Source organism: Chiroxiphia lanceolata, chromosome 9 (genome assembly GCF_009829145.1).
Source record: "Chiroxiphia lanceolata isolate bChiLan1 chromosome 9, bChiLan1.pri, whole genome shotgun sequence".
NCBI classification, from domain to species: domain Eukaryota; kingdom Metazoa; phylum Chordata; class Aves; order Passeriformes; family Pipridae; genus Chiroxiphia; species Chiroxiphia lanceolata.
The window spans coordinates 13,850,346-14,138,703 of record NC_045645.1 but is presented as its reverse complement, the minus strand read 5'-3'; the positions used below and the strand labels follow the sequence as shown (position 1 = coordinate 14,138,703).

The 288,358-nt window shown below is 44.7% G+C and overlaps 1 protein-coding gene across 2 annotated transcripts; it reads left to right on the top strand.

Annotated features, from left to right (window-relative positions):
- The first annotated feature begins 65,481 nt into the window (after positions 1 to 65,481).
- Positions 65,482 to 287,283, top strand: NEGR1 (neuronal growth regulator 1). 2 transcript variants are annotated; one of them, XM_032696533.1, is made up of 8 exons: positions 65,482 to 65,806; positions 165,559 to 165,791; positions 189,378 to 189,503; positions 203,774 to 203,905; positions 226,558 to 226,678; positions 231,774 to 231,925; positions 251,697 to 251,738; positions 277,365 to 287,283. In XM_032696533.1, the coding sequence occupies exons 1-8, from the start codon at positions 65,637 to 65,639 to the stop codon at positions 277,487 to 277,489; spliced, it is 1,101 nt and encodes a 366-aa protein (XP_032552424.1). In that variant the 5' UTR covers positions 65,482 to 65,636; the 3' UTR covers positions 277,490 to 287,283. The 2 variants fall into 2 exon arrangements, with proteins under 2 accessions (XP_032552424.1, XP_032552425.1); XM_032696534.1 differs by lacking the exon at positions 251,697 to 251,738 and having other exon boundaries at positions 65,484 to 65,806.
- The last annotated feature ends 1,075 nt before the right edge of the window (positions 287,284 to 288,358 follow it).

Below are 288,358 nucleotides of genomic sequence, written 5' to 3'. Positions count from 1 at the left end.
TATTGTCTTAATGCTGCCATCAGAGCATCACAGCCCACGATGGCGGTTTCAGGCTCTCCATAAATCTCCCAGGGCTAATAAAGCTGAGACTGGAAATGTACCACACATGCAGCAATTCCAAGGGCTCCTCTGAGCTTGGGAAGGACTGGGTTATTATCCAAGTATTTCTGTGCATGTGAAATACAAAGGACTTGTGTGCAAACTTCCTGTCATCACACAGGGGAGATGGAATAGCCATTCTCCTCCCCCTCCTCTCCCTCATCATTATCTGGTCAAAACATTTTAGTGTGCAACTGCAGGAGGTGCACCCAAACACTGCACCATTGCCAAGACATCAGGACTCTTCAAAAAATAACAATATTAATAATAATAATAATAATAACAACAATAACTTTCAGACTCACATCAGTGCTAGGTGTGAGTCTAATCCCACATGCATCAAGTACATGCAGCCCCTGTGCATTTAGAGAGAGTTCCACGGTCTCAGAGGCAAAACTCCACGGAATTATTGTTATGTCCAGTTGCTTTCCCATGCTCCCCCGAATGTGTCATAGCTCTGGTTGTAGCCCTGTGGGTAGCCCCAGCAAGGGGAGTAAGCAGCAGACGTCTCTGCTGCTGAACCATCTCCCATGACAGCAGCACGAGGCTTTGACACCGCGTGTCACCAGACCCTCCCCTCAGACACTGATTTATACCTTTAAAACAGCCTCCAACAGTTTGCCAACTTCTTCTGTCTCACAAAGCAAACATCGCTCACAGTTTATATCTCACAGGTGGCCACTTGGTGATTTATTTGTGTGTCAGCTCCTTTGGTTGTGTTACTCATGGAGAAAAGGTCCTTATCCTTGACTCTGTGCCCTGCAGACACCAGGCACTGCCCTTTGCCGCTTGCTGCAGCAAGTGCCACCAGCCTTGGGATAGACAGAGAGTTTCTAAAATACTGGCACAGGTTGCCCAGAGAAGCTGTGGCTGCCCCATCTCTCCAAGTGTTGGACAGGGCATAGAGCAACCTGGCCTAATGAGAGGTGTCCCTGCCTATGGCAGGGGGTGAATTGATATGGGCTTTGACATCCCCTCCAGTCCAAACCATTCCAAGACTCTATGAAACATTCTTCCCATGCAAAGGAGCTCTCAATTGCAGCAGAAGGAGATTTTCCTTCAATCAAGTCGTCTACCAGGGCTTGTTTTACAAGGGAATCTTTCTTTTACATCACTGAAGTTCTTTGCTGACTTTTTGCTCTGAAATAAAGCAAGAGAAAATCATTTAGTTAAACAGTAAATAGTACAAAGTCTTCTGAATTCATCCAAAGTGAAGCAGATCTGTTTCACTTCAACCTAACTCAGATTTTCTCATTTGGTTACAGAGCTGAAAAAAACTACTGTTTGCTCCAGACTCTTTTAAATCTATTTCTGTTCCCCACCTCTGTTGAAGGAGGCCTCCGTAGCACCCTACACATCTCCCAGGCAACCCAACCATCCTAAAGGAAATATGGAGACAGAAACTTGCTTCTCCAGGACACATTTATACTAGTTCACAAGTAAGTGACTCCTTTTCTTCTTCCAGGTAGCGCTCCCACACTCAGCATCTGGCATGTTTGCCCAGGTAGAGCTTCCCCAGGCAACCCAGACACGGACAATCCGCTGGTGACCTCCTGACCGTGCAAACAGACCCACGGCTCCAGCAGGAGCCTCAGGAGATGCTCGAGCATGTCACCAGCAGAAGCACCAGAAATCTTCACAGCAACAGAAAGTCTTTTGAAGACGTAGAACTGACACGAGAAGAAAAGGCAATTGTCATAAAGAAGTTGGTTTTCTTTTGAGCAGGTTCAAATGGGACTTTGTCAGAAATTCGCATTTTAATCTAAGAGAGGATCCCCTTCAAAGCTTGGCTTTCTCTTGAGCTCTGGTATCAGAGCAAACTCACAATTTCAGCTGATCAGAAGGCAAGGAAGAAGCTTGAAGGGAAATGCCCAGAAAATTAGATTAATCAGAGTTGATAAGAATCAAGTGAGACAATTCTGCAGTGTGAATCCAACTGAAAATTGTACAATAACTGATAAAGTATTCCAAAGACAATATCTAATTAAAATAAGCAAGTTATTATTTTCACAATAATTTTTTTGGTGGTGTCACACCATGCTCTGAATGAGGAAAGACAAAAGCAGCTTTGTGATCTAATTACTTTAAAAAATCCTATTAACACAAAAATTTGATCCAACTGTTTCAGAGGTGTCCCTGTTTAGAGCACTCATTCCTATGACAAGAGAACCTTTTCCTAAATGTTTCAATAATTTTGGGACAGCACATCTTTTGAAGGTGATGTCCCGCTATGGTGTGCACAAATGTCAGGAATAAATTAGGAGAAAAATAAAGTTCAGAAAATCCTCTAAAAATGGCTCTAAACCTGGAAGAAAAATGGACAAAATTCCTTCAAGTCTCAGTTACAAAATACGATACCATGAGGTCCCAAAAAGTCTAGTTTTAGCAAAATTTCAGGTGGAAATGTGGTTTGGAGCACTGCCTGGTAGTAAATAATTTTTATTTCTGAAGTACATGCTAATTAAAGATGGCTAAGACTTTCTATTCTTACCATTTTTCACTTAACACTACCATGGATAGATATTACGTTGGAAATCTACAACATGATGTTTTAACACTTTATTTTGAGGATCTCTGAAGTAAAAGTTCAATTTTCAGCTAAAGATTAATCACGTCAATGCTTTTTTTCCCAGAAAGACAGGAGAAAAGGCCAAAGCAACAAAATTCAATTTACAGCCCTTTAAATACAAATCCTAAAGCTCGTCCGCTCCGCAAAGAGGGGCTATAAAACACCAGAGAATCACAGAATCGTTAAGTTGGAAAAGACCTTTAAGGTCACAGAGTCCAGCAGTTCCTCCAGCAGGCACTGAGTCCTCAAGTGCCACATCCACATGGCTTTTAAATCCCCTCAGGAATGAGACTCCACCCTTGCCCTGGGCAGCTGTGCCGGGGTAGGACCTGGAAGTGCTGCTGAGGAGCGAGAGCCACAAACCCCAACATCACAATTGTATTCCTGAGCAGTCACTTTCCTAATTGCAAAGATGATCATAATGTACATTGTTCCTGTGAAATGTCTTTCTTCTCCTCATGACCTTTTCCACAAATCAGCTCTCATTAGTTGCCCTGAGCTATGATGTGATACCATCATTATTTGCTGTGTTTGGGTTCCTGCGGCTTATTTATTGTCTGCTCTGTTTTACCAACTAACAGCAAAGGACAGTGGAGCTGCTCAAAGCTGAGCTGGTGTAGCACAGGTTGTGAGAGGGAAGAGATGCAGAGAAGTCAAGCACCTTGCCATCCTTGGTTTTGCATTCACGTTGGGAGATTAGATCCATATAAATTAAAAATAAAAATGTTTTATTTGTTCTTCAAAGCAGAAAAACCTTTTGTGAAGAAAAACCGTAAAATGAACTGTGAAAATGCCTGTAAAATGACTGGGGAAATCCCAGGACCTATTAGGGAGAATGCACCAAGGAGATAAATTAAACTTTGTGAGCATGTCAGGATGTGTTACTTTTATTGTGTGGGTTTAGGAGTGATTTTGGAGCTGTATTTGGAAATAGAAAGTTAGAAACTGTCAGTGACTGAACCCTTTGACCATGGGAACCTGAAGTGGAAGGGCAGAGCCTGCTGCCAGGTCTGTGGGGTCGCAGCTGGGCATCGTCTCAGCTCGGAGGGAGAACCAGGCTGCTCTCCTGATGTGGTTCTCAGCTTTAACTGCAATTTGACCAGACCCCATCTGTGACTGCTGTCGGGCTCCTCTCACATCTCCTGTGTTCTGAACTGCTTCACTTGGAGAGTAGTGAGTCTTTCCCACCTCATGCATGGGCCTGTGCCTTTCATGGCATCTCTCTGCTTCTGTTTTCTGAATAATTCATAAAGAATTCCCCAAAATGTCACATTCAAATACAGGAAAGGATATTGTTACTCAGAAGAGGCTCTTAGAGGCAAATGTCTGTTTGCCCAGGATGAATCTGAAATAATGCAGAAACAGTTTCTGAGGCTCTTATGGAAGTTCACATTCCCTGAGCACACAGCTGTGGGCTGTGAGCACAGATGGAAAACTGAAGGGAGAAAGGACAGTTGTCTGGTGCAAGGTGCTCCGGCCATGGGAGCTGCTCTGGCCACGGGATGAGGAGCAGGAGTCCAATGGGCTTCACATGGGCCTGGAATTCACATGGAATCACCAGAACTTCCCCTGTGGGGCCAGAGGCGGTGGCTCTGGGACATGAGCAAAACATGGGCTGAGTGACAGGGGCCAGGGGCCAGTCGCGTCCCTGAATCTCCTGTGTGAGCACTGCACACCCTGAACAAGCACCCAGGCAGCTGCAGCATCTGCATTCCTCCCTCTCCGCCTTCTCTTGATGAGCATATCTAAAATCCTGCTGATTTCACTGGGGTTTTGGGAAATGAACCCGAGTGAATCCCTGCTGCAGTTTAAGGACCAGCTCGATGTATTCACTTTTGCCAGATTAGGTTGATTTACAATGTGCTTTAATGAAGTGGGTTGCTATGGTGAGGCTGTTTTCAAGGGTGTCTGTTAAAAAAAAAAAGCAGCAGACGAGTAAACTGTCCAAATCAGATCAATGAGAAACCAATTTCCAGCACTGGACCATTTTTTTGCCAGTTTTGGTTCAGCTGAATGGATAACAGCCCAAGTTGGGGGAGCAGAGAAAGCCCTTCATGGTCCCAGCAAAGGAGGTGCAATGTTTGTGCACTGGAGGTTCAGTGATGGAGCAAGGTCAAATGGCAACAGAATGTGAAATTAGGCAATATTAAACCATGAGGACCCTCCTTTGTTACTTTTCATCCACTGTCACCCCCAAGTCCTTCTCATCAGGTCTTCTCTCAATCTGTTCATCCCCAAGCCTGTGCTGGTACTGAGGACCTTGTTAAACCTCATGAGGCCACTTTTCAAACTTCCCAGGTCCCTCTGGATAGCCCCGTCCTTCAGGTGTGTCACTGCATCACTTGGGTTTGTGTCATCTGCACACATGATGAGGGTGCCCTTGATCTCTTGTCTGTGTCATGGATGAAGACATTGAATAACACCAGCCCCAGTACAGACCCCTGAGAGACACCACTGGCACATCAGTCCATTGGGACTCTGACCCTCTGAATGAGACCATCCAGCCAATTCCTTATCCACTGAATAGTGCCCCCATCAAATCCATCTTTCTCCAGTTTAGACAGAAGGATGTTCTGGATGACTGTGCTAAAAGCCCTTGTCCACTGATGGAGTCATTCCACCTTAGAAGGCCACTGGGTCCAGGGCACCTTAATTAACTTTTCTACTGTGTCCTTTGATTAGATTACTTTCCTGCCTCTAGGCTACTTCTCCTACTCTACAACCTCCTTAAAATGCAGTTGAAAATCTTATGCTAATCCACCTAGCACAATGAAAATTAGTTTTAACAGTTTCTTTCAAGCTTTATAACACCTCCCTTGCTCTACCTGATGTAAGCAGAGGCAAAACAAGACCAATTTGTAGTCAGGTCTTGCAGTGACAAGACACCCTCCCTCACCCCTTTGTGGGCAGGAATGTGTGCTCCCAGAAAGGTGGGCTCAGTACCTGCAGTCAGAGGAGCCAGGATGGGATGGGTAACAGGATCAATCCCACCCCACTGTCCCCCCCTCCTCTGAATGCTGTAGCTGTTGTGTTACCTGCACTCCAGTGCAGATCTGCTGCTTCAGGTGCATTTATGTGTCAAGATGCAGAAAGGAGGAAGAAGGAAGTGATTGATCACTGTGGTTACACAGAGCATCAGACTCCCAGAGGCAGCACACAGCCCTCAGCCTGCATTCGACCAGCTCCTCATAGGAGTGGAGGTCTCTTTGTCCCACATCCAAATCATCCCTTCCTGCTCTTTCTCACAGAGCTGTTGCTCAGTTTTCTCAAGCCAGGAAAGACTGTTCCTGTCTATAGGTTTTGGTCAAAATATAAATGCTCTCAACTACTGTTTGTTCTGGAGGAAGAAGAGGAGGAGGAGGAGAAAGAGGAGGTGGAGGAAGGCTCTTGCCCTCTGTACCAGTCAGTGGCACCTGGTTCCCCTCTGAGGAATCCAGCCTGAAGGAGCTGAGGAAGAGGCACCTCCAAGTTGATGAGTGAAGTTCAACTTCACAGTGCAAAGAAAGCAAAGCAGAGAAACATGGGGCAGGGAGCAGTGAGGTGGCTCCCTGCCATGGCCCAAATCAACTTAATTAAAAAAAAAAAAATAAAAAATCTTTGATTCAGTGTTCAAACTTCCAACAGAACTTTGTCACGTGATCAAACTAATTATAAAGGTCAAGGCATTTGCAACCTAAAAGAGCAAATATAAAGGTCCTTTTATTGCCGTCACCGCTGTGAAGGCAGAGGTCACGGGCTGCTGCCAGAAGGATGCTGAGATGTCAGTGACAGTGACACAGCGTTGACACAGTGGGGCTGGGACGGCTTCCCAGAGCATTGGGGAGGGAGAGAGGGAGGAAGGGAGGGAGAGAAGAAGGGAAAGAGGAAGCAAGGAAGCAAGGAAGGGAGTCCCCCAATGCTCTGAATGGTCTCCCTGATGGCTTTGGCTGTGTCTCAGACTGCCTCTCCACTCCCCATGAATAACCAGGCTTACCCACGCAGGGAGCAGCACCCACCATCATGCCAGGGTATTTCTGTTAACAACACTCACTCCTTCTACTGTCCTTGAGCATTCAGCAACAGTCATATCCTTGACCAATTAATCTGGCAAGGTCAAGCCCAAACTCCAAAGCACTCCTTAGGATTTTATTGGCTGTACACAGAGAGCAAAGCCCAGCACAAAGTTCAAGAACTTCCTGTGCCTGTGAGCATTCACATGCTGCAGCCCAGACAGCCCCTCTCCTGGAGGTACTTGTTCTCTCCCAGCAACGTCTGGAATTCCATCAGGTGCAATTGAAAATCCCACTGAGGCATTTGCTACCTCGACAATATAATTTCTCGCCTTTTGGTCACAAATTCCGTCTAATTCTCTCTGGCTCAGGATGACAGACAGCACACTGGGGCAGGGGCTGTTTCTAGATATGCCCTTAATGCTTTTTCCTGTGCCCCAAAGGGATGCAGTTTTTGCATATTCCCTCTCATGCTTTCTTGCATAGAGGAACCATTAAAACGAGAAGATCTGTCCTGAGCTGTCCCTGGGGCTCCAGGTGCAGTTGGGACACTTCTCCAGGTTCTCAGCCCTTCACACATTGGCTTTTCTTCAGAAGGTGGCAGTTTCACAAGGCATTCCCAGCTCCTGGAGCAGGATTCCCCTCAGGTACCTTCCTGATACCCCCACAATGCTCTCACACTTCCCTGTGGAGATCCCATTCACTACCTGCTCCAGTTGTCACCAATTCCCTCCTGACAGAGCATCCTACTGCTGTACAGGTACCCCATCCCCGGGTACCCCATCCCTGAGTACGTCATCCCTGGGTACCTCATCCCTGAGTAGCTCATTCCTGGGCACCTCATCCCAGCCCTGTACATCCCTTGTTGTCCATCTGTACTCAGCACTGGTGAGCTCAAACATCCAGTCCTGGAAGTGTAACGTGGAGCATTCCATAATCCATAAAGTGAGCACAATAAAGGAACAACAGTTTAAAATTATAAACCCCAAAAGTGAATATTTATTCATAATGATAAAACAAGAGATACTGAATGAAGCAAGATCAGGAACACAGCCGAGAGCAGGAGCTGCTTCAGAAAACCAGTATTGGATAGGAAATTAATGGAGTGAAAATCTGGAAACTACAGATTTGGGACAACAAATCTCAGGTTCAGTAAGAGATCTGGGTTTTCATTAAGCAGTGTTATTCCTCCACTTAAGGATACTAATTTACATTGTTCTTGGAAAGCAGGATGTCAGCAGCACAAACCAAATCATAGACCTCTCTTACGCAGCGAGGGGATAATGGCTCCCAAGACAAAAGGAGTATTTTATTTATCATAAAACACTCTCAGGAGTCAGGCAGTCACCTGGTGTTTAATGCAGACATCGCAGACCCAAAGGAATTTTGCTTGAGTGTGACAGGGAGTAGGAAAGGTTTCTGTCTCATGAAAATTCATTGGAAATTACATTAGTGCTGCTGGGAAGGCAATAGCATCCAGCAGGAGTAGATGCACTGCCTCATCCATATGGATCCCATTTGCTAAAGTCTCGGTCTGTACCCTGCTAATGGTCCTGTCCAAATGACCATGGTCCATGGAGGAATCAGTGACCAGGAACAGCCCCACGTGGGCCGGAGCACTGCTGAGCACCCTGGTGACTGAGGGATGGACCGGTCCTGATGGAGGAGCCTGCAGCAGCTCCCATTGCCACCAGCACTTACACTGCCTGCCTGACAAGGAGGATACATGGTCTTTCGTGAACATCCTGTTGTTTGGCAGTAGGGAGGATGGATAGGGTTGTTTGCTCCTAGGAAAATCCCATAAGATCTCTGCAGATGCTTCTCCTCAGATGTGCCCAGTGGGACAGCTGTGGACCCAGCAGCTGAGGAGACAGAGGATTCTCATGCTGCCTGCTCTTCCCTAACAGCATTAGCTCCAAATAAACAGCAGCTTGATCTATTCACAATGGAGTCTGGGTGTCTTTCCCAACACCATCCTGACAAACACCCACACCAGTGTGTCCCAGGGACTTGCAGTTGTTAGTGTGGGGTGACAGTAGGAAGACTCAGAGAGCAGATAATCAATATTAATAAATCAGTATGGAAAAATAGCATACACGTGCTCAACTCATTTCATAGACCAATGAGTTTAATTTTTAAAATGCCCAGAGTGTTTGATTTGCTGTATTTTCAGGACAACAGGCAGGAGCCCCCTCAGGAGCTCCAGAGCCTGGAGAACGGAGCCTTTCCTTGCTTCCCTCCTGTGGTTCATGGCTGCTGCTCACTGTGCTCTGCCTGCCCCGTGTTTACAGTGACCCACAGGCTTCCCGCCCTCCTGAGCCGCAGGCACTCCCGGTGTTCTGCAGCCCTGCCCGCGGAGCTGCCATCCATCACTTGGTACTGCAAAGAGAGAAGAAAAATCTTCCCGGCGTTCAGGGCTCTGTGAAAGTACAGTGGGGGTCAATGTCCTTTCAAAGCACTCCCCACCTCCTTTCATCCCAGCCCTTGCCAAGCCCCGCTCGCAAGCGGAGGTGAAGAGCTTCCCTTTCTTTGCAGGAGGAGCCTCAGACAAAGCCCGTAGACACACATTAAACTGCAATTCATCCCCATCAGGATGGAGGTTATTCTGCACAGAGATAAGGGATTCAGGAACACTCCTTCTTTTTTGTTGTTTTTTTTTTTTTTCCCCCCTGCATTTCTTCACCAAAAACCCGTTTATACCTGACTTTGCTGATCAGATACAGAAAACAATAATCTATTATTAACCTATTCATCTGAACTGGTATTTACAGATTCTGCCTAATCACTGGCTTTTTGCCTACCTTAAAAGAAATCCAAACACCATCTGTGTACTTAAAACACAAGCCAGGCAGCACTGCCATCACACACCAGCACTGGTGACCACTGGTGACCACTGGGGATTGGCAGCAGTTCCTTCCCTCACCGCAGGGCTGGGAAAGCAGCAGGACTGGCCTGTGTGGCCTTGGTCCTGGGCTTAGTGTCACCGCTGGTGTCCTCCTTTTCTCCCACTTGGTGTCTCCCACTCTGTGTCACCCAAAAAGGGGTCACTCGCCCTTTCTAATCTCCCCACTGGAACACAGTGACAGTGAGCAATAGGGGAACAAAATCAGCCTTTTAGAGGTAATTGTTTTTTCCTCTCTAGAGTAAGACCATGAGTAAGAAGTGAGGATGTCTGCCGAAGCTGTCTGTGCATCTCCCCACCTCACATTGTCCCCAAGTAGGTTTATTTTTTCCTATCTTCTTAAATAAAAAAAATTGGCAGATTCTGTTATATGAAATCGGTAAATATATACATATATATTTATATAAAGGAACACAAAATATCAAGGGGCTGCACTGCAGATGTCAAGTCAAACCAATCACTAAGTTAAATGCCCCCCCCAAAAGTGTAGTGACTGATGGTGATAAGCACCAGCATCGTCTAATTTCTCGATAAACGAGGCCAATCTCCAGGAGTGGAGGTTCTCAGAGCAGTGGGTTTGCCCAGCTGTGCAGCAGCTGGAGACAGCCCCAGCTGGGTGCCCAGGTGCACCGTCCCCACCCAACTTTCCTCTTGACATACGAACACTAGTGATGGTCAATACATCCTGACCAACACGGATTGGCAAGAGGTTGGAGGGATTTCTCAGCACTGACGCCTGGACTATGTTTATTCTGTTGATAAAGATGATTTCTCATCCCCCAGGACTTTCCTTTGACATCCATCATGTCTACAAGAAGCTTCTTCCCTCAGTACCGCAAAAACAAGCAGTGTTAGAATTGACTTCAGGGGAGTCAGCTCACCCCACAGCGGCTCACAGAACAAAGGGTTGAAAAGAGGAGAGATGACCTCCATTTATTCTCCAAACTTTCCCCATTACTCTCCACTGCTCGAGTCCTCTTTTTCCAGAGAACACCCTGAATTCAGAATTCATGGTGTGTGTACAGGCAATGAACCCACCAACCCTTTCAATGGCAAAAATCAACAAATACTATCATGCTTTATCAAACTAAAGATTAGAAATTGAAATGTTTCTTGTAAAGTATGATCCTCGCCTTGATCGGTGCATTTAGAAAAATCAATAAAATAACGTGCAACAACCATGGAAGGCTTCTTTTAATGACTTGCGTCTTCATAAATACCACATTCATTACAGACCTCCATCAAAATATATTATCTCCACTTGCCCATGCTGCCGTTCCTTGATTGGAAAGCTTCACCTTGCTAAGGCATGAAAAATGGATAAGAATGGAATGGAATACAAAAGGGCCACTTATTATTTGTCAGCTGGCAGGGTTTGCCCTTTTAAAGCAGATATCAAAATTTTAAATGTGATCTTATAATAGCAGCAGATTTCTCCCAGAGCCGCCTGTGACAGGTGCCAGGGAACTGTGGAATACTCGGACGCTGCTGTATCAATTCAGAAATGCTGTGTCTGTCTCTATGCTGAGCAGCAGCTGCACTGCTGGCTCAAGGAAGACATCAAGGAACATGGTTGCAGGAGCTAATGGCAAGAGGGGTAATTAATGCCTTTCTCAGCCCTTTAAAGATGCAGGCAACAAATCACTTGGAATTACAAACTCTGCACATTTGCTTCTGCCCTTGGAGAGAATGATGACAACACAGCAGCTTTGATCTGAGAGGTGGGCTGGGAGGGCTGAGGTTGTCAAAGGTCACTGAGGACCCCATCCATGAGATCCTGTTAAATCTCATCCTTGGGAATCCTGTGAACTTGACAGAAGAGCTCATAGGCGTTAAAATGTCTCATGGCCAGATCCTGTGCACATGCCTCAGCTCCCTGTGCCCCAGGCCCAGATCCTGTGTCCACTGCCAGCACACCCACATGGCACAAGGAGCACACCTGTGCAGACACAGGGATTGCTCTGGGAGTCAGTGCCCCAGTGGGGAGGTTGACAGTGCTGTCCCTCTGTGCCTCAATGAGGAGGGTGATGGTGCTGTGCCCCCATGTCCCAGTGAGGAGGGTGATGGTGCTGTTCCCAGTAAGGGCTCCCTCCCCGCCATGCTGTGGCTCTGATCCAGCACCTTTGCACAGGCTGATGATAAATCTCCAGGTCTGTGTTTTCACACTGTGCACAGGGTGTTTCTGTTGGTTCCTGCACAGCTCCAGGTACCTGGGAATAATCCATGTGTCCGTGGCTTCTGCTGATACTGGTTTATTTGTCTGTAGGTAGCACTCTATCCACGACCTGAAATAACAAACTCTCCCTGTTTACTTACCTGGAAACCATCTGACTCCATCTTTCTCTCCTTGATCCGTGAGTGCAAACATTAGGAGACCTAATTTCTCCAAGATATTTACCAAAAGATTTAATAATGATTGGATTGGGTTTACTGAAGAAAGAGACAGCATTTTTTATCTCAAACGGTACCGAGACCCTTCTCCCCAGCTGCCTAAACCAATTGATCCGATATTAAATTCCATAAAATGAGCAAACTGCCAATATCACTGTGTACAAAACCCCAACTGCCCTCACAAAATATTAGCAGCTAATTAAAATTAAACATTATTGCTACCCACATAGCATTGCTGCCTTTGTAAGGAAGGTCTTTTGAGTAGATTCCTTTCCTCCCTGCTCAGGGGACGGCTCATTTTTTCTTGAGGAGGAAAACACCCAATTTACTATTTGATATCAAGCAACCGTGTGGCAGCTGAGCCCTGACAAGGCCTCGGCTGCTGCTGCCTTGACCTTGACTTTTGCACTGTGCTCCCTCCAGGGATGGGGTCTCTCCCCATGAGACAAGCTTAGCTGGAATTCCTTGAGAAGCCACAAAATGCTGTTTCCTCTGATACCTCATCCCAGGGAGAATTTAAGTGAACAAATAAGCAGAATATCCATATTTCAATGAGAGCGTAAAGCTGGGAATTTGCAAGGAGTGGTGTGCAAATTCAGCAGAAAATGCCAAATTTAACCTTCAGTCTGGTTCTTTCTTTGAGCCCATGACCCCTTCCATGGGCAGATCCCTGCTGATCCCTTCCATGGGCACATCACCACTGATCCCTTCCATGGGCAGATTCCTGCTGACCCCTTCCATGGGCAGGTCTCTGCTCCCGGAGCAGACACAGCTGCAGGAGCGGGATAGGCAGCAGATTCTGTACTGCAGATCTACATATGTGCCTTCAACCTTCTCTAAAGCAGTTCTGAGACATCTGAAGAAGGCTCCAAAAAGGAAAATGCAAATAAACAGACCTTTCTTTCCAAGGCTGTGAAGTGAATTAGTGTGAGTCCCACCCTCTCTGCTCCAATTTGCATCCTGCGATCCGACAGCACTTGACTCTGAAATCATTCCAGTAAAGCGGAAAATTAATATTCTAATATGCCTGTTTCTCCAGCAGCTACAAATAAGTAAAGTGGAAGTAGTAAAGAAAATGTTTTAGTATTAACTCTGTGTATGAATATTTATTGTCACTTGCCCTCAGATACCTGCCTGTCGTGTCCCTGCTCGCTAACGTGTGCTGTGGGATCCTGTGGGAGCATCAGCAGCAATTCTTTATATATTGTTTATCAAAGAGGGGAACTATGTTTATCAAAGAGGGGAATTATTCATTTCTGATAGGATCTTGATTAGCTTTTACCAGGAGGTTTTGCTCAAGTATCCAGCACATCTGGCCAAATGCATAGTGGTACTCACACAGGTACTCACACACCTTGGCTGCCCCAGAGCACATGGCTGTAGGGCTGGGACCCCCCAAAGCTCCACCTGGACAGAGCAGGGGGTTCACAGGGACCGAGGTGAGTCAGTTTAGAGATTAGGGAGAAATTCTGTATTGGGAGGGTGGTGAAATAACTTATGCAGCTCATCAGCTAAAGCTGACTCCACATAAATGCCTCAGCACAGCTCACCTGGGTCCGTATTTCAGTGTTTAGAGAGAACTCTGGAACTAAAGAACATGAAGATTCAGACAGGTTTGCCATCCAAGGAGTGAGATGAGTGGCAGCAAGTAGCTGGAGTCCCAGGTGGCCCTGCAGCCGCCTTCAGAGCCACTCTCTGTTATTCACAATATTAAAGTCGCTGAGGTGTAAAATTGTAGGTGCAATGTGGAGCACGATGGATTTTTTCTGTGCTCAGAAAATCCCAAATCCACTGGGTGTGCCAAGGTGTCCATGGGTTTGTCTTCTTTCTGCTGAAGCGGACACGGGCCAGCAGCACCTCACCTGCCCTGAACCAGCATAGGGTGTAGCTCACCTGTATCTGTATTTTTGTTTGTTTACAGAGAGAATTTGTAAGTAAAGAACTGAGGATTCAAAGACTGTGTCTTGAGAGTCACCCTCAGGGTGCTGCCTCTGGGCCCACCCCAGCACCAACCTGAAGGCAGATATTTTCATTACAGGACAAAAGGAGATACTTCAAAGTTACAGAAAGAAAAGGAATTTTACCAAATTAGAAAATGCTGAAATCTCTCAAATGTTTGGTTCCAGGACCAGACTGGGCCAATAGGCAAGAGAGGAACTTTTCCTACTCTTTTCCTTCCCTGGAGGAGGTGCGGGATGGTGGGAGCAGGGCAACAGTGTCTCTCCTGGCTCCTGTCCCCACATCGGTGCCAGCAGGGTGGGGCCCCCAAAAAACCCCTCCAGTGCCGCTGGAGCTGAGCGGGCACGGAGAGCCTGGAGCCAGGAGATCTTGGTCCTGCAAGACTCCAAGGAACAACTGCACTGCCCATGCTGCTCAGCCTTGCCTGGCACCAGGGAATCCATCACAGTCCCCGAGAGAGCTGTGACCCACTTCAGGCAGCGGCAAAGCTCCCTCAGGGTGAGCTGGTACCAGGCACTGCCTGTTCTGAAGTAAACCGGCTCGTTTATGAACTCAGGACATAAAATTTGCGCTCTAAGGTACGTTATAATTAAAATACAATCTAAAAAATTCTAATGTTACTACGCCATCAAATAATTATGGCTTATTCCCATTTTTTTCCCATATTTTAGTGTCTGCACTCTGTGATGACTGAATATACAAGAGGAGTGAGTCACTCATTTCCAAGTATAAAACTTGCATATTGCAAGGCTGAATTATTCATATTATTCCTGGTTGGTCCTATTGCTATTTACATTCTTGATACTGAAACATATCCTTCAAAGATGAATTTTTAGCAATTAAAATTTAAAGATGGAGTTTGACAATGCTCATTATTAAATTGTCACAACCAGGACAGTAAAAATTAAGAATGTGACTGGTGTCAGCCGTCAAAGATGCTGTGAGGGTTTCCAAGTGGGTCACAGTTTTCCCAAGTAGATATAATACAAAGTTTAGTGCTTTTTTGGCCTTTTTATTTTATTTTTCAGTGTATATTACTGAGCTGGAGGTCAAGCTGCTCACTGTGCACCACATCCTGTCCCTGCTGTGCCTGCACCCCCTGCCCTCCAGGCCCACTCTGGAGCTGCTGTGAGCACGGCCAGCGCTCCTTCCTGGCACTTCTTCCCTACTCATTTACCCCTGGTTTTACTGTCCATTCATATACGTGCTGTGCAGGCATTTTCTCTTTGTTTACAAACACAGGGCATTGCAGCAGAGTAATCACATCCTCCTTGCTCACATAATTTCTTACTTTGCCTGAAATAATCATAGAATCACAGACTTGTTTGTGTTGGAACATACTTTAATGATCAGCCAGTTCCAAGCCCTTGCCATGGGCAGGGACACCTTCCACTATCCCAGGTTGCTCCAAGCCCTATCCAACCTGGCCTTGGATACTTCCAAGGATGGGACAACCACAGCTTCTCCGGGCAACCTGTGCCAGGGCCTCACCACCCTCACAGCCAAGAATTTCTTCCCAACACCCCATCTAACCCTGCCCTCTGTCCATGGCAAGCCATTCTCCTTGTCCTGTCACTCCAGGCCCTTGTAAAGAGTCTCTCTCCATCTTTCCTGTAGGCTCCCTTCAGGTCCTGGAAGGAGGCAACTGCCTTTAGGTAGGTAAGTATACAATACAGTCGTATATATATATGGAGTTAATTACTCTTCTCTTTAAAAAAATAGTTCATTGTCATGGTTAACCCTATCAACCTTTTCAGTTGCTGTGAGGTGCATATATTTCTACAAGGACAGGTTCAGACTAGGAGGGTATATGGGATTTTGGCAGCTCCTCAGATGACAGAGCTCACAGCCCTGGATGTGCCACAAGTAGGATGCTGCAAACATGTCCCTGGGGTTTCCTACTCTCTTCCTTTTCTCACCCAAACATACTCCTCTGCCTGTTCCACCTGCTTATTAGCAGCAAGTATTTGCTGCTAATGCTTTTTTACATCTCTATCATAATGTTAAGAGATACTGAAATCTCTCTATTTAAATTGCTCTGGTGAAGTATAATACATTAATCATAAATAATTTATATGAATCTGTCCTTTTTTTTGGCACATCTCAGCAGTGTCATAGTAACATCCTTTCCATAGAACATTACTCTGTCTTCTCTCACAAAAACAAAAGGAAAGGAAAAACAAGGAAGAGAAAACCAGGTGAGTGTTTCTTCCCTCTCTCCCACTTGATGGGAACCATCCCCAGGAGATTTCCCCAAGCCAGTGTTTTAATTTTAGGTGAAGTCGGGAGAGCTGCTGCAGCGCTGGCAGCTGTCACAGCACTGCCATGGGAGGGGAGAGCCTGGCTTCTGCTGCTCAGCTCTCGGGAATAATGACAGCAAATGCTCCCCTGCTCCTGAGCACCACATGGCTCCCACAGAGCGCTCACTCCATTTCATGGAAACAGCCAGGTGTCATTTCAATTCATTTGCTGCCGTTATATCTTTTCTGCTTTGTTTGTTTACAATTCACCACTTCCCTCTCTCTGCTCTGGCTGCTTGTGCCACACACCAACCATCGGGAATGGTTTGGTCAAGCCAAGGAAGAGCTTGACCTCTAAGATGATTTCCCACTATGTCAACCCCCATTGGCTCGGCATGACATGTTAAACCCCTCACAGCAAGGTCATGGACAGTGTTTTATATCCTGTCAGGGCACGGCAGAGATGTCCATTCCTGGGAACAGCATCCATCCCTGAGAGCAGTGAGGCTGCTCTCACACACCAGGCTGCTCTCACACACCAGGCTGGAGCAGGACTGGCTCCATCTGCCGGGGCAGAGCTCCTTCCACCCCAGTACCCAGAGACAGACACTCCCCGGCCTGGGAAAATGTCACTTGTAACCCCCACACTCCCCAAAACAACCATGAAACATTCCCTTTGCCTCAAACGCCATCAGGGGGTTTATTTTGGTGTGGGACATTTTCATGGATTGAGGACATTCTAAAAGCCAAGCCCTTCCTTCCCAGAAAATAATCCAGGTTTTGGCACGCTGCGATTGCAGAGCAGCCACTGCCTTTATCCACAAAGCCTTTGGGGACAACGAGCTCCCGTGGAGGAGTCAGGGACAGAAATTTCCAGCAGAGCTGTGGGAAAAGATGCGTTTTTTGTGCTTGTGACTTTCAGAGGCTCTTTGACAGACCCTAAGTTGGAGAACTGAACTTTGTTTCTTTTTTATACTACCCACAGTAAAAGAAAAAAAAAAGTAAAACAAAAAAATCCAGTCTTCAAATCTTCAGAACTATTTCTTTACGAGCAACAGTGGGAGTCATGTATTGAGGTGAAGAATAGGGGATGATCTTACAGTACATTTTAAATAGCTTCAGAGACATAGGCAACCCTAATTAACATCCTTGTGGTAGTGAAATTACAGCAAGAAAAGCAATTTAATCTGTAAAACTCTATTTGTCAGGATGATGATGATAAACAGAGGGAGAAAACATTAAGGGGAAAAGAGAAGAAGGAATGGAGAAGAAAGAAGGGTGGAGGAGATGCATCTCCAAGAGTTATTAGGAGGCTAATAAAAATATTTTTGGAGAATGATGAAGACCAAATAAAACCAGCTGAGCAATGCCTGAAGCCAGGCAACTGGGGAATTCCTCATTCTCCAAGCTCTTCTCTCCCCTAATCTTCACATAAACTGAAACAGAGACGGGAACAATAATGCTGTGATGCAAGGAAAGGAAACCAACTCCAATCCTCCTCCTCGCCTCAGTAATGAACAACTCTGTGCATCAGTTTATTGAGTCACAGAGTTCACAGCAAAGATTTCCTTTATTGGTTTTGAGCAGCTTCAAAGACACGGTTGGCACTCAAAAACCAGGGAACTGTATCTAAGTAATGATCATTTCTTCCAGCCTCCCTCAGGGTGGGCTCCAGCTAGAGCCTTGAGGAGGGTGCACTGGACAGCAGCAAACTAAGGGAGGCTCGGGCCATTGGAGATCAATTTTTCAACCCTAAGAGGCAGGAATTATGCTATTTAAACAAATTTTCTTTTTTTTTTTCCTTTTCCCCTGAACATAACTTCAATTCCTTTCGCTCTCAGGCTTCTCTGTTCTGAACTTTTTCTCACCTGATGGCTAAACTGCAAAAGGAGAAGTATGGATTTTTTACACAGATTTTGGGACATTTCTTTACATCTCAGTTGTAAAGATATACTGGTAGCTTTGCAACACCTGATGTGGAAAGGTGAAGAGCTATTGCAGAGCTTTATTTCAGGGGGGTCAAAATGCAGTTAATGGGGTGCAGAGGGCACGTGGCACCTGAAACGGGGGGCTTGTCTTACAGTTTGTTGATTTTATGGGTACGCAGACTGGACACAAATTTCTGAAAGTTTCAATTCCTATTGCACCATCACTGTCCGCGTGTGATGTTGTCAGTGAATTGGAGGGATCTGCAGGTCTTGGAGTTCTGGTGCAAAGGAGAAAAGCTGTAATTGCACCCACAGGGCCCCAACTGCTGCACTTTCCCCAGTGCCCAGTGAGCTCCTCTGCAGAGCCCCACGCACGGGCTCAGGGCCTCTTTGGGGTGGGGACCAGGCTCACACCCCCCAAATTCTTTACCATCCTTTGATTTCACCATCTTTGGGCAGTTTGTAGCAAAACCATTTCCCGTCTGTGCTCCAGGCAGAGCACAGCCACACAGAGGTGGATGGCTTTGCTTGGCTTCTCTTTTTATTTCCCATGGATCTCATTCTGCTCTCTGGAGAAGCTCCACAGTGGCAGCTCAGCTGCATGCTCCCTGGCTCTCAGGAGTGCTGTGCCTGGGGTCAGGAGGCCTTCCCCATCCATGGGAATGACTCTCTGGAGCAATGGCTCTGTGTTTACAGAGGGTCTTATTTCCTTACCTGGTCTCAATTTGTGTTTTATGCATCAACGGATTCTGCTGCACTAATGCTGCTCCCAAGGGATCTGTGTGCAGGGCTCGGCAGCATCCCGGCAGCCCCCAAGAGTGTTTCCAGCAGAAGTTTTCACCGCTTGCTGATATTGATCTTCTACCCACCCTTATTTATTTCTGATTCACCTGGAAGGGGTGAAGACAGCTGTAGAGGGACTTTGGATGAGGGCTTGGAGTGACAAAACAAGGGGGAATGGCTTCCCACGGAGAGAGGGCAGGGTTAGATGGGAAATTGGGAAGGAATTCTTCCCTGTGAGGGTGGTGAGGCCCTGGCACAGGTTGCCCAGAGAAGCTGTGGATGCCCCATCCCTGGGAGTGTTCCAAGGTCAGGTTGGACAGGGCTTGGAGCAACCTGGTCTAGAGGAAGGTTGTCCAGGGCACGGGGTGGAATGAGATGAGCTTTAAAGTCCCTCCCAACCCAAACCATTCTGGGATTCTGGGATTCTTTCTGATGGAAACACACAGATGTGAATGTCCCAATATTTATTTTTAAGCTCAATGCTCCCCAGAGGAGTTTGTGATTAGCAGGAGCACCTAGCCAGAGGCATCACTCATGCCCCGGAATGCAGACAAATGATGATGGTGTGGCTCTCACAGATGCCAACGCGGTGTTTATTCCAGAGGTGTCTCTGTGCTCCATGCATCATCTCCAGCTAGAAAACTATATGACTCTTCAATAAATATTTTGCATCTAATGTCTTAGTGTGAGGAGATTTATGTGCTGATTAGTTCTTTCATCTTGTTTGTTTAAGGAGCTCTTTTTTACAGGATGGAGCTGCAGGCATGGCAAACTGTGCAGGGCTTGTATCTCCAGCAGCCACCACGTGCCCCTGATCTGGTCCCACAGCATCCTCCCAGTGCCACGGGACACCTCCTCAGGTCCAGAGTGGGAATGGAGAGGGGGGTCTTCCCTGTAATTATCACAGAAATGTTTTAACATGTTACTCCTTGTTATATCCTGGGTTTGTCAATAGTGGAGCAGCTATTGCATTTTCTATTTTAGATATAATTAAATAGCAAATGCTACACCTTGTTAGGGAACATGAAGCAGAGGCTGGACTTATGACACAGTGTGAAAGATGAAATAATTTATTATCAATATTTTTAAATGCACTGTCACATTTAGACAATTTTTTCAATCCCAAATATTAAAAATAGTTTCAAGTTCCAGCAAAAAGACAATGGAGACAACACGATACTTGAACTATAGGGACCCCAACGAAGAAAATTCAGTTTGTTTTCCCTCTTTTCTCCTCTGCCCATTCCCTCATGGAAGAGACATCCCTCCCTGCTCAGGCAGGGCGGTGCTGGCAATGTGGGCTCAGGGATGGGTGGGAGCAGCTCTGCTGTGAAGTGATGGGGAGGAAGAAATCCCCTTTGTTGTTCCCCCCTTTTCGTCTTTGCTGCCTGGTGGGACCCGTGTTCCCTGTCACTCCCAAAAGGGAACACCACAATCAGGGGGATGTTTGGGAGAGGCTGTTCTGACAAGCCCCCGAAGTGCTGTTCAGCCAGCAGGATGCTGGGGGGTCTGAGGTCCCATTCAAGCAAAGGCCCAGCTCCTCCTGCACACTGTGGCACTTCCCACACATCCCAGGGGAGACGGGGCTTCCAGCTTCCCGAGGCTCAGGAACACCCAGGGTCCGCATCCCTCATCTTCAGACATTTCCTCATGTGACATCCCCGGGGCCCAGGATACCTCTGGGCTGGGCACACCGAGGATGCTGCACAGAGGGTCATCCCCATGGACGGGGCAGTGGGAGGTGGGGGGTGGTCAGTGCTCGCCCTTGGCTTGATTTTCCTCCCCACGCCACTTATTCCAAAGTGACTTTTGTCTCTAGGAGCAGTTTCAGAGTGGGAACAGAGGGTCACGGTGCCCTTTTTTGTGGGAGCAGAGAGTTGTGGCACATTTTTTATGGGACAAAGCCAACAGGATAAATCCTGTGCGTTTACCACCTGCGAGCAGCAGCTCAGCCCTGGCTTACATCGAGCTCTCTCTGAAGTGCAGGGGCTGCCACAGCCACTCTGATAAGGAAAATAACCCTTCCCTGCTGTGCAGGCTGTGTGCCTGATAAGGAACAGACGATGTGGCCTCAGATCCAGTGGTAAAACTGCCCCTGCTTCACTGTCTCTACATGTTCACAGCAGAATGCGACTGTGAGGCTCATGCTTTGAAAAACACCAACAAATTTAAGTGCCATTGCTAAAGGAACATTTTGTCTCAAAAAGCCCCTCATTAGTTTGATAGTGCATCATGGGATATGGTTTAGTGCTCTGTGGGTTAATTACTGAGAATCTCAGTGACCATTGATTTTTCTTTCTCATTTACATCTATAGAATAATGTTTGTCAGTGTAAAGTTAAAAGAAAAATGAAAAATTGGAGGTATTTTTAGTTTGGCTAACAAGGCACCACGGGCGTGATGAGAGCTCTAAATACGCGAGTAATCGCAGGTTAATGATCTCATTCTCACTGTTGGGTTTATCATACAGACAAATGGCAAGGCAAATCCTGGAATATTTATTCACTGCTGGACTAGCGGAGGAGAGACAGACTTGGCTTTCCAGAAGGCTGTGTACAAAATAAAACCCATCATTGAGGTGCCTTTGGCTCGGGTTTTTGTGATTCATATTTTACTGTAGAATCAGTATCTTAAAAAATTCTTATTTATTGTTTTGTTAGTTGGAAATTAATTTACATCTATTACTGCAAAGAAGTCTCCATTGGTGAGGCACTTGCTAGGAAAAGGTTATTTGTAATGACCAAATTTGTCACTGTTTGGGATCTCATAAAGGTCACAATGGAAGGTTTTCTCTTGCTTTAAATAAAATTCTGTATTTTAAAAAGAAATGTGCTTAACTTTCATTTCATAGAAATATCAAACCTGTTTGCACTATAATTTACTTTTTGAGCTCTTGACATTTACCCAGCTGCCTGTCTTTGGAGAACAATCTCTTGATTTGGCTGGAAAGTGCTCCCAAGAAAACTGTCAATGAGGAATTGGGGGGCTATGCCATGCAAGCACCCAGGAAGCGCTCGCCTGCCCTAAGCTGGGGCTCCTGTCTGCCACAGGGACACCTGCCTGGGGCACACATGGGGTCCTGATGGTGGGCACTGCCCTCCCGGGAATTGAACATGCCAGAGAGCTGAATGGAACAAGTGCTCATTCCACAACGAGGGCTCATCTGCTTCCACTGAGCAGATGGAAAAGGTGTGTAAGTGGGTGAAAAGCTTGGAAAACCTCCAGGCTGCATTTCACACACGGAACAGCAGCTTCTATTCATCTACTTCTAGATGATCTACTATAGGTCTTCTGTAGAAGAAGTAGCTTCTTCTGTAGATCATCAGATCTTTAGCTCATCATCTTCTTCTTCCACACCTACATCCCCCTTGTGTCTGAGGAACATCGACATTCTTGGGAGAGACACCAGCCACCATCATTTCCCACTGCCTGGGAAGTCATTGGCCCATGGGAGGTTTTTAAATTTGTATTTTCTTTTCCTGGCAGACACACAACAACAGTGCATTTTACACCTTGTACCACGCGGAGCTCAATTTATTACAAGTCATCAGCTTTTGAGACCTGCTATTTGCTCCTTTCATTATCCAGCTGTTAGGGTCCAGTATAAACTACAGCGTTTTGGGATAAACAGGGGAGTTTACAGCAGATTAAGCATTTTATTTAGCTGCCATCTCTATTTAATGGGACAACCACACCCTTTGATGGGCCCTTGCTGCTGGAAACTCTTGGTAGCAGAGCCAGGTGTCTCAGGGAGGAGACAGCACCAGCAACCCACAGAGGGGACTCCAACTGCTCCACAGCTGGATTTCTCTGTTGCAAAGGATTCCTCTTCCTCTGGTGCTGGAATTATTTTTCAAGTAACCTGAGCCTTTCAAATTGCCTGTTAGGGTATGGGAGGTACACACGTGAGGGCTTAAATTGCATTATTGATAATTAATATTGATATTGATGTGCCCAGGGAGCCACTCGCAGTGCAGTCAGTGCTCTGTAGGAGTAACAGCATTTACAAGTCCAGTACTAGGATAAGGAAGCGGCTGAGTCTAATTAATTCCAGAAATACACCTGTGTAACATTTCCATCAGCTAACGAGGGATAAGACAGAAGTGTTATGTCACCACCCTGCACCTTCAGTGCCAAAATAACAATTGTTTTCCCAGGGTACATATTGGACCAGCAGCTGCTGATTTATTCTTCCCGGGTTACTCCTGTCCAGATTGACTCCTGTTCCTACCATGCTCTCCAAAGACATGCTGAACTCCTGCCTGGACAGGTCTTTGCCCTTCCTCCTCTTCCTACTCCTCCTCCTCCCAACAGCAAAGCTGATGACCTGGAGCCCCCATTCAATGTTCTGGCCCCCGCACTTGGTCATGGCATCACCTCACCATCACTCCTGCATTTTCTCTGTGGCCCTGTCTGCAGGGGCTGCCCCAGGAATGGCTGGAAAGTGCAGTACAACATGGTCACAGGTTGTCACATGCCCTGTCTTGGCCATGGCCAGCAGAATGTAGACATGGGCTGTGACATGTCCTGTCCTGACCATGGCCAGCAGCAGTCAGGCCACACTGCCCCACGCTCTGCTTTTGGCCCCGGCTCAGCGAGCAGGAGGGGGCTGCTCAGGGCCAGGGGCCAACCCAGGGGAAGCCCTGCAGGCTCAGGTGAAGCCCGACACTCCCGATGAGGGCCCTCACCCCCAGCTGCTGTGCATCAACAGAAGGGGGGGCAGCCCTTCCCCAGAGCTTTGTTCTATTCCTTCAGCTCTTTACCCTCAATGAGAATCAGCTGCAGGTCATTAACAATGATTCAAAGTGCAATAAATTGGGGCATTTATGGCCAGACCGAATGGTGATGGTGGAAGTGAAGGGTGTGAGGTCTGTTCTGAACTTCTGGAGGGTGAGTGCTGTGTGTTTTTATTTGCTTTTCTATTGTTAGAGTGGTCTGGGGGTTCAGATGGATTCTAACTAATGAATAATGTTCAAATTGCCTTTTCCTTGCCTAAAAAGAAGCTTTTGTTGCTGTGCATGCAAAATATCAGTAAAATGGAAACTATCATCTTTTATAAAAAAGTCCGTGGCTGTGTTTTAGAATATAGTTGTATTATACAAATGTGTGTGTGTTGGGGGGGGTGGGGTGCTGGCTGAGACGTCGTTCACCCTGCTGGGAAGTTTATAAAACACTTGGTGTACTCCCCTCCTGCTCTAACCAGGTGAGAGATGTGTTGGTTGGCATTTAGGTGATGCATAGCTAGGGAACGGCATACACGTTTGCTATAATCTCAATTTAGTCATTACTGGAAACGTGTCCCAAAGGATAAATAATGATCGCCGAGCAGATGTACTGGGCACTGAGTGCAGAAGGAATCGTCCAGCCTCTTATTAGTAGTTGCTGATGGATCTCAGGGCAAAACAGGGTGGGACTGTGGAGTTAGAATTAAAACTGCGGCCAAGGGGCGATTTTGTGCTTATACCTCCATTGCTGCGAATTATGTTTTATGTTCTTTGATAAAAAAAGAAAATATTTTTTAAATTTATTAATACAAGTAAAATGCAGGCAACTCTCCTGAAGAATTTTCGTGTGAGAGTGAGGTGGTGCTGGGGTGCTCTCACACCCCGGGGCAGCTGTAACCCCCCACCAGGAGCAGGGAACCGTCCCATTGTCCCGTGGGTGAAACCAAGGAACAATCTCTCGGCTTTTAACGAGTTGTAGCTGCCTGGGGCGGTGTGCTGGCAGTAGCATTTGCAGCCTCTGACTGCCATCCCATTGGGATGGATGGGGCGATGTGCTCCTCGTCCTTCCACCGACGGAACAAAGGGAGCGCGGCTCCGGCTCTGCCCCGCGCTTCCCATCCAACCCGGGCTTTGCAACCTGTGCTGCAAAGAAGCTTTTCTCAAATGCTTGGCTCTTGAAATGTGTCGGAGCTCGGTGCATGGGCACTAGGGAGGTGCAGGAAAGGCTCCTGGGGCTCAGATGAGCGGAACAGGACAGGGCTACGCTGGCGTCCTGCTCTGCCAAGCATTTGGAAGGGCACTGCAGGGGGATGCAGCAACCCTCAGACAGAAAAAAATAAAATCTGAAGTTTAGAGTAAACTATTAAAAAAATTATAAGGAAAAACAGTTTGAACCGCGTTCCTCAGCAAGCGGCTCCGCAAATGAACGACGTGTTTCCACCTGGGAGATAGAATCTGCATCTCAGGAGGCTCCCAGCGGCCTATTGAACGCTCTAATTAGCTCATTCTTCTCCCTTAAAGTGCTTGGGCTGGGAGCAATGCACTGGCAATTCGCAGGCTGTTGGCTGGTTCTGGGTGGTACCTGACTCCTGCAGATGGTTGGTTCGGGGAAAAGGTTCCCTTGGCTTGGTGGGGGGGTCACTGGATTCCCTCCCGGCTCGGGTGTCCTGGCTCTCGGGAGGGGCCGCACCAGCCGTTCCCTCCGCTCCAGGCAGCGCTGACCTCCCAGCTGCTGAATCCATGGAGAGAGGAAAGGGAGTTGTTGGCTCAACTTGTTGCTTTTAGGTGAGGTTTCTCTGTAAACTTTCACTTGCCGGAAAGAACCTGCTGCGATGTGTGTTTCGATGTGCGAGAGACATTGCAAAACCTTAAGGAACGCTTTGAGAGGAAGGGAACTTCTCTGGCCCCTGGACTTCGGGTGTATGTTTTCCTTTCGTGTTCATGTTTTTTCCTGCCGTGCCCGGGAGAGGCTCTGAGGAGTTGGATCTGATACAGCACCTAAAGATTTCTTTTACAGACGTTATCTCTGCAGCATTGGCTTAAAAAATATGCAAGTGTGTATATATAATATATATCTCGTGTGTTTGTGTGGATTAAAATCATGGCCTTGAAGCTTTTCAGGCACTTGGGAATTTCAATATAAATATTTATCAGGAACTTCTCCACTTAAAACATAAGATGGTTCCTGCTGCATCCTACCTTACAGGCACTGTTATTTTATATGAGCTGTTTTGTTTTGCATATATAGCTCTGGAAAATTGTTTTGCAACATGGAGAGAGGCTATTTACAAGAGCATGGAGTGATAGGACAAGGGGAAATTGCTTCAAACTGCCCGAGGGCAGGGTTAGATCAGTTATTGGGAAGAAATTCTCTGCTGCGAGGGTGGTGAGGCCCTGGCACAGGTTGCCCAGAGCAGCTGCAGCAGCCCCATCCCAGAAAGTGTCCAAGGCCAGGTTGGACAGGGCTTGGAGCAACCTGGGATAGTGGGTGTCCCTGCTCATGGGAGGGGTGGAACGAGATGAGCTTTAAGGTCCCTTCCAACCCAAACCAGTCTAGGATTCTATACAAGGAAAACCCTTTTGGAGAAGGTGGGATTGCTCATTTGATGGCAAACAGGTCCTGTGTTCACCTTAACGCTCAGCAGAAGCAAAAGCAGTCTGGCTGTGAGCAGAGAAGACAGCGAGGCTTTTTCCCTTGGATTTGCTGCTGTACACCCTGTGCTAAGGAATGGAGAGGGAGAACAGAGCCCAAACACCAGTGAGTCACCAGATTCAGTGCCGCTCTTCCCTGGAGTCCCCTCAGTCCCTCTAACAGCATTTTTAATAAGATGCAATGGGCTGCTACAGGGCCATCAAATGCAGAGGGGATTTTTTTGCTTTCCAAATTGATGTGAAAATCTAGTTGCTTTATAACTACCAAAATACAACTGCAGAAGTACTGACAAGTTTGTAATGACATTCTTAATCTAACAATTGCAGAAAAAAGCCAATAAAGAAGAACTTGTCATTGTTTTGAACAACATAAATTTAATATGTTGGGAATTAAAGTTTGAGCTTAACGAGAAAAAGCAATTTAGATGTAAACAACTGGTCTGAGTCAAAAACCTGGGGATTTCAACAGGCCATTATCCAGCACAGAGTGCTTTTAAACCCGGCTGAGCTGTGAGAAGGCTTTACAGCAGCTCCCGAAGTGCCCAAACCCATCTGCTTTAGACTGTGTGTGCCTCAGCACGAGGAGGTGGAGCTCAGCCTCTGCAAAGGACCCCATGTCCTCTGCTCTCTGGGCTGTCACCTGGTTAGGTTCAGAGACCACTGTCATTAGCATAACTAATATGGAATATATAGAGGTATAAAAATTCCTGACAAAACAAGTGTAATGGGCTGCTATAGCTATGGTTCCCCCTTATCTTTAAGGAGATTGTATTGGCTGGTAATTCATGAGCGGCTCCACTTCCATCTCTCCTCACAGTGAGGCTGGCTGGAGAGGGGTGTGGAGGGAAACCTGGCTTTTCCCATGGAACCCAAAGAACCCCTGTAGCAAGATGCAAAGGTCAATATCCTGTACTTGATTCCTTTGGGATGGCATGGAGCTTGTACAGAGCCAATGGGAGATAATGACTGTTCCTGATGTCCAGTGTCTCTGCTGTTGCATCCCAAAGGTACCACGGGAGCAGCAGTTCCCTCCACTTTGGAACAGCCCAGGAGTCTGCCTTGGGCTGCTGGTCGATGGGAGCATGGCAGGCTTAAACTAAGCAATTCCAGGCCCCTGTGGTGGAAACCACTGCTGTGAGCCTCCTAAAGTCCTGGTCCACAAGTGCTGGAGGAGACCTGCTCTACAGCCAGCAGTCTGACCAAGGTTGCTCAGGAGCTCTTTGCTATCCATTCTCTCAGTCCAGCAGTTTGTTTTTTTTTCTTCTCTGTATCTCATTATTTTAGAACAGGAAGTTTAGAGCAAATTATATGCTAACTATAGCTCTGCTTCACATCTACGTCTTCAGACTGTTACACTCAGGAATAAAAGTGTCAATTATGTTGAGAAATGAGAATGTGTCACAGGAAAAGAGCTCTTGTACATGTTTTAAATAAAATGTGTATCTTCTAAGTCATCATTTAGGCTAAGAAACTGATTCCTTAAAGCTTTACCATAAGGAAATAGGTGAAGGTTTAAGGTTGAAGCCATTAACAGAAACCTGGATGCTAGGGTTGGATGCTGGTTTCATCCAGTGCAATTCCCTGCTGCAGAAAGGAAGACATGAAAACATTGTGTTAGGAGTTAAATGGCTCAAGCTGAGCCCATGATCAGCCATGGATTCTTCTCCTGGTTCCATATGGTCATAATTATTGAGGTCAGGGGAGTCTGATGGTTCCTGGATGATGAGATTTTTATTCTTTGGTACAAAGATTGTTTTCTTCTTGTCTAGTCAATTGGTTTTTAAATTAGAAGGGAATCTAGGGAAGAGTTTGTTAAAATTGAGAGAATTTATCTTCAGAAGAACTTTAACTTCTTTTTTTTAAAGTGTTTGGACACTGCTGTGAAGCACAGAAAGGAGAAAGTCTTGTGGAAGGTGTCCCTGCCTGGGGAGGGGGGGGAGGAATGAGATGAGTTTTATGGTCCCTCCTAACTCAAACCATTGTATGAATTGACTAAGAAGTTCGGAGTTGCTCATCTTTGGGGTGTCAGTGACCACTTGTGCCTATGGCTGGTGGTTGTCCTGGCAGGGAGCGTGTGTTGGCCCAAGGCAGGTACTGGAACAGCTGTGTTTGTGCCTGGATGGTGACCAGCTCCTCATCCTGCACTTGAGTCTGTTCCATGGGAAAGAGTCTACCTAGGGACTGTTAAATGTCACACTTGTGTAATGGATGTGCTGGTGGGGTGGAAGTTCATAGAATGGCTTGGGCTGGAAGGGGCCCTAAACATTATCCAGCTCCACCCTCTCCTGTGGGCAAGGACACCTTCCACTAGACCAGGTTGCTCCAAGCCCTGTCTAACCTGGCCTTGGGCAACCTGTGCCAGAACCTCCCCACCTGGCATCCCCTCAGTCCATAACAGAGGTGGTACCCTTTGGAGCAAAGCTGGAGGGTGAGAGACAGGAGTGAGGTTGGGGAGAGCAGCACCAGCTCACCTGTGTATTGATCCTGTAGGACTGGCTGAGCCTCTGCCTTGACCTGGAGAAGGAGGTGCAGCTTTGACTGGGTGTCAACACATAGGACTCTGGGAACTCAATTTGCCTTCTCAGGCAGGACACAGCTGAAATTCCTTTGTTTGTGCTGCTGTTCTACACCCAAACCCCAGAAACTGCTAGAAGAACATGTTGTGCCTTTGCAAATATTGTCTGTGCTAAAGGATAACATCCAGGGAAAGGAGCAGCACTCCCTAGGAGCTGTGACTGGGAGAGCTTCCTCCAGTTTGGGCACTTTGACTGTGAGAACAGGGCATGGTTCAACTTTGCACCTGCTAAGTGCTGTGATGTCAAAGCTGTTTGCACATTTTTAGCTGGATCATGGACTTCTGAGTACGAGGACTTTATTTCCAGTGTGCTCTGATCCCTGTCTGAGGCACTACACTGAGCAGTAATGGAAAACTGGGAAGGTGAAGCTGGGCCAAGTATCTCAGCTTCTGTGGGCTAAAACTTGTGACTTCAGCTGAAAGTTTGCCAGTTGTTTTAAGCTGTAATGGAGTTTATTTTATTCTTGTTATAAAATGTGTGTGTGTATAATTCCTGCTCTTGCAAACTGAGCACTTGACCATGAGTGGGTCAGATCCTCTAAATTTCTGCTCATGTTAATGAGACAATGTTATTGGATTGCATAAGCTTTACATAATAAGCACTAAAAATGAGCCTGGAGTCATCTAGTTTTGCCCTAAGGCATGATCAAATATAATGAAGCTGTTGTGGAGTGATGTCTCTTTAAAAGTCTCCAGACACTGTACAAATTCCTTCAGTTCTCCTGATCCTTGCAATTTATGCTTTTTAAGGGGACTTTGCAAAGGCAGGTATATGATTAGACACTTTTATGTACTTCGAGGGCTGTTTTTGTAAATATTTCTTTGGTATAAAACACTTAACTTGGACCCATTATCAGTATTTTCTATAAATCCATATATGCTATTCATTTCTGCTGGGGTAATTCCCACCAGTGCTGCAGGAAGTGGAGGCTTTCAATTCCCATTTTTATGTTTATGGATTGGTATATGGCTTTCCAGCCATATGTTTTTATGGAAGTAGAATAAATATGTACAGATGAAAGCTCTAAATGCTTGAAAGGCTGAAATATCTGACTTTGCTCTCTAAGAGTAGTTTCTCTCTAAGTGCATTTTGAGGCTATGTCATCTTCCTTGTTGACTCTCTTCGTGGCAGAGGAAGAGAAGGGTTAACACCCCTGGTTGGTGCTGCATAATGTGTCTGGGAGCTCACTTAGGATATATGTGGGTTTTCTTTCTAAGGTAAAGTGCTGCAAAAGGCTTTTATGACTCAATCCCTGGTTCAGCAACCCCATCGTGCACTTTATATTAGTTTACAGGCTCCAGGTAGTAAGTGCTGGAGGCAAAACAAACAGGAGCTGCATTAGGGCAGGTGGGAGGGAGCAGAGCCGAAACCACTCTCTGAACTTGAAAACCCCTGAGCGCTGCCCTGAACCCAGCACAGCCCCACACCCCAACCCTGGGAGCTCATCTGCTGCCGAGGGATGAAATGAAGGATATCTCTGAGCAATTCCCTTCTTCTAGGTGAATTTAAAATGCAGAAGGGTCTGGAGGGGCTGTACAAAGAGCAACTGAGGGCACTTCCCTCGTTCAGCTGGAGCAGAGACTGAGGGCAGAGCTCATCGGGTGGCAGCTCCGATCTCTGCTCTGTGTGAGCAGTGACAGGACCTGAGGGAACAGCTGGAGCTGTGCCAGAGGAGGGTTAGGCTGGATCTTAGGAAAAGGTTCTTCCCCCAGAGGGTGGTTGGGCACTGAACAGGCTCCCCAGGGCAGTGGTCACAGCACCAAGGCTGCCAGAGCTCAAGGAGCGTTTGGACAATGTTCCCACAACAGGGTGGGATTGTTGGAGTGTCGTGGGAAGGGCTAAGAGTTGGACTGATGATCCTTGTGGGTCCCTCCAACTAAGGATGTTCTATGAAAAGATGTTTTCTATCAGTTTCATTGCATCTGGTGGTAATAGAGAAACTTATTCAAATCAGTTCAAGGGAATAATTGCAGCAATAATAATTTATGTTGTAAGATGGGGCTTTGGCACAATCAGATATTTAGTTTTAGTTCTCTTGGTCTTTAGCCAGACAGAAAAGGCTCTTGCACAAATCTCATGCACATACCAGTCAAAGGGGTACTGAATAAACAACCCCCACTCCTCCAAAGAGGGACTGGTTGTCTGGGGCTGCTCTGGCCCCAGGAGGCTGTGGTTGTGGGGGTGCTCTGTGACCCCCATCTTTCATCTCCAGCAGTGCCACTGAGCAGGATGCTAAGCCTAGGGGATTCAGAGTCCATCAAATTTACTAATACCCTGCATCCTGCCCCAAAACAAGGAGTAGGAGGTGAGTTTACAGTGCTGAATTGTGCATCTGCCTTTTCAGCCCTGATGTGCCCTGTGAGTTTTGCCATGGTCTGTTTAACTTCCTAAAAACCCATTTTTGGTTAGTTTAGGCTGCAGTAATCTTCAGGCACTGGACAGAGAACTAATGTGGTATCAGGTCCTTTTCCTGAGAGGTGGTAAAGTACTTTTTAGCCTCTTAACTAAATAAACTCCTTCTGTCCTGAGTTGTGCCTGGTACAGATCCCAGCTTGCACGCCTGTTTCTCAGCTCCCAAGCTTGAAATTCATCAAATGTTATTCCAAGCAGAAACTTTATATGCAAATAAGTGTGTGTATATGCTTCTACATAGTCTTTTCAGGCTGTGATGGGCTCCAGGGGCAGACAAGGGCTGTGACTGCAGCTGCTGGGAGAGGGAGAGGGCAATGCTGGGAGAGAGTGAGAACAATACTGGCTGTTCCCCACAGAGCTTGTGTAGCCTGGGAAGAGGGATGTGGGTGTATAATGCTGCTCTTCCTTCCACATGAGTGCATCACTCCTCATGTTTCTCATGTCCAGGACTGCAGAAAATTTGGGAATGTGGCCCAAAAAGAGCTGTGCTGTGTGGTGGCACCCTGGAGCACCTCAGCTGTGGCTGGTAGGCTTCCCTTGGCTTGGAGCAATCTCCATCTGCATCACCAAACACTGACCCTGCAGTAAAGGTTAAAACACAACCCAACACTCAGCAAACAACAAAACATACAGACCAAAACCTTGGGAAAACTGATCCACTTGGAGCTGTTTGCCGAATTCCTCTGGCTCTGTTCACAGATGGCTTTATTTAGCTCTGTGAGTTAGTGCAAAGTGATAAAAGAGAAACACTTGCTGGATAAATCATAGCACCAGAGCTGGGACTGTGTGAACTCTCCAATTAAACTTGACAACTCCTTAAAAAATTGAATCCCACAGATGCAATATGACAATTCCCAAAGTGCAGCATGAACGTGGTGTGTCACATTCAGCTGTTTTGCCATAGGACTGCTGAGTTGGCATTGTGCTTGAACAGGAGAAGGTGGAGAGAACTCGGGGAACATGTTGACACCATATGTGAAAGCCTGGTTGTGTCACTGGGGTGTAAATAAAAATAATTTGGGACTTGAATGTTTACTGGTGGGTTTTATTCTCTTTTCATTTTCCTCCTCAATAAGGAGGCTGGAGTCAAAACCTTAGAGGAGCTGACAGACTTCTCTTATCGGAAACTCTAAAGAAAAACATAGGAAAAGCCAGGAGATGAGTTGTTACCTGTCACTGGACAACTGCCACTGGTTTTTCAAGTACTCTTTAATTTCTCTCAAGTGCTTAAATTAAAATTTGCTGTAGTGGTGGGTTTGCATCTCCCCAGGTACTGGGGATGCTCAGTACTGTGATTAATTGGGCAGGTGTTGCTGCTTGTGTTTGGAGCCCACTTGAGATTGAGAAATGAATTGTGCCAGAAGGGTTTGGTCTATTTTTATTGATGGAGCAGATGAGATGGATCATGAAAACAACCTTCTAATTTGTAGGAGTCAATCCCCTCTTTGGCTCAGCAAAAGCTGTGCCTGATGAACTTGGACCCCTGAAGCACAGTGCCCCCAGGGCTGCTCCCAGCAGTGACCAGGGATGGGAGTGGTGATAATTTTAGTTCACTTCTACTACATTGGGAAAAAAAATGGGAAAAGGAACAAAACACCTCTGTGATTACAACATTTATATGGTAAAAGCACTTCTTGTCAGTGTTTTAGTACAATTTCTGTGGGAAAGCTTTTTACTCTGCATAATACTTGAATACATGTAAAAAGAACTTTACTGGTCTTGCCCCCTCCTCCATCCTGTGTCTGAAGGTTTTGCTCAGTGGAGGGGAGATGAAACAAAGTGTTTTTAAAAAATTAATTGGTGAGAGGGGGAAGAGTTTCCTGTCATCCAAACATTATTGATGGGAAGGCATTTGCCTCCTTCATTAGAGCTGTTCCAGATGTCTGAAAAAGGCCACCATGTGAAGGACTCTTTTCTGAGCTGAAAAGTGATGCCAAAGGTGGGGAAAAGGTTTGTAGTTTGGGTTTTAATTTATTTTTCAATGGTCAAGCTGCTTCATCTGAAACTTGAGTATGACAAAATCCCTCAAATCATTAAATAGGCAAACCCCTCATTTTCCTTGTTACATCTTCTCTTCTGCACTCATGCACTGACTTGGACTTAAATCTCTTTTCCACCTGTCTGGAGAATGGTGTGAGGTCAAGCACAGAGGAGCACAGCAAGCAGCTCAAATCTGTGCTCAAGTTAACATTCAATTTACAGCTAGAAGTTGTATGAAATATCTGCAGTTCCACATCTTTCTTTATATGTTTATTTTAAATCTAATTTGTGTTAAATCATAAGGCTGTGCTTGCTCCTGAAGGTCAAGCATAGCAGCTGAGACCTAAAATAATAAAGGTTTTGTACAGTACTGCAAAAACAGAAAAAGCAGCTGGATGCATTTCAGTGTGCCCCTCGTGTTTTCAGAAACAGCCACTGCTCTGTATGGTAAATCTGTGTAACTTGGAGAGTATTAGCTTATTCATCCATCTCCTTGTTATCATTTAATTGATGTAGCAATGTTTTACATATCTTAGATTTAATGACTTAGTAGTAATCAGGATAATTTGCATATTTGGCATAGAGAAATGAAACTGGAGAACTTTTTTTTTAAAGCCAGGATATATTAAAAGTCGTGTACTTGAAGTGTTTGTGGGCGCCCTTTCTGCTGCAAGCAGAGCCTGCCTTCTGGTCCTCCAGCTGCAGGTTGGGTTGTGATTTAAATGAGCCAGATATTGTCTGCATTTGGCAGAATCACACTTGGTAGAATCCTGGACTTGTTTGGGTTGGAAGAGACCTTTAAAGTTCATCTTGTTTCACCCCCTGCCATGGGCAGGGATAACTTCCACTATCCCAGGTTGCTTCATGCCCTGTCCAACCTGGCCTTGGACACTTCCAGGGATGGGGCAGCCACAGCTTCTCTGGGCAATCTGTGCAAGGGCCCCACCACTCTCACAGGGAAGAATTTCTCCCCCATATCCCATCTAACCCTGCCCTCTGGCAGTGGAAAGCCATTCCCCCTTGTCCTGTCACTTCTGGCCCTTGTAAATAGTTTCTCTTCATCTTTCTTGTCAGCTCCCTTCAGGTACTGGAAGGCTCCAGTTAGGTCACCCCAAGCCTCCTCTTCTCCAGGCTGAACAATCCCAACTCTCTCAGCCTTTCCACGGGGCTGGCTCAGAGACTCCCCTAAAGCAGGGCTTTGTCTGGTGTAACTCTTGTGGTGTGCTGAACTTCTCTGGGGGATGAAATCCTGGCTGCTATTGCACTTTCTGTGATTTCCTGAGACTAAACTTCTCTCAGAGCAGACCTGTAATTTGGGATGGTTTCAGGAATGCGATATCTATCCTCTGGCAAGATAAAATGTTTGTTGTAACCAGCACCATGTGTAAAATGGGGCCATGAATCAATAAATTGCATTAATGTGAGGTTGTTATGACACTTAAAAATGCCCTGCAATTACTCATGCTTATTAATGAACTGCGAGAAGTGTACTTTTGCAATTAGTTAGTTATCAGTACTTGCCAACCCTTTCAAACAACACCCAGGGAGTTGTTTCCATTGGAGTGGGGTCAGATGAGCTGCAGTCACATGGCATCAGGAGGCAGCATGAGCTGGGTGGGACAGGGCTCTGGTGCAGGTGACATGGACCCCACCTCCCCTGAAGGGCTGGAGAGAGTTCCCCTCAGTGTTGGCAGGAGCTGGTGGTTTTGTTGGGAGTCTTTGTGTGCATGCAAGAGCAGTGTTGTGTAAGAATGAGCTCAGGTACTGTGTCCAGGGTGGGGTCACTCTTGTTACCCATTTGAGCACTTCAAAGGCGTTTGGAGGGATTGCTGCCTTTCCTCTTCACTGATGGCAAAAGGGGAGGGGTTTATGAAAAATAAGCCTTTTCTGTGGGTTAGTATACTGTTCAGTTGGAAATCATAATGAAAAATGGGATAATAAAAACAAATGCTGCAGGACTCGTCTTCTCTCGAATCAGAGCGCTTTAACTTCTTGCGTAACTGTGCTTTCATAAAATCCAAGAAAGGTTTGAGTGGGAAAGGCCTTTAAAGCACATCTTGTCCCACCCCCTGCCATTGCTCCAAGCCCTGTCCAACCTGGCCTTGAGCACCACCCCCAGAAGCCTGCAGCCCAAAGTACAAAGGGCTGCAGGCCCAGGGCTGCACCAGAACAGGTGAGTGACTCAGCCCCAGGTGGGACAGGGCTTCAGTGTGGTCTGTGTGTTTAGTAATGATGGATAATTAAAAAGTAGAAATAAAAAACAGAGGGGACCAGAGATGCCAGGTGGGTGTTAGACCGTGTTGGGGAAGCTCCCAAGGAGAAAAACCAATTCCATGAGCAGCTATCTCAAACACTTTCTGAAGCTGCTGGAAGGCTCTGAGGCTTTGAGGTGTGGGATTGCCTGCAGGGGGATGGTGAGACAGGTGTGGTGTTTGGTAGATGCTGAGCTTGACCTCTTGCAGTGGCTGGTTTTCCTCTTGTGTGTCTTGTGCTCCTCAAGGAGGGCACTCAACCCTCATGTGACTGTGACACTGTACCTAATTTCCAGTGTTTAAGTCCAAATGTGAGACTCCACACTGACCTTGCTGTGAGGATGGTGCTGATGCACTCTGTGTCACTGGGACACTTTCATGTCTATACTTGGTGATTAATTGCTCTAACCTACACTTTTAAAATGCAAAGGCAATTAAATAAATCTTTTTATGTTCGCTCCTTTTCATATGAACCAAGAGATGTGTCTCTAAAGCCTTATTTATCTTGCATTAAATCAGCTGTAATTGTAAAAATATTCCACAGCATCTGTGATCCAAACAGTGTTGCTGGTTTGATGCTTTCCAGTCACTGTTGGGGTGCAAGGCTCTGTCAGGCACAACTCTAATTTTCAGGATCTTTCTGGCTGTGCAGCTTTGTTGGCTGTGGACATAACCATTAGATAAAAAAAAAAAAAACTAGAATGGGAGAGGAAAGCCTGAAATGTGCTTTCTATTTTGCATTTTTAAGACTTCATTAAACTAAATCAACAATCTAAACAAATTTAAGTTTTGAGCCTTGTTTCCAGATTCTTCTGTTTTTGTTATCCACCTGCCTTAAGCATCACGAGGACAGTGTTGTCCCCAAAACAGATGTAAGAGGATCCAGTAGAATCCCAGGACCATTACGGTTGGAAAAGCCCTCTCAGACCACGGAGTCCAACTGTTCCCCCAGCACTGCTAAGGCCACTACTAACCCATGTCCCCAAGTGCCCCATCCATAAGATTTTTGAACACTTCCAGGAGTACTGGTTCAACTATGGCTGGTCATGGCTACTTAATGAACTTGGATGTAGGAGATACAGGTTTCTTTTCTTTGGAACAATACCTTAATGCAAAGTACACTTAAATGGGTTAGTCTGACCCAACATGACAAACCTTGGGGAAATAGGCAGCAACAAGCCCTGCTTGACTCCCCATCCCTGTTTCTGGGAGGGGGCTGGGTTTAGAGATAAACACAGCAGTATTGACTCTTATTGCTGAGGACTCCCTGGTGGTGTTCATCAGGAACCAGCAGGGGGGTTTCCAAACCAGCTGATTAACTCCTGGCCTCCTTCCAAAGCTGAATGCTGCTCTGACCTGTCTCCAGCTTTCTAGGGTCTGCTGTTTTCCCCTCCTCAATCACAGATATTTTTGTCTTTCAGTCGTTTGTGACCTTCCTTGTCCTCTGCAGTTTTGTCTACTTTGTGACCCTGAGTGAATGTCTTCAGACTCCCAAGGCATGCTTAGTGTGTTTCAAACTTCATTTACCAAATCTGGGCTGGAGGCTGGACCTCTGCAAGTAAATGATCTGCATTATACACCTGGTCATGGTCCACAATTCTTTTATGAAGAGTTAGAAAGTACAGGTTGCTTTAACCCTCTCTGAGCCATATTGCAGGAAAGAGTAGACCTACATTTTGCTTCATCTTTGTTTTCCAAGATGTTCACAGTTCCAAAGTAAGTAATTTTAGGCACCAGAAGCAAAACAACCTCAGTTACCTGCAGTTCAGTAGGAGGTAATATGCTTCCCTTTGCAGGCACCCTGCTCAGGGGTGGTGCTGCTTACACACCCTGCTGATGTGAAGAGGCACCAAATAGCACTAAAATGCTTATTTTAAGGGAAAAATATTCTAGGGTAGAAAATACACAGCACTACCTAAGTCTTGGCAATGATTGACTTCCTCATGTGACACCTACAAATTGAAGTATTAAAGATTTTATGAAGATGGGACACAAATAAGAGCCTTGAGGAGAAAACTGATGGGTTTATTTTATAGAAGGCTTTCAAATTGAAATTTGTTTACATCTGCCTGCTCCCAGCAAGTATTTTGAGGCAGGAGGTTTGGGCTTCTGCTGGGTTTCAGAGCAGAGGCTGGTGGTTAGGAGTAGATATACACATTTTAATATATATAGTCAATAACTTGAAATATTATAGAAATGATATATTGCTTTTGCATCTCTGCTAATGATGTTCTCCCAATGAAGGCATGTTGGGAGCTTAGTGAAGGAATTATGTAAAACCTCTAGAATTTATGTGGGTTGATTCATCAAATGCTTTGTATCTTCACTAGCAAAACCACTTTGGGTTTTCATGAAAAAAAAAAACCATCCACCTGAACTAAGAGGTCCAAGTGGCTTTGTATTAAGCAATTAATGAGCAAGTATTTAATGGCTAATGATTTACTCAATTCCAGATGAATAAGTATTGTAGTGGAACTTAAACACCCCTTTGAACTGATGAAAGTTACTCAAACCCTTCCTACAAGCGACTATGCATCTGGCAGGTGAGGAGTTGGCCTGGTTGTGGGGAAAATACTAGGTATTTTTTTCCTTTTAATTCAAATAGAGCCATCTGGAAATAAAAGTCAGGAGAGAGCAGAGTGACCATGGCTCCTGCACTCACAGGGGACACCAGTTACTTGATAAGGTGCCATTTTGGGCTCATGGTCTGAGCTTGTGTGACAGGGGCTAAAACTCATAAACCCAGATGGGGAAAATCACATGAGCAGGACTCATGTGCTGCCTTCCTCTCCCAAGGAGGGGTGATGGCACAAAGCCAGTTGGGGAAATCAGTCTGGGATATCCTGGATGCTGCTGCAGAGCTGCCCAAGCTTTCCTGCAGCTGATAACACACAGAAACTTGCCTGGGTTGCCCTGCTGTGATGAGGAGTCACTGCATGAAAGATAACTGCTCACAGAGTGCTTTTAAATAGCTCTTACATATTGCTGTAATGCTTTGATAAATAATTCTTTTTTTTTTTTATTATGAAATTGTGTGATGACTTTGTATTTCTGGCCTTTAAATCCTACCAGAGTGGGCTGTGAATTCTGAAGCTTATTGAAATGGTGTTGACAAGCAAGACCCAGACAAGTGTTACAGTCTGAGTGGGTGCATTTACTCCATGATATGTTGTCTTACAGCTTTAGGAGTAATGTTGGAGCAAGAGGATTGAGCCGTAGCAGTAGGAATGTCCTGAGCAATTTTCCCCTGCCACATTTGCATGACAGTGTGACAAGACTATATATTGTTTGGACATGACTCTTTAATAGGTAATTTATGGAATTTAGATAATGAATTCAGCAAGAAACCCAGAAAGGGCTGGTTTCTTTGAAGTCCCTTGAGAGCTTGAACTGTGCTTTGCATTCTCACCTGCAGTTGTGTAATTGAGGCAGCTCAGTTTGTGCTCCCAACTTACAGCAAAAATTCTTTGAGTCTGAAATGGGAACGGCAGAAGTATCAGTGTCTTAAAAAAAGCTCCTTATGTCTGGCCTTTTCTGTCCTGGATCACAAGTAGGCTTGTGGCAGCAGGAGAGAGTACAGGAATAATGTGTTCCCTGTGGTCCTCCCCTCTGTTGTGAACACACCTGGGCTGAACGGTACCTGTCTGGATTTCCTCAGTTTATTGGAGATTCTTGAAAATCCTGCTGGATCTCAGCTCTGGAGTCCTCCCCCTACATGGAAATAAGCATTCCCAGGGCAGGATGTTGCTCTCCAATGTTTAGTGAAGTGCTGGGTTTGCCTACTGTGAGTGAAAGGATTTGTATCTGTAATCTTCATTTCATCTTCCCAGCTAATAAAATTCCAGTTGGTTTTCCCATGGAGTAACCAATACTTGTGCTAATCATGTGCCTTCACAAGTTGAAAAAAAATTGCATGTCTGACTTTAAGGAAAAACAAAAGTAGTGGGAAGTGTTACAGTTTTCCCCAAATTTGTTCTTTAATCTGTAGATTCTCCTCTGTACTGACGGCTGTGTTACATCATCTTGTTCTAGCAATTTATGGAAGTGTGCCAGGATTGAAATTGTTGCCTTACAGTGGCAGGATAATTTTACTGTATTTCCCTGATTGCATGTCATTCTGTATCTCCTGGAGTATCTTTGTTTGATCTCTTGAATGATAATTGCTATCACTTCTTCTTGTGTTCATCATTCATATGTGTTTCTTCAAATCTGTTTCAGGATACTGAAGGAAAAGTTTTTTCCCTCCAAAGCTGATGTGAACTAAAAAGCCTAATTTAGCTGTCTAAGGCTAAATTACATTTTGTGAACCAGTTAAAATCTTTTTTCTCTTTAAACCAATTTTGAGAAATAATACTTATCTATTGCAAGGTATTTTTTTTATGTAAACTTGCCAGTTTGCTGCTTTTAGATGTATTTCCCTGAAAATTCTGGAGGATGTTCCTCTGATTCTGCTCATGTTAAACACTCCTGTTAAAAGCTCACTTGGTGTTACAGAAGTGAAAATGAAGTTAATCTTGTGAACAGGGTAATAGGAAATGGAGGTATCTTGCATTTTACTGAAATAATATGCAATTCCCCCAAACAGTAGAAGAAATAACTGCTTGTGTTTGAAGAATTGGTTCTTTTCAACTGCTTTGATTCCAAGCCATGAGGTTAAACCTGGAGGACTTGGGTTATCCCTTTAGCAAGAGGTGCCACAGTGATCTGAGGGTGTCCCCCCTACCCTGCTAAAAGCCTTGCACACGTTCCTGGAGGATGAGGGTGCAGGTGTCCCATCCTGGGCTCTGCCTTTTGCCAGCCCCACTCTGCAAACTGAAACCCAAATGTATAATTTCCCCTAAAGTGCTGAAGCTGAACTGAGCAGGTACAAACTGTTTCTGTGCTCTGGGTAAACAAACCCACAATTGGCACTGAAGTGCCTCTTTCTCCCCATTCATGGTGGGGCTGCTGCAGGTAATGAAGCAGGTCCAGACCCGATGCAGTGCTCATGGTCTGGGTGTAGCACAGTTTGTGCTCAGCTCTGTGGGTACAGCCAGGTTTATCAGAGGACAAGGTGATGGTAAATCTGGCAGAGCTGTCACAGCACTAAATCTGTTCTGCATTTGGTAAAATACATCCAACTCCACCCACCTTTCCAGCGCTCCATGCAGCGCTGTGTCCATCACTGGCTGGCTCTGTGTGTTCTGAGGGCACCTCCTGCCCCATGGCCCTGTGCTGCCCCGAGCTGTTTTTTAGGTGCTTGGCGGCAGCCAGGGCTGTGTTCCCTGGGTGGGTACTGCCTTTGGTTCTGTCCATTCAACAGGTCTGATGTAAAACACACTGGCTTTAAGGTGGGCTCTTCTGGGCACTTGTTTTTGGCCACAGCTCAATCCAATGCATAGAAGAGGGGACTTAACTGCAATGTCTCCCCTTAGTCTTGTCTATTCCAGGCTGAGCAGACCAAGGTCTGTATGAAGTGGGGGCATCATCTGCCTTCCACACTCTACTTTCTGTAGACTGTGCCTTTCCACAAGCCCTGTCAAAAAATGGCCCTAGGGGTGTTTCCTAACCCTACTGTGGAGGAATCTCTGGTATAGGGACTCACAAAGGGAGTGTGTGATTCCTTTTAAAGATCTGTATTAGTCATTGAGTAAACCTGTGTAGGATCAGGAGAAAACAAAAGCAGGTTTGTACCTGCCACGATAAATGTAGGTCGTTACAAATGCATTGCCTTGTTTTTCCCCACATGGATGAAGAACAACAGGAAAGCTGAGCAATAAATCAGGGAGTAAATCCTTCATTTACTCCTCTCAAAATAGGTTTTATTAAAAATGGATTTTAATATTTGCTGTTGATAAGCAAAAGTAATAGTAGCAGTATATGATGTCTGCTGTTCAAAATCCAGACTTGGGGGGGAGGAGACTGCAGGGTAAAGTCATTTGTAGGCTTATATTTTCAGTCCAAGATTTCCCTTGCTGCTGTTAAAAATCAAGCCAAATTATGACCTCCACTAGCTGAAAGAATACTCTGAAGAATGCAAGTTTTTCTACTCTGTATCACGTATTGGGCTTTATTTTAACCCCTGAGAGCACACCCATGAAAAGCTCACCCTGTTTTCTCCTGCAAGTCATTGAGTCATTCTTATTCTCTTTTTTCTGAAGATTTTGTATAAAATCATGCTTATCAATTTTAACCTCTCTTCTCTCTAAGATTTTGTAGGGCAGCATTTAGACCTCAAATATGAATAGGTGAATGATGTGAATTAGAGAGCACAGTTGTACTCAGGCATTGTAGGAAAGCAGACTGTCCTCAGTTGAATAATATTCAAACTTACATATATTTAAATGTTTGGTTTGTTTTTTTTTTATTTAACATGTTAATGTTCTGTGGCCAAAGACAAGTTTTATGTTATGATGGATCTTTTGCTTGAGCTATTCCTTGCCCATTTTTGGTCAGTAACTGCTCTTGGGGTCTGTCAGTATTGACCTGTTTGGGGTTTTTAAAATATATACTGTAAGGTGAGTTGTCATATCTGTGCCAGGGCTCCCTGGTAGCCTTTGTGATTATTTGTTAGGAAATATTAAACATTAAGATTTATGTGAAGTCACCCCCAAAGGCTCCCAGCGAGGCAGAGCTGCTGCAGCAGCCACAGTGTGACCAAACCTACTGAGCTCAGCAGCAGCTCTGCAGGTGCTTCAGGCACAAGGAAGGGACACAGCAATTTCTTTTCAAAGAGATTTGGTTTATTTCCCCCCTAATTAAAGTAACTAAATGGTATTTAATTGCAAGGCTTCATCTGAGTCTTTGTTACATCTCATTACCTGATTTATTTGGATTATCACATTTATTTCCACCTTGCGTAGTGGGAGCAGACCTGGCTCCTGAATTTCAGTGTGTGGTGTCTGGTTGTGCACACCAAGAAGCCGCTGAGCAAAAGCAGTAGCATGATAGTAAATGCAAATATAGGTGGTGTTTTCCAGTGCTCACTATATAACCCTGCCCCATGTGTAGAACCCATGTACTTCATACCTCTTCCATTTGTGTCTGAGCTATATTCAATAATTTACAAATGTCTGTAGGTATAAATGTCACTTTAAGTTTTACATTCAAATGTTTTTGGAGCACACAGATGTTTTCAGCTCCAGCTGTGTGCTAAGGAATAGTGTGTATTTCCTCTCCTTAGAGTCTTGGTCTCCATGTGCTCACAAGTTTTCACACTACTGCAAATGTTCCTTTTGTAGAAAATCAAGACCTTGCTACTGTCTGAGTCTGAGAGGTTCATAGGTAAGTGTGAGGTTTAGATTGGGTATTAGGCAAATTTTTTTTTGCTGAAAATTGTGGTCAGACATTGGAGGGAGCTGCCCAGGACACTGGTGGAGTCCCCATCCCTGCAAGTGTTCAAAAAACATGTGGATGTGGCACTTGGGGATACAGTTTCATGGTGAACATGGTATTGGGTTAATGGTTGGACAGAATGATCTTAGAGACTTTTTTCCAACCTTAATGATTGTGTGATTTTAAATATATAAGCAGGCCAGCCCAGAAGTCTCCAAGTGCTCATTTTTCTAAGGCTGAGTTGTTTTTCAAAGCTTCCTTACCCCCATCAGTGTTTGTTAGTGTCTAATCTGAGCTTTCATTTTCCCTCATAGTTCCCCTCCTGTGCTGTGAGTGATGCTGAGAGCCAGCTCATCCTTTGAGATGTATCACCATCTCCCTGTATGCGTGACTTTTCAGGGTGGAAATTGGGGATAAAGGAGAAAGAACTATGGACATAAATGCAGGCATGGGTTTTTTCTTGTCTCCTGGAGCAGGGATTTTTCAGGACTCATGTTGTGTTTTGAGATGAGGCTGAAGTGCCTGCTGAAGGTTCAGAAGGAATTGAGGACTCACAGCAAGCCTGCCAGGATTAAGAATAGCTTAAATGATGGAGTCAGGGTTAGAGACAGAGAAGATTTTCCATGTGCTATGTCCAAGTTCTTTGCAGGAAGCCTCAAAATAGACAATTTTAGGTTTTCATCTCCCTAGTTGATTGGCTGTTCCTCCTGGAAAAAATTCTGGCACAGCATTACTGTGGCTTGTTTGCTCCCCAGGACCCAGAGGCTCAAGTTTTTGGATGGTTATTTTGCATATATCCTGCACCTTTGCTACACCTTTCTGTTGTGCTTTGAGCACCTTTGTCCAAGATGAATTTAAAGGATTATTGGTGGAGCTCTGACCTTTGCTAGTGTTTGGTTGAGAAAAAGAGTTCAGTATTTGACTTCCCCCACCTCTTCCCCTATCAATTAGAGAGTCATGGAGTTATTTGGATTGGAAGGGTCCTTAAAGCTCATCCAGTCCCAGCCCCACACCTTCTGCTTAGACCAGGTTGCTCCAAGCCCTGTCCAACCTGACCTTGAATACTTCCAGGGATGGGGCACCCACAACTTCTCTGGGCAACTTACACACATGGAAATATGTAAATCAAATTTTACAAAACTATTTGAGATGGATAATGAGTAAAGGCTGCTCACAAAAGGACATGTTTTAGTCCCTTAAGTCTCTTAGCGGTCAGAGTTCACCCAGCAAGAAGTTGAAAGATCAGTGTCCCAGGAGAAGTGTAATGACAGTCGAGGCTTTAAATGATCAAAGGCTCCCTTGAAAAGCCTGTTGTTAACTCTTGATGTTGCATCACAACTCTTTGTCAGTCCTGAAGGAAAAACAAAACATGGATGCTTTTTGGAGATACAAGCAAAAGATAGAAACACAGCTGTTTGTTAGGAGGGTGGGTTTTTTTTTCCCCCTAAACTATGTCTTTTAACTATCTAGATCCAGTGTTGTGGCTGCAGGCAAAGTGGAATCTGCACATATTGCCTTGCCTCTGGCAGGCAAATGTTTCTGGGGTATGTAACACTTGAAGCAGGTAGCACAGAATGAGGATGCAAGTCAATCTGGCTACAACTAATCAATTATTCACAGCAGACTTCCAGCAAAATAATTTAAAGGAAAAGTCATCTACCAATCATTAATAGGCATGCAGACAAATTAAAGAAGTGATGCCTATAGCAAAAATAAGAGGCTTACGGTGCGATCTCTAATAAAAAAATCAAACCTTGCTTGCTGAATAGAACTCTAGTCCATGCCTCCACTTGCTAAAAAATACCCCAATTGAATATATTTTTAATAAGGTGACAGATTTGATGACTCAGAGCTACGGTTTGTAAAGAGTTTTAGTTTCAGCTGACCCAGACTCTGCTTGCCTGGAGTTTAGTCCAGGTAAGCAGTTTGCTGCATGTTGTCTTATTTTGCCCTTTGCAGAATGGGCTTGGGAAAAATGCTGCTCCTGTTGAGGGCTGGAAGATTTTCGTAAGAAAAACAAATATACCTGTGCCTGAGTGCTGAGGCCTTCCTAGACTCAGTGGTTTGAGTTGGAAGGCACCTTAAAGCTCACCTTATTCCACCCCCTGCCATGGGCAGGTCCCTTCCAACCCAAACCATTCTGCGGTTCTCTGATCTGGATGTCACAATACAGACATGATGTAGTGTCACCAGGTATGTTTCTATGATTCTTTATTAACAACCTTTTCCCAGTAAACCAAACAGTTAAAACTATCATTAGTTACAATTTACAGGCACTATTGCCAGTACAAATCTGGCTGTTACGTGTAGTCAGTCCCCTGCCAAGAGATCATCTCTCCCCCAGTGCCTCCAGTACAGATGTTTGTTGCCTTGTTGCCTTCTGAAAGATGGTATTGCTGACAAAGAAGTGTGTTGTGAAATGCTCCACCTGACACAGATTTGTTGATCAATAAAAGCCAACAAACCAGACTTGGATTTTATGGAAATAATTTCCAACAGCTGCTATTAACTGTGCTACCAGATCAGGTCCCAGCTTGACTGTTCTGACTCCATCCAAGCTGCTTCTGTGGAAAACAGTCTGTGACATTGTTGTGATCTTATCTTACTTATCTATATGTTATTAATGGTTCTTTTTACTCTTTTCTACATTGTTTTCCCTGGTGTGGCTCCAGAATTTATTGCTTTGCATGGATTTTTCAAAGATTCTTTCTATATTCCGCAAAGAGACATGATCACTGCAGTGTTCCTTGGAAGGGCTCTCCTTTTATCGTTGAAAATATCAAAATACAACAAGGTGGTTTGCTCAAGGCAGCCAAGATTAGTGTTGGAATGTAACCACTGAGGGATCTCTACCCCACCGTATTTATTTCTGGAGTTAGAAACGCAGTACCTTGTACTGGGAATCCAGGGGTTTGCCTTTTCCTTCTGGGACTGTTTGGGGCTGTGCCAGGGCTCCCTGGTAGGAAGAGATACTCAAGTGCCTCCTGTCCATCCTGTGCTCTGCCCCAGGAATGGCACTGCTGCTTTTCTACCAGAGCAGCCTGGAAAAGGACACAGGAGGCAGGACCTAATCCATCCCAATCAGAGATGCTTGGCCATGGTTACATTCCCACCGTTGTGAGGACACTTTGGGAATTGGCCTGGCTCCCACCTGTCCCAGGAGGGATGTGCCATGTACCTGGTGCTGAGCAGAGGATATGGCCACCTGCAAAGGCATATTCATCTTCACAAAAGCGATTCTTTCAAAACAAAAAATAGAGATAATTACAGGTCCCTAATTCAGATACAATTACAAAAAAGTTATGTAATTCCAGCTCCTTTTGCTTTATTTCTTGGATGCCCTGCAGTGAAAATACCATCAAAGTGCTGAACTGAATATAGTACTTGGCTTAATTCCCCTGGGTTCAGTTTTCTCTCACTGGGACACTTCCTAAGTGAGGTGGTTCATTGCTTTACTGAAAAGTCACTCCAGATCTTTCATCGCTTTTCTAGAAGTGACCAAAATCGCTGGATCAAATTCTTTGTCTTTTTTGGAGAATGCTTTTCCATCAAAAGAAAGGAAATAACTCGTCACTTAGCTTAACAAATGATGGATTTTTAGAATAGGTTTTATCACTTATTCATGTTTGAAATACATATTGATGCCAAAAATCAAAATCTTTCTGGAATTTGAGAGGGAGGGAAATCCATTTTGAATTTAACCTGTCAGACATTCCTACCTTGTGAGATCTCAGACTTAAGAATTTTAATTTGATTTTAACCTAAATGGCATCTGGGAGAGGCAGGAACAACCTCTGCTGACTCCCAGAGGCATTTGGGTATTGATCCTTTTGGATTTTGAGCCGTGGAATTTTTCCTAGGTATACTGTATCACAGTATACCTATGTATCACAGTATGTATCACAGATGCCCAAAGGGATATTCAAAAGGATGATTGTTATGCTTCAGACAGGAAACACATTTCACCTGTTCTGGAACAGTAAAATGTTTTCTTGATGTCAATCCCAAAATAATCAAAGTGAGAAGACAATTTGAGCAAGATTTAAAAAAAAAAAGTTTGTTTTTTTTTCTGTTTAGACACCTCATGCACAAAGACAAATACAACTGATGGAATGTAAAGCCAAGAAGAAGATAATGTTGGCTGTATGGAAGAAAACCCCATTCACAGGTTTATAATACAGTTCATAAATGAGATTGCAGCCAAAGGAATACCATTCAGGATCTGAATAAAGTTAAAAAAAAATCAGTATTTATGCTGGAAGCTGTTAACCTGCAGCAAAATAAATTGGACAGTGGAAATCACAATGCATTGAACAAGCTGAAGTTCCATCCACAGTTGGGGCCATGTCCCCAGAGTGTGACACATGGACAAGGTGGTCTTGCCTGCACAGGGCATGATCAGCTGTTTAGAACAACTGCTAAGAAGTGTTTTTACAGAATTATTACAATTTTTCTCTGTGTGCCACTAAACTTTGGAACAGTCTTCATCAAAATGCCAATTTTTAAGACATTTTCCATAAAAGGGCAAGGCACCTCTCTTTATGTTGGAGCTGCCTTTTGCTCATGGAAATCATTCCTATTGATTTACCTTTGTTCTCCTTGGAAGAGAGATTTTATTTCTCTTCTTGGATATGTGACCATGGATGCCGGTCATCATGGGTGGTTTTATATTTCATAAATATATTGCAGGGTTTATACCGTGCTAAGGGTCAACTACATATCCACAAATGGCAGATTTAAATGCCTTAAATATGGTTGAGATTTATCCAGCTGAAATATTAAACAGCTAAATTTCAGCTTTTAACTGGAATAATGGGAAAAATCAGAGGCCTGGGTTTTTGCTGGCCATAAAAGTCAGTTCGACCTCTCTTCTTGTTTCCTGTTGCTTTGCTTTGGTATTTATATTTGCCTTTTTTAAAGTAGTTCAACACCCTATATTAAGGGTTGACAACTTAATTATATGTGATTGATCTGCTTATTTTGAATGAGTCGTTACCAGAATGTAAAAGGCAAATGTTATTCTTGCTTTGTATTTACCAGTTGTGAGTAGAGGCAGGGAATGCAGGTGTTCCAGCTCTGGAGCATCCAACAGGTTCCTGCAGGGAAAAACTGAGATGGGGTTGTCCTGCAACAATGCCAAAAATGTCACTGGTGAGAATCAGAATCATTGAGGTTGGAAAAGCCCTCCTGGACCATTGAGTCTAACCTGAGCCTGATCCCTACCTTGTCACCCAGCCCAGAGCATTGAGTGCCACATCCAGCTGTTCCTTGGGCACCTCCAGCCCCTCAATGTCCTTCTTGCAGTTCCAGAACTGGAACTAGGACTTGAGGTGCCTCACCAGTGCCCAGTACAGAGATGGTGTTCCTGGAAACCTCCTCATCCCAGAGAGTCTGAGCATTCAGTTCTTAAGAGTGGAAGTCAATTGGCCTCATAGACATTACTTTGGAAATTGGGCAGTAGGGATTTGTTGCTTTCCCTAGAAACACTGGCAGATGTAAACCAGAGGGAAGGACCACCTGGAGTGTTGGTCACATTGGTCCTCTGGCAGGATCTGGAAGCATCTTGCTGCTTTCTGAAACATAAGCTTAACCCAGCCTGGAATCCTCCACCCCCAGAGGAACTAAACAGCAAGGGCCAACAGCCCCAAACAACTAAAGCCACAAAAATGGTCCATGACTGTCTTCCAGTTTCAGCTGTCTGAGTGTCACTCAAATGTGTTTAACTCCTGCCTTTCTATAAATTCATGCTGCCTGCCCGAATTGGCACAGAAGCTCCTAAATTTATTGGATGGGATTTGTCAGCAGAGGGGCCCCGTGTGGAGGTTTTCCTCACACAGCTGGAATGTGGTCACTAAGGACAAGGACAATGCTTTAGCTGGAAGAGAAATGGCCCTTCAGAGGAGAGTTGCAATGTAATTCTGTGCCCAGCTGTGCCACATCCCCAGAGCTTCTCTTCATGTTCTTTTTTAAAACGTTGAACAGTATGGAGAGGGATTGAACTTCTTGGTTTCTTTAAGCTTTGCTCCCATCTCCTTTAAAATTCTGCATGAAATGTGTGTAGTGGTTGTGTGGCAGTCATAGGGATGAACTTTGGTTTTGAGGTTGATTTAAATGCTCAGTCCACTCCAAAGGAATGTCACTCCTTATCCATCTGATGCCACATGTAAGATAATGTTTGTGACATGGGCTTTATCCTCTCCTGGGAGCAGAGCAGCTAACGTTGAAGTTTTAGGCATCATTCCTTCTAATAAATGAAGTAGTCCATAAAAAATTAAGTAACTAAACTGTCAAGACTTCCATGTTGTCAGAGGCTTTCAAAAGGCTTGGAACAAATTTTGGAGGTCTGTTTGATCTTCCTTCTACTGTCACAAACACAAGAATGAAACATGTGCCTTTCTCAATAATTCAGGGCAGGAAGACTGTTTCTCACCGAGGATGTTCACTGAGGTACAGAGCTGCTGCAGTGGGAAGGGTCACACAGCTCCCAAGACCAAAGGGTTTGTGTTTTCAGGAAAAAACCAGGATGCTGAAAGCTGTCACTGTAGGTGTTAGGGCTTAAATCTGGTTTAAAATTTCTTGTGAAATAGTTTTTGCACTAAGGAGTGTTTTGAATAATGTCTCTCTTCCAACAAAAGCAACTCAAGCACTTGGTAAGAAGAAATAACTCCTTGACCGAAACTGCTCAGTTATTAAGTGATGCCTTGGATTTCTTTTACAAGAACATTTGCTTTTCATAAACACCAGTGTGTATAAAATCAGGACTTATCTGCTTCAACCTGTTTGGACTCTCTTCTCCCAAGTAATGAGTGACAGGATGAGAGAAAATAGACTCAAGCTGTGCCAAGAGAGATTTAGGTTGAGTGTTAGGGATTTTCTTCTCAGAAAGGGCTGTCCCGCCCTGGCACAGCTGCCCAGGGAAGTGGTGGAGTCCCCATCCCTGGATATGTTTAAAAACCCATGTGGATGTGGCACTTGAGGACATGGTTTAGTGGTGAACATAGCTGTGCTGGGTTGAAGGTTGGACTTGTTAATCTCATTTGTCTTTTCCAACCTTAATGATTTTATGTTTTTATAACTGAAATCAGTAACAGTATACTGATTTCCAGCCCTGGAGAACCGTGTGCAGGCAGGATGCTGCTGCTGGAGTTCACACTCTGTGTTCTTTGTACTCACTGATGCCAGCTTCGTTTAGGAGGTGTGTGCTTCACTTGTCTGATTCCTGTGTTCCTTACACAGCCTGACTCCCAGTGTCCTTACTCACAGTGGGATTAGTTGCCAGCGAGGGAGGAGCTTTCCTCTTGGCATCCTCTGTCCCTCAACAAGCAGAAGTGAGACACTTCCTTAGATTCAGAGGTTAATTTGTTCTAGGACTAAGTGAGCAGGAATTTCTGTTGGATCAGTTTTGAGTCCTTGCCTGACTGATGGCCACTGACTAGTTGGAGGATGCTGGAATATTAACCTGGATTCCTTTCCCTGCTCAGCTCTCAGCTGTATGCCAAACCAGAGCTATTTTTACCTGTGCTGTTTAAACTCTCTGTGAAGATGAAACAGCCCTTCCATGTGTTTACTCACTAGGAGGTTTAAAGCACTGACTGGGCAAAGTCTCAGCAGTTCAGTGTAAGAAAATACACTGACTGTGCAACTACAAGGACATTCCTCTCTCTGGTTTGTTTGTTTCCCCAAATTAATTCTATTTTAAGTTTCAGAAGTAATTGGAATTGAGTTTGAGGGGGTAAAAATAATGTTTTCTTGAAGCAGCATATACTGAAATTACTGAAAATGTGTATTTTGGACTTGGGGCTGTTTTAGAGTCTGTTCTCTTCTCCTGAGATGTGCCTCCATAGACCCAGCTCTAGTGACAAAGGCTTTGGAAAGAGCACTGGATTAGAGCTTCCTTGATGTCTTCCTGATTTCCACACACTGTGAATGTTTCCCATTCAATATTACTTACCTGACTAAGTAGAAATTAAAGGAGTGTTGTCTTCTTGACACACATGTAAAAATAGAAGCCAAGGTAGATGCATGCCAGGGAGGAGGGGAGAAGAATGTAATCAGATAATAAAATTTCCCTAACAACCGAAACAAAACCATAAATATGTGCTGAAAACTGGTGTTCGTGAAACTTTTCTATATTAGTGACTATGTAGGTCTGAATTAATTTTCTCAAGCTAGTTTTCTATGAAAATGCAGCTTTTTTTTTTCTTTTTGGATTTTGATTTCATTAAACACTAAAGACACAGTCATACAGGAATCCACATATCATCCATAAGCTAACAGGCTTTATTTCCTTTCCTAGGTGTCCTAGCGTATTTTAAATTGGGAAATGATGCTTTATTCCTTTCCTGGTTTGTCTGCTTGCCCTTGAGGATAATGGGCAGTGGGGGATAAAAATGTGACCCTACTGTTGAGCAAAGGAAGAAACAGTTTGTCCACAGAAGCTGTGGCTACCCCATCCCTGGAATTGTCCAAGGCCAGGTTTGGGGCTTGGAGCAACCGGTGGTAGTGGAAGGTGTCCCTGCCCATGGTAGGGGATGTGGAACAAGATGGGCATTGAGGTCCCTCCCAACCCAAACCATTTTCAGATTCCAGGAAATGTTCAACTGATGTCTCTCAACACCTGGCTCCAAGGAGGGACCCCTATACTCAGGGCACATGGGGTGCTCCTTGTGACCCCTAGTTGGAGACGTTATTGATGGAAAACAGCTCTGGGCACAAGCAAACTTGTGCAGCTGCAAGGTTGTGTTCCTGGAAAGGCCTGGTGCTCTGTGCCTGTCTATCATGGAAGGAGCCAATGGACCAAGACTTCTCATCCTGACTCTGACAGTCTGGCACAAGGCTGGAGAGTGCCCTGGGGTGCATTGGTGTTTCTTGCACAGACAATGAGAAGGGAAACAAGGAGGGAGCTGGTCTCTCCTGGCCCATGTGGTGTGGGATGGTGCTGCTCTGGCTGATTATATGGGAATACCAAATCTGCCAGTGGACCATTCTAGACTGGCCACAGCTGGACTGGGAAGGCTGCTAAATGGGATGTATAATGTCAAAAAACATCCAAGCCTTCAGCAAAGAGGGAAGAGATCAGTTCCTGTCTCCAGGGAGGCTTCTGTCCTCTGCTTTGCTTCTCCTACCGTCCAAGAGGAGACTGTGGTCACTGTGCTTGGCCTTGAGGTAAGGAGCCTGATTTACCTTCTTATTGATTCAGTATTTCAGAAACGTTTCGCCACACACAGCAGGAACCTCGTTGAGTTTGGTGCTGCTGATGCTTTCAGGAAACAATTTTCCATCTGTGTCCTACTCATAGGAAAACCTCTCAGGGCTGTGTGGCTGCTGTAAAGCCATCGCTGTGTCATTGAGCCTCTCCGGGCTCTGCTGAAGCCACAGCTCTGGGGAGCTCCAGTCCAGCCCAGGCTGTGGTGCAGTGGTTTCACACTGACCCCTGGTGCAGAGCAGTGCTGTGTTCCGTGCACTGCTCTCCTGGGATGGTCAGGAGCTGCTCCACCCTTTGCTGGTCTACTGAAATACACCCTGAGGAGAGGTCGTATAGCTCCTTGATAGTCACGTAGAATGGAGATCCTGGATAACATGCCATGCAAAATAAACAGTCCCTTTGCATGAGTGGAAAGGTGATGGTGTGGTTATATGACACCTTTTCTATAGAAAAATGAAATTTATATTTTAAGATGATCACAATTTTTTTTAATCTTTTAAAAACTGAGGGAAAACTTGACTTGTAACAGAGCTTTTAAAAAGGTCCAAATGTGCAGACAACTGTTGTACTTTCATAGGATGAATGAATGAGGGTTTTGGTTTTGTTTTTTGTTTTTTTTGTTGTTTTTTTTTTTTTTTTTTTTAAATTGCAAGAAGGATTCTGTGTTTTAATTGAAATATGGGTGTGGTGGAAAATCCCAGCCACAGGTTCTTTGACTGCAATCACATCCAAGCCTGGTGCATTTGTGAGAGCTTGTAACACGCAACAGTTTGTGTATTATTGTGTTTCTTTGAGGAAGGGAAATCTTTTGTGTCCGTATTTTGCATTGCTGTGTGTTGAAGCTGGAGATTGCAATCTCTGGGTTTTATTGACAGGAACAGTGAACTTCTTTGTGCATTTCCATTGTTGAAAGTAGTTGTTTCCTGGGTTTTGTAAGTTAAATCTTTTTGGTAGCATTATTTAGTAGCATGGCATATTTATTCTAGTATCTAACACTCCTATTTGGATGTTCTTCACTATCCCCCAAAATTTTATACTTCATTTCCTTCCTGTCCTTTGTCCTCTAGCTGGTGCATCCAAGTATTTTACCTCTGGATGTTCTGATTATTCATTACTATGAAAATTTTCATCCATAAGAGGAGTAATTTTTTTTTTCTAGCTACTGAGTCAGTTATTTCATTAATATGGCTGCACTCTTTCGATGTGCAAATTTTCTGCAGTTGTGGGTTTGGTTTTGTTGCACTGACTTCGTTTGATCCAGCACTTTATTAAGTGGAAATGAGCACTCTGATGGAAGATGGAGTAATTTGGGGCTGTTTCTCTGCCTGTCCCTGCTGAGCTGCAGAGTGTCAGTAAAGCCTTCAGCCACATAGAAGCCAGGTCTGGGTCAATCATCTCCTCTGGCTTCTGTGGTTTTCCTTGCCATGTGCCTTAATTTCTCCACCAGCACAACAGTTTGTTTTTTCTTAGTGATATGGTGCTGTCTATTGCAGTTTCACTAATAAACATCCCTAATTTCCTACCAGCACATCAGGATTCCTGTACTTGTGGAACCTCTGGGAAGTATGTGAGTGACACATCATTAGTCTTGTACAAGACGTGTTTTTTCAAACAGCTATGACTAATTACCAACAAACGATGAGAATTTGAACATCAATTTCCAGTCTTGGCTCTAGGCAAACCCACTTTTCATCACTCTTCTGTGGTTTGTTTCCTGGAGGGGGTCAGATGCTGCTGGCAATTGTTGTAGTTGCTCATTCTTCTCTCTTTCTGCAATCAGTTTTGGGGTTTCAATTAAGGATTGAAATCATGTCCCAGATTATTTAAAATAATATTTTTTGCATTCTTTAAAATAGTTCTTTCCTTGCTGATGTCAGACACAAACATTTCAACTTTATGCACGTACACACAAGCAGAATGTCTCTGCCTGCAGACCCAAAAATTACATTTCTATTTAGAGTGTACCATTATCATAATTGCACGTGTTTTATTCTTGACTTGACTTAAGTTATACTAGATTCTTGACTTACTTCACCTGCATATTAGAGTTTACTCTTTGTGCTGTAAGATCCTATTATGGTGCTTCCCAAGAGCTCTCGCTGTGAAAGCCAATAAGTTTTACTTAGAGCCAAACAGATGAAGTGAATGCTGAGTTCGAACATCCTTCCTAATTTAAATTCACAAATCTCTGAAAGAAAAGCAGGTTGTTGCTGTTTTGGTACATGAAGGCAGCCATTCTTTGGATGTCCATGTGGGAAACATGAAGCACCAAGAGGTGATGCAGCAGTGTTGTGATGGTTGGTACAGTTTGGAATGCTGGGCCATGGGGTGGGGTTGTGTACTTGAAAGTAGATACAAAAAATTGGAAACATATAAAAAAATGGTGACAAAGAGTGGTTCGAGGTCTGAAAAAACATGCCTTTGCAATAACAACGTTAGAGATGAAGAGTTGATTATTGCCCACTAGGACCTACCTGGCAAGATTTCTGCAGGTATCATGATTCCTTATGGAAAGGCCTGCCAGGAGACTGCCAGCAGCAAAGACATCTCAGAAAATTCTGAGAGTGTTTGACATTTCCCATGTAACTGACTTACCCAGGGACATCTTAGATTCTCAGACATAACAGTTTTTAAATCTATTTTAAATCCAGATTTAATTTCTGTGTTGGCAAGTCCCATGTCCTGTGACTCAGCATTACAGGATGGAATTCTTGGGGCTAATAAAACGACGAGCTCGTGTTGCAAGATTTCTCCCCAGTGGGGCACTAATAGAGCATCTCTGGTTACTTAATTTCATAATGTTGGTAGGAGCGTATTATCATTTAGACCTTTGTCTGTGTGACAAACATGATTGAAATCACTCAGCCAGTTGCAAAGCTCGTCACAGTGGGTTGGGCACACAAATACAAATAGAGCTGGGGACATCAGCTTCCTTTGCTTAAAGGAAAAAGAAAACATAAAAATATGCTGAAACCTAATAAATAGGTTTATGCTTGATGTAAAACATTCTGTGTTGTTGTGATCAGGTACTTTATTGATATTCAATTTGAAAAATTAATAATTAAAAAAATTTAAATAATTCAACAGACATTCACATCTGGGGCAGTAATATCTGACTGACTCGCTTAAAGTTCCTCTGGTTTAGAATTTAGATTTACTATTTAAAAATGTGCAAATGAGTTGTTTCGTTGGTGGATGTTATAGAGCTGATCTTCGAGGGGGTTTTGGAATACCTAAAAATTATTTTAAATTGATGTTGAAAAGTTTCTCTTCAAAATATAGCCTTTGAAGCAGACCAGTTTATCTCTGCCACCTTTAGTCGTGGTCTCTGTTGCATTGGAAGGAAATTTGTTAAGATTGTCTTTTGAATCTCCCTGTGTGCAGCAGAACGTATGCATAGGCCTGCATGTGCAGATAATTCATGTCTGAGAAATCAGGAGTGTGTACAGGGCAAGGTGTACTTTTTTGATGAATTAAGCTTATTTTGTAAGTCTGTCATCTCCCAGCAGATTGTGGTTTGTTTCTTGCTGTTATTCAATTTCTCTGACAGATGCAGTCTCTTTTTCAAATGCCACTCTGAGGATGGAGTGTGAATATGCAAACTCTGAACTGTAATGCTGGCCTGAGATTGGGGAGATTACCTGTGTTTCCTGGTGGTTAGTTTGGGGCTGTTTGTTCTGCTCTTACACCTCCTCTCACACAAACTCTTCTGTATTCAGAAGGATAATTGGTCTCTGATGTGACCATGAAATTCCATTTCTATTCTTGACCATGAACATGGCCAAAGTTGACTTTATTTTCATTTATTCATGTATTTTCACTCATAATGTCCTAGGTCAGCAATAATTTCTTCACAGAAAGGGTGTTCAGGCATTGGAAGGGGCTGCCCAGGGAGGTGGTGGAGTCCCCACCCCTGGAGATGTCCAAGGAGTGACTGGACATGGCACTCAGTGCTCTGGGCTGAGTGACAAGGTGGGGATTGGTCACAAGTTGGACTCAGTGATCTGGGAGGGCTTTTCCAACCTCAATGATTTTGGGATTCTGTGGTTCTAACTCAATTGTTGTTATTGACTTGAAGTGGAGCAGTGCCTTTTCCCTTGCCAGCCCTGTGAGAAGCAGAGATTGATTTTTAGGAACAGTGATCAACCTTTCTGATGGTTGCTTTCTATCCACCCCTTGCAGCTTCCAAACCCCTGTTGTTAGTCAAAAGAAATGAGTGATATGCAAATACTGTTTTCCATAGACTCCAGCGGTGCCGTGATTCCAGCATCAATTATGGAAGCGCTATAAGGCACGGCTTTGTACTATTGCTCAGAGATTTACAAAGGCACTATCTGGAGATTCCTCAGGTTTTTAATCTTAACACCCTAGGAGAAAACATGCAGTCCACACGGTCTCCCAATCTGATATTTTATTAATGAGATTAAATGAGTAAGTAAATTATACATGTAAATCAAACAAAATAGAGTGGGATAACATGAAGTCAGCACCATTAATCAATTTATCAGGTTGGTTTATTTGACGTGCTGTGATCAGCAATCTTCACATCCTCCATCCACTGTGCTGCATACCAAAAATGAAGAGTAAAAAACCTACTCCTCCCTTTAAAAACTTATTTCATGTTGTATCATCTTTTAAATCCCTCCAGGGATGGGGACTCTACCTGAGCAGTCATGCCAGGACTGGACAACCCTTTCTGTGAAGACATTTTCTTTAATATCAACCTAAACCTCCCCGACTCAGGGGACCCTTTCCAGGGTGTCTGGTACCACTAGATGGATCTGGAGTTGGACTAGGTTGCTCAGGGCTTGTAGTTGTCTCAGTGATGCAATAAGACATACCCAGAGAGCCCAGGCCATCAGGGACAATGAGCACTGCCAAAAGCCAGGGGTGGTCCAGAAGACATCAACAAGGGTGATTGGTGTGTTGAGTATAGGTGGGAAGAGTTTGTTTTGATTGACCTAAAGAAAAAAGCTCTTAGATGAGCAGTTTCTGTAGGCTGAGGGGGCTGGGGCTGTTCACCCTCGAAGACTCTGAGAGTGGACCTTATCCATGTCTGTCAGTGTCTGCAGGGAGGGGTCAGGGGATGGACCAGACTCTGCTCAGGGGTGCCCAGCATTGGGATGAGGAATGGGCAGGAGCTGATGTCCAGGAAGTTCCATGTGAACACGAGGAAGAACTTCTTTGCTGTGCAGTGACTGAGCACTGAACAGGCTGCCCAGATATCCCTCACTGGGGATATTCCAGAATCATCTGGATGCAATCCTGTGCTCTGGGGATGATCCTGCCTGAGCAGGGAAGTGGGATCAGATAAGCCACTGTGGTCCCTTCCAGCCTCACCCATTCTGGGATTCCATGACTTGAATGTGACAAGGTCTCCAATTTCCAGACAACTCGTGTACTCTCTAGAGAGCTTTAAAAAGAAAAAAACGGAGATCCCGAAATATTATGCTGGAGATGACTTTGTCCCAAAGGAACATGTGTGAGTCACCTTGAGGCACAAAACCCCTTTTTTTCCTTTTTTCCCCTCCTTCATTTGTTTTGTTGGTCATAAAATAGCAGTGGGGTCCCTCATGGCAATAGTAAGGGTAATGTTTATTTTTGTGATAGCAGGGGAGGCTTTTTTCCCCAGTTATCAGGTCCATGTTAAGACAGAGCAGGAGCTTGTCCTGGCTTTTTTGATCCCTGACCCTTTGCATGGGCAGTCTGTGCCCTTCCATCTTCCAGGCACAGGAGCACATGGGGCTTTTCTCCCAAGGCTGGAATGTTTGTGTGAGATGTTGGAGGTTGTTCAGACAAATTGCTCCCTGATGAATAAATGAAATCCTGGAGCAGAGGAATGATCTGGGCTGCTGAGCACAGAGTCACACATTGTCCACACTTGATAAGTTTTGACACTACGCATCCTGTCTTGTTTGAATTGTAAACTCTGACTGCAGTGAGGGACCCCATCCAAGCCACTGTAAAGCAGGAATGTCTGTCAGGAAAAAATTTAAAATCCATCACTTTTGGTACGTTTCTGCACATCTCCAGGCTGAAAAATACCAAAGGAACAACTGTGGTTTGTTTTGTCAGTTTGAGATACCCTGCATTTTTAATCCTTAGGCTCTGTAATGGCCTTATATGTGCTGCAAGGATCCTTGGAGAGGTGTTTGTGCACTTCCTTAATGTTCAAAAAGCACTTTATTTATAAGCACTACACCACACCATCAAAGGATATGTTTTGACTTGAGTGTGGAAAGTTGTAAATTGTTGCACTGTGAATTCCAGATTTCCGTCCTCTACTCCTCTCCCAGACCCAACAAGGAGGATGTTTCCTCGTTACAGAACAACAGTGACAAAATTATGCCATTTCTAGGACAGCAGGATGCTTGGGTGTTGTCACCTATTGCTTTTTTTCCCTGGGACTTGTTTAAAACCAACTCTTGACCAGGGCAGCAGTTGTCCCTCTGTGCTGGGCCCTGGTGAGGCAGTTGGGCATGGCACTCAGTGCTCTGGGCTGGGTGACAAGGTGGGGATTGAGCACAGGTTGGACTCTACAATCCAGGAGGGCTTTTCCAACCTAAAAGACTGTGATTCTTTGTACAGCAAATTCTGCCCTTTTGTGAATCAAAGAGTTCTGAACAATTGAATGCCCCACCACTTTCCGTGAATGTGGGGATTCTGTGTAGAGTTCTTCAGCCTGAAGCTTCTGGTGGATGTTTTCAAACTGCACTCACTTGCATCCTAAAATAGGGTGCAGTGGGCTGGGCTGACAGCATTGTCTGTGGATTTGGCACTGATATTAGTGAGCTGCTGCCACTTGGCAATTATTTTCATTGTGCACCATATGGTGAAGAAAATGTTTTCATTCACCCACATACAACTCACATTTTGCTGAGAACCTCATGCTGTGTGCAGCTCTCTCCCTCTGAGGACTGGTTAAGCTAACCATGACCCCAAAGACATGCAAGCACTTCTGTTGGGCAGAAGGGTCAGATTTTAGAAGGAATATCTTGTATAAGCACAGCATTTCCATGCTGCTCCTGGGTTAAAAAGGCTTGTTTATGAAGGGCTGGGACAGCATTGCTCTCCCTCATGCCTCTGTAGATGCTTAAGAAGGAATTGTTCTACTACTTTTTCATTTCTTCATGGAAAGGGTTGTTAAACATTAGGACAGGCTGCCTAGGGAAGTGATGGAGTCCCCATCCCTGGAGGTGTTCAAGGAACAATTGGACATGGCACTCAGTGCTTTGGGCTGGGTGACAATGTGGGGATTGGTCATAGGTTGGACTTGATGGTCTTGGAGGTCTTTTCCAACCTCAGTAATTCTGTGATTTTTTTGTTTTTTTCCTGCACTGTTGAGTTTTCCTGTTCAAATGGAACTGGCTGCCCAGGGCAGTGGTGGAGTCCTTATCCCTGGAGGGATTTAAAAGCTGTGTGGATGTGGCTCCTGGGGACATGGGTCAGTGGTGGCCTTGGCAGTGCCGGGAATGGGTGGACTCAATGGTATGAGAGGGCTTTTCCAACTGGAATGGTTCTGTGAATGAGGGGTATAAGATGGAAACGGCTCCTGCCTCGTGGCTTTCCATGTGCACCTCTGCTCCTGCAGCACGTCTGTGTTCCCACTGCAGTGGGGATGTTAAGTCTTCTCATACAGGAGAGAATCCAGTGCAGTGATGTCCCGAGTGCCTCGTGTCTGGGAATGGTATAATTAGAGCCTGTGTTTTATAAATAGGCACCTCTGGATTCGCTCCTCCTTTGAGGATTCCTTGTTATCTGTGTTTTCTGCTCTCTGATATGGGCTGAGCGTGTTCTGCAGCCTTGTTCTGTCAATTCAAAACTTCAAATCCGATGACGACTCAAACCTATGGAAATCAGGACTTCATTCATCCCTGTGCTAAGAGAATTCCTGGTTTACAGGTGGTAGGTGCCAGCTTAGATGGTATTGCACCAGGATTCTCCCAGGTTTAGAAGTATAGGAAATGATTTCATATTTTACTGCGCAATTGTCTACATAGTCATGCCATAGACTATGCAGAAAGTGGAAAATGTGTTTTATGGAGATTCTGGTGTTTGCTTTTAATCTTATTAACAAAACACCCTACCTTCATGTCAGGAATTCTGGAGTCATCTGGGACAGAGACACTCAGTTAAAAGGAAATTTCTGTTCATTCTGATGCTTGATAAAATCACTATTTTCACGTTTTGTATGAGAGATTTAAATAATAAAAAGCAGGTATTGGAAAGGAGACTGACAAAAATGTCTGGTTTAAAATGTCAGAGTGCTGGGTCTGCGTTTTCTGACGTTTATCCCTCGACTTATCTGCACCTCAACCCCTTTTCCGAGTGAAATTTTCAGGGAATGCCTTTTGCAAAGTCTTTTCATGCTGTAACTGATGATCCAGTGGGATTTTGACCTGGATGAGCTCATTTACATAATTCCTGCAGAACCATCAGAAAGCTCTTTGAAAACTAAAGCTGACAAATTATTTGGGTGCACTGGGTTATTTGTTCAAATTTTAGGCAACTTGAGACACTGTTTAAGAACACTGACCAGTGTCTGGATACTCTTTGGAAGGGTTTGTGCTGCAGCACAGGAATAAGGTGTTGCCATTATTTTTGTGATTTTTCTGATATAAAAGAGAAGAGCAAAATGCAGATATATTAGAGATTATTACCTGAGAATTCCTAACCTAAGAGGAATTACTACTTTTTTTCTTCTTAAAGGTATTAAAATCTAAAATCTAGTTTTATCTCTGGGAGCACTTTATTCATTACATCTATAATTCTACTATTTTTTGGCCAGGGTAAAAATGTTTAAAAATAACAAATTTTGTGATTTTGGACGTAAAACATGACTCCTAAAATTCTGTGTGTTGTGATTTTTTTTTTTTGTTGTTCTGTCGTTGTTGTGTCCTATCCTTGTCCTGTTGTCTTATGTGTCATGTGTGTTGTTTCCCCCAGTCTTATTCTCAGGGACAGTCTCGTGCCAAACCTCAGATTGCCCTTCAGATCCCATGGGTGATGCCAACCAAAGTGATTTGGCAACTAGATGGGAATGCTGGAACACTTGCAGAAATATATATCTCAAAAGCAAACTATTGCATCTGTGGAAATTGCCCATTTCATTCTCAGAGCTGTGTGAAAAAATTTTAATTGGAGCCATTACCAAAACATCAGGGCAGGATGCTGTCTATCCCCACAGTGGGATTGAGTTCAAGGATGAGACATAGAATCCCAGAAATATTTGGGTTGGAAGGGACCTTAAAGCTCATCTCCTTCTACCCCTGCCGTGGGCAGGGACACCTTTCACTAGACCAGGTTGCTCCAAGCCCTGTCCAACCTGGCCTTGGATGCTTCAAGGGATAGGGCAGCCACAGCTTCTCTGGACAACCTGTGCCAGGGCCTCACCACCATCACAGCCAAGTATTCCTTCCCAATATCCCATCTAACCCTGCCCTCTGGCAGTGGGAAGCCATTCGCCCTTTTCCTGTCCTTCCAGGCCTTTGTCCAAACTCTCCTGGAGTCCCTTTAGGCACTTGAAGGGGCTCTAATGTCTCCCTGGAGCCTTCTCTTCTCCAGGTGAACACCCCCAGCTCTCCCAGCCTGTCTCCAGCGCAGAGGGGCTCCAACCCTCAGAGCATCTCTGTGGCCTCCTCTGGACTCGCTCCAGCATACCTTGAGAATGTGGCTGTCCTGGATGTTTGGAATGCAAAATAGGACATGCACCTTGGCTGCAGATGTTAAACATGCAGAAATGGAGCCCATTCCTTGACCGATGCTTATGTAGGGGTAAGGTGGCTGTCCAGAGTACACAGAAAAATCATGGAATCATCTAGGTTGGAAAAGACCTTGAATCCATTAAAAAAACCTGAAAGAAGCTACTGGAAATCAATGTGACAAGGAATTAAAAGGAACATGGGAAAAACTGAAGGGTTCAATGAAACCCAGCAATTGACACGAACTATTGTGTTATGGAGAGAGGTTTCCTTGAGCAGATTATTCCACTGGTATCCTGTGCTTGGATACAGACAGGAAGGGCACTGTGCCCCAGTGTTCTGCCTATAGGCGACTACCTACCCTGCTTCTGTTGCCTGTGACCTCTTTCCATGTGGAATTCTGGCTCTATGATGCAGACCAGAAGCATCAATTCCTTTGGAGATTACTTCTGTTGTTCAATTTCCATCTTTTGTCACTAGAGGGAAGGAACGGGTGCAGGAGAGTTAAATGCACAGAAGGAAATGAAGCAAAAAGCCAAGTGTGAAGTCTGGGAATCAGTCTTGAGTATTTGTGCAAACTGTTGAAGGAATACTTGCAAACAACAACTAAATTTAGCTTTTTGAAATGGTTCTAAACAAAAATATGCAACTGAATAACAACGATTTCAAGAAGACTTCTGTCAAGATATTCTTGTCAAGACAAGATTTGTCTTCTCTCCATGGGAAGTGTGCACTTACTAGTATGTGCCCAGGTGGCCAAGAAGGGCAATGACATCATGGCCTGTAGCAGGACCAGGGCAGTGACTGTCCCCCTGTACTGGGCACTGGTGAAGCCACACCTCAAGTCCTATGTCCAGTTTTGGGCCCCTCGCGACAAGAAAGACATTGGGGGGCTGGAGTATATCCAGGGAAGGGAACCATGCTGGGAAAGGGTCTGGAGCAACATGAGTGGCTGAGGGAGCTGGGGGGGCTCAACTCATTGTCTCCCTGAGAGCTTCCTGGACTTGGCAGGTGCGGGAGATCCAGATGAAAGGATTCAGTCCCCAGAGCAACCTTGACTGCCGTAACTGCTATTGACTTTTGACCTGCTTGTTTTTTCCATTGATCTGCAAATAGCCTGAAAGGCAGGGATATGAATCTAAAAAATGAACAAAACAAAATAAAAAGCTTCATCTTAGCTATTGTTGATAGAGATTTATCTGATCTTTTGCAAAATTAATAGAATGATGCTGGGGACATGTCTTTTGTTCTTCTTGTTCAAAGAAGAGCAAGTTATTTGATTGTTTGTTAAGGTCAAGTAAGAGCAACATCATGCGACTCATTAAAGGTTACAGAGCTCTCCCTAAAATTAGATCTCAACTATTATATCTCATCTCTCTGCGGATGATCTGAGCACTGAATGTACCAGAACATTCAAAGAACCTCTGACATGCAACAGCCCTGTGAAGTTTTTCACATCTGAAAACTGACTCCCATGTGGTTCCATGTTGCCTTCCTCTTGATGCCAAGACAAGAGACCCTCTCCAGCCTTCTTTAGGGACTGGACATTTACATTTCCAGGTGTTTGGCATGGGATGTGCTTCGGTTGCTGACTCAAGGAGCTGGAAAGGCCCTGTGGGAGGTTATTGCACATCTGTGAACATGGGGAGGTGGCAGCATGTGTGTGGGACAGCTCCACCTGCCAGTAACAACTCCCTGTTAGTGAGAGCTCCCATGTCCTGTGCCCAGCCCATTCCCAAGGGCACGGTGCTGTCTCAGAAGCATTCCTAACAATGTTTTGGATACTGCATGTTTCAGTTTTACTTGCAGGAGGCTCCTGCTGCCATGGTCGATGGCTGGGCACTACGGGCTGCAGCAGCTGCGTGTGTGTGACACAGGGATTGTGTCACTGTGCAGTTGTGCTTAACATGAAAAAGGCATCACTGTGTTCCAGCAATAATAGTGCCAGCGAGGCCTCCCCAACCACCATGTGAGAGCCAATCTCTCTCTTCCCCTTTCTCTTTCCTTATCAAGGAAACTCTGTAGTATCGTGTGCTGCAGAAGAAGAGGAAGAATTCCCTTTTGTGTACACTAGAATTTCTTTTGGCAGCTGGGAAGATCTCTTGGAATGCAGTAATGAAGGGTAGAGCTTACAGGAGTGGGGATCCGGCTTTACCGACAGAGCATGCAGTGGAAGCATTGTGACTATTAAAGATTTTTTTTTTTACTTGAAGCATTCTACTCCCAAATCCTTCTGATGCAAATTGTGGGTAGGGGAAAATGGTGCATCAGAAAAATCTGTACCCTGGCAGTGGATGAAAGGGAGAGAACTGTGGGGAAATGGCACACGTGGGGTGGCAGAGCTGCTGCGAGGGACAATCCCGACATTGTGTGGGCCAGATGTGCATGAATTAGTGTGGGAATGCTCAGAACTGCCCAAATGGAGCACTCATGCAATTCTTGTACCACAGCAGCGCAGTGCTTACACAACTTCTCTCGATCAGCAGAGGGGAGTCATTCCTGTAGGGATTCAGGCTGATCCCGGGAAGGTGCAGCCTGGACTCTGTTGCTGAATAAACCTGGAAAGTGGGTGTTTGGTAAACAAATGGAGCAACCACAACTCCCTGCTCAGTGTGTTTGCCAGAGGCTGGGAATGACGTGTGTGTGTGTGTTGGAGAAGACCACAGGAGGAAAGAAGTTCCTCATTCCTGGGTGTCTACAGGGAATCAATCTGTAGGGGATTTCTTTTGCTTCTCATTGAAGGTCTCCAGCAGAATTTTAGGAAATCCTTGGTGAAGCCCTCTACATATCCTGGTTGAATTTTGGGAAATGATCTGTTAGTGGATTTTTGCTTGTTAGGGTCTCCAGATGCCCTGGTAGAATTTTGAGAAATAAGAAGTGAGTGGTTTTTAGCTCCTCATTGAAGATCTCTAGTTATCCTGGTAGAATTTTGGGAAACAATCTGTCAGTGGACTTTTACACTTTGGTGAAGGCCTCTAAATATCCTGGAAGAATTTTGGGCAATAATAGGTCAGTGAATATTTAGCTCCTCGGTGAAGATCTCTAAATGTATGTCCTGGTAGAATTTTAGGAAATCATCTGTTGGTGATTTTTTTTTTCTCCTTGATGAAGGTTTTCAGCTTTCCTGGTAGAATTTTGGGAAATAATCTGTCAGTAGATTTTGTCCCTTGGAAATGATCTCTAAATGTCCTGGTAGAATTTTAAGATATAATCTGTGAGTGGATTTTTGCTTTTGGGTGAAGATCTCTAGATATCCTGGTAGATAGAATTCTGGGAAATAATCTGTTGGTGGTTTTTTTTCTCTTTGGAGAAGATCTCTATCTGGAATAATTTTTCTAGTAATAATTTTAGGAAATGGAAGTATCAGAGTGGCCGACCCTTTTTCCAGAAAGATCTGCATTGTTTGTTTGGAAATTCCAGCAGCTCCCAGGGGACTCTCACCGCGGAGCCGCGGGTGCCGTTTCTAGCACTGCCGCCTCAGCACAGGCTGTGACTTGCTGGCTTTTGGCAAAGTGGCCAATTTTTCTGAAATATTCTGTGTGGAGAGGGCCGGAGGAGCGGGCCGGGTGGGATGTGGCACAGCAGTAGGCTGGGAAGGCGGGGGTGGGGGGTCCGTGGTGCCCGTGGGAAGAGGCGGGGGGGTGGGGGGTTTCACGAGCCGGGATGCCGAGGAGGGCGGAGCGGGAAGCCCGGGATAAGGGGGCCGAGCATCCCTCCGCCGCCGGGCCGGTTGCCAAGGCGACGGCTGCGTGGCAACGGGCTGGCAGCGGGGACCGCCCGCCGCCGCCGCGGAGCCGCCGCGCAGAGCGGGCGCGCTGCCCTCCTCGCTGGATGCTGCGGCGGCCGCCCGGGAGCAGCCGCGCTCCGCTCCCGGTCCCCCACCGCCGGTGCCGACCAGGGGCCGAGCTCGCCGGGAGCAGCAGCGCTCGGTCTCCGCTGCCGGGACCAGCGCGGCGCGGAGATGGTGCCGCTGGTGCGGAGCGCCGGGGGCTCCCACCAGTGGCTGGCGATCGCTTTCCTCGGCCTTTGCTCGTTCCTTCCTCCCGGGAGACTCGCTGCGCCGGGCGGAGACTTCCCCGGGGCTGCCGTGGACAATCTGGTGGTCAGGAAAGGGGACACGGCGGTGCTTAGGTAGGAGGCGATTGCGGGCGGGAGTGATGCAGGGACGGAGTGTCCCCGCCGCCGCAGCATCCCCGAGATGGCCAAGGCTCCGCCGGGAGCCTCCGACCCCTCTCGGGGATGATGCGGCGGCGGGAATTTCCCCCGGGGATGCTTGTGGGGTGCCCCGGTGATGCGGGAAGTTATCCCTGTCACCACCCGGTACCCGCATCCCCAGAGCTCCGGGCTGCTCGCCCGCTCCCGGGGTGGTTTCGTTCCGCGGTTTCTCCTGTTTTAACTCTATTTAGGAAGCCCAGTCTCTTGCTAGAAGTTTGGAAACGGGTTGTTGGGGTGAAATGATGCAGTTTTGGCTTCTGGCAGCAGTTTGGGAGCTCTGCAGAGTGAGCAGTGCTGGACTGTGGCAGGGAGAGGACGATTACACCCTGCCAGAAGCATTAACATTGGTATTGTTATTTATTTTGAGATATATTTCTGTATTTCTCAACAAGAAATGCCATGCTTTATGCCACGAGGAAATTATATTCCTATTTCTCCTAATGGACCTTGTGCTCCCTTATCTCCTCATTACTTGACTGGAGCAAAATTTGTTTACCAGCAGTTGGACACCATAGTTAATCTACTCGAGTCCTTCCTTCTGGTTTGTGTTCATTAATCCTCTGCTTGACTTGATTATGCCCCTAGCCCCTCAGACTCTTAACTTTTTATTTGTGTGTTGTACTTTTGCCATGATCTTTCTGTAGTTCCAAAACCCCACATTTTCTCCTTCTCTGGAATATGGTTGTAGTGGGTTGAATCTCCTCACTGGTGATAAATCTCTGATTTTTAATTAGCAGCACTTCTCAGCTATGAAGTCAGGCTGTATTATTTTTGTTGGACTGTCACTGAAATCTCCAGGTTGCAATGTGTTTTATCCATAAGCATTTTCAATGATCCTACGGTCTGCTGTAAAATGCTGCATGAAGCATTTTCAGTAGAGATTTGGAAGCGTTTTCAGGCTGCTCCTGGTGTAGTAGCTCCTGAAAATACAGTAGATGTCTATGTAGGGCAACTGACAAGTGGTTTTTATGTGTACCTCAATTATACTCTGTATTTTGAGACGTGCTTAGGTCCTTGTGCTTTCTGTCAGCACAATTGGAGGATCAAAGGAAATAATAATTTTAAAAAGTGGTTTCTTTATACTGCTTCAGGCTCACAGGTTGCAGAGAAGGTAACTTGGTGGGTTCACAAGCAGTTAAGACAGATAGTCAGTACTAGATGCTATTAGGATATAAATGTGTTTAAAACTACAGCATTAAAAACAGGTGTGACTGCTCTCAATGTTATCTACCGGTGGGGTTCTGCTGGAGCATATCCAGCTTTCCAGGCCTAAGGTTGTGTTTGGAACTCGGTGTCGATGCAGCTGGATAGGTTACATAAACGAAATGGGAGCTTTAGGCTGCAAACATCACTTTGGTCTCACTAGGAAGGGTGTGTGTGTGTTTTGTAAAGAGGTGCTGCTACAGGAAACGTTCACCTCACTGCTGAGCTCTGGGACAGAGGGATGAAGTGCTGGAATTTTGAGTGTTACATCTGGATTTCATTCTTCATGCCCTGTGATTAACTTCTCTCATTTCCTGTGCCTTCAGCAGGCTTGCTTTAAACCAGGGCTTATTTTGTTTTAGGCTAGTGTTGTAACTTGGAAGGGGCAGTGCAGGATCACTGTGGGAGCAAACACTTTGAGAAGAGCATGCAGCAACCAGGCAGAGCCTGTTATCCCGAGTCTCCCACTGCCCAGCATCTCAGCTCCTCTGGGAGTGTTCCTCACTGGATATTTGTATCGTAAACTAATTTCAATATTCAGTAAAATAATTGCTATTAGTATCCTAAGTATTGGAAGCTGACTCTATTTAAATACAAATTCCAGCGAGCTGGATAAAACCATTTGGGTGCTGGAAAAGGAGTTTGTTCCTTCCAACTCTGTAGCCATCTGAATTCAGCCCTTCCCAGTGACTGTGCCTCGCAGTGTCCAAAGTTGGCTGTGCTCCGGAGTTCCCAGCCTCTCTCATAGCAAGATGGCCATGAGCTTCCTGTGGCCAGCATGTGTTGATTCCCCCCTCAGCAGCACCTTCTCTGCTTTAGCAGTCTTGAGAGGGCTTCAAACGTTGCCTCCTCCCCTCGGAACCGAGGCAGCACTGTGCCAAGAGCATCCTGCTTTAATAATTAAAGCTGGAGTATGGGCGGCACTCCCATGGCTTTGAGTCAGCATTTTCATGGCTGTCAGAAGATGAGGGTGATTTATGGGATGTGCGTTGAGGTGGAGCCAGCCCCCAGCAAGGGGCGTTGCGGGTGCCCTTGCTTGGGCGCGGACCCTGCGTGGGGCTGAGGACCTTGAGCAGCTGGATTACACATCACCCCATGTTCTGAGCTCCCCAGGAGAGCGAGTAAATGGGGTTACCTGTGTTGAACTGAGGAGAAACTTTTACTCACAAATCTCATTTTGAGCTGATACGTCAGAGGAAAGCACGTAGCCTGTTTGAATGAGTATGGGGCAGGTGGGCCAGGTGCCAGCCCCAGTTCTCAGGTGAAGTTTTCGTTTTCTTTGCTGAAGACGAACAATAAAGGCTCCTGGAACTGCTGAGGTTTTCCAGTAAAATCCTCTGTGTGTTAACACAGAGTAAAATAAATAAGTTTGGCTCCCTCATTTTGAAATAGTTAACTCATGTAACAGTGTAATTAGTCAATTTAGTATCAAACACCACAGCATTTAATTAGTGCTGCAGAAGCAACACAGTGAGTATCATCCCCGTCCTGGTGCTCTTGGAGCATCGCTCTCTGCCCAGTGCTCTGGGAACATCTCTCCCTGCCTGGTGCTCTGGGAACATCGCTCCTGTCCGCTGCTCTTGCTCATCCAGACCCCTTCCCTCCTCACCCTCACGGCACCCCTGGGGTGGGTGCCCTCTCCAGCCCCATTGCCAGGACCAGGACCATCGTGGGGCTGGGTCCTGCTTTGCTGTGCCCAGGTGGTACTGGGATGCTGGGATTCTCCCTTGGCCTCCCTGGCCAGCAGTTCCCAATGCTGGCAGAGGCACAGTACCCATGTGGCCCTTCATGAAGGACTGACAGAAGAGCAGGTTTGCCAAGAATGTCACTGGACACCTGATTTAGTACAGAAACACCCTCAGCAAGGGGATTTTACAGAAAAGCCCTTGTTAGCTGAGGAGTTCTGTCTGTGATGAGTTATTTCTGTAGCCTCAGTAATTAAACCCAGGTCCCTTTTGTTTGATTTCAATTGGCGATTGATCCCTGCAGTCCCAACACTATTTGTATTTACTTAAGTTATAAGAAATCACGTCAGAAAAGCGGTTGTTCTTCATGGCAGAATAATGTTGGGAAGCCGCTCATTTTCAGTAGTATTATTCCATCCTGTGTTCTTCCCAGGCAGCCTGTTAAGATTTCATGAGAACACATGAGGAAGGAGAGAGTAACTTATAAACCCATGATTTTATTAGAAGAATATATTGCTTCACTGTGGACTGCTAGAAATGCAGGGAACAAGCTGTATATTCAGAGCTGGGTTTCTCCCATGACCCTTTCCAAGACCTTCTGTAAGGAGTGGGATCACTGTGTGTTCCAGCATATCCATCTCACTGACAGCAGAAGTGGAGATTTCAGGAGGGGAGTGTTTTAGGAGAGGTGACAAATGCAGAGCACTTGACAGGATGCAGGCACAGCTAGAGTCGGGAGCAGGGCTGGTGTTCCAGGGCTGGATGCCCAGGGGGTATGAGACACACCTCCACTTGAGAAGGGCTTTATCCCCTTCCAGGTGATGTGGGGAGGACAGTGGAGAGCTCACATTGGGGTGGCAGCAAGAGGCATTTCTGCTTCTGTGAGAAATAAAAGAATTCCTCTTTGCCTTCCTGTGGTGATGCTGATCTCGGTTACGGCTGATGTGAGTGTGTGTGTGGCCCCCGTGGCTTTAGATAACGCAGGAAACAGGGATGTTGTCTTAGCAGTCCCCATGTACCTCACCTGCCATTTGGAGCCCAAGTCCCTATGGATATCAGAATGTGCAAAATGTGCTGAAGATTATCAAAAGGGCTTTTTTCTAGAAAGCAAATGTTTTTATCCTGCATTTTGTTTTTCTCGAAGCTCATGGATAATGAAGGCAACTCTACCTGGTAGCATCTTTATAGTACCTTTATGTTCTGTCATCACAGCAAATTGAGCTTCAGAAGTTGTCATGGTTTTAAAAAAGCAAAAGCTCTTTCTACCAGTGTATGATTATAGAGGAATTTAGGTAACATGGGCTCTGCAGTCTGTAAAATACTGTGAATTACTCGCTTCAAAGAGTTAAACCTCAGGCTGGGATCCGTGATGTTCCCAAAGGCTGGCAGGAGGAGCTGGAAAGCAGATATCTGTGTCCAGCTGTGATCACAGAGCAGACGTGGGTTCTTGTCAAACCTGGCTGGGAAATCCGGGGATCACTTTTAGGCCAGCCATGTGAGCAGGTCAATGAACTGATCCACGTGTTTGCCCACAGTTGTCCCTTTTGACCATTCCATGAATGTTGTCTAAGGTTTGGGCAGCTGACGGTCACCTGAGGAGGGTGATAATAGAGAATGTCTTTTTTTGGTCACAGCTCAGGAGGTTTGGGGCTTTTTAGTTTGTTTACTGAATTGGAAATTCTCTGTGTGCAGCCTGGCTGCTTCTCACTGCACCTTGGAGACTTTTGGGTCTGTGTTGTGTCCACTCTCCCCTGCCTTGGGGACCTGGGGCAGTCACCAGACGTTGCGGATAAGCTGCTGGCAAGGCAGGACAGGCTGTGAGGATCTGGAGCTGTCCCCAAACGCTTTGGGTAAGCCCCTGACGCGGCAGGATGGGCTGTGCCTGAAGACGAGCTCTGCCCAGGGGTGCGTCTTATTGTTTTTTTCACTGGTGTTGAAAGGTTTGGGCATGTCCTTGGCAGCTGATCTGAAACTATTTGTCTCTTTTGCTGGCTGCTCTTAGAGCTTCTCAGCTTGTTCTTTTCCATAAGATTTTCTGCTAGTGGAAGCAGTTACCATCGAGAGAATGGGAGGAGAAGCTCTCTGTGCCTGTAGGTGTCTGGGAGTGCTATTGCCTCAAATGCAGTGAGTGGGAATTCTGTCCCCCTCGGGAGGGACAGAGCTTCCTGACTGTGATGGTGGGGGTGCCCAGTGGTGCCTAATTAATATTTAAATTGCTGGGGTGCCAGTGACTTTTGGGGATTGGGATTTACCAGTTTTGCCTTCTCTTCCAAAAGAGCTACCCTTTATAGCTGAGAGTCTTTGCCCAGCAATTGACAGCGTCATGGAAAACCGATGGCGCATCTACCAAACATTCCCCATCTGTTGCCATTCCTGCTACTGAGAACTGGGCATTTGTTTGCAGTAGGAAGAGCAGGTGGATAACAAGTTTATACAGCGTATTGGAATTTTGAAAAACTGTATGCATCCCAGAATCCCAGTCAGTCCAGTGCTGGGTGCAACCGTGAATACCTGCAGATGTGTTTATGGAGAGTGTAATAGATATAAATATTTTCTTCTTTCCTTTATGGTTTTCAAAGGTTCAGTTCTTAAGGCCCATACTCTTGGTACTGTGTGCAATTCAAGGTCACAAATTCTTTGTCTATGTGAAGTTTCATTCCTGAAACGTGACCTGGTATGTGCAGACTCGTGTGCACAGCCCCTGGAAAATGAAGTTGTTTGCTTAAGGCTTTCCTATTCCCGATCCCTACCAATTATTAAACAGCGCATTATAGTACTTGCCTCTTGTCTGTGCAACAATAATAAATAAATTCAGCGTAAATTAAAATAATTTATCATTTTAAGTGATGATGAAAGTTTCAGCTGCTATGTAGAGGAGCTAACAAAACAAGGAGTCAATAAGGAATGAAAACCGGGATTTGTTCCAAAGGGCTGTTCTGATGAACAGACAACAGAGACTTAAATGACTTTCTTCTTGTCACCATGTGTAAGAGCTGAGCATAGCCGATGTCTCAGGGGGCTGACTGCAAGGGCAGGAAGGTCCCACTTGGACCCTGCTGGGCAGCTCTGGTCTGTGCATCTTCTGATTATAGAATCCCAGACTGGTTTGGGTTGGAAGGAACCTTAAAGACCATCTCGTTCTAGTCCCCTGCCATGGGCAGGGGCACCTTCCACCAGAACACTTGTTGAACACTAAAACGATGCTGGAACGAGGTTTCTCCATCTCTTGCTCTTCTGAAAGCTCTTGGTAGCAATGAGTAAATAGATGAACTCACTGTTATTGAGCAGGTTTCAATATGTAACTCAGCAACATTTCTGTTACTCCTTTTCTACCCATGATAACAGAGCAGGTTTTAATGGGGGATTTGGATCAGGCAAACAAAATTAGTTAAAAAATGAGCACAACCGGATATGAAGGTCTCAGAAAGGACTTACGTTATTACATTGGTGTATTTTGGGATCTGTGCTTATGAAGCACTGAGTTAGTTGTGTACTCTAACAGATGTGATGAAAAATCTCATACCAGTGGGAGTTAAAGATACAGGAGTTCTGCAGGTATTATGTTACTTAGGGAATAAAATAATACATAATAATTCAATAATTAAAGCATTTATCTGTATAATCATGCTAAATACTTTTGTTTATAAATTTAATATGGTGGTGTAATATAATATTTATGAATTTCGGTTAATTCATTAAAAATATGTATGCATTTATCTTGATGTGTTATGTCATAATTATCTTGAATTAATGATGGGAATTAAATCAAGAAACTGTCGAAATCATGTCCCTTAAATGTGTTGTACACAGAGAAGTGTTGAAGTGTTTCACTGTCCAGCTGCTGCTTTAGGTCATGTGGATATAAGTTAAATTGCATCTCAGCACTTCAGGCACAGCTTTGGTGATTGGACTCACCAGGCCCTTCCTAACTCCTGATCACACTCCCACTCCAGCAGTGGAGTTCTTTTATAATTCTTGGTCAGATAGTTATTAAGTAAATCTGAAATTAAATATTGAAAATGTTATTGAAGTGCTGATATAAACAGTGGGAGGAAAAAACTGACAAGTCTAAGGTTCTCTTTCAGGTATTTCTGTGATGTGTAAAACCTTGTGGCTAAAAAACCACTGTGTTGTTTCCAATGTTATAGAATGGAATGGTTTGGGTTGGAAAGGACCTTAAAGCCTATCCAGTTTCCACCCCCTGCCATGGGCAGGGACACCTTCCACTATCCCAGACTGCTCCAAGCCCCCTCCAACCTGGCCTTGGACACTTCCAGGGATGGGGCAGCCACAGCATCTCTGGGCAACCTGTGCCAGGGCCTCACCACCCTTCCAGGGAATCACACAAGGATCATCTGAGAGACTCCCTGGGATTGGAGAGCTCTGTTTACTCTCTGCAGTGTTCATGAGGAGATAGTTTGGTATAGATATTATGGGTTTGTTCCCTCTCCTCACCAAGCTTTGCCCCACCCTGAAGCTTGGATGTGTCCTGGGGCTTCCCACCTGGACACAGGGCACCATCCCAGGTCACCCAGGGAAGCCCCTCTGGAAAATTTACAGATTCCATGGTCACAAAGCCAAATATTCTCTGGTAGATTTTTCTTGCAGTTTGTTAACTTTGCCCCTCTGTCCCTGACCTGTGACCATGAGCATAGAGGATCAAAATCTGGAGAGGAGGGAAGATGATGAGGGAACAACCAGAGAGGAGAGAATAGGTCACCAATTTCCAGGTGTGGAGCCTTGGTCACAACCACAGGAGGTTGGGGGAGGAGGAAATCTGTTATGAAAGTGACCTAATTACGACGAGTAGTTTTCCCCTGGCTGGAACAAGTGGACTAGAAAATTGTACTAGACCTTTCATTCAGAGACTATTAAAGAGCGAGAGAAGAGAGAACAAATATAGCTTTTGTCACAGCTCTTTATTTTTATTTTTTTTAGTACTGAGTCCTGCACATTGCCTGAAATCAGTTTAAAATTAATTTGATTCATTGTATTTAATTTGTGACTTTTTTTTTAACCTGTATAAACCTTTTTCATGTTATATTTCTGGTAGTATGAAGGTGCATGGGCTAAAGATACACACAGCCTGCAAATTCAGTGTGGATGCCAGGGTCATTTGGGGTGATTGCAACTCGTGGCAGCCCCGGGCTGGGGGGACATGTTGGGCTGAGCCTTCCTGGGACATTGCAGGGAGCTGTGAGTGAAAATGCCTCTTCCAGCCCAGCTACAAGAGGAAATGGTGGAATAGCACAAGGCAAAAGGGGGAGAAGTTTGGCATGTTCTCCCCAGTAAGAGGAAGAATGGTCGGTGCTGCCAACAGTGGGTGTGAGGGCGTGAAGGGACAAGGGTGGAGGAAGATGAGATGACAGGACATCCTGTGTCCTACAGGAATAGGGGGAATGGCTTTAAGGTGAAAGAGGGTAGATTTAGATTGGATATTTAGGAAGAAGTTTTTCAACCCGAAGCAGTGTGTGATTCTGTGGATTTCAGATGTACTTGCATTTAGTGACCTTCTGCACTTTATGCAGATGTTTTGTTTGGTGGTTGGGTTTGGCCTCTGCACTTACAATTCCAAACATTACACCTCCAAAATATTTATCCCCAGCTGTAACTTAGTGAGGTGGTGGATTCTCCTCATGATTTATTGTACCTGTACTGAGCAGATCAAGTAATTATACATTTGCCATCAAAATACCATTGAGGCTCCATGGGCAACTGTGTGAGTGACTCTTCCCCACTGCCAGTACTGGAGTCTTGGCTCCTGGGCTGACCTGGCTCTTTCATGAGTTACCAAAACCTCAATTCACAGCGATAAATGCACTGACTCATCCTTAACATTCTCTCCCATTTTTTTATTTTCACTAATACTTCAAAACAATATTCCTTCTGATCTTTTGGTCGGTTAATCTTGTAAAAGGAAAATAGATTTGGATGTGTATAAAATAGGAAAAATCACAGAGTCAAAGAGTTGATGAAATTCACAGAAATCAAGCTTTTCAAGGCAGTCAGCCCAGAAGTATTGCCCTGGAATTAAAAATAATTTTTGTTACAGCAAATCTTTTCCTTCACTGTTCCCTTTGCCTGGTTAGTATAAAAGAGCAGGAAGCAGCACAGCCCATTGGAAGTGGGATATTTCAAGAGTTATTTAAATTAAGTCCCAAGTACATACACAGTGTTCAGGGTTATTGCTATTTTCCCCAGCAGAATGATGTTGCCAGGGCAGGAATTGCTTCACTGCAGTAAACTCAGTTAATGCTGAGAGAGATGGGAGGGCGGAAAGGTGAACTGCTGGGGAGAGAAGGCCAGAGGTACAGGGAAAACCAACCTGCAGGTAGTGAAGCTCCTCCAGCATCCCAGGGATGTATATTTAGAGAGACCAGGCATCCTGAGATATCAGGATATTGCCACTTAAGGAGTATTGGTGTTATCAAAGCATACACAGGAACTGGGAACATTCACACAAAACTACTGCAGTCAGTGGGGTGAACAGCACAGGAGGAGGTTTTACACCTCCCAAACCAAGATGTGTTTCCAGTCCAGTATGTGGTGATCAGATCACTATCAGTGGATCAGATGTGTTACTGATCAGAGGCAAAAACATAACAAAGCAATCACTATCAGATATGTGGATATAAGACGTGAAGGAGGATGAGAGGATGCAGAAACAACTCTGCCATCTGTAAGGAATACTGCAGCACCAGAGGGTACCCCAGGTCACTGGACATCACCCACACAGGGCTGGGCTGTGCCAGGTTGCCCAACTCGGTCCCTCCAAGCCCAACTCTGGCCACGCTCTTGGGAAAGCTGCACATTCTCTAATCTCTTGATGAGAACATGCAGCTCTAAATGAAAGAAATCTCAAAATTCAGCTGGCATATCTATTCTAAAGACTCAGGGATCATTACTCCACGCCTGTTCTCCAAGTGTAATTTAAAATTTTGAATAGTTTTTGGCATTTCACACTCAGGTAAAGGCTCTGGGGTGCTTATGATGCCTCACCTCCTCTTCCTGAAATCACAGAATCCCAGACTGGTTTGGGTTGGGAGGGAACCTTAAAGCCCATCCATCTTGTTCTGCCCCCTACCATGGGCATGGACACCTTCCACTATTCCAGGTTGCTCCAAGCCCTGTCTAACCTGGCCTCGGACACTTCCAGGGATGGGGCAGCCACAGCTGCTCTGGGCAACCTGTGCCAGGGCCTTACTGCCCTGGCAGCCAAGAATTCCTTACCAAAATCCCATCTAACCCTGCCCTCTGGCAGTGGGAAGCCATTCCCCTTTGTCCTGGCTCTCAAGGCCTTGTCCAAAGCTTCTCAATTCCTGTGACTTTTTTGGGAAGCAGAATAAGCTTTAAATCTTACTATTGTTTGCAAACCTTTTGAATTCTCAGGTGGAAGATCAGACACTGTCATAGGACAAAGTCACATTATTTCTGTAGTAGCAAACACTGTGCAGTGTTTGCTCTTGATCAAAGATTGTGTCACCTGGAATGCAGTTTCTGTGCAGATTTTTGTTGTGTTTGGAGAGCACTTGACATATTATTCATAAATTAGAAACAGATAAATTACAAGACCTAAAGCACATCTCCTAGTAAAGAGTGTGGGTGAGGAAGAGAAATTCTTGGCTGCCAGGGCGGTGAGGCCCTGGCACAGGTTGCCCAGAGAAGCTGTAGCTGCCCCATCCCTGGAAGTGTCCGAGGCCAGGTTGGACAGGGCTTGGAGCAACCTGGTCTAGTGGAAGGTGTCCATGCCCATGGCAGGGGGTGTGAAATGAGATGGGCTTTAATGTTCCTCCCAACCCAAACCATCCCGTGATACTTTTCCTGTAAGAAACCTGTGTTTATATAATTTTTTTGTTTGCTTTGGGTTTTGTTGGAGTTTTTTGTTTGTTTGTTTGTTCCTTTGCTTTTTCCTTTCCTTCCCTTTTTTGTTTTTTGGCTGTTTGTTTTGTTCTGGCAGCTGTTTGTAACATCACAGATTAACAGTGAGTGTTGAGAATATTGACTCAGTCTCCCCTGCCCCCTCAGCCCCATGTGGCCTTTCCCTCTCTAGCAAAGCTTTGCAGTATTGACATTCTGACCCTGGTTTGGGGGAGCTGTGCTTTTTAGCATTCCTCAGCCTTAACAAAACAGAGACTGTTCCTGTAATGGTTCCAAAACCATTTTCACTAGCAAAGAGTTCTTTAAATAGCACTCACCGAATGTAGCTGCTAATTTGCATGACAGCTTGATTAAATGTAACCTGCTTCCACACTTAATTTATTTTGAAACTGCCCAACATTTTCATTCCATCCCATTAATTCTAAATTAGTAGACTAGCTTGATTATTTAAGAAGTGAGGTAATTTCATCATCTTCGTTTGTGTAAGCTCAAATCCATACTGTAAAATCTTCTGAAAGTGGTTATAAATAACAAAAGGGTTTGCACCACATCAAGATCTGTTGGACCTGGTGGTGTGATGCAGAATGAAATGAAGAATTAGGTGATTTAATGATCATCTTTGACTTCAGCAGCTATTGGGCTGTAAATTTGGCTCCACATTGCAAGACAAATTCCCGAGTATATGGATTTGGGGAGAAATGAACTTGGAAAGGTAATATTTAAGGGTGATTTTACACAGGTGCTCCATTTTCCAACAGGAAGTGATGTCTTTAGCAAAATAGAGTCTCAGGTGCTCTTTCAGAGGTACTTCCCTTTGGCAGTGCATCTGTTAGGGAACTGGGCCACAGCTCTTTGCTTTCCATGATGCTGGAGCTGGAATGAACCATTTTTGTGCCAAGTCCTGCAGAAAAGGGGCCAGGAAAGATTTTTTAAAATTTATTTCTACACTCATTTAATCAGCTTCTCTTTCCAGGGCAAGACTTGTTCAGCAGTTAACAGAATATTTCAGATTTCTTGGAAAGCTGGACCCAATAATTTATTTAGGTTATCGACCATCTGTTCCCAGAGGATGGTTTCACAAATATGGCTGTGAATGCATTTCTTAGGTAAAGCTTATAGATCTTCCATTTTTTTTAAAAAAATTTTTTTTCCTTTTGAAAAGTCCTATTATTCCACACTTTTGCTATGAAAGCAGGCTCTGGATCCCCTCAGCTACTCACTTATTTCTTATCTCTCTGCTCTTGCACATTTAACTTGGGATCTTCGTGAAGGTGATGCACAGACGTGTTTCCATTTCAGATTTTCATCCTGGATTTGCAAACTGAAACTGCTTTATCTTCTGAAATCTCCTTGTAGGTACCTACTAAGGAGCACTAAAATTGAAATTTAAATTATATTGAACTTAAAAAGGTAAAAAAAAATCTCATATCTTGCAGTTCTGCCTGTCCCCAGTAAATGCCTTTTCCACTCACCATCCTGCTGTCAATTGGCAGCCTCGTCCCCTCTCCTGGCTCTTCTGTCCATCCTCATTCCAAACCTTGCTGATTCTTCCCATGTAATATCCCTGTGAAATGAAAATTCCTTCTTGGAAAGGGCTGTCCAGCCCTGGCATAGGCTTCCCAGGGCAGTGTTGGACTCCTCATCCCTGGAGGGATTTAAAAGCCATGTGGATGTGGCACTTGGGGACATGGATCAGTGGTGGACTTGGCAGTGCTGGGAAACAGTTGGACTCGATGGGCTCAGAGGCTTTTTCAACATAAGTGACTCTGTAATTCTATGAAAATTCCTAATTGGGCTTTTTAATCTTGATCAATGAACTATGTTTTCTTCTGATTTTAAAAGACACCACTTTGCTTTCTGGCATTTCTTTGGACCTTGGTGACAAATGTTTTTTCAACCCATCCTCTTTGTGTCCTGCTTCAGAGTATCCTCTGCTTCCAGCTTCTCCAGTTTATCAGGAATAATGCATTTGTCTTACCATGCAGATTATCAGGCAGTAATAACCAGCCATGAAAATGAATGTCTTTAATTTGGCCACTGCCCCAATGTGACAGTGACAAAGGCAGCTCCTTTTTTGCAGTTCCAGCTGCAAAGTTTGGTATCATGGGATGGAAAACAAAGAAGACAGAGAGGAGAAGGTTTTACATTTGACTGAGAGGACTAAGACATGTGACCCTAAATATATTTCTAAATCATAATTTATTTCCTAAATCACTTTATTTTTGAATTTGAATAGCAGTTATAAATGAACCCTCCCTGCATTTCATTGGGAGGTGAGTGAGTGTTGAAGAAAACACTCTGGGTGTGCTGGTAAATATTTATTTGTGATAGATGTGCATAAGTGAAAGGATGCAGCATTCACTAGGACTGAATCCATCCCATAATGTAATTTACAATTTCCACATGTATGAATATATGTATGACTGGCTGAGTGCAGACTTTGCCATGAGTCCTGACAGGTGAAGGTCATGTCACATGTCACTGGAAAGCTCATTTTCCTGGTGTATGTAATAAGGTTTCTCATTTGATCTTTATGTAGCAGAAGCAATCTGTGAGTCTATGATTCTCACAGACCTAAGAAAAATCAACAATGTGGAATCAACACTGAGTGGGGTTGAAAAGAGTATTTCAGGAGGGTTCTTCAGCAGAGAGCAAGGAGGGAGAGCGACTCTGGTGTTTGCAGGAATATGTTGAAATTGGATATAAAAGTATGGATGACATTTGAAAATTGCAGAATCGTTGAGGTGGGAAAAGCCCTCTCAGACCATCAAGTCCAACCTGAGCCTGATCCCCACCTTGGACATTGCCTGGACACCTCTAGGGATGGGGACTCCACCACCTTCCTGGCCAGCCCCTTCCAATGCCTGAACACCCTTTCCAGGAAGAAATTCTTCCTGACACAAGGATGAGTGGAATAGGAGATAATGAAGGCGGAAAAGCTGCTCAAAGGGGGCTGGATCTGTTCTAAGAATAGTTTGCGTTGGGCTCTAATATAACACTGTGGCAAATCCCCCAGGGCCAGGGTCCAGAGGTGTGCACAGCTGGGCATGAATAGGAATACAAATGCTTTGTTGCTATGGGCAGGGAAACATGATGGGTAGTTCTGGGGCATGTTTTCTCAAAGCAGCTGACAGAGCAGGAAGGGGCAGAGGAGAGAAAAATATTGTCTGGGAAATAAAAATATTTATGGGGGGAAGCTTGAGGAACTCTGTCTAATTAGTTTAGCAGAATAGCAACAGGCAACCTCATTGTGCTGAAGAACGTTTTAATGTCAAAAAACTCAGAAAATCCAATCTTGGCAAAAAACCCATAATACAAACTAATGACTAAAAGCTGAAAGTGAGCAATTTCAACATAAATGTGAAGCGAGTGTTTTAGAGGCAATTAACTGCTGGAATCAGCTATCAAAGAAGCGCAGGACTGGTTATCTCTTGTGGCTGGTCGCCTCTCCACAAGATACATTTAGGCCCTTTGTTGAGCTGAATAATGTCAGAAAGGTGGTTCTTCGACAGAGTTCTGGCAGAAATTTCCTTTTACCCAGGCCAAAGGGGGTGCAGGGCTCTGCTGAGCCCCAGCTCCCCCCACCAGCACCACGGTGTCAGCGCAGAGAACGACCATTTGCTCATTTGAAGGTTTCCTCTACCTAAACCTTTTTTTCAGTGTATTATTGAGTGTTTCTGTGTAATTAACTCTGTTCTTTAACATATATTAAACCATTATTCAATTTTAATGTAAAAAATCGTAATTTTTTTAATGACTTAAATGAAATCAGTTGTGTGTGGGAATGTCACTGAGAATTTTTAATGTAGGATGGAGGTATGGAAAAAAAATACAAAACATGTTCAAGAGATGCTTCACCTTTGCCTTGTTGTGGTCACCCCCTAGTACAGGGCTGCAAAGGGTAACGGTGCTGATTTGAGCTACTTGTGGAGACAAACTAGCTAACTCAAAGCATTTCTGTGCCTCCCCCCCCCCAGTTATTTAGCAAACAATTTACTCCTGTGTCCTCTGCTCATAAACTCATAAATCTGTGCTATAAGTAAACAGGTCAATTTAATAGTCAGTTTTATCTGTACATTGTGAAAGTCAGTACTTTTGAGAACCAGTGATTTCTGTCAACAACAAAAAAAATGATGCCTTTCTACTCCCGAGTGATGGTTCCTGCCTCATTCCAGCAAACCTGGCAGCGTCGCCAGGTCCCTGCTAATTGGAGGGGACTGCACTGGTGGCAATTAGGAGGTAGAACAGCGGAGCAGATCGATATCCTTGAGAGCCGACTTGCTGTCCTTTGGGAATCCGTGCCAGAGCAGGGCTGTGTCTCACAGAGATTGGGATGCAGCCACTGCTAGTGGGAATTAATTTACTTTAACTTGAATAACTCTTGAGTGTCAACTCATACAATAAATACTAGAAATAGAAATATCTAAATAGAAAACAGGTACAGTTCATACAATAAACTACATTAAAGATTCAAGTACCAAGTGCCCAGAGAAGCTGTGGGTGTCCCATCCCTGAAAGCATCCAAGGCCAGGTTGGATGGGGCTAGGAGCAATCTGGAAAAGTGGAAGGTGTCCCCAGAGACTGCAGGAACACACAGCTCTGCTGACTCCAGTGTGCTGGAGTCATGGCCCTTGGGGTTGCCAAAGGTGTATGAAATTCTGCTTTTACTGATCTGCTGGTGTTACAATAGAATCATGGAATGGTTTGACTTGGAAGGAACATTAAAGCCCATCTCATTCCACCCCCTGCCACGGGCAGGGAGGGACACCTTCCACTAGACCAAGTTGCTCCAAGCCCTATCCAACCTGGCCTTGGATGCTTCCAGGGAGGGCGCAGTCACAGCTTCTCTGGGCAACCTGTGCCAGGGCCTTACGGCTCTCACAGGAAGGGATTTCTCTCCCAGTATCCCATCTAACCTTGCCCTCTGGCAGTGAAGCCATTCCCCTTTGTCCTATCACTACAATTCCTGGTGAATGGAAATGCTGGTGTAGAAGGGTTTCCTGACTGGCTGCTGGGAGGATGAACTGCTGGAGAGCACATTCTCACCCTGCTCATCATGGGTCAAGTCAGGGAAAACAGGCTTGAAGATTTCTCCATATTTTCAGAGTTAAAAATGTTGCTAAAAGTCCTCTGAAACTTTCAGGCAATGCACAAGGAGGTCTGGGGGTAGTGATGGATCAGTGTGGGGTCCTGACAGGCCCCACAAGGGTATTTTTGGGGTGATGGGAATCTGCCTGTGTAACCATTCCTAGCATGGCCCAAGTTTAATGAAGACTCCCATAATCTTGAGGATCCAATTTACTGACTGTCACTGGTAATGAAGTCTCTGGAAGTAAAACTCCACATTTGACATTCTCACGGACATAGACAGAATCCATTTCAGGTGAGCACAAAAACTCAGCCTGTGAGGTACCTGTGACTGTCACAGGTGAAAATATTTGCTAATGAAGTGTATGTTAGTGTGAGACAGGTAGAGAACTCCCTCGGTCTCTTAATTTACTTTGAATAATTCATTAGCTTGCACTCCTCACCCATGGCTGTCGTAGGTAAATCCCACACTGGAGCTGCTAATTAAAGTTGCAAGATGAAGGGAAGCTACTAATGAGATGTGAGACAAGTCCTCCAACAATACAGAGGCAGTTGTTGGCACATTAAGTTTTATTGTTGGTTTTTACGCATGGATAAGGAAATGCTGAGGAATTTACACTTGTTACAGCCAATGATTAGAGGTGGTGGGACTGTGGATGCCAGGTTGGGTGATGGATCTTCTCCTGCTCTAGGACTCTCTGACAGGTTGGGCTCTGCTTCCAGGGAACAGGGGACAGGGCAAGAGGAAATGGCCTCAAGCTGTGCCAGGGGAGGTTCAGGTTGGACATCAGGAGGAATTTCTTCCTGGAAAGGGTGGTCAGGTATTGGAAGGGGCTGCCCAGGGAGGTGGTGGAGTCCCAGTCCCTGGAGGTGTCCAAGGAATGACTGGGCGTGGCACTCAGTGTCTTGGGCTGGGTGACAAGGTGGGGATCAGGCACAGACTGGACTCAGTGGTCTGGGAGGGCTTTTCCAGCCTCAAGAATTCTGGGATTCTTTGCACAGGAGGTACCTGCAGCACCGAGATGGTCCTTAGGGGTTATCTGACATTCTGAGATGAAAAATTTATCAATGTTTCACATTTATCTTATACATATTAAAAAAACATAAACAATAAATCTGTGGATTTTATCAGACAGTTTTATGGATAAATATATTGCTAAAGTATGACCTGTGTTACAGGTCATATCTTACAGGTGCTAGCACAATCTTCTTACCCACATGATGATCTGGGTGTGCCATGTTGTCAAGTGGACTAGGCTAGTGATTTTCATTTTACAGAAAGAAAAGTATAGATACAGTTTTGGATAGTAGAAACAAATATTTCTTGTGTTTTCTTCTACAACGTGAAATTTAGCAAATGAATGTTGTGTTGCAGAGTTGTTGCCTCTGTGTTGTTCGTGCGGTTCATGGCCTGGCTTATTCACTACAGAAATGTTTGATGTTGCCACACATTTAAATATGTTTTCTACTGCTGAGGAATGAGATGGGTAGAGATCTATGTGGGGATATGGAGGAGGATAAAAATACACTTTTAATGATTATTTTCAATGTACAAATTGCAACATGCTACTCAGACAAAATCAGACAAGTTAAAGCACTTTATCTTATTAAAGAAAATGTCTCGTAGGGAAATCTGCACAGCACATCTTCACTGAACATGGGAAAAGTGGGTGTGTGGAGGGTCTGGTGTAAAGGGAAAATGAATATGGTCAGTTAGACTTGATTTCTGATCTTGCTTGTTGTCTGGGCGGAGCAGCAGCTCTGGGGCAGGGGGTCAGGGACCCTCTGCACCAGCTGGTTTCTGTCACTGCAGAGCCAGGTACTGGGTGGTACCCGGGTTTTAACCTCACGAGACAATGTCTCTGACAGCAAAACCTACCAGAGATGAGCCTGGTCCCTTTTACTGCTTTTCACCCCTCACAGCCTGTGCAGCCTGTGGTGGTGTGAACTGGGAGCTGCTGGTTTGGGAGAATTGGCAAACACTTCCTGCAGAGCTCTCCCAGCATATTACTCTGTGATCCTCATAAATGCATATGGTGTTTGGAAGTCCAGCCTCAGCCAGGGCAGCACCTGAACACGGTCCTGCTCTCGCACAGACTCCCTGGCTTTGACTGTGCTCCGGCTCCACTGTGACCCCATCGCTGCTGAAGGGATGCACAGAGAATTAGAGAAACAACCAGTTTAGAAAGAGCCTGGCAGAGGGGAATAGCCTTAAACTGCCAGAAGGCAGGGTTAGATATTGGGAAGAAATTCCTCCCTGTGAGGGTGGTGAGGCCCTGGTACAGGTTGCCCAGAGAAGCTGTGGCTGCCCCATCCCTGGAAGTGTCCAAGGCCAGGTTGGACAGGGCTTGGAGCAACCTGGTCTAGTGGAAGGTGTCCCTGCTCATGGCAGGGGGTGGGACTGGATAGGCTTTAAGGTCTCCTCCAACTCAAACCATCCTGTTCTTTTGCAATGCTAACTCACCAGTTCAAACCCTGCTGTCCCCCTGCAGACAGGGCTTGGGGTGACAAACTCTGGGAAAGATCATCTTGAATAGCTGATTTCCTGTGAAAATGGGGAAATATTAACACTGCAACTTTATAATAAAGTACATTGAGATGGAAATGAAACACTCATAGTTGTGATTTAAAATGCAAGCAGCTCAGTGCAGCAAATCAATACAATGTCTATAAAAAGGGTTCAAAATGATAATGCAAATTAATCCTGGGAGGAATATTCCTCCAGTCGTGACACACTGACCTCTGCCAGTCACAGCCTGGTGGTGTCTGCAGTAATGTTTATGGCACTCTGGATAAATCCATGCGTGGAAGATAACACTCCCAATTTGAACCAAGTACAGCTTTGAAAAAGCCTTAAGACCAAGAAAGCCAAAGCAAACCCCATGCTTTGCCTTTGCTCTCAATTCCGGTTTGGAGATGAGAGTTTTCCAGGGCTCAGCTCAGCAGTGACTGTGCTCCAGCAGCATGCTCAGCAAATCCATCTGGTTGTGGGAGGGCTGGACTTCCAGCTCTGCCTCCCCCACAGCCTTCAGCCTCTCCTGACCTTGGTGATCCATTCTCGGCTGCTGCAGCTTCCCAGCAGTGTATTAAAGTACAAGAAAGTCAATAGCTGGAGCTGTCGATGGGAGGGCACTCCAGGGCAGGAGAAGAGCAGGCTCTTCTGGCGGCAGCCTCGGCTGGGACGGGGCAGAAGGAGGGCGTGGTATCCCAGGGAGCCAGTGGCATCCCCGGGGGTGGTGGGGGGGGACGACGACGGGTGGCAGTTCTGCTGGAGGGACCAGACGGGCCGTGGATCAGCTGCCAGAGCACTTTTGGTTTTACGTCTCCAGAGCTACACAAGGTGTTTTCAGCAGTAACCTGCGGTGGCAACTTCTTGACCTGGGGCAGATCTGAACTGAAACCTCTCTTCAGGGCTCTGAAATCCACTGCCCCGGAAAGAGGGACTAAATCCAGGCTTCACTGCAAAACATGTGCCTATCCAGTACCTGAACAAAACTCAGCCCTTGGTGAATATTTTATATCACATTCTTATTCAGTCACATCCTTCTGGATTTTGTTACTTCCCTGTTACTGCGAGCCCTGTTGCTGACCCCACCTCCTGATTCTGGGAATTTTGCTTTTTCTCGATGTCAGTGTGTGGATGTGGTAGATTCTGGCTGGCTTTGGCTGTGGGGGGCAGGATGCTCCATGGCACCAGCACCTGGTCCAGGGGCCGCAGGACATCCTGCTCCTCAGGGCAAGTCATCCCCATGCTGAGGGTGACACTGAGACCCCTCTCCTGGACTGAGCAGGTGGGGCTGTACTCCTTCTGCCAAGGAGATGACAAGGGCTGGGACACACGGGGTGCAGTGTCCGTGCAAAAGGAAGGCTGGGAAACAGCTTCCTGTCTGTAGGTGCTGCTGATGGCTTTGAAAAGGTACTGTCTCCTCTTTCGTCTATTCTTCTTCCTAATCCTAGGATTTTAATTTTGTTGATTCATAGGTTATCTAAATATGAATAGGTTCACATCAATCATCACTGCCAGTGCCACAGAATGAATATAAATGGTGTCTTCAGTACTTCCTAAGAGAATGGATGCGTCTGAAGTGTAAATCCGCATTCGCAGGCTTTGCTGTGGCTCCTTGAAGCCAAATTCTTTAGTTGCTCCTTTTAAAACATTAATCAACTATTTTGCTCTAGACTTGGAAATGGGTTGGGAAGAATTTATGTTCTCTGTTCTGTTCATTTCCAGCAAATGGTGAAAACCAAGAATTACCCAAAGCACAACAGTTAGAACTGAGAGTTGTTTACTCATCCAGCCGGATGAACATTGGGAATGCACACAGGCAGTTGGGATTTTCTGTTTATTCAGGGACCAGGCTTTAAACTGCACACAGAAGTTACTCAGTGTTCCTCATACTGAGGGTGTTCTGGAGTGCAGAGGGAAAATTATGGTGCACTCTGGAAAGTTCTAGAAAACAAACTGGAGCCAGATCCAGATCCAAAGCTGCTCTGCACCATGTGAACGTTCCAGGGGCAAACAGAGCTGGAGTGCTGGTGCATATACCAAAAGTAGCATGTTGCTTTGTAGCAGCCACTCCTGTCATTAAGGTCTAGAGGAGACCACCAAGATGACCAGAAGGGATGGAGCCCCTCTCCTACAAGGAAAAGCTGAGTGAGCTGGGAGTGTTCAGCCTGGAGAAGACAAGCTTCAGGGTGACCTTATTATCCCTTCCAGTACTTGAAGGAGCCAACGGGAGAGATGGAGAGAGACTATTTACAAGGGCCTGAAGTGACAGAACAAGGGAGAATGGCTTCCCACTGCCAGAGGGCAGGGTTAGATGGGATATTGGGAAGAAATTCTTGACTGTGAGGGTGGTGAGGCCCTGGCACAGGTTGCCCAGAGAAGCTGTGGCTGCCCCATCCCTGGAAGTGTCCAAGGCCAGGTTGGAGAGGGCTTGGAGCAACCTGGGATAGTGGAAGGTGTCCCTGCCCATGGCAGAGGTGGAACTGGATGAGCTTTAAGGTCCCTCCCAACCCAGGCTATTCGGGATTTCTGTGATCAAAGGTGAAATTAAAATTTTCCTATAATTCCTAGTTGTATAACCAGGAAAAAAAAGGTAACTTGTTGAACCTAAACCTCTCCTCTTACTAAGCAAAGCTAATTTAAAAGATAAAACCAATTCCTAGTTCCAGTTTGGTCCCAAGTCGCCCACCCTTGCTGGCGTGTCACTGGGAGGTTCCCCTTCGTGACCAGCTGAGGCACAATCCCATCCTTTGTCATTTCCAGCTTTGGTTTGCAGGTCACAGATGTGTCCCTAATGCTGCTCTGGGGCAGGTGGCCCCACCTGCCTGGGTAGAAGCCTGGCCTAGATTTCCTCCCACCCCTCCCGGGGTTCCCTGTGTGTGGTATTGTGCCAGGAGAGCTGGTGGAAACCACCGTGCTGCAGCAGCTTGTTTAGTTTTTGCAACATTTTAACAAAAATTTGTATTTAGAGCTTCCTCATTAAACCCAGTGACAAATAATATGCACAAGGACTCATTAGCAGAAAATGCAATTATTGCATCTTGCATTGAAAATTATTTAAACCACAATTCTTGACAAACAAAGCATCTGACCCTTGATTAAAAGAGATGATGGGTGTGAGTAATTAAAGACACACTAAATATAATTCATCTTCAAAGCATTCCTGTGTAATTTGTCTTTTCTTGTGTCTTTTGAAAGCCTTTCTTGCTTGTTTGAGGTTGCTCCTCTAAGGATTCTGAGTAATATTTTCCTATTTAGTGAATTGGAAAATAATTTCCTAACCTTAATCATAAAGTTCTGAGAGATACTTGGGCTTCTTGACAGAGGGAGAAATTCACTTTGTGGCAGAACTTTTGTCGTAAAGAAATCTCTTCCCTAGATGTTGTTAGAAAGAAAAGTGAGTGTAGGTGTTGTTCTAGATGTCCCAGAGCCGAGGCACTGAACTTCTATCACTGCAAAAAAGGGAATTTTCAGCTTTTTGAGCTGTCTCTTCTCCCCAGGACACAGCAGGCATATCCTGTATGTGGGCAAGTGAAAAACATGATGGTGCTGCTGCAGAAATCCCTATTTCCAATCCAAGGAAAAGGAACTAAGGCTGAAAAATCTGGGAGCAGTCCAGGGCAGGAGTTGGTACTGTGGCTGCAAGGCTGTTTGCTCATTATAGCCCAAAAGCTGTCATGTATTTTTAATCAAATAGGCCTTTGAAAATCTAGAGAGTTTTGACTTTCACTTCCAAAAGAGGGAAAGCCACTATGAGGCTTTTGCTTTTACAATATTTGTATTTCACATAGTAAGGAAACTTATTTTTCCCATTAGGAATTTAAAATTTTATAGGTAACTGAACCATTGGAAGACACTTCTTTTAGTGATCCTTAAATGGCTCTGTTGTTTAAATCAGATACACTTAAATGTGTTTGTATTCATTAATTGATTTCTATCACAGGCTTGTGACAGTGATATAAAATCAGTGTTTCATAATCAGTCTTCTCCCTTTCTGAAGTTTGAAATGGTGAAATCTTGATGCCACAGAAATCAGAGGGCACAGGATTCTGTTTTCAGATTTTATAAGCTGTAGAAGTCTTTGTTACTCAGATTAGAAACTCATGGGCTTTCAGTCTTTAAAGAAAAACAAAAATGGAAGCTTTTCCCTCCTGCTTGTCATCCGTGAATGCCCAGGAGCTGTATATAATGTATATGCAGTATACAACAAAAAATACCAAATTTAGAATCACAGAAACTCCTGAGTTGGACAGGACCCACAAGAATCATCAAACCTCTTCCTGCTTTCTCCAAGAAAAAACAAGAATAAAGGGATACAACATCAATGCAGAGCCATAATTTTCCTTATAAATGAAAGAACAGAATGTTTCTTTTGGCTGCCTGAAATTCCTGCCTCAGCAGCTTTCCCTGCTCTGATGCTCAGGACAGGAACATGGGCAGTGATGACACGGTGTCCTGCAGGCGATCGCTGCAGTTCTGGGACAGCTTTCTAGGAGTTTGCTGACACTCCTCTTGTCTCTATGGTGGGCAGGGCATGGTCAGGTGTCTGCTGATGTGTCCATCACCTCTGGACATGTTCAGTAACCACGGCCTGAGCCGTAACTCTGGCTTTTTAGGGCTCTTCAACTCTTCTGCCCTTCACAGATGGTGGTGGATGCCCAGTGGTGTCCTCCATCCTCCTTTCTGCCTTTACTTTCACACCAAAACAGGACAAGAGGAAACGGCCTCAAGCTATACCAGAGGAGGTTTAGGTTGGATATTGGGAAGAGTTCTTCCTGGAAAGGGCTGTCCAGCCCTGGCACAGCTGCCCAGGGCAGGGGTGGAGTCCCCATCAGATTTAAAAGCCATGTGGATGTGGCACTCTGGGACATGGGTTAGTGGTGGCCTTGGCAGTGCTGGGGAATAGTTGGAGTTGATCTCAGAGAGCTTTTCCAACCTGAACAATTCTGTGATTCTCATTGTTCTGGGCTTTGATTTAGTCAACGTGAAGGGGAGGATGGACTCCGTGGCTTTCTGAGGTCCCTTCCAACCTGAATTATTCAGTGGTCCTAATCCATACAGTTTTCTTTTCCAACAAACTACTGAATTTCCTTTTCATGCAGCAGATGCTTATCAAGGTGTAAGAGATATGAATTCGTACCCTGTTTTCATGCTGATGTCACAGAATCCCAGGCTGGTTTGGGTTGGAAGGGGCCTTAAATCTCATCTCGTTCCACCCCTGTCATGGGCAGGGAACCCTTCCACTAGAGTGTCATGTCCAGGCCTGCTCATGGCCAGTCACAGCAGCTGCACCACGTTTTATCAGTTGAGACTGAATGTTGTTGCTGTCCTTGGTTAAGTGTTAAAACTCATTGTGCTTTTTTCCAAGAAATGTCCAGAAGTGCTGTGTGTGCTCTGCCTCTGTGGAAAGGGCCAGACCTTGCCCTGGGCAGTGGGGATTGCTCCAGCTGGTGCCAGCAGAGCCAGGGTCAGTTCTCGCAGTTACTGTCAGTGGAAATATGAATCGTGTCAAGAGCAGGAAGGAAAACTTGTTTTATAACCACAGTCAAAACAGTGCAATAAATTATTGAGGAGACTGTGGAAGTTCAGTCATGGAGGGCTGCAGAGAGCTAGCCCACCTTTCCAGGTTGCTTTATGGGTGGGTTTGGTCTTGAATGGAAAAACAGATCTGATTTCCCTCTTGCATTTTTCTGATGAGTTCTCACTTATTCTATGCATTAATAGCAAAACAAGACATGGTGAACACCCTGTGTTATGAGTGGCTTTCTATAAACTGAGAGTGATTTTATAGCCCTTGAGCTACAGCTATTCGAGCCCTGGCTCTCACTGACTTTCCCTTCTCTGCTCCTACACACAGAAGTGGCCAGAGTTTATTTCAGTGCCTAAAGATGAAGTCAGACACCTTTTTCTCTTTCTAAGAGTTGTCTGAGTGACTAGTTTGTGCTATTTCAATGATAATTTAGTCAATATTGCTGAGTAGCCACTTCTTAAATTCCTTTTTTTTTTTTCCTTTAGGCCCTCCAGGTGTCATTTTTATTCTGGCCATTAAAGTACTCTTCACAGAAAAAAATGTCAGCAGTGAGGCTGGCTCTGAAATTTGTTCTTGTTTTCCTTGCCACCTGAATTTTCCATTTCCTCCATACAAATGTGAATTTTGGTAATTTGAGTGGAAATTTTGACTTGTATCAGAATTAAAGAGAACAGATTCAGCTGATTCTTATCATCTGAGCCCAAAAGTAGACACTGTATTGCGTGGCGTCAGTGAACCAGCACATCTGACTTTATATTTGCTTGGATTAATTCCACAAGCAATACTTGGAAGTCTGGCACTTTTTATTTAAGGTGGGAGCTTCTGACGTGCCCATAAACACTCAGCAAAGCCCTCGCTCAGTCTGGTGATTGCACTGAGTGAGGAACAGTGACTGAATAAATATGAAGAGAAAGACTCTGAGGGAGCTTACTAAAGCTTCACTGGTGTCAATGGAACAAGGGCCATTTCAGTGGTTTAGAGGAGACAATAAGTCTAAAATGTAAAATACTGATATGGAGGCACCCACAAAAATCAGTCAGTATAAATTCCATTCAGGAAGATCCTGCCTTGCTGTGGTACCACAGCTCAGTCGGGTGCCTGCGTGTTGAGCGTTGCAAGGTGAAACTTGTGTGTGCCAGTTCCTGAGCAGGTCCTTGGGCTTTCTGTGAGCGGATGGGAGGAGAAGGTGCCTGAGATGGAGTGAGGGAATTTGGTGTGCAGAGCAGAGATGCTCATCACTCAGGCTCTGCTGACAGCGTGGGACAAGCTGGAGGAAGAGATAGATGTGCATTGCAGCTCGGGGGTCTGGCATCACAAATTCACCACCTACACACTCATTTTATTTTTGTATAATGCGTTCTTTAATACCACCATTTGAATTTGCCACATTTTAAACTGTGTTATCTGCATATAAATGACTGGATTGTGGCTGAGATGGAGAGTCCTCAGAGGTGTTCCTGAGTCCGAGAAAAGACAGTTTGATTATTGCCTGTTAATAACACAGACTGGTTTGGGTTGGGAGGGATCTTAAAGCCCATCCAGTTCCACCACCTACCATGGGCAAGGACACCTTCCACTAGACCAGGTTGCTCCAAGCCCCGTCCAACCTGGCCTTGGACACTTCCAGGGATGGGGCAGCCACAACTTCTCTGGGCAGCCTGTGTCAGGGCCTCACCACCGTCCCAGGGAAGAATTTCTTCCTTGTGTGGTTAATTGTGAAATTTATTAGTCAAGCACCACTAGATGTTTTTATCATCTTTATCTGCTTCTCAGCTGAATCTAGAGAAGAACTTTTGGGTTAATAATTTAGGTTCTTCTATGTTTAATAGCTAATACTGAGCACTGAGGATCTGTGGGCCTTTTCCTGTAACTCTAAACCACCTGAAAATACCCAAATTCTGTTGAGGTCCTGTCCACCTTCCCTCTTGGAGCAGCCTCTCCCATGGGCACAGCTCCTGGGGTAGATGCTGCAAGGACTCTCCATCATGACTCGGTGGGAACATGGAGCATTCCTGCTGTGCAAATTCAACTCCTTCCTGAATAGAATCTGATCAGGAAAGGAAAATGTCATGTTTTGCTGCAGCACAAAGGCTGCATTGACTGGCATTTACAAAACAGCTCAGAACTGAGGAATAACTGTTAATTTTGGGTGAGGAGCTGCACTTGTATGGCCTCGTGAACACACCAGGGAAACAAATCCCTCAGTGAGTGCCTGAGCACTGAATTTTCTGCAGTGGGGGCTTCCTCCAAGGATTTTGGGAGATCTTGCATTTGTTTTCTTCGTTAGTTTTTCCCTCCTCGATCACAAACACTTATGATGAGGAAAGGGGGGAGAGCAGGTGACAACAAGACTGTTAATGAGGAAGAAGATTTGTTTCTGTAACTCTGGCAGGAAAGGATGGAAACAGAGCAGAGGGGCTGTGGGTGCCAACAAGGCAGGGCTGAGGGGGAACTTCATGAGGAAGGATGGTGGAAGGCCCTGGGGAGGGTCTCTTGGCCTGTCTGGAGAGTTGACACGTTGGGTGTCCCTCCAAAATGCCCTGACACTCCCCCACACAGCACAGGAGCAGCTGGAAGTCTGTGCAGGTGCAGGGCTGTGGCTTCACTGGGAACACAGGGATGTGGTTGTTGCCACCGTGGAGATCCTTCCCCTCCACCCAGCACTGGTGGAGCTGCACTGGGAATGCTGGGTCAGTGCTGGGCTCCCCAGTACAAGGGAGGTGCAGACATATTGGAGAGAGCCTAGTGAAGGGCACCAAGATCCTGAAGGGGCTGGAGCATCATCTCCAGTGAGGAAAATAAAAGATGCTAGAAAATGTCTGTCTTCACTTGCATTGCAACCAGTGAAGCTGCAGAAGGTTAGAAGACACATTTTTGCTTATATAGCTGGATTTTGTTTATCCAAAGCACAAAGACATGCATTCTGTGTTACACCAGGGCAAAGCATCCTCCACCTGGGTAGAAATCTGAGAGTCTGCACCAAATCCATCCATATCAGAACTCAAAAGAAATAAATGCAGTGAGAAATACATCCATGTGGAAGGTGTGCAGTGGGAATCTTGGAGCATGAATGAATCCCTGCCTGTGGCAGGGCGCTGAAATGAAATGACCTTTAAGGTCCCTTCCAACTGAGGCCATTCTGTGATTCTCTGAATGGTGTTTCTGGTTGTAGGAAAATCCTGGTTTTCCTCTGTCTTTGCTCTCTGTCTTTGCTCTCTGCCTCTTGCAACTTCTGTGTTTTCCCATCACACGATGTTTGCGGGGATTGTGAGGTCAGGTGGTGGAACATGCTGTGAGCCAGCCCCAGTCCTTGTGTTTTGCAGCTGGCTGGAACAGGAACATGCTTCATAGCAGCTTAGCTTCAGAGCAAGTGTTTCAACTCCTTTTTGTACTTTCAGACCTTCCCCCACGTGATCCCTATGGATTTGTAGTGGTGCCCATTAGCAGGGGGGTGCCAGTGGGAGCGTTGTGCATGGGCAGGCAGGATGGGCACCCTGGCGTCAGGTTTTTGGCTGGCACGATGCTTTTTCCACTGTATCATTGCACCTTTTCCCTTTTCTTCATGAGCATGATTAGGAGATTTCCCAGAGCCTTTCAGATTATCAACGTGGTTTGGATTGTTTTCTGCTACTGATTGTCAGTATTATTTTTCCTACCTCCTACTTTGATCCAGGTTTTCCCTCATTGCCTAATCATGATAAGGGATGGCAACAAAAATATCTTGCGTTATCTTCCTGCTCTCAGCATGAGCTCTCTTTAGCTTTGAAGCATTATATAAAACGTAAGATAAGTTTGTAATTGGGAATCTTTCCTTTATGTGAGAACTTTTCTTCTCTTAACGAGATTTACTCAGCAGTTATTGGGCTTTCTAGATATTTTCCAGTTGAATTGGTGATGTTTTCTAATAGGAACCTTTGGATAACAAAGCTGGCTGCATCCTCCTGGGACAATGCTCTCAGGCACATGGTGGGATTGTTGGGGTGTCCTGCGTAGGGCCAGGAGTTGGACTTCATGGTCCCTGTGGGTCCCTTCCAGCTCAGGATATCCTGTGATTCTATGGCATCACTTCTAGAATCAAGGTGAAAGGCAGAATCAAGATCTCAGAACTTGTCAATATTACTAACATACTTTAAAATCCCCTGAAGTTGAATTCTCTTCTATCAACATCCAGTATTGCTTTGAGACTGTGAACTTCCATAAGAAATGGTGGAACTAAGGCTGCTGGATAGGGTGAGGTAGAATGCAGGTGGCAGTGACCTAAGAGCAGGTAGAATAACCTCTGAGAAGTGGGGTCCTTGTTCAGAAGAAATCTAAATGAATCTAAGACAGAGTCCCTGTTCTAGAAGGTTTTCAGGACAAAGAAAGACTTGGAGGGGCTGGAGCATGTTCAGAGAAGAGAACAGAGCTGGGAGAGGGTCTGGAGCACCAGGAGTAGCTGAGGGAGCTGGAGGGGCTCAGCTTGGAGGAAAAGAGGCTCAGGGGGGACCTTCTCACTCTTTGCAACTCCCTGAGAGGAGGGTGAAGCCAGGTGGGAGTCAGGTTCTCTTCCCAGGGAACAAGGGACAGGGTGAGAGGGCAGCATCTTAAGAGGTTTAGGTTGGATATTACGAAGAATTTCTTCCTGGAAAGTGTGGTCAGGCTTCGGAAGGGGCTGCCCCGGGAGGTGGTGGAGTCCCCATGGAGGTGTCCGAGAAACAACTGGACGTGGCACTCAGTGCTCTGGGCTGGGTGACAAGGTGGGGATTGGGCACAGGTTGGACTCGATGGGCTGGGAGGGCTTTTCCAATGGAAAAATGAATCTGCGATTCTGTGAAAGAAAACAGGGATAGAGCAGAGGTGAGTGGGGGAAGGAGTGGCATGGGGAGTGAAGTCATTGCTCACTGTGATCAGCAATGGAGCAGATCCCGTGCAGTGGCTGTGGGTGGGTGGGGGGCTGTGTGCTGCCCACAGCAGCAGTGAGGACAGGGCATTTTCAAGGGGCTGAGTTGGGCTGCAGACGGTGATCGCAGTGCTTGGATTCCCTGTTGTCCCAGGATTCCCAGGTTGTCACGCTGCTCGGTTGGCGCGGTGCAGCGCTCCCGAGCTGCTCATTCAATGAGAGCACAGCGGGCAAATTCCTGGGAAGAGCCGGGGGTCGGATGCAGCAAAAGCCTCCCCTCCCAGCGCCGGCAGACAGGGCACAAGGACACTGGTTATGTACAAATCTGTGTATTTAACTGCAATTTCCAGCTGCTTCCAGCAATGGGATCGGTGGGGAAGGCATGAGCAAGGACGTTATTTGCTCTCCACAGCGTAAATAAATCCCTTTTGTGTTGGGGGCAGCGGGGGAAAGTTTGTGTGTGCATTGCACTTCAGCAGCGCTCACATCCTGGATGCTGCTGGATCGCCTCTAATTGCCTCGGAGATGCCTCGGCTCCTCTCACTCCTGCCAGCTCCTGTTTCCATGGGAGACGGTGACTTCTGATCCCGAGAACTTGAGCTGAGACATACTAATGGTGTTTGGGTAGCGGGCGGCAGCTCCATTAACTCCAGTCCGGGGACACCTATGGCCACCCACGGGGAGCTCATGGGGACCCCCTTACCCTGGGACAGTCCCGGCTGTTGTTTCAGGTGGGAGCTCTTAGAGGCACATAAACATTCCCCAGAGACCTCCCTCGCTCTGAGGGGATCACAGAATCACAGAATATGTGAGTTGGAAGGGACCCACAAGGATCATTGAGTCCAACCCTTAGCCCTGCACAGCTGTATACCCAAGAGTCACACCAGGTGCCCCAGAAATTTATCCAAGCACTCCTTGAGCTCTGGCAGCCTTGGTGCTGTGACCACTGCCCTGAGGAGCCTGTTCAGTGCCCAACCACTCTCTGGGGGAAAAACCTTTTTCTAAGATCCAACCTAAACCTGCCCTGACACAACTGAATGAGGAACATCTGGTGAATAAACAACCCACATTGCCCTGGGATGGTGCTGCACCAGAAGATCTATGGTGGGGAAGGGAATATGTGCTCTGGGAGAGCTGGGTAGCAGCATTTTTTTTTAAAAAAATAATATATGGTTTTGTTTAATTTTATAAACTGTTTAAAATTGCCCAATACTTTCTCTGACGCTTTCCATAGTTACCCTGGGATCAGCTGTTTTCCTGACAGTAGATCCAAAACACCACCAGTGTAGTGTTCCTACATTAGTAGCTGTGTTTTGTTTCTAGCACACTCTTAAATAAACCTTATTCTTCAAAGTTATTGGCCCAGCAAGGAGGTCTGCAGCTCCCTGGCTGCAGGGATGTTTTGGATTTGCTGAGTTTTAATGCATTGAAATTTAGGATTACAAAGCACTGATAGATCAGCTTTCTGGATTTTTTTTTTCCTCAACTAAATTGAAATTTATTTTTTCTCTGTATTTTTTTTTTCTCCTTTGCTTGAGGCATGATTTTTTAAAAAGAAAAATAATTTTCCTACCCCTTTTCTTTTTTATTTTTTAAAGGCATATAAAAGAGATGTATTTGAGCTTTTATTATCTGGGAAAGCAAAGCTCCTCATTTTTGTGCATATTTAAGCAGTATCCTCCTTCATAAGGAATGTGAGCAACTTCTCTCTAACTGTTCCACTATAAGCAAAATAAAGAAATCAAGGAAGAAACAAAACAAATCCCATGCAGTATTTTATGGAGGAGCTGTAGGAGCAGAAATCCTATGGCCATCTCAGTGCTACACAAATCCTTGGTCTCTGGGGGGCTCTCAGGGTGTTTGATACCTGGGGTGGATGTCAGGCTTCAGAAACGGACCAGGGAAAGAGAATTTGTCTTTCTCTTTCCCATTACAGTTGAAAACCAAGTTATCCCATATGCAGTGCTGATGTTGGGGATAAAATGGCCTGTTCTGTTTCTAATAGCAGGAATTATGTTTTTTTCCTGGCTGTGTGAGATTCCAGCACAGCTGAGGGAGGATGGGGAACAGCCACAGAAAGGCTTGAGAAAGACCAATGTGTTTCTTGAAGGCTTTTTGGATCCTTCCCTCCCTCCTCCCTTGTCTTGCTGCCCACAAAGAGAAGTCCCAAGCGGATGCTCATGGCCTTCACCATCCCGTGTTTGCTGTTCATCACTAGACATAATCATTTCTAGGCAAAACCTGCTCCTACCACTCCTCATACAGTTGGATTTGGTCTGGTTACCAGCTTTACCCAGTGAAAAGCTTCAGTCAAGGTTGAACTTCCCCAGCCAGGCTGGAGACCCCCCAGGGCAGCTGGGGCTTGCAGTTCACTTGGGTAAGGTCAGGTGTGTTTTGGTGCTTAGGACTGTGTTCTACTTTGGGAGCCAGAATTTGATGGAGTCTGAATAATAGTCTAAAACCCCCAGTGAGAAGTGTCTGCGTGAACCCCTTGGGCACCAGAGCAGAGGCACTGGCACATCTGCTGAGCCTTTGACACCCAGGGCCACTCTGGGGATGAGTAGGAGATGTTTGGTTGGTGTGTTTGCCCTTAGATACACACAGCAGGGAGGCATTTATCAGATAAAGGCTATACAAGCAAGATCAGAGATATCCAGTAAATGAACTCCCAGTTGTCTGAAAGCTAAACATGTCCCTGAGCTTTTCCATATGGTTGTTTTCTTCCACAAATCCAGTATTTGATTGTCACCAAGAGATGCTGCACTGCTGCTGTCCCAGCCTCATTTTTAAATCGTCACCACTCCCCGTCTCAGTTCCAAAAGTATTTCCAAATCTCTTATGAAAACTCAGTGAAGAACCATCGAGCCCGATTTGCTCTTGGGCGTGCTGATGTTACAGAGCCCAGTTCCAGACATATCCACTGTGCCCTGGGGACTGAAGCCCATGGGAATGCTGCAACTACTATCACTTGTGCTTTACACCATAGGGACATGGTTTCTCAGTCCCAAGCACCCAGGGGAAGGTCTGTGCTGGTGCCATCCAGCCTTGGCCTCAAGTCACACGGTTCCCTCGCTCCATACACCCCTCAGATTAATTACAGCTCTCCAAAAACTGTCATGGAGGGAAGGCAAGCAAGAAAAAGATTTTTTTCTCTGCTCTTCTTCTCAAAATACAATTTTTTTTTTGTTTAATGTCCTTTCCCAGCTGAACACTTTCGGGAATTTAAAAATATTTTTGATACGGCTTTATAGCGAGCAAAGTTATCAGCAAATGGCCTGTTCTTTTAGCAGCAATCTCATTCCTGCATCAAGCACCTGCCCCTGCAGCCGTGGGAGCAGCTGTTTGAGTTGAGCACAGAAATGAAACCTGGATGGTTTCACACCCTGCGTGGTTGCGCGTTGCACCGGCACAGCCAGCGTCATCTCCTTGGCCCTGGGGGCAGCTCCAAGTGCTGGGGACCTTCCAGAGATGGGATGGAGAGTGTTTGGGAGGCCTCTGAGCTGCTTTTGCTTAGAAAGAGCAAAGAAAGGTGATTTTTGTGTGAATAATTCAGTGTAAAATTTCTCTGAAAGAAATGGACTGTGAAGTTGCAGTGAGATGATCTTGTGTCCTGGGCTCATCCCACAGCATGGACATAAGGACCAGGGATGGGATTGTTGCCCTCTGCTCCCCTCTGGAGAGAACCCACCTGCAGTGCTGCCTCCAGCTCTGGAATCCCCAGCACAGGAAGAATGTGGAGCTGCTGAAACGACTCCAGAGGAGGCCATGGAGATGCCCCAAGGGCTGGAGCCCCTCTGCTCTGGAAACAGGCTAGGAGAGCTGGGGGTGTTTGCCTGGAGATGAGAAAGCTCCAGGGACAACTTAGAGCCCCTTGCAGTGCCTAAAGGGGCTCCAAGAGAGCTGGAGAGGGACTTTGGACAAGGGCCTGGAGGGACAGAACAGCAGGGAATGGCTTCTCAGTGTCAGAGGGCAGTGTTAGATGGGATATTGGGAAGGAATTCTTGGCTGTGATGGTGGTAAGGCCCTGGCACAGGTTACCCAGAGAAGCTGTGGCTGCCCCATCCCTGGAAGTGTCCAAGGCCAGGTTGGAGAGGGCTTGGAGCAACCTGGTCTAGCGGAAGGTGTCCCTGCCCATGGCAGGGGGTGGAACAGGATGAGCTTTAAGGTCCCTCCCAACCCAAACTAGCCTGGGATTCCCTTATTCTGTGACTGTCACAGAGGGTCCCACATGGGGGCTACACAGGCAGCACATGGTGGAGGGGTTTGCCTTCCTGCTCCACAAGATGAATTATGAGCTCAGATCCTTGAGCTGCAATGCCAATCCAAAACCATTCCATCCCTGTACTTAACTGGGTGCAGTTGTTGCCACCAAAGTGCAGTTAAACACTCCCCTGAACGGCTCTACAGCTTTGTTTTCACTCCTAAACCCTCTCAGATTTATTCTGAAAGACTCTGATATACACAGATGTAGCCGAAGTGATTTTTCCTCATTAGGGTGATGGCTCATTCCTTCTCTGTTGCTTTTCATCCTAGCTTTTATAGCTTGCTTTGAGAAGAATCAGTTGTTTCATTCCTACTACATTAAAAAATAAAACACTGGTGCAAGCTAAATGTTATTTTGAAAAATAAGGTGTGAGGAATTGTCTGTGATTGCACAGTGTTGAAAAAACTTCCTATTTTATTGGAAAAATAATAAGTATGGATGAGTTCTGCTGTAAGGAGCAAGCTGGTCTTATTAGAGCAATCTAAGTACCTATAGCAAAAAGGAAAATATTTGTTGAAATGCTGCAGAGGAACTGGGGTTACACCGCCCATTGCTGGCAGTGTCTGATTTTTAATCTTAATCTAAATTCTCCTTCTCTCTCTGAAAAGTGTTTAGTATTCCTTGGAGGCTCTATTGATCAGGGAACTCTACTTAGAGTTGAGACCGTCTGAGCTGTTTTTACAGACGAGTTCAGTGAATGAGAGATGGGGTTGGGTTGGTAGCTCCTGCCATGGCCCCTTTAAGGATTTTCCTTTGTTTCTGCATTTGCTCACTTATTCTCCTTTGCTGGGCTGGGGGGGATGAACAAAATAAATGGTGGTATTTGGTAGAGTATCATTTTTTTCTGAGTATAGCAAGGAATCATATCTAGTTTGCTGACAAAGGCTGTGATTTTTTTTTTGTTGTGACAAAGATTTTTGCACTGCTGAGGCACCTCGAGTCCTGTGTCCAGCTCTGGGCTCCTCAGGACAAGAAAGACTTGGAGGGGCTGGAGCATGTCCAGAGAAGGGAACAGAGCTGGGAGAGGGTCTGGAGCACCAGGAGCAGCTGAGGGAGCTGGAGGGGCTCAGCTTGGAGAAAAGGAGGCCCAGGGGGGACCTTCTCACTCTCTGCAACTCCCTGAGAGGAGGGTGGAGCCAGGTGGGGGTCAGGCTCTGCTCCCAGGGAACAAGGGACAGGGGAAGAGGAAGTTTGGGGGGACTAGGGGTGTCAACAGTGGGGCCAGCAGGGGGGGGTCAGCCAGAGGGGTCAGTGGTGGGGGTCAGCCAGAAAGGTGTATTTCTGTTTGAGACAGTCCTGACAGTTTGCCTAATTCAAGATAAAATACGTGTTTTAAAAGCTAGAGTATTTACCAAGTGTTAAGTATTAAAAATGAAATAGAACGGTCTTTGCATTATTGACTGACCCACCAAGTACTGATCTTGTTGCTCTTGAAACAATGTCCTTTAAATAAATGATGGGTTGGGTGTACTCAATAAAATATTGTCCTGTATTGAAAGGTACTTTTAATCTTCTGTCACCATTTAAATAGCAGAATTTACAATGAGCCATTCTTGGTATTTAAGATATTGTTCACTGATTTAAATCTGAGAGCAGGATTTTTTGCTGTGAATACCCAATGTATGTATTTATCAATATTTTAGTAGTACGTGGCATTGAAGGAAAAAAAAAAAAGCTCATTGCTGCATGTCCTCCATGTATCCTCCACAAATCCAAGACTTAGTATTTTGGAATTTTGGTCATTCTAAAGTTTGGTCATTGGTATTTTACAATTAAGGTTATTAAGAATTAAGTGGTTAGAAATTTGAGAGAAACAGAGAACACAGAGAGAAAATGAGCCCTTGAGAGCATGTTACTTTGAGAATCTGTGGAAGGGAAAGAGAAGTTTGACAGGGAGGAGTAAGATTTCTTAGGCCAATAATAAAAGGAATGAAGAAATGCTCTTTGGCACAGGGAAGTGTCTGAGGTGTGGAAGAGATCATCAGGTGCAAAGACTCAAGATGCCAAGCATTGGAGATGGGATTAAGTTATTGCCTGTACGAAAGTGGAAACAGTGTGGTGCTAATCCTGGAGAGCTGCAAGGTGGCTTCTGGATCCTCTTCAAACTGTATTCAGGGCTTAGATTTGTCTTAATATGGAATGTTTTCCCCTTTCAGTTTATAACCTCTGCTTGTCTAAGGCACTTGGGCTTTGTCTGTTCTTGCTGCACTTGATACTGTCTTTGCCTGTGCAAAACATGAGTAACCTACTCCAGCTCCCTGTGTATTACCTGGGAGAAGGACATGGAGCTGCTCACTCTGACTAGTCTGCAATTCAGAAATGGTGTCACAGTGCCAAAATAGGGGTCACAGTGCCAGCAAGGAGAGAGTTAAACTATTTTGCTGTGTTGAGGGGAATCACTTTATTGGCTCTGCATGGCTTGTAACTATTTTTAGTGGAGTTGCTTATGTGCTGCATTTTAGGGTTTGGCCCTGTATAAATTTGATTATGGCACTAAGATTATAACAATTAAGATACAATGGTCCAGTCCTTTAGTGTAGAAGATTAAAAGGTTTTTTAAAACAGCAGTGAGTTTCTTGCTAGGCCATATGTTTCACACAAAGTAACTTTTTAATGTTTCCAGACTGTATTTTTTAAAACATCAGATTCCTGAGGAAGTTGAATTCTGGTGTTGATTGTGTGTCAGTACTTAATGACACTTCAGACACCTTGTAGGACATGGGCTGAATGGAACCAGATTGTCTCAGAGCCAATTTTTACTTTACATCTTGACCAAAGTTGTTTGCTGTTCTTATTTGCTGCTGCTCTGAAAAAACCCCATATTTAGGACTGCTCAATACTTAGGTACTTCCCAAAAGTCCACTGAATTTCTCATGGAAGACTAAAATACAATGTATATTCTTTGAAGTATTACACTTGACATAAGAAAAAGAAATTCTGGACTGGGAAATTTGCAGTGACCAAGAAACTCACTCAAATGTGACCTGAAATTTGCCTCATATGGTCTCCGGAAATTCTGTCCTTTTACTCAAGCTCCTTTTGTCTGCAATTACCATAAACATGGTTAGTGTAAAGATTTCCTATTCCAATCACTTACCCAGCAGCATTAATGGAGAAAGCTCAGCCGGAAATGTTTATTCATTATGCATTCCTTAAAAAAAACCAAAACCCAAACCCACAGCTAAATAGCTTTTTCTTCCCAAGTCCAAGTGTGTCAGTTCCAAATTCATGGGATCTTTCCAGGTTGAAAGGCTTGTTCTTCCTGACAGCTGCCAGGTTCACTGGTGATGCAAATTAATATTAAAGGACAACAAATGAATGACAGAGGAAATCTTGAAAATCTTCTCAGCCCAAGACACTCAGTTTCAGACTTTTAATGCCTACAAAATGTGAATTGCAAGTAGGCAAATTACTGGAGGATTCAGAGCGTTGATATGTGAAGGGAACAAGCAGATGCAGCTGACAGGCTCAGAGAAGACAGAGCAAAGCATTTTAGATGCCACCTGGACAAACAAACAGCTTCCAGAGACAAGTGGGACTTGGGTAGTTCAGTGTAAGAAGTAAAATTTCAGTAATTATTATTCAGTTATTACTTGTTACTCTCCACAGCTAAATGATTTTACAAACATGGATCTCTCCTCTTTGAGGAGAGGATGCAGCCGCAAGGTGCACCAGGGGAGGTTCAGGTTGGACATCAGGAAGAATTTCTCCCTGGAAAAGGTGGTCAGGGGCTGCCCATGGAGATGGTGGAGTCTCCATCCCTGGAGGTGTCGAAGGAACGACTGAATGTGGCACTCAGTGCTCTGGGCTGGGTGACAAGGTGGGGATCGGGCACAGGTTGGACTCAGTGGTCTGGGAGAGCCTTTCCAGCCTCAGTGATTCTGGAATTCTGTGTGTGAGAATGGCTGTAAGACAGAGGAAGGTGCTCCTTGTATCATTGCTGGCTGTTATTGCACACCCTGAATTGCTGAGCTCTTGTTTATATTTTCTGAAATGTCTTTCCAAGGTATGTGAGGGCAGGAGCCATCCCCGTGTATGTGGTACTGTGTACCTGGATCGGGGGAGCAGATCCACAGGGCTCCAGGTTTCTGTGTGGGGTGTCATGCAGGGAAGTGAGGGAAGTGATTCAAGAGCTCCCACTGACCAGGAGCGGGTCCAGCGGAGGGAATCAAAGAAAGTCCTGGAGCATGTCTGGTACAAGGACATGCTGTGGGAGCTGGGCCTGCTCAGCCTCGAAGAGTCTGGCTCTGTGGCTCCTTAATGCAGAGGTGCTTTAAAAGAGGGCTCTGTGCCTCTTACAAAGATGTCTGTCCAAACCCACTCACAGATGCAGTTGTTGCAGAGTCTTTATGTCGATTCATCCTTTCTTTATGAGGCATCAGCTTTTTTATGGTCCCATTCACCCTTCTTTTTTTTCTGTTGTGAATGTTTAATTATTACCCCAGTGTCACTGGGAAAAGCTGCAGTTGTCTGAGTATCGGTTATAAAGATTTACTTCTGTGGTACTTTACTGCTATAAAATTCAGGATTGTAGAACAGCACAGGAAAATGTAGATTGAATAATTTTTGGGAATCAATAAGTGCACACGTGAGTGCAGCTGCAGATGAGGCTGAAGGTTTACGGACCTCATCCATCATTTATACTGGAATCAGTCCGAGATACAGAGCTTTGTCATCTCAGCTTGCGTTGTGGGGACAGCACTGCTCTTGCTTACGGCAAATAAATTTATTGACATCTTAGTCTGGATCGATTAAAGCACAGCTATTCCTTGGGCAGGCATTTTCCTGTCTTTTAACAAGAAAATGTTGTGGATGGAAACCTGGAACAGTGTAGAGATTTATGTAATTGACAGCTCTGAGCACCTGGCAAATCCATAGGTGCATAGTTAGCACACCTGAGGGGTTTCATTTAACTCACACTATGTGGGAGAGACCAAGAAATATTAAATAATAAATAATGGGAAAGGTCCCTGCCCAGGGCTATTCCCATACTCTTCCCAAACACTAGCCCCTGTCTCAGTGCAGCCCCATGGGACTGGCAAGCAGGATAATAGGTTGGGGCATAAATTTCTGCTTCTATTCTCCGAAAGTGATCAATTTTCAAGAAGCCAGTTTTCCACAGGATTCCAGGAGTGTTCTGTTTAGTTTTTCCTGATATGTTTTTAGTGGTGTAACTCTTGAATTGCTCCTGGTCAACAACCCCTTCTCATTGCTGATTATCTTTCATTATAACAAATTATAACGGGAAAAACAATCTGCTAGAATACAGTTGCTGCATGTTTGTCAAACTTATCTATTTAGTGAGACAAAATGAAATAAAGTGAAATCTAATAGAACGCAAAATCAGACCTCCCTGAGGGGAGTGCTTTGTTTCCTTGGAAGCTCAATAGAAATATGTGCATGGGTAATCCCAAGTGTTAAGATATAAATAAAATTATTGCTACTTCTATTGGAATGGGCTTCTCAGGGCAGTGGGGGAGTCACCATCCCTAGAAGTATTCAAAAAATGTGTGGATGTGGCAGTTCACTATCTGGTTATTGGCCATGCTGGTATTCAGTTGAAGGTTGGACTTGATCAGAAAGGTCTTTTCCAGCCTTAGTGATTCCATGATTCTGTGGTTCATTTTTCTGCTTGGGTTGGTCTGGGTTAAGTCTGGGATATATTCAGAGTACTTCCAGGTATGCGGAAGTGTAGTCTGGAATGTGTGTTTGATGCCCACAGAGCAAGCAGAGATGTGGCTCAGGAAGGTTACAAAAGATACAGAATCATTAAGGCTGGAAAAGACCTCCAAGATCATCAAGCCCAGCCTTTGATCAGGTACAACCATCCCCACTAAACATCTTTGCTCCGCCTCTTTATGACACCTCCTGGCACACAAATGAATTGTCTTCTCATCCTTATGTATTAAACACACCCAGTTTAAAAATCTCGAGATATGAATCGTGACAGGTGAGAGATTGGGGTATTTTATCTTATAAGCCATGCTTCTTCAGCAGTGAGCTGGTTTTTATCCTGTAATTCCAGGCAGGACAGTGAACCTATCATGGAAATGTTTGCATGGTTCCTGTCCAGGCTTCCAAGAAATGTCTGGTCTCCCCAGCTTTCTCTTGGGCCCTTTTCTGAGCACTGGATTCCTGATAAACTTTGAGAAGCTGAGAGCCTGGCGGTCATTCCCTTCCACTGAAATCCTTTTGGGAAGGGATGGCCTCAGACTTCATTACATATGCAAATCAGATCATTATGTGGTGGTGTGCAATTGCATGCACATTTTTGCATGAGTAGTCCTGCAAACTGTGCCTCAGGTGTTAAATGTTCATGTTTTTCCACACACGCCACTCAGTCATTTAGTTTAATGCATTTTTTCCCTTAAAAATCTGCGTGTGCCTCGAGAGGACAGAAAAATTCCATCCGTTGGAAGTCCAGGGCTTTGTTAGATTCTCGTGGGAGGGAAGAAGAGTTCTCTTTATTTTCACTCCATAGTTTCTTTTATAATAGGAATAAGCTCTTGGTAGAATATTTGCAATAAAAAAGCTTTGAAATTGATTAAATGCCTAAGTTTTCTCTTGGCCATTAACCAAACTTGGCAGCCATTTATTGCTTTGAACCGTGCAAGGCAGCAGAGATAATCCGTTAAATATAATAAGTCCCTTCAATATAATGAAGTATAAACAGTAACGTGGTGAGGGGAAAGTTCTGTCTTTTAGGAATGATGTAGGAAGTATGGATCACCAGCTATTGATGCTCCTGATTTCTAAATTTCTGAGGAGCAGAAATTATTTGCTGTGTTTGTGCCAGCAATTTTTGTTCAAAAGAGATCTTCCCTTTTACTCCTAGATAGTATAAAAAATAAAACAAAAAGGAAGGAAAAATTATTGGATAAAAGGAAAGAGGAAAGGTCTAATCTGCCAGTACGAGGTCACTCTCCCCACCCCCCAGGTCAGCACTGTCATTCAGATCCCTGCAAAGCTCCTCCTGACTTTGTTCCCTCTCCAGTGTTGGAGAACATCCCTTTATTTTGAATACTGGGATTAGTCACGATTTGCTTTCTGAAGGCAGAGCTGCAGCTCAGCAGCTGATGGATTCTGGCCCTTTGGTCATGGCAAGACCTTCAGTCCCACCATCAAATATACTAAGAAACCCCATTCAGTGAGTGGGAGAACCAGCAGAGCTCCCCGAGTGCTGGGGGGGTATATTTCATAGACTCATGGAATGGTTTGGATTGGAAGGGACCTTAAAGCTCATCCCATTCTACCTCTGCCATGGGCAGGGACACCTTCCACTAGACCAGGTTGCTCCAAGCCCTGTCCAGCTTGGCCTTGGACACTTTCAGGGATCCAGGGGCAGCCACAGCTTCTCTGGGCAACCTGTGTCAGGGCCTCACCACTCTCACAAGGAAGAATTTGTCCACAGTATCCCACCTAACCCTGCCCTCTGGCAGTGGATATTCCCCCTTGTCCTGTCCCTCCAGGCCCTTGTCCAGACTCCCTCTCCAGCTCTCTTGGAGCCCCTTTAGGCACTGGAGCCTTCTCTTCTCCAAGCTGAACACCCTCAGCTCTCTCAGCCTGTCTCCACAGGAGAATAAAACACATATTTTGGGTTATGTTCTATTGCATTACAGCAGAATGCTACCAAATATTTAAAGGTGTGTGAGTCTGCACAACAAACAAATTGAAATGCAAATACCCCCAGAAGTTTCTCCTGCAGCAGTAGGACACTGGCCCAGTCTCTGGGCTCCCCAGATACCTGTGCAGCATCACATCAACCCCAAACTGTCCGATTCCTTTCCAAATGTGGACAAGAAAGCACTTTCTGGAACATGTACCACAGTTCATTTTTCACTAGAGCTTTGCTTTTTCTAGGCCACTTGCTTACTCTAAATATTTTCCCTTTCTTGTCTCTGCCTGTTTACCCATAGACCCAATTAGTCAGATCTCAATCAGCCGAGCTCCAGCCCCCAGATTTAATGAGGGCTCTCTTCAAAGCTGCAATGGCTCAGATGCAGACAGACGGTGTGCTCCCTCCTTGGGAGAGCTGGTCCAATGCTTTGTACCACTCTTTGTTCTCTGTTGGGCTTTATTTGCCATCCAAAGGGTCCTGCTTCTTGTCCAAGGCATTGGAGTCTTGGCATGGGAGGTCAGACCCTCCAGTGGTGTTCGGAGCAAGGGGAAGGTGGTTATTAGATGGAGATTTTCCATGACAGAGACTTATTCAGCCTCTGAATACCAAGAGCACTCCCAGAGCCACAGCTCGCAGTGTGAGCCCCGGCTCTACAAGAGCCTGTGGTGAGCTCTGAGAGGCATCTTGGCTGCTGATGGAGATCTAGGGCACCTCAGGCCACATGGGCTTCTGCAGCAGGGACTGTGGGATGGCTCTGGCTGTGCAGGAGGTGACCAGGCTGACAAAAACAATTTTAAGGGACATGGTGTTCCCCTTCTGCAGCTCCACATCCCTGGCTGGAGATTGGAGCAGAGCTGCAGTTTCTGGGCCCAGCCATGCCTATCTCTGCTCCAGTTCCTGGGCCCAGCCATGCCTGGATTGTCTTGGGCTCCTGAGTAAGGTCGTTTGGTTTAGGCCCAGTGTAAAACCCTTAATGTAATATTGAGACGGATAATCTGCCTAGCTCGAGGGATTATTTCCATTAACTGCCTCTGCCCCTGCAGCAAAGGGGACACCTGACCAAGCACTGCTGGTGAGATCCCTGCATCAGCATGGAAAGGGCTGTACCTCTTGTCCTGTTCCTCATTGACCTCTTAGTTTATTTTACCATCGCTATGAGTCACCTACACCTGGGCTGGTGCCACATCCCAGCCCCAGCGGTGCACCTGGCACTGCTGCGGTGCCACCAGTGAGCACTGGCTGCCTCCCCGGGCACATCACCTCCTGCCCAAAGCACACCCTATCCCCTTCCTGTGTGTCATTTGTGGTACTTTGGCTCATGGCTCCGTCCATGTTTTCATGTTATATTTAATTTTGTCTTGACTTTTAAGGACCAAAACAACCCTGATTATTTCTGGCAGCAGAGCGAGTGTCAGAGCTGAACGTTTGACAAGTGCAGCAGTTTCAGTGCAGACACATTCGTGCTCTGTACAGAAATACTTTTCCACATTTAACAAAACTTCCTTTAGATATTTGTAATGGAACCAATGAAACTCAAGTGTGAATCATAATAATTAAGCTGGAAAAAAATCATAGTTCTGTGGCAGAGATAAATTTACCTGTCTTGAACTAAACTTGAAAAGCAAGATTTATCAGTGTGATATTTTCTGTCTCTGCAGTTCCGTGTTGACAGTGGTTGAAATCCTGGGTGAAATTTCATGTGTAGCAGTTTCGTTTCACATATGTCAGCCTGGGTTCCTCCCTGAAGCTGCTTGTATGCAGGGTTTCCCCTTTCCCCTTGTTTTCTTATCTAAGGTCTAACCTGGGAATAACCTGTCCAGTTTTAAATAGTTTTCATAATGAAAATTTTAACTCAACATTTCATGTGTCAAATACACCATTCCCTTCAAAACAGTTGTGGCCACTGACTGGAACCACAGATATTATTTTGAAACTTTAGAGATAGAAAATGTGTTGGTTCCAGGTCCAGCAAATCCATGGGAAACCTTAGAAGTTATTTGTCTGAGAAATTAGCCATCAGTTGAAAAGGACAATATTTACAGTATCTCTCTAGTTTCATTTCACAGCTTCAGTGTAAATCCTTACCTCCACATAAATTTATTATTTACCTTTGTCGCTGGAGACCTCGTCTGGTGTTATTTATCATATATATTGTGTGTGATTATATTTCAACTTCAAATTATTACTGGCAGACATGACTATTTCTTGGCATCTCTCTTTATTACACCTTGTGCTCAGCAATTCATTTTGCCTGATCGAGTCAGGGTGTCAGACAGGCAGGTTTCATGATTTATTGCTGTGCTTCCGTACTTTTTGTCTCGAGCATCCACCTGTTCCCCAGCTGTTATTTTAGCATGTGTCTTACTTTCTGAAGGTTTTAGCTGTGCTGTAAAAGCTCTAATGCAATTCATCTCCGTAATCCCAGGCGATTATGTGGTGCACTGTAATCATTACTGGTAATCTTCTTGCTCCTCTCTTATGTTCTGGATGTGTGTGTAACCTCCAGCAAACTGCAAATGTTTCTTCCTGTACTTAGCTGGAACATTAAAGAAGGCTCTAATTTAAGTACAGGTAGCTCAGAGGTCAAAACAATCAGTACTTAAGTGGATAGTAAACAGAGAGCAGTGGCATTATAGAATCATAGGATGGTTTGGGTTGGGAGGGACCTTAAAACTCATCTTGTTCCATCCCCTGCCATGGGCACAGACACCTTCCATTAGACCAGGTTGCTCCAAGCCCCATCTAGCCTGACCTCAGACACTTCCAGGAATGGGGCAGCCACAAGATTATGTCCAGCATGGGAGGATGACACTATACAGAGCACTGATGCCTGTAGAGGGTTAACAGCAGCTGTTTAAAGACGTGTTGACAGTTACAAGCACAATGAGATAACGTTTATTTAAGTACATTGACTTAATTTGGGGTATAATTTTAAAACTGGAGTGTATATTTAGTTGTTCATTCTAATTCAACCTGTGATATGGTCAAAGAAATTCTTCTATAAGAGGAAGGGTATTTTTCCCCTCTCAAAGTGTTTCGTAATTCTGATTACATTATTTCATATACAGCCAAACCCTGCCTAATTTGTGCCTTCAGTGAAAACATTGCATCAAACTAATGGCACATGTCAGGTTTTCTGCCATATCTGATTCAAGAGCTGATTCAGTTTTCTCCAGGGGCTTTCTGTTATTTGTCTGTACGATGTTGTGGTAGGGTGTATTCAGGACAGGGGGATGACTTTACGCAACAAAAGAAATCTTTTGCAATGAGGATTCTTGAATATCCCAAGTTGCAGTAACTTGTAATGATTTTGGTATTTGGGTTACATGAGTGCCTGGAGAATGAAAGGATTGGAACAAGATGATCTTTAAGTTCCCTTCCAATTCTATCCTTCCTTCCAATTCCTTCCTTCATTCTATCTGTGATTTATGTAAAGTTCTCTCTTCATTGTCACAATTTCATAACAATGATGTTAATTATTTTCAACCACGCAGTCTTTAAACAAACAAAGAGAGGTTTCCTAGAAGGTTTTGTGTCCTATTGTGCAGCAGTGGGGTTGCAGTGGTGCCTGGCCAGGCAGGGGCTACTCCAGCTTTGGGGGCTCATTTTTTGGGGGATCCTGCCCTGAACATGGGGTTGGTGGAGAGAGATATGAGCTGAGCTGAGCCTAAGCCCTTCTCAGTTAACCTTGAGGCAGCTATAGTGGCTTCACTTACATTTGGGAAATGGGCTCAAATGCAAATTTCAAGCCCATTTCTGCTCGAAATTTGCACGTAAAAAATTACGTTTTCCACCTGGCAGTAAATGTGACCGGGTCCCTTTTTGTGTGTCACACAGAGTACTTTGTGTTTAACAAAGGTGTCTCCTGCAGGAGTTGGGTGAAGTTCCATTGTTCTTTTCAAATGTTTTCTTTAGAATTGTTACTGTCGCCAGGTTTTATTTCTACAACGAGTGTGAAAAGGAATTCCCGGGAAGGCCGGCGCGGGGGGGGGGGTGTGGGGGTGGGGGTGAACGAGGTGAGCGCTGCCCTGCTGGGGTGGATTTTGGGGGAAAACACTGATAAATCGCATCTGGCACTGCCTGAGGATCTGAGCCACCGAGGCTGCTCTCGGAAGAGTCAGAGCTCCCTCTGCTTGCAGGCAATTAGAGATGGCGTTAATTACATTCGTATTAACGTGCAAAGGCGTTCCCGGTGGAATATGTTTAGATCTGTATCTCTTTTAAAGACAGAAACTCTGAAGAATAGCAACAGCAGGGAGAAACCAGAATGTACGTGGTAGTTAGAATGGGATGTAAGCGTGAAGGTTTCCGATATATATTAAGATTTCCAGTAAATTTGAAAAAAGTAGAGGACAGTCCCCTTCCTTATCTGTGATCTCTTCATGCCTCTCCTTATCTCTTAGTAATAGAAATTATATTACTGAAATAGTATTTATTATTTTATATATATGTGTATATATAAATGTATTTTAAAATAGTAATTCAGTAATGTAAATAATAGTCTATAAATAAAATAGTTATGTATTACTTTGGTCAATTTAAATTACAAATGGAGCAGATTTAATTAGTATTTAATTCATGGCTTTGGTGATGTGATGCTTAATACCAGCTCAGGGTACTGCCCAAAATTTCCTAAGGTGGGGATTTTTTCTTTTTCTCAAAGGAGAAGAGAAAAATATCATGTGGAAACAATCTTGTTGTACCAGATTGGAACTGACTCGTGCATTAAACTTATAAGAGGAGCTGTTTTGGGGCTTTAATTTCACGAAACCGATGCGGACGCAGTGCTGTCACTTTGTGTTGGGTGCAGGGACTGGATTGCTATTCCAGTAAATCGGAAGTAATTGAGCAAGGTTTATCCCTGGCAGTGGAAACACAGCCATTCCCTTTGTTAAACCAGCTCTACAAAGGCTTTTTTTTTTTAATAAGCATGAAGTTTGTTCCAAGGGCTGGGCCTGGGATCCACAGCCAATGCTCAAGCCATGGGTTCTGTGTGTGCATGCAAAGGCCAGTCCTTAAAAACAGGGTCCCCAGGGGTCCTCAGCTGGAGAGGGAGGGTTCTGTACATTCTCCAGCGCTGAGAAGTCCTATTTTCCAGTGCCATGAGACCACTGTGTTATGGATGAGAACAGCCCAGAGCTGAGGTTCCTCTTGTCTAGGAACAGCTGAACTCAGCGCGTTCTGAGAGGGTGGGAGGCAAACATGGTGCAGGGAGGAATCCTGCTTTAGTTACTCCTTTCTTCCTGAGGTTGGGCAGAGGAGAACTGGCTGTAGTTCAACCAAGGCAAATGAAGAGTCCTGCACCCGGAGAGGAAAAACCAGCACATGCTGGGGATGACCTGCTGGAGCAGCTCTGCAGAGAAGGACCTGAGGAGACTGGTAGACAACAAACTGTCCCTGACCAGCAGTGTGTCCTGGGGGCCAAGAAGACCAGTGGGATCCTGAATTGCATTAGGAAGAGCATTGGCAGCAGGTCAGGGAGGGGATCCTTCCCCTCTGCTCAGCTCTGTGAGGCACATCTACAGTGCTGTGTCCAGTTCTGGGCTCCTCAGGACAGGGGGAACATGGAGTTTCTGGAGTGGGTCCAGTGGAGGCTGCAGAGATGATGAGGGGGCTGGAGCATCTCCCTTATGAGGAAAGGCTGAGGGAGCTGGGGCTGTTCAGCCTTGAGAGGAGACAATGAGAGGGGACCTCATCCATGTCTGTCAGTGTCTGCAGGGAGGAGTCAGAGGATGGATGAGGCTGTGCTCAGGGGTGCCCAGCATTGGGACAAGAGGAATTGGCAGGAGCTGATGTCCAGGAAGTTCCACGTGAACATGAGGAAGAATTTCTTTGCTGTGCAGTGACTGAGCACTGAACAGGCTGCCCAGAGAGGATGTGGAGTCTCCTCACTGGAGATATTCCAGAGCTCTCTGAACACAATGCCGTGTCATGTGTTCTGGGATGACCCTGCTGGAGCAGGGAGGTGGGACCAGGTGACCCACTGTGGTCCCTTCCAGCCTCACCCATTCTTGGGATTCTGAAGAGAGATCAGTAAATGTGTTCTTGCTTTGCAGGAACCCATCAAAGTTGAATTTTGAAAGGCTTTTCTGGGGGTGTGTGGCAGCTGCAGGAAGTTCCCAAGGGAGCTGCACCTGTGAGCACAACAAGCAGCCACTCGCTATTTTGGGAGAGATGACATCAAATCTATGTAATTATATCATTCTGTACTTCCCCATGCTAGGACTGTTTGGGGGTGGCAGCGTCTCCAAAGATGTAGGTCTATAGAACATGAGTAGTTCACTGTGAGAAAAAACATGTTATTGTTATTACAAAAAACCCAAATACAATGAAGAACACAAACACATAAAAAAACCCAGCAAAAATCAACAAACAGAGAAACAAACAAACAATATAAAACCAACCAAACAAAAAATAAAGGGGGAGAGAGAGAGAGAGGGAAAAAGGCTTCCAGGTGCGTTGTCAGGGGGAGGGGGATGCAGCTCCCGTCTGCTCCTTGCCATGGATTCTGCCTTCCCATGGCTTCTCTCCAAAGGAGCCCATGGCTCTGCCATGGGATGGGCCATGTTAATTTAAATTAGGATCAGCTGAATCCTTATTTCACAGTATTACAGTGTTCTGAGAAGTCTCTCAAACAGCACACGGTACATCATTTAGAGGATACTGTGGGGAATTGGGAAGGAAAATTGGATTGAACCGTAGGTGAACTGTTGTCTCGGGGGTGGATCTCTTGGGCTTGTGGCAGTCTGGGAGGCAAAGGGCTCCATATGCAGCAAGGAAAGGAGCTGCAGTGAATAAATGAAATATTACTTGTACGGGGAAATTCCAGGCAAATTCTTATTTTCAGGCTTAAGAAATAAACAGTGTTGAATTCAATGTATCCTTGATTTTCAAAAGACACAGTAAGACTATAAAATAGGGACGCGGGGTTCTGTGAGACGTGTGTGACCTGAATAGGTATTTCCTGGGACAGCTGAGCCCAGCAGGCACTGGCACTGAGCTGAAGGGCAATGCTGGGAAGTGCTGGGAGCCAGCGCTTCCCTTTCCCATTGGAATTCAGGTCAGGACTCTGCAAAATAACAGGAATGGGGCATGGTCCAGCACTGCCAAGCCCCACGGGGTGGGAGAGCTGCTCCCTGCTGGCAAAGGAGGAGAGGGACTGTCTCCAGCTCACACCAAAATGTGCAGTGCAATTTATAGCCATATTTATAATGGTTATCAAATGCCCAGTTTATAACCAAATTTACCAAACCTCAGTGGAATGGTCGGTTAATTATCAGGTTACAACTTCTCTGCACTGAGAGAGATTAAAATGGGTGAGACATGGAGGGAAAAAAAAATTATCAGAAATACATGTCTTGCAGATGTTGTTGTCCATAAATATTTGAATATTCAGGTTAATATTCAGTTGTTGTGCAGCCAAGGTGAGCAAGGGCTGAGAGGGAATGCTCAGAGGAGCAGCAGTACCTTAATGCCAATAAACCTCCAAAAAAGGAGAAACTTCCCAAATCAGTCCAGTTAAAAACAGGTACTTACATCTGTAAAATAAATGAATTAAATTCCAATATTTGAGGTAAAATGATTCTTCTCCGTTAATCCCCTGTCCCTGAGCAGGCCCCACATGTGCTGCTGTGCAGCTTCTCTGGGCAACCTGGGCCAGTGCCTCACCTTCCTCACAGGGAAGAATTTCTTTCTAATATCTAATCTAAACCTACTCTCTGCCAGTTTGAAAGTCACCCCTTCTTGTATCTGGTATTGTTTTTCCTACTCTTAATGGATGTAATTTTAATAAAATACAAGTTTGTGTGCATAGCAATGTCTGCTGGTATTTGCTGCACGAGCAAAAATTCCTGGGAAGTTTTAAAAAATTACATCAATGGGCATCCCGGAGCTTTCAGAGGAGAAAAAAATCCTATTTTCACAATAGTTTAATTGTTCACAAACGGGTTGTCTGTGAAGAGGTAATTCAGCACCAGGGATGATGAACGCAGGCACCTCGTGCTGAGCACAGAGCAGCCCTTTGCCATGGTTACCCTGGGCCACGAATGAAGGGACAATTATTCTGAGAGGTACTGGAGATCCTGTTTCCTCTTCAGTCTCACCATCCTTCAAATATGCTTTCTTCCCATCTTTGTACAAACAAACAAACAAAGAACCAATTAGGTGTATTTATCCAATTTTATTGCTCAGTGTCTGTAATTACAGAGCTCACTGCTGGCCTGGACGGGGTGGGAGGGGGTGTAGGTGGCTGATGTGGTGTCCCAGGGGAAACCCGTGTGCTCCTGGCTCCAGGTCTGAGGGAAAGCTCTTCTGCTTTGATCCCATGTGTTCTACCAAACCCAGGAGGACACAGGTTCTGATTGGGTATCACAATCTTTGTTCTCTTACTGGTCTGTTGGTTCCCCCAAAACTCTGGGTATTTCAGTGGTGAGGGAACCTTTGGAGGGTTGGACTGAGAGATGAATGGGTGAGTAATGGCTCCTTGGGAGGAAAAACATATGCATATCTTAATACACAGAAAAATAGGGACAGAGGTTAGTGGTGGGCTTGGCAGTGCTGGGGGAGTGGTTGGACTCCGTGGTCTGAGAGAGCTTTTCCAACATATACAATTTTGTGATTCTATATTTTTTTCTTGGACATTTTCTCAAATTATTCTCAGGTTTTGAGAACCACAGCACCAGTTCTTGTATGTTTTCAGGTCTCCCTTTTTGTATCTAGCTCTTCCACATAGATTGATATTGTCTTCTGCTGGAATGAGTGGTGTTTCTGTTCCTCACACCTCCAGCTTGGTGATAACTAGCACCCTGGTATTTCTCCTCTCTTTTGTCTGCCTCTCCCTTCCTGTTCTCTCTCCCTCCCCATTCTCTCTCACTTCTCTTTCCCATTCCCTGTACCATTAAAATCTGCAGCCACCTCCCCAGTGCTCCTGGTGGAGAGCAGTCTCCCAGCTCCTGGGTGCTCCTGGCTGTGATGACAGAGGCTCGTAGGATTCAATAAAAGCTCTCCTGGGTGACCTACGTATTTGTTGCCATTGAACGAAGAGCCTTCATTTTGGGCAAAGGCTTCAAAGAATTTAACCTTCTCTTGTCTTGCTCCCTTGTTTAGTAGACATGGCTTTGATCAGGGTCACTACACATACAGAAATAAAAAGGGTTTTTTTCCTGGGAGAGAAAAAAAAATAATTCATTGTATGGAGCAGGTTAGAGGCAGGATTTCAAAGGAGCTGCTCTCTTTGGTGAACTTTCATGATTGTCCTGAGCATGTTATAGTCAGCCAACAGAGAAAAGGAAGATGAATTTGTCAAGCAAATATGAATTATTGGGTTCTGTGTTCTCCTTAGTCATCAGGAACTTGATGGTTAATGCTGTAATTAAGTGCTGTTCCTATCCTTTGATTTTGCCCAAGCGCCCAGACCATTTCTGTTACAAAATATTTTGAGGCAGAACCAAGTGAAATATTAGAATGGGTGGTGACTTTTGCTTGTCTTTCATCTTTTAGAAGTTTTGTTTTAATATTTAACACTATTTTAATATTTAATATAACCAGAGTTTTTATATCAGCTTGTTGTTCTGGCCCCTCTGGTGTGCTGCTTAGGAGCTGCCCAGCTAACGGCATTATTAAAATGCTTGATGTGTTGTTGTTTGTCTGGTTACTGATGCAGATGTCTGTGAGCAAAGCCAGGTGGACACAACCAGGTGTGTGAAGCTCCTGCTTCCCAAAGTTCCGTCCCCAGCCATCCTTTGAAAAGTTTGGCCTTTTGACAAGATGTGTTCAGCTGTTGTTGTAAATAAAGATGGGGATATTCTGTTCTTGTTTATCAAAGGTCAATATAAAAAACACCCCTCAGTGTCCCTGAAAAAACTGTTGATATGTGTGGGGATATTACCTGCCTGGGAAATTATGAAATCACAGACTGATTTGGTTTGGGAGGGACCTTAAATCCCACGAAGTGCCATGCCCTGCCATGGGGCAGGGACATATTCCATTAGACCAGGTTGCTCCAGGTCTCGTCAAACCTGGCCTTGGACACTTCCAGGGATGGGGCAGCCACAGCTTCTCTGGGCAGTCTGTACCAGGGCCTCACCACCCTCAGAGCCAAGAACTTCTTCCCAATATCCGATCTGACCCTGCCCTCTGGCTGTGAGAAGCCATTGCCCCTTGTACTAGTGACGAGTACTCGCTCTTCCAGATATTTCCTGAGCTGTATTTCTTCCCGTGCAGAAGACCTGCATATGGAGTTCTACAAGCTTTTCCTCCCTAGGAAAAAAACCCAAGCTGCTCTTCCAAATTCCCAAATTTCTGTTACAGGAATAGATGAATTATCACTAGTTTTATAGCCATGACACTCATGATAGAGTCCTGAGTTGCAGTTCTGTGGTGCCAAAGTACACTAGCCTTAGGAGAAGCTGCTCTTCAGCTGCTGGTGGTGAATTCATGGATGAAAGTAACCATGCACCCAAGAAATGGAGTGTAATGGAAACCTTCTTGGCTTGTAGGTGTAACATCTTCTCTCTGGTGTGTTCTCACTGACAGGCTCGTTTGGGGAATTGTGGGGCTCTTTGCAAGCTGCAGTTTTACACTTTGACCAACTGCATTTCCCCATCCTAAAGCTGGGGATGTTTGTAAGTCTGTGCAGACACAGTGAGAGAAAAATATCTGAAATAAAAACAAATAACAAACTCAACCCAGTTGTTGTGTGAGATCGGTCGTTCCACAGGTCTCACATTTTCATGCCCCTGAGGTATTTCGGATCACTGAGGCGTTGACTGTGCCTTCAGCTCTACATTTGAAGGACAGGGTATCTTGGCAGGATGTAGGTTTAATATCTGTATTCTCTGCTCTTCTGTCACCCAGATTATGAGCCAAGAAAATTTGGGATACTCCTCACCTGCAGGGTGCAGGATATGAAGAGGGAACTTGTTTTTTCTGCCTTTACACACTCCCAGGTATTTCAGTCCTTACACAGAGGATTTTCCTGATCTCCTGTCTTGGCTGCTCCACTGACCCCCTGTTCCTTTCTCCTGTTTTGCTGATGGAAGCTGCAGGGAGGAGACAGGGATCATTCCTTTTGAGACGGACTTGCTAAAAATGTCACCTTTTGGATTTCAAGCACATTTTTGGTCCTATTATTTCATGTTTGGTGGAAGCAAAAGATAAAGGAGCCAGTGGGATCATATATTAAATAAGTGTATGTGGGGACATGTCCCACCTCCAGAAGCTGCTGAGGGATTGCAGAAAGAAGTGTTCCCACTGGATGTGGCTGCATCACTGCTTGCTCCAGCTGAATTGGAGTGGCTGAGCACATTCTGCTATTTACAGTGACAGAGTGCAACTTTGGGAAATATGGGATATCAAAGGCTTCAGACTTGCTATCATTGTATAAAAGATACATTTCTCACCCGTGCCAGACCATCATGGATCTCTTTCAGCCTTTCTGAGCAGTGTTATTTTGCGCTATTAATTTAGAGCTGGTGGGATTCGTTCTCTCAAGTGCTGTTGGTCCTCATGCTGCTCCAGACTGGAATTAGCAAAGCCATGAGCCATTTAAATATAATTTACTATGAGAAACTCCAAGACTCATGTCCATCTGATATTTGCAGGCTTAACTTATTCCAAACAGTTTAAGCCTACATTTTATTACCCGGATATGGAAAATAGAACTAATTTCAAGCCGTTTAAGCATCTATTTTAATTCCCCAGGTGTGGAAAAGAGAAAAAAATACAAACAGCTGTTATTTAAAAGGCAATTGAAAATAAAGATGAAAGAATAATAATAATGTTCACTCTTTGTAGTGATTATGTGCATAGCAGCAAAATAAATTTCCAATTTTAGAAAGTTTGCTCTGATTTTGTGACCTAATATTATTGTGTTTTGGGGGAATAATACAGACATGTCTTGAAATAACACAACCATGCACAATGAACAGGTAAGTGGATAGGAGAGCATATAAAAACACACACACATATGTGAGTATATGTAAGATACAGGTTTTAAAAGGAAATAATCTGAGCCTGTTTAAGCACAGAGGAGTGTTCTCCATCATACCTGTGGGCAGGTTGTCTCTAGGGAAGATGCAGCAGAAACTCCTCTGGGCCAAGGCTGATCCAGCTCAGAGGCTGCAAGTGGAGCTCAGCCAGGGCTGGGTTTATTTTCTAGGCAGCAGTAACGGGGTTCTCTGTGAAAATCACAATTATTAATGGCTCTCCTACATCAACATCAGATACAGACCAACAGTGGCTCCACCCCAGCGTTTCTCACTCCAGACTCCCTTTGCTTCTCATCTCCCAAATATCAAATGATTTTCCTTCTTGCCTTGTAACAAGCCATCCTTAAATCTCCCTTCTAGTCAATTAAATTCATTAATTAAAAGCAGATAAAGATCAGTGAGTAAAGGCTGAGCTAATATACGCTTAATGTATTGTTGTATCATGCTTTGTCAAACATACCAGTAATTGCTCATTTAATTTATTCAGCATTACTGATTTAAATATCTTTCTGGACATTTTGGAGTCAATTGTCATTTCCTTAATGTCTGCTGCTTGCGTATCAAAATGTCACTTTATTATGTTCAATACATTATCTATGACTTGGGTTTCCTTAAACCCTCTAATTGCTGTGACAGTGCTCCCAGAAATACGGTCCTGATCAGAGAATTATTTCAATTTTAATATGAAAAGGCAGCTCCTCTTGCCTTGAGGTTTTATTTATATGTCACCTTTGCATAATTGCAATGTTATGGGGACTCTTCCTCTCTCAGCTACTTCACTTACCAAAGTGCTGTTGGAGACAGTCCCAGTCCTTCTGGGGGCAGGTTAGGAAGTCCTTTAGGTTACTTCTCCTGGTATGTCCTGTCAGGTCATCTGCTGCCTTGTCTCGTTGTTTATGTGCAGGGGAATGTGAATGACCATCCTGCACCACAACCAGGGCATTGCCAACAGCTTCTGCATGCAAAGCAACCCGTAAGTCTCAAAGATTATGGAGGTTTGGCCATGGGAGAGAGAAATCAAAAGTTTTATGAGTGATTTGAATCCTCATGAAACCTGAAAGCAAAGAGAATTGAACTGGCAACCGCTGCCTAGTAATGATTTGAAAAGCTTTAATTAAATATATGAATTGGGGAAGTATTGTACTAGAAGAGTTATAGAATCACAGACTGGGTTGGATTGGAAGGACCTCACAGCTCCTCTTGTTCCACCTCCTGACATGGGCACAGACACCTTCCACTAGACCAGGTTGCTCCAAGCCCCATCCAACCTGGCCTTGGACACTTCCAGGGATGGGACAGCCACAGATTCCCTGGGCAACCTTTACCATGGCCTCCCCACCCTCAAAGGGAGAATTTTTTTCTGATATCCCGTCTAACCCTGATCTCCTTCAGTTTGAAGCCATTCCCCTTTGTCCTGTCATCCAGGATCTTGTAAAGAAGAACATGGGCTACTCAACAAAGAATGAGCTCAAATGCCACATCTCATCCCAGCTTCAGAAAACATCCAGGAAAAGCCTAATCCACAACAAAAGACTTTACATCAAATGTTAAAACAATTATTTTTGCAGGAGACAAAAGGCAAAAAAAGACAAAATATTTGATAAAATGTCAATTTTTAAAGGTCTTCAGACAAATCGATGGTTGGAGCCCAGTGAGTTCAGTGTAGGAGCCAATGGTGAGGAGAGTCAGAGGGAGGGTTTATAACTAGAGTCAATCTAAATTACATATTTTCTCATAAGGTTTTCTTAAAAGGATTTGATTATAAACTCCATCAATAGGTTGTGGAAATTGTGCATGTGTATGTACATGTATAATAGATACGCAAATTGTATTTTCATCCTTTCTTGTATAGTCTGTCTCTATTGCTTTGCATTGTGATTTAGACACTGATTTTAACCTATAAATTTCCTGTCTGGTGTTTTTGTAGAGCTCTATGAAGCTCTATGAATATGTGGTATTTGGTTGTAAGGCACAGCGAAATATTTTAATAGTTGGAACTAATTAAGTATTGAACAAGGGATTTTCTAACAGTGAATGGTCGTGGTTTATTCATTCTCAATTTTTTTAGGATATTTTTTTCAAAGTGCCAAACAAATGTAGATAAAACAATCCCCAATAAAGACACAGGAACAGTTTGGATGACTGTCAGTTCTGATGAAATGCCATATGCCCAGTCGGCTGTTCTGTGTAATCCTCTCTGGCTTTCTCTCATCAAACATTATTGGAGCTGAGCTATCTGGGTGTGGATATTTACTGAGGAACAGCCTTGGCTCTGTTCGCAACTGGCCACAGGAACAGTTGGGAGTGGAGAGATAGCCCAGTACTGAAGATGCTGTCCCAGAATAAGTGTTATGTCACAAATATTTATGGCGGAAAAAGAGGAAAATTTGTATCAAAAGTAGGTTGTGGTGGAGAGGGAAGGACTTGAAATAAGCTCAACCTCAGGGGACCCTTCTGAGCACCGTGTTTTGTAGAGGCTGTCTGGGGTCCCCAGCACAGGAAGGACATGGAATTGTTGGAGCAATTCCAGAGGAGGCACCAAGATGCTCAGAGGGATGGAACAGCTGTGCTGCAAGGAAAGACTGAGAGAACTGGAATTGTTCATCTTGGAGAAGGGAAGCTTTGAGGTGACCTAATTGTGGCCTTTTAATACCTAAAGATGCTTCAAGAGAGCTGGAGAGGGACTTTGGACAAGAGCCCCGAGTGCCAGAACAAGGGGAATGGCTTCCCACTGCTAGAGGAAAGGGTTAGATGGGATATTAGAAAAACTTTTTTCCCTGTGAGGGTGGGGAGACCCTGGCACAGGTTGCCCAGAAAAGCTGTGCCTGCACCATGCCTGGAGTGTCCAAGGCCAGGTTGGACAGGGCTTGGAGCAACACAGTCTAGTGGAAGGTGTCTGTGCCTGTGGCAGGGGTGTAACTGGGTGAGCTTTAAGGTCCCTCCCAACCCAAACCTTTCTTGATTCTGCGATTCCATGTTAGAGATCAGTAACTCGTAGGGATACTGAAAGAGAAGGAGAAAACCAGTATCTTGCACCAGTAGGAATAGAGGAATACAAGGTAGCGATCAAGTGTTACCAGGAACTTTGATGTTAGAGGAGAGCCTGTGTAGTGATGGAATTGATCAGCAAAATTACTAAAATTACTTCTGGTTTTACTGTTTCTTGTGATATATTCAGGTTATGGATAAAGGCAAAACTTACCCAAATGGCTAAAATTTTATATGAAATCTGAGAGAAAAGTAAGAAGGGAACACGGGTGTCTAGAACTAGATTGTCCCATGATTCCTGTGGTTGGACCCCATTAACCTCAGCAGTTTTAATTTTTTTCTTTGAAATATTCAATTCACTTCTAAGCTTTTGATCAGCAACTATAGGCTTTTTAAAGAAGGAAACAGTAAAACCAGTGTAAGTGCTCTGAATAACAGTAGTAAGAGGAGTATAATGAGTTTTGAAAAAACAGAGGGTAGAAATAAGGGATCACCATAAACCACAGAAGGACATTCCGAGGTAAAGCACTGGGTCCCAGCTGGAGTCTTCCCTTCCACGAAGCGCACATCCAATTGCAGGGCTGGAGCTCTGGTTAGTAACGAGGCTGTTCCTGCCAAGGTCATGGAGATTTTGCTCTGAATGTCAGCCTGTGATTTATCTTCCCCTACAATGTGGGTTGAACCTGGGATGTAAACAGTAATTACATCCCTGCTCTGGCTGAGGTGTGGAGCTCTCACATGTCAAGGGCTCACAGATCCCACAGCCAGGTCTGATCCACTTCCAGTGTTTTCCAGAGTTCTTTTGTCCTAAAACTGATTGATACACTACTTTTGCACCTTATTTTCTGATTTTTATGTCTTGGAGGTGGGTTACATTCAAGGTCACCCTCGCACTGAAGGGTTCCTTCAGAGGGGATTTTCTTTTTCTCTTTTACCTTTGGTCCTCTTAACCTGTTTTCTATTAAATCAAACCATGCTGCCTCCATTGCCGAGTTTTTTCCCTTTGGAATAGATATTAAACTACCACTGGCTAAACAGGAACATTCAAATATCAACTTGGAAGCATGAACACTTTGTTCTCTCAGCTGCAAACACAATATTTGTGTTATTTTTGTTTTAATTCTCACTTCACTCCTATTAAGGAACAATTTCAGCACATTCACTTGATGTTGTTGCCAATTTTCCTGGCATTTTAAAAAACAACAAACAGGTGCAAACCTTGCAGGAGCCATCGTAGTTGGCTCGTGGTGTAAATTGGCTACATGGAGCTTGACACCTTTCTGGGAATTTTGCTGGAAGCCTTCGGAGCTTGGAGAGTCATCCTTCCAACACATGGGGCGCCTCTCCACTGCAGAGTTGTGTTTCTGCTGTGATTGGCACCACTGGGTTTGAGCTGACAGTGGATGTGTGAGGAGCTCATTTTCTGATACTAAATTTGTAGTGAGCAGCAAATGGGACTTTCCCACCTCTTACCCATTTCAGGGGTACATTTTACCACCTGAGGCTGATTCCATGCGAGGTGGGTCCTGTGTTCTCTGCTCCTCTTTTCCCCACCCATTGAAACACTCTCAGTTTCTTTGTGATTGTCCTCGTCCGCCTTTCCATGAAACTGAGGGGAGTTGCTGGGGTCAGGAGACGCTGGATTCAGGAGTGCTGGGACTAGGAGATGCTGGAACCATAAGATGCTGGCCTCAGGAGGTGCTGGGGTCAAGAGAAGCAGGGATCAGAGGGTGCTGGGATCCAGAGATGCAGGATCTGGAGCTGCTGGGACCAGGAGGTGCTGGGACCAGGCTGGAGCTGCCCACTTGCTCTGTGTTTTCAGAATAACTGACTGTGTTGGCAGCTGGACACCCTCTGTCTGCAGGAGATACCAAAAACTGAGTGGCTCCTGCCTTTTGCAGTTTGGAAGCATTGAAAGGGCCTCTTGCTTCCTTTCCATGGAGTTCCCTTCATTACACCTCCTGTCCTTCTGGTGGATTTGATGCAAATGGGCCAGTGGGCTCCCAGGTAGCTGAGAGGGCCAGGCAGGTGGGTACAGCAGTGACCTGCACCTGGGTTGGCAGGAAGGGAGGTGAAAGGATTGCTACAGTTTATGTCAACACTGAAAATAAATCTGTTTCTGTGGAAGTTGGGACAGTTGCAGCGTTTCTCCTTTGGGTTTCAGAAAGCTCTTAATTTTTGTTGCAAATGCTTCTTCTGCAGGATCATGCTCTTCCTTGATCTACCTTTGTACTCAGTGGGATTTATGCCAGGTCACAGGAAGAAGAAACACAGGTCTGGCAGTCAGTAGATTTGTCTTCTGTCCAAACCCAAGCCATGGGCCTTCCACTTTTATTCCTTAAAACAGGGGAAAATAGGGATTCTCACCTCAACAAGAAGCAGTGACACTCTCAGAAGCTGAGATGTTCTGCTAACCTGCAGCAATTGCTGTAATTACTGCTCTTCAGATTCATTTACTGATAGAGGATTTCTCAGACAGATTGTCTTTGGTCCCTGGAATGAATTGCAAAGTGATGCCAACGCCTTTTGAAAACGATGTGAGGTTACTAATTATATTTATCCAGTGAATTGAAATTACTGGAGTATCTGCTTGGGACCATTTTGGCAAGTTGCTGATTTGTAAGTAATGAGAAATGTGTGTTGCTGGAATTTTTCTTTCAAATTATTCCATTACAAAGAGAAGTTGTTATAGGATGAAGTTGTTGTGTAGGGAAAGAATGAACATGACAGCAGTGCTGCAAGCTCAGTGATCAGTGTGGATTTGGGGAGATGATAAATGATAGGATGCAGAGCAGCAATTCAAACATTTGACAGTGTTTATAATAAAAAGGCAGTTCATCTTGTATCGAAAAAACATTCAAAGGTTCTGGAAGGAAGCCAAGCGATGTCCTTAAAAAGGAGTGAAGTATTTGATTCATTTGGGTGAGGGCAGCCATGAAATAAAAGGTGGATGCTGAAAGGTCTGGGACATCACCACTGCAGGTGACACTTCTGTAACACAAGCACAGGGTGTACTGGCTGTGATAGACCTGGACGTGATGGACCTGGATGTGGATTGATGGGAACAGGGTGCACTGCTCAGAGATGCAGGCTGCATGTCAGGGATATTTTAATTCCCACTGAAATTACTGTTGGCTGGTTTGGGCCCATGCCCTGCCATGGAGGCCACCATGGCCATACAATCCATCATGTCTTGCTGCAGCACAGGTCTGTGGGCTCCTGGTGGTTGGGTGTGCTCCTGGGAGGAGCAGTTCTGTTCTCACTGCTCCAGCTGCTCCCGCTGCTCCCACCACTCCCCTCAGAAGAGATGGGTGGCTTTCACTGACCTCTCTCCCCTGGGTTTCTCCGTCAACCATAAAACTGTGTCACGGACTAGAGAAGGAGATGGGATTTATTAAGTGGAGAAAGAGGCATCTCAGCCACCTTGAGGTGGTGCCAGTGGGACTGCGGGACCATCAGCCTGGAGACAGCGGGCACTGGGCTAGCACAACCTGGCACATCCTAACACAGCCTGGCACAGCCTCTGGCACAGCCTAGCACAACCTCTGGCATGGCCTGGTTCAGTCTGGCTCAGCCTGGCACAGCCTGGCTCAGCACCTGGCACAGCCTGGCTCAGCACCTTCCCATGCTCAGCTCCTGGCCCAGCCCTGTGGCATGGAGCTGGGTGAGACCATGAGCAGGAGGGGTCTGGAGCAGCAGGAGTTTCAGGAACTAGTTAAGGCAGAAGTGATTAATGAGGCTGGAATGAGGACATGGAAAGGGCCAGTGGGGATTTGGTCTCACTCTGCTTTTCTGGATAAGTGAGTGTTTGGGATTAGGACCAAAACAGTGTCAGTACTTTCCTTGTTGTTTCTGTACTGGAAGAAAAGTATTATGTAAGTGCAAAAACATCCTTCCATAAATCATAGCATGACTTCCATAGATATTTTGGTGATGTGTTTGGATTAGGCCATCCAGGCCTAATGAATTACAACCTGATGTGAAATCACGGAATTGTTGAGGTTGGAAAAGCCCTCCCAGACCACCAAGTCCAACCTGTGACTTATCCCACCTTGTCACCCAGCCCAGAGCACTGAGTACCACATCCAGTCATTCCTTGGACACATATGACTAGTGATTAATATTTCACATAGAAAAGTCCATCTGCAATCCATGGGGTTAAATCATTATGCCTAGGACGTGAGCAGATTGCAGCCTTTTACACATTACAACCTGCTTCTGGGTCATTCATAACCACAGAATAATAGAGGAACCCATTCTCTGCTGTGAAACATTTCCTGGATAGCCACAGAGAAGTTTGGTATTTCAGATTAAATCGCAAGGAAGAATTAAAGATTTAATCCAAATATGAAAACTGACATTTATTTTGCAGGCTGGTTTTCAGTATAATTGGCTAAATGGCTTTTTGTGGCATTTCATGGGGTCAAATGCTGCATTAAGTGCTTCAAAATCCTCATTTTTAAATTAATTACTCTTGATTGAAAATGTGCCTTTTCTGCGTGTTGCACTAAAACAACAAGACACTGTGTGAGTCTGGCTAATGGGGAGCAAAGTTTAGAGTCATCAAAGCCCTTCCTTCTGGAATTCCTGGTTCTAGTATTCTGTTATCCCCGCCGAGAACAAAAGTGTCCTTGTGTCCGACCAGCCTGGAAATCAAACAGTGGTGACCTTTGATGAGGGAAGTTACTGATGCTGGGGGTAGATCACTCTGTCAGCCCTTCAGAGAGCCAACAGAGGCTTAACAAGTTCATCTTTATGTCCTTCTCAAAGGGTGTCCAAATCCTTTCCTTTTGTCTTTGAACCGCATTTAGAGATCTGATGGTTCAAAAATAGCTGAAATTTCTTTCTTCCAGAGGCACAAGGCTTTTAGGTTTTTATGTCCTCAGCAGATCCCTTTAAAACTGTCATTCCCACCTTGCAGAGGTGCAGCCAGTGGCATATATGTCTGAATTTGGGAAGTAAACCTCAAAAAAAGGAGAAGGGAGATGAAAAAATGAGCTTATTGTGGACTTGCACAGGTCTCTTTGCAAAAGCAAATGCCTGGTGTGATTTTGCTCCAAACACGCCTTTAGTCTCAAAGACGGAAACACGCAGAGGGATTGTTGGTGGATGGGCAGAAGTCCATGGGATGGTGAGAGCCCAGGATTTAAATGAAAAGTAATGGACATGCAATAGTACAGCTCCTGGCAGAGGAATCCTGTGAGACACTGGAAGAGGCTTAGAGGCAAGCCAGCTGGAAAAGAGGGCTTAAATATTATTTGGTGACTGTTCTTTCCAGGAAAAAAACCCCACAAAACCAAAGAGAACCAACCCCAAACCAGTGAGAGGACTAGGAATAGGTACAATAGGAAACCAGATCCCCCAGATTTGTATGTGTTTGTGTGGGGCCTGTGCTGTTACTTTTTCCAGCCCTGCAATGTGCTGCTTTAACCCCCCAAATCCTGGGAACACCGGGGTGTGATTCATCACCAGCCAGGTAAATTTAGTGTGATTGCCTTGGTTTCATTTCTGTGATCAAACATGCTTGGACGTGGCCCAAAGCAGGGCAATTATGCTAATGACATACGTGAGAAACTAATTTAAAACATAAATAATGTATTATTGACCGTAAGATTACGCTCAAGCTTAGATTTGATTCCGTCTTCATCATTTTGCTGCCAAGGCAAATTAGCCTTGTGGGAAGTTTCATTTGAGTCCCTTTGGGATGCTGGATTCTGTCAGGAATGAGTCAGTGCCACCTTCCCATGAACTCTAGCATAATCGGAGGGACATAAAGTTTTGCACAAATGCCTTGCCCTGCCTCTGCTCTCAGTGCTGAAGTAGATTGGGTTTTGTGAGTAACTGCAGAGCTGCAGAGCTCCAGCTGGGCCGTGGTGTGTCCACACTTCCATAGTGAAATGGGTGCTTCTGAGCTGGGTTCTGTGAAAGCCAGCCCTGAACCCCCATGCTCCAAGTCTGGGCCCCCAAGGCTGTGGCGGGTGAAACTGGGGATGACCCTGGACTGCAAAGTTAGAATGGATCCAGTGTTCAGAGTTTTGAGAACACAAGGTCTTGGGGTCAGAGCATGGAGTTTGTAGATTTAAGTTGCCTGAGAGCCTTGTAAGGAGTTTGTTCATTCCCAGAGGCTCAGTCACTTCCAGCCTGGCCTTTACCTATCCAGGAGATATTCTGCTTTCTCTTCTTTTCCTCTTGCTGCCAAAGTCAAGTTCCCACTTTTCTCTGGCTGAAGAGTATTAAAGCAGTACCAGAAATGAACAGGGCCACTGTGCTCAGCACCCGACAACTGGAAATGGTTTGCTCTGGGCCAAGCAGAATGTGTCTTTTCCATGTAGGAATTCTCTTTCTAATTAACTGGGAGAGGATAAGGTACGTGCACACACCCCCGCTGTGGTTGTGTTGTGTATAAAGATGTTTATTGGGTTGTATTTCAGTGTTTTCTGTGAGTTGCCTCATGATACAAAATTAATGTTCCCTCCCCAGTCAGCATTTATTCATTCCTATCGATTCCCTGCTGTAAATGAGATGATTAATTTGCTGCTTTGGCCCTGCAGCACAATGCGAGAAGGCACATGAGGGGCTTTAGTCTGCCATGACAGGAAATTTTAGTGTCCACCGTGCAGAGTAAAAAGTTTGGAAATACGATGGTGTGTTCCTCAGTTTTGGGGAACTGGGGAATTAAAATGTGTTTGTGCTGTGTGCAGTGCTTACCCCTCACTCGTGCTGCAGGGTCTGCACATCAACAGCTCTTAGCAACACTATGGCTGGTAAATGTGGGTAGTATTTTAGGTAAAGATAATAAATTAGGCTTTATTTTTGATCTCAGGAGTGAGGAACAGCCAGTTAATGGGCAGGATCGTCCGTGCTATCCTCTCAGGACTGGGGCTTTGTTAGCTCCAGGCTGATGAACACAAAGTACATCCCTGCTGCATTGTTTGGGTTATTAGGATTATATTTTTTTTTTGCTAATAATTGTAATTGCAGAAATGCACAGACAATAAACTAATTACTTCAGACCATCAGCCAGAGAGGAATAGCTCAGGGCTGGGTTCCCCATTCCAGCAGCCTCTACAATTCCATCCTATTCCATGAAGTGCCTGATGGAACATGTGAGGGTGCAGCACCGCGTTAAAGAGCACAGTGCTAAGGGGTGCTTAGAACTTAGTCCTGGCTCAGACACCTTGAATTAACGGAGTCTGCTGAAGAAGAAAGACCATTATGTCTCACTGTATCTAATTGGACTCCACAGGCTCCACCAGCTTCTCCCACTCCCCTGCCCTGAGAACCAACTCCATTGACATCGATCAGGTCGTCACATTGTCACTGCTGAGTCTTGTTAATCACAGAATCATGGAATCACCTTAGTTGGAAGGGACCCACAAGGATCATCAGTCCAGCTCTTGGCCCTGCCCAGGACACTCCAACAATCCTACCCTGTTCCTGAAAGCGTTGTCCAAACGCTCCTTGAGCTCTGGCAGCCTTGGTGCTGTGACCACTGCCCTGGGGAGCCTCTTCAGCTCCTGACCACCCTCTGGGAGAGAACCTCTTTCTAAACCCTTGGTTAAACCCTGCATGACACTGAACAATCCACCAGGAGCATTGGAAATACAAACTGCTTTGTTTCAGAAGGACAGGATCAATCCAGGCTGTTGTCATTTCTGCCACAGTCAGGAATGGAATCCTGTCATTGTATTCATGCTCTGCTTCAGAGCAGAACTCACAGGATCTTTCAGGGACTCTCTTGGAACAAGGATTCAGGTTTATGTGTCACATTTCTGCCTCTGAGGAGTATTTCACCTTTTCTTGATTTTCTGCAACTTCTGCTAATAATTTGGAAAGACTTTTGCCAGTCTTTTAAAATGATTTGGTAATTTCTCCTCACTTACTGGTTGCTGATGGCATGACCAGATTAAATTGCACCAAGCTAATTTCCAAAGGTGGTGATAATTTACCTCATCTCTCCCAGGTCTGTAGGGAATTGATCTGTCAGGCCCAGGCTCTAAAGCTCATGGGCTGGAATCTGTGGATTTGAAATCAAAGCTTCGCACTGCTAGAAATGTCATTCTAAACTCTTTTTTTGATATTTTCTTTAGGAAAAAATTCCATTCAAACAGAAGTGTTCCAGAGAACAAAAATGAAATGTCATCTTTTATATCTCTTAAAGTTTCTGCACCTCAGAATTGTACCATGGAACATTGTATATTGTCTTCCCTAAATGTCACCCTTTGTGCACTCTGGTTGGATTGGAGTGGAGTGGAACCGGAACGGCCAGCATATTAATATTTCATTTGATGTTCATGGTAATTATAACCACGATTAATTCATTCAGTCTGAGAGCAGATACTGTGCCTTGTGGGAATTCTAAATTATTGATGGACATAGCAGTGCCAATCTGCTCCAGGAGAGTCCAGGAGGAGTGTGGGAGGAGGAAGGAGGTCTCCCGTGCCAGGATGAGGAAGTCATGGAACCAAAGAATCCCAGAATGGTTTGAGTTGGGAAGGACCTTAGAAATCATCCCATTCCACCCTCTGCCATGGGCAGGGACACCTTCCACTAGACCAAGTTGCTCCAAGCCCTGTCCAGCCTGTCCTTGGACACTTCCAGGGATGGGGCAGCCACAGCTTCTCTGGGAAAACCATTCCAATGCCTCCCCATCGTCACAGGGAAGAATTTCTTCTTAATCTTTAATCTAAATCAACCCTTCTCCAGTTTAAGGCCACTCCCCCTTGTTCTGTCAGGGCAGGTCTCAGTACTAGGGCGATGCTCAGTTCCAGTGCCATTTCCCAGAACAGCATCCATCCTCCTCCTCCCACCCTCTGTTGTTTAATAGAGCAGTTTGGACCTCCCTAACTCTTCAGCCATTCCCAGCTCCCAGGACTGTCTCTGGCCCCAAGGGAGAGGGCACAGACAGTGAAATGAGTATAGCCACCCCTGCAGGAAAAGCAGGAGCCTGGGAAACTGCTTTGGCTCTCTAGAAAATTCCCTTTTCCATTGATTAACTAACAGAGACTGGCCTCCAGCCTGGGCACACAACTGCAGGTGTCTAAAAGGTTACAAGAACATTTTCTTAGTGGAGCAGCACTTTGGAAAGAAATCAGGAAAATATTGTATTGCCCTAAACCTTTTCTGCTTCAGTCACAGCTGATGGGCTGCAGCTTCATGGCCTCCTGTGGGTGTCTTGGGAAAAAAGGAAAGGTGGAATTTGAAATACAGCCATTACAGAAGAAATTTCAATTTTGTCAGGGCTAGAAAGCAGCATTAAGCTATAATTAAAAAGTTATTGGAAAACTCCACGAGGCTCCAATTCAATTTAATTAATGCAGCTCTCCCTCCATCAGCCAGGCAGCAAATGTTACAGTGCATTTCGGGGGGACACAGATCTGGATTGTACCTATTTTGAATGCCGGATGTAATTATAATTTTCTCGTATCCATCTCAGAAGTTAAAATTCTACAAAACTTGAATTTTTATGTATTATGCACCTAAGTTCCTCTGCTTCTAACCAGGAGATGACCCAACTTGTGCAGGCCTGATGATTAATTAAAAAAAAAAAGCAAATGGGCTGTTGAAGCCAAGAGTTAAACCCAGTGTTGCTCAGCTGCACAGTGAACAGTCAGTGTGTGTTAGTTTTCTGTCAGTTTTTTCTGTACAGCCTTTCAGAGACTTTCTCAATTAGAAGAGCAAAGATGGAAAGTTTTGAAGTCTGTGGACAGAAGCTCTGCAGCTTTTTTGTTGCATGATCTTCTCACATTCCTCTTCAGGCTGTGAATCCCAAAGTGGTCCTTGAGCAAACTCAGCAGCTTCTTTGTGCTTGAGTAGAGTGGTTTTTGGGGGGAGTGTGTGACATCCAGGAGGGTGGCAGAGGTCAGTCCAGAAGGGTAGGAGGATCTCCCCTTTGGACATCATAGAGTGGTTTGGGTTGGAAGGGACCTTTAAAGACCATCTAAGCCAAACCAATAAGGTTGAACAGCAAGGTTTTGTGTCTGTTTTGTAATGACACAAAGGTGAATTCTCATCACACCACAGGCTGAAAATGGAGAGCACTTCTTGAACAAAAGCAGGCAGGGCTGGCTTTGATTTTGAGCCCTTTGTGCCACTGAACCATTAAGGTTGAAAAAGCCCTCCCAGACCATCAAGTCCAACCTGTGACCAATCCCCACCTTGTCACCCAGCCCAGAGCACTGAGTGCCACGTCCAGTCGTTCCTTGGACACCTCCAGGGATGGGGACTCCACCACCTCCCTGGGCAGCCCCTTCCAATGCCTGACCACCCTTTCCAGGAAGAAATTCCTCCTGAATCATCTTCAGCAATTCTTCATGAAGGATGGAAAGCTGCAGTTCTCTCTGCAGCCCCAGCCCCTGAATCATTTTATGCTGGATCCCAGTTTTTCCCAGTATTACCATAAGGAACCTCTCTGGCTGCCCCAGTTCCTCCTGAGCGGAGGACATTCCTTCTTCCTGTGGTTTTTCCAGTGATCTCTTTTCAAGTCACTTGATTTTAACTGGGTTTATCCAGATTGTACAGAAGTTACTCAGATCTGGGTCTTACGCAGTTTGTGGTTTGTACTTTTTATGTTTTTCAAATCAATAGTATTTTCAATTCAAACAGTGTCCATAATTAGTTGACTTTTTAGTAGAATAGATATTACTTAAGACCAGCAAACTGATTAAATGAATTCTCTCTCAGCTTAGGAAGTGTTTGACCTTGCTAGGGAAGGGTGGCGTAGCTTCATGTACATGGAATATAGTGAGAGCATTTATCTCTAATCAACACTGCATTGATGTTAGGAAAAAAACCTATCAAAAATTTTTACATTCCAGATCTATAAAAAATAATTTTCACTTTCCAACATTAAATTATATTTGTATATAATATAAAATCAATGTAACTCTTTAGAAAATCAGATGAAGTATAGTGAGAACAAAAAACTTAATCAGAAACATAAACTTTTGTTTAGTTGAAATTGTGGGTAAGTCTTAGAGGATAAAGTTGTTGGGCTTGGTTTTGTGTTTCTATTTTCTATAAACCCAGAAGACCTTATGGCTCTTGAAAGTGCCAATTCCACACTGTCTTCCCATTGTGATGCCATGCAGAAATTCCCTTGTTTAATAAGAAATAGAAAGAGCATTTATTGTTACTGCATAAAAGAGTACCAATCAGCAGCCCTTGGGTTATACCTCCCAGTGTAATAAAGGTGGATATATCTCCTTGGCAGCCTCCAGCTGCTGGAATAGACTTTCCTGGTGGCCAGTCTGAACTACAGGCAGTTCTATATCTGCCTGAAAGGAGGTTGGGGCCAGGTGGATGTTGGCTTCTTCTCCCAAGGAACTAGCTACAGGAGAGGAGGAAACAGCCTCAAGTTGTGCCAGGGGAGGTTCAGGTTGGATATTGGGGGAAATTTATTCCTCAAAAGGGCTGTCCAGCCCTCGCAGGGATTTAAAAGCCATGTGGATGTGGCACCTGGGGACATGGGTTAATGGTGCCCTTGGCAGTGCTGGGGGACCATTGGACTTGATGGTCTGAGAGGGCTTTTCTAACCTAAAGTATTCTGTGATTCTGTCACTCAACTGAAGTTCTTAACAGTCATAGAAGTTTTCATTTTTTTTTCCCAGTATTGATGCTTTCCAAGCAGGTATTTCCAGTATTTTTTATGAATGTGCATCATTAATTTAGAAGTACTTTGTGCTTCAGTGGTAAAACCTGACTGTCCACCAGCTCCAGGTGTCTGTGCAGTGGTTTGGAGGGGACCCCCATTCCCCATGCTGGTCTTCAGGGGCAGAAGTGGTGCTGGGAAATGCCATTTTAAATGTAACCACAGTAAGACAGAAGTGCTGCATGGCTGATGCTGTAGGTTGTGTCAATAGTCCTATCCATGTCTTTGTGTTTAATAGGCTTTGATGGGCTTTTCTTCCATTAATTTGTCTAATTGCTTTTCAAATCCATTTGTGCATCTGGCTCCCACGGCATCCTGTGGTAATGAGTTCTACACTTTAATTATGCACTATGTGAAAAATTACTTTATTTTCTTTATTTTGCACCTACTGTCTCATTATTTTCTGACAATCCTTTGTTCTTGCATTTTGAGTAACAACACATAATTGTTTGCCATTTTGTGCTTTTGCTGCCGTTTGGATTTTCTTTGGGTCTGCTCCACTGGCTCTTCCCCAAACTGGATAGTGCTGGGTTTTATCTTCATTGGAATAGAACCTCAGCCTGTTCTCCCCTGTGAGGTGGTGAGGCCCTGGCACAGGTTGCCCAGAGAAACTGTGGCTGCCCCATGCCTGGAAGTGTCCAAGGCCAGGTTGGACAGGGCTTGGAGCAACCTGGGATAGTGGAAGGTGTTCCCCCCTGCCCATGGCAGCGGTGGAACTGAGTGAGCTTTAAAAGTCCCTTCCAACCCAAACCAGTCAGGGATTCTAGGATTCTATTCATCATTCTTGTCACATTTTTCATACCTTTTGTAGGTCTCCCAAACCTTTTTTGAGAGAGGATGCCAGCTATGCAAACTGACTCCAAAAGCCACCTCTGCTGGATGAGATCCCAACCCTTTAGTTACAGGGCTCTTCAGCGGGAAGGGGGGGGGGGGGGAAACTCGTGTTTGTTTGCAGAAAACACTACCTTGTATCCCAGGGAAACAGTTGATGAGAGTGATTACAGAGCAAACCCTGTCCATGTTGTATCTGTACATACAGAGACACCCAGGCAGATGAAATAATAGCTGTCTGCTCTAAGAAATAGAAGTAATGTAAAAGCTGTAACAGGAATTAATTCTTTCAGATGACAAAGAAATTAAGCTCAGGTCACCTAAATTGATGGGATTCCTGCCAAAACCCTTTCTATGCAGAGGATTGTCCCTGTTCAGAGACAGGGTCAGCATGGGGCTCTTGGGCAGTGAGTGCTCAGAGGTAAGAGATGCCTCTTACAGCTGATAAGTATTGAAATTATTGTAATGAAATTCATAATGAAATAATTGGCAGTTTTATTCTTTCCTGTCACTGCTGAAGCAAAAAGTGCTTTGTAGATTCTGGTTCTTAGGTCTACAGGATGGGGAAGGAACCCTAAAGGCTCAAAATATGGGCTCTGACACACTGCATCCAGTTAAAATGCTTCAGCACAGTGGATTTTGGAGTATTTCTTTCTATTTTTCAGGCAACATCAACATTTCCATATATGCTGGAAACAAATTCCTTTTTTAATATTATGAACTTCCTGCATAATGATTTGGGTGAATTTGGTTGAAAAGTCTCACCAGTTTAATGACTCACCAAAAGGGACGTGACCATCCCAGAAAACCACGGAATCTGCTGTTTAACTCAAGCTGGTTTTCCTCTCTCCCTGTTTTCTCTTCCCCAGCTGGGTAGCAGGGTTGTTTAATCTGGAGAAAAGGAGGCTCAGGGGGACCTTTTCACTCTCCACAACTCCCTGACAGGAGTGTGGAGCCAGGTGGGGACTGGGCTCTGCTCCCAGGGAACAAGGGACAGGACAAAGGGAAATTGCCTCAAGCTGTGCCAGGGGAGGTTCAGGTTGGACATCAGGAGGAATTTCTTTCTGGAAAGGGTGGTCAAGCACTGGAAGGGGCTGCCCATGGAGATGGTGGAGTCCTCATCCCTGGGGGTGTCCAAGGAATGACTGGACATGGCACTCAGTGCTCTGGGCTGGGTGACAAGGTGGGGATCGGGCACAGGGCGGACTCAATGGGCTTGGATGGCTTTTCCAACTTTGATGATTCTATGATTTTATGATCTATTACATCTTCACAGCTTTCACTTAAACAGAAAGAAACCATGAAGATCTTTAGGTTTCCTGGTTTTGCTTTGAATGGAAAGAGAAGTGGGGTAGAAGGGGACAGTGTTGGTCCCTGGGTGCAAGTCCTCCACCTGCCTTTTTCCTCCTGGTCCTTTGAGCATCAACTCAATGCTGCACCCAGGAGCTCCTCGATGTGTGAGAGTTGTGTACAGCTCCCTTTATCTCATTTTTTAATTATTTCCTGAGCTGGAGAGTGTCTTAGTTTCACAGCACAACCACAGGTGACCCAGTTCTGGAGGGCAAAGAGTTAACTGGACTCACTCCTGTTCCTGACTAGGCAACTGTAAATATAAAGTTTATTAAAACTGACTGTAAATAATGCAAATCTCTCATTAAGTGTTCCCAGGCAGGCAGCAGTACATGGGCTTACCTTGGAAAGATTAGAGGCTGAGTTAGAGGATAATTGTGTTTTGCACCCAGATGTGATAAAGTTTTACTGTCAGGGTGAGTACAGCCTGTGGAGCTCAGGGAGATGGTACAGCTGAAATCTTGAATTTACCTGTTCATCCTTCAGCTGTCCTTTGGTTAAGGCTTGGACTTTTCATCTGGTTACCCAACTAGTCGCAGGAAATACAGCACATGATGAGTGCTGACAGCTGGAGCCTCTGAGTCACTTTTGACATTGTACCACTGCCCAAACCTACTTTGGTTTTGTTTACTCCCTATTTTTATTTTTCATTTTTTCATAGTTCTTTTCATTGGAGTTAAACCTGTATATATAGATATAGCAGAATTTGAAAGAGTAGAGGAGGCAGAACAAGGTGATACTGCTTCCCATCCTTTCTTCCCATTCTCTCTCCTCACACTGGTACAGAGCTGGTGGCAGATGTACAGGTCATTTCCAAGTCTTTGCCTTGAAATCTGCAATTTCAGGAGGACATTTGAGATTGTTAAGGCTCACACAGTAAAAAATAATTATTATTCTATATCCTAATCAATATTAAGGCCTTTCCACTCTATACCTGCAGAGGGATAGGGTTTCCTTCTGCACTGCTCCTAATCTCTGCTTTGATCCTTTGCTCCACTTTGATCCTAATGAGATTAGAGATTTAAATGTTGCAGTATTGCACTGTTTAACACACAAGGCAAGTTCTGTAACCATGGTTTCATTCTCGTGCCGTTTCACGAGAGGAGGAGCTTCCTTTTCAACAGGGATAAATATATTTGCCAGGAGATTCGGATAATGCCTGGATCTCATCTTGTTTACATCTGTGTAAACCCAACATAAGCCCATTAACAAACCCCACAGACCTTTTGTAGCCCAGTGTCACTCCAAGAGCTGTTTGGTCTGTGATGGAGGCAAAGCAGCATTTTCAGAAGTTGTTACCAAAATGGATTTCCACTGTCACTGGGGCATTTAGAGGTTCAGTGTCATTTTTCAGGACAATGAGGTGGTGTGTGGAGGTGTGGTGAGCTTTGGTAATGTTGCATCACTAGTTGCAAGCCTTGAGTATCAAAAGCAGGGGAGGGCAGGAGTGTGTCTTTGGCAGGGTGTCTTTGGTCAGAAACTGCTCTTCAGTGATTAAGCTGGCTTAAAATTCAAGTAGGTGGATTTGACCCGGGGTCAAAAGGTGAGCAGAAGCATCCAAAAGAGAAGAACACAGTTTTCAAAAAGTCCCATTGATTTAAAAGGTACATTTTCAGGCATCAGTGCCTGAAAATTCTCTCTGTCAGGGCAGGATAAGTAGCAAGCCTTCCTTGTGCTCTGGGTGTGAGTCAGCTCCAGGTGCCTGTGCAGCTCCACACTCCTGGGCATCAATGCCATCACAAACTTTCATAGGAATGGTATATGCTCTTCATCATACTCTGTGCTCATGGAATTGCCATTTTCCCATTTAATGAGTATTTTTACAACCAGAAAAGCTGTTCTGGTTGTTTGAGAATAACTTTATTTAGCTTTGCTATCGCAAAGAAAACCATTGCAGCCTCTTCCCTCCTAAATTTAAGATCAAGTCACATTGAAATTGTCTTTTATATTGTCCTCAGCTGTTAACATACAGCCCATATTCCAGAAAAGCCTGTTTATGGGCTGAGGAAGTGGGAGGAGGAACACAGAACACATTTGTCTTGCAGAATTTAGACAAACAAACCAAAGAAGCCTTTTCAGCCTTTCAGGAGAAGGTTTAAAAGCAGTGAGGAGACAGGTGAGCCATAATTTTCTATACAGGCAGAAGGACTTCATCCCATCAGTTTCCATAAGACAAGCAGAGCCTGCCATGGGTTTGTAGCAGCTCAGCTCAGCTTGTTAAGGGCCAGGAGAGCACATTTGCCAAAATCTTAAGTAACTGTGTTTGGACTCTGCACAGCCTGGTGACCACAGCATTGAGCAGCAGCTCCTGCTGCGCTGGGACAAGCAAAGGGTCCCCCATGCTGTGACCTTCATCAGCCACCACGCCACTGCCCCTCCTCAGGCTGACCACAGTCATCTCAGTGTGGTACATTTTCTTTCCCTCTTGCTGAAGGAAACACCAAATTTCCTGTAGATGGAGACCTGTGGCCATGGTTCTGCTGTGGCCCCTTGTTGGAGATGTTGTCTCTCAGAGGCAATGTCAGGAGGCCTCATTGTTTTGCGCCTCGTTACCCTCAGAGCTCACAGGGTGATGCTTGGTACTCTGGGAAGCTTAAAAAGCTTTATGTGTGCATTCTCTAATTTTCTCTACTTCTCTCATTTCATCTTCTGTTTTTCTCTAGGAAAAAAAATTCCCTTTGGCTCAGCTACAATCCCCTTTCTTACCCAGGTTGTTGTCCTACTATGGCTTCACTTCACTCAATTACTGTTTCTCTGTAGAAGACTTTTAAAATGGCTTTTAGTCTCCAGCAACTGCTCTTAAAAGCTATTAAGGACTAATCTCCCTGGAGATTTCTGGGCTCCCGATTCCTGTTGGCTCGTGGCTCTACACATGAAGTGTTTATTTCTTTGCAGTGCAGCATAACTTAGGAACAACGACAGATTCTGAACGAGGTACATGTAGACATTTTCTGAAGATGAGAATGTTTAACAAAGACTGATCATCCTGTATCTGACACCTTCCCATTCCTAAAGCGTATGTTAGAGCAGGAGAGCATGGTGGCTCTGACCAGAGCTGTCGATCCTGTAGTCTTCATTAATGAATTTTTCATGGCTGACATGTCAGCCAAACATTAAGACTGCATTTCTGACATAATTATTGCAGTAGCTCCCTGGTGCACTTCAGGATATTCTCTGTGTTCTCCTTGTCATTCTGGGCCCTGCTGCTCTCCTGCCCACACCGGCTGCTCAGAGCTTGTGCCAGCCCACCCCATCCTGCTCTCAGGGCTCCCTGGGGTTATTGAGGTCCTTGGCTGCCTTAGCAGATCCTGGGACATGTAAGAGAGGGACTGGGAGCAGAGCAGCTTGTCCAAAGGACCTGGTATCCATAGCATGTCTTCCAAGTGCTGTTTTGGGTGGCTGTGGTCATTCCCACGTGCTCGTGCCCACTGGCTGGTGGAGGGCAGTGCAGGCCATCTTCGAGCATCTTTGAATTATTAAGGTTGGAAAAGACCTCCAAGACCATCAAGTCCAACCTTCAAAATCATTAAGTCCTGCCTGGCCCAGTTTAGTTTCTTCTGGAAACAGCCATGGTGCTCCATGACTTCTTTTGGTGTGAAACAAGAGGTGATAAAGAGGCAGTTTCCAGGAGATCCTCTGGAGTTCACACCTGATCCAAGCTAGACGCCTAACGTAAAATGTACCACAAACTATTGTCATGGAACTGATTTCTAGATTTTCAGCCTTGAAGAAAGAATTAATGATCATCTATTCTGATGTGCTCTAACTGTGTAATTATTGTATCCAGTCACAGTTTCTTTTTCAGCTAAAACACACCTCTTAGAAAAGAAACCCATCTTTATCTGAAGACCTATAGGCGCCACAGGAAACCCGGGATGACCTCTTCTAGTGTTAGTTTAAACTGGATCTGTTTTGAAATGTCAGGCACTGGATATCTGTGTATTCAGGTACTTTCAAGAGTCATCTCCTTTCAGAAATATTTTCCCTCAAATGAGTAGGTCAAGTTGTATCATCTCATGTCAGGTTGAGTAGAATCTGACATATCCATTTGAGACAGGAGATGGTAGGAGTAGTCTTATCAGTGTGATGTCACCTCAGCTTAGTAGTCTATCCAAATACACCAAATAACTCTGTGTGCTGTGACAATATTCTTATCTGTGCACTTGAAAAGAAAGAAAAAACAAGGATTAACTGAAGAAAAGTTTAGATAGAACAAAAATTTATTAATAAGAAACTGGAAGATGTAAAGTTCTTTGACTTCATATTTAGCCTGAAACAAAACAAAATTAAAAATAACTGTCCTGGTGTGTTCACAGTCCTGACCAGCACAGGCTGTTCAGCTGTGTCCAGCTGTCCAGAAGCTGTGGCTGCCCCATCCCTACAAGTGTTCAAGGCCAGACTGGACGGGAGTTGGAGCAACCTGGGATAATGGAAGGTGTCCCTGCCCGTGGCAGGGGGTAGTACAAGATAAGCTTTAATGTCCCTCTCAGTCCGAACCATTCCATCATTCTCTGAAAACTCAGTCGGTCTTTTGCGGATGTGTTGTGTGAGCTCTTCCCAAAGTTGTTTTGGGCTCCCTGAGGGACACAGTCTGTAATGGAAGGGGCTGTACAATGTAGAGGATGAGGGGAGCACAGAGAGCAGGCAGGGAGTCCATGCTGGGAGTCCGTGTTGGACTTTGTTCAGAGTAGGTGGTTCCATTGGGGTCACTTCTATTCCCTGAGAAGTTTCCTGCAGAGCTGGAAGCAGAGACTTGAGGACACCGACTGCTCTAGGGACCAAACTCCCACCACTGGAGGAGATGAATCTGGTTACCACGTGCCAGGACTGTTTGGGTGTCCTGTGCAGGGCCAGGAGTTGCACTCCATAATCCTTGTGGGTCCCTTCCAGCTCACCTAATCTAATCAAGTTGTTTGCATAACTACCTAATTTCTATTATTCTGATTGCATTACAAATACACGTAAATAACAAGTCGTGTTCAGGTAAAATGAAGCCAGTAACTATTCCTTCCCAGTGTTCAAAACCAATTAAAATTTGGTTAAATGTATGGCTGTTTTTCCATACAAGAACTACCTAAAATACCTTCAAAATCTATTTCACTTCCAGCTCATGTATTATACTAGTTCATTATAAAACCTTTTAGTTAATTCACTTTATCCTTAAAGGCTTAAAATTCTAATTAAATTTCATATCTTACACCACATTCATTAATATATTTCTTTAAAAGCATTTATAATTCATTGTCTTTATCACTTTTACAATTAAAAATGTTACTGTAGTTTGTATCTCAATAACAAACAGCAACTGCCTCTCCAAGAAACGCTAAAAAGGCACAGAAAAATCTTATCTCAACATTTCTTTTTCCTCCTCGTACCCTAATTCCTGCTTCCAGAGTTGTCAGTGACCCAACAAGAGTCTCTTCCTGACAGGCAGCATCCCTGACCTTCCCAGTTCTCCTCTTCCCCCATGCCATGGTACAGTGACAAATCTGTGAGTGGGCATGTGGCAATGGGAGGGTCACAGATTTTCCAAGCAAATAAATTATTTAGAGGATTATTTTAAAAAATCTGCTCTTTTCTGGACTATCCTTGAACTGGGTACATTCCCAGGAAGCTCTGCCCTCTTTGGCTCTACAGCTGCTCAGGTCCTGACTATGACTCTATTTGCATTATTAATGTGTTTTTAACAAATGATGTGTAAGGAGCAAGCTGTGAGTATTAAGCACAATTACCACTGAAATGAGAGTTATAATATTTCAGCATCTGGTGGTATTGCCAGTGGCCAACTAACGGCCTCCCAGCAAGGCAAATCTGTGCAGCAACCAGAATTCCTTGGGTGGAAAATTAAGTAGGAAAGAAAGGAAGGACATGCAAGTCTTATGCTGTAAGAAACAAATCCCAGAATTTATAGGTAAACTTAAACACTGAAGGCCCTGAGGCCAGATAAAAATATTCTGGATTTAATTCAGAATTTCAGGTTCAAAGAAACAAGGAAATCAACACAGTTATTTAGTTTGTCTGAGGGCTGTATAAAATCTTTGTACACATGCAAAATGTGCTCCCAGTAGATCATTTATGCCAAGACAGAAAGACTGGTTGATGTCTTTGGAAAATAAAGGAAATATGAACTCCAGAACACAATTAATGCCTCCAAATCCTATTTGGGAGTGCCTCTGTGTGCCAGTTCTTTGGAGGGGGTATGGAGTGGGAGCTTCCAAGTGAAAGAGGTGGTCATGGTCAGTGTCATGGGAGGGTTCTCACTGCTGGGGGAGGACTGGCACAGAGAGCACAAGGTTTGAGGCATCACTGCTTGAATTTGCCATCAGAAGCACAATCAAGGCTTCGGCACTCGTGTCTCTGTATTGGAGAGATGAGGAAGATGGGTTTCCCATCTGGTTCTGGGCTGTGCCCCTTCCCTGGCAGACTCTGCTCCTAAGGGCTCTGACAGCTCCACAGGAGCCTCTCCAGTGGGTTCCTCATCCTCCCAGGATTCCGTGTGGAGCAGGGACCCCACTCCCTGCCTGGGGATGTAACTCCCCCCACTCCACCCAGCCAGCACTCCCTGTCCCCACAGCAGGATCTTCCCTTGGCCTTTCCTCTCCCACTGGTTTGTTTGTGATAGTCTGGACTGAGCTTCTGTATGAACAGGTGGGGGGTAAACCTGAGTAATCTGAATGTCTCTCATGATGTGTAAAACCTCCTGACCCCACTCCACTTCTGGCTGTGCTGAAGGCACCAATCCAGGCATTGCTGGGCTGGCAGTGGCTCTCCCCGGACTGTGCCTGGCTGCAGAGCCAAGGACGTGGGCTCAGTGGATGGTACTTTGGTGATAGAAAACTGAGGCAGAGGAGTGCATGGTTCTCCAATGTCCCTGGTAAAACAGATGGAGCAAACAGAACTGTTTTAAGGCAGCGCTTTTTAAAAAAGATTCATTTTATTGTCTCCTCTGATGATCTCGGCATCCAAACAAATGTTGATGCCATGTTAGACGCACACACTGCCTTGGGTTGCTGAAACCTAAGAAGATAATTGAATTCCAACAGTGGCATCAATCTGATCAGTGCTCGAAATGGACATTCAAATTAGCATCTTTCCTAACATAGAATAATTATACCAGAAATTAGAGGCGAGATGCTGGCACGTATTTGCCTCACATTTGCAACCTAAAGGGCAGAGCTTTTCTGATGCTAATACCAACCTTGTAGGGTTTGTAAAGGATTGGTTCTTACAGATTTTGGCTATCAATGCCCACAAAGCCCAGCTGGGAATGTTCTGCAGGTCCTAGCTGAGCATGGAGGAGCAGCACCAACTCCACTGGAAGATTTACACCTTTTCTTGTTTTCTGACATTTCCACTGAATCTTTTATTTCTCAAAGCCACAACAACTTTATAAGATGTTTTATTCCATGGATCTATCTTAGTAACACTTTCATCACTGCACTTTAGAACATTAATTTCTTCCTATCATAGAACCCCAGAATGGTTTCAGTTGGAAGGGACCTCAATGCTCATCCCATTCCAGCCCCTGCCATGGGCAGGGACACCTTCCACTAGACTAGGCCTAATCATACATAAGCATTTCCATATTTATTCTTATTTCTCCCTGGGGATGTGTCCCAGCCAGCTGAGGTGTTACCTGGCCAGCAGTGATGGGTGGTCTGGCCACTGCTGAGCAGACTGAGAGTGGGAACCAACACACTAGGTACGACCAAACCTCACCTTTGCTGCCAGAGTGAACCACACTGGAGAATCCTTTTCTAAGACAGGTCACATTTCCATGTTTTTCCCTTGTTCACAAGCAGAGGAAGAACTTTACTCCCTGCACTGGCTGGATAGGACCAAGGGAAATGGATGCAGGTTGTGCCAGGGGAGATTCAGGTTGGACATCAGCGAAAATTTCTTCCCTGAAAGCGTGGTCAGGCATTGGAAGGGTCTCCCAGGGCAGTGGTGGAGTCGCCATCCCTGGTAGTGTTCAAAGGACAAGTAGAAGTGGCACTTAGTGGGATGGTTTAGTGGATTTAACTCTCATGAAGCCCCAGCTCTATCATCCTTTTCCACAACCTTTTTTGTTATTTTCTCCTTTGCTGCATTAAGATGCAATTATGCACTTCAGCTAATTGCTAGTTACTTAGTGTCAAAATGCATAATGTGTCTGAAATGTCCTCGACTTTTCTGTGTCAAAATCATGTGTAGCACAGGAAAAAAACCACAAGCTATTAGTCTTGTCAAGAATCTACCTTAAAAGCTCCTTTTTTTCCCTGATATATCATATTTTGAGCACAGTGTTGTGATAATAAGCATTTAAAATATATAAACTTTCTATTACATATTATTAGTTCTTGAGAGAGTTTATGTGTAGGACTTATTTACTCAGAATTATAAATTCACATTTGGTTTGGCATAGACTTGGGGGCTGATAAGTGTAGAAACATTTTTACAGATTAATGTAACTGGACAGCAGCAAGTGCCAAAAAGCATTAGGAAAATGGAAATCTGTTCCACTGCTGAATTTACCCTTTTATTAGACACTGAATGTATTTGAATATTTTATTTCAAATATGTGTGAGGTAGCTGGAAAAAGGTTTAAATTCTAAAAATGGCATAATTAATGGCAGATCTAATAATGGCACAGCTGGTTGAGGTATGTTTTCTTCTAAAAAAAGGAGCTTTTATCAATTCACTTTGGAAGACTTGTATTTTTATTTAAGAGCTCTTAAGTCACATCACTTTTGGCACATAAAAGTTATTCTTAAAGAAAATTAGGAAAGATATAGAGAGTCAGGTGAGGGAATGCTCAAAGAGTGGGCCTGGAGCAGTTTGATGTGAACTGTTCTGCCAAGAACACATAAAGAATAGTTTTGAGCTTAACTGGAACAGTAGTAGTCTTTCTTTAAATAAACGCTGTTTCATGGGTTGGATTTCAGCAACTTGTGGGACTTTGGAAAACAGGAGAATTCCCATTTTTGGCAGCTTTCTTTCTACGAGTTGTAAAATCTGAGTCTTCGAAAGGCTATAGGGTTTCAACAGGCAGGTTTTTTTGTGTTCTTGGACTTAGTTTCTCTGAAGAAAGAATAGTTCCTCAGAGCAAATCTGTTTAATTCTGTGGTTGAATCAAAATTACAGGAAGTCTTCAGAATTTGGCATTCCACAGCGTTTTCCATCTGAATTGCCAGTTCATGAAAAGTTTAATGAGCAACGTACCTAACAACATAAACCAAATTAAAAGCACGCAGGGAGTAATTGTGCCTCAAACCTCTCTCACGTCAACTGTACAATAGTTGCTAATTTTGATGATGTTTGGCATGAGAAAATAATAATAAAATGTAGCTTTGCCTGTAGCTCTCTGTTATAGCCATTTTGGAGAGGGATTATTGAAAATACAGCTAAGAAGAAACATGAGAGGAAATACTAATAATATCCATAGATCTGAACTTTGCCTCCTTCCCTGGGCCACCTCTCCTGAATCAGGAGGATTGTTCTCTAGTTTCCTGACCCCTAACCAAGAGAGAAGTCATCCGTGTGCATATGACCAATCTGGGCTGTAGGGGCACATTTCAAGGCTGGGGTGTGGGAATGGTGCAGCACCTTCCTGCCTGTCAAGGGTTCAGGAGGTCCTGGGACCTCTTGAGCCTCCCTGAGAAGCACCCACTCCACCGCAGGGCAGGGTCACTGTGGGCTCCTGTCCTGACCCCTCCTCTTTAATTCTCACTTTGTACAGCGAGGCATTAGCCAGTTGACTTGCACTGGAGCAACGTCTGGGCCAACTTTGGGAAGACTTGCATGATCCTTGTGGGTGCCTTCCAACTCAGGAGATTCTATGAGTCTACGAAGATGACTCCTCCATATCCAGTGGAATAAAGGGCAACCATTAAATAAATCCTACATGACACCAATTTCTTCAACTCTGTGGGAATTTTTAATCCTACAGAATCACAAAATGTTACTTAGTGAGACCAATGTGGGCACTTTGTCATGGACAGGCAAATATAGCGAAAATAACCAAAAAATGAGAAAGCTCAACAGTCCCCTCCAGTCCTGGTGGCTCTCCCTGCCATTCTTTGCTTTGTCTATCTTATCTACTTCTCTCCCAGGCTTGGCATGTCCCCAGCATGTGTTTGCAGCTTCTCTGCCCACCTTTCCTCCATTTCACTCAAGTTCCCCTCTCCTTCATGTCTGATTTTCTCTTCCCAAGCTCTTTTTTCACTTGTCTGTTCTACTTTCTCATTAAGCTTGTCTTGGCTCTCTGCAGACTGACCCGTGTTTGGCTGGCAGGGTACATTTCACCGGCTGCTTCTCATCTCCTCCAAGTACAAAAATATTGATATTTACAGAGCTTGTTGTAAAAATCGATATTGCAGGAGGCAGAGCAGAACGGCTGCTGTGTGTGATCCGGTCCTGTCAGACTCCAGCACGGAGAGGGCTCCAGGAAATCGGGAGAAGTGATTACGAGTTTGGCCTGAGAGCACTGGGGTAGAATGATGCCATTTCTTGTCTTGCTTGTGAAAAGATACATTTATTATGAAAATAACCCGATCTGTCAGCATCATTTCTGGCTCATGAGGGAGCACTGGCGAACGTCACCTTCCGTTCAAATTCCCCAATGTATATTTCTTTGAAATCATGGAAAGGCTGAGAGAATTGGGATTGTTCAACTTGGAGGAGAGAAGGCTCTGAGGTGACCTTATTGCAGCCTTCCAATGCCTAAAGGGCCTCCAGGAGAATGGAGAGGGACTCTGAGGCTTGGAGCAATGGAATGGAAGTCCATGGAAGATGTCCCTGCCCATGGAATGAGATGGACTTTAAGGTCCCTCCTAGCCCAAACCATTCTGGGATTTTGTGATTCTGGGATATCAGATGTCTGGTGTTCACACGGGACACCAGCAGTGGGTGAGCTCAGAGTCCCAGCAGCAGGAGTTCTACAAACCTGTTCTTGACTGCAGAGATGGGGATTTCTCCACTGTGTTTTAACAAAAGGCTTTAGAACAGGAGCTGAGAATTTATGTGGACAACTATTCGTCTATTTTTCATCCCTATGGGAAAAGATTAATTACTGAGGAAACAGGCGTTTTTCCCTATTTGTATCCTAGAATTTAGAGGGGGAGCAAGAGCCTGGGCTCTGAGCAAATCCTCAGTAATTGCCAGTACCACAGTATGTGTAAAATTCAACCTTCATAATTTTGCTATATAAGTCCATATTTCTGCATTTGAAGCTGCCTTAGGGAAGCTTGAACTAAGACATCATTTTTTCCTTCATTTTTTCTGAAGTATCTCTATTCAGGGGTAGGAGCTTCTTGCTCATCTGAGTTACTTCATGAAAATGAGATGAAAGTGCTCCAGCCACACTTCCCAGCCTGCATTATGCAAATATGATTTATATAGAACCATTCCCTTAGGAATCAAATCTTTCAAGTCTTTAAAGTAATAGAAACTTTTTCAGCACTTGGCTTTTCCAGCCACACCATCACCTGGTGGCTGAATTTTGTCAGTGCAGGAGCCTCTCAGATATTCTCCTAATTCCCTTGATTAGTCTCTATAAAATTTGTTTGCAACTGTCAAATACTTGCTGCAAACTCTCAAAGCACTTCAACACCTGCTAAATATTCACTAGTATGTGCTCCCTTATTCCCTAGGGAGCCTCCACAACTGGGATTTTTAAATCCTGAAGCACTTTGGATGTCTAAATTCTGATTCATTTCTCTATACTCGAGGGGTGCACTCAGCAGTGGCAGGTTGCTGTCAAGGAGCAACGGGTTTGGTGCTTCAAAGCAAGATTTGTGCTGTCCTTAGCCAGATTTCCAAAAGGAAGTGGTGACAGCAAGGCCTGGTGAGCTTGGAAGTGCTGCAGGAACCACCAACTCCATCCAGAAATGCCAGGGTAGGACAGGCCAGAGTGGGATGAGCTCCCACACAGCACAGGAGGTTTTGTTTGGAGCACTGGCAGAGGCAGCGGCTCTTCCCGGTTTGGAGCACTGGGAGCAGCTGCCTGAGGAGTTGGGTGGGTCTCAGCCAAGGAGCTGCCAAACCTGGTGGGCCCAGGGACTTGCTTTCAAAACCGGAACTGGCAGAGCTCTCCACAGAAAACTCCTGGAAGTGGAGAATCCATTACCCCCTTTGCCTTGATAGGGCATTTAATTTGTGAGCAAGGCAGTAAGAGTTGCTTTAGTAGAAATGAGAGACAGGAGGGAGTAAAGTTGTGTGACAGCTCAGGTGAAGGACTTTGACATTTGTGAGGTTTTATGCAGAGGAAAGTTCTTTATGTGCTGGTGCTCCTTGAGAATTTGGGGAATTGCATTTTTAATTATTTGTCAAGGGCAGCCGGAATCTTGGAGATGTGTTGTCTTATGTTTTATAGGTTGCAATTGAAATAAATAAATGGGGCTGAGAGCTCAAATGGCTCTGCACAGTGTGCAACAGCACTTAAACTGCTTTGGAGCATTGGAAGGATGGAATATATTCCAGCAACATATTGAACAATGGGACAGCTCATCTGGAGCCACGCAGCCAATTCTGTTTGCCTACCCTAAGCTATAATTAAGATTGACAAGGTTATCCATAGAAGGAGAATAAATATTGTAGGAATTTTAGAGATGTTGACACATGACTAAAGAACTGCAAGAAATTAAATTTCTGGACAGTAAATATGAACATAATTAAGCCAAGGTTACTTGAGAAAATGTAGGGAATATTAGTGAGGGAATACTTGGGCTGGGAGCTCAGCAGTTGATTTTGTGCCATTTTCACAGAGTCACAGACTGGTTGGGATTGGAAGAGATCTTAAAGCTTATCCAGTCTCTCACTCTGTTATGGGCAGGAACACACTCCACTATCCCAGGTTGCTCCAAGCCCCGTCCAACTTGGACTTGGTCACTTCCAGGGATGGGGCAGCCACAGCTTCTCTGGGCAACCTGTACCCTGAGGGACTGTGGTGGGATAAGGTTCTCCAGCTGCAGCAATTCCAGTCTCTGCTTCTCCTGACACTCTCTCAGCACTGCAATATATTCTTTATTAACTATTATTTTCTGCATTAGCCCCCTCTGCAGCCATGCTGTGTGTTCCCCACCCCGCCATGCAGCTATTCCCAGGTGGACACAGGTGGGACGATACTCAGCCCTTAAGCAGCAGCCAGCACTGATCAGATGGATGGGAGATGTACTCCCATATAACTCCAGTTTTCCTCTTCCCCATCTGCTGCTTGTACCTGCAACTCATCTGCTGCTTTTTTCCCTTGAACAGAGCCAGATCATGGACTGAATCTTTCATCGCTCTTCTCCTCAGGGCTCTCTACCTACATCCTATTTTAAGATCTCTTTTCAGCTCTCTCTGGCAATTAACATGTGATATTGCAGAAAATCCGTGCAGCAAAATTATTAGGTCATTTCCCTGAGATGTCCATTCTGGATAAATGTTCAATCAGGCATCTGTGGTGGTACAGGAAGTCGTGTTTCCATCACTCTGCAGTGCGTCGATGGCCATCAACACCCCAACAGAATCTGTATTAAAGATACACAAAATAATTAAGTCCAGTTTTTCCCTGCACACAAACCCAGGGCCATCACAGGAGTTAATTGGAGCTGAGTGTGTGCAGCACTGAAAAGCTGGGCCGTAATTTTTTACAATGCTCTGCAAATATGTAATTTATGGGCAATTATGCGCATAAATTCTGGATCTTCTACGAACAAAACCAGCAAAGGCCAAACACTGTTAAAAATTATGTGGATCCAATACTCTCTCTTTCCACGAGTGATTCCATCCCTTGGAATTGAGAATGGAACTCTGCCTGATCAGCCCCAGCCACTGGAGTCCCACAGTATGTGTCAGTTTACTGTCAGCGTCCCACCAACACCCACACCTTCGTCCCTTCCAGCACATGGGTTTGGAGGGGTGTTGGGCTGATAGGGGCAGTGGGAAGATAGATTTTGTATACGGTAGAAATAAGTGGGTCTGGTCCATTTTCTTGCTATTTTCTTATTCTTTTAGAAATGAAATGTTCCACATTTTGGGTTTGACTGCCTGCATTTGTCAGCCTTGCAGGAGTTTGAACATAATTGTGGCAGCTTTTAAAGCTTCAGCTTTTTAAACAGAGGTGGCAGGTGGGCTGGGGGAGCTTGGAGCTCAGCACAGGCAAACTCACCCTGTTTGGGAAAAAAAGGGATGATTTTTCCCAGGGAATGGTGCAGTGCCATGCCCAACACAGCCTCTCTCTCTGGTTTACATCTCCCTGGGTGTCCTGACACCCCTCAGCTCTGGGACAGTGTCAGAGACCTCTCCCCACTTGCTACTCTGATCCTTCACTCCTGCTAAGCCAGTAAATTCCAGCTAATTATCCCTCCCATGCTATAAATCAGAGTAAATGACTGATCTTGCCTCTTTGGCTTGCAAAGGAAGTTGTATTTTACAATGTGTGATGAAGAGGGGATTTTAAGATAGGGAAAAGCGGTGACTGCTTGTGTGTGTTCTCTCTGGGAATGGTTTTTATTTTGGAGTTGCAGACACTGCTTAGGAGGACAAGCTGATTAATCTCAGTTGTACATGGCTCTCACAGATTAATAACCTTGCTCTGATTCGTTCTATTTATGGGGAGGTTCAAATGCTTGGGTTTTTTTAAATACTGAAATATGTATAGCAAATGTTTCCCAGCCATCCCAGCCCAGCTCCTGAATTGACTGTATTCCACCTGTTCTTGGAATAATTGCTTAAAACCGGTTATTGATTGCTGGTGCTCTCAGCGGCAGTTCCACTCACAGTGCCAGGGCACAGGGAGACGTGCTATCGCCGGCAGGGATCCATCTGTTTTCCCTGGTTTTTTATTTTATGGCCAGTGTAAGGTCTTTGACCTCCTTCGTATAGAAAAGTAAAGCATTGTTACTGGCACAGGTTTCCCAGAAAAGCTGTGGCTGCCCCATCCCTGGAAGTGTCCAAGACCAGGTTGGATGGCGCTTGGAGCAACCTAGGATAGTGGAAAGTATCCCTGCCCATGGCAGGGGGATGGAATGGGATGAGCTTTAAGCTCAACTCAAACCATTCCATGATTCTGTGATAATATATTGCTTATAAAAGGGTAAAATCTTTGTTCCTATTCAGTTCCAGTCAAAGCAAAATCATGAGCTGATCCAAGGCTGGTAGAGGTTGAATTGTGATGTGGGAATACTGTTGATGCTTCTCCCACAGCCATGTGTGCCCCAGGACACAAATTCCTCAATGTCTCTGTCTCAGTGTTCCTGTCTCATCTCTCCTGGCTCTGCCTGAATGAAACCGAAAAAAAAAAGGAGACCCAGAAATCTAAAACCAGCTCAAAGCGGGTGAGCAGCTGGAACACCGCTAAGCTCCTGGCAAGAGCATTTGGAGTATTTGTCTGGGATGGAGCAGGAAAGGTGGATTAGCAATCCTGGGGAACGGAGTAGGTTTTAATGAAGTCACTCTTTGCAAATGTCACGATGAGGTTCCACCTGCAGTTTCAATTATTTCTGCTTAAAACATGGTCAGATTTGGGGTTGGTTTGTTTGATTTCTCCTCTCTCCCAGCACTCTAGATTCAGCTTCCCTCTGAGAATCAGTGGAATTCTTCCAGTTCCATTTACTAAAGGAAACAGGACCTGGTTCTGTGCTTGGCAGGGCTGGGGCACCCTGGCACTGAGCAAAACTGAGGGTGCAGCCCAGCTCTGCCTGCTAAGGGAATTGGAGAGGGAAGCATATTTTTCCATTAATTTAAATAAACACTGATAAATAGCTAGGTCTGGACATGTGGGATGAATAATTAAACAAGATGGTGTTGCTGTACAATTCTTTTCAGAGCAGTATTCTCATTTCTCCTCCGAGATGTTCCAGCTCAGCAGGAACAGAGCAGGTCGGGGGGGCTGGAGTACAGCAGGGACAGGAGGTGAGACGAGAGCAGGAATAGAGCAGAGTGGGGGATTAGAGGCCAGCAGGAAGAGGGGGTGAGAGGCCAGCAGGAACACAGGTTGGAGGACAGTAGGAACAGTGATAGGAGCCATCAGGGACAGGGGTCAGAGAACAGCAGGGACAGAGCAGGGGGGGGTTAGAGGCCAGCAGGCTTTGCAAACACAAAATCCCGATTACCAACTGCCTTCCCTTCCCTTCTCTTCCCTTCCAGCCTGACCTGGTTTTGCTGGCTGCTCCCTCGCTGACAGTCAGTGTGCACAGCACAGCGTGTGGCTGCTGAGCCGCTCAGGGCTGCAAGGCTGGAGCAGGGCGATAATTCCCCGTAGGATTTCCCTAGGGAAAGCATTGAGTGATGCTGGTGGTGGGGAGGGAAGGCATTAAACAGCCCGGGGCATCAAACACAGCCTGTCACTACCCTTGTGAGTGTTCAGTAAGTGCTTCCCCATCTTCCACAAGATATTCCTGTACTTGGCTGTACTTGGTTTTAGCCTTAATTTAAACACCTTTCTGGGCAGGGGTATGAGTCACTCTGTTTCTGTATAATGGTTTTATAGTGATGGATGTACAGAACACACAGTGACAGAGTTGCAGGGTTAGTTATCACTTTATACACACACACCCCCATAATGATTGGGATTTATAAAGCAGTGACACAGCAACGTACAGCAGATCATTTTGTGTTGTTTGGCATCACACTGTCTGGAGTGGAGTGGGTAGAACCGGAGGTGCAATTATCCAGCCATCCATTCAGATTATTTATTGTGGATTTTCCCTGTACAATCCAAGGACCTCCCAGTACTGGGGAATGCAAATGCTCACATCACCTGGGAGGGACCAGCTCTCATCCTCCATGGGAGAAAAATGCCCAGTGGGATTATAAATACTTTCAATACTATTCATTTAGCTATTTATACAATAAATATATGCTTGCTCATTCTCTGGCCAACAATTATTTCAGTTGTCAAAACTGCAGAGTAAAACATTGTTACTGGCACAGGTTGCCCAGAGCAGCTGTGGCTGCCCCATCCCTGGAAGTGTCCAAGACCAGGTTGGACGGGGCTTGGAGCAACCTGGTCTAGTGGAAGGTGTCCTTGCCCATGGCAGGAGGTGGAACGAGAGGAGCCTTAAGGTCCCTCCCAGTCCAAACCATTCTGTGATTTAATCTAAAATCATACAAAGTTGCAGATATTCTCCCTAAGTATGAATTTTAATGTATGTTGTGTGTTTTCAAGGTGATTCCAGTGCATTATTCCCACCTGTTGTTACCAAACTCAGCTTCTTAATACACCTCATACAGAGGTAATCAATAATTGATAGAGTTTATAAAAGTCTATTTGTTCTGATGGGAAATTATTAACTTTCAGATGTGCTTCTATCTTTCCTGTTCTTTTACAAGTAAAATGAACAGCCAACGTATTTTGAACACAAATAAGGAGGTTGGATATGTTTTCTTCAAAGGGAAAACATAAAGGGAAAAGAAAAAAAGAATTCCCACTGGTTGTTACTATTAAAAAGCTGTTTATAGGTGATATGTTAAAGGAAATGTCTGCAAAGCAGTTCCCTGGTGCACACGGGTTATGCAAATGTTGTCAGGTAACATCAAACTGTGCCTTGGAGCAGTCGAGTAAGGGAAGTCTCTGGGAGGAGACTCAAGAGGCTCAGATGGATTTCCCAGGAATTATAAAAATAGTTACACACAGGCAGTCAATGGAAGTTTGTTTGGGCAGTCAGTGGGTATTGGGCAGTCAGTGAGTGTTTATTGGGCAGTCAGTGGGTGTTTGTTGGGAGGTCAGTGAGGGTTTGTGTAGGTGCTCAGTGAGGGTTTGTGTATGTGGTCAGTCACTGGCTGACTGGGAAGACAATCAGTAAAAGTTTGGACAATCAGTGAAAGTTTGTTTGGGCGGTCAGGGAATGTTTACTTGGGAAAGCAATCAGTCAGTGTTTGTTTGGATAGTCAGTCAGGGAGTGTTTGTTTGGGTGGGTTGTTTATCCTTCCTCTCAGCTGGTTTCTCCCAAAAACCCTGTGCTGAGAAATGCCATTTTTGTCACCCAACAACAGATACATTTAATTCCAGAGGGAACTGAAATTCCCCAAGTTCCCTTTTCCACAAAAGGCTGGACCAAGTGACCTCTCGAGGTTCCTGCCAGTGTGGGCTGTTGTGTGGTTTATGAAATGATTTAAGCTGGTCCAGGACTGTGCTGTAAGACACAGGCACCACCGACCCCAGGACCTGACCCTGCATGTTGGCATCGGGCACTGACTGCTCAGATGGGGTTTCACTCTCTGTAGCCGAGGTTGTTGTGGATCTGGGGTGAAATCCTGTCTTGCTGAAGTGTTCCCTGAGCTGTGCACTCTTCTCCTAAGGCACAGCTCGTTTTCTGGCTGCACCAGCCCTGTCCAAGCAGTGTGAGGAGAAGTTCTGGCAGGGGAAGGATGGCACCAGCCTCCCATGACACCTCTTCAGTGCTGCACTGGTGGGGTGCCCCGAGGGGCTGCTTCACACTGAGATCTCTCCTCAGGGAGATGTGCAATAGTATTATTAATAATGTATTAATACGGAGCAAACATCTGTGGGGTTCATCCAAAAATCTGACTGGTGCTGGCAAACACAACCTGAGCCATCTGTGCCAAGTCCCTGTATTTACATCATCCATCCACAACCAGCTCTTCATCCTGTAAATCGAGAGATCATTGTGATTCTGCTGAATGATTCATTATAGCAAAGGACTGCAGCACAATTAAATTTGCCTTCTTTTATTATTTATCCCTAATATTCCAAATAGTGGTATATTAACAAAGTAAATGTTCCAGAAGATAAACACATGATAAATGAATCAGCCCTGGTAGAAGTGAGACGAATCAAGTCATTTACTCACTAGTTTGGGTGGAGAATTCTATTTCCTAGAAGCCTTTGGTATGTTGAAATTTTGTTTTCATTCCACAGAGGGATGAAGATTGTTTCTGAAACATTTTGACAAAAATGGAATTGTTGAAATGGCCTTGTCTGCCAGCAGCACTTTCTGAAATACATTATTATATGCTGCCTGCTTTGGGGGACACTTCTGTGGAATCTATTCTGCCTGACAAAGAGCAAAGATCTGTCATAGATCATTCTGGATTTTGAGCAGGAACTAAATCTGGGTCTGAGGTAATGGCAGAAACTTCAGGGAAATGGGATACTTCTCATGATCTGCCTTTTGGCTTGTTTTCATTGTGTTGGAAAAACAGCAGAACTGGTCACACACCTCACATTGCTGGGCTGAGGAACTGCTGCAAGGAAATGTGGTATTTGTAAAAAACACCAACATGGGTAACAGAATTCCAGAATGTTTTCATTTTGCTTTTTTTTAATATGTTTTAACATAATTTCTCAATTTAAAAAAGCAAGAGAGTACTCAAATTCTTTCAAATGCAACAATGCTAACCCATGGCACTGACCTGCTGCCCTGGTGGGTCCAAGTCAGCAGCTCCAGGACTAGATATTCCCCCAGAGGGTGGTTGGGCACTGAACAGGCTCCCCAGGGCAGTGGTCACAGCACCAAGGCTGACAGAGCTCAAGGAGTGTTTGGACAACGCTCTCAGGGACAGGGTGGGATTGCTGGGGTGTCCTGGGCAGGGCCAGGAGTTGGACTCATGGTCTTTATGGGTCCCTTCCAACTCAGGATATTCCATGATTCTATGACTGAAGGAGAATCACACTGACATCAGCCTGTGCAGAGCCCTCAGTGACCCTGGTGACAACAGTGTCCCAGGACAGAGGGGGACCCGGGGGGTCTGAGCGGTGCAACCTGTGCTCGGGCCCAGCCCTGGCCCCCCACCCTTGCTGCCCCTTGACTGAGGAGTGTTTGCTTTGTGCTCTCCAGCCAAGAATCATTTTTGTTTGATTTTCACTTGTTCAACATCTAAGGCTCAGAGCAATCACTTTTCATGGAACACTTCTACAGGGAGCAGGAGACTGCACCTGGATGGCCTCTGGTGCCATCACTGAGAACACTTATCACACCAGCAAGGGCAGGTCTGGCCTTTCTCCATCGGTGCTGTCATCCCCAGTGGTTACTGGTTTGTGCTGGGTGGCTGTGGGGGGAGAGGAGCACCCCGAAACAGGGCTCATGGAGCTCCCACAGTGCTGTCAGTACCATCTTCGCTCCTCTGCCATCAGTCCTCCTACCCTGGGGAGGAAGGAGAAGTCCCAGGGGGATATTGCTGGGTTTTATTGGCAAATAAAAGCATTTCCTGATAGTGAGCATTGCAGAGAAGGACAGGATTTAAAATTACAGTTTGAACAGTTTTGCTGGGTTTGCCCCAAATCCAGCATAGCCCTTCCCCAGCACTGCCCAGGGCAGGGTCATGGCAGGGCTGGACAGCCTTGGGTGGACCTGCTAGGATGCTTTTCCATGAGAAACCATGCAGAAGTTTGGATTTCTGTTGAGAAGGCTCCAGCAGCACATCCTTTGTGCTGGCACACCAGTGTGACACCCATGGATGCAGGAGTTTGGGTGGAGTTTTTACTCTTTTGGTTTGTTTTCCCCCAGCTTTGAAGCCTTTCTGCACCAGAGACTGGTAAAGCTGCAGGCTGAGGATGGGGCTGTGTTGGTCAGACATGTGGGTACCTCTGTGGCCCATTATTTATTTATAAATGAGCTGTCTCTGCTATAAAAAGCTTTGCAATAGCCCAATAATAAATGCATTCATCACCACATCTGCTGTAATCACTGCAGCTCCTGAGCTGTTATTTGACTCTCATTAGCTGCAACTCCCATTCACCTATAATTTATGAGAAGCATACAATTATGTGTTATCACTACTTCAAGTGATTACTACACTGTATGTTTTTAAGATAATGGCATGGAACACTCGGTGATGAATTACACCTCTCCAGGTAGTTCTGCTTCTGTCATTAACTCTATTATTTTACTTAAACCAACTTGGGGGGCAGGGTTGGTATTACCTGCTCAGGGAAGAGTCCCAGGTCAATCCTGATCCCATAAAGGACATGGCACAGCATGTAGTTATCTCCCACCCTGTGTCCTCCCCACTCACAGTGTAGATATTATTATGAGGAAATTGTAAACCCCAACCTGTTTTCACTTGGAACAGGTTTGTTTCATTAAGCTTTGATAGGGAAAAAAGCCTTTTCAGGGAGAAAATGTGGAAGAGCAGGAATATTGAGAAATTCCTGGAGCTCAGGGGGCAGCAGCCTCTGTCACTGCATTGCCTGGAGGAGGAGGAGGTGAAGGTTCTTTCTCTCCCAGTGTTTTGTCCTGGTTTCTTTCCACCATGTCCTGTGTCTCATCTGCAGCCGGGTGGGTCCCTGGCAGCTACGGAGCAGGAAATCTGAGTGCTCCTGGTTAATGAACTCTACACCAGTTCTCTAGAGGGGTGGAGGTGGTAGAGGAGCAGAGCAGGGAGGTTAATTATGCTAATTACTCATGGAAACTCAGGTAGCACATTGCCCCATTTGTTTCAGGCAGTTTGCCAGATAAAAAGCTCATCCTGTTGTCTGCTCCTTTTGGAAAAGTCCATGGATCAGCAAATATTTATAGAATTATCCTGTGTTTTCCCTGGACTTGCAGATCTCTGTTCTGAGCTGCTGTTTCACAAAGGAGTGTAATGGGCAGCTGAGAGCCTCGGGGAATCAAGAGTAGTTAGTGTGGAAGAATGTCTTTATTTAGAGGAGGAGATTACGAATTAGTGCATTGATATGGTGTTAAATGAGTTATGGTGTTAAATGAGTTCTTTGATGGAAACACTGGGCAAGATGTCCCAGGCATGTCCTGTCTGTTCAACTTGGAAGGGAAGGAGGTCCTATTGCATCCTTAGCCCCTTGGCTCTCAGAGCCAGGGAAGGTTTAGGTTGAATATTAAGGAAAATTTCTTCACAGAAAAGGTTCTCCAGCCCTGGCACAGGCTGCCCAGGGCAGTGGTGGAGTCCCCATCCCTGGAAGCGTTCAAAAAACCTTTGTCTGTGGCACTTGAGAACATGGGTTAGTGGTGAACATAGCTGTGGTGCTGGTTTGAGTGTTGTACTTGATGGTCCTTGAGGTTTTTTCCAGATTTAATGATTCTGTGAATAGATTGCTCTTTGCCTGAAGATGCCTTGGAGCAGAGGCTGTGATGGGACAAGGTGAGGCTGGAAGCCTGGTCATGCTCTCATAAGGTGCTGGTGAGAACAAAGAAGGTTCTCCTGGAGGAATCTTCCCTGGGTGGCTTTCCAATGCTACAACAGCAGCACAGGGACCAGTCTCCTGTGATATCTTGATGATCTTGGAAGTCTTCTCCAACCTTAATGATTCCGTGTTTCTATAATCTTCTTCCTGGTGCTTGGCAGGAGCCAGGCTTTGGAGCCTCGCCATCCTCCACAGGGGAGATGCTGCATCTTTTGAACCTGATGAGAAAACTTACTCTAAAAAGAGACTTGGTACTAATTACGGTTCTTGGTGCTTAAAAAGCAGAAGGACATGGAGCAGAGAACAAAGGAACCAGGCTCATCTGTGCTGGGAACACCTCAGTGTTTGATCAGAGCTCTGCCCACTCCTGACAGGGAAAGAGAGAGAATAACGGAGATGTTGGGTCTTGCAAGAAGGAAAACTGAGACCAGGGTGGGAGGAAGGAGGAATGGTTTGGTACCAGGCATATGCAGGGGAGGTGGGAGCAGGTACTGGTGTGGATACGGTGGGGTGGTGGGGCCAGGACAGGCACAGAGGTGGCAGGACAGGGGCCTCAGAGGGGACCAAAGCAGAGCCCGTGGTGTTTGCAGGACCTACAGGAAGTCCTTCAAAGTTCAGGGATATTTGCTGTCAGCCAGTGCCTGCATGGACAGAGAGCTCTGAAATCCATATTGGATCCATTAGTACCACTTCTCCTTAGTACCCACTCACCTGGTGCCATTTCAGACACACAGAAGAGCAGAATTCCCAGGGGGTTTCATATTTCTGGAAACAGGAGAGGGCAAGTGGAGCTGGAAAAGCGTACACTCGTAAAGAAACCTCTCCCTGTCCCAGTCAAGTGCTGCCACCATCCTCTGAGCAGAAGGCATTTTAAAGGGAGATCTGAGGACTTGGGCATACAAGTGGGAATTCCAGGCAAAGCAAAGCTAATTATTGATTTTTGGTCTGTTTTGGCTGCTGTGAGACAGAGCTTGGGGTTCTGCTTTTACGCTCTGCTGTAGAACGTCAGCTTGTCTTCCCCATTTTACATAACTCCTTTTTTCCAGTCTTTCCAGAGAGTGCCTGTGTGGGCTTTGGATTTCAGTCCCACTCAGGAGGGAACAGTCTCCCTCTCTCCCTCTGCAGGAAAATGTGACATTTGCATTTCACCAATAAATAGTGTTACTTCTTGGGGAGGAAAAAACCCGTCTTCCTAAGACTTAAGATTTTGAAACTCTTTAGTCCCAGGTCTCTCACCTTCCCTCCTTCCTGGAGTGACTCCTCTGCCATGTTCAATACTTCTTCACTTCAGGGATTGTTTCATGCCAGCGGCTGCCACCAAGCACTGGTCAAGTCTCCTCCCCAAGCGACCTCCCAGTCCATGTGTCCACTCTTTCAGGCCTGGCAGTGAAGAGCACAGGTTAAATTACCTGAGGAAAAGGTGAGATTGGAGCTGCAGCAGCTTTACACTCTGGATACCCTGAGCTGGGGGTGCAGCTGTGCTGGGGGCACCTTGAGCTTGGGGTGTGGATGCAGCTGGGGCTCAGTGGGCACCAGTCCCAACCTCGGCCATCAATGCATCAGCTCCCTGATGGACTGGACTGTTCTGTAAATAAAGTTAAAAACTATGATGGTAATGAGCAGCTGTGCAGGTTTCTGTGAAGAGTTCCAGGCTTTGACCTACAGCAGACATGGAAAAGCTGATTTTGATCACAGAAGTAAAAGGGTCACAAAAATAAGTGTCTTTAAGCTGAAGGAGGGCAGGGTAAGACTGGAGATTAGGGACAAATGCTTCCCTGTGAGAGTGGTGAGGCCCTGGCACAGGTTGCCCAGAGAAGCTGTGGCTGCCTCCTCCTTGGAAGTGTCCATGGCCAGGTTGGGCAGGGCTTGGAGCGACCTGGGATAGTGGAAGGTGTCCCTGCCCATGGCAGAGGGACTGGATGATCTTTAAGGTCCCTCCCAACTCATACCATTCCAGTATTCTGTGAACAACTATAATCACACCTATTTTTAATGTTTAGAGAAATTCCTTTGGCATAACAAATTTCTAAGATAGGATTTGTAAGAATCTGTGGAAAACATGGAGAAACATTTTGCAAAGGTTCTTAGCAGATTTCTGGTGTGATTTTCTGGTTCTGGGGCTTGGATGTCTCATTTTATGTTCTGAGCTTGGGGATGTTTTTCTAGGCAGGCCCCAACCCTTGTGTTTCTCTCTTCTCTCACTGCTCAGCTCAAAGACAGTCTCCTTTAAAGCAGAAGGAATTCACTATTTTTCGCAGAGATTTTCCGTGTTCTGGGGGAAGCAGCTATAACTCAATGCCAAATCCAGTTTTGCTGGATAAAAAAAAAAAAAAGCTGCTGTAGTAAGCATAAAAACTCTTCACATCTGCTTTGGTGAACAGTCGCCCACTGCAGGGTGATGAAGGGGGCTGCTGCCATCCCTCGTGGGCGTCAGGCAGCTCCTCCAGCACCCAGAGCACCCATTACATAAAAACAGACATGTTTTTAAGTCAAATTCTTCCAGCTTCCAGGAAGAAGAAAGGGTTCCAGGATTTGTGTAAATGAGATGGAACTTTTAACCTGAACTACAATAGCATTGCTGGTTTTAGAGACACAACCTTCACAGAAATGAGTCATGTTCCCACCTGGAATATGTGTCCTGACATTGAGGGGATGTGATTTATGGAGGAGGCATCTCACAGAATGTCACTGGTGTGTCCTCTCAGTCAGAGAGGTATTTTGAAGGATTCTGCAGCTGGGCAGTGCAGTGGCTCCTGGTATTTCCTGGCCATTTCCCACAGCTCTTGGTGTTCCTACATCCCACCTAGGGAGGGAGCACCAAATGGAGGCCCCTGGGACTGGTGGGTGAAATGAGAGGGTTGTGTGAGTTGAATTTACCTACAGATTTATGAGACAGTTTTTAACTTAATTATCCTTTTAGCTTGGCAATCCAGGTCAAGTAAGGAATTGCACAAGGAGTGAATAAAATGGATGAGGAAAATGGCAGCATTTGGTCCTCCTGAGTGAAGGATTTACAAGGGCTTGGAGGAACAGGACAAGGGAGAATGGCTTCCCACTGCCAGAGGGCAGGGTTAGATATTGGGATATTGGGAAGAAATTCTTCCCTGTGAAGGTGGTGAGGCCCTGGCACAGGTTGCCCAGAGAAGCTGTGGCTGCCCCATCCCTGGAAGTGTCCAAGGCCAGGTTGGACGGGGCTTGGAGCAACCTGGTCTAGTGGAAGGTGTCCCTGCCCATGGCAGGGGGTGGAACTGGGTGAGCTTTAGGGTTCTTCCCAACCCAAACCACTCTGGGATTCTAAGATTATTTTCCTGTTAAACACTGCCCAAGCACTATCCAGAAGCACTGTCCTTAAACCAGAGGGAATCAAAGGCTATTCGGAGATGGACAAGTGTCCCATATTCCTGTGCTCTATGAAACGTGGGAAGGCTCCATGTGCATTCCCATGCATTGTCCTTCAGGTGCAACCAGCTGGGAGCCCCAGCCCTGGTGCACTGCGAAGGCTCCTGGAGACAGAGCCCATGTGCTGCTTTAATTAAGCAACTGCAAAGAACTGTTTTTTACAGAGATTAATAGGTCTCTGTTTTAATTATGGGGAAATAATAGACTAGAGAGCTGGGAAAGAGGGAGGTGTAAAAAAAAAAGAGAATTAAAAACTTGAAGGAAGCTGGGTGAGACTCAATTTTTCTGTACTTACAAATTACAGATCATCCCCATTAATAATGATTGGAAAAATAATAAAGTACCCTCAGCCGTGTATGACAGTTAACATTAAAATCTATTTTTTATGCTTGTTGAGTAGGGAATTTCTGATTACAATCATCAGTTAAAAAATAAATTGTATTTTTTTTCAATCTTCCAAGTTTAAAAATAGAAGAATTCTCTTCTGAGTTCAGCTCTGGTTTCATCAATAGTTTTCCAAACCATGTAAAGGTAAAAAGAGCAAAAGTTAGTTTCATTTAATGATTGTTATGCTTACTTTAATTGTGCTAGAGTGTAATTATTAACTGCTAAAAATAATTAGTCCTATGCATAGATTTCAAAAATTGTTTTGCAGGAAATGCTGTCATGAGTTTAAAAACAAACAGAATTCAAGGAAAGAGAGAAAAGGGAGAAGAGAGGGAAAGGGAGAAGAGAGGGAGGGCCACTGATATTTGCTTGTAAATAAATTATTTCCCATAGATTACCAGAGGAAATGTTTTAATCTTGGACTTTATTAAACCTCAGCATTCTTTGGCTTGAGTTGTCTCCCAGTGACAGGCAGTGATGTTCCCCAGGTCCCACAGTCCTGGTCCCGTCACTGTGGGCCTTCAGTGCTGGGATCCCACAGACTTTGTGTGTACCTTGGTCTGGGGTCATTATTAATGTATTTATGGCACTCACAACCAGGAGTTGGACTCTTGGCTTGAGGCTCAGCCTCATCCCGAGGGATTGCGCTGGAAGGCTGCCAGCTCCTCGGAGCTTCCCATAAAATCGAAGCTCTGCTCAGCCTCATGTCTCGTGTTGGCTGAAAACTCATGTTTGAGCTCCCTGAGGGGTTTGGAAGATCAAATGGGCAAATTGTTCCAGAGCACAAACCCAAATTTGAGGGTTTTATTAAATCTTCACTTGGCTATTACTGTTTTAGGGTTTGTAACACATTTTGCTCAGCTTTCCTGCTGCTCCCTTAAGGAAGTAGAGGTTCTCAGGGAGGACTTTGGGCAGCGCTGTGCAGCTGCACTCCAGGCACTGAATGTGGGCATCTCACTGCCCAGGCTGCACGGCAAGGTGCAATCAGGACCCACACAGCTGGGGGCCCTGAACTCCTCACTGGGTTGCTCTGAAGGGTCCTTGCCTCTTCACAGCTGCCTTTCCTCCCCAGTCCTCACTCATGAGGAGGCTGTCACCAAGTGTGCTCTGATCCCCCAGTCCGAGGGGCCTGGACACGGACAGTGTGTCTGTACAGCAGGCAGTTCATAGAGTCCCATAATGGTTTGGGTCAGAAGGGACTGTAATCTCATCTAATTACAACCCTCTGCCATGGGCCGGGACACCTTCCACTAGACCAGGTTGTTCCACACCCCATCTTCTTGTAGGAGCTGCACCATTTCAGGGTTTCAGTCAGAAGAGCCAATGTATTTCCAGATATCATAGAATTATGGAATATCCTGACTTGGAAGAGAACCACAGGGATCGTTCGGTCCAGCTCCTCGCCCTGCCTGGGACACCCCAACAATCCCTGTCTCTGAGAGCATTGTCCAAATACTCCTTGAGCTCTGTCAGCCTTGATGCTGTGACCACTGCCCTGGGGAGCCTGTTCAGTGCCCAGCCACCCTCGAGGGAAAGAACCTTTTCCTGATATCCAGCTTAGACCTCTCCTGAAACAGGTCCATGCCATGTTCATGTTGGTACCCAGAAAATAATACGGAGTTATCATTTCTTATCTGCAGCTTAAAAAATAGTGTAAAACCCAGTGTTCTTAGTTAAAATGAAGCCATTTGTCCAGTGGTGAACCCTGTGAGCAATGAGGAGCACAGAGAGAGGCAGATCTTAGGTATGAAGGTGGCTGGGGTGTCACAGAGTCCATGTGTGCTGCTCAGATCCCATGGAATTGCCTGGGGTTGGTGTTTTTATTGATCTCAGTGTTTATTCTTTGTAATTGTTCATCCACATCCACATGTCACACAATCCATATGTGAAAGGCTGCTCTTTCACAGGAAATTGTAAAGGTATGGGGGTGAAGAGCCAAACCATCATTTAAAGGGGGCAAATCCTTAATTGTTCTTATTTCTGTTCCCCAGCAGTAACTACAGCGTGGCCTCTGCTGGCCAGGGATTCACATGGGGTGACGTGGTCTCAGAGCTGCCTGTGGAACAGTTTTAGGGAATAACTGTGTTGTCAGAACTGAAAAGTGATTTGCAAACTGCAAGGGATTAAATTTGTTAGATTAGAAAACATTTCTGAGATGAATCATTTGATTGCTGCTTCCATGGAGTAAATATGCACTTTATCCATCGCATCCCACGTGCATGGTGGGAAAATACAGCACATTGGCTGCTGCTGGATCTGAAAGCCATCCTGTGCAAAACATTCCAGCCAAATTCTGCAGCGTTTTCAAATCATTTCACTCCCACAGCCTGAGGGAACACGGATGGGGCTTGAGTAAGTGAAGAGAGGAGAGCTTTGGGCTGTTAAAGGAGCCTGTCTGAGGTGAAATATTTAATCTGTTTGCAAAGCACCTTATTTGGAGATAATGTTTAGTTTGAAACAGATGTTCTCACGTACCACCACCACATGCTTCATCAGGGCCTGGACAATCACGGAATCATAGAAAAGCCTGGATTGGATAGGACCTTACAGATCATCCCATTGCACCCCCTGCCATGGGCAGGGACACCTTCCACCAGCCCAGGTTGTCAGATTTGCTGTAATTGACTGGATCCAGCTCTGCAGAGACAGCAGCAGAAAAGAAACACGGTATAGAAAAACATCAGTGAATTAGAGCTTTCTCTGCTTCTCCCCACTCTGCTGTTGATTAGAATCGATTTGAAAATGTTCATAAGACTTTGAAAGTGGCTCCTTGCATTCTCTGGATGGGACCAGACCCTACAGAATTCCTCCTGCAGGGATTCAGAGGTGTCTGCTGTGCTCTTCTGCCTCAAAGTGGCACTCGCCAGTGACATCCCAATTCTCTACTATACAAACGGGGATTTTTTATCCCATATTGTATCTTCTCTCAGAACACTTTCAGATTTAATGTTGAGATCATTAATTAAATGAATGGTTATTCTTATGATTCATTTCTGAAGAATTTCAGCCTCATGTTTCTAGTTTCTTATTCCTAAAAGGAATGTCATTTTCCCCTTAAACAATACTGCCAGATGCTTAAGCCACAAAGTCACCATTTTCCCCCTCCCAGTTTCTATAGTTGTGCTATTTTAATGTTTCATCAAAGAGATGAGCTCCATTGCATTTCTTTCTTCTTCTGGATTTCCTTTATGTGAAAACCTCTTTATCAAATAAAAATGTCCCATTAGTCTGTTGCACTTTGTATTACCTTCCTTATTACCTTCCTTCAGCCTTTAAAGTCATTTTAAAGCCTGCATTCCCAATGTGGGCATGGTGGTGAGCCTAAAATCTGCCTCATTCATTCTCCACAGTTCCTTAAATTTATGGAAAGAAATGCAGATTTTCCAATCCTACAGCATCACTCTCAGATTACTACTGGATTTGCAGATTCCTACTCTCAAACCTGAGTCCATCAAGGTTTTTCTCTGCCATTACTCCATCTCTGCCTTTTCCCAATGCTGGATGCCACCTTCTTCATGGAAACCTGGAGTACAGTGTGCAGTGGGTGTTGCTTCCTCATTAAATATCCTTAACCTCGCTGCAGACTGGCTCAGTCTCTCCATCAGCTCAGGAAATAAAGCTCTTCCCACATGTTTTCCCTGTCCTTTTATCCTGTCCCTTTTCAACCACTGCTGGGCTTTACTGGTTTTCAGAGAATCATATCCCAGACTGGTTTGGGTTGGGAGGGACAACAGTTCCACATCCCTGGAATGTTCAAGGCCAGGTTGGATGGGGCTTGGAGCAACCTGGGATAGTGGAAGGCGTCCCTGCCCATGGCAGGGGGTGGAACTGGATGAGCTTTAAGGTCTCCTTCAATCCAAACAATTCCCTGATTCTGTGATTCCATGAACTCTCTGAAAAGAGAAAAAAAATTGTTTGGATTCTACAGTGTCCTTATATATTTTGGTGGAAGAAGTCTCTTGGTTTCTTCACTAAGCAAGCAGGAGGTGGTTGTGCCTTAGGAACAGGGCAGTATTTTTCATGGGAGCACATGGTGCTCCTGATCCTCACGGACCAGGGCTGGAGGAGAAAGGGCTGATCCAGCCCAGTCAGAAATAACTGAGACTTTCTTGCTACTGCTCCACTGACCTTTCCCAGCAGGAAAACCAGAAAGAAAGAAGAGAACAGAAAAATATGTGTGTGTTTATTGTGTTGTAAGATGGGCTTTTGGATTTAGGATGATTTTGAATTTACAATTGATTCATAGTTTGAGGTTCAACTCTGATATATTATAGTTGTGTTCAGTCTAAAAATCAGTAGCATTGCATGGGACTTTACAGCTCCTACATTTTCATCCTGATGGTTTCACTTTTTTCCCAGGTGTTACTTGGAAGATGGAGCCTCTAAAGGTGCCTGGCTGAACCGGTCGAGCATTATCTTTGCTGGCAGTGACAAGTGGTCGGTGGATCCCCGGGTTTCCATCGCCACAGCCAACAGGAGGGAGTACAGCCTGCAGATTCAGGATGTGGATGTGACCGACGATGGGCCCTACACTTGCTCCGTGCAGACCCAACACACCCCCAGGACCATGCAGGTGCACCTAACTGTGCAAGGTATGTGTGTGAGCCAATTCCACATCCTTGAGGGAGGTGGAGGAGAAAAAGATCTGGTTTATAGATGGGAACCATCATCTTTTCTTTTTCCTTTCCTTTCCTTTCCTTTCCTTTCCTTTCCTTTCCTTTCCTTTCCTTTCCTTTCCTTTCCTTTCCTTTCCTTTCCTTTCCTTTCCTTTCCTTTCCTTTCCTTTCCTTTCCTTTCCTTTCCTTTTCCTTTTCCTTTTCCTTTTCCTTTTCCTTTTCCTTTTCCTTTTCCTTTTCCTTTTCCTTTTCCTTTTCCTTTTCCTTTTCCTTTTCCTTTTCCTTTTCCTTTTCCTTTTCCTTTTCCTTTTCCTTTTCCTTTTCCTTTTCCTTTTCCTTTTCCTTTTCCTTTTCCTTTTCCTTTTCCTTTTCCTTTTCCTTTTCCTTTTCCTTTTCTTTTCCTTTTCCTTTTCCTTTTCCTTTTTCCTTTCTTTCTCTCTTTCTTTCTTTCTTCCTTTTCTTTCTTTCCTTTATTTCCTTTTTTATTTCTTTTTCTCTCTCCCTCTCTCTCTCTCCCTATCCCTCCCATTCTTCCTTCTTGTTTCTTCCAGAGCACTTCTCCCACAGAAATACCCAGATCCCAGTATTCCTGATAAGAACAGTCTATTTATTTCAGTGACAGTTCTCTGCTATAAGGACTTCAGAACAGCAGTGTCAGTTTTACACATGTGGGTTTAATATTTATTGTGTTGTTCCAAGGTGAACAATTTTCGGCTTTGATTGTCTTCATAATAATTAATGCCCTCGTGCAAGGGCTAAAAAACCAAGTGGGAAATTAATTGCAAGTATAAAATATATCAACAGGAGCTTAAAATTAATTAGGCTAACTACAAGCATATAGAGAAATAATAACTCAATAGTTAAAAATATGCATAATTATTAAGCAATTGCATTTATATCTTCAGAAATGCAAAGTATAACCTAAGGCTTTAACTTATTAGTCTTTGGTGCAATCATCATTAACATTTTCTTTTGCATTTTTATGAGTAATAAGGCAATGAATATAAAAGAGAAGGATCGAAATGGCAATCCCTATTAATCCATATGGCACACAGAAATCCCTTACAAAGAACGGGTGTGAAACCATTCCCAAACTAATTATCCTTATCCATGGGATCTTTAGAACCCACTGGTTTGTAGGAATGTTGGGCTGGACCTCTGAGCTAAGTGTAGTTATTGCTTAAAGAACATTGTTTTATCAGTATGGCCAAAAAGCCACCACTGAGTCATTTTTATGACTTTCCATGAAGGTGTCAAGACCTGTCACCATGTGGTTTATGTGGAGGATGTTTAGGGATTGCAGAAGTGTTTTGTATTTCCTATGTCTGGAGAAGGGAACGGAGCTGGGGAAGGGTCTGGAGCACCAGGAGCAGCTGAGGGAGTGGGGGGGCTCAGCCTGGAGAAAAGGAGGCTCAGGGGGAACCTTTTCACTCTCTGCAACTCCCTGACAGGAGTGTGGAGCCAGGTGGTAGTTGGGCTCTACTCTCAGAGGGCAAGGGACAGGACAAGAGGAAATGTCCTCAAGCTGTGCCATGGGTGGTTCAAGTTGGACATGAGGAGGAATTCCTTCCTGGAAAGGATGGTCAGGCATCGGAAGGGGCTACCTATGGAGGTGGTGGAGTCCCTATCCCTGGAGGTGTCCAAGGAGCAGCTGGATGTGGCACTCAGTGCTCTGAGCTGGGTGACAAGGTGGGGATTGGGCGCAGTTTGGACTCAGTCGTATGAGATGGCTTTTCCAACCAGAACCTCAATGTCTCTCTTTGTGCTGAAAATCTCCTTGAACCGGGACTCTGTCTTAGGTTCATTTATTTTTCCCATGGGAAGAGGAGCCCACATTTCAGAGGCCTGTTCTGCCTGATCTTAGGTCACCTCCACCTTCACCCTTCCCCAGCTCCATTCCCTTCCCTGGACACGCTCCAGCCCCTCAGTGTCTTTCTTGTCATGAGGGGTCCAGAACTATACATGGGAGTTGAGGTGAGTCCTCAGCAGTGCCCAATACAGAGGGAAGATCACTTCCCTAAATCCTTCTGATCATACTATTTTTTACACAAGCCAGGTGCCATTGGCCTTTTTGGCCACCTGGGCACACCTAGACCTATGTTCATCTCTTCATCCTCCATGTGCTGAGACTCTGTAGGTGAGGACACCATGTTCAGGCCTCCTTTGAGGTGGAGACTGACCAGTGTGAAAGTACCTGAGATTGTAAAAAAAAATGCAAAGTGCTGATTGGTGTGAGGAGCTGAAATAACCTTTTCTGCCCAATAGGGTTTGTAGGGATGATACAATCAGACTTTATAGGAGCACCTTTGTGTTTACCTGTAATATCCTTCATGACTTTGTATTTTGAGATTAGAAACAATTTCTGCTATTGGGGATAAATGCCAAAGCAAAACCGTTCTGTCAAAGGGCTGAGCCTACTTTAACATTGTGAATAAAAAGCTCAGCACAGACCCAGAGCAGCACAGGAAATCACAGCAGAAAAGGATCATTTGGGAGCAGAGTCTGAGTCCCTTCACATCGCTCTACCCTCCAGGCTGTGTTCTATGTTCTATGGAGGAACAGTGGAAGAAGATGTTCTCCTGCTGGAAACAGTGGAGCTGGAGGAGCCAGGGGGATGTGTGTCACACATTTGTGTCACAAATGAGATGAGGAAAGGCTTATGTCAGATCATAAGCTCCCAAATAGCTTCAGACTCCAGATAGGAAAATGATTTGCTGTGAAGCTCCACGTTAGAAGCTGTGCAAACCCAACTCCCTCTTTTTCCTTTGACTTGGTGTGTGCGTCAGTCTTTCTATACAGACGGAGCCAGGAGCTGTCATGTTGAATATCCTCTTCTCTGCTTTTTGGGCTGACAATTTCATATTCATAGAAGTAAATAAATACATTTTAATAGTTTAAAGATGCCTTAATTTTTGTGAGTAAGACACAGACGAGCACCATAATGAATGAACAAGGGAAGCAGCAGCCTCTCCATTGCTGTCCCATCCAAGACCCAGGGGGGCTCGGCCACTTCCCATCAGGAACATCTGGCAGAGCTGGAGGTTGAGTTTCAGTCTCCCAAATCCCTCCTCAAATCCCTGTGCCAAACCCAGCACAGGACCTTAAGGAGACCACTGGGTCAGGTCTTGATCACTGTTTCTTGTTACAGTTACTCCTGTTTGTACCAAGGAAATCAATGAAGATGATAGTTAATGAAAAAGAAAACGGAAAATATGTCTTTAGCCCACATTTACATCTGTGAAAGAAAAAACACATGAAAGAGAGTAGCATCATCCAGTTAACTTTATTACAGTGACCTTATTAAAAAGGAGTGAGAATTATGAAGTAATTAATTGAAAGTTTAGATGATAGGAGCTTGTAATCAACACAGTCTACCTCAGTGGCAGATGCTTGATCCGCAAAGTCATGAGCTTCAGATGATTTAAACATCAGCTGTTTGTTACAGTAAAAGAGAAAAATTAAATCCCTATTTCCACACTCTATTGCTCATAATTTTTCTCCAAAAGGTTGCAATTTCTGCCATTTCTAATCTGACATTTATTCTACCAAAGTCTAAATTGCATCGTCCAAGCTATGTTTTTCTTTCAATTGGGAAAAATATTAAGACATGTTTACTGCTGTCCTTGAGAATGAATTGATCCCCGGGGCAGAGCAAGGGGTCCCAGCCCCAGGGACCCTTTCTCCCCAGGGCAGGATATGGTGAGGATGCTCTTGGACTGTGGGGGCAAAGCGCAGGTCAGGAGTTGTGTTTGGGACTCCAGGGACACAGAGACCACAATAGGGTGTCAAAGGGACCTCAGTCACCAAGGGAGGGCCACCAGGATGATCAGGAGAATAAAGAACCCCTCTGAAAGAGATTGTTCTCTTGAACGCAGTGAAATAAGGGCTTGGGGAAGATTTTGCTCTGCTTCAGTAATGCACTTGCATGGATCCCAGGGAGGAAGAACAAACACCAGCTTAGGGAGCACTTCTACAAGACTGTCACAGAATCCCAGACTGGTTGGGGTTGGAAGGGATCTTAAAGATCATCCTGTTCCACCTGCTGACATGGGCAAACTGTCAACACTGGTGTATCAGTGACACAAAAACTTTCTCCCATCAATTACTTGCTGTCTTAGTTTTTATTTTAATCCAGCCCATGCCGGACACATGTTGGACACCACTGGGGACAGACCCTGTGCGTGTGAGACCTGGCTCTCACTCCTGTCCTGCCCTCCCTGCATTGTCTCGTTTCTGTACAAGATCAGCACTTGACTCGTGCCTGTGAAGAGTTCAGTTATCTGAGGAAATGCCATTTATAGATTCAGTCAGAAACCACAACCTCGGGATTTTATTTAAACGCGTTCCCAAAGTAATACTCAAGGCCCTTTTTCTGTTTAATAAACCCCCTTAATGTCCCCTAAATATTAATGTATTGATTTAGTCTTTGCAATGTTTGCAAAGTCTAATTTGTTTCCTCAGCCAGGCCAAGAGGGACTTGCATTTGGAGCTAACGAGATAAATCTTCCCCAAATTTATTTAAAGTGGGACAAAATAAATATGCAAAAGACTTCTAAAATCATCTAACAACCAGTTTCCAGCTAAAAGTGACAATCTATTACTCTTTTAAATCGTTGGCACTCAAGTAGGGTGTCAGTTCTTTATAAAATTAACTTGCTGGTACCAGCCACTGTTATCATCTTGTCCCTGCTCAGCACAGGAAGAAAAAGACTTGGAAAAATAGTTCTAGAGGGGGAGGCAGCCATGGGAGGTTTGCTCCCTGGGAGAGGCCCCCAGAGAACCACCCTCTCCAGCAAGGAGCATCCTTGAAGCTGCCATTCCCCAAGGCTGCACCCACAGTCATTAATGCGTCATTAATGACTGATCCCAATGTTTGCTCCAAGGTTTGTAGTTTTTATCCATTCATTAAATTCCTCCCACATCTGTACCTCTCGTGGCATTCAGATGAGCTGCGGGGGATCTCTGGCTCTGAAATATGGATGAATGGCTTTTCTCGCTCCGTAACAGCTCAAACCATGGGAAATGTTTGCGTTAGTAGGTGAGCTCATTTCCAGGGATGTAAATCAGGGATATTTTATCTGAACTAGAGTAGGGCTGTACTCATCTGAAACTCGTAATTCTGCCATGTTGGAGGTGCTTTAGTCATGGCTGCAACTGAATTTCTATTATGAGCCTGAAATTTCCATCTTCTGAAATCTGCAGGCAAAGGATAATCTACAGAAAATGATAATTTCCTCTTGGCTCTCAAGTGTATTAGTTCTGTTACATTTGAATTAAGGGGAATGAGATGTTCTGTGACACACGAGAGTCTTGCAAAAGGTGCCTTCAGCACAGTCCAAAGTGTCTTTCAGCAACTTCTTGTGTTATATGGACAGGCCTTTGAGCAACCTGGTCTAGTGGAAGGTGTCCCTGCCCATAGCACCTGATTTTTCAGGTCCCTCCCAACTCTAACCATTCCATGAGTCTATGATTCCATAATAATGAAAAACAAAATGACAACAATACAGAGCAGTATTTTGGGGGGATTTGTTTTTAATGCTTTGCTATTCATTTTTCTGTGTCAGTCTCTTCCCACGCTTCTTTTTCTCTTTGAAGAAGCACCAGTGGTAGGAGTGAAAGTAGGCCAAGCACACGTAGGAAGGAAGTTGGAGTTCCAAGAAGAGCAAGTAGTAAAACTTGGGAGGACTTTGATAGAATATTTGCAGTAAAAGGAGCTCCACGCTTCATGCTCCATTTCCATATTTAATGCTGGAGAAGCTGATAGCACAGAGGGTTTGTTTTGTCTTTTATTTCCTTCTGTGATGCAGAACCCTGGGATCTGCAATGTATGTTGCTGCTGTGCTTCCCCTCACAGGCTGCTCCGAGGGATTGTGAAGGGAGCTTGTACATGCCTGCTTTTAAATTCCTGTCAGCCCTGAGAGATGGTACCATCACCCAGAACAGGGCAAAGGGCCCTGCTTTATAGCCTTTGTAGCCAGCTCTACCTAAGCAAAAGCTGCTGCACAATCTCCTGGCAGGCCAGACCCCTTCCTAGAACTGAATTATACATAGGCAAGAATATCCCACCTCCAGTGAGCAGCCCATTAATAAAATCCCAAACAGGATTGGGGTGGAAAGATCTCAACAGGAAAAAACGAAGAAAGAGGAAAAATGCACAAACCTGAAGGACTTGAAAAATTGGAGACTTTGTTAAAGAAACTGAATATTTGGTCTTTTCCCTATGCCTTGGAAGCAGCCAGAGGTTGTACTGGAAAATATACAGCAGTGTTCTAGAAATGCACAGGACTCCCAGTCCAGTCTCTTTTATAGTTTATCAATTGATAAACACGGGCTGGAGCATGTCCAGGGAAGGGAACGGGGCTGGGGAAGGGTCTGGAGCACCAGGAGTGGCTGAGGGAGCTGGAGGCCTCAGCCTGGAGAAAAGGAGGCTCAGGATAGGCCTTCTGGCTCTCTGCAACTCCCTGACAGGAGGGTGGAGCCAGGGGAGCATCGGGCTCTGCTCCCAGGAAACAAGGGACAGGACAAGAGAAAACGGCCTCAAGCTGTGCCAGGGGAGGTTCAGGTTGAATATTGGGAAAATTTCTTCCTGGAAAGTGTTGTCCAGCCCTGGCACATCTGCCCAGGGAGGTGGTGGAGTCCCCATCCCTGGAAGTGTTCAAAAGGTGCGTGGATGTCGCACTTAAGAACATGGGTTAGTGATGAACATGGTGGTGGCCCAGGGTTGATGGTTGGAGCTGATGGTCTTAAAGGTCTTTTCGCATCTTAATGATTCTATGATTCCTTAAGGATTTTCCTGTGGCTGGGGACTGTCTCCTGTTGGTATATCTACTACTGAGCTATGACAAACTTTATCTGCATTGAAAAAGTGATTTAATTAAATTTAAAATAATAACAGTGTGTTATCTCTAATCCCCACCTCCAGTGTATGGAGGTGTGATTCTTCTGTTGGAATTTACTTGATGGTACATCTTGTCTTGGTTTTATGAGCTGGGAACTTGCAAAAGAAAAATATTTTGTGCTATGAGCTATGTTGGGTTCACGGTTATGGGAGAAACACCAAGAGTGAACAAGGGTGGGGATGGATCTGTTAAAGCAGCTCCTTCTCCTGTACTACATATGAGTAGTATATTCTCATACTCTGCATATACTCACATGCTGTGCAGTTCCTTCTTTATTTTTAAAACTCTACAATTTAATTTTGACTTTATAGCTTAAGAAAGGGTAAAGAGAGGATGATGACAATATCTGATATTTGCAAGCAGCCAAATCCACCAGTTGGAAAGAGCAAAACCAAATGCCTGTCTTTAAAAAGAGCTTATGGAGCTAATTTAGGAAAATTTCTGGAAAGGACTGAAAAAACAAGTGAGAAGTGAAGAGGCAGATTTGTACAGTAGTACTGAATTGTAAGGAATTTGAAAGGAAGCTTTAAAGGGTATGGATTGAATGTTTCCTGCCTGGAAAATCTCCATTTGAAGAAGTTAATCTTTGATTGTACAGCTTTCCAAGAGATGTAAAGGAAACTTTTCAGTTGAGTGTCAAAAGATTGCAAGGCAGCAAATACTGAGGTTCCTAAACCTTAGACATCTGTCAGGGATGCAGGGGCACATCCTCTATTGGGAAATAATGCTGCTGATCCCTCTCTGAGCACTGTGTCCAACCTGTGCCCAATCCCCACCTTGTCACCCAGCCCAGAGCACTGAGTGCCACATCCAGTTGTTCCTTGGACACCTCCAGGGATGGGGACTCCACCACCTCCTTGGGCAGCCCCTGACCACTCTTTCCATGAAGAATTTCTTCCTGATGTCCAACCCGAACCTCTTTTTTCTATGTGATGACTGCAGTGATGATTCAGATTTTAGGTACTTTAACTAAGACAATATATGTGGGTTTCCCGTCAGGTTATGCCAAAGGTCAGTATATCTAAGCTTTCGCCTGGTGCCCGGTATGGAGTCCAGTTTACAAAAAACATACCCTACCTTACAAAGGAAGTGAATGAACAAATTTCAGAGCAGCTCCATGAACCCCAAACATCCTCACAGTGGAACACAGCTGCAGACTCACAAAGAAACTAAATTAGAGCCGTGTTTGCAGCAAACAGCAAATGGAGGCCCTCCTTGAGGCAATTAGCAAAGCAGAGCTCTCTTTTGGAGGCATGAAAACAGCATTCAGCAACAGTTTTCAAGTGCTTCATTTTACAACTTTGTTCAGTGTCTTCCAGTTTGTTCAAAAGGCAGCAGAGTTGAACATCAATAATGAGTTCTGGGAGGAGGTGGTGGTGGTGTGGGTTTTTCTGGGAATGTTCATCCCACCTCTACCAGAATGTTTTCAGTAACGGCAGCAATGAATGAGAATTACTAAAATCACCCCGACTTCTGGGGGAGTCATATTTGCAGCTTTTTGGATTCCACCTTGCTTTGGTGGACAGTGATGATGACAAGTGGAAATCACCCTGGGGAGTGGGGAGGAAGTGCCAGCAGGGAATAACGAGGGGAAAGGCAGAAGGATAAAACCAGGGATTTCATCCAGATCAGAAGTATATTTGTGGTACTTACTTACAATTAAAGTATCCAGCAAAATTCCTGGTTGCAAAGCAAAAATTCCGTGTCTTTTCCTTAAGTTATGGTTCATGTGTCCGTCCCTCAGCACTTCAGTAGAATTTATTGATTTTTAAAAGACTGGTCTTCACATTTATGTTTGTGTCAGACTGTGCTCAGGATTTGAATATGCTGGAGTATCAGGACAGGTGAGGGAGCTGGGGGTGCTCAGCCTGGAGAAGAGGAGGGTCAGGAGGGACATTCTGGCTCTGTCCCACTCCCTGACAGGAGGGTGAAGCCAGGTGGGGGTCGGGCTCTGCTCCCAGGGAACAAGGGACAGGACAAGAGGAAATGACTTCAAGCTGTGCCAGGGGAGTTTGGGTTGGATATCGGGGAAAATTTCTTCCCTGAAATGGTTGTCCAGCCCTGGCACAGCAGCCCAGGGCAGTGTTGGAGTCCCCATCCCCGGAGGGATTTAAAAGCCATGTGGATGTGGCACCTGAGGACATGGGTTAGTGGTGGCCTTGGCAGTGCTCAGAATAGTTGGACTTGATGGTCTGAGAGGGCTTTTCCAACCTGAACGACTCTGTGATTTCACGATTTTCTCTTCTACCTAAGGGAGATGTTGTTTCCTTTAAAGCCCAGTCATGTAACACTTACTGTTCATTTATAGGAGCAGATCTTGCACAGAAGTGTTCTGAAGAGTTTCCTTACAGGAACCACACAATGAAAACACTGTGACTGAAACTACCAGGGCTGTAGTTCTGGCATATTATAACTTGTGAAGCAGTAACAAGGATAATAAATGGTGCAAGATCTTTAGCTCCATATGAGAAAACTACAGCAAAATGAAACCTTATAGCACTGATTCTTATGCAATCCTATAATATGACTCTAACTTCTGTTATACCTACTTATCACAGGTCTTTTATCCCAGCTATTCTAGTAAAAGCTCAGGAATTTTTGCAAATAGAACAGTACAGCCCCATGGGTAAATTTGGAATGCTGTGCTCAAGGAGATGCACACACAAAATCTTTTCTTTTACTGTGGTTTTTGACATTCTTTATTTTAAATTTTTTTCCCACGTGGTGTTTTGAACATTTATCCCTTCAGGTGAATATGTTCATTTATAAGGAAAAGATTAAATAAAAATCTCACAAGAGAGATGTGAACTTGAATGTGAGTGCCCAGATTTGAATGGATAAAAAGGCACTTCAGGAGCTGGATAAAACCAGCACCTTCCTAAGCCTATGATTTCAGAGCTGCCTCAAGGCCAAAGGAGCTGAAGACATTCCAGATAAAATAAATAGCTGAATTTCTGCTTACTTATACAGCTTTATAATACTGAAGGCTCAAGTACAGAATTGTGAGAAAGTTATTCGATTGACCCCAGTGGATTACTCGTTTTGTTGTCTTTAGGATTCAGAAATGTTCTTATTTTATTTAGACTGAAATTTTAATCATCCCCACTTTGCATTTAAAATATGATATTATTTCCCTTTCTATCATCTTTAGGAGAAAATAGGAAAATTTCCTTAATAGTTGGCAGATTGGCTTTGTTATGTAAAATAGATCCTTGGCAAAAGAAATTATAATTAACACAACCGTTCCATTACACAATAAAAGGGTTGTTTAATAAAAAACCCCTTCTGTTAGAAACACTTCAAAGCAAAGACATTGTTGTGTTTTCACAGTGAATTGGATGTAGTTAACATGCTGAAATATTTTACCCATAAATATTCCCAAATCTCTCTGTGTGATAACAGCAATCTCTCAGTGTAGCGTTCCATGCCCCAGGTTTGGGAATTTCAAAGTCTTTGCCCTGAGTCTCCTCCTGCATCTCCCCTCAGATGACAACCTCTCTTTAATCACAGCATTCTCTGCAGAAACACTTCTGTGCCACTGAAATATAGACTTCCCATTAAATGATGGCTCTGCCTTTGGACTCCTCTCTGGTTTCTAGCAAGCAGATGCAAAATTCTTTAATTTTGTATCAGAATTTCTGGGACCATTCTTCTCAAGGCATTTCCAGGTGTGCAGGTATCAAAGGCCTCTGCTTTGTGCTCGATGGGAGTTTGGCCTCTTTGCTGGAGGAGTTGCCCTGTTTCTGATCATCTCCCTGAAATGCATCTGTTCAGTTCCTCTCATCCCACTCTCCTTGTTTAATTTCCATCTCTAACAGCGATGGAGGTGCCCCAGGAGGTCTGTGCCCTGCACATGCTGCATTTCACCTGTATTTGAACACTCCTGGAGCAAGCCCAGGAACACACTGGGCTTTAGTGCTTCATTTTCCAGGCTCCTTTCAATCCCAGCCCAGAGTTCATGAACTGTGGGGAATTATTTCCTTCAGAACTCTGCTTAGAGTAGATACAGAGTCTGTCAGGGACAAGAAATCCTTTCTTGTTCAAAGTTTCCAATAATTTATGTAAAAGAGCTGTTACTTTATGACAAGAAACAACCAGGAATAGGCATCTTGGACTCCATGAGATCTTGTGGAAAGGATTGTTTATGTGCTGCAAGATATTAGTTTCTTCATAGATGTATTTTGATTTGCTTTATTGTTTGGGGGGATCTTTTGTGAATAATGTGACGTGACATGAATTCCCTGTGAGGGTGGTGAGGCCCTGGCACAGGTTGCCCAGAGAAGCTGTGGCTGCCCCATCCCTGGAAGTGTCCAAAGCCAGGTTGGAGGGGCTTTGAAGCAACCTGGTCTAGTGGGAGGTGTCCCTGCCCATGACAAGGGGTGGAATGAGATGGGCTTTAAGGTCCCTCTCAACCCAAACCAGGGTGAGATTCCATGACTCTGGGATTTCTATGGAGATGTGTGATGCAGCTGATCAGTATTGCCATCCCAAATGGCTCTCAGGGCTATTTTTTGGCTCTCTCCTTGTGGAAACACACTGATGTCTTGATGGAATTACAGACCAAATAGGGTAACAAAGGACAGCCATGGAATTTCATCATGTCTACTGATGCTTCTGCCATTCTGCCCCTGTGCCTTGTCCCAAAGGGAAGCCTTGCCCTCATCACTGGCTGCACCAACAGAACATGCTCAGTCTTTTTTAATTTCAAGTCCTCTATATTAATCCAGATGCTTGTTTCCATTGAGAACTGGTTATTTATTTATGACAGTGAGGCCTGTTGTTACAGATATTGTTACCCAGCACAGAGGAGCCAGTGCTGTAATTCTCCCCTCAGATGGCAAGGGATGCTCTGCAGTATCAAAGCAGAGTCATTAGCTGGGCGTTTAAATGCCAATTAAACAGGGTGTGAGTGCTCAGCTCCAGCCTATTGCACTGCAGCAAGTGCCTGCTCTGACTGGGTGTGATCCTTATGCGCAGCAGCACAGATTTGATTTATTCCTTGTTATGGGAGTCTTTAATAATCAGTGTAATTTACAGGGACAAGCGCATAGAACCCGTGTCCATTTCTCATTTCCATTGATTTCTGTGAGCAGAGCCACAGAGCCATTCCGGGTGGGAATCGTGCCTTGTAACAGGGTGTATCTGTCACTGTAACAGTGGGAGCACAAATTGAATCTATTGCTGTGATTCCAAGGCTGAAATTATGGTAAAATTTTCTCTTGGACCTTTCTTAGTCAAATGAAGTGCCCTAAGAGGGAACGGGTGCTCAGTCAGTACTCAGACACTCACTGTCCCAGAGATTGTGCTTGAGGCATCACTGGAGGGCTTTAACACGTTAGAAATCCCATTATTAGGACAATGCTCTGTTCAAAGTGCTGTTTCTGTTAATAAAAAGGCACAGAGTGATCCCGGCTGTGTCTCAAGGCTGAAGAAGCTAAAAACCCTCTGCATTTTTCCCCCGAGAAATCTCCTGGTTGGGGGGTGATGCAGCAAAGGGTAGAACTGGATTCTGGCAGAAGATGTTGCACTGTCTCTGCTCAGGTATCTAAAACTGTTGGGCAGGTAGAAGTTTGATTTTAATTTGGTGTTAACTGTCTGTAAAATATGAATATTAATAACCCCATTAATCCCCATTAATACAAACGCTTCTCATGTCATTGGAACCTCATGAAGATTAAATCACATTTCCGGGCAATGGGGGCAGTTCTGCAGGAGCTCGAGAGAAGAAATTAATAATGTGGAAAGCAATTCCAAGTTTAAATGTTAGATAATCATTACTAATTTCTGGGCTACGTAGTGAGAACAAAAATAAATACTGAATAAATACTGAATAAATTCCTACCAACTGACTTAATTCGGGGAATGAGCCTTTGGATTGAGTCAATTCATTTGAAATTTGCTCAGTATGTATTTGTGTTCAGTGTAACTAGAGAACCATTTTCCTCAGTAAAATAGTATATGATGGGATAACAAGAGGATATTAGACCGATGCTCACACTTCAGTCCTGGGTCTCTTTTCCAAGAATCAAGGACAGACAGCCCAGACCGAATTGCTGTCAGGTGGGTCCATAGCTTGTTCAAAATATTACTGAGGGAATGACTGTCAGTGATTCACTGTCCATAGAGAAGAACGTGTTGGATGGGTCTGTCGTGATTCCAGAAGGATTTCAGAGGGATTTCAACAGATGAATGAAGTGATAAACTAGAGAATACATCTGTATAATTTGCCAGTGACATCAAAATGCAAGTGCTTGTGACAACGGGCTTCGAACTCCGAATGATGGATTTCAGAAGTGCTCTGGAATCAATAAGATGAAATTCAATAAGGACAGAACAAGACAGGAGTCTCAGGGAGAAATCAAATACACAAATGAGTGAAAACTACCCAGACAGCAGCACTTCAGGAGAGGTAGAGTGGCCAGGGATTAAATCCAGGACACCAGAATAAATCCTGCAGGAAAAGGACAGCTGGCATCTGGAAATGCAATGCCTGGTTTGGAAATAGTTTGTACTTACTACCCTCTCTTGTCCTGCCCAAAAGAAAGTGGGACATTTCATTCCTGTAGACAGGGAATTCTCACAAGTAAAACAACTGCTACAGTGTGGAAATCACATCAGGGGCCCAGGAGTCATGGGCAGAGTCCTTTCACTTGGGGCTCCCTGGTGTGGAGGGAAGTGTGGATGAAGGGACAGGGAACATGATGAGGTCCAGGGAGGTAGTTGTGGATACAATTGAACCACACAGTCATAACATCCCAGACTGGTTTGAGTTGGAATGGGCCTTAAAGTCCATCCAGTTCTACCCCATGCCATGGGCAGGGACACCTTCCATTAGACCGGGTTGCTCCAAGCCCTGTCCAACCTGGCCTTGGACACTTCCAGGGATGGGGGAGCCCCAACTTCTCTGGGCAACCTGTGCCAGGGCCTCACCACCCTCCCAGGGAACAATTCCTTCCCAATGTCCCAATATCTAACCCTGCCCTCTGGCAGTGGGAAGCCATTCCCCCTTATCCTGTCCCTCCAGGGCCTTGTCCCAAGTCCATCTCCAGCTCTTAGAGTCCCTTTAGATACTGGAAGGGATTCTAAGGTCTCTCTGGAGCCTTCTCTTCTCCAGGCTGAACATTCCCAGCTCTCCCAGCCTAGCTCCATGACAGGGGGCTCCTGGTCCCACCTGTTACAACCAGACATGTCCTGAGGAGTAAAGGATGAGGAATTGTTTTTCAGATCAGAACAAGATACTTAAAATGCAAAATAAGCAGAGACATATGGTTGGGATACAGAGAAGGGGGAGTGATGCAGCCAGAGAACTGTCAAGGGAAATGATTTTAATAACTATATTGGGAATATGATATAAATCTGTCATTCATCCTCACTGGAGAGAGATTGAACCTGTAGAATTCTCCAAAAGGAAAAATGCAGAGTTACAAGAAAGCACCTTGAATCATTACAGATCTTTTATTTAGTTCCTGTGACAGCAAGAGTAGCAACAGGAATATCAGTGTTTATCTGTCAAAACCCTTTAATATTCTCATTTTGCCTGGAAGAACCAGTGATGAGGTTTTACCTCTAATTTTCTTGTCTAGATTTTTTTCTTGGTACTTCTGAGTTGCATAAATACTGCACTGAAAAGCCCTTGGCCACCTAAGTTTGAATTTGTCTTGAAAAAGTGTCCACACACATATGTGTGTACAACCTTCTCCTGAGGGGCAGCTCTGATCTCTGCTCCCTGTGAGCAGGGACATGACCCAAGGGAGCAGCTGGAGCTGTGTCATGGGAGGTTTAGGTTGGATCTTAGGAAAAGGTTCTTCACCCAGAGGGTGGGTGGGCACTGAACAGGCTCCCCAGGGCAGTGGTCACAGCCCAAAGGCTCCCGGAGCTCAAGAAGTGTTTGAACAACGCTCTCAGGCATAGTGTGGGATCGTTAGGGTGTCCTGTGCAGGGCCAGGAGTTGGACTAATGATCCTTGTGGGTCCATCCCAGATCAAGATATTCCATGATTCTGTGATTTTATTATTCTAACTGTACCCAGCCCCTTCAGCAGCATCCACACCTGGGTGGGCTCTTGGAAGGATACAGAAAGGGAAATAAAGTTTACTTTGAATTATTACATTATATTGCTTCTCTGGCTGGAGCAAACAATGGTTTTCTCTCTGTTGGTTTTAAATCAAACCTTGTAGGATTGAACTTGTGGTCTGGAAAGAGGAAGAGTGGGGTTTGAAGGAATAATATCTGTGTGTCCTTATATAATAACCAGCAGCTTATTGACACCTTCTGGAGGAACAGGGACAGTGTAGCCTAGGGCTGATGGCACAAGAAGAAAGAAGGAGTTTGGGATATTTCTGGCAGACTGGGGAAGGTGGGGGTGTTTGCTGGTGCATCACAGATGGAAGAGATTTGTCTGCAAGGTTATTTATACAGTTTTGCTTGGATATTATTGTCCTCTTCCAGTCTGTGTCTGCTTAATCACTGAGATCTGCAGACATTTCCTGGGGACCACGAGGGTTTTGAGATGTTCTGACTGGTTTATGTAGATTTATTCAGGCTGTGTTTTAACTGGCAAATGTTTATCCTGTTCCACCCAGGTGCTCCTTTCTTACCCTGTATAAACTATTTTCTTCTTGTCTTTTCTTAGCAGTCGCTCTGCTGGCATAAAAATTAATGCGGGGGGAATTTTTTTAAATTATATAAAATGTTGTCTTATTTTAACCTTTGGCTATTTTCATATTCTTAATAATTCATCTTTTTGGGAGTACCTATTTTCTATAACAACATACCATTAAAACCACATTATATTGCAGTTGGGGATATACTAAATGTTTAAATTCACTAAACTGGAAAGGATTTTTCAAGAATAACCTCTGTATACTTTTTATATTTATAATTTTAATGAATTAGAATGACTTCATTAATCAAACAATATCCCTGCTGCTGCATGTAAGACTTTGGCATTGATTATCTGAGCTAATGCTTCCCAGAATCCCTCCTCAGATTATATTTAGCTCTTACACAGAAGCAGTTCATAGCCATGACACAAGTCTCCAGTGTCAGACTGAGGGCTGGGGGTGTTGGAATCTGAGACAGAGAAGAATCCCTTGTAGAATCACAATGAAATTTGATATAATTCCATAGAGTCACAGAATCATGGAATGGTTTGGGTTAAAAGGGACCTTAAAGTCCATCTTGTCCCACCCCCTACTGTTGGCAGGGACACCTTCAAAGAGACCAGGTTGCTCTAAGCCCCATCCAGCCTGGCCCTGGACACTTCCAGAGACGGGGCAGCCAAAGCTTCTCTGGACAACTTGTGCCAGGGCCTAGGAAATAATTAAATAAATCAGATATTTAATGATCTGACAGATACACAGAAAAGAATCCCTGATTTTTCTGAGCCCTTCCCTATCAGTGTGTGTTAATTAGTTGAACAATATGACTAAAGCAGAGCTTGTCTGGGCTCAGGCCTCGTGCTCAGCCAGCAATCAGAGCCCAGCTGGGACAGCTTTGGGTTTAGCCAGCAGGTTATTGCTCTTCTTTAGTATTTTTGCCCATTATAACTTTTTGTCTCCATTTCCATGATTAAACCGTTAGCAGCAGGTTGATTGCAGAGCTCTGCTCACTGAAAGTGGCTCATGGAATGTCTGAGAGCCCACAGATCTCACCCCCAATTGCACAGGAATAATTTCCAAATAGAATCATTCTTTTTCTATCCATATCCTGATAATCTCTATTCTGGATGAGGAATTCTCTCTGAAGCTGGGAAGTGTCCCATTCCCACCTGCTTGGGGGCACACCTGGACCTGGATTTAGGGGACATGATGGCTTTGAGGAATTTGTGGTTTATAGAAACATTTTCTTCTCATTTCCTTTTATTTCAGTTTTTCATACCAAAAAAGACACCACATCCCATCATCTCATTACATTGCTATTATTAACAGGAATCAGGAAGGGGCTTTTCTGTGAATTATTCTGTGTTTTCACAGAATCCCAGAATGGTTTGGGTTGGAAGGGACCTTAAAGCCCATCCAGTTCCACTCTCTACCATGGGCAGGGACACCTTCTACTAGACAGGTTGCTCCAAGCCCTGTCCAACCTGGCCTTGAAAAAGCGTGTTTGTTTTTCATTTTAACCAAATTCAGTGGTGCTTTAAAATGTTAAAAAGAATAATTAGACAGTTAACACGAAAAGCACTGACTTATCCCAAGCATGCTGAGTACAGCTGAAACTGGGGTTAAAAAGCACAAATTTAGTCGTGTTACTGGAAAATGTAGTCAGCCAAAATCAGCCTCTCATGGGCCGTGCCATTCCACCAGTCCTTGGGAGAAGAGGAATGAGGAGGGAGCTGCTGCTCCTGTAGCACTGGGGGATGGAGTTGGTACCTCTGCTCATCTCCCCCAGCCCAAACAGGGCTCATCCCTCAGGTCCAAGAGCAGAATGGGGTTTTGTGGTTGGCCTAAAGCCCAAAGTTATATTGGGAGGGAGGAGGATGGAGCCCAAAGCTTCACCTACCTACTAGCTCCTGCTCCTCAGGGCAGGAGGAGGCTCTGAGTGAAGGCTGCTGCTCAGTATTCCTTGGGATGCTCAAAATTCTTTGAGAGGACATTTCCCTTTCCCCAAGAAATTCCAAAGATCTGCATCTCTTACCCCCAGTTATTTTGTAAGGCGGCAACAGATTCTCTGCACACAATCATTGCTCAGTTTCTGATGCCATAGATTCTCCCTGTTTTCTGTACCTCCTACTGTTCACTTGGTAAATGCAGGGAGAAGGGGAAGGACGAGCCCTTGCTCTCTGTGCAGCACTTTCATCACTCTCCTGCATTTTTTCATTACTGTACTCAATTTATCACTGGGGAAACACAGGAATAGCAAAGCTGAATTCTTAGTCTCGTGGTGGGTTTGTTCTCAGCAGCTCCCTGATGCTTTGGAAGGCAGAAGAAATGTAGAAAATAAAATTGCCATGTCTGTTAATTGATTTGCAAAGATGGAGCTGCAAATCAGAACAGCCTCACTGAACTAAAAATCAAGCAATATTGGTTTTTAAGGCTTTCCATCTTTTTACCTTAAGTGGAAAGTCATTCTCAGGGATTCTGATTGTCTCAAGTATAAAGAAACTTTTTATTCAATTCCCATATTCAAGGCTCACTTTAGGTTGGTTTTGATGTCCTTCAGGATTTAGCATGGATTCAGGAATGACAGTGATTTAAGAAGATTTAGGAAGATTGATTAAGGAAGATTTAGGAATGATAATGATTTAGGAAGGTTAGAATGATTTAGGATTGATTTAGGAATGGCAAATGACTTAGGAAAAATCTTTCAGAAGGGATTCCGGGTGCGTGGGCCTTTATCCAGCCAGTGTCCACTTGCAGGAAACCTTCCTCTCCTGTGACTTTAGGACACTGGTGATACAAATTCAGTAGTTCCAACAGGTAAAATACTTGCTTACACATTTTTAATTCAGTTTTTAATTCCAATTCTGCATTATCACATTCCTGTGGCAATGTGGGTCTTTTTTCTAGAATTTAATATTCAAGTTGGTCTAAAATAAACTGATCCCTGATCACAGATAACAGGTGAAAATAAAGTTCTACTGAAAACATAAATGATATTACTTTAATTTATATGGATTATGGTTATACTGCTACTCATATAAAAGAGGGAAGAGGAAGGGATTAATCAAAACCTTATGTGAGTGCTGCTTTTATGAGGTTTTTGTCAGGCTTTAGTGTTGACAGGAACTGGAAATAAATGAAGACTCAAGGCCCAACCATTTATCTTCCCAGCCCACCCATAATTTATTTTTTCAGCCCCACTTTGCCAAAGCTGACAAAGTATGTTTAATAAGGAGGGGGTGGGACCTTTAGGCAATGCTCCTCAATCAAACTGTGCCAAGGAACTAATCAGGAAAATGCAAAATACAAAAGATTCTTGGTTTTCCCAGTTGGAGACTGATTGTCACGTAAATGAAGATTTGTGCCCCATTTGCACAGGCTGGTGGTTCTGCTTTATTTTATTTGCTCCCCTGATTTAAAACCTGTATTAACTATACTCTAAAAATCATGTGTGATTTGAGGGTATTTTACAACTCAGTAAATATTCAGTGTATCTGATTACGAAACAAAAAAATACTATAAAAAGTATAAAAATGAAGCATTTTTTAAATAAAAAATTGATAAATTATTTTACTGCTCTAAAAAGCACAGTTATCTTTTTTATGATCAATAGTGTGATATGTTCAACTACTCAAATGATTTTGTTAGGTGAGGGTGGTGAGGCCCTGGCACAGGTTGCCCAGAGAAGCTGTGGCTGCCCCATCCCTGGGAGTGTCCAAGGCCAGGTCGGATGGGGCTTGGAGCAGCCTGGGATAGTGGAAGGTGTCCCTGCCCATGGCAGGGGGTGGGACTGGATGGGCATTAGTGTCCATTCCAACACAAACTATTCCATGATTCTATGATGCTATTATATAAATAATTTTAAAACCTTAACAGAATTAAGACTGTTTTCAAACAGTTCCTTATTTCTGGGAGCATTCAAAGCAGCCGATTTATGACAACTTATAAATTTGCTTTCTGCACTGTGACTTTGGTTCACCAACCTCTGCACTGATGGCAACTCCTACAGAGTCCAGGCTTTAAGGGGACTCTGCAATCCTGCCGTTTTTAGTTTGGGGTCAGCAAGATTTGGCATGCCCTATGCAAAGCCACTGGCTAGATGGTATCTTCTCCCAAACCACATGGAAGCAAGACTAGGACTGGATCTGCAGCTGGGCTGGGGTCAGGAGCAGGTGGTGGAGCTGCCCACACCTCCCTGGCTCATTAGTGGGGGACTGGATTAGCAGCTCTCACTGCTGTGTGGGACAGCAGCCAGTGAAATCTCCTGGAAATAAGTGACATCTGTTTTGGGGGATGAACACACCTCAGGTGCTGTGTTTGGCAGTGTTCACACCTCGGTGGGGCTTGGAGATGGTTCTTGATGAGCTCTGCCGATGGTCCTGTGGCCCCTTGCAGGCCCTGTAGCTGTCAATGCTTCACCCTCTTCTCGTTCCCAAACGATTCAGGTATAGTGACTATTCCTGATAACCACATTTCAGCCTGGTTTGGGTTGAGTTTTTTCTTTAAATCTTTCCTTTGATTAACTGTCCTGTTTTTCTCTTCCCCCACTCCCATATTGATGATTGGAGTTGATGATCTTAGAGGTCTTTTCTAACCTTAATGATTCCATACTTCCATGATTTGAGTGTTCTGGCTGTGTCTAGTTATTCAACCACAAGTTGCTTCGTTGTCCTGACTAAAATGTGAAGAATAGGAGAAGGAAAGAACTGGAATTTAGGGGTTTCTTACAAGAAATCTTCATGCAAGTGCATCACTAAAATTCATGAAAATTTCAGGAAAACAGGCTTATTTGTAACAGGAAGGTTTCCCAGAGACCGGGGATGTGCTGATTGCAAACTGAGGAGTCATAGAGATTCTCAATTAGTGGCAAATGGAGTTCAAACCTCCTTTTAATAACCCTCATAAGCACATTCTAATTTTTCTATGTATTTGTCATAAAAACTAATTATTATGTCCAAGCCATAAAAAGAAGAATAAGATTCTATTTCCTGTGTCATGTCAGTGATTTTGAGATATTCCACAAGTTAATGAAATCAATCTGCATATTAGGAAAGCAAAATTATGCATTATTGTGTCTGCAGAGAGAAATCAATGCTTCACCTGATTTTTTCAGTCTTTACAGCAGAGGGCTCAGGCCATGAAGGTCCCTAATGTGTCATTACAGCAGGTGGGTCAGAGATGCAGGTGGTGATCTTGCCCTGGGAAAGGCAGCTTCCCTGTGTGCTGTGGGCAGGCTATCCATTGCCAGGGGGTGAGAAGACTTTTAGGGCTGTACCACTGGCCCTGACTACCTTGGCCACCTCAGAGGAACCACTTCTTGTACCAGCATGTCTGTCCCACGCCCCCATCACTGCCACACCCAGGAGCGAATGGGGACTGAGCAGGGACCTGCTCCATCTGCTTGTGGGATGAATTGCTGGAGATTGTTAGCCCAGGTCGAGACCTGATGAGTCACATCTCTGACAAACATCTCAAAAAAGCCCCGCCAACAACATATTTTGCATTTTCACAGCTATATTTAGATATATTTAAATGAGATTTGGTTTTGAAATTTGAAAAGGCAGATGTACAGAAAATATTACAGAACCTGTGTGTATGTGGAAAAAAATCATGTATTCAAAGATGATCTGGAGAAGCTCTTCGGAGATCTGGGGATGGTCACAAGTCCTTAGTGCACAGCACCCAGGGGTGGGTGGAGTGTGTGATGGGAGGAGGACTGTGATGTCTCCACCACGTTTCACTGAGGACACACTGCCCATGTTGCCTTTATGTTCAGCTCCCTGTAGTTGTTACTGGGGGAGGTGCTGAGACCTTGGTATAGGTTAGAGGAGCTGTGGCTGCCCCGTCCCTGGAAGTGTCCAAGGCCAGGTTGGAAGGGGCATGGGGGGGATTTGGTCGAAGACTGGACGTGATGATCCTGGAGGGCTTTTCTCACCTTAATGATTCTGTGGCTGATGGCTTCTACTGTGACATGTTTTCCTCTTGTGTTCTTGTTACCTCTCACCTTTTCCATATGACTCCTGTAAGAAGGGAGTCTCCATATTCTCCTCAGCTACCCTTGAAATACTGTGACAAGGTGACAAGGTCTCTCTTAAACCTTCTTTTCTCATGGCTGAATGACCCCAGTTCTCTCAGCCTTCCCTCTCACAGTAGCTTCCCAGGCCTTTGGTTACACACCTTGTCTGAAATGGAAAGGTTCTCATTTAAAAACATTAAAAAGAGAAGTCAGATTACTGCAAAGTACTTTTCATGTTGGACCCCTGCACAAAATTTACTTGGGAGTTTAATTCCTCTTTCATCCTTGTTTATTATCTCATTTCTTCTACCTCTCGTTAATCCATTTACTGAATAAATGTTTATTCGCTGCTATATTTAATTTTTTTCTGACCTTCTCAGCTGCCACGTGAGATGGGTGGAAGGCTGTAGTTGTTGAAATGTAGAGGAGCTCTGTGATGGGTTTAATCTGCACTCGAGGCTTGGCAGAGCAGATATGAAATGCTAAATCTGCTCATAGATCAAAGTCTTTAGAGGTATCAGAAGAAATACGTATGCAAAATAAACATTTCTTAATTCTTAATAAATATTAACATTCCATTGTGTTCATGCATATATATTTAAGTCATAATTACTAAATTCCACAGATTTGAGTGATCTGAATGTAATGATCCCTATCAGTCAGTAAATAGCAGAAAAATTAGCAGCATACTGATATACCAGAAATCCTGATTTGTCTCACACTGTGAGATTCCAGAAATACTGTGGAAGCCAATTTCTGTCATGGGAAAGAAAATCTTCCTGGGAAGTCATTGATAATAATAACATCAACAATTCTCCACGAGTACCAGATCATATTGTGTCATTTATGTAATTTACAGAATTACATTATACAGCAGGACTACATGTTTGTGCTTATTTATATGTTATTTTAATTTATGTACATCTCTTATTCATTTCTTTTCTAATTCTATTTTGGAAATGAATGAATTATGTGACCTGCTCAGTGTCATTGTAATGACACTACTAGGTTTTATTTCATTTCCTTGCTGTAAAACCAAGATTAAAGAGGAGTCCAGTCAATTAGGAAATGAACAAAGCACATACTTAAGAGAAAATCACTTAATCTGCACTCTGTAAGTCTGGAAAACTCTTCACCTTCAACCATGTCATGGGTCCAATCTTCCCTTAGAAAGACTCTAAAATTCTGGAGGATCAACCTCAAACCCAGACAAAAGCCTGCACATTTCTCCTGCATAAGACCTTCTTGGCTTCAGTAAAGTCTGGAGAGGGTTTTTTCTTTAGAGAGATTCACACTGAAAGCCAGAATTGCTTTCATTGCTGGGACCCCGAGTTCCCTTTCTCCCTTTGTAACATTACAAGTAAAGCATTCCCTTAAGGACAGGCCATTTAATGCTTTCCATCACTTTCCATCCACATGGAACTCTGTTCTCTGATGCCCAGGTGTATAAATAGTACAGAAAATGGGGTTAGTGAAGAATTCTGCTGATGAAATCAAAGAAAAAAATCCAGCTTATTTTTTTCTTAGCCTTGGTGCTGCTGGGGGCCTCAAAGCAATATGAGGCAACAGAAATAAATGTATTTTAGCCTTCTGCAGGAGAAGATACAACTCTCCAAGTACACACAGGCAGGATGTAACAGGCATCTTGATTTTTAAAAGTACAAGAACAATTTCATTTTCTCTTCTTTACACACTGTCACGAGCAAGCTCAGCCTTTCAACAAGAGCATCCATCTTTCCTGGGAAATCGAGAGCAACCCCTGCTTTGCACAAAACAGAGGGAATTGCTGCTTTCTCAGTTGCAGCATTTAGAATCCAAGGCTGAGCTCTGCAAACCTGATGAAAATAGTTGTGCTCACACCTCACTGAGGGTTTGCACAGTTGCATTTCAACACCTGCCTGTAATTTTATCCCAAAGGTGATCCAGCTATCCCGGCTCTCCCAGCAAATCCAGGTATCCCAGCTCTCCCAGCTAGCTCTCTGTGCTCTGCTGGGATTGTACTGAGTCAGCAGCTTTCCATGACCCCTTTCTCCTTGTTTCATTCCAGTGTCTCCCAAGATATTCCGCATCTCCAGTGACATCGTTGTGAACGAAGGCAGCAACGTGACCCTGGTGTGTCTGGCCACAGGGAAGCCGGAGCCTTCCATCTCCTGGAGGCACATCTCCCCATCTGGTGAGTGTGGAGCTGCCACCCCAATGGGGTTAGTGTTTTGGAGAGTCACAAGTGGGACGAGTGGCAGCATTTTTGCCTTAAAAAGTGCTTCTCTAATGGGACCTTTAGAAAAGAATCTTCTTCAGATTTTGGGTGAGATCAGGGAATACTGGGATACTACTATAGCACACAAATGAAGACATAAGGGCCTCTTAAATATGAATAAGTATGTTTTAACAGGCTGCAGACATGGATCACACAATTCCAATTAAAATCCAAGCAAGGACATAATCAGGAACACACAGCACTCTCTAGAAATGGGAATGAAAGTTAAACATATGAACACATCATGTAATAGATTTAATTTACTGTCATTTATTTTACTGTAACTACAGAGGCAGGGTGGGATTTTTGGGGTGTCCTGTGCAGAGCCTGAAGCTGGACTCAGTGATCCTCATGGGTCCCTTCCAATTCAGGATATTCTAGGATTCTATACCATTGAACGATTATTCCTTGATGCAGCACAGCTTATTGGAATGGTTTTAATGAATGAAGTAAATGATATTTAGGAAAAATTGCAAATAAAATGACAACTAAAGGTATCACTTCTATCTGATATTTCCATTTATACTTTTGATTCCTCATAACATATTTAAAGAAAAGTTCTGGCTAATGTTATAGGCATCTCTCCACTGTTGGCTTGGTGTAGAGCCACCAAAGCTGCTCCCTGGGAGCAAAGCAGGGTCTGTGGGGAGATCTCCACTCCCTATCTCTGGAAATTAGGATGGATTTGGTGTTCCTGAGAGGAGCTGCTCTCTGCTCCCAGCTGGCTGGACTGGCATTGCACTGGTTCTTTTACAGAGACTCTACAGTCATGATTGATTTTGCAATGAAAGGCTTTCTTTGCTCCCACAACTTTTATAAAATCCGTGTAATTGCAGGGAAGGAGGCTTTCATGGACTGTCACAGCCTCTCATAATCCTGAGGAACAGTTTGCTTTACAAAGCAAGATCTGGGAAAAAAAGGTCACTTTTGACCTTTAAGACAATGACAATGAATTTGGCTTGGAGTGTCCATCAAGGGACTTGAGGAAAAATTCAGCTGTAGCAGAAAATGGATTTTAACTAAATGTCAAATAAAATTTTATTAGAAGCCGTGGTGATACTTTAGAGTAATAGCTTAAAGCATTGAGTGGCTGCAGAAAGGAGCTCTTATAATGTTCCTGGAGAAGGATAAAGCAGAAAAGGAGAATTAGTGCACTCAGGCTGCAGGAGAGGCTGAGGAATAGGCAATCTCCTCCTCTTGAATTCAGGCAAAATGAAAATCTGGTACCTGGGGACATGGGTGACTGGTGGCCTTGGCAGTGCTGGGGCGATGGTTGGACTCGATGAGCTCACAGGGTTTTTCAACCTTAATGCCTCCATGAAAATTAATGCGGGTAATCAGAAGGGCTTCCAGTGAGCCCCTGGCTCTGTATCTTGACAAAAGGGCTGCAAACGATGAAAGGTGTGCTCATCCATTACCACAGTGAGAACTGAAAATTGAGTTTGAGGCAAACACACTTGGAAGATCTTGTGGAACGGGGAGAGACAATGGGGGTGCTCAGAGTGCTCCTGCCAAGTGCCCAGCACAGCAAACTGTGGGTACACAGGAGGTATTCCCACAGGAGCTGTTCCCACCACTTAAGGTCTAAGGGCAGGCAGGTATAGCCTCTCTTTGTTTTCCCTTTAGGTGTCAAATTCTTGCTTCACTCTACCTTCTCACCGCTTCTTGGAAGTGGATATGAATAGAATCCCAGAATCTCAGGCTGGTTTGGGTTGAAAGAGACCTTAAAGTTCATCCAGTCCCACCCCCTGCCACGGGCAGGGACACCTTCCACTAGCCCAGGTTGCTCCAAGCCCCGTCCAACCTGGCCTTGGACACTTCCAGGGATGGGGCAGCCACAGCTTCTCTGGGCAACCTGTGCCAGGGCCTCACTACCCTCACAGCCAAGAAATTATTCCCAACCTCTAATCTAAAAATCTCTCATCTTTTAGTTTATAGTGCCCATGGGAGACAAAAAAGAGGCAAAGGTACCACAGACTAGGCAGGGACGTCTCTGAGAGGAGGGAGAGTTCCCAGGCTAATGCAGCACGTCAGGACAGCCCAGGCAGAGATGCCCTGATGAGCCTCAGTGCTGAGGTCTGGCAAATTCATTGCAGATGCCATGTCACAGACCTGCATCCCCACAAACCCTCCTTTTCCAAGTGGTGAGCAACAAGGGGGAGCACTGGGACCTGGCACTCAGTGCTCTGCTCTGGGTGACAAGGTGGGGATTTGGTCACACCTTGGACTTGATGGCCTTGGAGCTCTTTTCCAACCTCAGTGATTCTGGGATTCTGTGCCTTGAGACGTGCCTTGGGTGTCCCCTGCTTGATTAATGGACACAGCTCGGCCTGGAATGGAAAAACACAGGATCCAAATAATTTCCGGCGCAAAAATCTTGTAAAATGTGATGGAAACAAAGGTACAATTTCCAGCACATGTTCTGCTAGTGCAACAAATAAAGAAGACTTCTTCCATTCCAGTAACACTTCTGTGCTCAGGTGCGTGTTCTGGGTGCAGACAGTTACAAATGGCTCTCGTAGCCCAGGGAACATCAGCCTGGCAAACACAAAGCCTGGATTTATTAGAAAAGAAAATGCAAGAGAGTTGCAAACATCAGGTCTCTGTAATGGTTTATATTCTGTCTGCAGCACCTCACCTCTCTCTAAACATCAGCTTCTTCTGCACTTTCTAATTTCTCCCAGTTTTCCCCTGTAATTCCCAGTGGCACTAATGAGGTTCACAGGGAAGCGTCGCATCTCCAATCCAGCACTAAATTATATTAACCAAGCATATTTAGAATATTCTCAAATTGTTTGTCAAAGCTGCTGCTAAAAGATAAGGAACTGAAATCTCTGAATACAAATGACTCAATGTAGACTAATTCCAGGATATGATCATGATTTACATCAACGCAGCCTTGACTTGCACGAGGTTGGATTCAATTTTTTGGAACACGAGATAAATTGAACCTTTCATAGGAATAAAAATAAAATACATTTTGAGGTGATTTTTAAGCTCAGTCTGTAAATCATTGGCCTGGAATCTTTATTGTGCATGTTTAACTTGCAGTCATTATGTAAATGCTTTCATTATATAAATATTCATTACACAGCCCCATTATGTAAATGCAGCAAATCTCCACACTCAGCGGAACGCTCAGGCTGCAGTTTGTAATCTGGAAATCTGTATTGTTGAAATGTCACCCGAATAAATTGCAGGTATTACTTATTTTGTTCTGACATTTCAGAGCAAAGTGCATCATCGATAGTTTAAGAATGAAACCAGAATGCTAAAGAATTCAGTTCTGACACAACTCCAGCTTTAGCACTTGTATGTCCAACCTGTGTGTGTGGGTTACACTGAGGATTTGGCTAAGCTCTGTCGGCAGCAAAACTAGCAAAAGACATTCAGAAATCTTTTGATAAAATGTTTCTGCATTCCAAAGTTCAGGTGCTGTTATGTCAAAATTCTTTTCCACTTTTGTTTTGACAAAAGTTTCCAAAGGGGAGGTTCTCTAGCCGCAGAGGGATTGGGATGCTCAGAGGGTGCAGTGACAGGACAAGGGGGAACAGCTTTAGGCTGAAAGAGGGGAGATTTAGATGGGATATTGGGGAGGAATTCTCAGCTGTGAGGGTGGTGAGGCCCTGAAACAGGTTGCCCAGAGAAGCTGTGGCTGCCCCATCCCTGGAAGTGTCCAAGGCCAGTTTGGACGGGACTTGGAGCAACCTGGGCTAGTGGGAGGTGTCCCTGCCCATGGCAGGGGGTGGAACAAGGTAGGCTGTCGGGTTCCTTCCAACCCAAAGCAGTCCAGGATTCTATGATCCCTGGTTACTTCCAGTTCCATATTTTCCGGTTCTTCCCTGCTCTCTTGCTCCTTTTCTCACGGTTATATCTCCATTGTTCCCAGTTCAGCTTTCAGTTAATTTCCCGAACAGGATGATGATCTGGATGCAGGGATGCATTTGGAAGAATAGATTTTCAGAAACTGTGAATTTAGCTGGATAAACACAGATCTTCCCACATTGAGTGGAAGGCAGATCCTGGCACCAGAACACCCGTTGTTCATTCTGTCCGGGTTCCAGGGAATGATGACACAGAAACATTTCCAGTATAACCCAACAAACCACCAAAAGCCCTGTAAGAACTGTTTAGCATGTGCAAAATAACAGATTTTTCACCAACACTGAGGAAACCAGTGGTAGTGCTCACTAAGCAGAAATTAGGCTGAGTTTAGACTTGAACATATTCACATGATGGCTCCTCTCCCTCCTCTCCCTCTCCCTTTCCCTCTTCCATTTGCCACATGTGCAGGATGTGATAGGACTGAAGGCACTCTAATGCCCCTCCCGCTGCTCCTGGACAGCCCTAAAGCTGTGGAGATATATTGCATTAATGTATCATCACACCCTGACAATGTATTAGTGCAATTCATCTTCAGAGCTCTGCAATTACCGGGCTGGGCTGGTGGGGAAGGAGCTTCGGAGCCGATTCCATTGCGGACAAAAGGCGCTGCCAGTCCCTGGGCTACAGGACCCGTCCTCAATCCCACTGCTGCACAACACTGAGGTCCTTCTCTGAGGGAGAAGCAAAGAGGGTTTTTAAAAACTCTCCCTAAATGCTGAGAAACAAACAAAGCTTGACCTGAGCCAGCCAATGTCAAAGATTCTGTTCCACTTGCCCTTCTGCTGCAGAGCCACTACCTCTCAGATGTGTCCACACGTGACAGAAATGAGAAGTGTTTTGTTCAAGTGCACGTACTTCACACTTGGATTTTCAGGCTGAAAATACTTAACTGACATGGATTATTATCAGATTCCAAGGGCTTTGTGTGTGTACGAATGGTGAAATCTTTTAAAATCCTCCATCTCTCACTTAAAAATAGGTTTAAAAGTGAAAGTTTTAGAAACATGAGTTTCTATCTTGTTTCTTTTTTCTTACTAAGTTCTAAACATGGAGCAGATACTGCTGGTGAGGTCATTTCACACCAGTTTCCCCTCATGCCAGTGTAATTGTGCATTGTGTAATTCGTGATCAGTGAGAAGCTGGTCTCCTCCAGCCTCCTCTTGGCTGCTGCATGTGCAGTGAAGCTGCTCTCAGCACCGACCACGTCAAATGAAGGATTTCGCTGTCGAACTGCATTTCCCAACTTTGGAATTCCAAGTTCAATTAGCAGTGTGTCAAACAGCCTGGCAATCCTGCTGGCTGGAAGGACCTCTTTTCTCAAGCTTTGTCACAGATAGCTCAAAACCAGTGATTATTTTCTGCTGGTTCACCGACTCCTGGAATGGTTTGGATTGGAGGGAACCTTAAAGCTCATCTCCTTCCAACCCCCCCTGCTATGGGCAGGCACACTTTCCACTATCCCAGGTTCCTCCAAGCCCTGTCCAACCTGGCCTTGGACACTTCCAGGGATGGGACAGCCACAGCTTCTCTGGGCAACCTGTGCCAGGGCCCCACTTTCAGTGGGAAGAATTTCTTCCTTATATCCAGTCTAAACCTATTCTTTGCCAGTTTGAAGCCATTCCTTGTCCTGTCACTCCAGGCTTTTGTGATTAGAATGGTTCAAGTTGAAAAGGACCTTAAAGATTATCTTGTTTCAACTCTCCTCTATCAAAGAATTCTTTTTCAACCACCTTTTTTACTGTTCATGGGTTTGGGTTTGCGGCACCTGGAGCTGCTGTTCCCAGTCACTTTGTCAGCTGCTGGGGAACAGCCCTAAAGGCAGTGAGGGGCTTTCTCTTATGGAACTTTCCCTTCATTGAGGTGACGTCTTGCAGGAGATGGTCTTTTGGGGCTGGAGACAAAGGGCTCACAGGCTGGAGGATGAAGTGGGATCCCAGTGGAGACAATGCCACGCAGTCACCTTCCTAAAGGGAGGAGATTTATTGCTGCATTAGGCCCAAAGCAAAGCTGGTTCCTTTTAGGTGCCTGAGCAGCAGAATGTGAAATGATTCAGTGATTTGACCTGATGAGCACTGACAGAGCTACGCCTCCCTCGTGCCATCATTACTCATCTTGCAGGGAACAGCTCCATCCCAGCGCTGGCGCAGTGCTCCCAGGTCAGGTGAAGCATTACCGGCCTGAGCACAAACATCTGTTCCCGCAACTGAGCTGAAAGTGTTTGGAGAAGAGCCAGGGAACCTTCAGTGACAGACCAAGGCAGAGAGGATCAGCAGAGACAGGCTAAGACTGTCCCAGACCAGGGAGGGTTTACCTGTGCCGCGGGAGAGGGGCCAGGCAGGAGAGGCCTGCCCAGAGCCGTCAGCTCTGCTGCCACTCACGCACCCCTGGGATCTGCCAGCATTCTCCAGGATGATTTTGGGAGGGAGGAAGGACAGGGATGTGGTCTCCAGAGAAACCTCTACATGTCCTCTTGGCTGTGTGTTGTACTTGTTGGCACCAGCTGGTTTCAGAGAACCTGGACCTCCCAGCCTGGGTTGGGAGAGACCGTAAAGCCTATCTCATTCCACCCACAGCTTCTCTGCCACAACCTGTGCCAGGGCCTTACCACTCTCAAAGGGAAGAATTCTTCCCAGTATGCCATCTAACTTTGCTCTCTGGCAGTGGGAAGCCATTCCCGCTTGTCCTGTCCCAGGTTCCAGCAGGAATGCCTCAATGCCAGCACATTTGCCTGACAAAGATCAGATTAATTTAGAGCTCAGATTCCTTGGGGCTTTACCAAGCCGTTGTGTCCTGCTACTGAATGACTTAATAGGGAACATCTGTCCTTTTCCTGCCTTGTAAACTTCTCTTTCTGTGCCCTCTGAGGAAGCAGCTTGAGGTTTACTGCTCTGTGGTGGGTGGTTTACACAAAACCATAGCTTTGGATTTTTACCTTGAACAGGGATTCCTGCGTCTCCCAACTATCAGTGGTGTACAGGACCCCCAGGAGTCAGGGAATCTCCCAGCCTGGAGGCTTGGCACAGTGCCCTGTTAACACCAAAGGCACAGCACCAGGGCTTGGGCTGTGGCAGCACCTCCCACCGCTCCCTCCTGCCCAAGTGCTTCCTTGTTTGCATCCTGAGCATGGATGAGCATGTTCCTGGAAAACACCTAAAACATGCATCCCCTGGTACTCATGCTCAGGGGCCACTCAGGGTGTTCTGTCAGGCCTTACGCGAGGAACATGATGTGCATGGGGCAGCTGAACATGCCAGCGATGGGCACGTGGGAATTGCGTGAATAAGGAGCGAGGTTGGGCCATCTTACAACCCCTCAGGGACTTAAAGATTTGTGATTAATATTTTATAGGCATTTAATGGCCTGGCTCGTGATCCTGGAGGGCCATTTCTCTGTTGATAAAGGCTTGGCATGTCAGTAAATCAATGGTTCCCTCATATCAAACATAGGGCTGGCAGCTTCCCAAGAGCTCCAGGGGAACAGTGTGGAGCTCTGCACAGAGTAATGAGGGATTAATTAACAGTTTAAAGACAGCACAGCAAACACAGCACCCAGGATAAACTGCTGGGTGGGTTTCTTCCCTTTGGCTTTGTACAAGCAATAAAGTGACTTCCAAAATCACAGGTCTCCCTTAGAAAAGATGGTGCCTCCTGGCTTTAGGTTATGGGAATTTTGGCCTTTTCTTTTTAACGAGACTTGTAAGTACCATTCTTGGGAGATTTAGCATTAGGATCCAATTAAGTGACATTTAGTACCACAACCCATTACTCTGGGGTGAGGTGGCATTGCACTGTGGTCAGGGCATTTCTGAGGAAGACTTCTCAGAAAAATGTCATTTTAATCAGGACTGTTCCAGAAGTTTGGCCATCCCTGCAGGAACAATTAAGGTATTCCCAGGAATCGTCAGATCTTCTTAAAATCTTTAAAGGAATATTCTTGTTAAAATACAGTTGTCAGAAGAATATTCCATTTAAGATGGTCAAATAATTGGGGACTTGTGAAGGAACTGAGAAACTAGAGCACAATCACAATTTGGTGAAATACAAACTAAAACTGTCCAAAATCATTGCACAGAAAAAAAAGTATGATTATTTTTTTGACAATTTTATAACAAATGGAAAGTATTTTTTACTTTTCAATAAAAGTAGATGAACTCATTAATAACTCATAAAATGCAATGAGAATGAGAATTTTAATACAGGCTGAGCTTATTCCCACAGATATTAGTTCATTTTTATGTGAGAAATATTGCACTTTTCAGTGAGCAGTGTATGACTCTCAGGAGATATTTCAATGAAACAAAGTCTTTAATGTTCAGAACCAAACCAACTTTTCACTCTCTTTTTACTTCCTTTGTACAACATCCCTCATGTTTTTTTGGGAGATCCTGGTCTTTTGAACCAAGCATGACAAATCTGGGGCTTGCACAAAGTTTTTTTAGAGAAACGTAACAGATAATCTTTAAAATGCATCAAGATGCTCTTATTTTCACTCTGGGGACATCTGCTCCTCCTTCATATTCAGCTGGAATTTCCTGGGCATCAGTTTCTGCCCATTGCCTCTTGTGCTATTACTTGGTACCACAAGAGCCAAATGCCCACATAAAGTCCTATGAATTATAAATAGCTCAAGTGAGATTTAATCATGTAGCTTTCTTATTAAAAAGATCATTGCCCAGTTCTTCCTTACACAGTTTTAATTTAGTTTTTTTTAATTTTCCGTGGTCATCACGGGGTTTTGAACAGATCCACAAAGATCAGAGTGAGGTCTGATATACAGGAACATCAATATCCATATATGACATGCAGGTCAAACCTATCTCAAGAGAGGTTACTTTTTTCTTTCAAAGTAACATCTGGTTTACTGGATCTTAAATTCACAGAATCCCAGACTGCTTTGTGTTGGAAGGGACCTCAAAGTCCATTCAGTTCCACCCCCTGCCATGGGCAGGGACACCTTCCACTAGACCAGGTTGCTCCAAGCCCTGTCCAACCTGGCCTTGAACACTTCCAGGGATGGGGAGTCCACAGCCTCTCTGGGCAACATCAGGTATTAAAATGGAGCTGGTTCTCCTTTATGTTAATTCTCAGCTGCTAAGGAGGAAAGGTCAGTCCATATTCTGGAGTATGAGCCAACCATGTGTTCCTTGGCATGAAGTCAGCAAAGAAAGGAATTAAACTTGCTCCAAGCCATACTAAGTCCATGATCTCAGACTCTAGGGCAGCCTGGCAATGGCTCTGTACAGGGACAGAATCTGGTGTAACTGTAGAGAATGGGGAAAACTGAGATGACTCCTTTTGTAGGACCAACTTCTCCACACCACACTCTGGATAACTGGCTGAGATTTACATTGCTCACACTGGGAGAACACACAGCTCTCCAAACGCCAGCCTCTGAACCCCCTCCAGCCCCTGGAACTTTCAGCTTTGTTATTCTCTGTTCCCATCTCTTGTCTTTTATCTCCTTACAAAATTGCTCCACCTGTTTTACAGTTCATAAACTGGGACTATATTGTAGTTATATAATATCCTAGTGAATAAAGAAAAAATAAAAATAAATCCCCCTTGGTTCAGCTGAAGTCCTCAGCCATTTTTGGAGCTTCTCTGGACTTGTACCAGATTTTTCATTGGACTGACTCATGTTTAACACCAGGGAGGCAAGTGCTGCCCTTGCAGAACTCCTCCATCCAAGGCTGTGAGAATGGGTCCATATGGCCATGTGTGTGTGTGTGCTGCACCTGTGCCAGAAACCACAGGTGTGGTGAGAAAACACGGATATAATGGTATGTTCTCCTGAGGAATAAAAGTGTAAGGATTTATCAGACGTCAGATCACACGTCAGTGGCAGAAAATAGACATTCAAGCTTAGTTTCACAGGCGTTTCCCTTCCTGAAGAACCTGGTCTCCTCACCTGTGCTGTCCAGACGTGATTACTTAGGTATCTGTATGTGTATCAATAATCTAGTTAAGAGATCTTCTGAAAATCCCATCAGGAATGGCCTTGGATGTGAGGCACCTGCATGTTTATGTTCCTTTTACTTCAACCAATGTTTTTTTCTCTTCTTTCATCAAAGTTCTTGGCTGACATGACTTCAGGCTGAGGGACTGCTGCTAATGAACCTTCAGATTTCCTTTTCTCAGGTACAAAGCCTGAGGAGTATTTTGGCTTGATGGCCAGAAAAGGCAGCCAGAAGTATTTCCAATCTGTTGATAAGTCTATAAAATGCTTGTGGGCTGCAGAAGAGCAGAACGAGGGTTGGTTACTCAGGACTGTAAGAGATCACAGGAAAAAACAGTGAGAAAACTGAGATGTCTCCTGAACCTCATCTTCTTTCCCCAATGTCTTCATCCACAGTTTATTCTCCTGCTGCTTATGCATCTCCTTGCCTCAGCTGGATGTTCATGTGATGCAGCATAAATGCACATACATATACTTATGCACAGATCCCTCCCACAGCTCAGTGCATGTGCTCTCACATGATCCACATGCTCCCACACAGCCCTGGGAGATCTCTGGAACTAAGAACAGGCTGAGGAAGGGGCATCACAGGGCAGGCAAATGGGGGAAATGGAACAGGGTATCAGTGTATTCCTTAAGAGTGTTCATCTCTCATATTTACTAAGAGTTTACTTATGTGAGCTGGATGTAACATTTTGGAGGACATGAGGGTTTAAAATGCCTTAATTTGAAGATTTTGGAATGTGTGTGTGAGTTGTGTAAAATCACGGATCTACCCAGCACTATCAAAATACAAGAGCATTTGCACCATAAATGAGAGTCAGAGCTCAGCATAAATCTGTATAAATACAAGGGTCATGGAAAGGACTCGTGCATTTTTGGGAATCATTCTAACAGGAATGGTGGTTTATTAAGTGTTGAATGGCTTGTGAGGAATCTAAACCAATGAACTGGCAGGCAGATGGAGGGAGGGGATTCTGCCCCTCTGCCCTGCTCAGGTAAGACCCCACTTACAGAGCTGCCTCCAGCTCTGGGGTCCCAGCACAGGAGAGACATGGAGCTGTTGGAGCGAGTCCAGAGGAGGTATCAAGATGATCAGAGGGATGGAGCAGCTCTGCTGTGAGGGAAGGCTGAGAGAATTGGGATTGTTCAGCCTGGAGAACAGAAGGCATCGGGGTAACCTAATTGGGGCCTTCCAGGACATGAAGGAGCTACAAGGAAGATGGAGAGAGACTATTTACAAGGGCCTGGAGTGGCAGAACAGGGGGGAATGGCTTTAAACTGCCAGAGGGCAGGGTTAGATGGGATACTGGGGAGGAATTCCTCCCTGTGAGAGTGGGGAGGCCCTGGCACAGGTTGCCCAGAGAAGCTGTGGCTGTCCCATCCCTCAAAGGGTCCAAGGCCAGGTTGGATGGAGCTCTGAGAAACCTGGTCTAGTGGAAGGTGTCCCTGCCCATGGCAGGAGATATTGGAACTGGATGACCTTTAAGGTCCCTCCCAAATCAGGCCATTCTGTGGTGTGTTGACATTTAACCAGAAGTTTAGAGCAGAGAATGTTTCATTTTACTTCAACTCCAAAACACAATTAAGTTTTAATAAAATTCCAAGTAGTTGGAGATGTATTTTGTTTCTTTTTCTCCAAATTTGTGTTGGGAATTGGGATGGGATACATCATAAATTTATCTCAGGGTTCAGTGTACTGGGCTGCCCAGGCAGGTGGTGGAGTCCCCATCCCTGGTGGTGTCCAAGGAACAACTGGACGTGGCACTCACTGCTCTGAGCTGGGTGACACTGTCGTTGTCGGGACGGACACCACACTGGGATTTCACGCAGAAAAGCCTTTATTTCATACAAACATGGACAATTTTTAGTCTCCCCTAGCCAGCGTGTTTCACCACCATTGGTGCCCTTACTACGTACACATCTTAAGATTGGCTGCTCTATAGCTTCTGCAACTCAGGGTCGCTCAGCAAACAGTCCAGGCTCTCTGGCTGTCACAGCTGCCCCGCAGCTCCGTCCTCCCTGTCCACCTTCTCATCTTTGTTGTTTCCATTCCTTCACAACTTCACAGCTGCAACTACTCAAATTCAGGGCCCAAGCTGTCCACAGCTCAATTGCCTCCCACATGACACGTTGGGGATTGGGCACAGGTTGGACTCAGTGATCTGAGAGGGCTTTTCCAACCTCAGTGATTCTGGGATGCTGTACAATGTTTTGGTGCCTACCATATATCCAGGGAAGCACTGGCATTGGAGAGCATTACAACTGCATCATTTTTAGTTATTTTTAACCTGACACAAGAGAGAATTTTGCATTTTATATAATTTTCGCAGCATTTGAACCAAAGTGGAATTGCTAGAAGGTCTTTCCTCTCTGTGGGCCAATGCCCCTGTGCAGGAGGGACTTTGCATCCTTCTCTGCTGCTCAAAGCGAGAGAAAACACAGTTTTCGTGGGAATTGCTTCAGCCTGGCCAAAGCAGAGCAGGATGGGACCATGCTGGGAACAGCAACACCTGCTTTGTTTGAGGAAGGGGTTCTTTATCATTTATTCCATGAACATGGAAGAGAAAAAAAAAATCATGCAATTAAAAATCCTTATGCAATTCTTCATGTCCCATAAACTATTTCACTGCGTGTTATGAATATTCACTTCAATCCACACTAATTTTCCTATTTCAGTCTTATCTTTTTACTTCCCACCACCAGTGCTCACTTGAGCTCCTCCCCGTGACAGACACATCGTCATGTGCGTGTTAATGAGCTGCCGTGCTGAACGATGTGATAATTGATGTTCTGAACCTTGCACACTTTAAAACATTAATTCATGAGCAGATAAGCAAATTAATTCACCACCATGATGGACATGACATAACCAAGCTCCTGCTTGGTCCTCACTGCCCACTCTGGGTTTTTTTCAGTGCTCCACAAGCCACACAGTTATTAACAGTCAATTAAAGGCTTGTCTGGGTGGGAAAACACTTCCAGCAAGTCTTTTAAACCTTTAGACCTATAATTTCCAGCATCTGTGGTCATGGCTGTTGTGATATACTGTGTTAAAATAATAATTATATTTAACACTTTTTTGTTTATTATGTGGTGGGTGCCTTGTGAGGAATCTAAAGCAATTACTTGGCCATCATGTGGGGAGCTCTGCTTAAAAGACATGGAGAGATGAACTTGGAAGTAAGGAGCAGTTTTCATCTGAGGGATATCAGAGCACTCCCTGCAAGGTGGAAACCACAGCAGGGAAGCGCTAGCAGTTACTGGGATTTCGGGAGCTCCAGAAATGCCTATATCTGATCTGTCAAGTGGAGTTAAAGGAGCTCTTGAATGGTGTTATTGTCACTGGTCTCTGAAACAATCTGTGTGTGCAGAGGGCACTGAGGTTTTACGGACACAAACATTCCCTTTGATTTCCTGTTGTTTCCCAGCAGACAGACTTTGGCCTGTGCTCAGAACTGCTCACTCAGACTGTCCTTATTTCTGTGGAACAAGGCAAACACTGAGGATCCCCTTTCCTGGGTTTGGATCCTTTGAGAAAGGAGAACTCTTCAGCAATTTTTGACTAATATGATGAAATTTTTATTAGGGCACAACATGTAAGCACTGAGTGGGTGGTGAGCAAGCCTGGGAGAGCTTTTTCTTTGGAGGTAGGAGGGATGATGACCAATTTTACACCCACTGCCCCCCATCACAGGTGATCAGCTGGTTCCCTCCAGGACACGCCTGGCTCTGGCAGCCGTGGGGGTTCACCAGCCAGCTTCATGCTCTGCTGGTTGATGTAACAAGGACGAATGGTCCCTGACCAGCGAGGGCAGCTGGGATGGGCAGTGGATGCTGTAACAGATCAGCTGCTCCAGGAATCGCTCATGGTCTCTTCAGGGGCTGGGCTCTGCCCAAGTGCAAACCATCAGCCCTAATGGATGCTGAAGCTTTTAAGGCAGGAATACCAGACTGCTTTGAGTTGGAAAGGATTTAAAGCATACCTAATTCCATAACCTCCCATGGGCAGGGACACCTTCCACTAGACCAGGTTGCTCCAAGTGCTGTCCAGCCTGGTCTTGGACACTTCCTGGGGTGGGGCAGCCACAGCTTCTCTATTCTGTGAAGCCCATCAGGTACAAATTACTCATGTATCTGAATGTGTCTGAGCATCACTGTGGGGCAGGAGAGAACCTTTGCTCAGCTCCAGGAGCTTGAGGAGGTTTTCAGCTCACCTCAGAGTGGGGTTTCTGGGCGAAAGCTGCAGCAGCTCCCGGCTCGCCTTGGATGTGTGTTAAATCCTCCAAATGCTGGTCAGGTGTTGAAGCTTCCAGTAATTTCTTTCTGTTATTGTTTCATTTCAGCAAAGCCCTTCGAGAGCGGGCAGTACTTGGACATCTATGGAATTACAAGAGACCAGGCGGGGGAATACGAATGCAGCGCAGAAAATGATGTCTCAGTCCCAGATGTGAAAAAAGTAAAAGTCACAGTAAACTGTAAGTCATGTTGCTTCTTATTCCCTAAATCCGGTGGAGAAGCGGCGGAGAAGGAAAGTCTAGTGCAGTGGTGAAACTGATGTGTTGGGGTTTGTGTCACAGTGGCAAAGGGAGCTGTGCTGTGTCATGGCTGGGTTGATGTCACCAAGGAGGTTGAGGTGCAAACTCTCTGTTGTGAGTCATTTTCTGAGTAGGTGCTGGTGGCTGCTGAGGTTGTTGGGCTGAGATTTTCCTGATTTAACTTGCCATGGTGTGCAATACTGTAAGGAGATAAGAAACTCTGTTTGGGTGATTGGATGAGGATCAGTCTCTAAGGAAATCTGAAATATTCCCAGGAGAGACAGCAGGTTATTCATGTGGTTGCCCTCTGAAGGAAGAAGAACTTTACTGGTGCGTGGCTCTGCTGTGGGGATCCTGAGGGCGGTGGAGGACACCAGGAGCCCCCAAGGCCACCTGGTAGCTGTCCCTGCAGCCTGTCAGGTTGGACCACCTCAGACTTCCCCACCAAGGTGTTCTCAGCTTGGAGCTGAATTTGATTTAGCCCTTGGTATGACGCGAAACATTCTTTTTCCCTCCAACGTGTAAAGAAAACACAGGAAAGAAAATGTGCATAATTTCTCTTGTTCATTCTAACAGTTAATATTGTTTGATTAAGTTCAATTATCAAGCTTGTCATTTGTAACAGTTTCTGGCTTCAGAATTGCTGTGGCAGCTTTATTGGTCGTAAATGTCAGCATTGTGTCTCCCACACAGACACTGTCCTTGTTGATATGGGCAGCAAAACCCCTTGTCCCCTGGTCACTGCTGGGGCCAGTTGTGTCATCAGGGCATTCAGGGGGCGTTAATTCATGACCAGACTGTCCTCATTTACATGACCCCAGGGCTCTTGTAGTTCGTGCTGTCCAGAAACATGGTGGATCAAGGCACTTACAGAACAGCTTGATGGTGTACTGGGTCACACAGGCTGCCGGGTGACACTGCCCCGAGCTCATGCTGCCTGGTGACACTGCCTGCAGCTCCTGAGGCTCAGGTGTGATGGGATGTGATCATCAGTCGCAAGGACAGACTTGAACTGCAGAGCAGCTTGAGGAGCCTCACTCAAGAGTCCATCACTGTTGCTGCTTCTTTGCCCTCATTGATGTATTTCCACCTATCTCAGCTTTGCTGCGTTTTCAAAAACAGGCAGTGCTCTAAAAATCAGGGACTCTGTGGGAGGGAAAACCACAATGGATAGTGTCTGATGGAACAAGTGACCTTTACTTTCTGTGCAGTGAGTTGCTACTGGAAGACTCTCGGTAAGAGAACCTGTGCAGGCATTTGCCCAGGCCTGCCCTTGGTGTTATAGGTGACACCTTCAACAAACTGCTCTCCAAAATGGCTTGTGGTCATAACTCGCAGTAGGGATCAAAAAGATGGTGAGCTCAGCCGGTTTTAGCAAAACAAATATTGTGTCTGTGTTATTTCATATCATGGGGATTTCAATTAGGGTGAGACCAGCTGTGTGATGTTCAGAGAACGGGAGAAACTGCTAAAGATGCTCAGTGGTTGCTTTTTTATTTAGGTTTTTTTAAGTAAGAAAAAGAGCACAATGGATGTGATAAACTCACTGAATTTTTCTTACATTCCAAGTCAAGATCTAGACATACATGAGTCCTAGTTTGGATGAAAGCACTAGCTTAGCTGGCCAGAGCCAAAACTGCAGTTTAAATGCAACACACAGCTGATGCCCTGGTTGGTGTGTGCCCTGTGCCCCAAGTCATGCCTGAGCTGGAACTATTCCTGACCTCAGATCACTGTTTCCTTAACAGGGGTTTTGAGTCTGCCAGATGGCTTTGTGAGGAGAACAATTGACTCTGACAGTGCCAGGAAGGTAAAGCTGAGCAGTGGTGGCTCATTCCAGCCACCCCAGGTCTCTCTGTGGGAAGGATGATTGTGCCCAGGGGTGCAGGTGGGATGGGGTTTGCTCTCCCTGAACAGCAAGCCAAGGGAGCAATGGCAGAAAGTGTGTGTGTTGAAGGATGTGCAGGTTCAGGAGGTCCCATTCCTCTTTGGTACGTGCCACAAGCAAGGAGTGCTCAGGTCCAACTGCAGCACATGGTGTAAGGGACCTCTGACTGCAGGGAAAAACTTGTCCAGGCTGCTCCATCAACCAACAAGCTCAGAAAATAATAAGTATAAAGAATAAAATAATAAAGCTGCTCTTTCTCTCAGTTCAGCCACTGGGCTAAGCTGGGAGCGTCCTTGGCCATAGTGTGGATTCACATGGCATTATGTAGGATTCAGGCACACTTCTGAGCCTGCACTGGGGATATGCAGAGTATTTTATTTTTCTAATATTTCTTATAACTAAATGTAGTGGATTTCTGTGGCTGGGTTTTGGTAGCAAGTTGGGGCTACAGGGGTAGCTTCTGTTAGAAGCTGCTAGAAGCTTCCCCTGTCTGGTGGAGCCAAAGCTGGCCGGCTCCAGAACAGACTTCCTGCCACTGGCCAAGACCAAGCCAATTAGGAGCAATAGTAATGCCTCTGTGATAATGTATTTAAGAACACAAGGTTGTTGCTCAGGAAGAATTCCAGAGAGGGAAGAGCAGAGTGAGAACATGGGAACAACAATGTAGACACCAAGGTCAGTGTAGAAGGAGGGGCAGGAGGTGCTCCAGGTGCCAGAGCTGAGACCCTGCAGCCCGTGGTGGGGCAGCTGTGCCCCTGCAGCCCATGGGTGAGCATCAGGGTGCAGAGACCCACCTGCAGCCCATGGAGGAGCCCATGCTGGAGCAGGTGGATGCATGAAGGAGGCTGTGATCCCTTGGGAGGCCCAAGATGGAATGGGGTCCTACCAGGGACCTGCAGGCCGTGGAGAGGGAAGCCCACGCTGGAGCAAGTTTTTCCCAGGTAGGACTTGTGGCCCCTGTGGGGGACCCACGTTGGTACAACTCATTCCTGAAGGACTGCACCCCATGGAGAAGTGACCCACAGGACAGCAGTTTGGAAAGAGCTGCTGCCCGAGGGATGGACTCACGTTGGAGAGGTCCATCAAGGACTGTCTCCCGTGGGAGGGACCCCACAGGAGCAGGGGAAGGACTCTTCTCCCTGAGCAGCAGCAGAAACAACAACTGACTGTAACCCCCATTCCACGTCCCCCTGCCCAGCGGGGTGGGGTGGGGAGAACATGTAAGGAAGGAGGGGTGGGGGGAAGGTGTTTTTAAGATTGTTTTATTTCTCACTCTTTGGCTCTTATCCTGTTAGTAATAAATTTAAGTAATATCCCCACTTTGAGTCTGTTTTGCCTGTGAAGATAATCAGTAAGTGACCTCTCCAGCTCTTAACTCATGAATCCTTAGGTGTTTTGTTCTCTCCTCTGCCCAGTTGCAGAGGAGAGTGAGAGAGTGGCTTTAGTGGGTACCTGGCATCCAGCCGGAGTCAACACACTACACTAAAGAAGTAGGACGTGGCTACAGCATGAAGCAGTTTGTACACCTGAGTGATCAGCCAGAGTCAGCTGATTGCTGACACTGCCCTGGCTGGGTTTTAGTGTCCCCCAGCCAGCTGAGCCCAGTGCAGGAGCTCTTCCAACATCTGTTCCCTGCTGCTGATCCTTGTCCATCCCAACCAGGCAGAAAAACAGCTTGTTGCACCTGGAAGAGGGTTGTGCCAGGGGTGGGAGTGCTGGCAGAGCTTATGTGCTGTGATCAGCCCAATGGGCACGTTGCTCCAGGCAGGTGGGACATGAGGGGGTGACTTTCTCTGCCCAGGGCAGCCTGGGTGGGCAACCCTCTTCAGTGGGAATGTCGTGCCTGCCACCAAATCAGTGGAATGATGGCCTTTTGCTGCTGAGCTGGCCTGGCAGGACAGCTTCCATCAATGAAAGCAAGATGTTTCATTTAGGAGAGATATACTTTGCCTACTGGTCACTATTTGTAAGAAATTTATATCAAATTTATTTTCAGGTTTAAATCTGCAAAGTTCTTAAAAAAAGAAATATAAAAGAGAGGAAGCCTTCAGCTCCTGGTTGGGCAGTTTCCTTTGTTAAATGTCCTTCCACCCTGTTTCTTCTTTAAAGGTATCTGTTCACTTCTCCAACAGACTGAGAAGAACAAGGCTTTCTCCCTCCACATCCCCCCAGAAATTCCATTCTTTTCCTTTGTGCCTCAGGACATGGGTTAATGGTGGCCTTGGCAGTTCTGGGGGATGGTTGGACTCAATGCTCCTAGAGGGCTCTTCCAATCTAAACTATTCTGTGATTTTTCTCTGCTGCTGCTCTCACCCACCCCCGTGTCATTCCATGATTTTACTCCTGGTGCAGGGATATTCTGCCCATCTGCCAGGTCCCTCCATGTGCTTTTAATTCCATTTACTCATGACTCAGTTCCTTGGTGGGCAACACTTAAACTGTGATCAACGCACCCAACTCTCCTTCTTTAGTCTCATAGGGATCCTGGAATTTCACAAATGTCCATCACCTTTCCCACCTGGAGTGCTTATGATAGAAAATACTCTTGGAAGTAACATGTGTGGATTATGCTCCAGACCTGAACAGGTTGGAGCAACCTGGTCTAGTGGAAGTGTCCCTGCCCAAGGCACGGCGTGGGACGACATGGTCCATTCCAACCCAAACCAATCTGGGATTTCACGATTCCTGCTTTTGCAACCTGAATGACCTGATGGGGTCTGGACAGTCATGTTCTACAGAAGCATCACTTCATCTCAGAGTGGGGGTAATCCTTGTTCCATCTCTGTGTGCCCCCACTGTGCCATATCCTGCTACACCTCCTGCCCCCCCAGCACACAGAGCCACATTTGTGTGAATGTCGTCACTTAACTGCCTCTGACAACTTCTCATACATTTCCCTGTTGTGAAAGGGAACGTTCTCTCCCGTAGCCCTGATAACTGGAAATAAATCAAGGCTTTATTGTGTCCAGTTAATAGAATGTATCAATGAGCCCAGAGTGGTTCCCGTGGATAGAAGCATAATTCTGAACATGGATATTCATCGATACAGCGGGTGTTCAGTCACCCGAGCGTAGACAAGAAAATTACCAGGTTTAAATTACTTTCTGAAATTCAAGTTTCTTGGCTGGGCAGCTTCCCACCCTACATAAACAATGAGCTCAGGCACACATGTTATAGCTCTAATGACTTTACAGGAGTTTTTCATTATACTGCTTGATATTGCATAATCTACATTCTCTACTTGATTTATGTCTGTCCCCCCTCATTTCCCTTTGAGAAACGGTGGCCTGAGGTTATGCCTGAATTCTGAGAGGATGGGGCGGGGAAGGAGAGGAGAAAAGCCATTGAAGCTGCTGGCTGATGACGAAGGAATATAGTACCAAATCAAGTTCAGATAGATAAGACGTGATCCAATTTCATTGCTCCAGTAAATCCTATTAGCATTTTCCATTACATTTTGTAAGGCAAATACTGATTTATAGATTATAATATTGAACCCTGCTTTGAATGAACCAGTGCCTGGATTTAATATGTCATCTGAAAACTGGTCTGAAACTCTCCATGTGCTACTGTCACTCCACTGATTCTCTTCTGCTCTATTAGTGCCTGGAATTTCCAGAAGAGCTGAGGCCATGCTAAGAGACTGAAGGATGGAATGTGTGCATCAGAAAACTGGCATTTATTTTAATTAATTTAAAACTGTCAGCTATCTAAACAAATAGCAAACGTGGGTTTTAAAGTGAAGTGGTATTGCAGGATTCCTTTTTTTAAAGATAATTTATGCTAAGGGTTGGCTTTCCTGTAATTGTTCCTTGGACAGCTCTGTTAGAGCTGCATCTTTCATTAGAGTTCCTGTGCTGAGGGAGCCCAGCTGGTACCGGGAACACCAGAGAGCTCTGGGCCTATTGGGTCTGTTGGTTTGAGTCCCTGTTCCTGGCAGCCCAGGAGGGAGGACAGGGCTTCATTTTGGGACCAGAATTCCCAAGCAGTTTTTTGGCATGAGTTGCTTTGAGGGAAATCATGTCTGCTGCAGCCTGGGTTCAACCTGCAGCAGTTCTCCTGCCTCCCACGTGCCATGAAGAAAAAGCTTATCTGAAGCATTTTGCAGGCAATAAGTACAAAGAATACAAAGAAAACTCAAAATATTCCAAATATTGAGCCTTGTCTGCTTGTAGCAGCATCTCTTTGCATGGGTATTTTCCATTAAGCCTTGAAAATATTGAGAAAAGGAATTGGAAGTGGATATATGGTATGATAACCTGTATTAACCTTGTGAGCTGTGCCACTGAATCCACAGTCCCAGTAGGTGTTTGCCCAGTCCCTCCATAAGGCACCTCCAGTGATGGCAGCAAACTCCCCTCAGTCACCGTCCTTAACTGGACATTTGTCACAGTGTCTAATGTGACTCTGTCTCGCAGAATCACAGCCCTATTCCTCACCTGTCCCCTGGGGAATGAAGATCAGTCTCTCCTTCAGTCTCTTCTCAGCCAGTGAACCTGTGCCCCCCTTGTTCACCTTCCTGTGTTCACCATGTCTTTAAATCTTGAACTAACACACCAGGTGAGGTGTTGCGTCGCTGAGGATGGGGAAGGATTATTTTTGCTGCCTGTCTGTATGGCTTCAAGCTGTGCCAGGGGAGCTTCAGGTTGGACATCAGGAGGAATTTCTTCCTGGAAAGGGTGGTCAAGCCTTGGAAGGGGCTGCCCAGGGAGGTGGTGGAGTCCCCGGCCCTGGAGGTGTCCAAGGAATGACTGGACATGGCACTCAGTGCTCTGGGCTGGGTGACAAGGTGGGGATCGGGCACAGGTTGGACTCGATGGGCTGGGAGGGCTTTTCCAACCTCACTGATTCTGTGATTCCATGTACCTGGCTCTAGGCACTTGTCTTCCCTGTGACAGCAGGACCCTTGGGGGGAAGGGGTTTACCCCCAGCAGCCCAAATCACCCTCTGCAGAATGTCCCATCTTACCACCTCACTGGATTCATGAGCGTTTAACTCGTTCCTGTTTGGTTTTGTCCAGTTTTCAGACCACTTCTTCAATTTATCTGAATTATTTCAGGGTTCCCATCTCTGATAAAGATGTTAACAAACCCACCCCCTCCTCCAGCAGCAGGCCCAGGACTGGTGCCCAGCTGAGCAGATGGGACAGCAGAGCCCTGAGCACAGTCTTACAGACGAAGGGTCCTCACCTAAGGCAACTTTCAGCCAAGTCCAGCTTGTTTGTGCATGGGGGCCGTGGTCAAACAGCATCTGCTGCCGTTCCCTGCTCTGGGCAGGATCTGTTGACCCGACACAAACTATTCTTAACCAGCCAGTTGGCAATTGCTTGTCTCCTTGTTATCTTCCAGGTGCTCTCACACCTTTGATTGCTTGACCAGCATTTTTATGGGCATTGGAGAGAAATGGGCTAGAGTGCAATTCCCTGGCTCTTGGTGTGCTCTCCTCGCCTCATAACAGTTCATCAAAGCTGTGTTAGGTGCTCACCCCACACCTCAGGAATGACATTGCAGCTCTGCATTTGCTTAATCCAGCTTTTGGATAAGTTTCGGAACCTCATTAGGCCAATTGGGTGCGTATCAGTTTGATTTATTCAAGTACTTGCTGCATTATTCTTTCCTTGTCTTAACCTGAAATATAAACCCGTGAATTGTGGTCATTTGATTGGTCTCATTTTGTGTTTGCAATGATTCTGTCTCATTTACCCTTTCCTTTTAGTGCATGTGTTTTGTATTCTTTAGTAAATCATCTAAATTTGGGGTTTGGGGGCTTTTTTCCCAATTTCTTCAAGTTTTCCTCTGCCTCTGGACCTCGTATCTGTGTGCTCAGAGCAGGTCCCTTATCCCCTGGGTTGTGGTGGTCCCGCTCAAGTCCAGAGCAGAGGGACCCTGGACATCCCTGTTCTGCCACTGGTTTTCAGCCGAAGCAGTGTCAGTCCTGTGGGACTGGGTTTCTGGGGAGCAGTGAGGGCTGTTCCAGAGATGCCTCCTGTACGGATCCTGTGCTCCTTCCTACTGTGATGGTTTGATAAGGTATTTAACACTGGGGAATTTTTCTAACAGGAATGTGTGAGTTTCTTGTAGTGAATTTGAAGTGCTGTGTTTGTTTTCACTTGGCCAGGTTGGGGCTGTGCAGAACAGCTCAGCTCATTAACATTTCTTAGAAGTCGCCTTCCTGTTGCTATGGCACTTGGCATAACATTATGTGTAATATTCTGATTTTACTTGGAAATCACACATACTGTACAAGCCACTCTGTCCTCATTAGATCTGTAACTTTAAACCTACTGGGGAGGACCATTCTTGGACTTCAGTGGTTGTTGGGGCTCCTCAGATCTGGACACGTTGCTGTGACTTTGTTTTCCCAGTAAGTGTCTTGCTATGAACTGTTCCTGACGTAGGAAAAACATTTTCTTGGCAAGGTTTTGGGTTTGGATTCAAGAAAGAAAATTGCCTCAGTTAAATTATTAAACTATTACATATAAAGGCAATGCCCACATATTTTCTGAAGGTCTCTGTCCTCCTCTGCTTTGGCACCAAGTCTAAAATTGCTTAGAGCAATTTAGTTTTAATTTCCTCTTTCTTCTAATATAAAGAGGGGAGGGAGGAGGGCTTTTCTTGAAGCATAAATCAATAACTCTGATTCTTTCAATTTTTAATAGCCACAGATGTGCAGCTCCATATTTATATCCCTGACTAAATTTGGGACTGGGGAGTTATGGTCAGCATTGGCTTTGGGAGCCCAGGAGTAATTTTTGTTAAGAAAGTAGTGAATCTACATAAATTTATTTTTGTTCATAAGTGCAACACCTTTTTTTCTTAAAACAACATGGAAAATGTATGGAACAGTTGTAGGTGTTTCTGTGGCTCCTTGTTTTTGCCGTGTTGGTTGTTAACCAGCCTGGGAAGAACATAGGCCACCTTGGCTTCTCCACCAGAAGTTCCTAATTGTGACTGTGGTTGGCATGCTGCATCTCACAGCCTCAGAGGACCTGAAATTTAATCCCAAATGTTTTATCTTGGTGGGAAAACAGCGTCATATAGGTCAGTCTCTCTTTAATCAAGATGTATTTCCCAATATTGTAACTACAGAGAGCAATTTGCAGGTACTGACTGAGCAGCCACAATTCCCACTGGCTGTTTGCAGAGGTCCGTGTGGAGTCTAGAAAGACTGAACTTGGCAATGGCCTTCTGAAGTGCCAAAATAACCCTTTGAAAAGCTAAAAGTCCTCCAGCATGTGGTTTCACTGCCTTTGGGGAAACATGTTTTCCTAAAGGTTATGTTTATCTCAGGTTACCTTTCAAAAATGGGATTTTTGGCTTCCAAGTCACACTGGGGACTCCTATGAATCTGAGTCCTGGTTCCTATTTGGTTCTGTTGCTGGGTCAGTAGGGTTTAGTGCAGTGTGAGCTCTCCAGAATGTGGTTCTGCTCTGTGTGAGCTGCCTTGGTCTGGGACGTGTGGGTGAGGGGATGCTGGTGCACACCAAGGACTTTCATCCTGGGGCAGAGGCTTCAGGTGCAAGAGGTGACCTGGCCTGTCTAAGCTGTGCCCAAGGCATGACTTCAGCTTGCTCTGTTTGCCACAAATTTCCTGGGTTTCTTTGGGAAGGTACTATGAGGATTGGTCCCCTTTCAGTTTGGGTTTCGATTCCCCAGGTCTACCTACTGCAGACCCAGGGAAGGAAGAGTGTCCTACCTTCACTCCTTTTGATCTGAAAACTGTTTCAAAAGATCAAACTCAGAGTTGTGTGTGTCCTTTCCAGCTCAGAATATTCTGTGATTTTGAACGGGGGAATAGTCCTGTTCCCCAGTGTGCTGTTGGGGGACTATGGCCTGACTTCTCGAAGGATGCACTGACAGTCTGCAATACAGGCAAATCAGGAGGGAGGGGGGTGTGGAGGTTTGTGTATCAGCCCAGCAAGACTCTCTCTTGTCTGTTTTTTCCTGTTATTGTTCAATATTAACCTAATTCTGACAATGGAATTCTCTGTTGTACAGATGTTCAGGCTCAGCAGTTATAACTTTTACATTTGAAATACTACTGCAATTAAAAACTTGTAGGAAGGCTGCCAGGGAACGATGGAGGGGCCAGTTTTCCTGCAGCACATTTCACACAGCTGGGAGGGGAGAAATAACACTGGAATTAGTTTCTGTGTTGGTGGGTTGAGTGTATGAGAACACAGAGCCCACTCAGCTAAAGGAGATGAGGTGTTTGCACAGCCCATATGAGAACTTTGATCAGGATTTAAGTCAGTAATAGCAGAGTTGAGTTTGGGTCCAGCCATCCAGTCCAGGGACTGCCAACCAAATATTCCAGGTGAAAGCAATGCAAATAGCAGCAGGGGTTTTGCATAAGATAAAGATCTTTGTAGAATTTCTACTATCCTGTAAAATGGAGGTTTTGCTCATGCACAAAATAATTAACCAGGGTTTACTTTGGAGGGTGTTGTTATTTTTGGTCAACATTAGGATTGAATTCTTATTTACTTAATTTACAAGGTATTATCATCACCGAGACCACTTGTAGGAGTCATGATGTCCTATCTCATGGCAACACTTAAAGAAAAACAACTTATACCAATTCAATAAAAACTGGTCTTATAATTGAAGCCACCTTAGTTGATTGGGTGGGGAAAGGATGTAGTTGGTTTGAAGAAAATATTTCCTTTGCTGGTGGGGAGAGAAGCCTCTTGTAAATGTAATGTTCATCATGCTATATCCTTCAGGTATTTTTATTAACATTTCAGAAGTCAGATTAAAACAATATAGTTCAAGTTTGTGACTCAAATGCAATTTGGCTCCTAAATTAGTATTGATTTCTTTTGGGGGTGTGATCGTTTGTGCTGAGGTTCTGAAAACTGCTGTGTGGTTACTGCATATTTCTGAAAAATGCTGCTCATATTGAAGCATGACAGAATTGATTATACTGTTCCTCCACATCGGTGGCATTTGTGCCAACACAGCAGATCATCGGGGACTTTGGCAGCACAGAACGAGGGCTTGTGTTTGAAGGAGTTGGAGCATTAGTACTCAAGATCTCTCTCCAACAGATAAGGAGCGTGTTTTTCGTCTTCTCAAAGAAATTCTCTGCTTAACTGTGCCAAGTGATTTGAATTGTGAAGGAGTGGCGGGGCTGCACATCCCGTGCTTGCCGTGGTGCAGGGCAGGTGTACTGGGACTGCAGCCAGGCAAGGGAGTGGCTTCTGCCCTCCAGCAACACCTCAGGTTGGCCAGTGGCAGCTGAGGCTGCAGGACAGGGAGGCAGCTTCAGTCCGTCTGTGGGAGAGGAGATGGTACTCCAGCATAACACCAGCATTGCTGCTGCAAAGGCAAATTAAGAGCTTAAACCACAAAAACCACCTCAAGTTCTCCCTTCGCTATGTTAGAGTGTCTCCAACACTGATCTCTGAACCACAGTAAGAAGAGCTCAAGCTTTGCCAGGGAGGTTTAGATTGGACATCAGGAGGAATTTCTTCCTGGAAAGGGTGGTCAGGCATTGGAAGGGGCTGCCCAGGGAGGTTGTGGAGTCCCCTTCCCTGGGGGTGTCCAAGGAATTACTGGACATGGCACTCAGTGCTCTGGGCTGGGTGACAAGATGGGGATCGGGCACAGGTTGGACTTGATGATCCTAGAGGTCTTTTTCAATCTCACTGATTCTGTGATGCTGTGAAATAATAATAACAGGTTCTCTAAAATCAGAGAAAAATATTGTCATCAACGTATTGTTGATGGTTTTTTTTGAAGACACTGGTGTGAAGCTTTCAGACCATTGTTGGTGAAAGTGTGGGACCAGCTCATGAATAAGTGGACAGAAAAATTAATGAAAGAGTTTTTTAATAGTTTTTATCTTTTCTAATCTTGATTCCTGTTAAGGCCAAAATAAGGTTACAATGAGATTGTTGACACCCCTGTGTATCCAACTCTAGTGAAGCTGCCTTTCTTGTAGCTCCTTCTCCTGGCCCCAGCAGGAGCAGGAACATGCTCCTCTCCATGGGTATGGCTCTCCAAAGGGTCAGCGTGTCATCTTCAGAGGTGCTGGAATTTGACACCTGCAGGTGGGTGTTAACCCCCAACCTCACGGGGTGCAAAGCCAGGGAGTGGCTCAGGAAAAGCCCTCCTGGGAAGCAAATCCTGCCTGGGGCGGATGCTTTCTCCCACTGCCAGCTTCTCCAGGTGATCCCACTCTGAACACCACCTAAAATACAGTTTGGGAAAATAGAAGTTTTAATAGAAGATGAGTCATCTCTAAAGAGCTCCTGTGTTTCAAGAAGCAATTTGGAGTGTTCAGCAGGCTGTGTGAGACTCCAGGCTGCGTGAGACTCCAGGCAGAAGCCAAAATTAATGGAGAGCTCTCCAGCTTCTGTAAGTGTTCACTTGCCCAGATCACTCTTCAGCAAAAACAATTACTTAAAATATTTCTCCTAGTAGTCAACACACTGTAAAGCAATATTTCTCCCAGTAATTGTATTATTCCTTATTGCTGTTGGGCCAAGACTGAGTCTCCCTCGTCTCTTGAAGTGCCTTTGAGGTGACAGTCAAAGGGGTTCCAAGAGAGCAGGTGACACTAAGTGGGATCGTGGGAAGACAGGTCTGAACAGTGGGTCAGTCTTGTGAAACTCTCCATCCCTTCATTATTTTTTAATATTTTTTTGACCAGTAATTGCAGTTTGAAATGGTTGTGCAAAAGGAATGTGCTTTGCACAACTTGTGAGTGTGTGGACACAGTGTGACCCCACGTGAGACGGTCCCTTTTGGCTCCTACCCTGGCTACATTTGGCATCCAGCAGGACACCCAGTACCTGCTAAGGCTGTAAGGATATTGGTACAACCTGTTTTTCCATGCTGACATGGCTAAATGAGATCTAATATCTCCTGAGGGGGTTGGCTGGTGTTAGCAAGTGTGTGGTGGAGGCAACAGATTGGAGCTAAGGCAGCTTGAGAAGCCTTACTTTGCTTTTCTAGTTTCAAACAAAATGGTGCTGTTGACATAAAGAAAGGAAAAATTTCCAACATCACTTTTCAGGCTTTTTAATTCATAAAGCTGGTTCTCTTCGTGTTTTCTACTTCTTCTCAAACAAAAACAAACTGTTTTGAGGCTGAAGTGACCTTTACTGGACCTTAGAGCTGCAGAGCAAACACGAGGTTCTGTGATGGAAGTTTGTGCCTCACAGGCACAGCCAGACTCTGAGACACTTCCCAAAGACAGGGAACATCATGGACTGTCTTGATTTGGCACCTGTTGCACAAAGATCACGATAGTCAGTGCTAGACTAAAGAATTCAATTTACAAACTTTGAAAAACTCACTTAAAATGCACCATCTCCAGTGTATTTGGAAAAAATTCTTTGTAATATCAGATGTATCAAAATCCAGGTGTTCAGCTGCTTCTGCACCTGGTGGGACTGATGGCAAAAAGAGAGTCTGGAGAAAGAGAACAAATCAGGAATTGTTTTTCAAAGCAGCAGTTTCCTTAAGTGAGGAATTCCCAGTATTCCAGGTTTCCCATGTAAAGCATCTGCATCTGAGTATTGACTTGGAATCTATTGTCCCTTTTTGAAGAATGCGTGACATTCTTTGGAAACAAGGAGTTGTCACAAGAACATTAAACAATCCACTGGGACAAACTGGGAAGCCCTGGATGTTTCTGGTGTTCGGCAGTGGCTCAGTTTTTGGCTCTGCTTTCCCCCAACTCGGCATCACGTGTGCTTTGTTTTAAGCCCTGATCTCAGAATAGAAGGTGACCTCCATGCCTCCATTGTACCAAATTCACTGGCTTTTACCTATTTCAATACCACAAAGCAGAGGAGCAAGAAATTACTTTATTGGACAGTCTTATAAATGAATACAGATTGGAGAGAGGGGGAGAAGGATAGACCCGTGAGATGCATTTGCTTCAATAAAATGCTTCTTTTCCCACAGCCAGCTGATTTTTTGGTGCCACAAGGGTGCAGGTCGTGTGTTTAAGGAGAAGTCCAAAGCAGGCAGCTGTGTTTGAACCAAGATGCCCAAGGAAACCTCGTGTGTTCCTTGGCCATGCAGCAATGGAGGGTTTGCACAGGTATTTTGGGTGTGCTGCAGGATGCAGAAGCCACCTCTCCCTGTCCCATGGAGCTGCCAGCTGAAACCATGGACACAGATGGAGCCTCTAAGAGAAAAGTAAATGTCACTCAGAGTAAACAAGTTCCTTTTTAAATTAATATGGCTGTATCTACTCTCCCCTTTGGACTTGCAGGAGGTCTGGGAAGCCCTTGTCAGTTACACTGAGTTGGAATTTTATGATTTTAATTCTAAAACTTGTTTTCAATGACATGAACTTTTCTGAGAGCATTTGGAAGCAGCCAGGATTTCTGGGGCTTTATTGCTTTTAGTCAGAACCCCCTGTGGAGGTGACTAGTCTTTGTCACCTCTCAGTGTCCATGGTCCTGTTTCCATCAGCTCACATCTGCCACGATTACTGGGGGGGGGGGAACCAAACCCTCCCTTTATGTAAACTTCACTTCTTTTTAATCCAGAGCAATAGCTTGGAGACCTTTCATGGCTCGTTCTCATTCTTCATGAGCTACATATGTACATGAGCTCCAACACACTGTCAGCGAACAGGGGTTTTCAATCAAAAAGCCTGTCAGGAAAGCTGATTCACTAACAAGAAAGCTGTCAAGCTGTGACAGCTGCTGTCTTTGCAACCCCAAACAATCTGTTCAGTGCTAACTCTGACTTATGCTTCCATTTATTATACAGCAGTAATGAGTTCTGGCCTTGGAAACAGCATTTTGGGGAGCTCACCTGGCTGTTTTGGTATGGATGTGGATATAGCAAATCAGAGCCCAGGTGGATGGGATAAGTTCGCTGCAAAAAAGTTCTACTTCTGTCTTTGGAGTAATTTTTTTAAAGTCCAGATCCAGTCCTTACCTCAATTTTTGTAGTTAAGCATCGACCTGGAGATTTCATTACTGTTGTAACATAAGAAGATTAGCACTTCTTATTTTCCCTACTGTGTTGAAAAATGGCTTATAACCTTAAAGACAACACCAGGATCCACAGGAATTGGTTCTGATGCTTAATTATCCCAGGATCTCAGAGCCCACTAAAATTCCACCTGGAGAAGGAACCGAGGAGTCAGGCTGGTGCTGCTGTCCAGATCCAGTATGCAAGTTGTCAGCATTTTGTTTTAAAATAAAAAGAAAAGAGAAAGAGCACCTTGACAGTCTTTTTAAGTAACTTCTTCCTGCAGTGTCTTACCAGCTCTAAATCTTGCTTCAGTTGTGGCTGATCATTGCTTGCCTGGCCCATAAGGGAGAAGGGAAGAGCTGATCCCTTTTTCTTCCTGTCTTGCACATTGAGTGCTGCAATATATTCCTAATAAATCACCTTTTCCAGCTCTACTAATCCCAGTTCCTTCTGTTTTCCTGAACTTTTGGCACTCCAGTTGAACCCACAGTAGTGCCTGGCCATAAAGCAGTGGTTTGTTCTAGATAACACGTCTGTTGTGCATTTCTGGGCTAATTGTCATCTTAAGTCGTCAGATGAGGACAATAAACTTCATCAAATATCTACAGATAAAACTGTTATTTTTTGAGACCACAGAAAGGTTGGTCAGGGTCCTGACACTGAGCCCCTGGCGTCTGATGTTCAAAGGGGACTGACTGGCATGTCCCCAGTCCCCAGACATGTGTGAGAGCTGTAGCAAGATGTAGTTTTACCTGGAAGAGACCCTGAGGAGGGTAACAGCCACCATGAGTTCATCAACAACACTTCGCACTGTGTCACTAATTCCCATTTATCACAGGGGAAGGCAGAAGATGTCACATGTCACAAGTTTTTGGTGTGTGTTGCTTACAGGTGCACGTGGGAGAAACATGGATGAGAAAAAATGTCCATGGGGAGGATGTTGAATTAATTAGAAAGTTGTCCCCCAAAGGCTCCCTGTCAGGGACGTGGGTCCCCAGAGCTGAGTCCGGTGCTCCGGTGTGTGAGTGGTGACCTGGTGGTTCCCAGTGGGGCCGAGCTGCAGGTGGTGGCACAGAAAGGCACCACTGTGGGCAGCTGAGGCTCTGGGCACCAGTCAGGGGGAACTGAGCACAGCGGTTTCTGGAGTGATTTCTCCCTCCCTTTGGTGTCTCCATCCTGCCACACCTGCTCTTGTGCTTTGGCTCCTGTCTGTGCTCTGCTAGGACCGGAGCAGGTCCCTGCCTGCATTTCTGACCTATTGTGAGGGATTTTGCATTTTTGTTGCAAACTGTCTTTCCTTGGAAAACTACCAGCTTCCTTTAACTCATTTTCCCCTCAGCTTTACTGCCAAAAGATCTACTTAGTAATTCTTGGAATTTGTTGAAGTCCATTGCTTTTATCTTCCTTAGAGGGAGAGAAATAGCAAAGCAAAAGCGCTCCTATTTGTTCACACCCAGGCTCCCAGCCAGCTCTTCCTTCTGGATTGGCACCAGCTGTATGACAGCATCTCCCTCCCTCCTCCTTGCTCCTCAGTACCACTCCAGGATGTGGATTCTCATTTTTCCCCTTTAGTCCCCATGCACACGTTGGCATTACCATTCACCCTCTCCTGACATAGCTGAAGGGAGCAGGAGAGCATCTCCCCCACAGGGGCCAGGGGCTGCTTCCAGACAGGTCTGTGGCCAAAGGGGTTCAATGTGTCAATGCTCACACACAAATATTTGTCCATATAATGTGCACAGGGATCCCAGGTCACCTAAGGAACGTGCCAGTTCATGGCTGGAGCTGCTCGCCCGTCCTTGGATGCTGCTCAAGGAAAGGGTTTGTGTACCCACGCTAGAGCAACTCCTTTAATAGGGGATAAAAATACGTTTACAGAGCTGCATTCAAGGGAATATGAGGAGAAAAACGCTTTGTTGGAAAATAGAAGGATTAAATAGATGAAGCAGTGAGATAAAACCCAATGGACAGAGAAACAAAGCAGTTCTAACTTGCCTTTCTTCACCAGCTCCCTTGAGGTCTTTGTTTGCTTTGCTGGTTTTGGGAGGTTTCATTAAGTTTCTTTCTCTTCTTTTTTTATCCCTTAAATACCTGTAAAACATGTTGTTAAGATTTCCTGTCTGCCAGGCTATTATTTATTAAGTATTATTTTATGTTGCTGATTTTTATGTTTTCCTCCCACATAACAATTACTCATGGATTTTAAGTTTTCTCTCAACACCAGGAGGTTTTATATTCCAACCCATAAATTGCCAGCAGCCGGGGATTTGGATGGTTATAATGCAATCCATTAGATGGAGCTGAGGGAGGGACATGTTTTGGGAAATTTATATGCCCTGCAACAAGGCAGATCCCACACAGAGAGTGCTGGAGAATCCACTCGATTCCCGACAGTGCAAGGTATTTACACAATTGTTTAACTGACATCTAGAGTATAGTGCTTGTAAAGGGAAATCCTAAATGGGAAAGGGAAAGCTGAAAAAGAGAGAGATTTGAATCTGAGATTGGGAAGAAATCCTTCCCTGTGAGGGTGGTGAGGTCCTGGCACAGGTTGCCCAGAGAAGCTGTGGCTGCCTCATCCCTGGAAGTGTCCAAGGCCAGGTTGGACGGGGCTTGGAGTAACCTGGTCTAGTGGAAGGTGTCCCTGCCCATGGCAGGAGATAGAACTCGATGAGCTTTAAGGTTCTTTCCAACCAAACCATTCCAGGATTCCACGAAAAGCACATAAGAGATGCTGGGTTACATATAGAACTGCATTCTCACCGATATCTCATACATTTGCATATAAAATTTATGTGCATGTTCAAGTCAAGATCCCACTGAATCTGTGTGTTTTGATAAGTCGTCAAGAAAAGATGGAATAAATAAGCTTGTTAGTTGCTGAGCCCAGTGGTTGTTACAGGCATGTCTCTCAAATGTTTCTGCGCAGCACAGAAGTTTCTGACGTGAAGAGCCATTTATTAAACCATTCCATTATTTTGGGAATAGGTAGGACTGATGCTCGGAATAAATTAGCAAAATTAAACAATCTAGATTGTCAAAAGCCCATCTTAATTATCTAAAGCACAAGTAATACTGTTTCTCTTGTAAAGACTTGTTACTGTATTGGCAAAACACTATGTGTGTACATATATCTAAATGAATATATTTGACTATTGCTGATATCTGGTTTTCTGAGCAGCAAAACAGATCTCAAAACCCGTTCTCTTACCTAAGTTTTAATCTTAGCACCCTGGAAAGCAATTTCACTAACAAAAGCTGACATTAGGATACCAAATTAAAAACTGATGAAAACTAGGAAAATAAAAGACTTTCTTTTTTTTGACATTTACAATTAATGCCACAAAAATGTTAGTTTAATCAGACAATATGGGTGCTTACAAAGGTGAAATTGAAAGTTGCCAGCCCTGAATGCTCATGTAAAAGTTAATAAATTCATCTCGTAATCATTAGGCACATGCTAGTTATAATAATTTACTGTCCATACCAAATCTTTATAAGCATTGTAATTAAATATAAAATGCACATTAGAATTATAATGAGTAATTAGGGCAACATAACTAATGTGCATAAAAGTCCCAATGCTCATTAAAATGTAAAAAGGGGAAACCTGCTCTAGCTGGAGTTTTAGCGTGTTCCCTGTGCCTGTGAATGATAGGGGTTGTTTTAACTGTTGCCTTAGGCATTTAAAAGCAAAACGAAACTACCTGAAAGGGGACCAGATTCAGCAGGACTTTGAGTCATTTCTGGATGAAACTTAAGTTGTCAGATTCAGTTTTCCAGCACAAACACCTGAGTCACGCAAAGGTGTTGGGGGACAAAGATGTGCAGAATCAGAATCATAGAAAGGTTTGGGTTGGGAGGGACCTTTAAGCTCATCTCGTTCCACCCCCTGCCATGGGCAGGGACACCTTCCACTAGACCAGGTTGCTCCAAGTGCTGTCCAGCCTGGCCTTGCACACTGGGCTTTGTAGGGTGAGACCTGCACAGGCCCCACGCAGTGACACCGAACCCCAGGCAAGCCTGGGGACATCTGGCATCGTCTCCAGTGCCTGTTGGGTCCGACTCTCCTCACTCACACACTTCTTCTGACAGATCCCTCATGTGGGGATACATAAATATGCATTTCTAGGGAATAATAAATATGTATTTTGGCTCAAGCCCAGCCTTCCCTCCTGAGCCACCTCACACAGGGACAGACGTGAAGGGTGTTGGTGAAGCTCCAGTGAAGCCACGGCTCTGACACCCTCTCCAAATAACCTTTCCCAGCAAAGCACTCACATAGATTTGAGAAATGGATATTAAATAAGTTCCAATAATGTATTTCCAAGTCAGAAATTCGGCATTTGTTTTAAGAACCTTTCTCCGCAGGGCTGAACCATGGGAGAGGATTAAACAAGGATCCACTGAGGGAGACTAAACCTACAAACATGAGTCACAGAAGCCCAGTGCTGCTGACAGATTTATAGCAATCATATTCTTTTCTCTATTATTTTATATAACCATTATTTAGGAGATATAAAAATGACAAATACCTTTAAAATTATTAGTTTTGCATGAGGTTTCCTTGTTAACATCACTGTTTGATTTGACTGCAGTATCTCTGTCAGCCCCCTGACTTGTCTGGGATAATCCCCACCTTGGGAACTCAGCAAGAATTTTACCCCCTTCCCTCCTTCTGCAGCCTCTGCCAGGTTTCCCTCTCTCCTGGTGCTCTGTACCTTTGAGACAAGGTGTTACTTTCTTGCTGGCTTGTTTATTATTATTTATAGGGAAGGGCTCAGGCACAAGGCTGTGTCTGCAACACAACGGGAATCTCTTCCCTCAGAACTCGTGGAGGGGAAACCCAGTGAAGGCATTAGTTGTAGGAGTTTGAGGGAAGGCTGCAGCTGGAGCCTCACCTGTCCCACACCTCAGAGGATGCCAACAGCTGCAGCTTGAGTGACAGCAATAAAATCAGCTCCCAAATATCTCCTCAAAAATGAGTCTTTTTGACTGCGTAAAAAAACTACATTAAAATATATATATAATAGTGATGATCTGAGAATCTCTCCCGGGAGTTTGTCTCTTCTCTTTCCAAAGCAGGCCTTGGCAGTGAGAGCAGCAGGTTTTAGGTGTGATTTCAGCTGGAGTATTTCGGTCTTCCACCCCCATGGCAGCAGGTGGATCTGGTGGATTTTTGGCTCAGCTCATTACTTATCAGTGCTCCAGGAACACACCTGCATCAGACTAAAAACAATAAAATAACCTGACAGTGATAAATCCAAGAGAATGGTGGCTCCAAGCGATCCCTGGGTTGTGTTTCCATACCTGTATTAACCAGGGATTTCCTGGAGCAGGGAACATTGGTTTTAATTCTAATTCTGAAGAAACAGAATCTGAAATCCTTCTGAAAGGGAGATCTAAGAAAACTCCCTCTTCAGAAATTTTCCAGTAGTTTCCAAGCAGAAACCTCACCAGATAGCAAAGCCTGGAATCGTTGCGTATGGCTGGGATGCAGCTGTAATCCCTTCCCAGCTGCAATGGGAGCAAGGGCCCTGAGGCTCCTGCCTGAAGAAGGAGCAGCAGGCTGTACATTTTTATGCATCATTTCATTTTAAAACATATTGTCAGTGATGTTCTGCATTATGTAAAAAGCAACCAAAGCAAAAAAAATCCCTAAAAACAACACAAAACACCAAGCAAAAGGTGAGTAGACCCCAGAGGTAGCACGAAAGTGGTACATTTTAGAGAAAAAACCTCTGTACACAACTCAGGCCTTTTCTTGTCTCTTATTCGCTCTTCCAGTGGTCACATCTTTCGTACAACTTGAGTGAAGGAGTGGGGACGCTTTACATGTTCCTGTTATTTTTATGGATTAACAAAACCAATGCGGTTTTTTCTATGCACGTTATGCAGAAGTAGTCCTGTAAATTGCTTAAACACTTATTATCTCCTGGAAATTTGAATGGTACCAGTTGACAGTTAATGAGTTCCTGGGTTGGTTTGTTGTAATCATCAGGTGTGTGATGAGGGAACTTGCCTATCACTGTTTTGTCATAGAACTGATGCTTCTTTACTGGCAGGTTTGTGTAAAATATTCAGATCTCTTAAATTGTGTCAGAAATGAGGGGTTTGGCTGTCTAAAGAAACACCATCAAAGGTATTGGTAAAAGCAGGCTTAATTTGAATTTGTGAAAACGTGACTTTACAGAGTTGGGGTGTCAAGAGTTGCTCTGTTACTGCCCATGTTGAAGCACACACAGGAAGATCAGATCAGAAGCCATTTGGAATGACTAACACAGAAGCTGGGAATGCAAAAGGGAGTGCAAAGGGTATGGGTGCAAAGATAATGCTGCCAAAGGGTTTAGCAGCACTGAATCACTGAGCACTTTAACATTTACAAAGCGATTTGATAGGTTTGCTGTAGTTATAAAAATGCCTTAACTCTGGATTTGGGACAGGAATATTCATCCCAGAATCAATTCCCATGCACACGGTTAAAGCCCTGTGTGCTCCTGTTTCCAGGTGTGTAAAGGCACCTGTTGAAAATTCCCCTGTGTTGGTTCTGACTGTTTCCACCTGTACCATGCATGAGCTCCTGGTGGGATCAGGGAGTGTCTCAGGCTCCACTGGGAAGTCAAGGGATGTTTCAGCACTCAGATGGTTCTGTCAAGGTTTATCAGGAGCTTCTGAGGTCAGGTCAAGATGGGGTGGGGATGCACCACGACAACATAGATGATAAACAGTGGGTGAGATGGTGCTGAAAGCAGACGTGAGGCAGTCAGAGCTCCACATGAACATAAACACCTTGAAGCAACATCTGGAAAACTGCTTGGGAAAAAGTAAACAGATTTTTATTTATAAGTTCTGTGGTTTGGTTTTTATAGTGTTTTGATGATGCACATAAATTATTGTATCAAACTAGAAAACATAAAAGAAATTCCAGGGGGGAGGCAGTTGTTCCCTTTGATAATCTCTTTCCTGAGGAAGTTACTATGTTTTATTTTCAGCTCACTGTTGCCTTTTGCTGGCAACTGGAAAACCTGACAATGGCTTTTTATCTTTATTTGTATCTGTGGTTCTAAGCTCAATATGTTCATTACTATTTACAGTGTTTACTATTTAAAAAGACAAAATACACTTACTAAAACAACGCTATATCCAGTGCAATGCTGGGAAAATCACTGTTCTGTGAGATTGATGGGTGGCTCATCATCTTGAAGGTTTATTTCTTAAATATGCAAAACAAGAACTCAAAGGCCACCTGAGCTCCAGGGTTTATGTGCTGTTTGCAGGTGCCATGATGCAGGAGGTAAGCAGTGCTGGAACTGGGGACCTTGTGGCCTGGGCACTGCCTTGGCACTGCTGTACCCTCCCAGTGCCAAGGGCCCTTGGCTGAGCCCGGTGGGAGCCTTTTAGTGCACCAGTGTTGGGGTTTCATGTGCTTCTTTCCAATTCCCAGGATTTACGTGCATCTTGTATGACACTAATGCTTACAGTTGTGGTTTACACCGAGTAACTGTTGGACAACCAGCTTTTTTTCAGGATTGGATTGATATCTCTCCATGTCTCAGTTGTGTTTTTACACCAAACATATAGGTCAGATCTCAGAATCTGCGGTGTGGGGTAATTTTGACTCTTCTGGAAGCAAACGTGGTTGAATGTGAACCAAGCTGGAGACCACTCGCGCCAGGCCGAGTGCGCCAAGGAGCAGCGGCGCTGAATGATCTGCGTGTCCAGATGCCAACATCCATTTTACAATTCTTTTCTTTCAGTTGCCCCCACAATTCAGGAACTTAAATCCAGCGGTGTGGTGCTTGGAGGGAACGGCCTGATACGGTGCGAAGGTGCAGGAGTTCCTGCCCCGAACTTTGAGTGGTACAAAGGAGAGAGGAAGTAAGTAGCCGGTGCTGCCGGGGCTGTCGCCTGCCCATGGGGACCAGGGTGGAAGAGAGAGGAGCCACCAGGCTGGGGTTGTCCCCATGGTGACAAGTCCAGCAGCTTGGCCTGCAATCAATGCCGAGCTCCAGCAGCGGGTACCTGGAAGCGTTGGCTGTGCAGTTCTGGGGGAGCAGCTCAGTCTCCTCGTGGTTGTATTTCCTGCTCTGGACACAGGCTGTGCTGGGCTCTGAGAGTGATAATTGCAATAACAAGCCTAACGTTCAAATATGCTCTAGTAATTACAGCCTTTTAAGTATAATAAAAAATAGCACTGAAAAAGCTACTAAAAGGATTTTTTTTTTTTAATTCATCTTCCCAGGTTTCCTGCTGTGGGTTTTGGGGTGGAGAGGTTGTTTCATGAGCAAGACTTTCAACCAAATCTTCCTGTGTATGGATTTTCACCCAGTTGTGCCGCTAGTGGTCTAGACCATGGGTCTGTATTCCACAGAGCTCTGCAGGTCACTGCATCCAAGAGTGGGAGTGCTCCTTGCTTGAACCCTAGAAATTGATTCTGTGCTTTGAGTTTGTTTGCAGCCAGCTTCACTTCCAGGTCATTAGTGTTATGGAATGGTAACAGGAATCTCTGTAGAGTCAGCTTTATTTTAAAACCAGCTCATTGAACAGGTAGATATTTTCCATTTTTAATAGGACATTGGGTTTTTCAGCTCTTGGCTTGTCTAAGAGCTTATTTCTGGTAGGTTCTCATGTCGGTGCAAAAGCAAGTGGATATTTGTCCCTTGTAACTTAGTGTCAAGCTTTTGAACTTCCCAGCTTCCAAGTGTTGGGTTTCTCAGATCAAACATCCCCCTAAACCTGGGAGCTGACAGGAGAATATTAATGACCCTTTTTCACAGAAAGCCATCTGTCAGCTCATTTCTCAGCTGCTCCCCTCCCTCAGCAGGAGCTGCTCCTCCTCCCTCTTCACTTTGCTGAGCAGTCACAGCTTTGCACTTCACCCTATCCTAAAACATTCTCTAAAACCTCACCTTTATGTGGCAGGGACTGGTTTTCCTCTGTTGGTGAAATTCAGCTGCATCCTGTTTGCAAAGATACCTGTTGTGTTGTGACTATCCTGGGGGGAGTTGCAGCAGGAATATATTTTGTGTAGGAAATATTTCAGTGCAGTTTTAGCACTCTGGATTCAACCAGCCCTTTCCAGCGTGCTAATCACCTTTCTGTTTAAAACGCTGACCAAATTCCTTTCCCGTGAGTGCACTCAGTGCCAAGGCAGCAGCAGGAAAAATGAAGCAGAGCATTTCAGGACACCAGAGTTGTGCTTCTGTCTCAGTTTCAGTTGGTGTTTCACCTCAGCAAGAACAGTACTGTCCTGTTGGGTTTTGCTGCTCAAATGTTGTGTTAAATCTCACACTGCATCCTTTTTAGGAGTTGGACTTTTTTGATTCTTGTGGGTCCCTTCCAACTCAGGATATTCCATGAACTGTTGTTGGCAGATGACTACAAAGGTGCTGGGGATTTCTGAACCCCCTTCACTTGCAGGAAGGAAGGAAATCCATACACGCTGTTTTTAACTTCAGTATATCCCCTTTCCCTCTGGATGATGGGCAGTCACCACAAGATGAGCCTTGGGCAGTTCAGTCACTGGTTTAATGCAAAGCTCTCAGAGGTAGCTCCGAGTAGCATCTACATTATCAGGCAGATAATTTGCAGCTGTACTCCAAGACTACATTTATCCCGTGGGAATGCACACCCTGCTGGATTTTCTGTTAACAGAATAGAGAGAATCCCGTTTGCTTCAGATACTCTTGGACTGGGACTTGTGTTTTTGGACATCTGAAACCCTAAGTGTATGTTCAGTGTCTGAAACAAACCTTTTGGGCCTATAAACTGTATTGTTGTTACTTAGATTAATGTAAATCCAAACCCACCATTTCCAGGCTCAAGGGATCATCTTATCATAAAAGAGCCATTAAAGCTAAGCATAAAGCCTGTAACAGACTACATTAAGTTAAAAATATTAGTCTTTGAGGCAGAGAGGCTAATTCTGCCTAGTCACTGAGTTCCCAAGGGCTGCTGTTCGCTAACTTTCTATAGGTGCTAGTGCCCAAGGTGGGGTGAGCTGGGAAGAGACAGAAAGTCTGGGGGAGAAGTTAGTAAAAGCATCTTAAAATTGTCATTGGTTTGGGTTGGAAGGGATCTTAAACCCCTTCAGTCCCACCCTCGCCATAGGCAGGGGCACTTTCCACTAGACTAGGTTGCTCCAAGCCCTGTCCAGCCTGGCCTTGGACACTTCCAGGAATGGGGCACCTCCAGGGATGGGGCTTTATAAATGTGTGTGGCTTCTAAAATTGTAGCAGGATTCCCTGTAGAGAGGAGAATGACTTCACTATGCCAACTCCAAAATCCATGTCTGTTCAGTGTGTTATGTTTAGGGTTACACAGAAATTAGATCTCAGACATTAAACAGCCACAGGGAAGAAGCCCAAAAGTCACCTAAATAAAATATTAAAATATTAATTCCCTTTTCCATCTCAAAGCAAACAAGACACACATTTGAAATAACAAAACTCATTATAGGGGCTTAATATATTATAATAAGGTGAAAGTATTCAAATTTGAAACCAAAGGCAGGTACCCCCTGGGGGCTGGCACTGATGCATGAGCTCTGGATGTGCGGGAGTAATCTCTGGAATAAAAAGGAAATCACTCTTCCCTTTCTAACTGGTGCAAAGCAGAAAGGTGAAGGAACACGTGGGGTGGCTGCACACAACTTAAAATGCTATTCCAGGCTGGGAAAGAACTTGGTGAAACCCAGACGAGTGATAAATGTGTGTTCAGTCAATAAACGAAGCTGAGCAGCACACGGGAGCAATTAATTTAAAAGTAAAAGCATCTGCTTCTCACAACTGCAAATGGAAACCCTCGGAACTGCTGAGTTTATGCAAACTAATGCCAGCTCCTCGCTCCATTAATTGCCTGGCTTATTGATATGCTCATCTACTCAGTTCCATTTACTCCAGAACCTCCAGTCCTGGCCACCAGCATCAGCCACTTCCAGCAGGGACGTGGAGGGATGGTAATGTGGGAGAAGTGGGAGAGGAAGGAGGGGCAGGAGTAAGTGGAAAAGGGCTCTGAGCTGGCACCCACAGATCTCATCCTCTCGGCAGCCTGGGGAGGCAGCAGGTCACAACAAGCAGACACAGTTATTTTTTGAGGCAAATGTCACCCCTGACAGGACATGGGGACAGCAAAATTCCCACCCCTGCAATGTTTTCTGGACAATGAGTTAAACCTTACAACTATAAAACAGAGATGCTGTAGTTCAAATTGAGGTTATGGGCCAAAGGGGTGGAGGTGGCTTGGAAAGAGCAGGTAGGAACCATGGAATCTCAGACTGGTTTGGGTTGGAAGGGACCTTAAAACTCATCTCATCCCACCCCCTGCCATGGGCAGGGACACCTTCCACTAGATCAGGTTGCTCCAAGCCCCATCCAACCTGGCCTTGGACACTTCCAGGGATGGGGCAGCCACAGCTTCTCTGGGCAACCTGTGCCAGGGCCTCACCACCCTCCCAACAAAGAACAAGCCATAGGTGGACAAGGAGCTGTGATTCCAGTACCCCAAGTTTCCCTGGGAGAGGGGCAGGGATCAAACCCTGAAAGGCAGCAGGAAGGGATGGTGGCCATGGCTGCAGCTCCTGCCCTCCCACTGTCACTGTGTGTGAACCACGATGTGATGGGTGGGTTTGGGAGCGAAGGAGGCTCTTGAGATTGTCTGCATGAGAGGCAGGAAGCGAAGGGACATTGGTGGGTTTAGAAGAACATCCATGTGCATAGGCTGAATGGACAAACTTCTGCCTTGCACAGGAAGAGATGAATCTTCCAACTGCAGTGCTCATCTCCAACCAGGCACTTCAATCCCATTTCTTTTACATTTCATGCAAAACCCTGTGTGTCCATGGGATGTGCCACGTCCTCTCCCCAGCCGTGGGCTGGAGGAGCAGAGTCCTCTACACCAACACAAGCTGCACAGGGAAAAGAAGTCCCCATGAGTGAGCAGCCTGTAGTGATCCAGTGGGAAGAGAGGCACTCACGTGACAATGAGTGCTCAGCCCACAACATGCCGAAGTGCAATTAATGACAGATTTGTGAAGGTTTTTAGACAGAAAGGTAGAAGATTGCCTTAATTCTCAGGATATACCATTATATATTCCAATATAGCAGACAAAAATTGTATTCTTAATCTAAAACTCTGCTCATGGTGGGAAATATAAGGAATTAAGAGTAATAACCATAGCGAGTTTTTTAATAACGTGGTTACCCTTTTCATCTCCTTGTTTGATCAGACGTGGTTTGCCTACAACAACACCATTTAAGTTGGTCATCTGGCTTTGCCTCGGTGCACCAGCGATGATTCTGACATGGCTTTGGGAGCAATACCAAAACACCTGCACAGTTCCTGTTAAATTTGGGGTAGGAAGCTTGAAGTTGGGTGAAAAGAGCCCTGATTTGGCTTTTTCCTGCGCTTGGTTCCCTGGTTCCTGCCCAGGTTGCTGACTCAGCACATGTTCCTAGTTGCAAGTCTGATTTGCAGCCCTGTAAAACAAACTGTGGTCACAATCCCACAGTCACATTTCTGGCTCCTAATCCTCACCTGCCATCAGCTGGTGGTGAGAAAGGAGACAACAAACTCCGGAGTCTGAAAAACACTCTTTGAAGGACTTACCGTAATACTTCTCTGCCCCAAACGGGGTATTTCAATTTCCAGTTGGATTTTCCCAGTTCACAATCTAGGCTCTCCATCTGAGAGTTTCTATCCCACACTCTGGCAAGGCAGGAGGGGATGTGGGTCTTTATTTTCTTTCAGCTATAGGACACACAGGGAGCAACTCTTCCCCTCAATACCCCCAGCTCCAGCATTGCATGTGGCCTCTCCGATGTGGGAGTTTTGCTCACCAGATGACACTGGCAGCTTGCAAAGAGCTGATGGTGATGTCAGTGGTGTCTGTAAAACAAGAAAAATAAAGAGATAAAAAAAAAGAAAATCTTGGTTATGGTATATGAGTTATAGACATTTTCTTTTTGCCTTCTAGACTGATCAATGGTCAACAAGGAATCACTATTAAAAATTATAGTACAAGATCACTTCTTACTGTTACCAATGTGACAGAAGAGCACTTTGGCAACTATACATGTGTCGCTGCCAACAAGCTAGGGACGACCAATGCCAGCCTGCCTCTCAACCGTAAGTAACGTGGACATGTGACCAGTGTTCATGGGTGTTTGTTACACAAACATGGATTCAAAAGCCAAAAAGTAGCTGTGTGTTTTTCTCCCCTCTAAATACCATTGCGTTCCTCAGTACTGGAAATGATGCACCTGGTTGATTATCCCGTGCCGCAGGAGGGTTTCTGCTCTGAAAGCGGTGGCACGTTTTGGGGATATCGATGAGTTATGGATCTATCAAAAAACTCACAGCAAAACCCAACCCGCCATCATGGGGTAGAGGCAGAATTGGCACAGCAACATCTTTCTGCTCAGAAGAGCAATGACAGATCCCTAAGGTACCACTGTAAACAAAGGTTAGAACATTTCACAAGGATTTCCAACAAGGAGTATCCTGAGCTGAAGAACTGGGATGTGCTGGAGCTCTGCACACACCTCAGCTTGTTGGTTGTTGGCCTCTGGTACAGGAAAGTCTCAGAGGACTTGAGGTGAAATCTTTTGGAAAAGACAATAAGCATTGTAAGAGGCAAAGCATCGGGATTTTCAGCATGGAGGTTGCTTAAAATGGGTCTCAGATATCCTGTTTGGAAGGTATTTTTATCTGTGAATTGGTAGTGTTTCACTTTGCTGAATATTTAGCCTTCTGCTAATGGCATCCAAAGATGTTCAGAGTTGAACTCTGGTGCTGAACTGTCTGTTCTGATAGTGAATAAAACTGAAAGACAAAACTCAGGATATATCTCACATGTTTTTCTCCACATAAAGATACTCCTTACTGAGCAAAAATGTACATTTTCAGTTCTTAAATCCTGCAGTTATTGCCTTCTAGCCATGAAACTTTCTTCTGAACATATTCCCTGTATGATGTGTATTGTCAGGTTATTCTAAATTTCTGTAGAAGAGCTGTAATAGGCAGAAAACAGCACAGAGCCTTGGCTGCCATATATTTAATATTTGAGGAATCATTAACAAAGGGGGAACGACATTGCACTTACTTTAAACAGAAAATGCAAGTGAAAACAAAGGAATATTATGCCAGAAGGAGATGGAGTTTGGTGTATTTGCAATTCAGAGAAGGGAAAATGAAGGTCTGGCTTCATTTGAACAGAGCAGAGCCGAATCTGTCTCTGAGCTGCTGCCAGGATATTATCAGTCTTGTATTGTGAGGGGCCATCCTTAAAAAGCACTTTGGGATGCAGAGGTTGAAAATGTCATATAAGTACCAAGTACCTTGTTACAAATCATAAAAATAGATGTTCTCCATCATGAAAGAGATGGGACGTGTGAAGCAGAATGGTCTTAGAGAAAACACTGAAATCTGGGTCTAATCCTGACCTCAAGAAGGAAATGGGGGATGATGTTGGCTCAGAGGTTTGACTGAAAGACAAAGATGAAATGTCTTATTTTATACTATGATTTTTTTTTAATATAGTCAAAAAAAGGAGAGATTTCTGAAGGTGGTGATCTAGATTTGGTTGGGAATTAAAATCATTTGGTGGAGATTTTTTGTTGCTGATAATTTACATTAATCATATCTAGGAATATTGTAACTACAAAAAAAAAAATCACGGGGTACCAACTTGTTAAATGTGCATTCCTTAATCCTTCAGAGAGAATTTTCTCTTGTGAAGTTCCACTTACATTTAATTTTTTTGGCAACGTTAGCAGAACATATGTGCTGGTTCAGGTATGTGTGAAGGAACTGGGAGCAGTTCCTGACTAGTTGCAATATTCAGTAGTCAAATGTAGGGTTAAATGTAATTTGATTATCATGTTACTTGAAAAAAGTGTTAAAAATTAGAGTTTATGACTTATTTCAATGTGTGTTTTTAGTCTGTAATTGCACTGGGGAGATACAGTCTGAGGTGCAGTTTTGGGCACCACAATATAAGGAAGCCGTTAGAGAGTGTCCAAAGGAGGGCAATGGAGATGGGGAAGGGCCGCGAGGAGAAGCTGTGTGAGGAGCAGCTGAGGGCACTTGGTCTGTTCAGCTGGAGGAGACTGAGGGGAGACCTCATTGCAGTTACAGCTTGCTCAGACAGGCACTGATCTCTGCTCCATGGGCACCAGTGGCAGAGCCCAAGGAAATGTCCTGAAGTTGTGTCAGGGGAGGTTTAAGTTGGATCTTAGGAAAAGACTCTGCCCCCCGAGGGTGGTTGGGCACTGAACAGGTTCCCCAGGTCACAGCACCAAGGCTTCCAGAGCTCCAGGAGTGTTCAGATGATCCTCTGGGGCACTTGGTGTGACTCTTGGGGATGGTCCTGGGCAGGGCTAAGGATTGGACTCAATGATCCTTGTGAGTCCCTTCCAACTCATGTATTCTGTGGTTCTGTGATTTTATGTGGAATGGTTGGAATAACATCACTGGTGCAGTGATTTGGGACCCCCACCACACATCCTGCTACTGTCCCGTGGGAAACCACCACAGATGTGCAAAGACATGGGAGAGGTTGTCACAACCTTACAGCTGGAGCACTTGAACCCTTGAGTGTGGATACCTGAGCTTTGACCCTGAGCACAGAGCACCCCTCTGGTATCACGGTATCAGCAAGGTCTGGGATCAGCACCTTGTCCAGCATTGCTGGGAATTTGCCAATTGGCTACTTCTTTCTGATCTTAGGTTGGGGTTTTTAATAATAATGTATGTAGCAGAGTTAGAAAATCTGTATTTTTTTCTTTGCACATCCCCCTGTAATACATAAATGACACAGAAGCTGTGCACGGATGGGGACCTTTCTCAGGCACAGGACTAAGCCCCTTCTCGATTACTGGTGTCTGAATTCAATGCAGATATAAAACTCCAGGATACCAGAACAAGGATTATTTCATCTACTATGGAGAGGCTCTGGATTTCTGTGATCCATCAAGGCAACCTTGAGCTAACAGAAAGTCATGAAGCAGGTCAGGGGGTGTCAGGACAAGGTACAAGCTGACTTTGTGTGGCTGGGACATGGACTGAACCAAGGAGATGGGAGGTTAATGAAGCTGTCCCAGATGGTGCCCGTGGGGTGATGAGGCAGGAGGAGAACCTGTCTGGGGTTTGGCTAGTCCCCAGGGCCAGAAGACACCCAGCAGGGACACTCAGAGCTGCTTCTGTCCTGAGGACAGGCAGCCAGATCAGTTTGCAGAAGAACCTTGTGTCTGGGGAGTTATGAACATCCCAGATCCCAGAAACATACCGGAATTTATCATCTCCCTAACTGAGGACTTGTTGGCCATGTCTAAGATCCAGCTATTAATAATAAATGCAGCAGCTGTAAAAGAGAAAGTCGGAGCCTTGCGGGGGAAATGCAGAGAAGCAGTGGTTCCAAAAAGTGAATAATGAATGGCAATTTGCTAATTATTCATGGCTGAATCCTCTGGATCATCCAACTGCGTTGGGTTTTGTGGGGAAGCATTTGAAGTGCGTGATCCCCCTGGAGCATCCACGGGAGGAGTGTTTGGACAGTCCCACACTGGCATCTCTGGGCCTAATTGATCAGATATTTAGCACTGCCTACGCTGGCTGTTCCCAGAATTTCTGGTACTTAAGAAGAAGAAAAATGTAGTCCTTTCCTGTAAATAAAGTTTGAATTTGCTGATTCATTAAACCCAGGAGATGAGGCTTTACGGCACAGACCTGGGGCAAGAGGTTCCCTCTCCAGGGGTGAGGAGGCAGCGGGGAGTGATGGAATAGCCCTTTTTAATTAAGTACATTTGGCTTTTAAATTAGTGCAATCTTAACTTGAGACAAAAGGCATTTTCCTACAGACAGATTTGCAAGGCCATTGTGAGGAGAGGAATTGTCATTAATCATTGGCAACCAAAGGAGGTTTATTCTGGTGTTTTTCTCAAGCAGCCAAAACTGAGATGAGTCTATTGCTGCTAAAGCAGCCACATCCTTCTACAAGTGTCTCCTGTCCTCGTGCTCTCCTGACTGGAGGCCACAGCTGGTGGTGGATTTCCTTTCTCTTACCCCAGCTGAGATATGGCAGAAGGTTTTTCCTTCCTTTCTGTGACGAGGATGAAGGTGGACCTCAGCCCCTGCTCCCCACAGTGGGATGTGGGGTGAGATACTGCCACCACAAGCACCTGTGAATGGTAGAGATCCCAGGCCAGGCATGGCATAGGGTTCAGCTCAGCTCCGCAGCACCGGAGTTGCAGTCTGTTCCAGATTCTAGGGTGCAGCAGTTTGGTATCCTGGTTCTGTCAGGCGTGCAGTGCCACTCCACACCTCTGCAGGCCTGGCAGATGGAGGGCATTAAATCTGTAGATTTAATCTGTACATCTACAGAAATTATAAACCTACGTTAGAGAGTTCATAGGGGCCTTAAATTCACTGTGACATGTAGTCTCTGTGTGTCCCCCTGAAGACACATTACCCACAAGTCTGGGTTCACCTTGCAGAAGATTAAAATAATCATTACTCCTCTATTAGACATGTGTATTCTTAAGTAAAGGTATTATTTTTATGTTCTAAAGAGCACCTTCCCTAATATTTTTAAGAATCCTACAAATAATTTGACTGGTAAGGGGCATATTTCCTAAGAAAACTTGCAATTCAGAGGAAACATCCATGTCCATTACTAATAGCTGCCAAAGGAATTACTTCTTTCCATGGCTGGTTGTATATAATGCAAAGATATTACTCATGTCTAGGTTTATACAGAAATCTGAGATATGTTGCCAGTAATCGTGCAAAAAATGTAAATAATGGGGAATAGCTGCCCAAAAGTTCAGGAGGGATATTTAGAAGGAAAAGGAGCCTGGCAAGGTGTGCAAGAGATGTGGTAGTATTTTCTGTACTAATTTAATCACTGCAGCTGAACGCAACTGCTTTACTGAGGAAGCATCCGACTGTGAGCTCATGGTTGGTGCAACACACTTATAATCTTGTCTCCAACATTCCTACGTGCTGGGAGTACCAGACTGTGCCCTCAGTTTACGTGCTGATTGCCTTGTGTACTGATTCCTACACAGAGATTCCTAATTAAACTGCTGGATTCATATTATTAATACATCGGGTTTCATATCGGGAATGTAAATCAAATTAATATTCTTCCAAAAATTTAAATGAACTCATTAGGAATTGCACACAACCTGTGATAGTATGCACATTCCTCCGTGGCACTGTGAACAGTTGGTGTGGCATTGGCTGTGTCTGCTGGAACATCAGTGAGGCAGAGGGATCGAGGGGTTCTGCAAAGGGTTGTAATGGTATTGCAATGGCACATCTCCTAAATAAGGGGACAGACAACCATTTCCCATGGATGATTTCCAGCAGTGCCTCCTGCTGTGCCTGGTCCTGACAATCAGTGACAGACTAGACTTAAGGGGATTTCAGAGATCTCCTCAGTCATGGACACAATTATCTTAGAGGTCTTTTCCAACCTTAATGATTCTGGCTGAACAGTCATGATGCTGCTCCTCACTCCTGGCAGTTGTTGAACTTGCTTCCTATGATCCATAGCGACCCTCCACTATTGTGGTCATATTATAAATAAGCTTTTTTCCTCATATTATAAATAAACTTTTTCTTTATATTTAAACCAAACGTTTTCCGACTCAATTCTCATGGGTCCCTTCCAACTCAGCATATTCTGTGATTCTTTGATTCTGCCTGGAATAAGTCTCCTGATGCAGACAAAGTTTGGGCTCCATCCCTGGACATGCTCCCCCCTCCCAGCACTGACCTCTGGATTCCTGTGGGAGTTTTCCGGTGTTATCCAGGCTGTGTGTGGGCAGGTTTATCAGTAATTTATATAGATTTAATTACAGTGCTTGAGTCATCTCTATTCATATATTCAGTATCATCATTAAACTCAGCAGTTTCATCTTATTGACTGAGAATCAGGTTTTAGTGTATTTGGATACATGACAGGTTTCCGCTCAGTTTTAGCTCAATAGCTTTGCTTCTCCCACCAAATCTGACATTTCGAGAAGAAATATTCTCTCCAGGGGAATTCCCTTTGTGTCCATGGTTTCAGCTGTTGTCCAATTACCTAAGTAAGATTTTGCTATTTTGTCTCTCAAGTACCAGCCTGCAAAGCAAATCAAACTTCAATTTGCATAGTTCTGTCTCAGCCAGGCAGGCTGGTCTGCATCAAAAAAAATTATCTTAAAAGTATATATATATATATATATATATACACACACAAAAAATTTAAATGAAAATTCCCGTGCTCATTAGGAGCCCACTCAAAGCCTGCTGCAGTCACTCAAAGACAGTTATTGATTTAATAAGGTCTGATCAAGCCCAAAGTCTCCTGTAGACATCACTGTGCAGAGAACTGGGGCCATGGACCTAATTTCTCTTTGTAGCCCTTTCAGTCCTTCCCTCAGAGATGCAGTCATTGTCCTGATCTCATCCAGCTCCTGCTGAGCCTGATGGGAAGGTCTCTCTCTCCACATCTCTGGAGGGATGATGGACAGGGAACAGATGTGAAATATCATTCTAGGAAATTCCAAGTACTTTGTGAAAGGGTGGGTCACACATCGGAGCCATTGAGCTTCTTCTGCTTTCTGATCGGTGTCATGGGACACCCAGGACACACCTGTGGGGTTTCTTGTGCACCCTTCATAAAGCCAAGTCACATCTTTGGTGCATTGTCCCATCTAGAAGCTCAGGAGGTTCCTGGTTTACTTCTTCCCTTATAATCTGAGGAGTTTTTTCTCTTCCTTCCCTCTGTGTGGGCTTTGTCTTCACTGGTGGTATTTCTGGTCTTAGGCCTTGGCTTTACTTTCCACATTCAAGTTGGACTAATAGGACCAGCTGCTGCAGAATAGGTGATCCATCATGGAAAGACCTGTCCGGAGATGGACACCCAGCTCCTGAGCAGTGGGTTGAAATCCAGAGCATTAGAGGAGCTGGGTTATAAATCGGGATTGGTTCCTTGGGGACCCCTCTCAAAGATCTAGGTATTCATCTAGGGCATTTTAATGGATGGTCATGTTCCCAGTGGAAAAACAACTCGAAACTTCCAACCCGCCCAATGGGATTCACAGACAGAATGAAACCTTTTTTCTCTCCCTGCTCTCACACAGAGTGGAACAAAGGCACACGATGCAGCTGAGCAGCTCAGCCAAAGCAGGGAGCTTTCCTCACATCACAAGTGCACCTGGGGGACTAATTTCATAACATATTGCTGAGACAAGGAGCCCAACGAGTTAAAAACCCAGCACCTTAAATTCATATATCAACTACAGAATAAGATAAATGGCCAATCCTCCATTCATGTAAGTTGTAATAATTTCTGTTAAATGTGGGTTTGAGATCCTTCCATAGGATGCAACGGCTGCTCCAGGTAACAATTATGGAGAGTTATGAAGAAATTTTCCTCTAAATCCCTTTTGAGCTTGCGCTTTATTATGAATTATATGACAATAAGTGACTGAGATGGGATAAGGTAGAAATAAACCCATTTAAGCAAGGCCAGTAAGTGTTTCTCCTTGACATTTAGCAGAACATTTAAAGATCTGAGAGGGTATCCATGTTGGAGGGGGGAAATCAAACGAAAACCTGGGGATCTTTGCTCTGTATCCTTGCTGAAGTTGCCTAATATTCTGTTTGTTACGTTTGTGCTTTACTCTCAAATTTTGCAATTATAACAACAGCCACAAGGTTTAGACATATATTCTTTCAAAACTGGAATAAATCAGAGAGGTTTGAAGGCATATCCAAAGCTTCATCTCAAGTATCAGTAAGTCATCACAGAATCATGGAATCATAGAACATCCTGAGTTGGAAGGGACCCAGTATCATCAAAGTCCAGCTACTGCCCCTGCACAGGACACCCCAGCAATCCCACCCCTGTCCCTCAGAGCATTGTCCAAACAATGACTAAACATTCAAGGTCATCCATGGAATTTAATTACCTACCTCTGCCCCCATCAGGGGAGGAGCACCGGTGGTCAGAGCTCTCTTGAACTTGAGTTTTCTTTTCACAGGGTAGAAAACTTTGAAGTACATTAACTTTTTAGCCAAAATTGAAAATCCAAAGAATACCTTGTTTAACAAATGGGATAGAAACCAGAAGTGCTAAAAATAGCACTATAAGATATTTTACAACTCAGGCTGAAACACAGACTTCAGCCTTGGCCTCAAAACTTTGGCAGAATGGAGGGCAGAGGGTTCCTAAAGGCGTATTTGGAAATAAAGGATGAAGAAATTCCTAGTTCAAAAGATTAAAGATGATTACTGTCTATCTTCTACAGGAAAAGAGGTTATTGAATTTGGTGGAGTGTAGAGAAGGTGTAATTAGAAAGTTTTCTCATAAAACAATACCCAAGAGAGGATTCACTTACACTAGTCAGTGGCAAATTTAAAGTTAATGCCAAGCACTTCTTCATTAAAAGATTATTAAGTGTAGAACTTATTTTTGTAACAAGTTTTTGAGACCAAAGCTCACGGGGCCTTTAGAAAGGAATGAGCTATTGATCAAGGATATCCAGAGTTTCCAGGAAGATCAGAGAATAGATTTTACACCCAAGACTTCAGCATTTAAGCAAATAGTCCAACAGGTTGGAAAATACCACAACTGGGATAATTTATCAAATAAATTCTAGGTTAGTTAACAAAGCACCTTGTTTGAAACAAATTTTTTCTATGAAGTGTGTGTGCTTCTTTTGAGTCAAGTGCCTTCTAATGTAGAGATTCACAAAAAATAGATAGAGATGGTCTCAACAGCTCCCATTACATTTTCCTGAGAGCTGTTACATGTTCCTAGTCTGACAGTATGAGGTCTGGACAGTCTGTGAGCTGAAGAAAAAGAGGGAAGGGAAAAAAATTAATTAATTTTTGGCTACAAGAAAGCTAAAAATAGCCTCAGAGGTTTAAAAACAAGAGCTTTCCAGTGAACCTACACCATAAGCACTAATTAACCTCTGTACTGAACCACATGAGTAACAAAATGCTGAGGTATCTCAACAAGCCTCTAAAATCAAGAGCTCATTTATGTATCCTTAATTCCACCTCCAGTTTATATGTTGAGATTTTGGCTGGATTTGTAATAATAAATTGAGTATAAAATCTTCCTCTTCTCTAGGCTTTTCCAAACCTTCAGTGAAAAGAGTTACCTCAGATATTCCTGTGATATCAGACTATTCTGAGAAAAAGGCCTCATGATGAATTTTTCAGAAACTTACTTTTTCCCCCAGTATATTATCACAGATGTTAAAGCTGATTTCTTGACTTTTAACTTTCTGCTGTGAAGCACCTACCACAATACCCTAAATTTTACTGTGGGGCTGTTACCGTAGAGAGCTTTACTATAGATCGGCCTGTAAAAAGATATTCATATTTTAGATTTAGATTTACTAATTTTATTCAAAATAAAACACAAACTTGAGAACTGGATCATTTAAATCCTGTTAATTTATTCACTTAAATTAGATTCCAAGAAAAAGAAGAAAATATTTAAATTACTGGGGATGTGAGCAGAAAAGGAACAAATCTCATGGAGTAAACTGCACTGTAGGCCAAGGCATATCCTTATGTAGGAGCTTTAAGTTAGTCAATAAAATGTCCATCAGTACCAGCCCTTTTCTTTGCTGATGCTGTTGCTTAGCTGTCCAGAGTGCTGCAAGAACATGGGAAAAGATCTGTCAGAAGGAAAAAATCAACTTCGGCGTCAGGATCCAACTATGGTTTCATAATAAATAACAAACTGCTTTCCCTTGATGCAGATTTTTAAATTAGGATGCCATGTGAACAAAAGGATGAAAGTTGCCCCGCCATGCTTTTCCCCATCGTGTCAGAATTGCAGTGTCCCCCACATCCAGCACACAGTGGTTCTCCTGCTCAAGTATGTTGGGCAGCCAGACCATTTCTGTTTGTAAATGAAAGGCTGATTCTTGACCTTTCAGCATTTACTCTCAACCAGCACTTGCTGAAGCTGCTCCAGGGCACTGTAAATATGTTTCCTCACTGGCTGTGCAGCCTGAGCAGATCATTGTGGTCAGAACACGCCATGTCAATGTGAGTGAGAAGGGCTCAGCTCCTCATGGTCTTTGTCAACAGCTGCTATAAAAAATACCCTGAAAGCTTGCACTGCTTAAATACAATTCCCAGGCCAAAGGACCTGAAACTATTGCTCCCAATTTACATGAAACTTTTGCCTGGGATTTTCTTGGACATACAATGCTTCCTCTTAGCACATCTGCACCTCTGCTGTGGTGACAGGGTGGGGAGTTTGGGGTGTTCAGCCTGGAGAAGAGACTGGCTCTGGAAAGATCTCAGAGCCCCTTTGGTGCCTAAAGGGGCTCCAAGGAAGCTGGAGAGGGACTTAGGACAGGGCTGGAGGGAAGGACAAGGAGGAATGGCTTACTGCTGCCAGAGGTCAAGTTAGATGGGATATTGGGAAGGAATTCTTCCTGTGAGGGTGGGGAGACCCTGGCACAGGGGCAAGCAGTCAGAATTATTTTGGCAATTAAACTTGGTAAGTTTATTGAAGGGATTTGTCCTCAGTGTCACAGAGATGGACCAGAAGTCACAGGTCTGCTCCACACACAGAAAAAAAGTCCCAGAAGAAGAGGTAGGTCTCGTGTAAAATTCCCTTTCTGCTGTTTCAGAGAACACCTTGCTGCAAAGCTGGACACTCTCCAGGAGCTCCATGTCCCTCCTGTCATGAGGAGCCCAGAACCGGACACAGCACTCCACATGTGCCTCACAGGGCTGAGCAGAGGGGCAGGATAATGTGGTCCTTCTTAAACTCTAACTCCATCTTAATTAATCTCCTTTTATGGGAATTGTAGACATTTTATGAATTTCACTGTGACATGGGCACATCTCACCATGCAATTTCTAGAGGCTTGTAATGATTCATTTGATAGGCATTGTCTGTGGATTTTGGTTCGTCAGGGATCAGCAGAGCTATAATTACACAGTAATTATTAAATAACTTACTCACAAATTGCTGTGCCAGTGAAAGCAAATATCGAGCAGTTGAGAGCATCTTGTTCCTCTGGGCATATGTTCTATATGTGCAAGGATGCAGGATGGGCTGCTTGCTCTAACATGTGGTAATGCATAGATCAGTACTAAAGTCTGTAAATGAGAATGAGACTTTTCTCCTATACCTGTATTCCCAGAGCTGCAAGCAGCAGGAGAAGGCTTTCACCCTACTAGAGCTTAACCTGGAAGGGTTGGGTCAGGAACCCAGGTTCTCTTGGTCAGGGGAGCATCTTCATGGGCTGTCCCAAGGTGTAATGGACCCACCAGCACAGGTACCATCTGTTGGGCTAAAAATCTACTATGGATGTTACCAGTTTGGTACCTGAAGATAGTCTGAAGTATTCCCAGATCTATCCATGTGTCCAGTTTCTTGCTCTGTTGAAACTCAGGCAGATTCCACTGTTTTCTGATAAGTGGGGTGATGGCATCTCACTGCCAGAGGGCAGGGTTAGATGGGATATTGGAAGGAATTCCTCCCTGTGAGGGTGGTGAGGCCCTGGCACAGGTTGCCCAGAGAAGCTGTGGCTACCCCATCCCTGGAAGTGTCCAAGGCCAGGTTGGATGGGGAGCAACCTGATCTAGTGGAAGGTGTCCCTACCCACGGCAGGGGGTGGGATGAGATGAGCTTTAAGGTCCCTCCCAACCCAAACCAGTCTGGAATTATCTGAGTTGCCTGTCCCACTGCTTCTGTTGTGACTTTTCCTGTGTCCCATGGGATGTGGGACTCCCAGCCCCACAAGCCTTCTCTGAGTTCTGAGAGGGGACCAGGCAGAAAGGTGTCTCTTGTGTACCAGGACTTGCACCTTCACAGGTGTCTCCCTATTGCATCTCTAAAGGATATTTTGCCTTATTTACTTCCAGAAATACAACGACAGTTGTGCAGATTTGAAGAATGACCTCTGAGAACAAGAATATAATTACTGGGAGTCAGAGCAGTGCTAATCATATGTTCCTGAGCAGCAGAAATGCTCACAGATTTCCAGAGCTGCATTATTCATGAGCTTCCTATTTATACATATGAATGAAAGACCAAGCTCAAAGGACCCAGACGACTTTGTCACTTTTCTTCATTGTGCTGTGGTCTCAACAGCTGTAAAAATCATTAAAGCAGAAGTTTTCTCTGGAAAAGTCTGAAATAGGGAATAAGGACCAGTGAGCAAATATTGTATATGCCTTATACTATAACTTGAGCAACTAAATAAAAACATTATTTTTCATGTCACTTTGATGATGTAGACATACTTCAAATGTTGATTGAAAATAGAAATTCAGTGGATTTCTCAACTTGCTTCCCACGGTTTTGTTGCCCAAGGCGCAGAGAGCCCACAGGTGACATGGCACCAGGAAAGGGGCAGAGTCAGGACCAGCCTCCTCAGACCTTTGCTATCAAGGAAGGTCGTGTCCAGCCCTGGCAGCTGGTGGTCTGTCCTGGCCATTCCTTTGTCCATTCTGCTATTTGGTTATGCAGCTCTGATGTGTAAACTTGGTGTAGAAGAGCATCAGGCTTGGAAGGGGTGATCAAGCCTTTAGAGATGACTTTCAGAAAACCTCTAAAATGTTCTTTTTTCTATTCCATGAAACATTCCTTCTCTCTATTCATTTTAATTAAAAACATACAATTTATTTTAATCTCAGAGTGGTTTGTGTTGGGAGGAATCTCAAAGCTCATCCAGTCCCACCCCCTGCCATGGGCAGGGACACCTTCCACTAGATGGGATTGCTCCAAGCCTCGTCCAGCCTGGCCTTGAACACTTCCAGGGATGGGGCAGCCACAACTGCAAGCTTATTCTTTTACAAGAGTCTCCATTGCTGGTTCTTCTGTGTGGCTGGATCATCCCTGGATACTGGGGTGCTCTTTGCTCTGCAGAGAGCTTGGGAGTCAGGTAGTGTGGACCATGGCACATGCTTCCATGTATGGATGGTTGGGCAAAGCACACACACACAGCCAAAATGGGTGGTCAGGCAACACAGGGACAGCTTAGGGGACAACAGGAAACTTTCAAAAGATTTCCCTTAACTGATGGTAGTTAAAACAGTGGATTGCCTTTGCTTTTGGGCAGATAGTTGACTGGGGGTCTGGCTGTAGCCACTCACTGAGGAATTGAGATGCTTCAGGTGTTCAGGGGAAGGGAATGTCATAAATCACATCCTCAGTGGTGCTTTTCTGACACTCATTATAGGAGAGATACTGTAAACACAGGTCCTGACAGAGGCTGCAAATTGGTTGTGCCTTTTATTATCTTTTATTTTTGATAATACTCGACAGTTTCTTGTAACTGGATACACAGCATGGGGAGAAATGCTTTTGGATTTGATTTCAAACAAGCCCATTTGATGTTTCTTCTCAGAATGCGAAAGTGTTGTTTGAGGTTGTCTTTGTTTGTGGAAGTTATTATTATATTGTTATATTTCATAAACTGCAACAAGTGTTCCTGGGAGGGAAACTGAAGGTGTGAGAAATCTGCATCTGAAAGGGCCTCAGTTTCTTTGGAAAAAATAATCCTTAGGTGCCATTATGTAGAATAAGTCAGGTCCTTCATGAGCGGCAGCTCTGATCTCTGCTCCCTGTGAGCATGGACAGGACCCAAGGGAATGGCTGGAGCTGTGCCAGGGGAAGGTTAGGTTGGATACCAGGAAAAAGATTCTTCCCTCAGAGAGTGGTTGAGCACTGAACAGGCTCCCCAGGGCAATGGTCACAGCACCAAGGCTGACAGAGCTTGAGGAGCGTTTGGATGATACTCTCAGGGACAGGGTGGGATTTTTGGAGTGTCCTATGCAGAGACAGGGGTTGGACTTGATGATCCTTGTGGGTCCCTTCCAACTTGGGATATTCCATGAAGCTGTGTGTCTCTGGACACTTTGGATATGTGTGGTGCTCTGGAGGAAAGGCAGAGCTGCTCACTGCTACCACACGTCACCTTCATATACTCAGACTACCCAAATCCATCGTTTCTTTGCAATTAATGAATTAATTCATTTTGCTCTCCTGACACAAGTCACCCTTCACATGGCTGGATTTATATTCTCCTCCTGTAATTGCTTGGCAGCAGTTTCTTCAAGCACATGTTGTGGGGGGTGGCAGGAGGCTGCAAGTGCTGAGGGTCCTTCTGAAATCTGTAAAGATTTCACTAGTCATGTTTATTTTTCAAATCTGAAAAAATTCACTATTAATTTATTAATTTTTTTTGCAATTTGTTGCACTGTTTCATTTTTTAATAGTTTAGTGTTTGTAAATACAAGTGCAAAGATGAGACCTCAAATTAGTGGATATGTTTTTGTGGTACTCAAAAAGTAGCCTGTAAATGAATGGATACTTTTGCCAAAATCCCTTTGCTGAGGAAAAAATTCCCTGATTTATTCAAAATACAGGCAGTCCTGTAAAAGGTAAAGCCCTGAGCATATATCAGTGTCTTAGAGATGGGAAATTGTTGGGAGAGTGGGGATGGAAACTGCAAACTCTTCCTGCCAAGAAAATCAAATGTGTGACCTTTAATTAAATATTATTTTGAATATTTTTAATGGAAATATAGATTTGCCTGTTGGTGGTTCACACCACATACACACACCACCACCAACCCCACAATTAAATTAAATTAAATTAAAGTCAATTTTTTTCACACTCTAAAAGTTCATCCTACATAAAACATGATGGTTCATCCTGGAACTTATTAAAAATAAATAAATAAATCAGTCTTTAGGAGACTCTGGAGTTAAAACAATATGTTTAGTACTTCTTTGCTTTTTCATAGGAAAATCAAATTCCACTAGAATTTAAGTAAACCTTGCTCAAGTCTGGACTCCACAGAACTGACTTTTAGTGAGAGCTCTTAAAAATTACCTTCCGGACTTTTTTCACAAGAAGACAAAAAAAGGTGTCAATAATATGGTTTTCTACAGGCTAAAAGATATTTGAATATTTATTGAAAACCTGCTGTCAAGCAAAAGCAAACAGCTGCAGGTGGAGAGGGAGGATTGTCCAAGGAGGGAGGAAACTCCCCGGCAATTTCAGACCTCAAACTTCAAGCTAGGAATTACTATTTTTTAATGTCTCACAAGCATTGAGCTATTAAATATTTATCATCCTGTAATAAAAAATAAACCATTTAAATAAAATAAACCATTACCAGGCAATTAAGGTGTAATAACTCAAAACTGTAGAAGAGCACTAATTGTAATTGCAAAATATTAAGGGTGAGGGAAAGACACAGAATAAATTAGGTCACATCTCTACCCAATCCACTTAGTTTGCACCCTAAAGATTTTTATTAAATATGTTTTTCCATTTACCATGGTTCTCAAACAGACTCTGGCTTCACTGGACTTAAAGACTTGTATTTCACAATAAATCATTAATCTTTAACAAAGCTGATGAAGCCTGGGGGAGATTAGCTTAAATAAGCCCTGTTAATTATCAAAGGTCATACATGAAAAGAGTTATGTGAGTTTTTTTAATTAACTGATGAGTTGGTATTTAACTGCCAGTTGTATGTTAGTCCCGTTATTGATTCCTCCAATACATGGGAAGGCGAAATATCAAAGTCAAATAATTTTACTGGTCCAGGTTGGAATGAAAGAAGCTTTTTGTATTCTCCTGTTTTGAACTGTTCTCCTTATGACTGTCTCAACAATCCCACCAATGCTCCTTGTTGTCCAAATGCTCCCTGAGCTCTCTCAGCCTTGGTGCTGTGACCACTGCCCTTGGGAGCCTGTTCAGTGCCCAACCACCCTCTGGGGGAAGAACCTTTTCCTGATATCCAACCTGAAGAATGGCAAGGGCTAATGGCACAAGGGCTACAGAAAACAATTAAAATGTTTCAGAGTTTCTGTTCATTATCCTTATAATAAAACAGGTTGAACTTTCTGTCACCAAAATAGTGAAGAAATTCAGTATTACATTAAATCTCAGCTGTGTATTGCATTGTTTTTTATTCCCCAAACCAGAATTGGAGTGTGGCACATGGCTTTACTCATAATAAAGCATATTTTTTCATTTTTAAAAACCTCTATCCCCCTAGCAGTATTAATTGCACCAAGCCCAACAGTTTCATTTTGGACCAGCTGCAGGGTGATAAAATAAGGTACCATTGTAACAAAAAATTGGGTTCCTGGCTTTAACTCAAGCCTTGTTCTGTCACAGTCCCAGCAAGGGGCTGGTGCTGAGCTCGAGCTCCAGAAAACTGAAAAAGATCATCGTCTCTGTTAGTGTTTGAAATGAAAAGACATGAGAACTCTCCAGTGTGCGTTCCGGGGGCAGCTCCATGTCCATGCTGGGTGCTATGGGCTGGGAGCTGGGAGAGGAGGTACCTGGGGTTGGATGGTTTTTATCTGGGAGTCAGACACTCTTCTGTCTGGTTTGTTCAGGCTTAGCCTGAAACGAAGGGTTGTTTACTGTTGCTGAGTTTTCCGTGACCTCTTGGGTATAAGAAAAGCTCATTTTGCTCTGAAGAGGCTGGGCCTGGGAGGACACCTGGGCATTGGATCTAATCCCCTCACAATACAGGCTGCTCCCTGCAGAATTCCTTCCCTCGATTGATGGGATTTTCTCCTGAAGGAGTTAGTTTTCCTTTCCTGAGGTCCAATGAGGAGCAGTGTGAGGACAGCAAGGCTGGAATGCTGCAGCCCCACACTGCATTTCTGAACTCATCCACCCTCAGTTTGTACCCTCTACTCATGCAAACAGGGGGGTCATGAATTGCTCTGTTCCTTAATCATATACAGGGACATTTTCTAGGCAAATAATTACAAGTAATTGATCTCTAGTAAACTGATAGCCAGTTTTATTTACCTGCTTATTTTTACCTGCCTATATCCTTTAATAGCTCATATTTTCTGAGGCTGTGGATGCCATGAAGCTATAGCTGTGGGTCTTGCCCTCCTGGAACACGTCTGTAATTCTCAATCCTGCTGCCCCTGCTGTCCTCCCCTCCCCATGAATTTACTGTTGTTTTGACAATTTTATGTGCAAACATATTTAAATCCCTCTGACCTCGGCCTCCTGAGCTGATTGAATTTTGCTTTAACTCTGCTCTGGCATTTCCCATTTCCATGTTGTTATGCAGAACTTCAGCCTTTAAGCTTGTGCTAAAACTGAGACAAAAATATTTTTAGGTCCTACTTAATTTCTTTGTGAGCAGAAGAGCTCCCATTTCTCTGAGGTATCTCAAGCCTTCATGTTATGGTTTAGTGGGAATAGTGGCATTCAGGGGTCTTTTCCAGCCTCAGATATTCCTCTTGGAGGTCTTTTCCAGCCTCAGATATTCCATGATCTCTGGGGTCAGGGAATGTATGCTGTGGCTTCCTTTCCAAGATGCTGTTCTGTTTTTCCCAGACATTGCTTCTTTACAGCCAATTCCTTTTGCTCCCTGCAATTTGCCTCCTTTTGCTGTGGAGCCTTTCATGGGGTGGTTTCCCATTTTGTTAAGAACTTTTCTCTGCCAGCTATTTTCTGCCTGGGATCAGAAAGGAATTTCTAGCTACCGTCTCTTCCCTTTGGTGAAAGGCAGCATTAAATGTCCTTGACATCAAACCTCACCTCCCCTGCCCAGGTGTCTTTAGGAGCTTATTCTCCAAAGGTTTCTCTTTTGAGGATTAGAGCTGCAGTTACAAATCTGGGGGGTTTATTCTTCCACTTCATTTAAACTCACTCAGCCGCTGATTCTCAGGTCATTTCCAGCACTCAGATCCAGCACACCACACACCAACAACCAAACCGATTTTTAAGAGAACATGACATTTTGCCTTTTCCCATGACAATGGGGTGGAGATTCCTGCATACTTTTCTCCTGGGAATGGGATTACACCAGGGCCTGTCAGTGCATTTCTCTGTTGCACCAGGGCAGGTTTAAATTAGATACTAGGGAAAATTTCTTCACTAAATTTCTTCACTGGAAGAAATTCAGGTCAGATACGGACGGAAATCCCCTGTTTTCCATGTATGTGTAGCAGCCAGGAATGCTATACCAGTATCCCTATGCTCAGGATGTTCTTGTTTCTATCTCTTTGGTCCCAGCCTGAATTAAAGCTCTGCTTTAAACTGTGGAGATGGTTTTGGTTCACACCTGCCTCCCCAGAACAGACAACTCTGGAGATAACACAAGGTCCTGCACACAGACAGCCCCAAGTCTGTCAAGGGCAAACCAGGAGCTGCTGTGAACACGTTGCTGTTCCTCTGCTTTATAAAACAAATCCCAAAAGTTCAGCTCAAGGAGAATTCTCCACTGGAGTCACAAAAGTGGCACAGAATATCATGGTTTTCCATTATACTTGCAGATTTTTTTTCCACAAGCACCCCTGAAAGTCTGAGCAGTGCTGATACTGTAGGACTGGGGTCCCAGAAAAATGAAGTAGAGCCAGTTCCACTCTTCCCCACACATCCCTGCCTCCCAGTGTTGCTAAGAAGTCATTAATATATTTTCATTTTAATGAACCAGCCAAGCGTGCTTATAGAAAACCAGCTGGTTTTGTTTTCTCTCTACAGACCTGAACATTTTCATGAATAAAGATTTGCAAAGAGTTTTAGAACTTGAAACTAGAAATAGATCCGTCTCACCAATTCCTTGATCTAATAATATATTTAAAAATGAGATTTTTTGCAAGAATAATACATGGATATTACCACCTTCACTTCCAGCCTCAATGATGCCATGAATATGTGACTTTATGCCACCTTAAGCACCTATAATTAAGTCTAGATCCAAAGAGGCACGATCGTAGTGCAATCCCTGCTGTTTTGGGAATGGTATTTTGCTTTTTAATGAAATACTGTACTTAGTGAGTATGTTAATTTACTTGATTGTTGGAAAGATGGTGTTATTCTGCAACAAGAGGAACTTTTGCCTTTGTAAAAAGCCATCACAACTTTTTATTTGGGAAAATATTTCTCTGTTATTTCATTGGACTCATTTTTGCATCATATTAACCTGAAAAGTAATTGTAAAGGGAAAAAAACCCTCAAATTTGGCCAAGAGCGGTGTGTGTGCTCAGCTATTCCTTGTGCAGCCCTGTAGTCAACTTGTTCACATTTTTTTTCATTAGTTTCTTGTTATAGCCAAGATATGGTCAATGATCTTTTGAGCTTGGTAATTTTGTTAAACCTTTTTTATGAAGAGTATTGAATTGCTGCATTGAGATGGGAGTTTGCTTCCGCGCAAGATTAATTGGGACTGGTATTTCATTTTGCATAGCACTATTCAAAGCTAATGAAAAGGCCCAGAATAATGAATTCTGAAGTCAAATTATAATGAAAAGCCACAGGTGATTGTTTCATTAGGCTGGATGCAGGAGAACTGTGTCTTCTCTTAACTTTGCCTGTTGTTTGCATTGGTTGCCCCAGGGGAAGTAAACAACTTTGAAATGGGTTTGATGTTTCTGAGAAATGTTTTCTTCTGGAAAGACTTCAGTAATTAAAAAGATGCCTTCTTAAAAGTTCACTGAAGCACAAAACTATTGCTTTAAAACATTCTTTGTTCAAAATTGTTACCTTGACTTATATTCATGGAAGGAAATTGCCTTTGATGAAGTGAGCAAACCGTTTTTTCCAGCCAGATTTTAGGACCTCCCCGGAGAAATGGTTTGGAGCTCGAGAACTCCAAGGGCAAAAATATTTGCATATTGGGAGTGTGATGGTCCTGGTGCTGTTCACACAAGGTAGCTGGGCAAAGAGCAGCCCTGCTGTAGTTCATAGGCACAGGAGTCTGGTCGCCTGCAGGTTTGTCAGGGGCCGGTGGTGCCCAGCCCAACCTGGAAATAAAACTGTGCTGTCTGTTGCATGACTGTTTGCTGTCTCATTCTGTATTTGTCTTCCATGTGTGATTAACTCCCAAATGTTCTCTTTTTTTTTTTTCCTTTTCCCTTTTTGTAGAAATTATTGAGCCTACTACCTCTAGTGCTGTCTCAAGCCCAGGTCAGTATCCACACACATTCCCACAGGATGTTGGGTACTCCTGAGGGACTCATCTCAATGCATTGCCGTGTCAGTGACCGGAGCTGGTTACGGGCAGCTTGTTGTGGTAGTGCTGGACTGTCTCCTTCTGTCTTTGTGCTGTCATTGGTGTGTCTTCCCTCCAGGCTTCATTTCTTGTCCTCTTCTCTCCCGTTCTGAGCAGACCCCTCCCGCATCTCTGTTCCTGCCATTCGGTCTCTCCTGGCTAACGCCACGCGGGCGATTCTGTGCTCTTGTGATGATCTGGCTCTTCCTGACTCTCCCCTGGTGTTGCTGTAAACATGAATGTTGGGTTGAGGCTGACAAATTTCTTGCTGTCTCATCACTGAGTGACTTGTAGGATGGATCCAAGGGCCTGTTGTGAGCTCCTTCCCATGTACAGTGCCAGAAGGCGTTCATGGAGAGCTGAAACATCTGCCCTTGTGCTTGGCAGGTGGTTGACTGTTCATAGTACATCCCGATGTCCTTGGGGATTTCCTGTTGCTGCTCCTCAACAGGACACCCTCAGTGGAGCTTGTCTCAGAATCACAGACTGGTTTGGACTGGGAGGGACCTCAAATCCCATCCAGTCCCACTCCCTGCCCCAGGCAGAGACACTTTCCACTAGACCAGGTTGCTCCAAGCCCCATCCAGCCTGGCCTTGGACACTTCCAGGCATCGGGCAGCCACAGCTTCTCTGGGCAACTTGTGCCAGGGCCTCACCACCTTCACAGGGAAGAATTTCTTCCCAATATCCCATCTAACCCTGCCCTCTGGCAGTGGGAAGCCATTCCCCCTTGTCCTGTCTTTCCAGGCCCTTATACAGTCTTTCTCCATTTCCCTTGGAGCCCCTTTAGGCACTGGAACAGGCTCTAAGATCTCCCGGGAGCCTTCTTCAGGTGAACACCTCCAGCTCTTGCAGTCTGTCTCCAGAGCAGAGGGGCTCCAGCCCTCAGAGCATCTTTGTGGTCTCTTCTGGACTAAATCAGCCTAGCACAGGCTGTTGAACAGGAGCTGCCCAGCCCAGAGCTGGATAAAAGATGTTTTCAGATCAGGTCAGCCTATAACAAGGTTCCCACATGATTCTCAAAGGGTTTGGAAGGGGCAGGCAGGAGTCTTACATACCACGGTCCAGCTCCTGTTGATCCATGTTAAACAGTTTCCCCGTGGTGCAGTTACAGTGTCAGACCCAGCAGGTTGATATTATTTCCATGTGCATGATGTAGTAATGTGCAATGCTCAGGTCTCCTCCAAGTAGGAGTCTGGGAAGCAGGATCAGGATTATTTGGGAGACAAACACAAGGAAAATTTTCCTCTGCCAAAACCTTCACCTAAACTGTAATTTTATTTCCAAATTGAGATAAAATGATTGGAAAGACTGCACCAGAAAGGCACAACAATTGAGGTGATCCACTCATCAGTTAAAAAAAGCAGATTAAACCAAGAGTTGCAGGCAGCAGGAGGTTCCAACAGCTTCAGATTTAGAGGAGTAGCAAGACGAGAATAAATCTTTGTAGCTTTTAATTAAAGGCTTAGGAAGGGCAATCCCTGGTGTCCTCTGTGGGGACACTCGGGACACAGAGTTGTTGCCTCTCTGCCTTCTCCTGTGCCCTGAACAGCCCTGAGCTCCCTAAAGCGCAGTGTCCTTTATGTGCAGGGAATCTCCTGTGGCTGACCACAAACAGCAGTAGAACCCTGAGCAATGTAGGACCGCCCCCATTGCTAACCCAACAGCGGGAGGGGAGGGATGGACTTCACTGCAAAAAGCTGATAGTGCTTACAGTGAAAGCCCCTTTCCTTGTGATTTTCCATGGTTTGCTTTGGACGCCCAAGCAGCTGAAAATAAGCTAAGGAATTATTTTTAGAGTTAACAGAAGCTGAGAAGAAGAAAGAGTCATTGATATGTCGATCGTGCAAAGTGGTGATAGGAGACCTCAGTCTGTGTGTTAACACTGGGATTTGTAATTCCTTAAAAAGTCCCCTTAGCCTGATCTTATTCCAAGCTTTGTTCAGAGAGTGATGGTTTCTGCTGTATGGCTGTGGTTGGAATGGTCTCTAGTAACATTTTGGGGTTTAATTTCTGTAAGTAAACACTACAACAAAGAGCACAGCTTTTCTCACTTTAAAAAAAATTATGTTCAAGTACACGGTTTTGAGATGTGTTTGAATTCTTGCTGCTGTGGAAATTTTTGATGAGCAAAATCATATGTATTTTTGGGAGCAGGGTGAAGATGGGGGAATGGAAATGAATAACATCCTTTTATAGTGATCTCTGTCTTAATTCTGAGGGCACAGTCCTAAATATAGAGGTCGTTTGCCAAATACAATATAAAATTGAAAATATGAAAACATTTGAATGCAACAGAGGGAAAATTTAGAAGCTGTTAAAGTTGTAATAGTTCTGAAGCCATGCGAGCTAGTCCAACTTTAAATGACCGAGGGAAGGACTCTGATATCAGTTTGCAGTTGAAAGATATCTGTTCCACTGAAAGACAACAGAAGGGGTGGGATTTTTCAAAGGAAGTTCTCCAAATGGTTGAAAATTTAGGATTGAGTCCTTCTTCCCGGAACTTAGCTCCGGTATCAGCAGTGGCATTGCCACTGAACTGTTCTATTGGCATTACGTAATGAAATAACACTGTCATAGTCCCTCTACTTGGCTAACTTTTAGCTGGTAAATAGCTGGGTAATACCATCACTGTTGCTACCAACTTCCACAGCTGCAGAGGCATTTCAGAAGTTTCCAGTGTCAGAAACAGAGTCCCTCGTGTGCTGCAGCATTAGGCAGGAGGTTGGGGTGGGAAATGGGGACAGAAAACCCCAGTTATTCATTTGTAGCTGCTTTCAACAGTAAAATATGACAGTAAAACAAGATTTATCCTAGAGTCCTAGACTGGTTTGTGTTGAAAGGGACCTTAAAGATCATCTTGTTCCAACCCCTGCCATGGGCAGGGACAAAATTTCTGGCTTTGTTTAAGTCATCCCACGAGGTTTTAGCCACAGAGCTTGTTGGATCACTGTCTGTCTGTCCTGCTTCCCTCCTGCAGGAACACAAAATGTGGATAATCTGTAGGAAATCCGTTTTGTCTTGTGTCTTCCATTAGTCAGAACACAGAGCATCAGCCTCCCTCCTGCTTAATCAAGGCTTTGCAGCTAATTGGTTAATTACCACCATCCTTTACCACTTCAGTGCAGCTCCACTGGATGTTTTTCCTGGAGAAGGTTTTGCTGCTGGAAGGACACAGATCCTTTGTAGGGTTTCAACATGGAGCCAAAGGTTTTGAAAACACCCCAAACTGAGTCAACATTTAACTGCAGGTAGAGGAGGGAGAGTTGCAGGTCAAGGATCTCCCGGAAATCAAAGTAAACGACTGACAGGCTGTTCAACATCACTTGTTGAATTTTCCAGGATCTTTCTCAAAGCCCAAACTAGGAAGTTACTTTTTGTAGGAACTGAGGAATCTGTAGGAATCCTGAAGGTCTTTAAGAATCCCTCACAGTTCCAAATAGGAGACAAACCATCTCAGACATAATTTGCAAACCCACCCAGCGTTTGAGGGCCTGGTGATACACTTATGCATTTCTCTGCTGGAGCCCTTTTTTTTACATTTGGGGATTTACTTTCCTAATTTGAAGTGGCAATGCTTAAAACATGTAGAATTAGCTACAAAAAGTTAAAAAAATTAAGGCCAGGGTTGGTATCTATTTTGTCAGGCAGCACCAGGAACTGGAGGTACTTAAAACGTCTCCTCCTTCAGTGTAATTAGTTCACAGGTGGTGTCTTGAAAAGCCTTTGAAGATGCTGCTGAATTCTTAACGCTGACTAAACAAGTAACTGTGACAGGTCACAGAGAATAATTGAGGAATCTTCTTTAATTAATGATTTCACATCTGATGAGGCACTATTATAAAAATTGGAGTTGGAGAGAGAAGGACCTTAAGTTATTTAATTTTCTCAGGAACAAAAGCGTGTGTTTAAATGAGCACCCGGGCAGGTTGGACAACTCCTTGAACTTCAGTGGCTTGTCCCTGATCTGCCTTTCTGCATATCTAATATATTTAATAGGCCAGAATACCAAATCACACCTAATTTCAAGCAGGCTCTATTTGTCTCATGGGAAGCTTTCAGACCAGCTTTTTTTTTCTCTTCTTGTGCAGTTGCAAATCCCATTTTAATCAATAAATGATTTGCACACGGAAAATCTACAGGGCTGGACTCTGAATTTTGGAATTTGTGGTGTTCTTTCTTGCCATTAATTTTGTCTTTGTACCTTCAAATGGAGATTTTTGCACATGGGCAGGAGAGCCATTGGTGCAGCAAACCCTGGACTGGGGACAAGCCCTGAGGCAGGAGAGGGTGACCAGCTGTGAGTCACAGCCGATCGTGCTTCGGCAGCCAACACTCAAACTGTTCTTTCTTTCCCAGTTTGTGGAATTCCTTCCAAAACACTAAACAAGTATGAATAGATGATCTAGATTTAGGGTAACAGATCCTGGATCACTGCAAATTTAACTTCTAAATCACATTAGGAACAGATGTCCGTTTGTTCAAAGAGCTTTTGATGCTTGGTGGCCACTTCGCTGCCTCCCAAATGACCCCACCCTGGGAAGGGAGGCAGAGTCTCCCAGGCTACCCCGTGTCCCCATGTATGCAGCTGATGGCTGAATCACCCTCCAGCACCCAGGAGAGCCACACCAGAGCTTTTTTTTGTCAAATATGACAAATATAAAACAGATATAGAGTTACCAAGTAGTTTGGTACCAGAGAGAACAGTCTCTAAAGAAAAATACCAGTATATTAAACTTACTTGTTAATTAGATGAAAGCTTTACATTCATGGGCATTGCTGTTGCATTTCAGAACTCCAAGCAGATGTGAAATTCCAGTATAGTTCTCTCTGCTAGAAAGAAATTGTTTTGTGTTCCCCCAGCTTAGTGCACCTGCCCAGTGAATTCTGTGGTAACGTGTTCCTGTGGGAACACGGCGCTTAAACCAAGAACACTGGGAATTATACAGTGCCTGTGCTCTGGGAAATAGCTGTCTTTAAAGCATTACATACATCTGCTCTTACAAACAGGTGAACTCGATGTTTTTAAATCACTCTGTGAAAGCTCCATCCTCAAAGCAGAATCTATGGAATTAGGTAAATGTTTCTGTTTGAGCAGAATGCACGTCTCAGACAGCTCGCAGGGTGTGCTCAGTGACATTCTGCAGTGGTTAGAGACTGCATCATTTCACCAGCCTGTTTGAACACAGTAAATCATATATATTCACTGCTTGCTGAAGAGATGCATTATTTAATATCAAAAGAGCTACTTTCTATCAGCTGAAAAATGGGATTAGAACTAGGTCATTTTTAGTCCATTGATTCCTACTCTCTAAACCAGAAATAAATACAAGAATGTTTTTATCCTAATAGTGTATTGCCTACAAGCCTTCTGTCATGGGGGATTTCACTGTTAATGAGTTTTCCCGCAAATATGAGAAGCCCACTTAGGAGGAGAAGCTGATGAATATTTTAGAATATAACACATTGACCAGTTTGCTGAAATGTCACATTTTAACCAAGAAGTGCTTTTGGGAAATGCTAGGAGAGCAGTGCCAGGGAAATGCCAGGGACAGGTGTGAAATGGCTTCTGTAGTCTGAGAGAAGAGCGCAGGATGTGGAAGGTGGGGAGATGCTCAGCTTATTGTTTCTGCTTCAGTGTTGAACCTTTCTCCTGTCTAAGTGTTTCCAATGCTGAGGGATGAGCCACATCTCATGAGCCCGATGTTCCTCCACATCTCTGAATGATGCTCACCCCTCTGTGGAAGTTCTCAGCTCCAACGGATCGGTGTCCTTGGTGTTAGTTGTTTGTCATTATGCAAATTCATTTATGTTATTGTAAATAAGATCAGCATTTGCATATATAAGTGCACTCAGTGTAGGAGCCCCAGCATGGGAACCAGCACACACTGGGGGCACAGAGGAGTCTCTTTTTGGCATAGCACTCACTTCGCACATTTAATAGATTTTTAAAACATCAATATCACAGAATCATAGAATATCCTGAGTTGGAAGGGACCCACAAGGATCATGAGTCCAATTCCTGGCCCTGCACAGGACACCCCAACAATCCCACCCTGTCCTTGAGAGTTGTCAAACACTCCTTGAGCTCTGGCAGCCTTGGTGCTGTGACCACTGCCCTGGGGAGCCTGTTCAGTGCTCAACCACCCTCTGAGGGAAGAACCTTTTCCTGACATCCAGCCTAAACCTCCCCTGACACAACTTCATGCCATTCCCTCTTTCTTTATAGGTGTGACATCAGTTTATTAATTGTCACTATAGATAAAAAACATTATCTCCTCAGTCCACACCCTCAAGACATCTCCCCATCTCAGTGAGATAGTGGTACCCGATTCTATTCAGGCCATGGGGGAAGCCTGGCGTGGCATGGACTCCCTCAGATGGGCTGGAAGCATCTGCTCTGAAGGCAGGCTGGGGGCAGAGGTCCATATAGTTAAATTTTATTCTTCATCCACAGCCATGATTTAGGCCTGTGCTCCCAAACTATGCCAGGAAGTTGAGTGTTTGCACATTTAGCTCATGACACAGTAAATCCATGGAGGCTGATCTGGGTGGCCCAAAGTCATATGTTCCTGTGCTCTGTCCATGATCCTGCAACAGTTCCACAAGGGAAGGAAAATCTTGTAGCCTGCAACACTGCAAGACATGGCACAGGAGCTCTGAAGGACTGTCCCTAGAGGGCCATGTTCATAGAACCATAGAATCATGGCATGATAGAATCATAGAATCCTACAATGGTTTGGGTTGGAAGGGATCTTAAAATTCATCTCATTCCACCCCCTGCCATGAGCAGGGACATCTTCCACTACACTAGGTTGCTCCAAGCCCTGTCCAACCTGCCCTTGGACAATTCCAGGGATGGGGCAGCCACAGCTTCTCTGGGCATCCTGTGCCAGGGCCTCACTACCTTCACAGGGAAGAATCCCTTCCCAATATCCCGTCTAAACCAGCACATAAAATCCCAGAATGGTTTGGTCGGAAGCGACCTTAAAGCCCATCTTGTTCCACCCCCCCCAGGCAAGGACACCTTCCACTAGATTGAGACACCTTCCAGTTCTGCTTAAGAAAGGAGAAGCAGGAGATTCCAGAATGTGATTCAGCAGCAGGAAGAGAGCAGTCCTTGTTTTTATTTATCACAGAAGGGAATGTTTTATGTGAGGGTTTTATCAGCCAGAATTGGCTGACTACAGTAATTCGTACAGGAATAAATATGCATATATCCATCTCGATGAGATATGTGGCCATGTGCAGAGATTTACAATGTATGTAGAACTGGGTATCTGTAACTTCAGGGAGGGTCCCAACTCTTAGTGGAATATAAAGAGCCTCTAGCTACAGCTGGCTGGGAAGGAGCTGACAAACTTGGGTTGTTGAGGGAGGGAAGGCTTGGGGGATTAGGGGACTTGTCAGAAAAAGCCTATTTGAAATCTCCCTGAATATGCCAGTTTTAAAGAAATTCAAATAAAGGCCTGTTGAGTTTTGAGTGGAAAAAAAAATTGGCTTCTTTCCAAGCTACCCATCTCATTGCAGGCAACACTTCTGCTTTTTTTGTCTTTTCCCTGTCTGAATTTCACACCACATGGAAATCTCCATTCCATGCCAGCTGCATTTAGAGTATCTATGCAACATGGACAATTTGATGCAGTTGCCAACAATATTTCCATCCAGGGATGAAAAACAACATCCTGAGATGATCCAGAATCCATTTCCTTGCTCTGAACCTTTAAATCTGTATCGCTCCATCTTTACTGTCTCCTTATTGCAAACCAGTTGCAAGACTCAGTCTACCAAACTGGCTTTTAAGCTGTTTTTGGCCCTTCTTTGAACTTTTCAGATGAGCTCTCAGGCAACCCAAGAAACACTGTAGGATGTGGGGGTTTTCCAATAATCTCTTCTAGGTTAAAGAAAACAGCACCAAAATTTGTAAGTAAAAACATGATGGTTGAGCCAAGCCCATGTCCTTGCAAGTGTGTAGGAATAACAAGTTTGAACAGCAGCTCTAAACAATTAAGCAAATATTTCTTTATCGTAAGTTGTCAGCAATCCCAGGAGTGGTGCTGTCTTGATTTTACCTGCCTTTGTTTAGGAGTCTACAATTATTGGAGACAGACCTTCCTCAGAATAGGAACTACTTGTGAAGGCACAAATACTCTGGTGAGGGCAGTGCAGAAAGTCCCTGAACATCCAACAGGGCTCAAACGGACTTGGACTATGAGCAGGCTGAGGTTGTTTGCTGGTGGAGCTGAGAGTGCTGAGTAAAACAGAGATAGTTTGCAGAGAGCTGGACCAGAGCTTGTCTAGGCCATGTACTTTGTGTTATAGGCTCGAGCCTACCTTGTGTTATACACTTGCACATTGTCCTGCTACACCATCACCTTCATTTTCCTCCAGGCCCAACTGCTGATGAGGATTTATGACCTGAACGCCAAAATTCAAAACTAAACAAGGATGCAGGTGATCCTCAAAGTGGGCGTGGCAGGCCCAGAGGTTTGTACCTCTGAGCAGCAGGTGTTCATAGGAGTCTCACACCCACCCAGGTGGAAGGAAACATTTTGAGAGCTCAGGCTCAGTTTAGTGTGTGTTGCTTCATCAGTGTAAGGTTGACAAGGAAAATTCACTTTGTAGTTGTTCCTGTGCTTTGGCACCTGTTCCTGTACATGATTTTTAAGTCCTCCACAGTTTAACTGATCCTCTGAATCCACAAAACACTGTGGAGCCATCTGGTTAAAATTTTAAAGGCTGTTTTCATCAAGATGGAAGTTTTTCAAAATATGTGACCATTTTCAGCTGCTTAGTCAGATATTTCTGTAAGAAAAAGATGTTGGCATCAGGGAGAGGAAGTTTAACTCAATGAATGAGTGGCAGCCTGTCCTCCTACCCGCCCACCTCCATATAGCACCACGTTGGGTGATGTTGGATGACGCTGGGACATTCAGTGATGACAAAATGATTGACCTTGACATCTTTTGTACATCCTTCTCATTGTTGAGGTACACAACTCAGCTTCGCATTTCTCCCTCGATCATCTTCCACAGTGGCAGGGCTGCATCTCCATGAGAAAAAGAATTGATAGAACTTACCCTCCTTAATACCCCTGATTGCAGCCAAATGATTGCTGACCATTCAGCTCCTCATTCAACAACATGGTGTATAAAACCACTCTGAATAAGTTTGCTGCCAAAGCGAGGCAATTCAGGAAACAAATAGGTCTTGAAAGCTCAAGAGCATGTTCACTTGAACAAACAGGGTATGGATTTTGTAATGGGAAAACAGGGAGTCGTTTGAATAATCTGCAGTAAATTGTCAAAGCAAAGTACTCTGATTGTAGAGCTGTGTCAGGAGTAAGCAATGTCTGCGTTGCTGTTTGTAAGGGTTCCAAACCCGAGCATACTATGTCTTACCCTCCCACATTGCACAGTCACATTTAGTGTTCAATTCTCATATGGAATATCCTGAGTTGGAAAGGACCCACAAGGATCATCAAGTCCAACTCCTAAATGAAGAAGGAGCTGTGTTTTACAAAGAGGTGGAAATCCCACCTGTTAAATGCAGATGATGACTATCCAAGTCCAAATCAGTCATTCAAAAAGTTCCTTTCATAGAAACTTGAAGGCTTTTAGTACTTAAGGATTATACATTATACAAACTAGGAAAAAAGTTAATTGTTTTTGAGGCAAAATGTGTCTTTCTCTGCTGTATCCCCAAGACTATCAGAGTTGGTTTGAAGGCATCCAAAAGTCCATCTCTGTCTTCCCAAAAGCACTTTAGGCAGGTATGGCCTGGGATACACACTCAAAAGAAAGCTCCCTTAATTCCCAGAGAGAATAGAAAAAAGAAAAGTGAAAGGCTTTCAGCATCAACTGTGAGATTTACCTACTTTATTATAGAATACCTCATTTCCCCTTCTGTTCCTGTTTTTTTTAAGAATATGCCATCCATAACTACTCTGAGAGCTGCTCACATTCCTGCCAAGCACCACGTGCTGTTTTCTGTCTTGTCTTTCTAAATCCTTGTTTTGAGCCAAAATCAATGGCAGAAAGAAATTGCCCATTGCCTGGCTGGGAAACCTTCCTGGGAGTCCATGTGTCCCTTTGGAGCAGAAGGACATGCACCATGTCAGGTTCATCTGATTGCACCCCAAGATGAGCTGAGCCATGGATCACCTACGAAGTGATCACTGATAATACAAAAGAACCTTTTTTGGTGCTTTTTGTTTTCCGTTTCAAAGGACACTTTCATCGGGGGAGGGTTAGATTGGATATTAGGAAAAAGTTCTTCATGGAAAGGGTTGTCAAGCCCTGGCACAGGCTGCCTAGAGCAGTGGTGGAGTCTCCATCCCTGGAAGTGTTCAAAAATATGTGGATCTGGCATCTGGGGGCATGGTTTAGTGCTGAACATGGAGTTGGTGGTGGGTTGACTGTTGAACTTGATGAACTTAAAGGTCTTTTCTGACTTTAACATTTCTGTGGTTCTATGATTAATTAGGAAGAAGCCTCCCACAGAGGCACCAATGCTGGCTTTTGTGCTTTTTTCTCTTTCCACCAAAATATTATACAAACGGATAGAGATTTTCAAAGCCATGACTCTTAACAGAATCTTCATGCCTAAATCTCCCAATCAACTTTGAAAAATCTCAACTATTGGGTTTTTTTCCTCTCCTCTATGTAATCACATATGCAAAGCTGGGCCATAATGTCTCCAAAATCCTCTGGATTAAGTTGAAAAGCAGGTGAGGAAAGGCTGGTGCATAAAAGGCCTGCAATGCAAAATCCTCCAGTGGCAGTAAAGGCTGCAGAGGAGAAGCAGCATCAGCCAGGAGGGGTGAGGGGCTCTGGAAAGGGACTCCCACAGCTCAGGGACTTCCAGCAGAAAGACAACCCAAAATGGCTCCAGATTTAAGGGGTTTCATCTGCCCTCTCACACACAGCTCCAGAAGTTCAGAGTCCTCTCAATGGCCATGTCAGCTCCTGCAATCCCAAATCATTCATCAGAGGGAACAGTGAATAAGGATAAATGGAATCATGGAATCACAGACTGGGTTGGCTTGGAAGGGACCTTAAAGTTTACCCAGTCCCACCCCCTGCCATGGGCAGGGACACCTTCCCCTAGACCAGGTTGCTCCAAGCCCCATCCTACCTGTCCTGGGACACTTCCAGGGATGGGGCAGCCACAGCTTCTCTGGGCAACCTGTGCAAGGACCTCACCACTCTGACATGATACCCTTGGTTAAAGAATGGAAATCTGAAAGTGCTTTGGGAAAAAGAAAATCTGCACATTCATGCAAAGTACAAAATACTTGACTCCGTTATACACATTTTCTGTGTATTTTGTGGCTGGACTTTCCATGAGGTTTTTTAATTTCCCTGAGCTCACAAATGGTGACCCCTATAATTGAAGCAACACCTTTAAAGCAGCAGCTCATGTCCCTGCACAACCAAGAGGCCCTTTGCCTCGAAGGATTAACCCTTATTACAGCCAGAGGAGGATGTCTATGAAATCCATGTGCTCACCTCAGTGCTGTATAACATGCATCTATTTAAATTCATTGAAATGAGGACTCCAGAGCTGGCACAGAGGAGGAAAGAGCTACACAGTCACAAAAAACAATTAAAAGCAGAGTCAGGCAACAGCTATATATGGTTTATGAGCTTCACTTTCTCTTGGAAACAACATCTTCCATATAAGGACAACTTTAGGCAGAGAAAGAGAACCTTGGACAGCACAAACTGTTAAGGAAATCATTATTCATTGTCTCTTCCAATCAGACAAAGAGTACATTAAATGAAACTAGCAAATGGCAGGTTGTTGTGGATTTTCAAAGCTAAATGAGTTCCAGAACTGACTAGGAAAAAAAAAAGAAAAAAGGAATTCTGTGAGATACCACCTCTGGCTTAGCAGTTCCCAGAGGTACAACTGTCTCAAGGCTGGCAGGAAAAAACACTTGGGCAGCTACATGTGGGATTTGCACAGGAAAAAGAGAAAGTAAGTTGTTGGAAGGGAAAACAATGTTTTGCCAAGTGCTGCAGGGAAAGGGGTTGGTGCACTCAGAATCACAGAATCACAGAATATGTGAGTTGGAAGGGACCCACAAGGATCATTGTGTCTAACTCCTGGCCCTGCACAGGATCATCCCCATGGGCCTGAGAGGATCACCAAAACACTTCTTGAGCTCTGTCAGCCTTGGTGCTGTGACCACTGCTCTGGGGAGCCTGTTCAGTGCCCAACCACCCTCTCGGGGAAGAACCGTTTCCTAATACCCAAACTAAACCTACCCTGACACAACTTCAGGCCATTCTCTAGGGTCCTGTTCCTGGTCCCCACAGAGCAGAGATCAGTGCCTGTCCCTCCTCTTCCCCTCCCAAGGAAGGTGTAACTGCAATGAGGTCTCCCCTCAGTCTCCTCCAGTTGAACAGACCAAGTGCCCTCAGCTGCTCCTCACAACGGCTTCCCCTCAGGGCCCTTCACCTTCATTGCCCTGCTTTGGACACTTTATAATGGCTTCATATCTTCCTTATATTGTGGTGCCCCAAACTGCCCCAATATTCCAGGTGAGGCTGCCCCAGTGCAGAGCAGAGCAGGACAATCCCCTCCCTGACCCAGCCGGCAATGCTGTGCCTGATCCCCCCCCTGGACACTCTTGGCCCTCCTGGCTGCCAGGGGACTGCTGACTCAAGGCCAACTGGCCACCAACAGGACCTCCAGGGACCTTTCCTGGCACTGCTTTCCAGCAGAAAGTTAAATGCATGTTGATGACAAAGAGGAAATTGTGTTTTTATAATTGGTGGGCTGGACTCGCTCGCAGAAGTGGCTCATGTCGCATGGACCCTCCTGCAGTGCCATGGCTACGTCCCCCTAATGGAAGGCAGGTGACAGGAGATGGATGCCCTCCCTTGAGTCAGTCCCTGAGAGAGGCACATCACTCAGCTGCAGGATGACAAACTATATGCTCAAAGTGACAAATCATTTAATTAAAATTTACAAGTGGTTAAATACTGTGTGACCCAAATGGAGGCCGTGATCATGAATCAGTGTGGGAGGAGGAACTCAACTCTCAGCGAATCGATAGTTCACAGCTGCAGTACCTGCACACTCTCTGCATTCCTCATGTGTGGGGAGCCCATTGGCTGCTGCAGAGGATAGCTCAGAGAAGATCTCAATCAAGTTGAAAAGTAACAATTTTACTTAGGCAGTGTTTGAACACTCTTGAGTTTCATGAATAGTTAATGTCACGTCAAGTGTTCAAGAAAAACGCTCTTGTATCTTAAGAGCAAATAGCTCAGCTTTTGATGAGTTATGTTTTTTCCTTGAATACACAGCCCGGTGGAAATTGCAATCATCCTTCATGAAAAGGCTCAGCAGATTTTACTATAGGAGAGGAAGGGTGGCCACTGCATTTACTAACTAATGTAGGAAATCTAAAACTGCCAGGTAGCCCGCTCTTTTATTGATGCTGTTGAGCCACATAATTTGCTGGTAGTTCTGTAAAATGTGTGTTAGAGGGATTTCACATGCCAGTGAGAGGTGCATTGCTTTTACGTAGATGACTTATCCTGTGTCCTTCAATGTAAGATGTACCCCATGAAAAAGGACAGGATTGAGCATTATTGACAGACAAGACAGACCCAAGAGATAACACCAGCCTAGTCAGCTCACAAGATCACAGAATCAATCACAAAATCACTGAATCACAGGGTCACTGAGGTTGAAAAAGCCCTCCAGGATCATTGAGTCCAACCTGTTCCAATCTCCACCTTGTCACCCAGCCCAGAGCACTAAATGCCACATCCAGTCATTCCTTGGACACCTCCAGGGATGGGGACTCCACCACCTCCCTGGGCAGCCCCTTCCAATGCCTGACCACCCTTTCCAGGAAGAAATTCCTCCTGCTGTCCAACCTGAACCTTCCCTGGCACAGCTTGAGAGGTGTTATGATTCAAGGTGCCACTAAACCTTCTGAAATCAGTAAACATTTGGACTTTGTTATTTCATCCATCACCTTATTGTAATCAAAGCACTATTGATGATTAATTCCTTGGCTCTTAGCAAGGTTCAGCAGTGAACTTGGATGGATTATGGGGGTTTTAATATATCTATAAAACAAGAACAATATATACACTGTACAGAAATATGACCAAGAGAAACCTCTAAGAAATGCTTGAGGAAATCAGCAGAGCTGAATAAACCCCACATCTTAGAAATCATCTGACAAGCAGTGGAAGATTTGTTTAAAGGTGTCGGCTCCTTCAGCAAAAAGTTCCTTCCTCATACACAGTCACCAAAACTGTGAGAAATGTCCTAACTTGCTTAACTCAACATCCTTTGTCAAGAGCAGAAGAATGATGTTGAAACCATCCAATAACTGGAAAGTTCAATGTAAAAAATTATCATTCACAATGCATATGACATTGCCTCAACGTAGCAGAACCAACAGAGTCCTTATGATATATGAGAACTATCAAAGGTTGCCACTGAACACAGAGATTTAATGTGCTGCTTAATTCTAGAGCTTATTTACAATGTCACACATCACTTGGAGAAAATTGTTCTGACAACCAATCATTTAAAATATAGGAAGAATGTTTAACAAAGGTCAGAAGTACAAATATTTTACATATTAACAACTAATAAATTCATTTCCTTTAAAAGTTAGAAGGATCAGCAAATGTCTTCAAAGCCATTTGCAATATTTGTGCATGAGACCCAACCTCTAATTACCAATGGAAGTTGTAATAATTGTCAGCTATGCAGATGAGCCAAAACTCTCTCAGATTAAAGTAATTAGCTCCCAAGTCGAATTTTTCTGTCACATTAAATGCTTTTCCTTTTCTCCAATGTGACACTTACAAATGAGGGCCACATTGTCAGGGAAGCAGTTATTGTAGGCTGCCAAAATTAGGTGCGTAAGGACCTGAAACACTTCACTTTCAAAAACAACTGTGGTTCTCAGCAACAGACTTTGTCACTCCATAATTTGCTGCAGCATCAAACTTCTGAAGTGGGGAAATTTATCCAGCTTGGACCTTTTCAGGTGACTCAGAAATTTCTGTACCACTTGGTATGGGAATATCTCTCATGGAGAGCCTCAGTCCTTGGCTCTTCTTGGTTCTCCTTCACTGAAGAACTTTTCCAGCCCCCTGGTCGGGGTTACAGATGAGAACTGGGCTACACACCACAGCTCATGGATGGGGGAATGGGAATAGGCAGCTCTTGCTTCTCCCAGTGCTTTTTCTGGTGCTTTTCTAGTCTTATTCTCAATGTCCTCTTAACCAAAGCTGTGTTTACCACGTCCAGTGGAAGATCATGACCCTTTCTCCTGTTTAATTTTGGACTTCTATGCAGAACCGGCATCAGACTTGTTTTCTATTTCAGCTAATCAAGGTTGGGTTTGCTGATTGCTGCAGATGATCACAAAATCAGGGCCAGAGGAGTATCTAGATATGTGGGTGGCCCCAGCCTTGAACAAATCACATCCAAAACCAGTCATGTGATCAGAAAACTGGACAGTAGCATGAAATAATACATTATTTTTTGTGCTGAGCTTACAAGTTTCCTTTCAAATGATCCCTTCTAATTGTTATCCCCTCTACCTCAACAGTTGTTGCTATTCCACATCTTCCAGACAAGACAAAAGGGTTTAGGCTCATAAACCCAAGCTGGATTTGTGGTTTCCTTTGCCCTGACTGTTTCAAAGCAATGACTTGGAGGATTCTTACAGGGTGAGGGACTGGTTGAACCTTACTGGCATCTCATCCATTTAGGCTGGATATCAGGAAAAGATTATTCCTGCAGAGGGTGGTTGGGCACTGAACAGGCTCCCCAGGGCAGTGGTCACAGCACCAAGGCTGCCAGAGCTCAAGGAGCATTTGGACAATGCTCTCAGGGACAGGGTGGGATTGTTGGGGCATCTGTGCAGCGCCAGGAGTTGGACTGGGTGATCCCTGTGGGCTCCTCCAACTCAGGATATTCTGTGGATCTCTGATATGCTGGTAGGACCTGTTGTAGGAAGCTCTGGTGTGTCTCTTAGGACATGGGAATGTGGTATCATCACATTAAAAGCACATCTGCCTGCCAAAAACTTCTGAAAAATAAGCAAGAATCTTTTTACCTTTGACTAATGAAAACTGTATATTACAACATTTTAACACAGGTTTTCAAATCTAAATTAGTTTAAAGAAATTGAAAGCTTAAAACAGAAAGCCTGTAAGCCACATCAACAAAAGAGTCCATATATGTGTTCCAGAATCAGTGTGTTCATCACTCTGCAGACACTCCAGAAGTCATCTTTCTGAAGCAAAGCTTTGGAAGATGATTGTGATGCTCATATTAGTCACCATAGTGTAGCCCCAGGGTGAGGCAGCCTAACTGCCTGCTAGGCTGAGATTTCCCATGAATAATAGCAATTAGGTTTGATATCAGTTATAAAGCATCATTTAAAGAATGGAGGTTTCAGTTGCTACATCATTTAGAAAAGTCTCTAAAATTGATTTCAGGGTTCATTCCAAAGAAAGAGTTTCTTTCCTCCTCCTGACGACTTTTTAGTTTTTCCAGACATAAACTCAGAAAAAAAGTGGTTTTCTCACCAAATCTGGGGCAAGAAAAACAGTTTGAGAGTTGTACATTTCTCTTGGATTACAGCTTAAATATCTGAAAATTAATAGTTCAAATTCTGTATCTATTCAGAATTTGTCTCTGAGTCCATATTTCTCAGAACTAGGACACCTTTATACTGACATCTTGGGAATATACAGAATCCCAGACTGACTTTGGTTGGGAAGGACCTTAAAGCCCATCCAATTCTACACCTTCCACTATCCCAGGTTGCTCCAAGTCCCATCCAACCTGGCCTTGGACACTTCCAGGGATGGGGCAGCCACAGTTCTCTGGGCAACCTGTACCTTATTGAAGTGAATTATTTCTTTTCTGCCCAAAACATTTCCCTTAGCCACTAAGTTCAGTTTGAATTTTCCTCTGTCCCCTGGAATTCATGCAGCTCCTTCCCACTGTGGCACATCCAGCTTTGAGGTTCTTCACTAAATCCCAGCTCAGGACAGTCCCTGTGTTGTTGGTCAGTGGTAGTGGACTTGGGGAGATGTGGGGCTGTGGGTGACCAGGTGCAGGCTGTGTCTGCTCTGGAGAGCTGTTCAGGCTGCTCAGAGCCAGTGATTCCAGTCCCTGCTTGGCTGATTTCTCCTGTCTCCTTTGCTTAAACTGGGTCAGGTAGTGATCCAGTTAAACACAGGTTCATCCCAGGACTGGACTGGTATCTCTCTCTGTCTGTTAAAAGTCATCCCATTCCTCCAAGCTGGCTCACATCCATCACTCTGAAGTTCCTAAAAGATGTTTTGTTTTCCCAACATAACTGAGCATCTTAACCACACAAGAAATGGAACTGACTTGAGTAAAAAGGATGATACTAAAGCCAGATTTTATTCTGTTCCCTCACAGTATTTGCCTCATAAATACTTCTCTGGATTATGAAATATTCCTTGCAGCAGAACCAAGTCCATCAAGGCTGTACTATTTCATCCTGTTAAACAGCGAGACACCCCATGTTCAATACCTGCTCATTTATCCCATCAGTGCATGAGAAGATTCTTTTCCTTTGCAGTATTTCATGGAAGGGTTTTTATTTTATATGATCAAGTTTATCTCTGTCTAAATGAAATCTATTAAAGATACACCATAGAGTAATGTGTAAGGGTTTAAAACTGGGTTTGTTTTGGGGCTGTGACTAATGTCCTACAGTGTGGGAATGATTGGACTGAGGCGGCTCTTTCTGAGCAACCCCCAGAGCTCTGAGTCTGTGGTACTCAGAGACATTTCATAGAATCCCAGACTGGGTTGGGTTGGAATGAGCCTTAAAGCCCACCCCATTCTACCCCCTGCCATGGGCAGGACACCTTCCACTACCAGTTGCTCCAAGCCCTGTCCAACCTGGCCTTGGACACTTCCAGGGATGGGGCAGCCACAACTTCTCTGGGCAACCCGTGCCAGGGCCTCCCCACCCTCACAGCCAAGAATTCTTTCCCAATATTCCGTCTATCCCTGCCCTCTGCAATAGGAAGTCATTCCTCCTTGTCGTGTCACTCCATCCCTTGTCCCACGTCCCTCTCCACCTCTTCTGGAGCCCATTAGGCACTGGAAGGGGCTCTGATGTCTCCCCAGATGCTTCTCTTCTCCATCACTGAGCAGGTACAACAGCAAGGCCATACAGTCAGAAGGACCAGGACCCACAGGGAGTTTTAGGTACCATTGAGTGAATAATTCCCCATAAATGGGGACTTCTCTTTAGGCAGCTATACATTAAAATTCAAATGTGAGTTCAGAAACAAATCACAGTTGGTAATAAAGTTACACTAATCCCTCTTCATTGTGAAAACAGTGGCAATATAAGTGCTTTTTGGAATGTATTCCAGTGCAGCAGCAGCAGATTTGTAACAACTCAAGGGCTACTATACTGAATAGAAAATGGGATAACTCCTGTAGGTCTCTTAACTATGGGATCACTAATAATTCCATGCTGAACTCCTTGAAAAAGCACACATTGATGCTGAGAAACCACAGCAATTACTTTGCCATGTGAACAGAAAATGTCCAAAATCAAGGTTTGTGAGTTGTCACATATTGTGCCTCATTATAAACTACCCCATGTACCTCCTTTTTTTCCAGTATCTTAAATACTCTTCAACAAGAGCATCCCTTTAATTAGAATGAAAAGGTTATATTGCCCTCTTTCAGTTGTTACCCCAAATTTTGCCAATCAGTCTGTAACTTTATATATCATCACATTATCATGATTTTTTAAAGTATAAATTAGATGCAAAATATACTCACCATTTATAATTTTTATTTACTCAACCATTTATAAGTTTGAAAATTAGACATGTTTGCTTCTCTAAAATAACACACCTATTTTTTTCAATTAAATGTTTGGCTGTGAACAATAACCCCGATTTAAACCTGGGTTTGTATGAGAAAGTCAAATTTTGTGGAAATAAATGAGACTTTGGAAGCTGGCAGGAAGGAGGAATGAACTTTTTGGGGAAAAAATCCCTACATTTCAGAGTTCCATTTATTAGCACAGTTTTTTCAAGTAAGGGAGAGGCTGCTGAGGGTTGTTTGTCCCAGGCAGGTCTCAAGGCAGTGAAATGTGTGAAAAGGAAACAGGAGACAGCGAAATCCAACAGGTGACCTGACCCAATGTCCCCTTGCACCATCACCCCCCTTGGAGTGGGGCTGCTCCTCGCTGCTGCCCTCCAGTGCTCTTCCCAGACCCAGGATCATGTTTCCAAAGGTTTGTCTAGATCTGGAGCTGCTCCCTCTCCATCCCAAGCATGGGATGGTCTCCTTGGAACAGGGAGAATCCGACTGCAAGAAACATATTGCTGATGACTCAGCCCAGGGGGGTCAGAGGTGCTTCGTATCCATCTCTAGTATTAAGGTGCCCCCACTCAGTATTTTGAGAGGTTGCTGACTTTGGAAATGCTTTGTTCCAGAGAGTTGTTTTAGAACAGGAATTAAGACAATTAAACTCTTTTCCCTGTAGTTTCACGGCGCCATCAGTTTCCACTCCGCTGTCTCTCCAAGCTCAAGGAAACACAGCTGTTAAATGTTCATTAAGTAGGTCTGGTTGAACCAATGCAGGATATGTCTGGCAGGTCCCATCACACCCAGAACCCCACAAAATGATCCTGACTTTATAATTTCCATCTGCTGGGTGTATTTTTAGCTGGTTTTCAATGAGTTTGTTGCTGTTTACAGTATGTAACTGGAGTTATTTCTCGGTGGGGGGAATGGGAAGGGTGCTCCAACTATTGTGGAAGGCAGGGAGGGAAACGTGTCTCCTGCTGCCTCCTCACCCAAGTATTTCTACAGCCAGGAACCCCAATTCCCAGGCAAAGATCCCCACAGTTAGGAGATTACAGAGCTGGTAACTATGGTTACCATGTTTTATTGCTTGACTTTCATTTTCACCCTGTAAATACCTTATTTTTTTTTTAACTCAGTCAAAATCAGTATCAGAACCAGTTTTAATTAGATACAGGGCACATCCCAAGTGGAGTCTTCATGAGAAATGCTTCTATCTTATTTTCGTATATACACAGAGCTACAGACACACATACACTGGGATAATATTTCGCTTTAAAACATTGCTGGTGGCACATCTCAAGTGTTTAAAATACTTAGCTTTAAATTTAAGCACAACAAATAGTAGACTCTTGCTTCTGCAGTTCTAGCAATAATTTTTTCTCTGTTTTCCTATGTTAAGAGTCAGAAAATGCCATTTTATTCCTTTAAATTAGAAATAGGACAAATCAGCATCTCTTTTACAGTTCCTGCCCCTGAGAGCAGCCCTGTGTGGACACCAAAGATCAGCCTGACAATACCCTTCTCTTATCATTAACATCAGTCTCCTGGGGACTCTTCTTAGAAATTTTCCTGCCAGCACTCACATCTCAGAAAAGGATAAAGCCACTCTGTTAAGAACCTGGCACTTCTCAGTTTTATCCTCTCCAGCTCTGGCTTATCCGCTGGGTAGAGTTGCTCTTGGACAACTTCTGCAGTATTTCCTGTGTCCTTTCTCAAGGATTTTCAGATGGATTTGTCTCAGGAGTGATGAGCATTTCTGGATGGAAATATACCAAAGCAAGATTCTACCCAAATTACATCCACACAACACAGGGAATGGCTGCCCAGCATTACCTGAGCCAAATTTGGCTGTTCCCTGGACTGAAATATGTCCAGTGTGTTGAGCATCCTCATCCAACGTTCCTTATACTCAGTGAGAAAGTTTTCCGGTGCCCCATGAGCCATCACAGACGTGTTTCACTTTTTGGGAAGTGCTGGTTTCCTCGCTTGACTTTCTTTGCTGGGATACAGTAACAATTTGACCATAGATCCCTTATAAAATAATCTCTGACAAACCTATAGATTTATTTCAAATATAGGATCATTGTGCATTTCACACATGCTCTGGGGAAGTTGGCCTGGGAAGTGCTGCACACTCCTCTTGCATTAAAAAGAATTTCAGGGATTCACAGAATCACAGAATTGTTCAGTTTGGAAAAGCCCTCTGAGATCAAGTCCAACCATTCCCCCAGAACTGCCAAGGCCACCACTGACCCATGTCCCCAAGTGTCATATCCGCATGGCTTTTCCCTGGGAGCAGAGCCTGACCCCGACCTGGCTCCACCCTCCCGTCAGGGAGTTGCAAAGAGCAAGAAGGTCCCCCCTGAGCCTCCTTTTTTCCAGGCTGAGGCCCCTCCCAGCTCCATCAGCCACTCCTGGTGCTCCAGACCCTTCCTCAGCTCTGTTCCCTTCTCTGGATACATTCCAGCCCCTCAATGTCTTTCTTGTCCTTAGCAGCCCAAATCTGACCCCAGGATTCAAGGTATAACCTCAACAGGGGGAATTTTTTTTAAAAAAACCATGCCAGTAACAGAGGAACATGAGACTGGAGAGGACCTTCTCATTCTCAACATCCACCTCTCAGTCACTACAGCCATGGTCTAACTGCATTTCAACGTTACTAAAATCCTCAGCATTTTCCAGTGTTATTATCATGGCCAAAGCCCTGTTTAATCACAGCTTCCATCTGGCACACACTTCAAAAGGGCCTCCTCCTTTGGATTTATCTCTTTAACTTCACTGGTGAATTTTCCATCACAGTGAATTTCCTGTCTCTCAGCCTGGAGATGATTGCATTTGCATAAGACTAAACAAATCGGTGTCTTCACGGAGTCATTTTTAGACAAGACTTTAAGGTTTTGTTCTCCCAAGGTCAAGCTTTCTCCAACCCTCCCTGGCCTCTGAGGCACAGGGGGATGTTTCTCATCTTGACAAGCTCCCCTTTGGTCAGAGCCCTCTGGAGCCTGTTCTGGAGCTCTCCAGACTGATTATCTCCTCTATCACCCATTCCCTTCCAATAGATCTTTTAGAGGCTGTCAACCTTCTCCTGCACAGCCATAAATCCTCAACTAACTTCAAGTGTAACAATGTAGAGATGTTATCCCAGGACTCGGCTGAGCCTTCCGAGGCCCATTATCTCACAATCTTTTCTTTTAAAAGAACATTTTTTGACAGCCCAGTCGTTTTCATCTTTTTTCTTCCTGCTTTGACCTTGAGTTAGTTTATTCCTTCCTTTGCTGGATATTTTAAATGTTGCATGAAAAATCCAATTTATTAAGGCTTTCCTATAGTAAATGATTAACCTGAATATAGTTAAATGAAATGCTTATTAACATCTCCCTGCATAATCCATTTAACAGAATTAGTCTTGCTTATTCAGACAACCTAAAGGGGTCTGTGCTTTTGTCTACATGGCATCAGCATTAAAGCTTATAAATTATTTCTGGTTAATGCAGCCCTTGGTGTTAGGAAATGCTGGTTTGTGTGTTCCAGCACAGCACTTCTCCTAATCTCTTGTATTAATTAGAGATACTGATATATATTACTTTGTTCCTTTCTATTCAGCACCAGGAGAGATGTCTGAATATAATCCTATCTGTGTTAAGGGTGTCTTAAATATTTTCACAATGCCTGGCTGGTATAAAACATTAGGATTATGTAGAATAATCACTAAATTAGAAGAAAAGAGAGCTTGATAAGGGCACGTGGGCATCCTAGATGTGCACCTGGGACTTTAAGGTCAGTCATGAGATTTTTCCTTCCAAAGGGCTGACCCACCATGTAAATGATGAGATGGTATTCAGGTCCCTTCCAACCCAAACCAGCCTGTGAATCCATGATCTCTTCCCAGCTCTTCAGTGGTGCTGCTCTGTGTGTGGCTCAGCTGCATGTTACTCCCTCACCCCAGGGATGCAGCTGCTCGGGCTCTGAGGAACATTTAATGACTTACCCATTAGCAGGAAAGGAAATTATTGTCCCTCCATGACTGAAGCTGACATTTTAAACTTATTGCGTCTTCTAAATCCTGGGTCATTTTATATTTCAGACATCAGACTTTTATCAAGCTCATTTTAATCTTCTTCTAGGTGGAAATTCACTGTCTTTTAAGGTGTTTAAAGTATCACTACCAGGGCTCTGAACTGAATTTGCTCATCACCAGCTCATAAAATCACAGAATCACTGAGGTTGGAAAAACCCTTCCAGACCATCGAGTCCAACCATTCCCCAGCACTGCCAAGGCCACCACTAACCCATGTCCCCAAGTGCCACATCCACATGGTTTTTCAATCCCTCCAGGGATAGGGACTCCACCACTGCCCTGGGCAGCTGTGCCAGGGCTGGACAGCCCTTTCCATGAAGAAATTCCTCCTGATGTACAACCTGAACCTTCCCTGGCACAGCTTGAGGCTGTTTCCTCTCTCCCTGTCCCTTGTTCCCTGGGAGCAGAGCCTGACCCCCCCCCTCCAGCTCCACCCTCCTGTCAGGGAGTTGCAGAGAGCAAGAAGGTCCCCCTGAGCCTCCTTTTCTCCAGGCTGAGCTCCCTCAGCCACTCGTGGTGCTCCAGACCCTTCACAAGGGTTAGCACAAGGGGAACGAGACCGTTTGACCTTGGTTTCTATTAAGAGTCACCAAGGTGTGTTCTGGAGGAGAATCCTTAACTCTCTGAAGGCCAACCACTTTTCCTTTCCCTCTTCATGCACCAAAAGCTTCACAGGCTGTAAAATCAGTTATAAATGTCATGCTCTATTGTAATGGTGGCGACAGGGATTATGTAAAAGCCCAGGATAGCTGTGGATGTAATCACAGACTCAAATAATTCCAGCTTTATTTAATGCCTGATCACACATACCTGCACCATTATCTTCCGCCATGAATATTAAGACTGTGACTCTGTGTGTGTGTGCGTGTGTGAAACAATGACAGGGTAAGATTTCAAAGGGGGGGAAAAGCAGATGTTTTATGCTGTTTTCAAATGTTTAAACCTTTTCATTTATTCCTAAACTAAGGGCTTAGTCTGACACAGTGAACCATCGAAAGCACCATGAAAATTAACAATCCAAGAACAAAGTTACCTTGCATAGCATTGCACAGCAAATGCTCATGGAAGCAAGGACTGCTTATTACTTACCAAAATAATTACTCCTTGTAGATAAAGGACTGAGCAGACCATACTAAGAACCTTTAAATTTGTAAATTGTACAACCTTCTTTACTTTTTCAAGTTTGTGAAACACCACAAAAAAAAAAATCTATGAGATTTTATTAAGTTAGGAACAGCAAAGTATTCAGGGAGCCACAGGAAAAGTGATTCAATACTCTGAGGTGGAAAAGGACTGCAGAAGCTTATTAATTTTAAAGACCTTTTAAGAGCCAAGCACAATATTTTAAGCTGTATGTCATGCAGTAGGCTTACTGTGACATCACAATTGATAATTAAACTTCTCCAGATTTGCTTCTCCTTCAGCTTTCTCTCCCATCAAATTCCCCTGGTTAGGCAGCTCTGGGAACCATAACTCTTCTCTATTATCTGCCCAAGTCAGTGTATTTTTCCCTCATTAACTCACCTTGTACCTTTGTGCTGAAACAATCCAGGTATGATTTAATAAGCCTTAGAAAGACAGTGCCGGTTCATATGCAGGAAATCAGATTTACATAATTTTCCACTGGCTTTTATAGCCACCATAGTTCAAATTATCTTTAAGTTGAGGAAACTCTTTGAATACCATAAAATGAAACAGCACCTGTGCTTTGCTCCAGCAGCCTCGCCTGGGTCTGGTAATAAATTAAAGGTTGATTTGTCACACTGACTTTGCCCAGAAAGCCCCTTTTTAATGAGAGGAGAGAGTGCCCTGTCCCACAGTTATTCACGGTTATCAGTCACTAAACTAAGCTGCAAAATCAAGTTTAATCTTGTTTTGTTTGGTTTTATTACCCGAACCTTTCTGCATGGGGGGAAACCAAATAGATTTTGGTTGTATCACATACTCTTCACCAAATAAAATGTCATACATTAACAACAGATCTCATAGCACTGGTTCTGTACAGATGGAAAAGGGGTGCTTCTGTTCCAGTGTTTGGACTGATCAAGACTTGGAATTCAGGATTATACTTTTCTTGTATTTTCCCTCTCTTTGCATGCAGTTAGTGTGTATTTACTCAGGAATTTGAGGAAGACTTCATGGTAAACAAAAATACAATTTCTCCAAAGGCCAGAAATACATGGGAATGTCTTTGGCTGAGCAAAATTGTCAAACTTTGGCTTTTAGACTTAGGCAGGAAATGGGTTGCTTTCCAACAGAATTAAATCTAGTCCCCTCTCATTGCTTTCACTGTAGATCTTAATGCTCAGTAACTTAGAAAGAGATCAGTTATTCTGATGGTTAAAAATGAAACACTCATCTGACACTAAGTACTCCCAAGTTTTAAATGCTTGCCTTAAAAACAATTTATCCTCTTTAAACAAACAGGAATATTCCCTGAGCAGGGTGACAGGAGGGTTGGGCTGCTTTTCCAGTGTTTTCTCTGGTTTTCAGGAGAATGCTTCTGTTGCCCTAAGTATTATCTTAGAAGAATTAATGAAAAGTAAGAATTTGGTGGGAATTTTCACTGAACCCCTTTTCCTTCTCTCTGCAGCTCCCAGTACAGCCCAGTATGGAATCACCGGTGACGCCGAAGTCCTCTTCTCCTGCTGGTACCTTGTGTTGACACTGTCCTCCCTCAGTAGCATATTCTACCTGAAGAACATCATTCTGCACTAAATGTAAAGACCATAAAAGGCTTTTAAGGATTCCCTGAGAGTGCTGATGACTGGCTCCAATCTGGTAGAGTTTGTTAAAAGCAGCGTGGGATATAATCAGCCGTGCTTACATGGGGATGATCGCCTTCTGTAGAATTGCTCATTATGTAAATACTTTAATTCCCCTCCTTTTTTTTTGATTAGCTGCATTACCTTGTGAAGCAGTACACATTGTCCTTTTTTAAGACGTGAGAACTCTGAAATTACTTTTAGAGGATATTAATTGTGATTTCATGTTTGTAATCGACAAGTTTTCAAAAGCATTCAGTCATGGTCTGCTGAGTTGCAGACTGTAGTTTACAAAAGAAAAAAGGATATTGCAGTAAAAATGTGCTTCTTTAAGGCTGCAATACAAACATTCAGTTCCCTTCTACACAGAAGAATTTGTTCCAATTTACACAGAAGCATTTGTTCTTTTTTGAGTAAAAAAAAAAATCAAATAATATTGCCTTCAAAGTACTTCTTCAAAATATTACACATATCTAGATTTTCTTCTAGCATGATATTCAGGTTTCAAGAATGAGCCTTGTATTATAACTGCATTGTGCAGTACTGCTTTTGTTCTCTACCCTTTTTCCTGCAAATTCAGCATGGTTGTGCCTTCATAAAACACGACTTTCCTCTTCCTCTCCAACAAATCTGGAATGTGTTTTGGGAAATGCTAAAGCATCCTTTTGAGCATAAGAAATCTCTAGCTGAGGATGAAGGTGCTACAGGCTACAAGGAAAACCTCCTCTGCCATCTCCAGGGGGTCCAGAAGCTGCTCCAGACACAGGGTTTAGGTCGAGGGTAGCACCAAGTCCTTTTTGTTTTTACCTCCACCACAACTAACCAGTAGGTGATCTCTGTAAAAATTAGTTTTCCCATTACAAAACAGAACACAAATTATTTTGAGGCATCTTTTGAATGTAGGAAGGTTTCCTGTACTCATCCTAAATCCAAATTCCTACATGACTGTAAATGGCAGAAGCTGAATCGTCCCCTTTTGTATTACTGGCAAAACTGATGGGAATTGGTATTTTTCTTGCACTTAATTTTATACTGGTTTGGCTAATTTAGCAATGATAAAGGATGCTTTTAAATATTAGATATCTGAAAACATGAAGTATCAAGCAGAATTTTATATATACATATATCTATTAAAAGGAAGTTGCTCCAGTAATGGTACTGAAGTGCATGTTGCCGTCCACGGTAGGATCATCCTTCCAGGCAGGACTTGCTCACACTGTGCAGGTCCCTCCCCCAGCAGGGCAGTCCCCACACACCATTTCCTAGTCCTGCAGCCCATGAGGATCAAGTTTCAAAACAGTGTATAATGTTGCTTTTATTTTTTAAAACCCCTGGACAGTATTAATGTGAAATGTGCTCACAGTTTACACCTGATTTCAAACTGCCATCTGTGGGACTTGCTGGGACATGACTGTGGCCAACAGTCCTTGAATCCCAGATCCCCTCATGACCCCAAGAGATCTTGACTTGCTCTCAAACAACTGTTGATGACACGAATAACAAAACCATTATCCCAGAATCCCAGACTGGTTTGGGTTGGGAGGGACCTTAAAGCTCATTCAGTCCCACCCCTACCATGGGCAGGGACACCTTCCACTAGACCAGGTTGCTCTAAGCCCCATCCAACCTGGCCTTGGACACTTCCAGGGCTGGGGCAGCCCCCACTTTTCACCATGATCATTCTCATGTTCTGTGTAGGAGCTCCAGTAGCTGACACAAACATTACAGTACAACATTAATTCTCCTCACAGCAGGTTTTGGCAGAGAGCAGCACCAGCTGAGTCCTGGGTGTACTCAGCAGTCCCAAACTCAGCACAGACACCCCATTTTTCTGACAAGGAGGACTCTGAGTTTTGCTACACTCAATATCTACTGTCCCAATGTGCAGCCAGAATATGCAGTGAGTCTGTTGTAGTTGCTGATAAAGGGCATAAACAGAGGTATGTTGACTCCAAAGAGATGTCCCAGGTCACTTTGCATGTTCAGTGACAGACCGAACTGTGTCTCTCGTTATTTGCAGCCATGTGCTAAGCAGTTACTATTTTCAGAACTGTGGCATTTTTTAAAACCTGGAATAACATGACAAAATCCATTCTGTAAGGAAAGGGTAAAAATTCAGCTCAAATTATATTGTACACAACCCTGATATTCTGATCTATCTTGTATTGCAGCTTTAAAGTGCTCTATTTTAGAATCCATTCACTAGAAACAGTGGTGCTGCAGGAAGAATTGTGGCAGTACAGTTTGATGAAGGAAAAACCAAGGATAGGGATAACCCAACCCATATGCCTCATCTCATGTGGAATTGAGAGGTGGTTCTATGCTGTGGCTGGATCAGATCCTACATTTTGGTGATATATTGCATTCCAGGGATCCCTGATATCTGGAACCTGATCTTTCCAGCAAACAGAATGAACAGCAGATTTATTAAATATGGAAAGATAATACATAGTTAAGTGTTGACTGTTTGCATTCAGACCAGGTAGAGCCACTGGATGACAGGTACAAGATTTTAGTCCTAAGTTTGAATTTTCATTTTGGGGGGACATAATTATTGTCAAGTCCAAAAAGAAGAAAAAAAAAATCCAGCCAAATTCCCAAATATCTCTAAGTGCCAATGGCATTCCTTAGGTGACACAGGGATTGCTGTCTGTGGGAGCTGTGTGCTCAGCAGTGACCTGGGGGTGGGTGAGGCCACTAGGATGGTTGTCCTCGGGGTCCATAGAGTTTGGTCTCCTGAAGGTGCTCTCAGACTCTGCAACGCCAATTTTGGCAGGATTGGAGCTGGAGGCAGAGTAGATCAAATAAAGACACTTGGTTCTTGGTGAATCCACGCTGTGCAATGACCTGGTGATTGTACAGGCTGGGACTTACCGGGGTGTTCTCCAAAAATGGGCCATGCTGCAAATTGAACACAACATTTCACATTTTAGGAACTGCAGAATGAAAGAATGGATTGAAAGGGGCCTTAAAGCCCATCTCGTTCCAACCCTGTAATTTGTGGGGTGCACTTTAGCCAACTGTTTGGGTGTATGTTCTTCAAAGTTATGACCCATAATGTTCATATCTGTCGGGGAAATCTTATTATATTTTACCACCTTTCAAATGCAAAAAATAAATAGCTTAACTGAATATTATATCAAGGTTGTTGTCCACATGGGAACCCCCGAAGTCTGGAAGCTCCTCCTTGTGCAGTAACACAGGGCTGCCACCCCCATGGCTCTGGGGCCACACGGAGCAGTGGCGCTGCTGGTCGGGAATATGATCCTAATACTCAATGAAAGGATGTCTCACAACTTCTGCAACAAATGCAGTTTGTTTCTCAAGGGTTTAGAACTTGGCAGGATCTGTCAGAGCTAGACAGCTTTTTTTAAACTGTTCAATAGATTTTTTTTTCGAATCATTGCTGTTTTTAAGACACAGGAGTGTTAAAACCCATCATAGTGACAGCTGCTTTTTTGCACATTTTCTGAGCAAGTGTTCTAGATAGACAATGGCAAATGTTCTGCTACCAAAACCTCCACCGAGTCCACAGAACTGTGTTATGAAGAATGTGTATACCAAAATATGTATTTACATGGATAGACAATATGCCTTAAAGACTAAATATGCATTTACTTCTAAGGCTGGATAAAACTTATGCCCAGTCTGGAGGTAAATAATCCATATTTCACAGCTGCCATGGAAGGCTTTGTTTCTTTGGAGAAAAAAGGGGGAGAAAAAGCATTTCTTTTAAAAGAATCTTGAATAATTTTAAAATTCTTGCATAAACTGATATATGTGAGGAAGTTTAGGAAAAGTATGGAGTTTAGCCTGACACTTCAGCACTGGCAATGCAGGGTTTGCCGTGGGGGCTGTAGTGCCACTCAAAACCTGGCATGACCCATTTGATGTCCCCTTGTACACTCAGCTCTCAAGTAGCCCTGAGCTGGGGCAGAGTGAGCACTGCGGGAATGGGGCCACCTCCCCACCCCATGCTACTACTGGCAACACAAAAATCGTTTAAAACAAGAAAATGTTACAAAAAAATAGAATTTTAAAAAACCAGGAATTAAAAATTCTCCACTCAGCCTTAATATTGAGAGCAGACAAATCAGTATTGGTGTGGGAGGGAAGAATTTGCTTTGAATTTGACCGGCCATGAGCATGGCCATGGCAGGGGCAGGCCTGTATTTGGGTTTGTTTTGGTCCTTATTTGTGTTCCTCTGCTGAGCTTTGAGGGCAAGGGAGGGGATTTATTCTATAATCAGCATAGTCTATAATCTAACTGGAAACGACCAGGCCAAGGCACTGGCACAGGGTCTGGGAATGGTTTGGGAGGGATTCTCAGTAAATCCTGCTCCAAGAGTTCTGTCTGAGCAAGGGCAGGGGAAGTTTTACAGGGGCACCTTCAGCGCTGAGCACGTACCTGTTTGTTCCTATACCCTTATGCCTAATTCATGAAGAGCTCCAAGGTTCCTTTTTATTAGATAATTCTCATGTTAAAAAATGCAGAGATCAGCACATTTGCCACTTCTCATAAGCTTAGTTTTCAGTCATTCATATTTTAGGGCATATTAAGCTTCCCCATCACTGGGTAGGATGAAAATCTGCATTACAGGATGGGGTGGGGGAGTGAGGGGGGTGATTCCCACCCATTCTGAGTGCTCTGCCTTTGTCTGGGAAGGAGCTCAGTGAGGCTGTGGGGTCTCTGAGGGGGGCCTAGAAGGGGTACGCATCAGTCCCCAGCCACTCTGCAGCCATTGCACAGTTGCTCCACAATTCCTGACTGCCTGAGTTATCCCTGAGGTTTTAAGTCAATTTATGCCCAGAGCCATCCCGGTGATGGGAGAAATGCAGGAGGGACCTTCTCCTTGGCTCCCTCCCTGCACAGCGCTGGGTTCTCCCACAGAGTGAACTTTGAACCCCCACAAGCAGCAGTGGAAACCAGCACAGTTAACAGGGATTTCCTTGCAGTCCCTCAGTGCCTCAGCCCCAGGCAGTGGGAGGCAGGTACACCTTGGCCCCAGTAGCAGAATAAATTACACTTCCGCAGCAGCCAGATTTTAAGGACAGGGAGGAGGGGACAGCACATTGCTGCTCCAGCCCCAACAGCCACAGGACTTTCCCCTCTTATCAGTCAAATATTAGAGTCCTCATTATTCCTACCCCTTCCTATGCTACCAGATAACAAACTGCCTGTAATGATGAATATTCTCCTCAGTATCTAGAGGGGGAAATCTGTTCTCTCCTAATGCTCATCCATCCCTCTCTTTATTATTTTTCAGCCCAAACCAAAACACAATTCGCACATTACACACCACGATTTATGTGCAATAACATCAGTTTTCCCACTTCTCAGCCCCATTAGAGTCAGAAACACATCACTCCCATTAACCTCCACGACAGCGACTTAAATGTGAACCACAAGTGAGAATAACCCTCCAAGATGAGCTGGAACAGCAGCAGCCTTGATTTCTGGTGGGTGGCTGAGGATGAGATGGCAGGGCCAGGCTTCCCTCCCTCCATTCTGTATATATGTATCCAGGTTTTTTATATGAAACAGACTTCCCTCTCCTTCAGGGTGGTTAATTCTGGCTGGGAGGTGCAGCCATTCAGATGTGTTTGATATTTTGGATGTCAGTCCAGGTGGAGCCGTGGTACAGGCAGGAGAGCGAAAGGCAGTGGGAGCTGCAGGACAGGCTGGCTGTGCCACTTGAGCCTAATGAGACAGTTCCTGGTAGGAATTTGGGCTCAGCAGAAACTGTGGGAGGCAGCTCAGTTCATTAGGCTGTGAAAGCTTTAAAACCTTCAAGAAACTGGTTCTCCTCTCCCATTTAAGTGAGTTGCTAAAAGCGCTGAGTTGCTCTTCCATAGAACTTCGAATTCACTGTTTCCTTCATTATCCTTGACCTTTTTTCATGTATTACCATAAGGAAAAACCAAGTTAACTTCAGAGGAAACTACTGCAAATTCACCCCCCCAACCTTTTAAAAACAGAGAGCCTGGGGGGCTGGGCCAGGGGAGCAATGGATCTAATTTGCCACTATATTCTGTATAAAGAGGATTTAATGTCTACTTGCTAAAAACTACAGATCGTAAGTCCCTGTGACTCATTTCTAAATGACTTTTAGCAAGACAGGTGCACAAATCCTCCTCAGCTTTGTGTTATGAGTAGCAGAAAGACAAATGGTGTGATGGGACAAGATGCCTTCCCATGTGCTGCTCCCAAAGCCTTGGCACCTGTGTCTTGATCCTCATCTCTTGGTTCCCTTCTCTTGGCCCCCCTTTCTTTGTCCCCATCTTTTGGTCCCTGTGTCTTGGTGCTTGTTTTGGTGCTCATCTCATGGTTCCCATCTCTTAGTCTTCATCTCTTGGCCCCTTCTCTTGATCCCCATCTTTTGGTCCTCATCGCTTCATCCCTGTCTCTTGGTCTCCATCACTTGGTGCCATTCTCTCCCCAGCCACAGAGAAGGGGAAGGCAGGAGAGTGGGAGGAGGAGGCTGCAGCTCTCAGACTAAGCTCCCAACCCATAACATGGAGCTTAAAACCAGGCATCAGGCAGTCACCAAAGACAACGGGATGTCCTTCCTTGTGCACTGAGGTCTGAGCTCTCACCCTCTCTAACAAGAAGGGCTCTGAGTTCAACCCAAACAAACCCGAAAGCTCCATGAGGTCCTTCTGACTCAGCCAAACTTCCATCCCCAAGCTGGACACATCCACTCTGCCACCCTCAAGGATGGGGTGGGGGGACAGTGCCCTTCCATCAGCTGCAGCAGGGCAGGGATGGCTGATGAGACATGGTGTGGAAAAGACACCTGAGTCTATCGATTTTTGTCATGGGAGCTTCAATAAGTGTCTCAGTCTCTGTTTCAATGCCTTAAGCACATTTTTGCAAAAGGCCACGATGTAAGAGAGTACATTTAAGAAATTAATTTCCCAAAGTTAATCATGCTCAGTGACTCGGCTCCGGCACAGCCGCTCCCCCAGCAGCTGTGGCTCCTCAGGAAGTGCGACGGCGGCAGCGCAGTCAAGAGGCTTTGAGGAGTCTCCTGGCGTGGTATTTCTCTCCAGAATATTGCAGATAAGTCTCTTAATTCTCCTGAAAAAAAATCAGCTAAGGGCTTTGACCTTCTGTTTGAATGCAGAATTAGCACTCCGGGAAAGGTTAATGAACAGAAGGGAGTAGGGAAATTTGCACTGAAATACTCCTGAAATGGGTTTAAACACGTGCAGGTCTCTGGGCAGGTCTGTGGCAGGAGGAACTGCTCCCCTTGTCCCCCGTGGCCACCAGGACAACCTTCTCAGAGAGGGAGAAAGGGAAAAGAAGAAGGAGAATTTCCTGCCAGAGGATAGGAAGGGACAGGGTTTCACTGCAGGTCTTGCCCATGGGAGACTTGTCTTGGTTCTCAGCTGAGACCTCCACAGAGAACACAAGACCTTCCTCTGGGCATTCAAAATGTGTTTGTTTTCCTGACAAACTGATCTTGAATTACAGTTCATTGCTTTGCTTCCCCATGAAGCTGATGCGCATTCAAAGTAATTATTTTGCCATATGGTGAAAGGTGAAAAAATTGCTGTCAGGCCTCTCATACTCAGCATCTCAGCCCCTTTAGCAAGGATCTCTTTTATGAGTGTTGATTTGGCCAATTCAGGTAAAAAAACAACCCAACCTTCCCCCCCCCCACCTCCAGACTTTCTCAATTTCTGATTCCTCATCTGCCCAAAAATCATGGCACCACTGCTGTAAATGACAAATCATAATGGTAAATACTGGGATGAGTCCTCAAAGGAATGGCAAGAACTAAGGCCGATATAATTTAATAATTACTTTATTGTGTTCATGACTTGTGTCATCAGAGGTATTTTACCTGCATTTAATGCTCATGCTTTTAGCAAAACCTGGGAGTTGTGACAAGTGCTTTAATATACCAATAGATTATAAATATTGTGGGAAGAAATCCCTTCCACAGGCTGAGGCAGAAAAGCAAAACCAAAGCACACCCCAGTGGGTTGTGAAGCAGGTACTGCTCAGTACCAGGCCAGTGACTTCCTCATGGAATCATAGACTGGTTTGGGTGGGAAGGAACCTCAAAGATCATCTAGTGATGATCCGGTGACTTTGGAAGGGTTAATAAGAATAAAACGAGTATTAGGAAAAAACCCCCACATTTGTCATTTGTTAAATGTCGAGAGACACCATCTGAAAACAAAAGCCAAGGCTTGGAGGGAGCGAGCCAAGTCTGTGTGTTATTATCCCTTGAATATTCAAAATATTGTTATTAAAACAACTTTCAGCTCCAATTCCAGTGCAATAATCACACTCAGTGTAGAGACATGTAAAGAATATATATTTGCTCTATAGCAGGATGTGTTTGTGCTCCCAGTGTGGTAACGGCAGCTTCACTGGCACCAGGCAGGGGGACACCAGTCATCCTGCAATCCCAAATCCATCAAACCCTTAAAAGCCCTCCAAATTTTCTGCAAACCTCAAACCCCAAGGTTTGAGTTGGTGACTAAGGGACAAAGAGCAACTCAATCAAAATGAGCCTTAGGCAAGATTCTGGGAAGGGTTGGGATTGCTCTCAGCTCCTGTCCTCCACCTTTTCAACTGGGGCATCTTCCCCTTTTTTCCTGGCTCCAGGATAAATTCCTGGAAATAACAGAAATAGCATTCTGTTAGAGGGAACATCCTATAAAGGCGTAACATCCTGAGTAGGAAATAACACCCAAATATCAAATTCACATTCAAGGATGGGTATCCCATGCCACTGGAGACTGGAAATAGACCTGCTGAGGTGTCCCTCTGTGATGGTGCAGCCCACCCACCTTCTGCCCACACAGGGCTCTGTGGCAGCAGAGAAAACCCATCCCAGTGTCCCTGTAAACCCATCCCAGTGTCCCTGTAAACCCATCCCGGTGTCCCTGCAAACAGTCCCTGCCTTGTCCCACCTCCCGCAGAGGAGGGTGATGCTCTCAAAGACACAGCACCCAACTCTTATCAATAACTTATGCAAATGCACTTAGCTAAGTGCTCCCACAGATGTTCTTAATTAAACCAGCCCAGCCCAAGCCCACATGAAGCAATAACCCCCAAAATGCCTCCCTGCTCTCATATGTTCTGAACCACCGCTGCAGGATACTCCAGGAATATTATTTTTGTAAGAGTAAACCATTTGCTAAATAAGCCACCTGTTAAATAAACACTCCCACTCTCCAAATATTGTTATTTTGTTTTCCAGACTATGCACAATCTGGATTTATTTTAGATGAAAAAAGGTAATCACTAAAGCAGGAAAAGCCCCAAAAAACAGTATTTTGACTATTTACAACTATCCGTCTTGTGTGCACATCTGCTCCTTTGCAAGCTGGCAGAGCTCTTCCATTAAAAGAGATTCACAGTTCCTTATTCAGCTGGGGGCTAATGAATTTCTTTCATCAGGCCTCGTCACTCTTCCTTTTTCTTTAACTTCTTCAAGCCTTGAATTGCTTCTCATTCCCCCGAGTTCCCTTTCTGTATCTTCTCATAGGGACAAATCCCCATCCAAGATCACTTTAGCAAAGTTGCCACGGGAGTAAGGACAGAGTTTGTCTCCTGTTCCATCATGCTTTAAAAGCCAAGTTCACCCTTATCCCACCTCAAATCTGTCTGTACAGGTACATCCTGCTGCACCACAGCCCCTGGAAACCTTCAAATTAGTTTGACAGTATGGAGGCCACTCAAAAAAAAAAGGCCTCAAAAAAGATGAATAGAATAGAATAGAATAGAATAGAATAGAATAGAATAGAAGAATAGAATAGAATAGAATACTGCAATTGGAAGGGACCCTACAACAATGATTTAGCTCAAGTACAGGATGTTAAAAGCCAACACTGCCCTTAGAGCTGATCCCTGGCCCCTTCTCTCCATTGTGATGAATAAGCTAGGTCAGACAGAATCGTGGAATTGTTTAGGTTGGAAAAGCTCTCTGAGCCCATCGAGTCCAACTGTTCTCCAGCACTGCCAAGGCCACCACTAACTCATGTCCCCAAGTGCCACATCCACACAGTTTTTAAATCCCTCCAGTTATGGGGACTCCACCCCCGCCGCGGGAAGCCTGTGCCAGTGCCTGACCACCCTTTCCATGAAGAAATTTTCCCTCATCCAAACTAAACCTCCCCTTACACAGCTTGAGGCCATTTCCTCATGTGCTGCTCTTGTTCCCTGGGAGCAGAGGCCCGACCCCCACCTGGTCCACCCTCCAAGGAGCCACTAGCACCTTCTGAGTAGTGTGTGCAGACACAGGGATTTTAAATTACTTCAGGGATTTTCTGTCCTCGTATCTGACAATTACATCTTGTTGTCTCAAATAATTACTCAGCTCAGGCAGAGGTTTGGAGATCCCTAGGGACATCCTGCTCCTGCTGTACCTGCGCAGAAAGCCTGGCTGACGTGGGGAGAGACTGTGCAGGCTCTTATCCTGTGGGAATAATGGCACATGAGATCAGCCCCACGGAAATCTGACTGATTGGCAGTAAAAGCTAGGAAGGTGATCATCTGAGTGTATAAAATGTGGCCATAAAGACACTCAGGCATTATGAGCTCAGGAAATTGCAGGCACAGAACTGGCCCAAACTGCTTTTCCCAATCAGCCCCATTATCCATGCCCTGGTCTCTCTCACGAAGAGCCTTTGTGAGCACAGTTTTTTGGGGCTGTTTACATGTTCACATATATTTTCCTGCTCTTTGACACTCACCACCAGCAGCTTGGCTCCATAACCTGTAGTGGATATTTTTCCTGTGCCTTCTGAATGAGGCAGTGGCAACATCCTCCAGGCAAGTCTCACGCTGACCTTAACAAGA

Excerpts from the sequence above, each read along its gene's own strand:
- NEGR1 (XM_032696533.1), top strand. The coding sequence starts at position 65,637 with ATGGTGCCGCTGGTGCGGAGCGCCGGGGGCTCCCACCAGTGGCTGGCG. Across the intron at positions 165,792-189,377 it reads GGTGCACCTAACTGTGCAAG|TGTCTCCCAAGATATTCCGC; the intron begins GTATGTGTGTGA and ends GTTTCATTCCAG. Across the intron at positions 251,739-277,364 it reads TAGTGCTGTCTCAAGCCCAG|CTCCCAGTACAGCCCAGTAT; the intron begins GTCAGTATCCAC and ends TTCTCTCTGCAG.